This window comes from Acipenser ruthenus, chromosome 2 (genome assembly GCF_902713425.1).
Source record: "Acipenser ruthenus chromosome 2, fAciRut3.2 maternal haplotype, whole genome shotgun sequence".
In the NCBI taxonomy this organism is placed as follows: Eukaryota; Metazoa; Chordata; class Actinopteri; order Acipenseriformes; family Acipenseridae; genus Acipenser; species Acipenser ruthenus.
The window spans coordinates 8,583,479-8,800,645 of NC_081190.1; the positions used below are offsets into that span (position 1 = coordinate 8,583,479).

Genomic DNA, 217,167 nt, shown 5'->3' on the forward strand with positions numbered 1-217,167 from the left:
TTAAAGGGTAACGTAGATATTGATTAGGTTTTAGGAACGCTTTTAAAATAGCTATTGACAGGTAAGGAATCTTTGACAGTTTCACTAAAATGCATTGCTATTTGGAGACGATTTAAGGAGTTTTGATTTTAAAAGTCGTCCCAGAGAAAGGCTGTTGAGAGATGCATTACTTAATACTTACGTAATTGTCTTAACTATTTTAGAGTATATTCCTAAAAGTTCCTAGTAAAAGATAGTGAGGTATATTCTAATGATCTAAACAGTGATGGATCTAAATACTGCCACTATTAAACTATATCAGTCCAGTTGGTGTTTTCCCCACATTTCTAGACCCATTTATTATGATGTAGCCAATGCTGCCCTACAGCCGTCTAGAATAGCAGTGACTCTTTCAGATCTGTGTCTGCTGCCAAGAAGGGGTGTTCCATGAATAGTAAGCAGACAATGTGCACCATGAGGCCAATCTGTAAAACACAATCTCATGTTGTTCCAATATCAGCTCCATCTGCAGCCTGCAACCGGATATCACACAAAGTTCAAAGATCAGCTGTGTGCCTTGTGTTTTTTTTGTTTAACCCTATTTTTTTCTCCAGTTGAAGCTTCTCTCCCATCAATGCAAAGTGAAGAGAGCTGTTCTGCCAGCCTACAGTTTGGACTGGGGCTGGCAGAGTCCTATTTGAAAGTGGTTTTATCTTGGTCTGCTGCTGATGAAAACGAACGGGACTCTGTCCCAGTGGCACACTAACGCTGTTCATTTATCTGTTAACAGGCTGGAGTTTCAGCATGGGCTCAGCCTACCAGTTTCACAGCTGGCGAGTGTTTGTGGTTGTATGTGCCTTTCCCTGCGTCTGCTCTGTCGTGTCTCTCACCTTCATGCCAGAAAGCCCACGATACTTTTTGGAGGTAAGGACAAAGCTTTAATGGTATTTACTCTGTACCACAAGGTATTTTAAAGACTGTGTTAATACTCACAAAACTCTTCTAAACTGTTGTGTTCCTTAACTACAGCCTACACACCTGAATGCATTTCAAAATGTATGTATTTATTTATAAAACACCTCAGTCCATATCTGAGCTTCAAATAGAGAAATGATAGCATACTTCTATGTGTAAGACAGCCATATTGATAGCCATGTTAGCTAGCATATACTCTGATTTGAAATAAATTGAAAGATATGGCTAAAGATATTAGCCTCCTTTGATTAATACCTGAGGACTACAACATCTTCAACCTACACCTTCCCATTTCTGACCTCCTACCACTACAACAGAGCTCAGTTCATTCCAGACATGTGGTTGGTCAGCACAAGCTCCTCCCTACAGGCAGGGTTAAGGAACTTGGTGTTCTGCTCCCTCTAGTGGGCGATGAGAGTGACTGCAGAGAATACTCGCTCTCAAGAGCTTTAGCTAGCTCGCCTATGGAGCTCTGCCCGCTCAAGTCTTGAGGGTAGAGGGCTTGCTTGCAAAGCTGCTAAGCTGGCAGTTCGAGTTTCAGTCTGTTCAGTTTAATAACTATATGTAAAAATATAAGAAACGGTATACTGTGCTTGGAGTGGGGCGTTTAACAAGAACATTGCTTTACTAATGATATACACCATATACAGTGCCTTGCGAAAGTATTCGGCCCCCTTGAACTTTGCGACCTTTTGCCACATTTCAGGCTTCAAACATAAAGATATGAAACTGTAATTTTTTGTGAAGAATCAACAACAAGTGGGACACAATCATGAAGTGGAACGAAATTTATTGGATATTTCAAACTTTTTTAACAAATAAAAAACTGAAAAATTGGGCGTGCAAAATTATTCAGCCCCCTTAAGTTAATACTTTGTAGCGCCACCTTTTGCTGCGATTACAGCTGTAAGTCGCTTGGGGTATGTCTCTATCAGTTTTGCACATCGAGAGACTGAAATTTTTGCCCATTCCTCCTTGCAAAACAGCTCGAGCTCAGTGAGGTTGGATGGAGAGCATTTGTGAACAGCAGTTTTCAGTTCTTTCCACAGATTCTCGATTGGATTCAGGTCTGGACTTTGACTTGGCCATTCTAACACCTGGATATGTTTATTTGTGAACCATTCCATTGTAGATTTTGCTTTATGTTTTGGATCATTGTCTTGTTGGAAGACAAATCTCCGTCCCAGTCTCAGGTCTTTTGCAGACTCCATCAGGTTTTCTTCCAGAATGGTTCTGTATTTGGCTCCATCCATCTTCCCATCAATTTTAACCATCTTCCCTGTCCCTGCTGAAGAAAAGCAGGCCCAAACCATGATGCTGCCACCACCATGTTTGACAGTGGGGATGGTGTGTTCAGGGTGATGAGCTGTGTTGCTTTTACGCCAAACATAACGTTTTGCATTGTTGCCAAAAAGTTCGATTTTGGTTTCATCTGACCAGAGCACCTTCTTCCACATGTTTGGTGTGTCTCCCAGGTGGCTTGTGGCAAACTGTAAACGACACTTTTTATGGATATCTTTAAGAAATGGCTTTCTTCTTGCCACTCTTCCATAAAGGCCAGATTTGTGCAGTATACGACTGATTGTTGTCCTATGGACAGAGTCTCCCACCTCAGCTGTAGATCTCTGCAGTTCATCCAGAGTGATCATGGGCCTCTTGGCTGCATCTCTGATCAGTCTTCTCCTTGTATGAGCTGAAAGTTTAGAGGGACGGCCAGGTCTTGGTAGATTTGCAGTGGTCTGATACTCCTTCCATTTCAATATTATCGCTTGCACAGTGCTCCTTGGGATGTTTAAAGCTTGGGAAATCTTTTTGTATCCAAATCCGGCTTTAAACTTCTCCACAACAGTATCTCGGACCTGCCTGGTGTGTTCCTTGTTCTTCATGATGCTCTCTGCGCTTTAAACGGACCTCTGAGACTATCACAGTGCAGGTGCATTTATACGGAGACTTGATTACACACAGGTGGATTCTATTTATCATCATTAGTCATTTAGGTCAACATTGGATCATTCAGAGATCCTCACTGAACTTCTGGAGAGAGTTTGCTGCACTGAAAGTAAAGGGGCTGAATAATTTTGCACGCCCAATTTTTCAGTTTTTTATTTGTTAAAAAAGTTTGAAATATCCAATAAATTTCGTTCCACTTCATGATTGTGTCCCACTTGTTGTTGATTCTTCACAAAAAATTACAGTTTCATATCTTTATGTTTGAAGCCTGAAATGTGGCAAAAGGTCGCAAAGTTCAAGGGGGCCGAATACTTTCGCAAGGCACTGTACCATGCTAAAGTCTTGCAGGTCTAAATTTCCCACATACAGTATTTGGCTGTGTGAACTCAGCAGAGTAGGTGTATGGGCTTGGGAGACACAAATCCCTCTTCAAGAGCAGACCCTTAAGCCTCCTTTGACCTTATTCTGCTGATTGCTTCTTTCTTTAAACAGGTTGGAAAGCATGATGAAGCCTGGATGATTCTTAAACAGATCCACGATACCAACATGAGAGCTCGTGGGCAGCCGGAGAAGGTCTTTACTGTGAGTACCGATCAGAGAGGAGCTTGGGGGGGCAGACATTAAGAAGCTTGTTCTGTTATCCATTCTAATCCTCCTTGAAATGCACAGAGATCATAGTTTACTGTGCAGTAGATGTGACACATTGCACAGGGATTGCAAAGGATTTTAGTTAAATATGAATACTGACTAATAGAAAAATATGCTCAGATTTTTTTTTTTAAATAAACACTTGCAGGGGAAAAGGGTATAGTGGAGATTCACTAAGGATTCTAGTTTTACAAGAATTGTTATATATACAGCTATGGCCAAATGTTTTGCTACACTTAGAATTTTAGGATTGATATATAGTTATAGGGCCAGAGCTGTATGTAAAAGCAGGCAGAGTATTTGCATTGCTCTGCGAGCAGCTTCCAAGCCCTCTGCTCTGGTTCATTTTTCCAGGTTAACAGAATCAAGACTCCAAAGCAGATTAATGAGCTGATTGAAATGCAGACTGAGACTGGAAACTGGTTTTCAAGGGGCTTTGTACAAATCCGCTCAGAGCTCTATGGGGTGAGTGCATCCAGGTTCTGCTTTCACAATCTCTTTCCCCGATGTAATGTAAAGTCAGTGGGAGTAAGAACACACAGCCCTGCACACCGTGCACTAACTCTGCAGACCATCTCAAGACACCGTGAGTAACCAGGCACACCAGCGACCCTGCACACTGTAAGATAGTCTTAACAGCATGAAAAGAGCCAGGCTCGCCTGCACTCCCATCTCAGAGACACGGGACAGAATCGCTAACGGCAGGGTATCACACAGCCCTGCCTGTTACACTTGCAATTGCCCGTGCTGACTTTGCTCTGTGGTATACCAATCCAGAACCTTCATATTCTTAATAATACACACTGTACATGCATACATAGCATTGCAAAATAAGAATGTGAATCTTAGCGGAAGGATAGAAAGCACAGTGAGTTTAGTTTAGTTTAGTTTCTTCACTTTGTGCCTGCAGGGCCAGCACAGGTACATCTCAATAGTTTAGCACTAATACAAAGAGAGTCCACAGAGACAAATATGATTTAATCACTGAGATGATATTACAAACAAGGGAAAGCTAGTTAAACTGTAAAATGACTGAACAGCTTTACCAGGGAGAACTCTTAGAATGGAAAGAACAGAGACATTTAATGGAAGCCTATTTTACACAAGGGTAATCGACACGCCCCTTCAATGCAAAAATAAATCAGTGAACCTTGTTTAAACACAGAGACATTCTCTTCATTGCTGTAACACAGAGACATTCTCTTCAAAATGTCTCTTTCCAAGCAAATTATATATTTTCTTCAAACCTGTACTGGACGTCTCTTGGCCTCATGGAACATGGCATTGTTTTAATGGAAGAACCTTCCTTTCTGCGCAGATTTGGTTGACGTTTATGAGATGCTTCCACTACCCTGTGAAAGATAATACCATTAAGCTTGCGATCGTCTGGTTTACACTGTCTTTTGGGTAAGTGTTATTATGTGGTCGATTTGTTTTGGAAAAAGTACCAGTCAATAAGTTACAAAAATTAAAAAAACAAGCATGGTTTCTGTCATGGTGTTTGCCCTCAGTGTGAGTGGTTCTGTGTTCTGTTGCCCTCATATATACTTGGTGCCTGACTGGCTGAGTCGATTCGTGGGGCTTATAATGTACAGTATTGAAATCTTCTGCTGTGATAGGATTCCCATTGTCTGGGGGTTTGATACTAGCCATGCGTGACCCTGCAGACACACGAATGGCAGGAACAAAACCCATTTAAAGTTTGTTTTCTTGTCAGTTCTCTCTCTGATTTTTTTTGGTGTGTTTTTGGCAGCTTAATTTCGTAATATTTATAGTAATCACTTTGAGTGGTTCTGGGTTCTGTTGCTCCCATAATAAGTTGTTATGTTTTTCTCTTAATCTGCTTTTTCTTGGCTTTGAGATTGCTTTGAGCTGGTCTGGAGTAACCTAAATGCATGGACAGAACTGCCATCCTCATTCTATTCAAATCACGTAACACTGTGCTTTTTCAACTGCGCTCACCCCACCCACTCCACATAGATATAGACTGAGAGCAGCGGGGCTGACAAAGTTGAAAGGTCACATTGTCACATGATGATTTCCATTACACGAGAATAGATGTTAAAACTTCATGCTGATTTGAACTCAGCTCTCGCCAAGATAAGCACCAACTAAGACGTAAATGGAGTGAGGAAGACTGTCAGTCCCTGTACAGGGAACATAGGCACCTTCTGCCTGAACACTTACTATCAGCTTCAGCCATTCTGTCTGTCCAGACAGGACACAGGAAGAAATCTTAAGTACGAGACTTTCTAGGTAAACCCTCGAACGGCACTGTAACTTTCCACTGATACCCAAACTTTAGGGAAAGTTGGTTACCTTAATAATCAATAATTAACATTGATTAAAGAAGCATGTTTAGAAGGTGCCCCTATGCAAAATGTACGTGGTTTACTATTATCAAAGCACAACAAGCGTAATAAAAAGGAAAGCTTAGTAGAGCCAGTGAGGTATATAGCATTGTAAAAAAAAAAACATGGTTTATCATCTATTTTTTTTAAATAAATTTAGTTGTTGCCAATTATTTTCTCCCCAATTTGGAAATGGACAATTATTTTCAGGCTCAGCTCACCACTACCACCCCTGACTTGGAGTGATTCTGTATTGGTGCTAAGCAATATTAGTTTTCTTTGGGCTGAGATATGTTGGTATTAAAATCCTCTCAGTCCCCTGAAGATTGTGTTTGGTGGACAGTGCTGGTTATTGAATGTCTGTGTTGAAAATCCCATAGTCTTGCATGAGGTCCCAGTATAGGTGTTAACCTAGGGCAGAAAAGAAAGCGCAGAAAGTATAATGGGAGGAGAACCTTTTCAAAGCTTGTTTTCTTCTCTGATTCATTCCGTTTCATTCCTGTTCATCTGCTGATCCATTCCAGACACATCCTCTGTGAATGAGACAGAGAAATTAAACAACAAAACACAGGACTTCTCTTGCAATTCTAAAGGTTGGGTTTTGAGAATCAGACAGAGTTTAACAAAATAAAGCACCTCTGAAATTCAGAGCTAATCTTTATATAAGATTATTAGATATACTGCTGAATACTTCATTAAAACGTTAAATTAGCAAATACTGTATTATTTAAAGGCAGTGTCATGCAAGTTTTCAACTGTAGTAGCAACTTTTGACCAAGTTTACAGTGGGATTGGATCTGTAATGTATTACATCACACATTTCATAACCCCCATTACCAACATACTATGCTCTATTTATTGATGGATTCAGGTCCATAGCGATAGATGGATAGCAGTCTATAATGAGTGTTTCAGTGGAAGAAGCAGCAAGGATTGCTTTCATTCAAACATGTTGTTGTACAATAACATTTTTTAGGAATGTTTGGTCCAACACAAAAAAATCTTGCCTTGCTGTGGTGTGATTTATGATGCTGGCAACAAAGGTACCCTTTCCAGTCCAGCAATACCCATCATGCAGCAGCACATTGAGCTCTGCTGTCAGGGCAGGGCTCCCCTGTGACAATGTGAACAGAACAGGGTTGTTGTTTTTGAAGCAACCGGGTCCTATTAAGATAAGGAAACATGCGATGGGTTATTGTCATGATGCACTCAAAACAATTCCCAGCAGCACCACACTTACCTAAGAAGCATATTTGTGTGCACTGGGCATTTAGACCTGTTTTGAGGTATTATTGTGTAAGGATGTTTTGCTTAAATAAATAAAAATTGAAATATTAGCTTATTGTTCTTCTAATATACAGCACTGTCAAAAATACAGTAAAGGCACTAATTACTGTATAGACATGCATTTATATTAACTACAGTAATTAACCAGACTTCCAGTCTAGTTTAAAAATGCACGCTTGGAGCTAATAATATGATGTCTGTTATGAGTGGCAGTGTAACCCTTCATTTGTGTTGTTGGTAACAGTTACTATGGCCTGTCCGTCTGGTTTCCTGATGTCATCAATCACCTGCAGTCTGATGAGTACGCATCAAGGGTCAAAACCTTCAGCAAGGAGAGACTCGCCAATTTCACTTTCAACTTTACTTTGGAGAACCAGATCCACAGTGACGGAGAATACATCAACAACAGGTTAGACATCAGACTGCAGTGCCAGGATTTATTTATTTGTTTTGTCTTTGCTTGCTTTCTCATTGAGGAGGCTGTGTGGTCCAGTGGTTAAAGAAAAGGACTTGTAACCAGGAGATCCCCGGTTCAAATCCCACCTCAGCCACTGACTCATTGTGTGATCCTGAGCAAGTCACTTAACCGTCTTGTGCTCCATCTTTCGGGTGAGACGTAATTGTAAGTGACTCTGCAGCTGATGCATAGTTCACACACCCGAGTCTCTGTAAGTCGTCTTGGATAAAGGCGTCTGCTAAATAAACAAATAATAATAATTGTGTAGCTCCCAGCCTTGTATGGCTTTTCCTTGGGGTTTAGTAATGTATTGTAGCTTGAGTTCACTGCCCTGTACTGTCTGCGTGTTAAGTGGTATGGAAACTTCCATGGTAAACGTTTTCAGGCAAATAATTGTCAAATTAAAGGTAAAACATAATAAAGAATATAAAGCAATACCCGTTGTTGGTAAAACACTCCATTAATGAACCCAGACAAATTAAACAAAGCATTTTTAATGAATAGAATACAAAGTGTTACAGAACAACATGCAGTGTTTCCAAGAAACAAATGCTTGCTGTGTCCTGTGTTGTCTGCATTGCAGTGATGTAACTTTAGACATAATCCTGTTTATTTTAATGTTTCCATTATACACACTTCTACACTATAGAACAGATTCTCAACGTTACTCCAAATCATCATTAACACACATTGGGCTAGATTCTCAAAGCTAATTACTGCAAATCGTCATTAGCATTAGTTTTGTCCGATGGCGGTAAAAACACCATTGCAATTCTAAACCATTGTTTATTTCCGGTTTGTTAACTTTATTCGGTGTGTTATTTCTGTATGAAAATATCATGCTGATGACGTTTTGAGGTAAATAGCTTTGAGAATCTAGCCCTTTGTGCTTTTGGACCCTGGGGAAATGTATTTCCCAGATCACTGATGACCCATAATGTGTGAATAAAATATCCAAACCATTGGCATTAAAATTAAAGATATTGCTGCAATACAGGTAACATGGGGGGGGGGGGGGGGGGCAGCACAGGTACAGTAATGCATTTCTCAGTAACACCAGGGTGTTCTCTAACACTTTGTAAAAAGTTGGCAGCTTAACTCAATATAAATCTTTCTAGTCAAGGTCCTGAATTCAAATAGTTTGGCACACGCTAATTGTTTTGTGGATTGATTTACCTGCTTTCATCTCCATCTGTGAGAGCATATCCACCCTAACACTCCTTTTGTGATAACCATCCTCCTTTCTTTTTAACAGGTTCATCGGCATGAAATTCAAATCAGTAACCTATATAGACTTCACCTTCAAGAACTGTTACTTTGACGATGTTACTTCACTGGGCACGTACTTCAGGAACTGTACCTTTTTAGAAGCCACCTTCTATAACACAGGTGAGATTTGTGAAGCTGTTTTACTGCAGCAAAGAAGCTTTAGTGAAGCACTGGCCCCCTGTGCTAACTGAGCTGTGGAACAGGGACATAATGTGGGCCATAAAGAGGCAATGTCCTGTAGTTGACAACGAAGGTGTGTTGAAACGATTGGATTCACGAGAGCCTTTCAATCGAAGCTGGTTTTGTATGGAAAGTGGCCTCTACCGTATATGAACACATTGTCAAAGTCCATGAACAATGTGATTGAAGACATTGAGACTTAGGAAGTCTAAACATTGGTCATTGAATTTATTGAGTTTCTTGTAGTATTTCTAAATGATGTACTATTGAGTGTAAAATAGCTATGGATGACCCAATAACGGTACTGAATGAGAAGAAAACAACTATGTTATTCAGGAGCTTGGGGGTGGATTATTTTTCATTTTAGAATTCTATAGACGATTTGAAGTAAACAGCTTTGAGAATCTAGCCCATTGTTCTGAAATAGCAATCCCTGTTTTCAAACGGCTTAGAGAACCAACCCATTCCCAAGCAGACTTGTAAGCATCTGGGAGATACCAACCGCAGGATCCATCTGCCCACCAGTTTATAATGCACTGCAGAGGTTAAAAAGCAACCTGAAGTAAGAGCCGTGACACGAGTGCTGACCGTACTGAAATGAAAGGTACAGCAGTAGGTCTAAAAGCAAAGTCCTCTGAGAGAGAGAGAGCTCAATTAAAGTGCATGGAGTATTTCCGTTGACTCAGAGGTCCTAGCTCTAAAGCACATTGCTAAGATTCAACACACCAGTCGTAACCTGCAGAAACAACGAGGAACAACGAAGACCTTTCACCCTTTATTACAATAAGCTTTTCTGCATGGAATGGAAATTCACTCTTGAAAAACAGACTTTCAATAACATAACCCATTCATTTCAGTAGACATCTGGTCTATCTGATTCTAAGCGAACTGCTTCACATAGAAAGAACATAACAGAGGGAGAGAGATTCCATAGGAGTAGTTTAAACTGCTTAAACATAATCACAATATCAAAATAGTACAATGCAGTTTGTGCATTATTATATGGATCTTTCCGTACTCTTAGTGGTATCATATTCTAGCACCTGAAAAGATATCTACCATGCTTCCAAGATTTAAATTAGTAACTGTATATACACTAGGTTTTTTAAAACTCTATAGCTATACTTAGTACTTCAGGCTTTGACTCTAAAGTTTCCAAGGCAACCATATCTGGACAGTTTTTATTGCGCCTCTTTTGGTCATTTTGAATGCCACAGATGAGTCAGTAAAACTCGTTCTAATAAATTGTCTTCCAGACATTAAAGGGACAGTAAATGGAGCAATTAAGAACACTTCACACAAAAGGATTCGCCAAACTGTCTCCAAACACAATTTGCAATGTGAGGTGTCAGGAAAGTTATAATAGCTTGGAGGGGGGGGGGGGGGACGGGGGTCACACCACTGGGATTTATCTTTCAGCAACAAATGTGCAGAAATCTGACTCCGAAAAAATACAGAGTTTGAGTTATGGAATGTCATTAATCCATTTACAGTGGTAAGGAGCAATGAAGTCAATCTATGAGCGTTGTTTCTTTACATACTGTACCGTTTCCCTTCCACTAGATATCGATGACTCCAAGTTCATCAACACAGAGGTGATAAACAGCACGTTTCATCACAACAAGACCGGCTGTCAGATGACCTTTGACGATGACTATAGTGCCTACTGGGTCTACTTTGTCAACTTCCTGGGCACGCTAGCAGTGCTGCCTGGCAACATTGTGTCAGCGCTTCTCATGGACAAGATTGGACGCTTGACAATGTTAGGTATGGTGCCCCCCTGACGCAGTGCACTGCTGAGCACTTCCAGCAACACAAATGAACGGTAGATGTTCACTAGCTGCTGCTGCTGCCTCTTTCTGCTATAAAGACACTTCTGTAACCAGTGTAACACACATGTCTATGATTGGCGTCAGTGCATCTCCTGTTTGGATTGTGAATCAGCATCAGAGACACCCGTCTGTTCATAACTCACGATAACAGCCCACCTTCCTGAGACTGCAGTGAAGGCTCCTGTTATAGTAGGATGAATGCTAATGTTGTGTTACAGGAGTAAGGCTCTCCCTAGCCAGCATTCAGTAGTCGGTTCTAACTGCAGTCTAACTACACTGGAAACCAGCTCGCCCCATTTCAAAGCACTGCAGCACTGTGGGCATCTGATATCCCATAACAAGAAGCACTCAAATAGAGTTTAAGATACATGACGACAATATCCATGTGTGTAAAAAAACAGGTGAACAGCAGAAACGTACATACAGTGTAGACTATGAATAAATACTGAATATTCAATAAATAACCCTATGCTGTATAGTTGATACTGTATTAAAAATGTAGTATTTCACACAGCACGTATCAACACTGTTAACATTGAGACGTTCAGGCTCAATTCTTTGTGATAACGTTTCTGCTGGCTTGCTGTTTGTAGGTGGCTCTATGGTCCTTTCTGGAATCAGCTGCTTCTTTCTGTGGTTTGGAACCAGTGAGTCAATGATGATAGGAATGCTGTGCCTTTACAATGGCCTTACTATATCAGCCTGGAACTCCCTGGATGTGATCACTGTGGAACTCTATCCAACAGACAGGAGGTAAGAGTGACAGCAGAGCACAGCATTGAACAAGGCAGCACTGCACTTTGCTCAGGCTCTCATTGCAGATTTAAAGAGGAGTGGGATCTGGTTCCAATGAGTAAAATCAAAGATCAATATTTATTATAAGTAGAGATTAACCTTTAGCTGTACAATGTTGCTACCACAGATGTATAATCATCTTTATATCGGGTATAAGGATTTAATGTCTTGGGTCAATGGGAATCTTTTGCGAAGTGGTGAACTTTATATTATGACTTGCGTGGAGAAACATGGCACTTCCTTTAAAAGTGAATAACGCAGTAACAATTTGTATCCACCAGGTGGAACCAGGTCCTCAGCAAAATCCCTTTACAATGAAAGTCACACTAAAACCTGGTTAGGTGGTGATGGAGGCTAATTCCTTAGCTTCTTGGCCTGCTGGTGTCACTTGAATTGAGTCTGGTGTTATCAACCAAAATCGTCACACAGTTCAGCGTACTTCTTTGCTTGAGGGAGGCCCAGAATTGGGTTTCAGGTCGGGTTTGAGTTTAGCTTTTGTAACACTAAACTACTGTAGACAGTCTTGCCATGAGGATTCCCCACCAGATATGAGACCATTGTGTTGTCCTTCAATGCAGTAGAAGTCTTGGCAGTCACCATGGCAGAAAACAATTTCCGGGTAGGAACTGAACATCAAATGTCCTTCCAGTCACTCTCTGTTGGTCTGTTAGGGATACCCCAAGATATGTAGTAAGCACGATGGGGAGTAAACACAATGCAGCAAACTTGGGTTATATGTTATGGAAGGACAGTGTGGCTTTCTCCCACAGACACAGAAACACAGTGCTGTACATTGAAAACAGGCTGCTATTTCTTTTTAGAGTGGAGCTCATGTTTTATCTATGGTTGTAGTGTGCTGTATGTGTGCACAGAGGAGGGTAGGAGTATCTAACTGCATGCTCAATGTCACGCTAACTTACTGGAATTGAAGAACTTTCGCTTGGTCCTGATTGTGAACACTTGGATTTACAAACAAAATCTATTCACATTTACGTAAAGTCTGTACTGCTATTAATGTTCTGGTTTACTTAATTAAGACACATTAAGTATATTACCACAAAACTATACAGTACATTCATCGTTCATTCAGAATGTATCCTGGAGAGGATCCGGAATGTTGTTCCGAGGCACTGTTATTGTGCTTTATGAATGTGTGTGTGCGTGCGTGCGTGCGTGCGTGTGTGCGTGCATGTTTGTAATCACCTTCATGTTCTAAGGTTTTTGTGTTCTTCTGTTCCAGGGCGACTGGGTTTGGATTCTGCAATGCACTCTGTAAATTGGCAGCAGTGCTTGGAAACCTGATATTCGGCTCGCTGGTTGGCATCACCAAGGCCATCCCCATTCTACTAGCATCCACTGTCCTGGTCTTGGGCGGCCTTGTGGGACTCCGGCTTCCGGACACGAGAGCCAACGTGCTCATGTAACCAGCCGAACTCTGAGGACCTGCTTCCAGCTGTCTTGCTCGCGGGCTGTAGAGGTTCAAAAGGGTTAGATACTCAGCAGCTAAAAGAAACTACTCACATCTCTTAATGTTTTAAATACCGTCCCAGCATATCCGCTTTGGGATTGAAGATAACAAGAATTAAACAGTCACTAATATTACCCATTCTTAGTCAGCCTATTCTCCATGTATACTTTGATGCCACTACATGTATGTGGTTTATTTACATTCATTAAGTGAGACACTGTATTGTGTTAAGAAAGCACCCACAGCGACCCTCAAGCTTCTCAACCCACTCCTATCACTGTATTCTTATTGTGTCTTGTGATGTTTAAAAGTGGGTTAAATACATCACACAGGCTGGGGGAAAAACACCAGCAGGATTAGTCAAGAGTTAAAAGGCAGCTGTATTCAAATCTGTAGCAGGTTACAGCAGAAACATAGGACCCTGTGCAGAGTTTAGACTTTATTACAGTACATAGCATTGCTTTCTCCTATGCGGCACATATCCCTGCAAAGTGTTTTTCAACATATTCATCACATATCCACATGTTCTGCATTATAAACCAACCTTAAACACTCAATAATACACTCTTAGATACAACGAGTTCAAGTTAAAACAGTAAGACATGTATCAAGTATGCAAACATCTTGGCTCATGTCTCAGTGTGTCATGCTCTGACAATGACCAAGACATTAGCCAAAACTTTTGTCCAAACATGCAGGTCACCTGTGTATCCACGTGTGTGGGGCACTTCTGTTCCACTGAGCGTGCTCATTCTATACCAACATGCATATGTTAGCAGGCTCTCTGCAGCATTTCAAAGGGGAACTTTGAACAAATAACAAAATGAATTACATTGTTTTATTGATTTTTTTAAAAAATATATAATTTATTCTATCAACATATACAATCTATATTTTCCACATTTATCCCTGATTATTACTTTTGCACAGAGAGTTACCAAGCCATGTTGTTGCTGTTGAGTCATTGGGAGCCTTTAAGTTTAGGGACCAATCAGTTACTAGGCACTGGTAGGAACGAGCTGGGAGCGAGTAGTAAAATAAAGGATACATGTGTATACCACCTGTTGTGTATTAAACACATTACAGCTCACTTGTGAAATGCAGTCTGATGCAAATCTAGTAGAGGTGGATGGTACAGTATATAGACATATAGCAATGTATCTAGGAATAGGATACCAGATTACATGCCACAATCTGAATACAGATACACCCCCGGCTTTTTCAAAACCTTAAGTCTTATATTTTTGAGAATCAAGCTGCGGATATCTGAACCTTTTGCACCAGATTACATTTTAAGATGGAAAAGGCCATAGTAAATACAAATACAAATGCAGTTCCATATCGATATCTAAACTGTGTGCCATTTTAAACATATGATTGTGTTTCTGCTTTTTTTGTTGGTATAATGAAGTAACAATAATTCTAAACACCAATGCATTGGAGGGAACACACATTAGACTTGTCTTCTGACACTTTCATTGTTTCCCAGTTAAGCAAGCTTGTTAAGAGCTTCCTCTGTCAATGAATTCATCTTTATCTGGCATTACTGTGTGTGCATATTCTGTACTGAATGCCTCTAAAGTGGCAGTACCTGTTGTGTAAGCCTGATCTTCAAATCCTTTAAAACACTAAATGGCCTTTTTAATGCTGTGCCTGTTTCATTTAGAATCCTTTAATATCAAGGAATAGCGTCCTTGTTTTTTTTTAGATCTCTTATGATGATTTTTGTTTTCATGCAGTGCCAAATCCAAGTTTATTAACAATTCACTTTCTACATATTTTCATGTTTTAAAAATGTATGAATTCCTCATCAATATGAATTATCAATTACCGGTCTGCGCTCTCGCGACTGTGATTCTCCTGTAGTACCCGTCACTTCTCTGTAACATATTAACCTCTCTGTACTATACACCCATTTTGTCTCCTCTGTGTCTGCCTGTTGTTTCTGTATTTGTACTGTACCCGTACCGCAACTGTAACAATTATCTTTCTGATGTGTCAACTCTGGTTTGCTTGCATTGCCAGGACTTTTTGGGGAAAAAAAAATAGCATACCTGTTTTACAGAAACCTTTGAATGATGTCTGAATTAAATACTATTATATAGACATAGCAGCTCTGTAGTGCTACAATGGCTATAGCGGCGCTGTCATTTTGAATTCATTTGATTACATTAGCAACTCCTTTCTGTTGCTTCCTCTTGTGACCGACATTCAATTGGAAATGTGTTTACGCTTTGATGACCTTGGTCATTACTATACTGAAGTCATTTCACAACCTCCAAAGAACGTCTTCATTCGGAACACTGAAAGTTGTTGCTTCCGTCGAAATAAAAGTCTCTCAGAACCACTGCTGTTGTTGAAACAGAAAAACAGCAACACACACACCCACACGCACGCACGCACACGCGCACACACACACACACACACACACACAGAGATATAGACACGCACACGCGCACACACACACACACACACACACACACACAGAGATATAGACACGCGCGAGCGTGCACGTTTTCTGTTGTGAAATTACTTCAAGCTGATTAAAGCTGACGTGGATAAAAAAACAATCACAGTGGTGTTGAAATTGACTTTTATAATGATATGTGTTACGTATGCAGGAGGAGGCAACTGTTAGTAGTGAGGGTACTGAAAAAGTCCAGGGGTGTTCACTTACACCTAGGCCTGTGATTCACATTGTCTTGTAAGAATGTTTCATTTTCTTATTTTTTGTAAACATTGTATATATCGGTAGGCGTTGTCGTGAGGATTAATTTATTCGCAGCTTTTATTTATTTACATTTTTTTTGGTGACTTCCACAACTCTCTTGACCAGATTTTGGCAATGGTCCTTCTATTCTCGACCAGCTCTGTGATTGACAGTACAAACAAAGTCTGTCATCTTTGTCCTGTGTGTGTGTGTGTGTTTGTCGATTCATTACATTTTTAGGTTCTCTGGATCACCTGAAAAAAGGATAATTTAATAATTTATTTTAAAAAAAACAATGTGAATGTACCGTGTCATTCTGGTAAAGCTATTCAGTGTCTGGTTTCCAGGTTGTATGTTTTTTATATTATTTATTTATTTATTGTTAAATGTGTTTGTTTTTGAAAATTTTAAAAGTGTGTACATTCATTGAATCTCTGAAAAGTCGTGTCTATAGTTGTGAAAGGGCATGCCATGTGTGGGATGACTGTCTGTACAGTATAGATATATAAAATATGTGAAAGTGTGTATAAAAATATTTGCCAAAATTATAATTAATGTAATGAGGAAAAAAAAGAAAAAAAAGGTGTAATGTAAATCCTATAGAGGTGGTTGCATTTTGTTGCTCCACGGGTATTAAAATAAAGAGTTATGTTCTCTATAATAATTCTTATGTGCTTGCAGTTTATTCCCTACCTTGGTATACAGTACCATAAAGAAGAGCAATGAGCTGTGCATTTAGTGCTCATGCTGCTGATCATGCAAACTCATCTTTATAATTGCTTTATGGACAATTTACCCAAGTTCTCATTAGGTTAATCATACCTGTTGGGAAAATAAATGTCTCCTTGGTTACAGCAACAGTGCACCGTAATGTTATGCACAATCTGTTGCAAGACAAATCTAGGGAGAAAGTTTTGTGTTTTTATTACCCCTGCATAGCATGAAGAAAACCAGTGACTCAGTTAGCAGCTTCAGATTCCTGCGCTTAGGAGAGAGGAATCCCCTCAGTGTTGTTTTTATTGCTTTATTACTGAACATTTTAAAACATATACAAAATTCAAAAACATGATATCGGATGTTAATCTAGTGATACAAAAAGAGATTGAAGAAGGCTCAGCCCATAACAAAGCAATAATAATAATATCTTTATATAGAGCCTTTCATAGTGGACCACCATCACAAAGCGCTCTACAGAGGTAGGCTGTGAACTGCGCATTATATGCAGAGTCACTTACAATAGGACATTGATTTAACATCTCATCTGCAGGACGGAGCACAAGGAGGTTAAGTGACTTGCTTAGGGTCGCATAGTGAGTCAAGTCAGTGACAGAAATGGGATTTGAACCAGTGACCTACTGGTTACAAGCCCCTGGACTTTAACCACTGAACCACACTGCCTCCTGTGAAGTAAGGGTTTACAAGAATCAAACAAGGCTAAATCAAAATAAATAATTTTGGTACGTGTGATATTTTTCTACAGTAGAAGATCCTGGGGCCTAGTTACAATTAAACCTGACATACTGCACAGACTATACTGAATAATTCAGAACCGCTCAGCAGTGAGTGCATCTCGGTTTTAACAAAGAAGGTGATTTCCCTTTGTTCTACATTAGAAGTCAGAGGCCAGGACTGTACCATGGGATAGTCTCCCTCTGATTCCAGACAGAGATGTCTAGTTGTGTCCAGTCTGAGCAGCAGCAGTGTAAACCAGCCCCCCCGGTAGGACCAGGAGGAACCATTGTTCTGTGTTTACTATGGGAACCTGGAACACAGCCAGTGCCTCCCAATGTCAATGTTCACCTGGTACAACTTTATACATCAATATCTTTCCAGAGAGGAAAAGCAAATACTTGAGTGAAAGTACAGCTGCAGGCATTCTCCTCGCTAGTATAAACCGATGTGTAGTTACAGTGTTTTATTTAAAGTGTCTTGGTATTTGCTTTTCTTGTGTACAGTAAATGGGTTCGGAAGGGAAGGTTTTGTTGAAATACTGTTTCTTTAAGCCAACAGCAGTCTAGAACTTGATGCCATGTACTTACTGCAGGTCACATGGTCTGAATGCTCCTGGTCCATTGTTTGTTTGCGTTTGAACACGTGACGGTTTAAAAGTTACATGAACAGGTCACAGATATGCCTGGGGAAAATGTGCTATTGATGGTAGCAACAGAAGCCTATTAAAAGAAGGATGCATGGCTGGCATCTTGTATCTGTTATGGCTTGTTTATAATCTGGTCAGTTCAGTTAGCCTTTGGACAGTACAGTATAGTGTATATCCAAGCCCGTAAGTGTCTTGTCACGAGCACATCGAATTCCAATGAGCCACGCAGGAAGAATATATTGGGCTTGTGCCTGGATCCAGCCTGCACTAGCTTGTCCACAATAACAACTGTGTTAGACAATATTCTACCCTCTGACAAGCATCGGGAAGCACGGTGAGGGGGTTTGTTCAAGTGATAAACGCAAAGGATAACAACAGACCGGGAGGGTTGCATTCACCCAATGCCCACTTGGAGGTTTGCTGCTATGGTGAACAAAATGACAACAGTACGTAGAACCAGGGGACTTTATTAGGGTTTCAAGAGTGTACCTTGTTCTGCCTGTCAGGGCAGTTTTACATTGCTCTAATCCAAACCTCAAGCACACAGTAAGCCCCCAGCCCCCCTTTTTTCTGAACCTTAGTTAAGGCTTTTGAACAGTGAATTAACCAAAATAGTGAATTATCGAAGCGAGCGTGATATATATATATATATATATATATATATATATATATATATACTTACACTTACTCTCCTGAGCTTTTCAGAAGTCAAAGTACAATTGCGTTGCACTGATGAGCTCCAAACAGGGTGAAACATGTCTGCAGATACTGTGCTTTGACTTTTAAAACACTGTGAATGTAGAAGCCTTTCACACAATTTAATTGGCTCTTGTAATGCTTACATTTGCATTACAATTTCCCGATTAGCCATTGTTATATATATATATATATATATATATATATATATATATATATATATATATATATATATATATAATACTGTCCTGTATATACACACCATGTCTGCACAATGTATTTACGTCATCATTTCTATTTTAAAGTTTAGGCAAGGCTGCATATATACAGAGCTAACGTTATTTACTAAAAATACCGTGGTATAAATACTGAACCGAGCACATTTTAGTGAACAATATGAAACCCTGCAACTACCTCACTCTATTCCAAGAATATGAATATTGACAGCTTAAGAAACAAGCTATGCTACATACCTGTATTATTGCAATTCTGTGACACATCAATACAACAAGTCTGAGGTCACCTTTATTCAGAACACTAGATGATGTTCTGAAAGCAGGACCAAGGGGTTAGGACCTTTTTTATTCTTGTAATCCTGTAATCCTGCAAACAGCCTCAACCTTCTTTCTAAAAGCCCCTAGTTGCACGCTCAAATGAAACATTTAAACAAAAACCTCAATTCTACTTCTAGTTTGTTAGAGCAAAAAGTCCTTGGTATAGAGTATAGCATTATTTTTTTTTGTTTTTTTTTAATGCTGCTCAAGTTTGCTTTTGGTATTTGCATTAGATATTTCTATTTTTATTTGCAAGTCAAATAGTAATAACAGTAGTGGTAATCAGTATACAAAAGCATGCACATGAGTAGTAATCAGAAGGTGGGCTTGTGTAGGTGTCCTTCCAAAGGAGAAAATGACTTACAGGGAAACCTTTATAGAACACTGGCAGACCACCTTAAAAAGACAAGCATCTCACAAATGATGATATAAATAAAAGAAGACGGCGCTGATGAACAAAGATGGGACGATATTGTGCTTTTCTTCTGTTCGTTATGTTTGAATAAGTGGACCTGCACGAATGAATATGTAGATTTACTGAGGAGCCGTCCATTAAAAGAGGTTTTCATCTGGTCGTTCTGCAGAATCAAAACAGCTTTCAGGCAACTAAGCCTGGAACTTTCTGGAAACACATTGCACGTGACATTTTAAAGCAGGTCTTTTTGAAGTAGCTCAAATAAAAAAAACAGCAGCACACAGACCCACCTTTGAGCTAACAGCTTGAAACGTTGTGGGAGAGAAATGCCTGAAAATCTGTCTTGAAAGATTGATTTCTGGGCTTATTAGTCAGCAGTGCTGCTTGTTTGTTTGAACACTACATGGCAGACGACAATGCAGATGCACCTGACCTGACCATATGGAAACACTGGAGTGATGACTCACAGAGACAGTGTGCTACTTGCGTGCATATCTGTGACTGCACTGGTACTCAGCACAGCTGGTGGTGCCGGTTACTGACCTGTTACTGCCGGTTACTGACCTGTTGTAAACCCCATTAATGACATCTACTTCCTGCTGCCATATGCCGCTGTATTCAGTAACTTGCTGCTGTCTTAACTTGGATCTCCATTAAATTGAGGCTCAGACTCAATAACAATACAGCAAACAGATCAGACTATGCATGTGATTTTTGTTTGAAAACACACTAGAGTGGTGACTAGTTTTGTAATACTGGGTGATGGCAGAGTGGCGTTGCATGACACATTGCATGACTTCCACTGCTGCTTTGCTTGGGAAAGGACTTTCACATAAGAAATAAACAAATCACTTTAAAAATGCAGAATGCAAAGTAAAAGATCAGCAAGCCTGATTATTGTCATGTACCTGTTAAAAGGTAATGATACCATTTTATATGAACCATTACATTAAACAGTGTCATGAACTAGACTAGACTAGACGTGTTTGTACCTTAATATGTCCTGCATGCACGGCATCCGTAAAATGATCTCAAACTTCGCACGACAAAAACCGCATGATGTGAGATTGCTCTAACCACATCTTGTCACACGGGGAGCCTTATTTTTTTCCCGCCTTTGGGCGCTAGCGTAAGAAAAAAAAAAAAAAAAGAGTTATTACAATGTGCCACCAGGGGCCGCTAGAAGGCATTTCCATTGAGACGGGCAACTCCACTGCAAAGCATGTGTAAGTAACGGCGTTGGGGGAGAGGAAATTGGCTGAGTGTGCAGAGCGGAGAAGCAGCACAGCAAAGGTGCATGCAAAGAGACTGCAGGCAGCAGGGGAGCGAGCGACGGGGAAAGGTTTAGAGAGAGAGAGAGAAGCACACAAACTAGAAACTATAGCTGTAACTACCTGGAGAAGCGCTTCTGGTCTAGGAGGAAACCACGACACAACTGACAAAGTGAAGCAGTAAAAGCAGCAGGGGAAGGAAAAGTTTGTTTGGTAGAAATTCAGACTGGGCTACAAAACTGGAGGTGGTTAAACAGGATGTACTATGAGGAAAACACGAGCAAGCTCAGACCGCGCTATGGATGTAAGTCGAGATTATTTATTGTTTGCCAAGTTTAGGCCGATTTTTTTTAATTGATTTATTTAAAGTGTGTTTGGTATTCACACAACAAAATAACACATATAAGGAAACGAAAATGCATGCATAGTGTGTAGGTCAGGTGACAGGTAGACCAGTCTTCAACGGTAACTTTGTGAGAACGGAGTGCAGGTGTAGTGTTGAGTTGTGTTCATTTACATACACTTTAATTTGCATATACTTTTTTGCTCTACAGTAGCACAGCAGAACTTGTGATTTTTGTAAACGGTGCGCTTGGGTGACACAGATAGCTGTCTAATAATATAATAAAACGCGCTCGACATATGCAATGCTAAACCGCAGAAGAGATCTCTCAATGCTGGCCTTCTCGACGCAGTCTCTACGCTCCTGTCCTGGTAGCACACAGCAGGTGCCCGGAGGACATACACAGACCATACCCGTATTTAATAATGTAGTGTACTACAAAGCCAAGGGGTACACCGTTTTAAATGTGTTTTAACTGGAGTTACAGAAAATGCAGTTTTGTGTACAGCATGTAAGATTATCACATAATATGGGTAGCCAACTTTCAAGATTAGGCCAAATAAATGGTCACCTTCTTAAATACCTTTCTGTTTTTATTGTCCACGTCTTAACTTTATAAAGTGGGCCATGGGTTTTGGCTGTGCTTGTGCACTGTGCTATAGGCTAGCAGATTTTAAGTAGAATTTTTGAAATGACGACTCATCCTCCATTCCTAGGGTAGAATTATATACAGCAAGTTTAAAAACCTTTCAATATAACTATATGTTAAATCTGTAGAGTAGAGCGCCTTATGTGGTGTTTTACAACACACTGTGCATTTAAGTTTATAATACGGATTATGGGTATTTTTAAAACGTTTTATCATTGTCAGTCCTACATACTATTTTTTTTTTTTTTTTTGGTAATTAGTAATTGCCTGTTTATGATCAATTCTTATTTATGCTGTTATCAGGAGTGGGCTTTCTGTGGGCAGTGTCAGTATAGGGGTGGTCTGGGAGTTCTATCTGCAGATGTTAATTAATAACTTGTCAAATTCACTTCATTGCACACAATGTACTGTAGATCACTGCTGATACTGCTATAGCAAGATCCTTGTGGAGACAACCTTATTTGCAAGTACTGCAATGTGCACCTTTTTGTGGATCTTTTATGTAGTAATACAGAATATTCACAGCTCATTCATTGACAGTACAGAACGCTGTGTGCCCCCTGGCCCTGTTAATCCTTGCACACACCCAACTGAGTAACTCTTATTCAGTCATCTGCTGTCACCCACGCCTTTTGCAGGGCAAAGTACAATAGTAGATAATGATGTGCTCCTGCTAACCATTACAAATGTTTTACAGTCCTGTAATAAATACAGAAGTTGGGGCAACCGTAGTATTTTTATTTTAATATGGCATTTGCTCATTTCTGGTGAGACTAGTTAAATAAATAAATAAATGCAATACAGTAGGACCCTTCCCTTCCTGGCTTTTGCATGTATGTACAGACAGAAATACACTACATACTGGACTTGCATACACACGATTTTCAAAGAGGCCTGGCTTAGTTGACATGGGCAATATCTAGATAAATAGCCCCCGCTGATCTTTTTGTTTGTGTTTTCCAGTTTATTAAGAAATATAATACTGACGTTTGGAGAGCAGTGGTAACTGGGCTAGGCCAGTGTTTTACTGTGTTCAGTCGTTTAACTGGGCTAGGCCAGTGTTTTACTGTGTTCAGTCATTTAACTGGGCTAGGCCAGTGTTTTACTGTGTTCAGTCGTTTAACTGGGCTAGGCCAGTGTTTTACTGTGTTCAATTGTTTAACTGGGCTAGGCCACTGTTTTAAGGTGTTCAATTGTTTATCTGGGCTAGGCCACTGTTTTAAGGTGTTCAATCATTTATCTTGGCCTTGGTGTGCTGCTAATAGGGGCTCCCAACAGGCTTGTACAAGACTGAACAGCTGCTGGTTTGTGTCTGGCTTATTTCATTTCTATCTGTTGTCGTAGACAACAAAGTGACCTATCTGTTCTGTTTGAAAACAGGTGAACAGATGTGACCAAACAAATCTATAGGATTAAATAGGACATAACACTGGAATTTACTGCATCTTTTACAACCAAAAATAACTTAAACTCTTGTGTTGTCTGTTGAATATACAGGCAAAATGTAACTTCTTTATACTGAGATTTTAGGAATGAGTGTTTAAAGTTGTAGATGAATTCCTTATTGTTTATATACAGTTTACAACACCACCAACAACACATCTTGATCTAAAGCCTCGCAATCTGTAGAGAGAATCATTTCAAAAGGAGTTCAGTATGCCATCCCATGAATATTTTACTCTGTAGTCTCCAGCACTAAGATTGTGTGACACAAAGAATACACTGAAACACTGAATCCTCTTCCAAAGTGTACTCTCTGTCTCCTGTGTTTGCCAGCAGGGCTAGACTTCAGATTAACCCAGAGGATAACATTTGAATATGGACCTCTGTCCTTCACAGCAGCTTTTAAAAAGTATCAAGTCAAAGAACAAACATGAACCATGCAAGCAGTAATGCACGCTGTCATAATGGATAGTTCTGATGGGGTGTCGGCAGTAATGCACACAGTCATCGCAGTTCTGATGGGGTGTCGGCAGTAATGCACGCAGTCATCACAGTTCTGATGGGGTGTCGGCAGTAATGCACACAGTCATCACAGTTCTGATGGGGTGTCGGCAGTAATGCACGCAGTCATCACAGTTCTGGTGGGGTGTTGGCAGTAATGCACGCAGTCATCACAGTTCTGGTGGGGTGTCGGCAGTAATGCACGCAGTCATCACAGTTCTGATGGGGTGTCGGCAGTAATGCACGCAGTCATCACAGTTCTGATGGGGTGTCGGCAGTAATGCACGCAGTCATCACAGTTCTGATGGGGTGTCGGCAGTAATGCACGCAGTCATCACAGTTCTGGTGGGGTGTCGGCAGTAATGCACGCAGTCATCACAGTTCTGGTGGGGTGTCGGCAGTAATGCACGCAGTCATCACAGTTCTGGTGGGGTGTCGGCAGTAATGCACGCAGTCATCACAGTTCTGGTGGGGTGTCGGCAGTAATGCACGCAGTCATCACAGTTCTGGTGGGGTGTCGGCAGTAATGCACGCAGTCATCACAGTTCTGGTGGGGTGTCGGCAGTAATGCACGCAGTCACCACAGTTCTGGTGGGGTGTCGGCAGTAATGCACGCAGTCACCACAGTTCTGGTGGGGTGTCGGCAGTAATGCACGCAGTCACCACAGTTCTGGTGGGGTGTCGGCAGTAATGCACGCAGTCACCACAGTTCTGGTGGGGTGTCGGCAGTAATGCACGCAGTCACCACAGTTCTGATGGGGTGTCGGCAGTAATGCACGCAGTCACCACAGTTCTGATGGGGTGTCGGCAGTAATGCACGCAGTCATCACAGTTCTGATGGGGTGTCGGCAGTAATGCACGCAGTCATCACAGTTCTGATGGGGTGTCGGCAGTAATGCACGCAGTCATCACAGTTCTGATGGGGTGTCGGCAGTAATGTTGCTGACGCTATTAAGATTGCGGTTCCATCATTGAAATGTAATCTCAGTATATCTCATTAATAACGTCGTTGTAGCCTGGAACAGTGTTTATGTAAGCGCCCCCTACTTCCAATCCAATAAGAAAACAGGTGGCTTTCCTTTAATTAAATCTCTTCCTGGAACTGGGGATCTGTGTTGTGTCTTGAGGGTCATTGTCAAACTCTGTTTTCCTTGTTGTCTTTTTTAATGCAGTTTCAAACTGGAGGGTTTATGGTTAGTGTTGTGTACTTTAAATGTGCTGGTAGTAAGGGGAGAGTGATAAAATGCAAGGTCTCTTAAATACTCAGACAGTTTGTTTGTGTTTTTTTTTATTATTATTATTTTTTAACATTTACATTGAAATTGTCTCCTTTTTCAAAAATTAAAGGCTGGACGCAGTATAAATTGTATTGATTATAAATAGGGGTCATTCCATGCCAACTCAACCAGTGCTGTTGCGCGTCTGGCTCCCCTTAGCTGGCTGTCATTTCTGAACTTGGTGTGTCTGCAAACCCCCAGGTGAACTTTTCTATGAAAATCTGAGCCGGACGGGCAGCGAAATGTCCCTTTTCTGGTTGAGATGGCGTGGAATGACCCATAGAGCTTCTGATTTTAGGGTTTAACCGCTAAAAAACGATAAAACACAGCTCATAAAAAAAAAAAAAAGTTAATGAAATCGGTGTATATCCATAAACACTGGAATTCCCAGTGCAGTTGGGCAATGTCCCTCCTTCCTGACTTGTATCTGTCATGGATTCGTTCTGAGTACTTTAAACCCACTCCAACTACTGAGTGGCAGCAAATTCCTACATTTCTATTGGATTAATGTACATGCTTGTAAGATTTAAAGAGATTACAATTTAAGACAGAGCATTGTTCTTGCTCGCGAGATTTAAAGCTGTATTACAGTTTGATAGGGTTGATTTACACACTCAAGGGATTTAAAACAGAATTGCAAATTGTGGCGAAATGTAAAAAAAATGCCTAAGCACATAAAAAACCCAGAAAAATATGCCTGTGACCATAAGGATTTCGTTGTGGAAGACAGCAAAGGAAAGAAGGGTACAAGTATGCAAGTACTATCAAGTTACTATACGGGCTGTGACAGAAAAAAAACAGCCAAGAATTTTGGAAAGTAACTGAAAACAATAATTTCACACAAAGTGAAAGCCCCCCCCCCCCCCCCCCCCCCCCTAAAAAAAAAAAGATATTTACATAACTCAAATAGCTAAAAATAAGCACGGAAAAATGAAATTTTAAAAAAAGAAAACAGTAGCCCCAGTTATGAGTTTTTTTTTTTTTTTTTCTAATCAACATCATGTGACTTACACCCATCACTGTTCCTAGTGGAGCACGCCCTGAACTACAGAAGACTGCTCAATACCAGTGAGTTTAGTGTCGGGATGAGAACATGTCTTCAATATCTTTAAGCAACATGGTGAACAGGAGTACGGGTATGCCAATTAGCCTTGTACTATACAATTGCAGAACAGGACAAGGAGTCACCACAGTGCATGCAGAGCCGTCGATGCCTGTGGTATCAATGTATTAGAGGAAAGAGATGGCACAGGGACACGCACGCACGCACGCGCACGCACACGCACACACACACACAGCATTGCTTGAAAAACTGACGTATACAAATGCAGGAAAGCTTAATATGGATTCCACAGGAAATACGATTGTGGTCAAGTGTGATTATTTTGTAACACTGGTGTTTACAATATGCTCCTGGTTTTGCAGTGTCTCTGGCTGTCAAAAGCCCTTGAAAAAGGAGGCATGCTGCATTTTTCAAGGACTCTGTACCATTTTTTAGTGTTTATAAAAATAGAACTCTCTATTGTACACTGTTCCAGGGTTTTCTCTTGGGACTTTCTGTACGGAAAAAACAAGTAGAACTCAGGTCGGTGTGTTTATAAAAAAAATAAAAAACCCAAAATAAATACAATAAAGCACATGGCCAGAGCAGTGGATTCATTTGCAAGGCCCGGACTGTTAAGTAATGTTCTGGTTCACTAGATGTTCATTAGATGTTGGACTCATTTTAAAAGATGCAGTTGCATGGTGCTTGTCTCGGACAAGAATCCAGTTAGAAATCCTGTAACTTCTCGTAATAATGAGTACAAACTGACCTCCACTGTCTCTGTGTCAGTCCACACTCTGTATTGGCTTATGGATGGCTCTGTTTGTGTAAATCAGGTGTGCCTGTTGCAACTGCGTGTTTTATCGGTGGCTCAGGCACATCATGTTTAACATAACAAACAGCGCGCCGTAGGCGAAACAGTACTGTGTTTTGCATATTAAATCTTGGTAGAGGGAAAACTGAATTATAAATGTCGGCACAAACGAAACTTAAAGTATAGTTGTGGGTTTATCTCCTGGACATGAGAGAAAGCCTTTATTAAGTGGTTCAGATCTGACTGGACACACTTTGTTTCTCGGTGACCCTTGCTTTACAGCACACTGTAAAAAAAAGTTACTGTGTTTTTATGGTAAATTTACCTTAATGTTGACATGTATTTTTTTTTTTTTTTTCAGTTTTTTGAAATTAGAGTAAAAGTTGTTCAATATTTTGATAGGATATCGTTTGATATTGATAATCATTTCCATATCGCGATATCATGGGATTTAAAAGAGAATTCTCATACGGAAAGCGTGCTAAAATACAAACGCAGTATGATCAAGTTTATTTTATATTCATACAATACACTCTATACATACCAATCATTGTCAATCTCGTAGGCAAAGAAAACCTACACACTATAGTATTATTAAACCATTTTATTCCATTGATTAGCATTAAGGTACCAAACACTGTTTGTGTGCTGCATTAAGTTTGGGACAATTGACCCTCCGTAAAGTGTTGACGGGATCGTGCCAAATTTTGCACCCTGCCTTATTTTGAAATCTGCACATGTGTCAGCGTTTCCTTAAATTCTGTCCATGTGTTTACTTGCACAATTATTCATTTATCAATCGTCGTGAACTTTTGGTATTATAAGCGAGATGTACATTTTAGACATAAAAACACATCTCAAAGTAATGCCGAATTCGTCATGACACCATACTAATACTTGTAGAGGTGTCGTGAGTCAGAATTCACACGCAGAGCAGCTTGAACGTTTGTGATTACCATCTTGTTGTGCTGTCAGTGATTTAGGAACCTGGGTACAGTACCTGTGTAGTATATGTTTTGTATCTGGGCATGGTGTGATATTTAATAGGTAGCTACCTTTAAACAGGTAAAGGGATGACTCACTTTTTTTTTCTCGTGCCTGCTTACTATGTACAAACTTGTGTCCCCTGCTGCTAGTGAATTTAAGTGTTTTTTTTATTTTTTTTCAGACAAGAAACGGTATAGTAGCTTAGCAACAAGATTTGTAACCTGTGACCCAGCCATTTTTGGCTGAATGTATACAGTTCCAGAAATGGCTTGCTTTCTTGCTTCAGTGGACCGTGCAGGATCAGATGACTGAGCTTTGGGATATTATCTACTGTTGTACTAGCGCTCAAGAAATGCTACTGAATGATGGAATAGATTGTTCTGGCAGTAGATACAAATGAAGACGTTCAAAAAGGAGCTTTCAGCGTTGTCAAGGTTGAAAGCTTTTGAGCAGGCCAGTCATCTTCTACTGTAGCAGGATAATGAGTGTTGAGTTGTTCAGCCTAAAGTATATAGTTTTTTTTATGTTCTAAATTCATGTGCATGCATTTGAGTAGGCTGTGACACATCATGCAGATATGAAGTTGAAAGATATGGTCTGATCTAAATCTGCTACTCTTATTTTAAGTTATATACAGACTTCAATACATGTGCAGTACTGTATGTACTGTAGTCACTAGAGCACATGACACTAGTGTTGAGTTATTCAAACTTGGCCCTGTGCTTTTGGTAATGTCACTATACAGTATGATTACATGGGCGCCTAACTGGAAAAGTATGTGGGAGGGGGAAACTGAAGGGTTAACTTTTTTTTTTTTATTACAGTTAAGAAGCTCTTAACAACCTTGCTGTTGTGAAGTTATGGTTTTAGTAATTGTAAACATTGGACAGGTGTTTTCAGCATAAAATGTTCAATATGTAGGCCTTCTTGCTGAGTAACGCAAGCAGCAAGTACCAGACTAGTAGAGGTTGCAAAAGGGTATGTTTTACACATTTATTTATAAGAAGAGGTGGCTAATAACAAACAAATATTTCTATTCTTTTTCTGAAGGCAAGTGGTACAGGAGGGTTCTGAATTGAGTTTTGTTTCCAGACTCTACCAGACGAGTTTCTGTTCTGCAGTAAAGCGGTGGCAGCAGACAGCCAGTAATAAAGGCTTTGTTCTGTACGGCTCTCGTTAAACACACTTTGTGGAGGGAGGGGGGGGGCGCTGCACCCGTTCAACTACACACAATTACTGACTTCTGTAGCTTATTGTGTCTGAAAAGAAGGCTATACTGTAAAGCCAGAACATTGCCCGATACACTTTTTTTTTTTTCTCCAAAAAATGTCAGCTGTACTGTTTGGGTTGTGGGTGTACAGTAAAAATACCAAGTATCAAAAAAAACCGCTACCATGGTTGGCACTTTACGATTAAAACTACATTGCTTCTCCAGTACAATGGCAGATACGTCTTTGTCTGTCTGTCTGGCCAGTGATCCTAGACTAGCAGAAATAACCGTTCCTTTAGACTAATGTACCTGGCAATATCTGGCAGGTATTCTAGTAAACAACAGAAAACATAAGTATTGCAGGTTTGATTTGTACTAAGGTGCTCTTCTCTCTCTCTCTCTCTCTCTCTCTCCTCTCTCTCTCTCCTCTCTCTCTCTCTCTCTCTCTCTCTCTCTCTCTCTCTCTCTCTCTCTCTCTCTCTCTCTCTCCTCTCTCTCTCTCTCTCTCTCTCTCTCTCTCTCTCTCCTCTCTCTCTCTCTCTCTCTCTCCTTCCTTTGATTTTACAGCTATTGTGGATGATGAGAGGCTCTCTGCAGAGGAGATGGATGAGAGGAGACGGCAGAACATTGCATATGAGTATTTGTGTCACCTAGAGGAGGCCAAACAGTAAGTTCAAGAGAAACTTTACAAAGTGGCACAGTTTTTGGGTGAGTTTGCAGTGATGGCATCCGATAGTTTGTGCATCTCGGGTTGCCTGGTAACTGGCTGAGCACATCCTCCATCACTGAAGGAAGAGGGGGGGTTGTGGTTTGTAACGGTTTTCATGTTTCCTTTTATTAAATGAATAGAAATGGCAAATGAAACTCAGAATGGGGAAGATGATACTTTTAATAAAAAAGACGTTTAAAAAAAGTGTTACTGCTATCTGTATAGAGTAGGAAATGGGAGGATGCTGCACAAGTTGAGTCATTTCTGTCTATTTAAAGACTTACCAACACTGCTGCACAAACCACAGTTTGTGTTGGTGTGTCAGCAGCAGAAAACCATGTGCTTTGTGAGCTGCTACTGTAACCGAAGAGGGTCTGTTTACTGTAGCGGCTGTACCAGTAGGTCTGCTCAGGGCTCTGTGCACAATGCCTTTCCGTACTGGGTACGATGGCGTTGTGTTGCTGATAGCTGTAGTGTTGTTATTGTTTGATATAAACTCAGGGCTCTGTGCACAATGCCTTTCCGTACTGGGTACGATGGCGTTGTGTTGCTGATAGCTGTAGTGTTGTTATTGTTTGATATAAACTCAGGGCTCTGTGCACAATGCCTTTCCGTACTGGGTATGATGGTGTTGTGTTGCTGATAGCTGTAGTGTTGTTATTGTTTGATATAAACTCAGGGCTCTGTGCACAATGCCTTTCCGTACTGGGTATGATGGTGTTGTGTTGCTGGGAGCTGTAGTGTTGTTATTGTTTGATATAAACTCAGGGCTCTGTGCACAATGCCTTTCCGTACTGGGTACGATGGCGTTGTGTTGCTGATAGCTGTAGTGTTGTTATTGTTTGATATAAACTCAGGGCTCTGTGCACAATGCCTTTCTGGGTACAGTGGCATTGTGTTGCATAATATCCCAAGTAGAAAAACGACTTTTTAAACAAGGCTGTGTGTTTTGGGACTGCATCCATAAGAAAGAAAAAGCAAAACAATGTTAACAGAGCAATTGTTATCTTGGTGAAAAGAAAACTGTGTTTCACGGTTGTAACGCTATGATGAAAATGTTTTTAACAGCCCTGGACATACATACAGTATGTTACATGCATAAATTAAACAATAAATGGGGACCATGAATAAGCTACTTGTTGCTTATTGTATGGTGCGCACAACGATATGAAGAATAGGCTACTATCTGGTTTGACAGCATCTTGAAATGAAAAGGCAACTTTTCTGTTGAATCCCAATTAAGCCTCACAGGCTTTTTGAAATATTTGTTCAGCAGAGCTGTTAGAAAATAAATGCCTGCTAATACTGGAGGCCGTAGCAAAACAAATGGGACAAAAAAAAAAAAAAAAAAAAAATATATATATATATATATATATATATATATATATATATATTAATATCTCACATCACACGGATCTCTCTTTCATTTGCCGTTTTTGAAACTGTCAGATTAGTGGTCGGGAGTGTACTGTAACTGGGTCGTGTGGGGAGGCTTTAAAGAGAGTAGTATTTTTGGAATTGCTCGAATGCTGTAATGAATATCTGTTTTTCTTAAGATAGATATTTTTTTCTTACGTAAGATTTTTTCATAAGTTCTATTCATGAAGGATGATATTGAATTCTTAGCTACGAAATTCTTAAGCCGTTACCAGGGAATTTCATAACCCGTTTCCAAGGAAGCTAAACTAGCTAACAAAACTTGATATATTTTTTAAATAGCCCACTGTACTATAAGGCTGGAATACGCGTCCTCCGAAACGTGCTCCTGCCAAGCCGTCATTTTTCGCACTGCAGATCCACAGCAATGCCACCAGACCTATAGTGCCGGAGGACAACACAGATCTGGTGGCTCCACTGCAGAGCCACAGGCGCCCTATCGGGCGCAGGGGTCGCTGATGCGCTGTGAGCCGTGGATTCCCCTGCCGACCTAAGCCCTCCCTACCCCGGCAGCGCTCAGCTAATTGTGCGCCGCCCCCTAGGAACTCCCGGTCACGGTCTGCTGTGACATAGCCTGGATTCGAACCTGCAGTCTCCAGGCTATAGGGCACATCCTGCACTCCGCGCGGAGCGCCTTTACTGGATGCGCCACTCGGGAGCCCCCAAAACTTATGTTCTTAAACTTAAAACATGGCTCTCAAATACACACAAAAACGGAGTGCAATGAGTATCTGATGCATTGGGGAGAGTGCATTTGACCTATTTGTAGGATGAGCACGGTCATTGTAAAGTAGTCTAAATAAATAAATGAAGCCTTCCCGAGTAAAACGATACCTTTGGTGTAATTCGTGACTTGGGAGATATTCTAGGGGATTCTCTCGAGCTATTAAACGCCTTTCAGTCCTTAAATTTTCATTTATTATGTCTTGAACCACAAACACAGCCATGATATGCAGCTACTAATGATAGAACGAGCTACGAATTTTCTTAAGTCACCTCAAGAGTTCTTGTAAGTTTTTTTTCTTATATTTAAGAAAATATTTTGTCTAAGAATCATCGTGAATTGCACTTAAGAAAAATTATGAACTTACAAAATTCTTAAGAAGTTTCCATGGTAACTAAGATAAGAATTTTCTTAAGTTGCTTTGTGGATTCCAGCCCACGGGTTTGTGGTAAGTGTGACGGTGCACCTGCGGCAGAGCTCTGGGCTGGAGGAAGTGACATCTTCAGGGCCTTTGCAATGCAGGGCCCCTGCCTCCTAAATCAGTTTTATCTCTTCCTCTCCTGCTACTGGGTCGCTTCTGAAACCTAAGAACACAATCTCCAAACAGATGTGTATGCTTTCTGAGATTCTTCCTTGCAGTATGTGAACCAAAGAGACATACTTTAACCAGTCTCCTTGAAAGAGATTAGGAGATCTTGGCCGTGGTTGCAATGCAGCCTGTAAATGCCTGGAAGGATTTATTTTCGATTTTACGTTGATTACAGTTCACATGCCGTAGAAGAACAGCTACAGTGAGCTTCTCTAGTATCAAATCAACTGAACATTCTCAAAAATGAAAAGCGAAGTGTGAATGAACTTGTTTGCTTTCTGCACCCTCCTTGTACTGTGGTGTTTCAGTCAATATACTAAGAGTCATGTGCTTGTGCTTTTTAGATTACAAACTCTTGAATGGGAACAACACAACTGGACATAATGCCCGCTATTCCCGGGAACCACCTTAAAAGTGAATGTCTTTTTAAAGTGCTAATCTGCTTTGACAAATCTGGATAGGAAATGGACTTTGAAATCTATAGTCAATTATCTGCACCCCACATGTTATGTTATGCTACAGTTTGCAGAGTGAGAAGTAACTTCTGAATGGTCTTCCCGGTAGTTTTTGTGTGTGTGTGTGTGTCTATATAAAATATGGATGAAGGCTATATTTGCATCCTGAGCCATTTTGAAGAAAAAAAAAAAAAGCATAATACCAGATAATTCCTCTAGAGGAAAATATACTTGAACTTTGACCCATTCGACTCCTCGAGACCATCACTTTCAACAAAAAAAGAACCTGTACTGCTGAACCTTGTCGTCTTTTAATATTAGCATCCATGTATTATAAAAAATAGATGGGCCTCTTCAGTGAGAAAACAATTCCATCTCGGGTTTCTTTGACAGTTTATAAACTCAACCTTCGGTTTCGTAATTTGTGACGTCACAGAAACCCTAGATGGAATTATTTTCCTGTAACTCACTGAAGCCCATATAAATATTTTATGTCCAAAAGCAAAGCATTTGAATTAATCTCACAAACCTTGACTAATGTAACTATCGTACTAAATTCAGCTTCTTTTTCTATAATATTGCCATATAATCCAAACACAACATGCTTTCAAACAAAAGGTAGATTTAATAGATTAAAAATAAAACAAAAAAAAGTGTTGTCTTAATTTTTAAATTAAAAAAACATGAGTACTTGGCCTACTTCTGATTTGTCTTATCCAACGCGTAATGTAGGCTTGAAGTGTGTATCCTAGCAACGCGCTAATCTACCGTACTAGCACTAGAAGCAGCGCACTCACACTCAAGGTTAATGCAAAACGGCAACAGGAGACTTAAAACTGGGTACTAATTCGATACATCGATTCACCAAAATATAATCGAAGCTCGGTAAAATTTAAGGACAGATCAGCAATCGATGCATCGATTTCATTGTTGCGTCACGTTCCTTCTAGTGTGCACTTGCTTGTGAAAGGTGCAGCTTTCCGGAGGTCAAACCCAGGGAGAAAAGAGAGATGTACTGCAGGGACTCCTCCTCCAGTGACTAACACTGTAATGGTGTGTTCACTGTTTCTGACTAGGCTCTTATTAAAATAACATCTACTGCTGCTTGTGCCAGTGAGCCAATTGTGCTGTGCCTTTTGAGCCACACAATTGCTTGTGAGTCTTGCTGTTGTGTGGATCAGAGTGCCTGCAGTAGCCCCTCATCCCCATCCTATACTGTAGTGACCTATTCTTTAATCTAACTTCACTACCAATCAGTATCTCCGGATGACTGTTCGTGGGAAGCTAGCTGAAGCGTCGCACACCTCCAGCCTGGTTGGGATTCCATTGGTGATCATGGACAGTAAAGTACTGAAAGTGCATCTTGATGACGGTAATCATTTTCAATTCTAAGGGGCATTAACAGTGAGCTGCCAGAGTCGAGCACTTTTTAGAGTAGTAAGGTAGCCACACCCTTACTACTTTGAACCAGCGGTGAAAAGCAAACATTGATAAGTGCAAATGTTGTTTTTAGTTATTGCACAATACCTTAGAAAAGACTTCTAGCATTGCAAGGACAACATGCCACGTGATTTACTAAAAGTAGATATAATTATTGATTGGCTAAAGGGCAAAAATAAAAATAAACACAGGAGTATTTTACCTTGTAGAGGACACACCGTTAACCTTCTAGTTGATTGTACTGTATACGCAGAAGGAGCCCTTAATGACTGAGCTGAATTTAATCCTGTTCACAAGATAAAACGACAGCATTATTATCACGTTGCTACCAATTCTGAGAAATTTTTGACCAAAAATTCCTGAAATGTAGTGAGACAGCGCTAGGTCCTTTTTTCAAAAAATGCATTGATACCTAAACCTGTCACCAGGTTTTATCTGTATGTATAACCTGATATCTAAATAAATGTACAGTGTGTACTTGTCACAAAGACGGCCGGAGTGGGTGGCGTCAGACCAGATGCAGGAAATAAACAGACAGAGATTTGGGGTTTGGTGAAGCTGAGCGAATGCTTTCGCTCAGCATTTAATAACAGAACAGAAAATAAAAGGTTTTAAACACAACACAAAACAGGACACGGCACTTGTAGCCAAAATAAACAGATGAACAAAACGGACTAGACAGTGCACACACAGACGAACAAACACGGTGAGTGAAAACACTTCTAATTTACGTTCTTACTTTGTTTTATTTTCTCCTTCTCTCTCTCCCGTTCTCCACTCACCGAACACCCAACCCCAACTGAATGAAAATGTGCATCTATATATACTGTTGTGCTGGGATTCAATTACTAATTAATTATTCACTTGAATCCCAGCACGTGAATTAATTCTGTGCAACCCCGTGCTCACATATTACATTTAACCAGCACGTGAAGTGATTTGTGCTCTCCTCGTGCCTAAATACAAATCTACACTTTTTAAATACACGTGAAACACAGACCCGTTTATATCCCGTGTACCAATCTCTATACACCAACATTTACACACAACACGTAACATACAACACATAATAAGCACACAGGGGCGGGGCACATTGCCACAGTCCTGCATTACAGAAGTTGATTTTTCTCAGGAGACAAACCCAACCCTGCACCCTCCAAGTTAATGCCTTACTATACATATATTTGAAATTCTTCATACATGGAAAATCCTGCTTACTGCTCCGTATATTTTTTTAATTTTTATTTTCCGAACTTGTTTTTAACATTTCAAAGTACTTTATAATTACCTGTAAATTATCCTTTTTTTTTTTTTTTTAAATCGAACAAAAAAAATCTGCTACAATTCTCAGTGTGTATCTGATAGCAAGAGAAAGATACAATATAATATGGTAGGTATGCTGGCTTCTTGTAACCAGAGCTAATTCCTGTTAATTATTAGTAGACTGAAGGAGACAGGAATTAATCATTCAATTCAAATCACAGGAATGTTCAGAGGCTTGTTTTTTGGTGTCGATGTATGAATAGGTAGATAACAAACTGCTTGAAGTATTGCAATTGGGTGTTTCTTATGTTGAATCGTTTACTTAACGAGCAGTAGGTAATGTACTTTCACTGTACTATTTGTTTCTTGCTATTAAAGGGAATGTATTTCAGATTAATGATAAAAATGGTTTCATGTTTAAAAATGTGTTTTAGACAAAAAATCCATGTCCACATGGGACAGCTGCCCTGTGTTGCAATGGGTCCACTGTCCTAGCCAGTAAATATATTTTTGCCTGCTATTTATTTACATGGAAGGTCAATTGGATTAGTTTATGTTGGTATTATTTATTTGTCCTACATCAAAGTATTAATACTTAACCTGAATAACCTAACAAGTCCAAAAGCCACGTTTCACATCGCTATGCTATTTTTCTTTTCTTTTAATTTTTAGACGATTGCGTCTGATATTTGACTTTTCTTGGATTGTGTTGGTATCTACAAGACTAAAGCCCTCCTGACACCTCAGGCATGGCGAGGTTCTGTTTGTATCAATGGGAACAGTTATATCAATTGGATTGGAAATTATTTGGTGGTACCTTTGTTTTACCACTCGTCCCAGTCCCTTTGAAACTGACCAGTAAGGAACCAGGAGTGTGGAAACTGCACTGGACCAGAATTCTCTGCTGTGACTCCTCCTATATGGTGACTATATATAGTGCCTATAGAAAGTCAACCCCTTTAAAAACATTCACCTTTTGTTGCCTTATAGCCTGGAATTAAAATAGTTTTTTTTTTTTCATGTATCTACACATCCTACCCCACAACTTCCAAGTGAAAAAGATATTCTAGAAATTAATTAAAAATAAAAACTGAAATAGCTTGGTTGGATAAGTGTTCACCCCCTTTGTAATAGCAATCCTAAATTAGCTCAGGTGTAACCAGTCGTCTTCAAAATCACACACCAAGTTAAGTGGCATCCACCTGTGTTAAATTGTAGTGATTCACATGATTTCAGGATAAATTCAGCTGTTCCTGTTGGTTCGCTCTGCTGGGTAGTGCATTTCAAAGCAGACTCAACCATGAGCACCAAGGAGCTTTCAAAAGAACTCTGGGACAAAGTTGTTGAAAGGCACAGATCTAACAAGTATTAACTCAGGGGGGTGGAGACTTATCCAATTATGATCTTTCAGTTTTGTATTTTTAATATATATATTTTTTTCTCAATAAAAACTTTTTTCCCCCTTAACAGTGTGAAGTATGGTGTGTAGATAAGTGAAAAAATAATCCTCATTTAAATGCATGAAACTCTGAAGCACTAACACAACAAAATGTGAAAAAAGTTCAAGGGGGTGTAGACTTTCTATAGGCACTGTGTGTATGTGTGTGTATATATATATGTGTATGTGTGTGTATATATATATATATATGTGTGTGTATATATATATATATATATATATGTGTGTGTATATATATATATATATATATGTGTGTGTATATATATATATATATATATATATATATATATATATATATATATATATATATATATATATATATATATATATATATATATACAGAGATTCAGGGCAGCTGGCTCTTTGAGCTAAAATTATATATATATATATATATATATATATATATATATATATATATATATATATATATATATATAATATATATACACAGTGCCGTGAAAAAGTATTTGCCCCCCCTAGTTAACTCAACCCAATTAAAGGGATAATTAGGGTCAGCTGTTTGAGTATTTTGGTTAACAACAAGGCCTGATTTGGGCCAGCCCTGCCCAGTATAAATCTGACTAACTTTGGCCCTTACCATCAGAGTGAAGTTGTCAGCACACAGGTTCTAGAGGCACATCATGCCATGAACAAAAGAAATTCCTGAAGACCTCTGGAAAAAAGTTGTTGATGCCTATCTGTCTGGAAAGGGTTACAAAGCCATTTCTAAGGCTCTGGGTCTCCACCGAACCACAGTCAGAGCCATATTGTCCAAATGGAGAAAGTTTGGGACAATAGTGAGTCTTCCCAGGAGTGGCCGTCCTGCCAAAATCACTCCCAAGAGCAAGGCGTAAAATTGTCCACGAAGTCACAAAGAACCCTAGAACAACTTCCAGGAATCTGCAGGCCTCTCTCGCCATGACTCCACCATCAGAAAGACACTGGGCAAAAATGGGATTCATGGCAGAGTAGTAAGGCAGAAACCATTGCTCACTAAGAACATGAATGCTCATCTCAAGTTTGCCAAAAAGCACCTGGATGATCCTCAAGAGTTCTGGAACAATGATTTATGGACAGATGAGTCAAAAGTGGAAATTTTTGGCCGACATGGGCCCCGTTATGTCTGGTGAAAACCAAACGTTGCATTCCACAGTAAGAACCTCATACCAGCGGTCAAGCATGGTGGTGGTAGTGTCATGGTTTGGGGATGCTTTGCTGCATCTGGACCTGGACGCCTTGCCATCATTGAAGGAACCATGAATTCTGCTCTGTATCAGAGAATTGTACAGGAGAATGTCAGGCCATCCGTCCGTGAGCTGAAGCTGAAGCGCAGCTGGGTCATGCAGCAAGACAATGACCTGATACACACAAGCAAGTCTACTTGTAGTTCTATTTCAGAAAGCTAGCTTAAATATATTGGTCATTTGCTGTATACACCTTTATTATTGAATCTGTGAACAGCACACTAACTGTCACGATGAGTGCATTTAGAGAAGTGATGTAAAGAATTCTCTGCTCTGTAACCAGTTGTTGCAGAAGCAAAAGTACCACCTATGGGGTGGTTCTGGGAAGCTTCTTTATAGTAACAAAACCCTAAAGCACCTTCTGCCAGCAAGGTGAGGGAGGCAGCAGTGTGAAGCGAGATCCTGAAGCCCTCCTATTGTCTCAGTCCATTGGGGCTTGTCTGCACAGTTGCTGCAGTCTCGATTGATCTTGTCACAACAGTAAGGGCATCTAAAATGAAGATTTGAAAACTGTGTGAGATGAGAAGATATTTTTGTACCTCCTTGTTTAATGGTGCATGTCATTTTCTTTTTCTTTTTTTTTATAATGTTTATCACAGCAATCAAGTTATCTAATTTGTGCAAAGTTACATTTTTTTGGCATTTTGTGGATATGTGTTGAATTGAAATGGAGTGGGGATAGTGCTGCCATCTTCAAGTCCTGGTCTTGTCCTTGGTTGATTAATTGTTCCCCACTGGGTATATGGAGGCTATCTGGCTTTCTGATCCTCTTGTCTGTGTATGCCTCTAATTTATTTATGTATTCATTTATTTATTTTATACCTAGAAAACACATTGATCATTGATAATGACACTTCCTAAGGACTTCCTAAGGACTTTCTTTAGCACAAGTTACTTATTGTAGGATAACCGTCCTGTCGTTCTGCATGTCATGTGTCTTGTACAGTATGGCAATGATGGGGTATATGGAGGCATATGCATGCATGTCTGTCTATCCGTCTGTCTCTGGCAGCCTCACAGTACATGTTTGCAAATGCATAGTGGGTTTTGGACACTGGTCTCCTTTTTCAAAGTCCTGATCTAAGTCTCTAATTGTCAGCTGTACATTTGATGACTGTATTACGGCCTCATTTGATATATTATTTTACACTAGACGTTAGCTGATTTAGTATTCTAATGGTACTAAAGCTATAGCTTATTTCACTTCAGAAGAAGGGCTTAGTTTGCTTTCTAAGACTCTGTGTTTTTTTTGTGTTTAACAATTGCAGGAAGTGCTCTAAATCTAAAATTAGAGCCGTCAGTAATGTGAAAAGGTTGTTCACCATGGCCTGGATTCACAAACCTGGTGTGACAAACAGAGAACTCCATACTAGTATGGGGTCTCCATACAGTACATCCCCTGAGGATCATAAAGAATGTCCTTAGCAAATTGCATCACGCCAAGCAAGTTCTATATACTGTATGTAAAACTGCAAAATTACGTAAAGGACAACCAGACAGACAAACAGCCTCCACATACTTGCTGTTAGATTTGATGCATTAAACTTGTGCTACAGCACTTGAAAGAAAGTCCTAAGAAAGTTTTGTAACAATTGCATAATAGGTTATTTTGATACCTGTATATGTATATGTACAAATCTAAAGTGTGGCTCACAGATTGGATCCACATGCCTCCAACTAACAAGGTGATAATGTCACGGGTACAGCAGAGAAAACAACTTGCAGTGATGACTTTTGCTGTAGTGCAAGGAGGAAAAAAAAAAACTTCAGTGGTGCATTGTTGGGTTTTTTTTTTTATCTGGACAGCAGGGAATCTTCAGGCAGTTTGCTTTAGCCGGGCTGTTCTTGAGGTGAACCAGCCTCAAGTGAGCGTGCGTTCATGCAGTGAAGATCAGATCAGAAACTTGTTGTTCTCTGTACAGGGTTTAGTCCCCTGCCAGGACATGAACTTGCAGAGCCCCCTTACTGATGATGATGTATTAAAAATACATACATATACTCTGCAAGTCCTATGTCAACTGGTTACGAGCCATACATTTGCTTTCAGTTATTGTATATTCAGTCTTGCAATACAAAGCTTCATTAATTCAGTCTTATAATGTCTCCATGCATGGCCTCTTTAAAGATTAAAGACATCTGGAATGGCTTTGCAATATGGAATCATATATGCTGCACATTTTAGATAAACAAAACAAAAAAAAACAATTGTTAAACCTGCAAGAAGCATCTTTCAGGTTAAAGTCGTAATGGCTTTCCTTAATGGCTCTCGAGGCATTTGCTGTGATACCACCACCCTTTAAGATAATTTAGATAGTTATGAAAAACTTCCATGTTTATCAGTCTTAAGTGTATCGATGTCTTAAGTGTGTGTGTGTGTGTGTGTATATATATATATATATATATATATATATATATATATATATATATATATATATATATATATATATACACATATACATTTCTAGAAATTTCTCAAACAAAGAATTTTAGGAAAAAATCTTTTTTGGTTTTGTGGATGAGGAAATAGAGGTATACAATTATTTATTTCATCATTTGTTTTTGCAAAACTCCAAAAAATGCTAATTCAAAAGCATTCATACCCTTTGATGCTATGACAGTATTGTCTACAAGGTGCTACACATTTAAATTTGATAATGCATAACCTAATTCTAGAAAAGTCTAGAAAAAAGTCTGGATTGTAGGTGAACATTCGTAGAGAGTATAAAAGGGTTAGGCATAGGATGATTGCTGTCATTACCAAGAAGTCAATATGGGAAAAAGTAAAGAGCTGTCTGAAGACCTTAGGCAGAAAATTATTTATTGTCATAATGTTGAAGGAGGATACAAGAACATTTCCAAGCATTTGAGCATCCCAATTTTAACTATTGTTTCTATTATCAAGACGATTGTGAGGAAGGTTAATAACAGTCCGAGACTGACTGCTAAAGATATTCAGAGTGAATTGGCTGCAAGTGGGACTGGGGTTTCCATTTCAACCATAGGTCGAGTATTGCATGGTGAATGTCTCAATGTCGCAGGCCAAGCAAAAAGCCATTCTTAGGAAAATGTGCGTCATACACATGGGAGAAGTCGTACGCAAAAAACACTCATTATCATATAATAGACGTATCGCCCCCCCCAACTCGACACGACCATCATGACAGTAAAAATAGTCAGCATTCTTACCTTTGTATAAGTTAGTGATCAGCAGATGTGTCAGACGCACAAAGAGCACAGCGTGTGGTTTTCACTAACTACTGTGCAGAATAATTTTTTTTTTTTTTTATGGTAAATATCGGAACTTTTTTCCTATGCATCGGGACGCTTGACATTTGCTAGGAAATCGGGACTGTCCCGACCATATAGGGACTGTTGGCATGTATGCAGTATTTGTAATTCTAGCACACGCTCTTAACTCCTGCAGAGATCCAATCCCATCAGTAAACACTCACAGGGGGAGACGGTGAGCCCAATCGCATGCAGATTCAGTGAGTCAGACCTGAGGGAATCGGAGAAGCTCTGCTCTTAATGCAAAAAATAATGGCCAATTCCAAATTTAATAAAAAATAAAAGCTTTTCTTTGCTTAAACCCTTTACACAAAAACGATGCACTGGCTTGACTATCGATAGTTGTCAAACGCTACGATGCATCGATAAATCAATGCATCGCCTCAGCCTTAGTCATGTTCAATAAATATACCACTCCACAGGCAAGTGAAGTCAAGAACTACATACTTGAGGACAGTTAGTTTCGGCATCGGAGAACCAAATTTGCGAAATCAATAGAAGAGCAAAAATGGGCTTGAGTACCTTTGGAAGATTAAGCATGATTCTGATATTTGGGTCCAACCGCCGAGTATTTCTAAGACGCAGGGAGGGTGAGCGCATGAGTTCTGCATGTGTGGTTCCCACTGTCAAGCATGGAGGAGGCAGTGTCGTGGTCTGGGGTTGCTTTGCTGGTGACAGAGTTGGTGATCTTTACCAAGTCCATGGCAAGCTCAGCCAGCATGGCTATCATAGCATACTTCAGAGGCATGCCATTCCATCAGGATTACGGCTAGTTGGGGAGTCCTTCATTCTTCAGCAAGATAATGACCCGAAACACACCTCAAAGTTGTGCAAGAACTATTTGGCTAAGAAGGAAAGTGAAGGACAACTCAATCTAATGACCTGGCCTGCAGTCTCCAGACCTCAATCCCATAGAACTTGTATGGGACGAACTGGACAGAAGAGTCAAAGCAAAGCTACCCACAATTGCCCTACATCTCTGGGAATTGCTGCAGAAGAGCTGGGAAGACATGTTGGGTGATTTCCTGCTGAAACTTGTTAACCGAATGCCTCGTGTTTGTGAGGCTGTTATTAAGGCAAAGGGTGGCTATTTTGAGGAATCCAAGATTTAGAGACAATTTTCTTGAACATTGCTTTGATACTCCTTATGTTTTGTATATTGTAACATGTGTTTCCTTTTTCAAGTATTTACAGAAACGTATAAGACGTAAAACATTGTCAATTATGAAAAAAACCTAGTTTCCAGCAAGTGTACTCAAACTTTTGACTGGTACTGTATATATAATGTACACCTGAGGTATTGCAGTCGGATGCATTTGAAAAGAGCCTCTGGTCTGTTTATACTCTGCTGAATTGCTTTTGCTTGTAGAACAGTCCTGCTCACATATTTACTTGCTGTGGTGACTGAACAGAGTTGTGTGCAGGCACAGTTTCACTGTTTTTAGTGGTTCTTTTTCCAAACCAGAAATGTGGATATGAAATTAAAGATAATCCAGTTCCTTTAAACGTATTCAATGGATTTCAGTATGCAGTAGTTCAAAGTGAAACTGAGGGTTCAGTTATCTGGCTTGTAGCTTTAGAGCCATGCATGCTTTGATATCTACAGTAACAACGTAATCAAACTGATAGTTTAACACAAACAAAGCAACTTGAATTTGTTTATGATTTTGCACAAGCAGCTTCAGGAAAGGTCTGTTCTGCTTTCTTGTGCTGCGCCCAGGCTGTGCTTTGCTCATGGTAATGCAACTTGTTGAGTGTTGAATTACTCCTTGTCTTTGTTGAAGTCTCACATCACTGCACAGTGCAACATTAAATAGTTGCTATGGTAACGATGCAATTAGAAAGCTCAAAGGTGACTGAAAACTAAGCTGTCCAGCACAGTGGTGGAGAGTTAGTTCAGTACAACGGTGGTTCGTTTTCTTCTGAAAAATGTCTTTGAAATGTTGAGTGCACTCCGGGGGGATGAAAAAGTTAAACATAAAAAAAACACCTTTTTAAACAAAAAAGAAGTGGAGAAAAAGCAATGTTCTATACTGTGTGTGCAGCTCTGAACTTTTTTAGACTTTTCTTTTCAAAGTCATTAAGAAGCAGTTTTCTTTTGGCACTGCTCTGTGTGTAAATATGCGCACAGGGTTATATAGTTATTATGCACTTTTGCCGTTGATTTATAATCGATTTCCAACGGATCCATAAACTGAAGTGTTCCTTTTATTTGTGGTGACCACTCAAGACACAAACACATACAGAAGATGGATGGTTTTTCTTCATATCTGCAGTATTCAGTATAGTACACCAGATGTACTTTAGAATCTGCAGATATCCCCAATTTCCTATAGAATAGCTATAGCCCGATAGGTCCAAGGTAAAGTGCGCTTCTATCCCTTATGAGAACACATTTGAAGTAAAGCACAATTAATATTTTTTTCATTGAGACCATCAGTTTGTTTCTCACCTTGCAATGCTAAATACAAAGCTAAAGGTCAGGCCTGGAGCCAAGACCTATTGGGTTAATCCCTGTTAATTCTAACGTGTAATGTGGAGTTCTCACTGAACACCCAGTGAAGAACTGCTTTAGGGTTAGGTCCTGTCCACACTGCATAACCGATCTCGAGAACCGTACTGAAACGTTTTGATTAATCCAGCTCAGTGTCCACACTGAAGTACCGTTTCATGTTTAGTAGGGCTTAATGCGTACAAACACTATTAAAATAATTTGGTTACAGTTCCTAGCAGCGTAGTGGACTGTGGGACTTAATATGACATTATCCCACCATGCACTGCATTTTATGTTTACAACCTGGCAAATATGGAGCCTGTGCCCACAGAAGACATAGAGCTTCTTAGCATGGACGTTATAGCCTTGTTTCTTAAACACAAGGTACATTTGATCATAATGTGTGCTTTTTGTTTTGAACTCTGAAGTTCTCCTTGACTGATTTCATCGCTCCAGATATCAATGTGCCTTGATTTCAGCAACGTTGCTTCATGATGCACTATTTGCCTCAGAAATTGCATACGGCACAGCAGATAGTTGTTCTCAACTCCTTCAGGCGCCTGTTCCGAGTACTGTATTTATAACGCCAATACATATCAGAAAGCATTTTTTTTTTTTTTTTTTTTTTTTTTTAATTTAGTCGTTGCCAATTAGTTTGTATTATTTTCTCCCCAATTTGAAACGCCCAATTATTTTTAGGCTCAGCCCACCGCTACCACCCCTGCACTGACTCGGGAGGGGCGAAGATGAACACACGCTGTCCTCCGAAACGTGTGCCGTCAGCCGCCCGCTTTTTTACACTCTGCAGACTCACCGTGCAGCCGCCTCAGAGCTACAGCGTTGGAGGACAACGCAGCTCTGGGCAGCTTACAGACAAGCCCGCAGGTGCCCGACCAGACTACAGGTGTCGCTGGTGCACGGTGAGCCAAGGAAACCCTGTCCGACCTAACCCTCCCACCCCCCGGATGACGCTCGGCCAATTGAGCGCCGCCCCCTGGGAGCTCCCGTCCACGGTCGGCTGTGGAATAGCCTGGACTCGAACCGGCGACGTCCAGGCTATAGAGCGCATCCTGCACTCTAGCGAGTGCTTTTACTGGATGCGCCACTCGGGAGCCCTATCAGAAAGCATTTTGAGGTATTAGAGGATACTCAAAAAATATAGTTCGGTATTACAGCATCCACACTTCTGACAAATCGCACTACCTGTACTGGACACGGGACTACCCCCTGATGTGGTCTCGAGTACAGTATTAAACACTGCGTAGTGCAGACGCAAACTGTATTCAGCACTTTTAAGCCAGTTTAAGGCATAATGTGGACAGGGCCTTCGACTGGCTCGCTGGGTTTGCAGTTCACTTCATAGCAGGCTCCAGCAGCCTCTTCTTTCCTGAAGTTCTTGTGTCATGCTTTTGTACAATTCCTTTTTTTAAGGCGATACATGTTGTACAGTACATATAGTTCATTATACACTTAATGGCATAAAGATAAAGGGCTGTTTTTAAAGCTACTGTAAATGCTTTTTAATTTCAGTTTACTGATGGCAAACATAATTGACTGAACCTGCACACTCTAACAACCAAGCAGTATATTTTTTAATAAAGTTGCAGAACCAAATCCATCTGATTTCTGCTGCTGGTGACTCACGTCTGAAAGTCTTGTCTCAGAAAGTGAGAAGGCAATACTGTTTCTCACAGGAGTACTGCATTCCAGACCTGCTGTGCGTTTCTCATGAGACGCGCTGTTTAAGAACTCGAACAATAACACGTTCACACCTTGGCATGGGTTCTGCAGTAAATGTGCTTCCAGAAACCCTGATTTCATTGTTTTCTAAGAAACTTGAGACTCTCTGTGTGTCCTCCCAACTGAGCCAGTGATAAACCGGTGGCAGTGGTTTCGGTGGCGTGTAGGCGCTCCAGGTGTCAGAAGTAGAAATGCAGGCTGTGTACTTCCTTGATTTGTGAACTCTACAGTTTAATTGGTATATTTTAATAAATTGAAGGTACAGTGCTGTAGCAAAACCGTTGCTTGACTGGGCGGAATCAAATTTCAAATCCAAGTTGGCAGACACTGCTGTTTACCAATTTAATTAAAGGAAGCCACTGACAAACTGACACTGTACGTGTGCATTGTAGAGGAAAAAACGAAAGGAGGTATGACTTCATGTCTTCAATTAAACACATACAAAGATAAGAAAATGTATGAACGAGAGGAGGTCATTCAGCCCATCAATGCTTGTGTCGTTCCTGGTAGCTTATTGATCTCAAAACATTACTAGGTTGTTGTATTTTTAGCTACTCTACCTCCTGATTGGTCTGAAAATACAGTACTGTGTTCTATCGGTCACTGATCAGCCCTGCATCTCCAGTAACACGAGCGGGAATGAAATCTTGTTTGACACCGCAATATGAATTTTATAAGAGGCACCGCACCCGTTGAAACTGATTTATGAGGAACATAATCATCATGTACAGTATTTGAAATGAACTTGTGGCGCATTTAAACTTAAATCTAGTAGAACTGATGAACACGTTTACATCAGGCAGGCAAACAAAATGAATAGGTTACTGCCCATGATCTGAATGCTGGGTTGCAAATTCAATTTGATTTCAGTGTGTGTGTGTGAATTGATTCATATACTGTAGATGTGAATGATACAACTGATTGTGTTTTAAAAATAAAGAAAGAAATGAATACTTTACCTTGTGTTTCAGACCTGTGGTCCTTTTAGATTCACAGTTGAGAAGCTTGAACGGTCTCAGATTCATAAGTGGTGCAGCACACTGTACAGCGGGCGGGGGGCTGGGGGGGGAGTGAAGTGAGTGTTGGTGCTGTGATTTGTTGTATTGGTTTTCAACTTGATAGTGAAGACTAATGCCCAGCCTACAAGTATGTTGTTCTTTTGTTTTAAATCTTTTATTTTGACCCTCGTGTTTTGTATGTTACTGTGTTTTGTGTTTTAATACACGTGGGCAACTGCAGCTTTCTGTCTCTGAGTCTAATTCCTGCCAGTAGCCAGCCTGGGCCGTGACACTACCCTGTCGCACCATCAAACTGATAATTAAACTGTACTGTGTCCCTCCTGTTCTAAAAGGTATACAGGGAAACAATAGCATGGAATCTTTAATTGTGTTCCTTCCCTCCATCCCTCTCTGCAGTCCACACCGTTCAGTTCCATGTTCCAAAACACTCTCCTGTCTGCTCATCTTGACCAGCTCTTTCTCTTGCACCTTCTCACTATGGTTAAATCTTCTCTTCCTATGTCAGTTGCCCCTTTTTCAGTTGTGGCCCAGCTCTGCTGCTTTATCTGCTGTGTCTTTTACTCTGTTATGCCATCTGTCTTGTTTAATGTGTTCCACTTGAGGGATAGGTGTATCCGGTCCTTTATTTGTTTATTCATATGATCTTCTAGTGCAATAAAGATGCTGGGGTATGAGGGTGGTTTTTGTTGGAATGTCGTTTCCAAACATTAACGACTGACTCCTGTTGAGAATGCTGACTCTCTCTTGATTCAAGTGGGAGCAATAGTGTTCCTTTCAAGTGTTTGTTTGCTTTGTAAACACAATGGTCATGCATGCATTTTTAATGGCAGTGTTGGGACACAGGAAGAGGTGAGTGGTGTTGTGTTTTTTTTTTTTTTTCTTGGAATGGGATGTACAATATTTTTTTTTTGTTAAATGCATTGTGAGATGGAATTGTTTTGCTATTGTTTTGAATTTTCATCTTTCCAAAAATAGGAGTTAAAGACTTACTGCTTTGAAAATGTGACCTTGTAAGTTGTTGGTTAAGTTGAAACTAAATTTGTATGGGGAATTAATGAGTTTACAATAGTCTTGTTTAGGTATTTTCATATTCATCAAATATGGGTGACACATGGTGTTTAACTACAAAGTAGTGTCATTTTAAAGTTGGATTCTTCTGTATGTACTTGATTTTAATAGCATCTGTTCTACAGTAACGTGGTGTTTTAAAATGGGCTGGTTTTGATGGACCAAACTGCCTGCATTCCCTTTTCTGTTAAGTAAGGGAGCAGATTGTTTTGTTTTTCCACACTCTTGAGAGTCCTGAGCATTCCCAGTCAGTGATGCAGACAGTAGTACAGCACAGCATGTCTGAAGCCACGTGGGTGACCTGATCAGTTAGGGTAAGCTTGTGAATGTACATGGATGTCTGTCTGGATCATACAAAATATTAACCATTTCCACACAGTCTACTTGCTACCAGTGCCACCCTGATACAGAAAATGCCACTGCTAATTAAACTTTAATTTAGGTTCCTGTTTTTACTTTTTTTCTATTAAAAAGCACACCATCCTATTGTACCCAGAGTGGCACAGTGTAGCTGCACAAGAATGACTCTAAACAAACACACAGTTTCAGGAGCACAGTGGTGCAATAAACCATTCAATTCAATTATTGAATACTGTATTGTACCAGGCTGAGAAACAATGTATTGTCAGGATATAGAAACATTACCTGTAACAAAAAAAAGACATGTATTTATCCAGACAAACTAATTAAAGGTTTCTGATTTTGTATTTTTTTTTTTTTTAGTTTTGCACTTTAAAGGTTGTATTTAATTATACAGTAGTTCCAGGTTTTAATAAAACTGAAAGCACTTCTTAATCTATCACTGCAGCTATTGGAAAAAAAAACAGCAAAAAATGTTGTATATCATCACTGGGCTGAAGTCCCGTGCTTGCACTCTATGAGAGTGAGTAATGAAAAAACAAAGGCATGACATCTGCAAATAAGTCACAGTTTAAACTGTTACAGTAGATGAGAAATCGTTCATCAAAGTTTCCACCCTCTTTCAGTGTCTCCGTGATTTCTGTGCCAGCTCTATTCAGTAACTGTCTCCCTTTCTTCCCTTTACAAAGGATCCCTTGAGAAGTTTGGTATTTTATATACAAAGATAAATGTATTTTGTAACTGCGTTCTCGCTGCTATCCATGGTCAAAAAGACTCTGTCGTGCTTGACCCCTTAGTTACACTAATGTGTTTTTTTTTGGTGTTTACACTTGTGATTAGGTAATGGGGGATGGTCATGCAGCAGTTCCACTGGCAGAAGCTTCATGGAGTGAAACCAACAGTATATGTAGCATTTTAGCTTAAAGTTGCCTTTCCTTACTAGCCAACTTGCTCAGTGTTGTACTGGAACTTCTTCTTTAGGTAATTTTAAGTAAGAAAGGCTCTGCCTGCAATAGCCTAATCTTCAGCCAGGCCTTGGGAGAGGTTACAGCACACAGATCAGCGGTTGGATCATTGGGTTTGCAAAGATAAGAAATGAACCTTTCACCTCCAGGGCACTCATTGGAAGTTCAGGACGGAGGGTTGTTGTTAAAGGTCAAGACTGTTTCTGGGGTGCTGGATAAGGGCTTGAAGTCCAGTCTGGGGCATCGCAGTTCCTAGTGTTCCTCGTGTCCAAAAATAATAAAAAGATCAAACTTAACGTTGTACAGTGGCCACACGTCCCAGCACGCTGAATGGCAAGACAAGCCAAAGATGTAGAAGAGCAAGGCTGAACCTGCCTGCTGGTTTTTAATTGTGTTGTCTGTAGTTGCTACCGTCATTCCCAGATAGTGCAGCACCGATTTCTGAGCGTGTTTTAATAAAACGCATACTGTACACCAGGTGTTTGTACACAGCTTTGTTTTATGGAGACATGTGCAGTACTTGTAATGACAGACGTGTGGATGGAATGCTGGGATGACCTGCAGTATGTTTCTTGCTCTTAGTTGTTTTTTCTTGTAGCCCAGTCTTTTAATATACAGGCAGTCGGTTTCCCATTGGCTGGGATAAGAGAACGCTGTAAGAGCTCAATGGTGGGAGATTCTCCTAATGTCTCGTTCAGGCTGTGCCGTGCTGAAAGGAAGACTGTATCCGTTTGAATGTGTTAAATATTTATTTTGGCAGGGTTTTTGTGTAGTACTGGCATTTGTAAGTGATCCTTATTAAAACTGTCTTTCTGACTCTTTCTGTGACCTGTTCAATAAATGGCGCCGTGATCAGATCAGCCATGCATTCTTGAGAGCACCATGTGTTCTGGAACAACATGGAGAGGATGCATTCAGATGATGGCTTTACTGTTCTGATGCAAGTTTTCTGTGCGGAGAAGCAGTGCAGCCAAGTGGTAAGAGCCTGTGGAAGAATGGTAAGCCAGGATTTCCAAGTGCTCGGTCAAACCCTGGGAAAAAAAATACCTTATTACTGTATGCTGCAGCTTCTCCTGCTGCTTGTGTAGTACATGGTACTGTATTATTTACTGCATTTATAATTCGAGGTGTTCCTCCAAACGTCTGTGCTAAACTTCATATTTTATTAATGCTGTAAGCTTTACAAGCCCAGTACAACAGCTGCAGCAACAGTAGGACGCTCTGTTCGATAGCTGCTGGTAAACCGAAATGTCTCTCAGATTCAGTGTTTCATGCAATTTGGATGACTGCTGCTAAAAATAGAAACACGGTAAGTATACACAAATAGACACCTCATCTCTTGTTTGTTAGATGATCAAAAGGATTTTTTTTCTAATAGGCTCTGGATTAAAAACAACATAATTAAAAAGAAACATGTGGAATGACTTGGGGCTATTCTACAGAACTGTCCCTATAAAGTATTTCTTTCCTTCATTTTTGTAGAATGTCAGGTGCCCCTGTGACAGATGCACAATTCAATCAATCAATCTTTATTTTATACAGCACTTTTCATAGTGGACCACCATCACAAAGCACTTTACAAGTTGCAGTAACAACAAGAAAATCCATAATACTTTAAATACAGAGAAATGCATAATACATGCTATACAGTAAAGAACAATGCATAATACATTAAATACAGTGGAAAGTGCATAATACACGATAGTAGCATAATACATGAAATAGCAGCTAATAGCAGATATCAGGCTTAAAGAACATGGAAAGCAGGAGAGAACAGGTGGGTCTTGAGAGTTGATTTAAAGCAAGCGACGGTGGGAGCATCACGCGCCAAAGCTGGGAGAGAGTTCCAAAGAGTCGGAGCCGTGAAGCTAAACGAGCGTTCTCCAAGTGTGATGCACTTTTGCTTGGGGATAACAAGCAGGCCAGAGTCGGAGGACCTCAGCTTGCGGGCAGGGACACAGCGGGTCAATGACTGACTGTGTAGTAGTGTTTTTAAATGAGAGTTGATGTACAGTAGGTCCTTACACATTTGATTAATCTCCAGAGTCTCCCTGTTGACTGTGTGCAACATACAGTAGGTAACACTAGCTGTTTTTGTAGAGCAGGCCTATTGAGTGGGAGGGGTTGCAGTATGGTAGACTGCCTGATTTGGATCTGTCTTTAATCAACCACACCAGTGCACACTGTCAATTATTTTCCTGATAATTGGTACCCAGCCTCAGGGTCATTTACTGCATTAGTGTGCTGGCAGGAAATATGCCTTCCATGATACTGAGTTAGTGGTTATACATCTTTGAGGAAATTGCAGCACAACTCCAGCATGAAAGTGTGTTTGAGTGTGCATGCTGTTGATTTGACATCCGGTTTGCTGCTGTGTTTTGTACTCTTTGAAGTGATGTGCTGTGGCTTGCTTTCTGTGAGGAATGCATGTATCCTTTCTTTCCACTTTTCTCAATTTTGCAAACACCCTTAGCTCTGTTCTGTACTTGTGAGAACACAGAGAATGTTTTTTTCGGTTCGTCGTTCCTGGCAATGGGTGGCTCAGTAAATAAAGGCAGGCGGTAGTCCAGCCAGAGTGGCAAGCCCCTACACAGGCATGTGAAGAACTGCACTGTAGGTGTATTTACAATGCTGCATTGTTTTAGAAAATGAATGGGCACAAATTGGCTCCCAAATTTCATTAGTGTTTTTCCAAAAACCATAGAGGGTTTTAATACTCTGGAAATGAATTCGCTCCTATCAGTGTCTTGTAATTGAAAAACCTTCAGGGGTTGTCTGTCAGCGGATGGCATATTGGAAAAACTGTTTCCGAGGCTGTACAACATGCTGTACGTTTTGATAGTGCTCACTTATGGCTGCATTGTACCATAACAATACATTTTGTATTCTGTATGGGTTCCGTGACATTTTGAATGTTGCCATATCTCAATTGTGCCTATTTAGAGATGGCAGCTGGCAGCAAAATCATGTGAAAAAGTTTGAAAGGACTCAGCTGTCTCTTTAGAATGTTTGACTTCAGGACTGGTTTATTTATTTATTTATTCATTTTTTTCATTTTGTTTATTTTTCCTGACCCCTTGCTGTATGCTGTTTGCAGTCATTGTGAGCTATTGCATTTACTCGACTATTGTTTGATTGATATGTTTTGAGAAGTCTGTGTTAACATGCTTAGACTGGTGATGTGTTTTGAAGTCTGTATTAACATGCTTAGACTGGTGATGTGTTTTGAGAAGTCTGTGTTAACATGCTTAGACTGGTGATGTGTTTTGAGAAGTCTGTGTTAACATGCTTAGACTGGTGATGTGTTTTGAGAAGTCTGTGTTAACATGCTTAGACTTGTGATATGTTTTGAGAAGTCTGTGTTAACATGCTTAGACTGGTGATGTGTTTTGAGAAGTCTGTGTTAACATGCTTAGACTGGTGATGTGTTTTGAGAAGTCTGTGTTAACATGCTTAGACTGGTGATGTGTTTTGAGAAGTCTGTGTTAACATGCTTAGACTGGTGATATGTTTTGAGAAGTCTGTGTTAACATGCTTAGACTTGTGATGTGTTTTGAAGTCTGTGTTAACATGCTTAGACTGGTGATGTGTTTTGAAGTCTGTGTTAACATGCTCAGACTGGGTTGAGGAGCTGCTCTTCAGTTCTACAGCAGTTGCCTGTCAGAAAGATGGTTCAAATCATTTAAAGGTACAGGACGATCATTTAAAAAGCCAAGTCTTTCTCATGTTAACACCATGCATGGTAGTACATTTTAACTTCAGTCTTCCTTCCTGCGGATGATTTTCAATTGACTGCTGTGATAATTCCCGGAGCTTTGTCTCCTGGGGTTCCTCTGGACCCTTCTCAGACACCACGCAGTCTGTCTTGTGTGTCTGATCACTCCCACACACCAATAAGCTTTACTGGATAATGTGCTTTCAACATTTCCGCATTTCTGGATTATATATTTTTTTCCCAGTTTCTCCAATTTATTTCACTGTGGATTTGACCTGGATGACCTCATCTGTATCAAGATGTTTCCAATGTGGGGGGAGGGGAAGTTCAGTATTGCACAACTTTGACAAAGAATGCCCTTACAATATACTATAATATCGCCTCTATCTTGCTGTTTAAATATCTACCAGAAATTCTTATCTGGAGGCGTTCTGTACTAGTTGGTTATAACCTTATTGTTTTTAGTTGATGTGTGTTCTCCACAGTGGAGACTTCAGCGACTTATTATATGATATGCCATCAAATGTTTTATTCTCATTTAATGAAATAAGCTGTTGCCATGGGGTCTCCACCACAGGAAAGCACGTTCGGTTCATACACGTCGTGCTCTGCATAATATTGCACTCCAAAGACCAGACTTCATCTTCTCACACACAAACACACACGTTTGTTTCTGAGGTCTTCCATTGACTCCCAAACACTGTATATTTCTTATCTAAGTCTAGAGGTGCTGGAAAAGGGAGGGATCAACACAATAATTAAAGTCCCGTCTAAAGGAAATACTGCTGCGTTTGTTTAGGGCTGCAACGAAGGATCAATTTTGACCTTCGACGGTTCGGAACACATTACCGAAGGAAGGTTTGAACATTCAATGGTACTCATTTGCATAATTGATTGGTGACGTCACCATAACTACTTGTTTATATTTAATTGAAAATCCTATTTTACAGGTAATCCATATAAATGGAATAAAACATTCACATGTAGTTTACAAATACGTTCTGTAGAACAGTAATCATGTTTTTATAATTTAAATTAAAAATACACGTTGTTTATTTCCATGTAATTGAGCCTGCTTGCGATCTATACAGTAAGTTTGCATTTCACCAACTGCAGCGGACAAAGCTTTATTTAACAGTCACCGTTCCAAGCAGGTTATCAGTCACATTTTACTACTACTAAAAATATTAATACTACTATTAATATGAACTTACGCTTGTCAAGTGACCCCAGAGATTGGTTATGACTCCATGATACAAGTCGCTTGCACAGTTTGCGTTCAACTGTTTATTTTTTTTAACAAAAAAATCCCAAACAGTAGAGGGGTTTCGAGACATTTCTTTCAATACAGCTTATGGTATACAACTGTCAAGATGGCGAATGAAGAAATTAAAGGTTTGCCTCTGGATAACACGAGCTGGAGTGAGAAGGGGCGGACGATGCTCAGTTTTTGAAATTAAAATTATTAGTGTTAGCGTATATTTTGTATGTTTCAAACATATTCTGCCATAGCGCTTCTCTTACAACGTCTTGTACACTAGGTATTCAGTACATATTTTAGTACAGCCAGTAGAGGTACGAGCCCACTGCTTTGGATACAATACACTGCTCCAGTTGTACGTAATATATAACGACTTGGTAGCGGATTTTATTATCAACTTTTGCTTACCTAATATGCATTATATAAATCAAAAGATCGAATTTTGCACGTGAGTGACATTTAATGTGTAATTTATAGTATTCACACATTGTCAAACAGTTTCTGTTAATAGGAAGAAAAAAAAATAGTGAGTGAACCCATCTGACGAACCTTCAAATCTTTGAGTCGCTGGCTAGCGAAAGAACCTTAGGACACAGCCCTATTTATGTTATAAATATCTGTTTTAAACACTACAGGGACTTGTTCTGTGTCCCCTCATAAGGTAGGTTTTATCAGACTTTCCTTTCTTGTGGTGACTTATATATAGACACACACACATTTGGGTATTTTATAAAGTTCACACTGCAGTGTCTCATACTGTTTTAAATATATATTTTGTCCCCGAGTGGCTCATCCAGTTAAAGCTCTGCCGCGGGGAGCGCAGGGTGAGTCACACAGCTTGAACGGCGGCGGTTCACGTCCAGGCTGTGCAAAGAGGCCGAGCTTTGCTGTGGACTCCGAAGGGGGCGTCACATTGGCTCTCACGCTCCCAGGGGTGGGGGGGTGGGAAACCAGCAGGGACTTCTCATTGCACAACAGCTAACCCTACTGGCCAGACACCAAGCATATTCAGAGTGGATAAGAAGCAAGTAAAAGCGATTGTGGCTTTAGGCTTGTGAGATCAGAGGACGCTCACACACCCTCAGAACGTCTGTGCTGTGTGGGGACTTGCTAAATAAAAATTATAATTGGTCACTCAGAATTTTATATATATATATATATATATATATATATATATATATATATATATATATATTCTTTCTTTATTTGTGTTTCCTGCAAAAGTGTATGTGGGGTGGGGGGCTTTTGTTTATTTCATTGAGTGAAAACTTCAAGGCAGCAGGAAGTCTACTGCACTGTGTGTGCGTCTCCAGTTAAAGTGACCTTCAGGTAATGTACAGTAAACCAGCTGGTTATCTGACAAGTGTGGTTCCTGATGAAGCAGAAGAAGGTTACACTATGTAGGAATGTACTGGACTAATCAATCCTATGTGGAAATGAACATAGTTAATTGAACAGCATATGCGCTGATACATGCATAAATGAGACGCATCCCAATGTCCATTCATTTACAATAGTCCAGTGCCGTAGCATTTTCATTACCGACTCCAGTATGGCATCGCAAGTTTAACAGTGTCAGTGGCTTTTAATCCAGTGTGAGATTTTCCAAATCACTGCCTTAAACCTATTTGGTTTCCTAATCTGTTTCGGTAACATCACACTTTGGGTGTTTGCGTACTTTGCATATATGTTTTGTTTGTTTGCAAACCAATCCAGTTACATGCATGTTGCTAGATTTACTAAATGTTGGTCAATGTGAACCCACCTGGTTTACTGTAACTGTGCAGCGCATTTGACTGTCTGAGTTGATCGATATGTTTCCTAGTGGAGCATGTTTCAATGTGCGTCCTGTAATCAGCATTGTCTCCAGCTGCATTAAGTCCGTTTAGCCATGTGTGATTCAGGGCAAGAGTGTGGAGTAGTGGTTAGGGCTCTGGACTCCTGACCGGAGGGTCGTGGGTTCAATCCCAGGTGGGGGACACTACTGCTGTGTCTTTGAGCAAGGTACTTTGCCTAGATTGCTCCAGTAAAAACCCAACAGTATAAATGGGTAATTGTATGTAAAAATAATGTAATTGTATGTAAAAATTATGTGATATCTTGTAATAATTGTAAGTCGCCCTGGATAATGGTGTCTGCTAAGAAATAAATAATAATAATAAATTATAATAATACTGTACCTAGTAAAATGAGTAGCACCATGAGTGATACCATGATACCATGACTTCCGATCTGGGTGGGCTGCAGCCAGAACCACATCTGTTAAGCACTTCAATGATGTTTAGATCTACTGTGAACAGAAGGAAGACAATTGTTTACCAGTTCCTTGTGAGCATTACTGTATGTGCAATATGCTTTCGGTGCAGGCTGCCTCATGCTTCCTTGTAAACTGGAGTGATGGTTGAGGGAAATCTGCAAGAAAGTAATATCAGTTGAGAACACTCTCTCGTGTGTGTGTGTGTGTGTGTGTGTGTGTGTGTGTGATCTGTCTTTTATTATTTTGAGAGCTTTATCAAGAAAGATTGAAAGATTGGCTCAACATAAGACGCCAAGCTTTACAAAAACTAATCCCCCCCCCCCCCCCCTCCCCCCCGTGACTTTGTGTGGATGGCAGAAGGTTTACTGTCCTGGCTTGCAGTACAATGTACAATGCAAAATGCTCTCCAGAACAGTGTTTGCATTGTTTCACATTATGAAATTCTAACAGCTAATTAGAGATGCTGTATGTTTGTAGTAATTAAACTGCTGATTTAAATAAAAGAAAATTTAAGAAAACATATACGCACGGATGTACAGTTTTGTACAGTTTTTCAAGAATCTTTGCTTAAAAGACACGGCGATGCTGTTATTGGAATGCAGAAAAATATTAAAACACACGTAGATGAAGGCAACAAACAGTGCTTAGAATCCCATCTCGCCATGAGAACGGTCTACTGTTAGTATATATAACAAAGACAAAAGTGTGTCTGTGTTTATATGTATAGCTATACACAGACAGATATTTAATTAACGAGTTTAAACGTTCATAAAAATGTACCAAAATACACATCCCTGGAGTTTCTTAGCCTTTGTGTTAAAATGGATGGGACCCAAAATTTTGAACATGTGAGTTTCAGGAAAACATGAACAGAAAAGCTACGTGACCTCTGGTACATGCTTTTAATTGCATAGCATTGAGAGAGCCGTACCCATTGTGAGGTTACAAAAAAAAAAAAAAAAAACTGAAAACACTAAGGTGGAGGTACAAGTGACACTTTGGAGTCCAAAGCTTTGTTAATTTCACCCTCTGTGTTTGCTGCTGGCATTGGTCTTGGCAAAACCATTTGAATTGAAAGGTTCAGTCTGCTCAATTGCATGTGAGACGCTTTTCTTTTTGTAACCCGGGCGGCATGTTTCTCTGCAGGTGGATGGAAGCCTGTTTGTCAGAGGAGCTCCCCCCGACCACTGAACTGGAACAGGGCTTGCGAAATGGAGTCTTCCTCGCCAAGCTCGCCAAGTTCTTTGCTCCAGAAATGGTGTCGGAAAAGAAGATATACGACCGGGATCAGTCACGATATATGGTATCATTTTTTTTAATAATTCTCGTATATTTTAAAATGAACCAAATTATTATACACCCAGGGTATTAAATATATGGAACATGCTACTCAGGAAGTTTGAGTTACATACCTGCAGTTTGGATATCCTTGGTTAAAAAGCCATCTTGTGCACTGATTAATTGCACTGTATACAGTATGTGCACATGGCCATGACCTTGGTTGTTTTTTTGCATCATCAATGCTGATGCCCATGTATAAATTCTGGTAAAGTACAAAAGACTCCTTAATTTTCTCTGTTGGTTTGCCACTTAACATAGATTTGGAGATTGAATTAGTAAATACCAAGCAGTCATATATAAATACTGCCAGCTGAAACCTGAGTTTGACCTCGGTAGAATGTCAGCTCTGGTTACGACGCTGTATGTCCACTGTTGAATAATTGTGCATTACTGTAATAATAATAATAGGGCTTGTCTTCAGTTGGAACACAGAAAATGTTTTCTAAAAGATCAGCAAAAAAAAGTATGCTGATCCAGAGGAATGCAGTCTGCGTTTACACTTTTGCACTGTTTCTTGTTACAGCCAGAACTGAAAATATACATTTTGAGGACTTTTAGATTCTAATTTATTTATTTATGTTTTTAAATTAGCGAACAGGACTTCATTTTCGACATACAGACAACACTGTGCAGTGGCTAAGGGCTATGGAGTCAAAAGGCTTCCCTAAGGTATGTTTTACTATCTTCCATTTACCTCCAGTTACTGTAGTTTTACATCTCCTTTTTGTCATTTTCGACACGCCAATGGAAGTTCATCTCCCATGTTGGTTTCTTCTCTGCTGTGTGGTTTTGTTTTCCCTTCAGGTGGTGTCAGCTGTTTCAGAGTTTGCATAGAATTCAATAAAGGGTTTAGACATTTTTACAATAGCCCCTGGTTTCCCTACCTGAAGGCTTTTGGTTACACTTCACAATCATGTTGGGCAAGATTAGCCCAGAGTAACAACCCTGTAGGCAGAGGAAGGTGAACTGGCACATTGTATAGTCTCTCTGCCCAGCTGTTTTAAGAGGTGGGCCAAACTTCTACTGATATTGATTTGCCGTGTTTTTGATAGGATTACTGTATGTGAATTTACAGCACCCACTCTCTTGCGTGCTGATAGAAATATTTGAATGTATTGTAAAGTTTGTATGGTTGACAGTGGTTACCCTTGAGAAGTACTGCACTGTAGATCCCTAATCTTAATGCGTTTATAATAGGGTAAAAACGACAGTTTCATTATACTGCATCTGCAAGACCATTTGATGTCAAATTTTATCTGTCTTCATTTTAACGGTTTTTTAAAGAAATGCATTTCAGAATTACTAATGTTCTCTAGTTATTTAATATGTAGTTACCTACATTCTTCCAGTCTCATGATGAAAAGTCAGCTAATCCAAGGGCTCAAATGCATAGTCTTTATAATCCAAGAATATCAAAACTGGGCAAGTAGCAACATGTGTCCTGTACAGTGCTTACTGTAGCCTGGGGGTTACTTAAAGTAAGTGATGATGGAAATGTTGGACAGAATGTGATTGCAATTCTAATACTTTAAAGCCATAAATATCTGCAACCTAAATATTTGCTCTGGAAATGTTGTCGACCTGTTGCAATATATGTATTGTTAGTGGAATTTGACATTTGTGCCAATAATGTTTTTTTTTTTTTTTTCATACGCATAATAAAAGGCTTGCAAATATGTATGGCTTTACAGTATCTTACTGGTGTTATGCTTTATTATCTCCTAATGAGGGCATCATGGAGTCTGTCCGTGTGTTTGTACAGTACGGACATTAAATCACACTTTAGGGTCTTACTTATCAAGTACTGCTAGTTGCCACTTTAAATCCTTTCTGATTATTCAGTGTACCAAACCTCATCATTAGGGTAGCCTGTGTTTTTAAAATATTAGAAATACATTATTTTTTTTTTTTTTAACTACCAGTGTAATTTGAGCTCGATCTCAGCTCAGAACTGCTGGACTATCTGTTTTAAACTTTCCGCTTAAGCTTTATGATGCTTCACAAATAGATATTTATTTGTAAGGTTTACAGTAGAATCTCGCTAGCAGTACACAATCTACAATATTATCATATAATCTCTGCAATAGATGTACGGTTATGCTGTGTACAGAATTTGAATTGCTGAAAACAATTACTGTACAATTGCACTTTATTGAATTAATTCAAAAGGTAATGTTTCATATGAACAACATTTAAGTGGTCTTGCGGTTCATTTGTTTATTATTATTATTATTATTATTATTATTCAGAGAGAAGGCAACAAGGTAAGGAAAAAGTGACCTCCAGGGCAAAGATTACAGCAGGGTTTGCATCCTGGAATTGATCGCTCTCTGTGGTTTCCAACACATTATAGATAACATGCGCTTCTTTAATGGAGGGGTGTGCTGGAAAAACTTGGCAACTCACATTTTTGCATTTTCTTTAGATAACCGATACTTTTTTATTTATTTTTTTAATTGAAATGTTTGTGGGTTATCAAGTTTATCCACCACCTTTTTGTTTTTTAATTTTCTAAAATACAAAATACAATGATGGGAAGCAGAACTAGTTGAATCTGAAATTGAAGGGTATCAGGTTTGTCCACGACACCCCTCAATTTGTTTTATTTATTTAAATGCTTTACCAGGATACCCTGTACCCTTGAAATGATAGTCTTTCATGATTCCTGGGTTAACAGAATGGGGTTTAGAACAGCCACTTAAACATCTGGAAACCCTTTGTTTTGCAATGTACTCTTTGTTTCTCAAGCACAATTCTCTTACTTAACAAACCTATCCTGCACTTGCAATACATATATATGGGTAATTTTGAAAGGAGGTATAATGCAGTCTACAAAAATGAAAAGGTTGTTTTAGGTTGTACACAAGGGTTAAATGATTTAAAAAAAAAAAAAAAAAAAAAAAAAAAAAAAAATCCAGAAGGGCTTTGTCCGAAACGTCCTGAAAAATGAGCCTCTTTGTTACAGTACATGTAATAAAGTTGCCGACCCCACCGAGCCAAAGCCTCTCGTTGTCATTTCTGTAAGGAACCAATTTGAGATTAAAGTACAGCAGCTGTGTCAGAGAAGATGATCGCAGTCCTTTCAGAGCTGATAATGACAGCCGAACACCACACACACACACACACACACACACACACACACACACACACACACACACACACACACACATGAATGGCTTATTATATTAAGAGCACAGCCGCTCGTAATTTGAAGGTGTAGGAGGGTGGAATGAACCCTGAATAACAGTGAAGATTAAATAACCCTTTCCTTTATTTCAGATCTTTTATCCAGAGACAACAGATGTTTACGATCGGAAAAATATGCCTCGCGTGGTATACTGCATACATGCACTAAGGTATGAGGGATATGAAACTAGCTTTTATTTTACATATGATATTTTAATGTAATGATATTTGTTATTGATCTTGAATTGGCTGTCTTGACTGAAACGTTTAAGTTGTCAATGGAAATCGTTCACATTTCATTTTCTGCTGGTTGTTACAGTAAAGGTACTCTACCACATGTGTGGCTTTGCCTGACCCTACCGATAGCCACTTCCTGCCTGTGCCGAGTCATTTCCTGTCCCCAGATACTGCACCTTTTTCCTTCTCCTTTATCACTTCAGGCTAGACCTGGAACATGTTAAAGTCTGCTGTCCATGTTTTATGATAAGGATTGTCACCAGTCTAGAAAGGGATCCATGACCAGAGAGACTGAGGCAGTCTGGAAGAAACAAACAAACAAATGGTTAAACAAACATAAGAACATAAGAAAGTTTACAAACAAGAGGAGACCATTCGGCCCATCTTGCTCGTTTGGTTGTTGGTAGCTTATTGGTCTCAGAATCTCATCAAGCAGCTTCTTGAAGGATCCCAGGGTGTCAGCTTCAACAACATTACTGGGGAGTGGGTTCCAGATTCCCACGATTCTCTGTAAAGAATGCCTCTATTTTCTGTTCTGAATGCCCCTTTATCTAATCTCCACTTGTGACCCCTGGTCCTTGTTTCTTTTTTCAGGTCGAAAAAGTCCCTAGGGTCGACATTGTCAATACCTTTTAGAATTTTGAATGCTTGGATCAGATCGCCTTGTAGTCTTCTTTGTTGAATGTTTAACGGTGGGCAATGATAACAACATGTTTTTGTGTGTTAAGAAATGATTGTGTTTTTAGTTAACGTTTGACAGGATTGCTGAAGCTTCTTGAAATGTATGTCACTGTTTAGAACCAGTTTCAAGATTCAAGCATCCTGTTTGTTTTAGAGGGTAGCTACCTGCAGGATAGTGACCTCTATGCTCAACCTGATTGGCTGAGATCATTTGGGAGGTTAATAATTCCTATAACACGAGGAGTGGCTGCCTTTCTTTTTCAACTGGATTCCAAATCCTGTTATCTTGCCATAACACAGTGCAGTTTGAATAAACAAATGCCACAATGGGTCCATAACAATAGCTGACTGTAGCCAGGCCAAATGACTGATTAGGTTGAAGCACATGACATGAATTTGACCTTACAGAAGGAAAGACCAAAATAATTGCCGGTGTCCTCTAGCCTTGTATTCATCAATTAATTGTAATTTTATTTTATTTTAGTTATTTGTATTTTGTTAATATACATTTTCAGTGAAGTTTTTAATTCAAAGGTTAAGAGTAATACAGCAATACGCAATAATACTCTACTGCTACAGCACAGCTCTGAATCTTCAAGGTGTTGCATCTAAAACATGAGTAGGACCTTCAGTAATAGAATGGAGACCAGCCTCCTTTTCCTGCTTGCTTGCTTAGTCTTCACTGAGACATGAATGAACCCAATTCCAGAAGGAAAGGGAAGACTGTTGCTGAAACCACACGCATATCAAGAATGATTTCCGGAACACCATGGGAGCACTGTGGCTGCACTGTGATTTCACATGCTGACTCATTATTCACAGTGATGTACACAGCGACTCAACAAGAGGGTCCTGTTGATCGAATTCTCCTCTATGCCATATCTCCATAGCAAAGGGGAACAAAAGTAAAGCATGCAGTAGTACTCTTAGTTACAATAGTACTGCATATGTACAAAAGATATGCTACTGTATGAAGCTACAGGGCTTTATAGAACACCTATAAAGCACTATAGTTCAAGGAGCAACATTGACGTTAACTTGCCAGCAGTTTCAGAGCCTCTAATAATACAGAACAGACAATAAGCAGAAGCATGAATCTTTTAATAAATCCTGAAACAATAGAATCTTCAAATTTTGAGTTCTTAGAGGCCAATAGTACTGTAACTCTTTGGAAACGTGTATTAAACATGCGATTGACAATATGCTTTCCGTTATGTGTTTAGGTAATAAACGAATCTGGAAAAGCATGTACTTGACAGATTGATGAGCTCATTTCCTTTGAGTGCTTGCCTAGACTGGCTTGGTGCTTCTGTAGCAGGCAGCATGAGTTTGTAGCTCTGTAAGCAGCAAGCATACCTTAGAGTAAGTAGCGGGATTCAGAACAATATAGCATTATAGTCCCCACGTGTTGCTACAACCGTTTAAATAATGTACCTTTTAATTTATTTTCATTAACATCCTGACAATATTTTACACTTACAACTTTAAATGCTGTTTCAAAGCTCTTTTCAAAATGGCCTCTCTAGTGCACTGGAGTTGATCTGTCCACTAAATCACTGCAGGAATCATAGCCATAGACTGCATATTTAACTGGTGGCCTGCATAAAATTGCTTTCTACAGTGCAGACACCAGTGCTTTATATTTTACCGTATAAAGCACTGGTGTCTGCACTGCCTTCAATTGTAACCATCTTTAGGGCTACTCATTTTTCCATTCTTGGGAATACCAATTTTTTTTTTTTTAATGGCCAATTCCATTTTTTCCCACATTTTCCCACTTGTTATCAATGTATTAATAATTAAATATGGCATTTGAACATAAATATAATGTTGCTAGTTTAAAGTAAGTAAAATAATAAATTACTACTCTTTTTTTAATTTTTTTTTTTTTTACTCTTGTTGCTGTAATAGTAAGTAAAGCACCTGAAGACACTTCAAACCTGTCAATGTTTATAGACGGCACTTGGTTCATTGCTGGCATTAAGATAAGCAGGAAAACCTAAGAATTATATTTAGGGCTTCTGTTTTTCGGGTTTTATTAATTGTATTTTTCGGTGCTTATTTTTAGCTATTTTCGAGTTTTATGTAAATCTGTTATTTCGTTTTTGATAATCTCGCAAGCAGAGTCTCCAATAGAAATGTATGAATGTGCTGTCACTCAGTAGTTGGGGCGGGTTTAAAGTATTCAGAACGAATCAATGATAGATGGAAGTCAGGAAGGCGGGACATTGCCCAGCAGCACTGGGAAACGTATTTATTATTATTTTTGTAGTAGGTTTTATTTTTTTAATGGGAAAAGGGTAAAGTAAACGTGAATCGATTAACCATTTCTACAGTTTTTCCAGTGTTTATAGCTATCCACCGATTTCATTTTTTTTTTTTTATATCAGGGGGGTTTTATCGGTTAAAACCGAAAATCAGACGCCCTAATTATATTACAAGAAGAAAACAAATGTCCAGCACAGTTGTGAGAATCATATTTACAGTCGTCCACTAACACTGCAGTTTAGTCGTCCAAAAAAAGGTTTTTTGAAAAGACCTGTTTCAGCTTATTGCTAGCATTACAATACAATAAAAATATGAAACAGTTTAGTAACAGTCCAGCAATGTCACGTGAGTAATCCTACGTACAGTACTCCACAAATTAAGTTTTTTGCCTTTTTACTGGCATTACAATAACCAGGATAAAATAAGAAACCCTGATAAAGGCGTGTTGACTGACTCGTTGCTCTAAACAGGGTCACTGCTGTGTATTACCCGATTGTAATTTTAAATGGCACCCCTTTTAATGAAAATGTATAATTAATCCTCTCAATTGTTTCTTTGCTAATTCTGCCTTGTTTGCAAGATTTAACAAGAGGTGTGTCTGCAGACGCAATGTCTTTATGAAACAAACAGTGTGTGGTGTAGTGACTACATCACTTACACAGTAAAGCAATCAATTTCCTTAAGCAATGTCTAGCTAGAAAAATATAATTCAATTAAGAAATTGCCATGGTTTAACATTGCTAATTATAGCTTTATTAAAGGCAGGTAGCGTGTAAAGAAATAAACTAAACAATAATGAAATACGCAATTCATTTAGTTTACTTACGTTTACATTTTCAGCAGTTTCAAAACGCTTGATGATATTTCTGAAATGGTCGTTTTTTAAAAAAAAAAAAAAAATTATACTACGAGTTCAAAACTGCAAGCACTCTAGAGCTGAGGCAGAGTCGCCAGACGCCTGCTTCACCCGCCCTGTACAAGATGCACTGTCACCCGAGTGAGCTCTGCATGTGTTTCCTCATAACGTGCAGTTATGGACCTGCGTGTGCTCGGTTTGCACACTTTCCCCCATAACATGCAGTTAAGCACTGGCGCGCGTGTCCCTTAATGTTTGAGTCCAGCTGCAGTAGTACAATTAGTGGAAAAAACGTATGATGCTTTTTTTATGCTAAGTTGAAAACTGTTAACATACTAAAGGGAAAGCACTTGTGAAGCTGAATCAAGAATTTCAATGCCGAGTTCCTGAAATGCAGTGTGATTTATTTGCACACCACACTGAGCCTATTAACGCTCGGGAATCGGACAGTAGAATGTCTTTCCCAGAACTCATGAAGGTCTGATAAAGAACACGACCTGGGACTTCTGTGTCCTGATGTATTCCACCTATTGTATTATTGGACACACTACCTGTTACAGTTGCAACTGCAGAAAGATGTGTCCGTGTTAAAAAGCTCCACAGCGTATGGACTGTCATTGAAATGGCGAATGAGTGTAATGCTATTTATTTGTATAACCATATCAAACCACGCACACACACTATCTCTCTATCTATCTATCTCTCTATCTCTCTCTATCTATCTCGTCTTCCTGATGGTGTAAGCTTTCAGTTGCTGTTTGATTTCCTTGCTCTCACCGTAGCACATGGTTTTATTTTACTGGAGTTAAGTAACACAAGCAGTAGAAAGAAACCAGCTGAAGACAAAGTAGACAAAATAAGAAAAGCATCAGCTGTTTCCATTGAAAATCCATTAACACTCAACCATGCCTCAAGAAAGGTGTTTGTTAAAGAGTTTGCAAAGCGTTCCCATTCAAACAGATTCAGCCGTGCGCAGAGTACACTGTACGCTATTCCAGTCTGTTTTCAATAAAATATCTGCATCATGTAAATAGAAGCGTTGTCTTGCCATGCTGTAGTAACCTTGCTACAGTACCTCGTGGTGTTGCAGAAGTTTCAGCACAATGGAATATGCTGCAAAGGCTCATTCAGTTATTCTTTCCTCCCCCACAAAAGCAAAACAAAATCTGAATGTTTGAATAGAAATGAAGATGACCCATTGCTCCACAGCTTTCTTTTCAGAGTTACTTTAATGAGTCTTGTGTGGGAGTTTTGTCTTTGGACCCCTTCAGATAATGGCATGAAGTAAATGAAAACATTTTGCGACTCTTGGGATTCGCTGAGTGTCGCTGTGTTCTGTGATTTTAAGGTTAAGCAATTAACCCTTTGTCCCCTGCAGCAGCCAGAGCACATTAGTCTCTTACGCAGTGCTGCCAGCAGAGGTGAAGGGTCACGCCGCAGACGATAGCTGCCGCTTCATTGAACGAGCCGCGCTGATAAACTGCACAATTTATCATTTATATCCGTGAACAAAAGAGAACCTGCACATCAAATATTAATGCAGTTTCCAGTTACTGTTTCCAAAACAGCATTGTGTGTGTGTAAAAATAGTGTCCATACTTTTGATACTGGTATAGTAGTTGGTTCAAACAAGCTTGATAGTGCACTGAAGTGGGTGAACATTGCCCTCTTCTGGCAGCTAATCCCCTCTGCTTTTCCTGACCTCTCATAGACTTTATAATACTGTACTCGGCTTGTTTTCAAGTTAGCTTCACTAGTTTGACGTCACCCAGGTTATTTATTTTACTAATGTGTGGCCACTGAGTGGTTGTTTTGAATGTGTCTTGAAGTAGCAAACGTTTGACCTCTTCTTTTATTTTAATAGCCCGGGCTCTCTGTTGGTGTTGGTTTTCGGTCAGGGAAAAAGCCTTTAAAGGCAGTCCATCCTACAGTAGGACATGCAGTACAGTGTAATGCATTGAATTGGACAGTGTTTTTTCAGTACATGCTTAATTAATTCCATGGTACAATGTCTGCATTGATGGAGAATTGTGCTAGAAGTATTGTACACAACTGCCTGAAATTAAAATATGGTAATACTGCAGTGGACAGTATTGAAAGGTCCTATTTACTAGTTATACTTGATCAATCCAATCCTATTGATGTACACTGTATATTCAACATAACTGTTCAGAAATGAGCACAACATTAACCACTATTGTTAGGATTATTTTAAAGTACTGTAGCGTTGCTATTAATGTGAATCAGAAGGATTCTTGGCTATTGTTACATTAGGTGCAGGAATGTGTTTCTAACAGGTATTAACACCCTGGTACACTGAAGCATGTCCTGTAGAACAGAAAGCATGCGCTCTCTCTTGCCTGTCTAGACCAGGCTCTCACCTGTGGCTCATTCATTCTATTCCGATTCCAGGACCTTTTCCCACCCACCTCCTTAACTACTCCATTGAACAGCTACAGTACAGACAGGTTCAGTTTTTCCCTAGTCATACTAAATAGTACTTGTTTGAACTAGGCTCTGGAATGCACAGTTCAGTGTAAGAAATGGTTGGAACAGGCTCCTGGAGTGGATGAAAGGGCCCACAGGGGAGTCCCACTAGTGTACTGTACTGCAGACAATGTTGGAATAAACAAATGCTTCACTTCAGTACAGATATTCTTTTTGAAGATAACATCTGCTAACCTGTATAGACCAAAGCTGTTTGTGTTATTAATGTTATATCTTCTGTTTGTCATCACATCCTTGAGACTTTTTAAAACTCTTTATCTAAATGTACCCGTTACAGCAGCGAGTCACACTTCACCTGCCTCCCTGCCACACTCTGCCCCCAGTGAATATAAGAAATGGCATGTTTATCCTACCGTATGTGGTTTTTCTTCCTGATCTATTTCGGACCCCTGCCCAGTTGCTCTGTTAAATGTTTATTGTCAGGTTCAAGGCCTTCAAGGATGTGATGTGTTGTATGAACATTCCGGAATCCCATTGGAATGTGTAACGCATGTCTCAATGGATTGTGTTCTTGGGTAATCATTTATTTTAATGAAGTTATGTGGAGGTGATGTCTTGTGGCTCTGTGTACTGAGTCATCCTCCTCATAGTTCGCTGCTCGTTTGCCAGAAGAGGAAACTGCAGTGATGCATTATCTATATTTGGTGCTTTGTTTGTCTCACAGATAAGTGGAGGCATTACAGTTGTAATACCATGTGAGCTGGGATTATGTGAGTAAATTAGCCTCTTGTTTTATTGCAGTTTATACCTTTACAAACTGGGAATAGCACCACAGATCCAGGATTTGCTGGGAAAAGTGGATTTTACAGGTAAAGTATCGGAAATTCATACACTACTGTAGCTTTGTATAAATACATTTTAATGTTCTGTACAAAAAATCTTTATACAGTATTTTGTCAATTTGAATACATAAAGTAGAAGCCAGTAACATGTAAATGACTGAATCATCAGTTTTTGCTAATGGATTTACATACATACAGAAGTGATGGGTACTGTAAGTAATTAGGAATTTGATTGAGAATGACCTGCCTTATGTTATCTCAGCTCCGTGTGAATTTGCTTAAACGTTTATATGAACAATAAACAAGAAGTGCTTCATTTATGTATTTAAATGGGGTTGTTGATTTGTAGTGTTTCTTTTCAGAGGAGGAGATCAGTAACATGCGGAAAGAGTTGGAAAAGTATGGAATACAGATGCCTGCATTCAGCAAGATCGGTGGAATTCTGGCCAATGAGTTATCAGTGGATGAAGCTGCATGTAAATGTCATTTTATACATGGGGGGGGGGGGGGGGGGTCACATGTACTAAGCTGATTTTATTGAATTGTATTGCCAGATTTTATATTAAAAGGTCATTCATTGCTGTGAATTGTAAATTTTGAAATAGTAATCTGACATTCAAATGTCAAAGTGTCTGTGGCACATAATTGAACCTCTCTTTACATCACTCACACTTTATAAAGATGCCATGGTAGATACTCTCCTAGGCAAAAAACAAACAAACACATTCCCATTATTGACATATATGTAAAAAGATTATTTAAGAATTCAACATTGAGTGTAGCGAGGATACTTTAGACCCAGCATGGATCTGGAGTGCTACAAAAGACAACACTCTGTGGCTCGGATAGGTAAAAATAGAGGCACTTAAGTAAGATTAGTCTTCTAATCTTCATCCTGTAGTGTGCAAGAAATGGGCACCGCACCTTGTGTCACATGATTACAATAGAGACAAGGGAACATTTGAGACAGAATGCCCCTAGGTTTAGCAGTCAGGTGACTGGTTGTACTGTATAAATATCCAGTTAGGATTTATTAACGTATTGCAATGTCTTTGTTTCAAGTGCATGCTGCCGTTATTGCAATCAATGAAGCGATAGATAAAGGAGTAGCAGATCAGACTATGACTGCCCTGGCCAACCCCAATGCAATGCTGAGGGACACACAGGAGACCCTCGCTGAGGAATACCAGGGCCAGCTCAGCCGAGCCAAGAAAGCCAAGGAAGACGGTGTAACAGATAAGGTGTTTTGGGGAGAATATGAGTTTATTTTTGTTGTTTTACTGTTTTGCACAGAAGCATGTCCAGTAATACAGCCAATGAAATAGTGATGCTATATGTAGAGGAGCATATTTCATGCATTCATTTGATCGTTTTCTTTGTAACCTACTTTTACTTTTCCTCTTGACATTAGTGAAAATGACACTATTGCCTGTTATCCTAGTTCTTTAGTATTTTGGCAGTATTCGGACCACAACCCTACTGTAGGTGACAGAGTCCTGCAGTATGTCTTTCAAGTAATCTGCTTCTCAACCACCTACATTTGCTACAATGCATGTCCTACACATAATGCGCTTTTGACATTGAGTAATCGGCCTGGAATTACAGTTCCTGCTCTCTCTGCGAAAGCCAGGAAAGGAGGCTTCTGACTGTGCAATAGTGATCCACTCCCATAAGCAGCTGGTATTTGGGAGGGAATCCTTATTTGTTGTTGCCAGTTTCTGAGGGGGAGCGGGTTAAGAACATGTAAGGAATCGGCAGAAATCTTGCTGTGCGTCTGTGGTTGTGTAACTGGAGTTCAGGCACTTTTGTAACTCACTAAAAGTAAGTGAGTCAAATACCATTCCAAGCCAGGATTTACGGAGTTAATGAGTCAGTCTTCTATACAGTATGTGTTGTAAAATGGATATTGTTAGTCCTTTTCAAAAATTTGAAAGGTAACATTGTTTTTTCATGGTTGTATATTTTAGTATTGGAAACTAGAAGTAAACAGCCAAGAAACTTGTTTATTAAAGTAGAATATAAGTACTTCTAAAACCATCCACTAAATGTATTTGATTGTGTAAATACAACACAAATGTTAATGGGTTAAGTGTCTCATGTGTCCCTCTCTAGCGCTCCTCTGTTTCATCAGAAGAAAGGGATGTATATGAAGAGCTACTGACACAGTCTGAGATCCAAAATAATATTAACTCTGTGAACAGTAAGTGTGTCGTCTTATATTGTTTAATGCTGTATAAAACCACAGCATTTGAAACATGAAACACGTCGCTGTCCAGTTTTAAATATGAAAAGGCTCTCTTATACACCTCCTGCGTATTTTGGAATTAAAATAGCTGCAGAATGTAAATGCTGCAGGTAGAATGCCATGCAAAGACTTTCTTTAAGAATGTAGCATTTGCTATCATACTATTCCTATTATGTAATAAGTGTTGCTGAAGGGCTGGGTTGTGGGTTTAGATTTATACATGCATGAATGTTGGTTAGATATTGGAGAATATGTCTGTATTATAAGACTCTATGTGTGTTTAAAAAAATATTGCCTTTAGGCTAAAGACTTGAAGCTGAATAATATAAGACATGCAGTGTTTGCCCAATGAAACCTAAGCCTGCATCAGTCATGAATTCTGTAACATTTAGTATGTGACATTCTCCAGATGTTTAGTGTAAAGGGTCCTCTTATACCTTGCTGGGGTAAACCACCCCTGGATTTATACAAGAGGGTTTTACAGCACTGGGGAACACCTGGATTTCATCCACCACCTGCTGTATCTGTAGGGTTAATCCAGGGATGAACAGATTATTCCATTCTTCTCAATCCACAGCAAGCAGCCGATGACACCTAGGTGAGGGGCACGGTGTTGATTTGGCTATTTTCCATTCCAATTGAAGAAACATCTGTTGATGTGTGCTGATTGCTCTTCACAAAGCTGCTGGCTGTTTTCAGCTTTTGTGCAAAGCAGCAATCAGCACAACTAATTCAAACAGATGTTGTTTTTTTTGTTTTTTTTCCCCCCAATTGTTTCAAGTGGAATGGCATATTTGCCCAATCAGGATCCTAGTTGGGTGCCAGCCTCTGCATCAATACAAATAATCTGTTTTTGCAGCTCTATCTTGGATAACCACAGGAGATTCCCCAGTACTGTAAAATGCTCTACTAAAAATCATGTTGACAGCTCACTAGTGAATGATGGTAAAGCAGAGCACTGAAAATCCCTTTTTTATTTCTCATTATTTCAGCCCACGTAGCGCTGGCTCAGGTGAATGATGCTATTAACAGGCAAGATGAAGCTGCCCTGCTTGGCAGCCTGAGGGTGCCTGCGCTGGGGCTTGTGAGAGTGATGGAGGGCAACTCGTCCTGGTACCTGGAACACTTCTCATTGTATAAAGAGCAGAAGACCGAGGTAACCAGGCTCCTGCTTGCGTCATGGGGGTGGGAGGGAGGTTGTTACATATTGTACCATGAACTTTTGCCCGCTTGCCAATCAGTGTGCAGTGTATTCTTTTTCATTCTCCCCTACCCCCTGATGGCACAATCCCTTCCCCCTCCTCCATAGCTAGACTGCTGCTCCGTGTGATGAGATGAGTACGGTCTGGCTGCAGGAGTGCAACACACAGTAAGTGTGGAGAGCTTGTTATAACTCCATGTAATGCGATCTCTCTGTCCTGGATTACAGCAAGCTGGTGCTCCAGTTCAGCTGGACAGAGCGGACATCCAGCAGGTTGTCAGCACTTGCAATGATTTTGCAGAAGCTCACAAGCGAAGTAAGTAGGGTTGCACATTTATTTTCTGCCTCCATCTGAGATCAGTAGCAGTAGTGTATCAGTAGCAGTATTTACAATTTTAACAGCGCTTCCATTGTATATTAATAAAGCAAACCCTCAGTTGTCCAAACCAGAAGCACACGTTCGTTTCAAGATCCAGGCTCCATTGAAGATGCATGATATTCATTTGGATAATCAAGTGTTCGCTATATAGGAATAGGTATACCCCTCTCCTATTCCTCTACTGTGTAGTATGGTTCTTATTGCAGGGTCCAGATCCTTTGATCTGGTAGTGAAATGCACTATACACATGTTTATATAGTAAGCCTCATTTCCTTTTTGCTCTCTGATTTATAGTCCTGTAATGTGCCTGTGCCCCCTTGTCCTGCTTTGCACTGTTCTAGAACTGGAAGCCGTGGCAGCAGTAAACGCAGCAATACGCCAAGGAGACTCTGCTCAGACAGTGGCTGAGCTGATGAACCCAGAGGCCCAGTTGCCAGTTGTTTATGAATCTGCTGCTGACTTGTACCAAACAGAACTGTTCAACCTGCAGAATCAGAACCCTGCGGTAAGGTCCTCACACTGATCCTGTAGCGCAAGGTTGATTTCACTCGAGGCGTCACAACAGCCTTGATTCATGTTGGGTTACTAAAGAGGTGTAGTAGCATTACATTCACTCAGGGACCCTTTACACTTGCACGTATATCTACAGAACCAATTCATTTTAGTTTTTAGTTTAGTTTATTCTCTTCGCACCCGCAAGTTGTAATGCAATTTGTTAGGAGGTTTGTAAAGTCAAGGTACTGAAGTATCCGAGTATGTAACCTGGTGATTTGACGATATCTGCAAGGTTCAGTGCTATGAATGAAACTGACTCTTACAGCTGGACAGACAGAAGACCATGTCTGATTGTATTATCCTTTGAATAGAAGGCTTTTTACGTATGTATTTTATTTAGCAAATAACTGTTGGTGATAATTGCAGCTTAACATGCTTGTGTCTGTTGTGGTTCAGAGCTGTCTGAATCAGTTGTTTTTTTCTTCCCTATGTTTCCTGCAGCAGCAGCTGGCTCATGAGGAGCTCATCGTGGCAGTGGAGATGCTGTCAGCAGTTGCTGTTCTGAATGAAGTTTTAGACTCCAGAGATCCGCAGGGGGTGATCGAGCAGCTGAGTGATTTACCCATGGGGTTCAGCAACCTGGATGAGGGGAACTTCCAGCGGTGCGTCAGGCTTTCACGTACATGGGGCTTACTGGTGTTCAGAAACGATTGCTTTAACTCCTGTTTAATTGTAATAATAAATATGTAATAAGATTCGCACATCCCTTTATATTGGAAGTGTGATTTCAATAGAGACGTTTAAACAGAAACCATCTCTATTTACTGCTAGGCAGGGTGCTTCTTAACCCTAAACCCCCTTTTCTGCTTAACAAAACGTTTTGTTTTTTTTATAGTATCAAGAAGATAATGATTTTGGCTTCCTGTATCTTGTCCAAGTTTTGAAAGCTGTACTGGGAAAATCTATACTATGTTACTTTGATTATTTATTATATATATATATATATATATATATATATATATATATATATATATATATATATATATATATATATGCATACACACACACATGGTGTAAAGGTACAAATCAATTATTGACCTGTGCCATTAGATGACACTCTTGTTCACTGCATTCTAGAGAGAGCTGTACCTATAAATTATTAATAATAGAACTAAGTGATTGATTTAATCAACCTGTACCCTGACACGGCTGGATTTTATTATTTTCTTAAGCATTTTACATTCCCAGGAAATCCACCTGGAGTACACGAACCACTTATTTGTGGTGGTAATCCCAGGATAATCCCAGGATCACCAAGGGCAGGTTGCTTCCCCCAGGGCTGGAAAGTGCTCTAAAAACAGTCTGGCTCCTGTTGACTGTGATCAAATCAACCTCGATTGTTTTGCTGGAAGTAATGAAAATGAGACACATACATCCTAAGAACATAAAGAAATGCCTCTACATAGGCTGTATAAACAGGCCTGCCTTCTCTGCATTTCATGTAAATAGTTATTCAGGTTTATCAAAAACAAATACATGTTGAACTAAAAGTTTATGATGAAGGAGGCTGTGTGGTCCAGTGGTTAAAGAAAAGGGCTTGTAACCAGGAGGTCCCCGGTTCAGATCCCACCTCAGTCACTGACTCATTGTGTGACCCTGAGCAAGTCACTTAACATCCTTATGCTCCGTCTTTCGGGTGAGACGTAGGTGTAAGTGACTCTGCAGCTGATGCATAGTTCACACACCCTAGTCTCTGTAAGTCGCCTTGGATAAAGGCGTCTGCTAAATAAAACAAATAATAATAATAATGCATAAACTTCATTATTATGTAATAGGATTTCTCTTTCTGTTAGTGAGTGCAGAAAACCTGTTCCTTCATCGTATTGTTTTCCTCTCCTTGTCCAGCTATGCTGATCTGCTGTTGTCTGTCAAGGCTGATGCATCTGCCAAGGGCCAGGAGTATCTGACGTGGAATGACATCCAGAGGTGTATTGATGAAGTCAATATCCAGGTTCATGAAGAGCATGAAAGTAGGTTTGCTCAGGAATATTAGAACAAAGTGGACTTTTCTGGTGACACAGTTGCTTTTATGGCTGGTTTCAAGGCCCTGATTTTAGTGCTAATACTAATGTTATCTCAGGTAAGATAGTCCAAGATTAGGGGCTGTGAAACCAGCCATTTAAAGCAACTGTGCCACCAGAAAAGTGTAACGGAAATCAGCAGTTTGCATTCATCAGTTGCACAGTACTTGAAATGCTAAACACAATCACCATTTTTATTATACTTTTTCCAGAAATGTTCACATTGGCATTGTTTTCTTCATGGCAGACATGAGTAGTAGTAGTAAAAGAAAAAGATTGTGCTGAATTACTTATGAATTGAGTGAATGAAATTTCAACTGAAAACATCAGCTAGCTGAGGATGTGTTGAGCACTTTGTAAGTGCTGGTTTCCATATTCTGATTTAACGCTAGTTACACTATTTTTACACTTTTAATTTGCTGGGCAGCGTATAATTTGCTGGGAAAAAATAAAATGCTGGCGTAGTTTTGCTAGTCCATAACGTAACCGCTCTGTTTGCTAGATGTTTAGTAGTACTATATGCAGAAAGCTGGTGATCGATGCCATCGCTGTTTATCAGCTTGTGACGGGGCTGGCCGATGTGGTGACGGCAGGCCAGAATACAGGAAGGAAACAAAGGCAAAATACTGCCGTGCAAAAAGACGCTGCGGCGCCATTTTATTTTTAAATACAAAAATAAAACACACTGCTCACAAATCTCGAACAAAACACCAAACACACAGATCAGGCTGGGCAGATCGCTTTCACTGATCTTATGTTGATTTTTTTTTTTTTCTTTTCCTTTTTCTCCTCGCTCTCTCTCTCGTCCACTCTTCCGAACACCCACCCCGAGTGCAGAAAGCTGCAGGCTTTTATTTACTGTGGCCGAGGGGTTAACTATCAATTATCTCATTACCCCTCGGCCACAATCTGCACAAGTTTTTTTTTAATACTACTGGCAGAGGACGAGCTGCCAACCTCGTCTCTGCCAGAACACATTTAAATAAAAATAACACAAACTTTGTCGTTATATTTATTAATAATAATAATAATAATAATAATAATAATAATAATAATAATAATAATAATACAACAAAACAAATACAAAATAATAAATTGCACAGGGGCGGAGGGGTACCCCGTTACAAAATAAACAAATACATTTGTTTTTAATAACTAAACTAAACTAAACAAATCCATTTATGGCAGGGCTTTGCCCCGCCCCCTTTTCATGTGCAGGGCTCCTCACCCTGTCACAGAGCTAGACACGCTTTTGAACACATTGCAGACAGCTGATCGGACTGATTTGTCAGCTGTGATTTAATAACATTGTATTTATACCAAAACACTTAAGACTCCATCCACACTGACCAGTGGTGCCCAGTCACCAGGTGACGCTTTTCTTCCAAAGGAAGCTGTGTGGTCCAGTGGTTAAAGAAACAGGCTTGTAACCAGGAGGTCCCTGGTTCAAATCCCACCTCAGCCACCGACTCATTGTGTGACCCTGAGCAAGTCAATTAACCTCCTTGTGCTCCGTCTTTCGGGTGAGACGTAATTGTAAGTGACTCTGCAGCGGATGTATAGTTCACACACCCTAGTCTCTTTAAGTCGCCTTGGATAAAGGCGTTGCCTAATAAACAAAATAATAATAATAATAAAAAAGTCAATACTGTGTGAGGGAATAGTTTTAAAACTGCCTGAATGAGGAAGGGATTTTCATAATTAAACCATGAAATAAATAGCATACACTCTGAATAGATAGGAAATTTGGACCTTATAAATATCAACATTTCAGAAAAAAATCATGCATCTTGTGAGCTTAAAAACCAGCAAATCGATTTGGAGTAAAGCAAACCCATTCACTGAACAATAACAACCAGAGGTAAATACCATGGCACAGACTAGCTGGAGTCATAAGCTGAAGCAAAGGATTGTTGGTAAATTGCAGTGGACAGAAGCACAGACTGCATGTCAATGTTGTTCTCTTTTAAGGAATCATCGCCATCAGCTATATTAATGATGCTCTTAATGACGGGGACCCTGAGAAGACTTTAGAAGCATTGCTGTTGCCTACAGCCAAGCTGCAAGCTGTGAAGCCACCAACAGCCAGACACTACCAAGATGTGCTTCAGCATGCTAGAACACACAAGTGCCAGGTAAGAGCTTCCCCATGCCTAAAAGAACAAGTTCTCCATTCATTTAGTGGTGTGTGACGTGATATTTTCTTCACTAAATGTTATAAATTTCAGTCCATTGCAGCTGCACTCAATTGAGAATGTATTTTTATTTCTGGACTGCATTTATGCTGGACAGGATGGCAGGATTGAGCTATGTAGTGGAGCTTGCAGGTGGTGTTTGTCTGTAGCAAGTGCCATTATAATTTTCCTTTAAATGGCACTAAATAGTAAGTCAAAGCAAGTTGGTGGTAACTTGAAAAGAGAAGTTTGACATAGATAGACAGACAGATGTCTCCCCTGTGCCAAAGAATGCCCCCTTTCAGGTTACATTATAATTGGATAAGCGGTACTACCTGCACAAAGAATGAATGAGTGAAAAACAGGAAAGTGACAGATAGACAAACAGCCTCCATGGACCCCCAGACCGCCCTGGATAAGGGCGTCTGCTAAGAAATAAATAAATAATAATTTTGATACACTTGTGCTAAAGGACAATTGGAGAAGCTGTCACAACCAGCCTTTTAAGACACAAGCCAAAACTAACCGATTTGAAAAACAGATGAAGTCTGATTTACAGCAAATAATGGGACCAAAACTTATCATATCAATGTAAAGGAAGCAGTTGTATCTCTTAAGGATTATTACCCTATACGAAACTGTAGCTCAAGGCAATGCATATAGTGTATACATTAATATGTGTATTTTGGAACTGAATTATTATTTATTTATTTATTTATTTATTTATTTATTTATTTCTTAGCAGACACCCTTATCCAGGGCGACTTACAATTGTTACAAGATATCACATTATTTTTTACATACAATTACATCATTTTTTACACTTTTTTTTTTTTTTTACATACAATTACCCATTTATACAGTTGGGTTTTTACTGGCGCAATCTAGTTGAAGTACCTTGCTCAAGGGTACAGCAGCAGTGTCCCCCTCCTGGGAACCCACGACCCTCCGGTCAAGAGTCCAGAGCCCTAACCACTACTCCACACTGAATGAAACAGATATCACGGCAAAGATATAACAACACCTAAAATAACCTCATTAACACTGGAGACTGCTAGTAACATATTGCACACAAAAGTACAATTCAAAGCAAAAACAAGAGTATTGATATAAAGGAAACCAGTCCATGTAAATTAATGCAGCTATAAAGTTCCTTATTGCAAAAGAAAAAAAACAGAAACAGTCAATTATTTTTCTCCAAAAACAAACTTGCAAAAAATGTTTTTCAAGAAAAAATAAAGTATCAAAACAAACGCTCATAGTACTATGAAAAAAAAACAATTGTAATCCAGCAATGTTCGGCGTAAAAGAAAAGATTTAAGAGTCTCTCCACTCCTCCCGTGTGTCTGATGATCAGCTGCACGTTGTTCCTTTGGTTGTGAATCGATCTCCGTTTCCCCAGTTTCTCGCCTGAAACCAAATGACTTCAATGAAGACAAGGCCTAAAAATAATCATCCTAATACAATGAACCCTGAGAAATGCCCCCTCAAGCCTGGACAACTAAACTAAACGAGAGATAAAAATTATAAATAGGGCACAAACAAACAATTTATTTTAACCTGGCCAGGTTTAATCCATCCTAATTAAAGAACAGAAAATGATATATTTAACACCATTTATGTGGCATTTGCCACATAGTGGTTCTCTAGATTAAAGTTCAAATGTAGTGCACGCCACAATGTAATACACTCAATAACTTGTGTAAAAGAAGGTTGTAAATAGGGTTCAATATTGCAAAATGTTTTGGCCAAAGATCTAAAACCTCAGTTCAGATACAACCCTTCTGACTGTGCTGTCAGTCATTATACAGGAGTTTAATTAAATTGATAAACAGAATGTGCGTGTGGCAGGAATGGCTGAGGGTGACGTCAGACCAGAAGAAGGCACAACAAAACAAAAGGTATGGTGCAGTGGCGCGGGCGCCGTTTTATTTAAAGCAATCCAAAAATAAATAAAATATTTAAACAGAAAACACTCGCTCACAGAGCAAAATAAAAGGGTAAACAAAAACAAATCACGAACACAAAATAACTGCAACACAGGTCAGGCTGGGCAGATTGCCTTCACTGTTCCTATGTTTACTTTCTTTCTCTCGTTTCTCCGTCACTCCTCTCGCACACTCTCTCCTTCTGACACCCCCCCTGATCTAGAGAGCTGCAGGCTTTTTATAACAGGTGACCATCTCCCGATTAGCAACAAATTAAATCACCTAATTAATTCGGGAGATGGCCACCTTCTGCACGAGTTTTAATTATTACTCCTGGCAGAGGACGAGCACCGATCTCGCCTCTGCCAGGACACGTTTTAACAATAAACAAAACAATAACACGGTGGTACGCCGTCATAAATATAATACAATAAAAATAAATAAACAATACAAAACAATCTGCACAGGGGCGGAGGGGGAGACCCCGATCTAAAAATAAACAAAACAATGTACAGGGCTGCTCGCCCTGTTACAGTGCTCCTCATTTAACAAGGTACTTTATGTTCCCTTTTTGAGGCCAGAGCTCTGTCTACTTTGACCCATGCTCCATATTTTCAAAAATGTTTCCACAGATAATTTAAAGATCAGAAAACAATTTCAGTAGAACTCAGGTTACCATCACTTGATAATGTACACCTCACATTATCTGATGCAGATGAACACATTATGGTAAATTTGTATTTGTTTAAGCACAAAACGTTCAGAATCTTAGGCTTGTGTTCCCAGCACCATTCACTGGCTTTCCTGTAAGTGACATGTTTTCAGTGCACAGCTATTGCCAAAAGTTTTACGTCACCTTATAGAATGATCTAATTTTGCTTCATAAAATCGAATGAAACCTACTGAATAATGTTACTTTAACATATGGTTTTCCATATACTTCACAAAAAACTGACATTTAAATGTGGTATTTTGTATCTAACCTGAAATACTGTTGTGGCAGGATGGATTGCAGTGGTGAGGTGTGGTGACGTCACGGACCAGGAAGTAACAGAAACAAAACAGTGGATGGGCGGGTGAAGCTGAACACAACGGCGCCCAGCTGATTTTATTAAATAAATAAACAAAAATATTTAAACAAACAAAACACAACAAAACAAAAGGGCACATTGGCCAAACCAATAGAAATAAACAAATAAGCAGATACTTAGCAGCTGTTTCTCTTATTCGCCTCGCTCTCTCCGCTCCCTGTACTCTCATTTTTTTATATATATATATATATAAAAATATTTTGCAGAAAAGTAGTATAACAAGTCCCCTCAAATTTGCCACCACTGGAAAAGGTGTGAGAACCGCTTTTTTTTTCCTGGTACTTTATATACAAAAAAAGCATAACAAGTTAAATAAAATGCATATAGATTACTATTCCAAATATCAACATTTTCAGAATATATTCAGTTTCTTTAAATGTACAGTATCTACATGATGTATACAGGGCCTCTTGCTCTACAGCATGTGACTCAGTTTGTTTTTTATGGCATTTGATTTTGTTCCGTGCAAAGTGGCTGTTGTCTCATATATCCAGGTAACTTCTGCACAGATTGCTGTGTTACTAAGACGTGCTGAGGATTTTCCTATTGGATGATGCATGAAAATGTAAACCTGAGGATTTTGTTCTTAAGAAGAAGAGGAATGGATCGAGACTGCTGTGTAGGCTGTTGAAACACATGGCTATGTTATAATAAATGTAAAAGTTGTCTTTACCAATACTGTACAATCTGATATAGTGAACAACATTGATGATATTACTTGGGGTGAAGCAAATGATAAAAATGAGGAAGAACAACCCAGTCATTTTCATATACCAATACCAGATCTGTTCAGACTTGTCCAGATTCCTGAGAATTGAAATGTAGCAGAACGAAGCGACTATGAGGGGTATAAAAAATCCCCACACTGGTAAGAGCACAGAGTAGAATTTGAGCAAGAACCTTTTCTCAGAATGTGGGAGTACATCGTGACAGGTTGAGAAAGAATTCCCAATCTGCGGTATAGTGTAGCTCTGTGTGATGAAGAAAACGGGCGCCATGGCAGCAAAGAAGCATGCCCACACCAGAATGCAGCTCCCTATAGCACACTTTCTTTTCGGAAGGCTTCTGTAAGTGAAGGGATGAACAATGGCCAGGTAGCGGTTTATGCTAAGGCACATGTGGTTGAGAATAGTACAGTACATATTCCCGTAGAAGCTGGCTGTCACCACTTGACACATGGTCTCTCCTAATGTCCAGTTGTTGCCATTGAGATGGTAATGGATTTTAAAAGTTAGCGTGACCAAAAACAGCAGATCAGAAAGGGCCAGGCTAAAGTATAATACTGCAGTGGAGAAAGTCTTGGTTTTGGAGAGAAGCATCCACAAAACGACAGCGTTGGCTGGAAGCCCTGTTATTACAACCAGGATATATACAGCTGGAATAACCAGAGTGCTGATATCACCAGATAGGTACTCAATGGTTGAGGGGTTGTCAATGTAAAGCCACGGCTCTTCTCCAACTGGTGATGCATTGAAGGTTTTAAGTACATTAGTAATATCTGACATATGTGAATTTGAACCTGTAACAAAGAAAAAAGCATAATTAACTTTTGTACCTAAACGCTTCATTTTATTAAAATATATCTGTTTTCATTGTAAATCTACCCAAAATACATCGCATCGTTTAACCACATGTTTAACCACTTGCTGTAAACTACAGTGTTTCTGTTTTTTTGTTTTTTTATAAATATTAAAAAAAAAATAATACTGTAGTCTTGTATAAACTTGTATGCATTTTACCCTCCCCTTTGACTTAATTTAGGGAACTGTATAAGCGTTTTTTTTGTTTTTTTCAGTTTGTTCTTTGGTCAAAATCACTCATACAGGAATATGATTATAGTCCTCAAATAGCAGCCAAGTTAAGAGCGTCGCACAAATTAAATTCAATAAAAAAAACATTTTACTTGCTGAAGTCCATTGTTTTGAAAAGTAGTTTTTAACACTTACCGTTCTCGCATAGAACAGGATCCAGGTACAGAAAAACAGCCGCTGATAACAGCAGTAATCTCTTCATTGTGTTGATTGGATTGTACAGTACACTTCTCAATCTGGTTTTCAAAAGGCAGGTTTTGTTATACAAAGATATATTCCCAGTTCTTGTTGAGAGAGAGAGATATTTGTGGTGTTTCTTCTCCCACTAAGTAATGTATTGACAAGGTTGAGTCTCGCTTGTGCTGCTTGAACTGTATCATATTTCCAGTGGTTTTGCATCTTGAACAAGCAGGTTCAGTTGTGTGGGCGGGCGAGTCCATGGGTGGGGCTGGACTCTTCAGTGCTTTAGTTAGTGCTTTGTGAACTGCAGTAGGAACTTGAGAGGAACTGGCTGTGTAAGCAGATTTACTAACATGCTGTATGCATATCTCTTAAACATAACCGCCCCTCCTGCCTGCAATACAAACCAACTGAAATGCCAACGTCATATTTTTAATGTTATGCTAAAGACTTAAATCCTTTTGATTTTAAAGACAGCCTTAATAAACAGAAAGTCTGCTTTGGTTCCGAGTGAACCCCATACAGTATGTGCCTGAAAAAAAAAATAATGTGATCTCCTGCTTTCCCCATATGAATTCTACATGGCTCTTTTTATAGTTATTGTCTTTACCTGCGTTTGCATCCACGTTAGAGGTTGTTTTTACAATGATTTTTGTAAGATAAACTGGTTAAGCTGACAACTGAGAACTGTAAATGAGCCTGCAGGTATCTGTAGCATTGCCTAAGAGAATATAGTAGATTTTATAAGGTTTTTCAACACCCTATAATGTGGTTATAAAGCCCCTAGTGACTGCACAGCAATAGTGCAGATATTGGGGGGGGGGGGGGGGGTGTACTGGGTACTAGTCCAGAGCACAGTGCACTAACATAAACGTTGTGAAAAGTGTTTTAGCCGCTGCTGCTTTTGAATTAAAAGCGAATAGCTAGGGATCGAGCTGCTCGATTTGTGCAAAAGGAAACCTCATTGAACCACACCTTGTCACAGTAACACTTGGGACATAGCTTTTCTCCTCCATGTGCTGTTTAGCAAGGTTTAGCAATCTTTGTTATGTTACAGCCTTGTGGTATTTTCAAAGGAATAATTGTCTACATGTCTTGGATGTAGTGGAGTTGTGCTTGTGTAGCAAATACTGATATAGTGCCCAAGTACGGTATGTTCAACCGGTATTTCAAAATAATAATATTAAAGACTAGTGAACAATAAGTGGCACTCTGAGTCTATATAAATGTAGCAGCTGGGAAGTTCAAAGGGCACACAGAACAGATGAGGCATGGAACCGCTGTTTTTAAGAACAAAGCACTTTTTACATCATAGCTACGACTAGAGGACACATGGCCTGTTCTTGGTCTTGGATCTGATTGTACCCACTCCTTTACTGCTCCGTGCTCCCTGGAGTGAGCTACTGCTTGAATATTGCAGGGAGGGATAATCAACTAGAGGATGTTTTCAAGCTGCGGTTAATGCATGATGCCTTTGTGCACTAAATCTATTGCTGCATTTCTTTCTTTCCTCTTGTAGGAGTCTGGGGATGATTCAGCAGTGCTGTGGCTTGACGAGATACAGGGTGGGATTCATGGCGCCAATAGGAATGAGGAAGAAGCCTTGAAATGTAAGGAGGGAACACTTCCCGTGTGTGTATCTGCAAAAAACATACATGAAATGATGCATGCATTCGTTTTTTTGTTTTTATATTGAGACCGCTGTTATGAAGCTGTAAAACCTTTTAGATGGATGAAGCTTGTTATTTCCACATGTTATAACTGCAAAAAACACTTTACAGTACTGTACAGTATGTGTGTGAGTTTGTGTGTGTGTATAAATTAATAACTAAATCTATGATTTAGCCCTGGTAACATGCCGTAGGTGAATGTATTTTGTTGCATCTGTCAATGAGTTTGATTGTGTTGTGTTTTTGTTTTGTTTTTTTACTCCTTCTTTATTGTGTTTTGTGTGTGCTGTGGTGGTGTGAGCCTCTTGCCAGGTCGTCATTGTAAATGAGAATTGGTTCTCCGTTGACTCGTGTGGATAATAAAGGTTTTGATTTGAGTCGAGTTATTGTTTGGTTTGTTGAATGAAGCTGTGATTCTCTGCTGCTTGGTTTCTAGTGGCGGTTGCCATCGCGGAAGTGAACAGATGTGTTGAAGGTGGAGATGCCCAGCAGATGCTCACTGCACTGCAGTGCCCTGATGTAGGACTGAGGGCTGTGCTGGCAGAGTGCTCAGACGCATACTGGAAAATCCTGTGTGAAAAAAAGCATGACAAAACTGGAGAAGGTACAACTTTACTCAAGTCTGCAGAGCCTTGTGCAATTGCACACATCACCACCTACTGTAGCCCCTGGCAGATTGTAATTGCAGCAAGACCTGTTGTTCATGTGAACTCTGTTCAAATGTGTTATCCCTAATTTCTAGCATTATGATTGCATTTAATTTCTTTAATTTCTTGTTTATCTTTGTTGCGCCTCACACAGGCTCCAACGGCAGCGCATGGGTGAAGCACAGAGTTAAGGACAAGTACGATTATTACTACAGTTTGCAAAGCTCCGAGGGAACTTGGGATGAACCCAAAGGATTTATACAAAATAACACTCAGCTAACAAAGGAAGAAATACAGGTGTGGGAAATCTTGAAGTGGATCCAGTTGATTTTAGTGTGCCGTTGTATACATAGATTCTGTTGGGCGTTCAAGAAATATAACATTAATCTGAGTATATGTGATGTTAGTTATATACACATAAAAGTAAAATGACTGCTGTGTGGATTGTGGGCTTTTTCTATGATAAAATGAAGATTCACCGCACAAAACCGTCATAAAGACACCTTCCACACATATTGATGTATTTAATATCCTGTTGTGTGTCCAATGCTGCATAAGCCAATTAGTGCATACCTTCAGTTCCCATTGTGTTGTTAATATGTGTGTTCTTGAACCTGCATTACCATGTCATAGCAAAGCATAACAATTGTACATTGTGTTAATCATTTCCTCTGTGCTAGAGTATTGTTGGAGGAATTACTGCAGAATACAACCGGGAGCAGCTGTGGCTGGAACACGAGGGCCTGGTCGTTCAGCTGCAGGCCTGGACCAGAGGGTATCTGGTGAGGAAGAGGCACAGGGAGAGACTGGAGTACCTCCACAAACAGGAGCCCACTGTTGTCAAACTGCAGGTACAGTCATACTGTCCATATGTCATTCCTGTATCCATTGCAAATCATTTATCCCCAGTGGGATTACCAGGGAAATTAATCTGATAAGGATTGCATTTTCAGTCGCTGTGATGTAATATATATTAAATATATATATATATATCTTTCCAGGCTTCCTGGAAAGGATATAAACAAAGGAAGACCTACACAAACAGAATAAAAGTACTCCAAGATAACGAACCAACCATTGTCAAGGTAACCAAGTTGAAGGAAACTAAACGTATAGTAAAAATATTGTCAAACCACGGTAAAGCATGAGTAAGAATGATAAGTGCATGATACAGACAGAGGACAACGCTGTACAATGTCTTAATCGTATGGAAGCCTACCTGTTCTTGTGTCTAAAACCTTGAATATCCCAATGTCCCTAAATGCGTTGCTAATGGTAATTATGACACTCGGTCAGTTTAGACTTCTCTGTAAAGCAGCTCATCCAGGTAGCTTCTGAAAAGCACCTTTTTTTTTGCCTTTTTATTATTTTGCTCAAGTAAAACTTTTACAATCTTTTAATTGTAGTGTTAATGTTTGTTTCAGATTCAGGCATTGGTGAAAATGTGGATTGCAAGAACAAGATATTCTAAAAGGAAGCAGTATTTTAAAGAGCATGTAAGTCAGCACAGCTTTCCACTTCACAACTACTTCATAGTGATTGTATTTGTATTTTACCATCATGCTTTCTGGAATATGTACACATTTAGGGCCCTATTCTGTAATCTCTCAATGACTTTAATGATGCTTCTTCAAAGTCTATTCTACTTTTGGAGGGACGACCAGATAGTTTTGAGGTGGGTGGGAGTGGGGTAAATGCAGTTGAGTGGTAATATTTAATATACCCATGCCATAATCTTAACAATCTCCTGCAGAAGTTTCATATTTTAATAAAGGCCAATAGACCTTTTGAAGGATAGTCTATTTTGTATGTTTCATATATTTATTTTTACTCCCAATTCAGTGATTCACAATCTAGATTATGGCTATATAAGGCTATGAAATGAATTGTGGTTTTTGCTCCTCACAGGTAAATGAAATTGTTAAAATCCAGTCCTTCCTGAGAGCAAATAAAGCAAGAGACGACTACAGAACGCTGAGTGAGTGCTGGCTGAGTTGTTGCTGTTCCTGATGGGGATGCTTACAGTGTGTGTGCATGCGTGAGCGTGCGTGAGTGAGTGCTGGCTGAGTTCTTACTGTTCCTAATGGGGATGCTTACAGTGTGTGTGTGTGCGTGAGTGAGTGCTGGCTGAGTTCTTACTGTTCCTGATGGGGATTCTTGCAGTGTGTGTGTGTGTGTGCTTGAGTGAGTGCTGGCTGAGTTCTTACTGTTCCTGATGGGGATGCTTGCAGTGTGTGTGTGTGTGCGTGAGTGAGTGCTGGCTGAGTTCTTACTGTTCCTAATGGGGATGCTTACAGTGTGCGTGCCTGAGTGCTGGCTGAGTTCTTACTGTTCCTGATGGGGATGCTTACAGTGTGTGAGTGCTTGTATAACTGACTGCTTGTATGGTCAAGAGACTTGGGTTTCTCTGTAATAATAGTAATTGACTGAAATACTGTGTATTCATGCAAGCATATATGTAATGTCAATTATTAAAATGCTAGAGAATATATAGGAAGTAAAATGAGAAAATACACTAGTGTGGAATTCATCAAGTGTCATGAGATCCACTAAACTCATCAAGTGTCATGAGATCCACTAAACCTATACTGTACAGGCTTAGAAACACAGGGGGACTAGTCCTAAGGACTAGTACCTTATGTAAACTTGCTAGTCCTTATGTAAACTTGCTAGTCCTTATGTAAACTTGCTAGTCCTTAAGTAAACTTGCTAGTCCTTAAGTAAACTTGCTAGTCCTTAAGTAAACTTGCTAGTCCTTAAGTAAACTTGCTAGTCCTTAAGTAAACTTGCTAGTCCTTAAGTAAACTTGCTAGTCCTTATGTAAACTTACTAGTTCTTATGTGAAGTTCATGAGTTGGAATCAACAGCTGTTGGGGTCCCTAAATATTAGGCTTAACAAAACAAAAACAGATGCAATGAACATTATTGCTCATTCCCAAATACATTGATAGTGGCTGCATTGTCCTGTGTGTTCATCCAGAATTTTTGAATGGCTACATTTTATGAAAACCAGAAAGCACTGCTCTTCTCGCAAGCGGGTGATAACAGATCGAGCCTGCGGATATTTCCAGCATATTGTGACAAGCAACGTGCTGCAGTGGGCTATGAAGACAGTAATGTAATTAATTTGGCGAGTGCGTGTAGGGTAATCGATGGCAATGTGTTCTTCATCACATTATAGCTGGTGCTGAGAGCCCACCCCTGAATGTTGTGCGCAAGTTTGTGCACCTGCTGGACCAGAGCAACCTGGACTTCCAGGAGGAGCTGGAGGTGACGAGGCTGAGGGAGGAGGTGGTGACCAAGATCCGGTCCAGTCAGCAGCTGGAGAAGGACCTCAACCTGATGGACATTAAGATCGGACTGCTGGTGAAGAACAGGATCACTCTGCAGGTCAGCCACAGCGCCGCCACATTTAACTAACCTGCCTATTTTGAGGCTAATGTGTTCCACACTTTTCAGTAAAGTACTGTACTTTTGTTACTCTCAGAAGCAAGTCTAACGACCATGCTTCAGAAGTGTTTTTAAACAGTTTGTGTTTGGTAGGTTTTGTGTATAATAAATGAAAGCCTGTGTTTGTTTGTTTTTTTTTACACTGTAGTGCTTTGCACTCAGTTTGCATGTAAGAATGCAGGATGTGTCCCCACCAGGGGATTACACTATCACACTGAAGCTGCCTTCCTTTTCAGTGGTGATGCATAGTTTTGTATAGTAACCAGTTTAAACATGTACAGTTTTTCTTTTTTTCTTTAAATGCAACGCTACAAAGTTAAAAAGCCATGCCTTGTTAAACTGCTCCATAGAAGTCTCTACTTTGCATATAGCAGAAATCTCTCTTTTCCTACTTCAATAGGATGTAGTGTCGCACAGCAAGAAGCTGAACAAAAAGAGCAAAGGCCAGGTGGAGGAGATGGTTATGGGCGACAAGCAGGGGATAAAGGGACTAAGCCTGGAGAAAAGAAAGAAGCTGGAGGCCTATCAGCATTTCTTCTACCTGCTACAGGTACTGGATAATCACAGAAGCACACATAGGCAACATCAAACGTCTCTGATTGCTGTATAACATGGCCCTATGCAGCAATTTCAGGTTTGCCAGCATTGAGATCAAACTGTGACTCATATCCTCTGTGTGGTTAAATATGCGCACTGACTGCAGGTGAATGTGTTTAATCATGAATACAATACGTCTAAAACCTGCCTGCACCTGAGCATGAACCATGGGTCCTGACTTCCCCTGTTTTAAGGTATTAGTGCTTTACATTAGACTCTCGCTAATCCACCCCCAGCAGTGGGAATTGACCTGCAGTCTGAACCACGCTTAAAGTAGCTGTAGAAACTCAACAGCACTATTGTAATACTGTGATGAAATGTTTAGAACATTTACGGCGCTCTCTGTCATTTTTATCCCCCCAAAGGTAAACTGTTTTTGATTAAATATACAGCAGTATGATCTGTACACCTGAACAAATCACTAATCTGAGCAGCAGGGTGTAGTCCCAACAGGTTTAGATTAGCAACAGTATTTTTAGTCACATGTTGTGCAGATTCCTCTCAGTGTGATGTGAACATTTGTTCTGTTTTTGAAAACACTTTATTGCAGGTAGTAACCAGTGCATGAGTAGAAAAGAAACCTGCTCACTGGTTGGTATCAGGTTAGCTGTCTGTCCCTGTTCTAAATTAGTGATGGCATTGCAGTTTATTATTAATCCAGTGTGGCATCCCCTGTCAGAAATACATGTACAGAATGTGAAACAAGCTTCCATTTAGAGAGTTAAACGACTGTGAGCTCGTTTATGTAATAGAATTGATCTACTGTACAACAGATGCTTTAGGGTGTCCATACTTTTTGGCACACTGTGTGCTGTGTATACTGTACCTGTGTTGATTGGTTAATCTCACTTGTTTGTTTTGTAGACGAACCCTACGTACTTGGCCAAACTGATTTTTCAGATGCCCCAGAACAAGTCCACTAAGTTCATGGACACGGTCATTTTTACGCTCTACAATTACGCCTCAAACCAAAGAGAGGAATACCTGCTGCTGAAACTCTTCAAAACATCCCTGGAAGAGGAAATCAAGTAAGTGACTGAACTGCCTGGCTGGAACTGTGTGGCCAAAAAGAAAAAAGACTTCAGTTGCATTGTTGCATGAAATATTTCAGTGCATTGGAGGGATTCATGATTTGTGTTAATAGAACAGCACCATCGTCCCTCCTGTAAAACGTTTCAACAGAGCAAAAATGATCTTGCTTAACTTTTGCAATGTGTGTTTTATCTGCTAGTGTGGTTGACAACCTTGTCTTTTAAGTTCGTTGGATGTTTTTTGCTCCACCGTTCTAAAGCTGTATCACAGCCAGTCTGGTTTACTTGTACTGGAGGTGACTAAGTGTTCCAGTCCCACGTTTACTAGAGACACCCCTGTATTGGCACTGCTCCTGCATTCATTGAAACCAGCAGGTACACGTGATGTTAATACCTTATACGGAACAGGAAAACACACACGCATCATTGATGGTTAGATTTGCATTGGATTACGTGCCTAGAAGCTTTGTTTCATCAGTATGTGTAATATGATTGAGTATCGCCTTAAGTGGGAATAGTCACCGGAAAAAAAAAAAAAATCCCCACTCTAGACCTGTGATGCATGTAAATTAAAAAGCAGTAGCATAGTAAGTTTGTAGCTCGAAAAATATTTTTATTACAGACTGGGGAGGGAAAGGCTATAATAAAAATATTTTTCGAGCTACAAACTAACTATGCTACTGCTTTTTTTATTGTTGTTTGATGTGTTCTGTTTTCCACACTGCAGGTCCAAAGTGGATCAGATCCAGGATATTGTCACTGGAAACCCGACTGTCATTAAGATGGTGGTCAGCTTTAACCGTGGCGCTCGGGGACAGAACGCTCTGAGGCAGCTGCTGGCCCCCGTGGTAAAGGAAATCATTGAAGATAAAACCCTGGGCATCAACACAAACCCTGTGGAAGTTTACAAAGCGTGGGTGAATCAACTAGAAATGTCAACTGGAGAGGCAAGGTCAGGACCTGGGTGACCAGGAGTTGTATATCTTTTAGAAGTCAGTGTTCAGTTCCATGGCAATTACAGGGTTTTTATTTGGTGGTGGTTTTTATTTATTGATTTATTTTTCTTTTTTCAGTAAACTGCCGTATGATGTGACGACAGAGCAGGCCTTGACTCACGAGGAGGTACGAACGAGACTGGAGACTTCGACTCGAAGCCTGAGAGCAGCCACTGATAAAGTGCTGAACTCCATCATCTCCTCCCTGGATCACTTTCCGTAAGTCTGTCTGGGAGCTCTGTCATCTCCTCCCTGGACAGTGTTCTGTATGTCTGTCTGGGGGCTATGCCCTGTCCTCCCTGGATCACTTTCCGTAAGTCTGTCTGGGAGCTCTGTCATCTCCTCCCTGGATAGTGTTCTGTAAGTCTGTTTGTGACGACGCATGTCTTGTGAAATGCACAAATAAAGTATGTGGGGGACGGGGTGGGGTGGGGGGGACTCAAAAAGCCAGCGTCATTTAAAATCACTTCCCAATTCAATTAACTTTTAATCTGTTCCAACACATTGATTCAAATTGCAATTGGAAGTATTCTGTTAAAATTAGCTTTTCACAGCGGCAATAAATTACTTCCGTTGAATTTACTGTTAGTTAATTAAATTGGCTTCAAATGAAAGCAGTTGAACGATCACAACAATGATGTCTCTAAAGAATTGGAATTGGGAATTTTATTTTTAAAAGGAGTCGGAATTTAAAACAGGAACTGACCCCAGCCCTGCTTGTAACTGAAAAAGTAGGGCTGTTAAATGTACGCATTTTTTATTTAATGTTTTTTTTTGCTAATGTTGTATCACACAATTCCTACAGCTCAGAAAACCACCTGCAGTATTTTCATGTCCCAGCAGAGGGCACCATTACATAAGCTTTGCTGATGACGCACACCTCTTGCATTGTGTTATATTGGAGCAGTGCTGGTTTCATTAATGCCGCATTCACGTACCACTGTTAGATTGTTCAGTTGTTTTCCATTCCTGTTTCACTTTGAAAAGCCACCTCTTGTTTCACACATGTTTTAAGCATCCTTGTGTTTTATTTGATCATGTTTTTTGCATGCAGTTATGGTATGAGGTACATTGCCAAAGTCCTGAAGAACTCCTTGCATGAAAAATTCCCCGATGCTACAGAAGAGGAGCTTTTAAAGGTAGTTGTGGCTTCTTGTTTTTTATTTGTCATCTATTCACCGGACGATGTGGTTCCAGAAATCTAGCAAGACGACATGGTTAACACCAGGAACTGCCTATTGGGTTTGTTTCAGCTTACTGATATTTACTGCTTTGTAGTCGTGGCTCGTCTACATTTCTTGGCGACTGCATTGTAAAAAAGCAAGACAAAGAACACAACTTGGGTACGGTGCATATTAAAGGGTTGGTATCTAGGGCTCTAAAATCCATGTTTCAAAACTTTTCATTTGCTTTAGAAAGTTTTTTTACTGCCCAACTAATTTCTTTTTTTATTTAGATTTTGTTACAAAAAAAAAAAGTCAGTTTTGTCACATGCTAATTCCTCCGTTGTGCTCTGTGTGTGTTCGCTGTGGCGTTCACCGGTCTCACATTTCCAATAAATCCAGATGTCACAACCGTTTAAGTGGAGTTACCTGTATACCCTAAAGGAAAGAAAGCATTAGTGGACTTTAATAGGGTTGCTCTATAGTGAATTTAAAGATGAGTTTTAATATTAAACTCCAGCATGGCCTGTCTGTCTAAAGCACAGAATTAAGCTCAAAACCCAATTTTTTTAACAAAAAAATGGGTATCTGACCAGAAACGTTCAGTTCTCTAGTAGGCGATGCCTGTTTCGTTAGGTGAGATTGCTTAAATAAATGTGTTTGCTTTCACTCAGCATTAAATTGTCTTGCTTTATTAAGATTAGTTTCTTCTATGGGAAATTCCATCTACGTTTAGGAGCGGATAAGAATTTCAAAAACATGTCTGCAGGATATGCAGCACCTCCTCGCAATTTTCTAGTCTAGTAGAAGCTTCCTGGTCAACAAAAGTTTCCATAATTATGTGCTGCAGAGACCGTTTCTGCAACATTAGAGGACACCTAATAAGGCAGTAGTCTGGTATTGTGAAACACCCTCTGAAAATAGAAAAAAAAAAAAGAGGAAAGGATAGTCCTGTGCAGGAAATAAGATGGAGCACTGGCATGCTGTAGGGGGTGGGGTTCCTTAACTCGCCTTCCTATTCATAGAATACATGTTTAAGACAGCCTGAACAATCATTATTAATAACCTTTAGAAATACTGCCTCTGACGAAAGAGAAAAAAATAAATGGTTCCGTACTGGCATGTGGTGGCTAATCATGGTTCTCATTTCATCACCATGTAAATGTACAGTACAGTTCAGTACAGTTCATGCCACGGCATCTCCAAGCAATTCACAAACAAACAAAAAAAAGATTAAAATAAAAACCTACAGATCAGGAAACGCCTCAAGAAACAAATGAGGTGCTTCCTGAACAGCAGCAGTGCCCTTGGAAGTACATTCCGCAGCTTTGGTGCATGACGAATACATGTCTGGTCACCCCAAGTATACCAGTGTATCATTTACATGTATGCAGTTCATGTGTGCAGAAGTGCAGTTTAATGGTTTTGTTTTGAGCTGGTTCCATTTATGCAGATCTGATCAAGGCATACAGTAAGAGAACATGCCTGAATTCATTGGAAATAAATAATGCTTTTCCACACTCTTCTTTTCTTCTAAAATCCCTGTACTAATCCGGTGCATGTTTGGCGTACTAAATTGATTTGTGTCTTCACAGATTGTGGGTAACCTGCTGTATTACCGATACATGAACCCAGCCATCGTTGCTCCCGATGGATTTGACATTATTGACATGACCGCCGGCGGGCAGCTGCATTCGGAGCAGCGGAGGAACCTGGGCTCCGTGGCGAAGGTCCTGCAGCACGCTGCCTCTAACAAGCTGTTTGAAGGAGAGAACGCACACATGACCTCCATGAACAGCTACATCTCTCAGACCCATCACAAATTCAGGTAGGACACGTGGTTACATTTCAAAGAGTTCGGAATGTGCATATTAGCAGTCCAATAAACCTGTATCACACACTTGCTGTTCAGATCAAAGGTATATCCAGTAGATGTTTAATTATGTCTCAAAGCTATGATAGATAGCATATTTTTCTTTTTATTTAACTTTTAAACAACTCAAAATAAGATTTACATAATTGGCAACATAGAGCATAAACCATGAAGACCAGTCCAACTTAACCACCTTCCAAGTATTTACTAGGATATTTTTTTTACTACATTTTAAGAAATTCAAAAGCATATTTTTTTACCATGTGTGCCCAGTTTCTCTGACTCTTGACCTCATTGCTAAATGTTTTTCCAAGAAGGTAGTGGTTCATCTCTAGCCATCATAAATGTAACATTTACATTTAATCTCTTCGGCAGTCTTTCCTCACCATATATAATCTACCATTTGTAATCGGTGTGGGAAGTCAGGAGGGGCGTAAAGTTTTCTTTCAGGAATACATTTGCAGAATGATGTAAGGAGCATTTAAGTTCCGCACAGGAAGGATGTGTAGAATCTCTGAACACTTTCACACTGGAACCAGGTCAGAGAGGGGCTCCAGAGCCCCAGTGTCTGTTCTGTATCACATTGAGACACTCAGCTCCAACACAGTCCTCTGATACTCCTGGCTGTTCTACTCTTAGCTGACACAGTTGTAAAGGGAGTAGGGTTTATTATAGCACTGCAGACGGTATCACTAGTTAGGAAACAGTGCTATAATAACGAGAATGTAAAAGCTAGTGGAATGGCATTATGGAGCGAGTCATGTCCTGCATGTTAGTCTAGGGTACTGTTATTCTATAAAATAATTCTTCTCTCTTTCTGGGGAAATTGACTTAAAAAAACTAACTACAAAGTAATGATGTTTAAGTTTGAATGCTTGGAAACCCCACATACCAGTAAAAGGAAAGTACGGTACGATCAGATTTCACAGAAATAAAGTTTTGACCCAAGTTTTGTTTTGTTTATTTTTTTGTTTAGGAATTTTTTCCAGGCCGCATGTGACGTGCCCGAACCAGAGGAGAAGTTCAACATTGATGAATACTCTGATATGGTGACACTAAGCAAACCTGTCATTTACATCTCGATCGAGGAGATCATCAACACCCATTCTGTAAGAATGTGTTAACTTTGAGCTTCTTCTAGACAGAAATTCGAATTAACTGAAGGCAGGTTAAAGAACCGAGCGGCAGTTAGGTACTGTATGAACTGAGCAGCAGTTGGGTACTGTATGAACTGAGCAGCAGTTGGGTACTGTATGAACTGAGCAGCAGTTGGGTACTGTATGAACTGAGCAGCAGTTGGGTACTGTATGAACTGAGCAGCAGTTGGGTACTGTATGAAATGAGCAGCAGTTGGGTACTGTATGAACTGAGCAGCAGTTGGGTACTGTATGAAAGCTTATGTGTTCTTGTCATGATCGCTACTTGAAGTGTAAATATCTCATGAACCATTTAGGATGGCAACTTTATATTGTCAGTGTTGTGGACTGTCCTCAGGGAAAATCTCACGATGTCCCCCATCTGTTCCCTAAGGTGGCTGACAGAGCTGGTTTATGGGTGATAAAGAAACCCTTTGAGATACTGGCTTCGTACTCGGTACACAACTTTCCAGACGATGAAGCCCCTGCACACTTGCTCCATCTTTCTAGACGATGAAGCCCTTTCACACTCGCTCTGTCTTTCTAGACGATGAAGCCCTGCACATTCGCTCTCTTTCTAGACGATGAAGCCCCTGTACAATTGCTCTGTCTTTCTAGACGCTTTCTTCATCTCAAACCGATTAATTATGTACTGAACAAAAGTGCAATGCAGCTGGAACAGAACTGTCACTGCTTCTTGAATACAATCACCTGTCATTGCGTCTATGATTTATTAAGATCCGTTTACAGACTATCATAGGTAAACTACAAATAATAAATACAATTTAAAAAAACACATTGGAAGTTTGTAATATTCGCATTTAGACTTATCTATAAAATGTTATTTTTAATTGGTTTTATTATTGCTATAATTGCTGTATTGTTAGAATACTCACTGCACCCCCCCCCCCCTTCCTTGAGAACCACTGGTCTAGGTCAGGGTCCGTCATGGGGATCATGGAAGGAAATGTTACCCTTTTATGACAGTGTTTTATTCAGAGATCATTTGAGGTAGATATTGTGGGTTATTTATAAAACATTACATTGAAGGGACATGCTCCTAGATGACATCGCAGTGAACAGCCTGGCGTCTCATTGTGTTGAGGAGAAACTGAAGTCGGTTCTGCTGTGTTTTCCAGCTGGTTCTGGAGCACCAAGATGCTCTCTCTCCTGATCACAATGACATCCTGCATGAACTACTGGAAGGACTAGGAGGCGTTCCTGCTGTTGAAGCTCTGCTGGGTACGTTGTATTCTGCTGGGAGTCCATACATATACACAAAGCTTTAAACCAGCAATGTTTTTCAAGGTCTGAATAGAAGGCAGTTGTGTACTCTTAGATGCATTAGCAGTCTGTATAGACATGAAAGTTATACTTGATGGGCATTGAACTTTCCACAGTGAAAGCATTACTAATTTAGATTATCAGTTAGAGAACTTTGGGAACGTTGTAATGTTCTATTATGAAACGCCTGTGAACTGTATATACCTGTCAGCAAAGACTTCACAATGTTGAGCATGTTTGTGTTTTCTTTCTAACTATTGCCACTTCGTTTTATATTAGCATTGTGGAGCTGAAGTCATTTGTTTAGGTCTACTAAAGCATGCAAGCCTCTTGCTGGTCTTATTTACAAAGAGACTTGTCCTGTTGGCAGTCATATATGGTGCAGTTTTGTCTAGACGTGTTTTCCCCAGTTTGCGCTTCCTGGCTCTGTCTCTGTGCCGTCCTTCTCAAGCTAGGAAACCAGAACAATCACTTTACTGTGTTTTGACAGGGGAAGGCGCTGTGGACCCCAACGACCCCAACAAAGAGAATACACTAAGTCAGCTCGCCAAAACGGAAATCTCTCTCACCCTCACCAGCAAGTTCGAGTTACAGGAAGGCGATGACAAAGACATGAAAAGCCTAATGATAAAGTAAGTTACAGTTCACTGCATCAATTTTCGCCAGTCCCCAAAAACAATCGAGTGTGTTTATTTTAACTTTTCTCCAAGGCACAACCATCTAAAGGAATGCCAGCAATGTTTTTGGCCATGTTTGCCAGCTACTGGCAAGTGTTCATTTTCCACAGCATTGAATAAATGTGACTGCGGCGACCATCGTTTATGACTCCACAATGAATGCAGAGCCAAGAGCATAATACTGAGTAGATGTGTCAATGTCTAAATGGCTAAACAAACTAGATAACTAGCATTGGTAGCCATGATAACCTGGTTAAAAAAAGATCTGGGAAAGTAGACATCCCTGCGTGACACCAAACCAGACATCATGCAGACTAAATACACATAATAAGAACGAAATGGTCATGCAGTAGTTATCGCCATGTAAACATCCGCTCCATACACACCCAAAAGAAGCTGCTTGATGAGATTCTGGGATCATTAAGTTACTAACAACCAAACGAGCCGAATGGTCTCCTCCTCGTTTTGTAACCTTTCTTATGTTCTTACGTAAAAAGTGTGGTCAATAGTTCTGTTGCTTCAACATTTTCTCTATACATTTTTTTTTTTTTTTTTCTTGAGTTCCTTCCAAAAACCTCATGCAGGACTTCACCCTTTTCAACTCTCTTTGCTCCACTTGAGTGCTGAGATAGATAGATACTTTTTGAAAAAACTTTTATTTAACAATTAAATAAAATACACAAAATCAATATTTATAAAACAGATATTATCACGAAATCAATTCAGATCCACCCAAGGTGAACAAAACAATACATAAAATATTATGGACACATAAAAATTCACATCACAGATACTCCTCCAGATCACCATCGTTAACAGCACACAACACACTGTCTACACACCAGACTTCCTCAAACATTGCTATATTATGCATTGCTTTTTAAAATTCAAATCCAGTCTAACCCATGTTAATACAAGCATTCTAAAAATGACAAAAGGATCAGTATTTGAAACATCATTCATTTTGTTTTTTCTGCTCTTTAAAATTGCTAATTTGTCGATAGATAGATAGATGTGGTGTGTGTGTGTGTGTGTGTGTGTACAGACGTGCTCAAATTTGTTGGTACCAATCCACAAAAAACAAAGAATGCACAATTTTCTCTGAAATAACTTGAAACTGACAAAAGTAATTGGCATCCACCATTGTTTATTCCATATTTAATAGAAATCAGACTTTGCTTTTGATTTTTTATTCAACATAATATTGTAAATAAGAAAACAAATGAAAATGGCATGGACAAAAATGATGGGACCGCTAACCTAATATTTTGTTGCACAACCTTTAGAGGCAATCACTGCAATCAAATGTTTTCTGTAGCTCTCAATGAGACTTCTGCACCTGTTAACAGGTAGTTTAGCCCACTCTTCCTGAGCAAACTGCTTCAGCTGTCTCAGGTTTGATGGGTGCCTTCTCCAGACTGCAAGTTTCAGCTCTTTCCATAGATGTTCGATAGGATTCAGATCAGGACTCATAGAAGGCCACTTCAGAATAGTCCAATGTTTTGTTCTTATCCATTCTTGGGTGATTTTAGCTGTGTGTTTTGGGTCATTATCCTGTTGGAGGACCCATGACCTGCGACTGAGACAGAGCTTTCTGACACTGGGCAGTACATTTTGCTCCAGAATGCCTTGATAGTCTTGAGATTTCATTGTGCCCTGCACAGATTCAAGGCACCCTGTGCCAGGCGCAGCAAAGCAGCCCCAAAACATAACCGAGCCTCCTCCATGTTTCACTGTAGGTATGGTGTTCTTTTCTTTGAAAGCTTCATTTTTTCGTCTGTGAACATAGAGCTGATGTGACTTGCCAAAAAGCTCCAGTTTTGACTTATCTGTCCAAAGGACATTCTCCCAGAAGGATTGTGGCTTGGAGTTCAGCTTGTATCTCTTTGGCAGTTATCCTTGGTTCTATTTCTACCATTCGCACTATCCTTCTGTTCACTCTGGGGTCGATTTTCCTCTTGCGGCCGCACCCAGGGAGGTTGGCTACAGTTCCATGGACCTTAAACTTCTTAATAATATTTGCAACTGTTGTCACAGGAACATCAAGCTGCTTGGAGATGGTCTTGTAGCCTTTACCTTTACCATGCTTGTCTATTATTTTCTTTCTGATCTCCTCAGACAACTCTCTCCTTTGCTTTTTCTGGTCCATGTTCAGTGTGGTGCACACAATGATACCAAACAGCACAGTGACTACTTTTCTCCATTTAAATAGGCTGAATGACTGATTACAAGATTGGAGACATGTGTGATACTAATTAAAGAAACTAATTAGTTTGAAATATCACTATAATCCAATTATTTATTATCTTTTCTAAGGGGTACCAACAAATGTGTCCAGGCCATTTTAGAATATCTTTGTAGAATAAGCAATAATTCATCTCTTTTCACAGCTTCTTTGCTTTATTCTATGACATACCAAAGGCATGCAGGTATACATGATAAAATAGCTTTTAATTTCATCACTTTTCAGGAGGAATGAAGCATTATTTCAATGAGCTGTAAGGGTACCAACAAATTTGAGCACGTCTGTATGTGTGTATATATGTATATATGTGTGTTCCATAGTAACCATGACCCTAGCTGCACTGTCTCAGAAGTTATAAGCCAGTTTTGTATGTTGATGATGTCATCCAACGTGGCCGCCATGTTTTTTTATTGTAGCAACTTCCCTTGAACAACCTTTAAAGACATCCACACTAGGATCGAATTTCATCAGTTTTCAAGCAACTTATGGCGAGAAGAAGAATCATCATCTCAGCGCTAACAATAGGCTTCCCAGCCCTATGCCCTGGAAGCTTAATTACTGGTCACCATCTTCTGGTATTAATCCACCTTCTAGTGGCTCCACAGCCGTTTGCAGTTAGTTTGTGTCTCTTAAGTATGGTGCTTGGAAAAAACACCATTTTATGGATCTACTTTTCACAGCTTAAACAGAATGCTTCACTTTATGCTTTAGTAAATAAAAACATTCAGAGCTCTAATCTGGTTTAAGATACAACCAGACCCTGTCAGTCCAGGTCAGTAAAAACAGAAGAATTTGGACCGGGTGCATTTTACATAATTGCATTATACAAAGTCATCATGTTTTGTAATTTACGTGTTCCGCAGTATTTCATAGAATATATGCTGAAGATGGCTTTATTTGTAGTTCTGCTTAGGACAAAATGTGTAAAATAAATCTACTATCTGTAAGCCACCAGCATTTGCGGCTACCCCAGCAAGGAAATGTAATTTATTTTTTAAACTAAACAGGAAATAACAGCACTCTGCGTCATATCTCGTCCACATCTGCAAAACGTGTGTTCATTATGACTGATGTGTCTTAGGGAAGGAAATACTTAGAAATACTTTCCTCTGAAAGCACTTACATTATATTCATGAGTAGATTTTAATACCTATTTGAAAAGTATACAGTCCTTTGTACTGGATTTTATGTGTATAAATCATACAGCCAGTACAGAACCTCTGGCAACATTAATGACAGTCACTTTAATTCATGTTTGCAAACCTGATATGATAGTCGCCTTTGTTTCTGGTCACAAACATCCTTTTCGTGTTTTAGTCAAGGTTAAGTTTTGTAACACCCTTAAATATGAGAAGAAAAATATTTTGGCAGTCTGGTTTAGACTGTGTAGTAATATTTAAGGACTTTTAAACAGCGAGCATGGTCGACAATAGAACAACGCAGAGGCAATACATTAGCTGGTGGTGGGTGAAATGGTCAGGAAGTTTCAGAATGGCCGGAGAGAGGGAGCAGTTGGGTAATTGGTGAGAAGGAAGCCCTGGAATAGGCATCCCCACAGCTCAGAACAGCTGCTATTTCTTACAAAGGTGCTTTTGTAGCAACAGCAGAGACAACAGTTTCCAGGCGTGTCGAGGGGCCTTTAAGGAAGGAGGCAATGGCTCTTATCACAGAGGAATGTAATTGTATGGAATTGCCTGTCATTAATCAGTGCTCTCAGTCTTGTAAGTGCACACAGGCCACAAATCCTACACAAAGCAGCGTGTTTTTCTTTTTTAACTTGGGATAGGGGCCATTGTTTCTGAAGACCAAATACACATGTTCTAGATCTATAGTGGGGCAGCTTTTATAAGCTTTTGCACAAGTGCAATTTTGGTAATTTTAGGGGGGAACATTAACAGCATTAAAGGATTTTTTTTTAAATAAGTGTATAACAAATAAAATGCCTGGAGACCGTGCTGACCTGTAATTGTTCTGACTGCTGTATTGCAGCTATCGGGCTTCCTGTGCCATAGAGCTTTCATGATGGTAGATTCTATTCTCAAATGTATAGAACTGTTTTTGCTTTGACTCTGTGCTAATGTGGAGTTCCAAATGTACTCATTTTAATCTAGTTTTGCTGCCCTCTCTCAAACTCGGCCCGTGTTTGCTCTCGGTTTGGGGTGCTTAACGCAGGTCAGCTCTAGACTGATGCCTGTGAGTTAGTATGAGCAGCAACTTATTGAAATCAAAGTTGATGTTCATGAAACTGTTCTAGCCTATATGAAGTTTATATAGGCTGTTTTAAACTTTATTCCTTTGTATCCTTTGTTACCTTCCATTCTCTATTGCTCCTAAATGCTGTATTCTAAACTATAGATAATAGAATTTGAAGTATAAAACGGATGCACTGCATGTATTGTTGATAGCCTGCTTTAAACCTTTCCGGTACAGACAACTGCAAAAGCAAATGCACACTATTGTCATGCGTTTTCAGACAACTAAATGTCATTTGGCCGTGTGTGTGTGTGGGATCCCCTGCTACAGATTGATTCCAATAGCTTAGTTTATCAAGGGGCTCACACATGGTAAAGTAAAGATGGATAACAATTTAATTGTCTGCAGGGAAAGTACTGGGAATTTGAATACAAACATTATTGTACAAAATACTGCAAACCTGGTATTTCCTGCAATGTACACATAAGCTGCAGACCTACGGCTACAAGAGTTACAGTAAGGTTGCTGATTTAATTTATACAACCTTCAGAAAAGAGCTATATATTCCAAAGCTGTTCTCCATCTACACCACTAGACTAGCAAGTTGCAAAATGTATGTATCCACTTGTGTTTTAAGTCAGTTGCTTGCTTTCTTTTTCTTTATTTGGGATCCGCGCGCACTCAGGCTTTGTTGTGATGTGAAATTGATATGCGAGTCTCAATGATCGAGTTCTGTACTGATACCAGGTGACATCTCCTTGCACAATAATGGGCAGTTATATTTATATAACTGTGAGATGTTTCCTTGAAATAATCTATTGAAAATTGTGTTGTATTTTAATACTACATGATAAAATACCCATATACAGATATCCTAAAAGCTGATTTAAAGGCTTTATCAAAAAAGTTTTGTTTACTTCACAAATATCCAAAAGCTGCAGTGTTGAATGGTTAAAAATGGGCTAGCATCATAATGTAAACCTGGAGAAACAAATGCCTGTATGTCACAATGATTGGTATCTAAAAGAACACAGAACCATCGCAGGGATTGCTTTACTGCCAAGAACCGGCCTCCTGAAACCTGTAATCGTGCTAAATAGTACGTTGAGGTTACTGATTGTCAAAGTTCATAAGCGGCTGTAAAGATTTGCCAGCAACAGCAAAACAGAAGATTAACTGACAAGCGCTGTTTAGTTAATCGCCTCTTTTCTGGACAAAATAACATTCTTTCTTTTCGTAATCTTTTAGAATTCTCACCATTCCACAGAGTTCTAGTTCTAAATGTGTTGTAAGAAAAAAGAATGATGTGGTGGATCACCCTGTTCAGTTCGAAAGGACAATGACAAATCCATGCCCCGCAGTAAACCAATCTGTGATAGTCAGGGAAGGGTTTTCAGCAGACAGCCAGTCTGTGTTAAAACCAGCCTGAGCCAAAACCCTGTCTGCTATGAAACTGAAGAGTGAGACGTGGAGGGCTTGTGATAGAGAGCGAATATCTGTAATGTGAAGGGTACGTATCAGATTAAATGGAATACTGCACGACTCATTTGAAATCCAGTTATTTTACCCTGTTTGTGTTTGCATCAATATTGCTTCCCCCCTCCCCTCCTTTAGTTTCCCTCACCACACACAATTGACCCCTGGCATTCCGTATGAGCACTTGGCTCCTGGTGGGTTTGAAAGTAAGCCTGTCATGTGCTGCATGTTTCATTGTTGGTCCAGTTTTGAAGTCGGCTGAGTGGAGTGGGTTAGTCACACAGTTAGTGAAAGGTTGAAGTGGGTTCAGCACGATCTCTCGTCTGTACTGTGTTCTACACTTCACTGTAGTGACTCATTAACAGAGTATGTACTGTGTTCTACACTTCACTGTAGTGACTCATTAACAGAGTAATAATAAACCACATTGAAGAGCATTGCTCTGGTGTGGGAACATGGTATGCTCTACTACTATTTGATGGTGTGTGTTGATGGTACAAATGAAACAAAAAGCACTGTAAACCTGTTTGGAGGTCACGGGTCTGTACACGTGTGTGTGTGTGAGTTTCTTCAGAATTAGTCATTTCTTCCTGGTTTTATTTTGAAATGCCATGAAAAGGACTGCAAACGTTTTAATAAAATAAGAGCCTGTACCTAATTAAAGAGAACTAGCTCTGTACAGGGTGTGCTCCCAGCACAAAGTTAGCCAGCTGTTCACGTAAATATATTGGATTCCTTTGGACTGCCGCACAGACTCACTTTTCGTTCCACAGTAAATGGTACTTTTGACATTATTTCAGTTAAAAACATTTTCAAAGCGCCTAACAAACACACAATCAATTTATTAATCTAACCTAAAAAAAAAAAAAAACTGGTTCAGTAAACCTGTGACATTAAATAATGAATAAATAAATAAATGTATATACACCAGGAAAACCCCATTAAAGTGGCACAGCCAGATTACGGGTAAACTGTATGAAATAGGTAGGGGGAGGCGGGTATGCTGTATGAAATGTGAATAGGTAGGAGGAGACGGGTATGCTGTATGAAATGTGAATAGGTAGGGGGAGGCGGGTATGCTGTATGAAATGTGAATAGGTAGGGGAGGCGGGTATGCTGTATGAAATGTGAATAGGTAGGGGGAGGCGGGTATGCTGTATGAAATGTGAATAGGTAGAGGGAGGCGGGTATGCTGTATGAAATGTGAATAGGTAGGGGGAGGCGGGTATGCTGTATGAAATGTGAATAGGTAGGGGGAGGCGGGTATGCTGCATGAAATGTGAATAGGTAGGGGGAGGCGGGTATGCTGTATGAAATGTGAATAGGTAGGGGGAGGCGGGTATGCTGTATGAAATGTGAATAGGTAGGGGGAGGCAGGTATGCTGTATGAAATGTGAATAGGTAGGGGGAGGCGGGTATGCTGTATGAAATGGGAATAGGTAGGAGGAGGCGGGTATACTGTATGAAATGTGAATAGGTAGGGGGAGGGGTATGCTGTATGAAATGTGAATAGGTAGGGGGAGGCGGGTATGCTGTATGAAATGTGAATAGGTAGGGGGAGGCGGGTATGCTGTATGAAATGTGAATAGGTAGGGGGAGGCGGGTATGCTGTATGAAATGGGAATAGGTAGGGGGAGGCGGGTATGCTGTATGAAATGTGAATAGGTAGGGGGAGACGGGTATGCTGTATGAAATGTGAATAGGTAGGGGGAGACGGGTATGCTGTATGAAATGTGAATAGGTAGGGGGAGACGGGTATGCTGTATGAAATGTGAATAGGTAGGGGGAGACGGGTATGCTGTATGAAATGTGAATAGGTAGGGGGAGACGGGTATGCTGTATGAAATGTGAATAGGTAGGGGGAGGCGGGTATGCTGTATGAAATGTGAATAGGTAGGGGGAGACGGGTATGCTGTATGAAATGTGAATAGGTAGGGGGAGGCGGGTATGCTGTATGAAATGTGAATAGGTAGGGGGAGGGGTATGCTGTATGAAATGGGAATAGGTAGGGGGAGGCGGGTATGCTGTATGAAATGGGAATAGGTAGGGGGAGGGGTATGCTGTATGAAATGTGAATAGGTAGGGGGAGGCGGGTATGCTGTATGAAATGTGAATAGGTAGGGGGAGGCGGGTATGCTGTATGAAATGTGAATAGGTAGGGGGAGGCGGGTATGCTGTATGAAATGTGAATAGGTAGGGGGAGGCGGGTATGCTGTATGAAATGTGAATAGGTAGGGGGAGGCGGGTATGCTGTATGAAATGGGAATAGGTAGGGGGAGGCGGGTATGCTGTATGAAATGGGAATAGGTAGGGGGAGGCGGGTATGCTGTATGAAATGTGAATAGGTAGGGGGAGGCGGGTATGCTGTATGAAATGTGAATAGGTAGGAGGAGACGGGTATGCTGTATGAAATGTGAATAGGTAGGGGGAGGCGGGTATGCTGTATGAAATGTGAATAGGTAGGGGGAGGGGTATGCTGTATGAAATGTGAATAGGTAGAGGGAGACGGGTATGCTGTATGAAATGTGAATAGGTAGGGGGAGGCAGGTATGCTGTATGAAATGTGAATAGGTAGGGGGAGGCGGGTATGCTGTATGAAATGTGAATAGGTAGGGGGAGGCGGGTATGCTGTATGAAATGTGAATAGGTAGGAGGAGGCGGGTATGCTGTATGAAATGGGAATAGGTAGGGGGAGGCGGGTATGCTGTATGAAATGTGAATAGGTAGGGGGAGGCGGGTATACTGTATGAAATGAGAATAGGTAGGAGGAGGCGGGTATGCTGTATGAAATGTGAATAGGTAGGGGGAGGCGGGTATGCTGTATGAAATGGGAATAGGTAGGGGGAGGCGGGTATGCTGTATGAAATGTGAATAGGTAGGGGGAGGGGGGTATGCTGTATGAAATGTGAATAGGTAGGAGGAGGCGGGTATGCTGTATGAAATGTGAATAGGTAGGGGGAGGGGTATGCTGTATGAAATGTGAATAGGTAGGGGGAGGCGGGTATGCTGTATGAAATGGGAATAGGTATGTTGGAAAACATGGAACAAGTATTGAATAGCAGTTTGCTACGCATGAGGAATGACGGATGTATTCATGTTATTTTTCTGAAAAGTGATTTAACATTGGATAGAAAAAACTGTTAGTTCCAAAAATGCAAGCACTGCTGTGATAGATGAAAGCTGCAATATGGTAGAGAAGTTAAGATTATTTTGTGTCAAAGCAAATGGCTGGCCAGCAGCACACGGCTGTACAAACAAGTCCTTTGATCTCCAGCCCTGACATGAAAGAAGCTTGCCCTTCGGGGAGTCCACTGGGGTATAAAACTAGTTAAACAGGTTTTTGCTTAGAAAATACAGCTGGTTTATGAGGGGGTCATAAAGCTAGTTTTCAAGGGGACCAAAAGAAGAGACCAGGCTCTAAGACTTCAGAGAGATCCAAAGAGATAGTGCCACTGGGATCAAAGGGTCTTAGGCAAATCGGAGAGATAGGAACAAGGAAGATGACAAAAAACCAGATGTATGGGCCTTTGTGGCACCAGGGTCTGAAGAATGCACTGAGTTCAGAGATCTTCACACTAGATCACACACACACACACACACACATACACACACTCACACAAAATGGAATATATGGTAACAGGATAATGAGTTGTACCTTTTCTATTGGTTAAGTGTCAGAGAAAGAGGAGGAGAGAGACACCTATGCAGAAGGGTATTTAATGTCATGCAACGATTGTAAGAACGAGTATTCTGTTTGTCCTGTACCTGGGACCAGACTCCCTGCATATTTCAATAAACCTAACAACTGACTGAAGAAAAGGACTCTGTGCAGTTTCTTGAATCTACTTACTCACCATCCTCTTTTTTTAAGTTACATCAAGGTAGGAGGAGGCGGGTATGCTGTATAAAATGGGAATAGGTAGGAGGAGATGGGTATGCTGTATGAAATGTGAATAGGTAGGGGGAGGCGGGTATGCTGTATGAAATGGGAATAGGTAGGGGGAGGCGGGTATGCTGTATGAAATGGGAATAGGTAGGAGGAGATGGGTGTGCTGTATGAAATGTGAATAGGTAGGGGGAGGCGGGTATGCTGTATGAAATGGGAATAGGTAGGGGGAGGCGGGTATGCTGTATGAAATGGGAATAGGTAGGGGGAGGCGGGTATGCTGTATGAAATGTGAATAGGTAGGAGGAGGCGGGTATGCTGTATGAAATGGGAATAGGTAGGGGGAGGCGGGTATGCTGTATGAAATGTGAATAGGTAGGGGGAGGCGGGTATGCTGTATGAAATGGGAATAGGTAGGGGGAGGCGGGTATGCTGTATGAAATGTGAATAGGTAGGAGGAGGTGGGTATGCTGTATGAAATGGGAATAGGTAGGGGGAGGGGTATGCTGTATGAAATGGGAATAGGTAGGGGGAGGCGGGTATGCTGTATGAAATGGGAATAGGTAGGGGGAGGCGGGTATGCTGTATGAAATGGGAATAGGTAGGGGGAGGCGGGTATGCTGTATGAAATGGGAATAGGTAGGGGGAGGCGGGTATGCTGTATGAAATGGGAAGAGGTAGGGGGAAGCGGGTGTGCTTTATGAAATGGGAATAGGTAGGGGGAGGCGGGTATGCTGTATGAAATGGGAATAGGTAGGGGGAGGCGGGTATGCTGTATGAAATGGGAATAGGTAGGGGGAGGCGGGTATGCTGTATGAAATGGGAAGAGGTAGGGGGAGGCGGGTATGCTGTATGAAATGGGAAGAGGTAGGGGGAAGCGGGTGTGCTGTATGAAATGGGAATAGGTAGGGGGAGGCGGGTATGCTGTATGAAATGGGAATAGGTAGGGGGAGACGGGTATGCTGTATGAAATGGGAATAGGTAGGGGGAGGCGGGTATGCTGTATGAAATGGGAATAGGTAGGGGGAGGCGGGTATGCTGTATGAAATGGGAATAGGTAGGGGGAGGCGGGTGTGCTGTATGAAATGGGAATAGGTAGGGGGAGGCGGGTATGCTGTATGAAATGGGAATAGGTAGGGGAGACGGGTATGCTGTATGAAATGTGAATAGGTAGGGGGAGGCGGGTATGCTGTATGAAATGTGAATAGGTAGGGGGAGGATTGTATGCTGTATGAAATGTGAATAGGTAGGAGGAGGCGGGTATGCTGTATGAAATGGGAATAGGTAGGGGGAGGCGGGTATGCTGTATGAAATGGGAATAGGTAGGAGGAGACGAGTATGCTGTTTGAAATGTGAATAGGTAGGAGGAGGGGTATGCTGTATGAAATGGGAATAGGTAGGGGGAGGCGGGTATGCTGTATGAAATGGGAATAGGTAGGGGGAGGCGGGTATGCTGTATGAAATGGGAATAGGTAGGGGGAGACGGGTATGCTGTATGAAATGGGAATAGGTAGGAGGAGGCGGGTATACTGTATGAAATGTGAATAGGTAGGGGGAGGCGGGTATGCTGTATGAAATGTGAATAGGTAGGGGGAGGCGGGTATGCTGTATGAAATGGGAATAGGTAGGGGGAGACGAGTATGCTGTATGAAATGGGAATAGGTAGGAGGAGGCGGGTATACTGTATGAAATGTGAATAGGTAGGGGGAGGCGGGTATGCTGTATGAAATGTGAATAGGTAGGGGGAGGCGGGTATGCTGTATGAAATGTGAATAGGTAGGGGGAGGCGGGTATGCTGTATGAAATGTGAATAGGTAGGGGGAGGCGGGTATGCTGTATGAAATGTGAATAGGTAGGGGGAGGCGGGTATGCTGTATGAAATGGGAATAGGTAGGGGGAGGCGGGTATGCCGTATGAAATGTGAATAGGTAGGAGGAGGGGTATGCTGTATGAAATGTGAATAGGTAGGGGGAGGCGGGTATGCTGTATGAAATGGGAATAGGTAGGAGGAGGCGGGTGTGCTGTATGAAATGGGAATAGGTTTTGTTTCAATTGAATGTCCTATCATAGTTTTCAGGCCCTTCATCATAATGATCTTCTACAAGTTTACTTTTTCATCCGTAAAATCATTACTACCAGTTAGGTCAATCTGTACAGTTGCACTGAGTGGGAGGACTTACTGCCACATAAAAATGATTAACTGTGTGAATTGAAGCTACAGGACGCAGATGAAAATGACTAACTGGGTGAATTGAAGCTACAGCACACAGATGAAAATGATTCTAACTGGGTGAATTGAAGCTACAGCATGCAGATGAAAATGATTCTAACTGGGTGAATTGAAGCTACAGCACGCAGATGAAAATGATTCTAACTGGGTGAATTGAAGCTACAGTATGCAGATGAAAATGATTCTAACTGGGTGAATTGAAGCTACAGCACGCAGATGAAAATGATTCTAACTGGGTGAATTGAAGCTACAGGACGCAGATGAAAATGCTTCTAACTGGGTGAATTGAAGCTACAGCACGCAGATGAAAATGATTCTAACTGGGTGAATTGAAGCTACAGGACGCAGATGAAAATGCTTCTAACTGGGTGAATTGAAGCTACAGCACGCAGATGTTTTTGAAAGCCCCCGTGGAGAAAAGCAAATCCACAGCAGCAGTGATACATCAGCGCACGTGTTCATCAAACTGGTGGAATGTGGTACTTTGTCTTGAGGTTATCTGAATATGACATCCTACTTAGAACACTCATTAATCGAGCCAATCATAACTCGAGCGTCTTCAGAACTGGTTTGTGTTACACACCTACATATGTAAGGTTCCTGGGAACCTTCGGTAAACCTGAGAGTGGGCATGTGTGAAGAGTTTCTGTTCTTTCTGGTGCTGCTGGTCATAGACCATTGACCAGCTTGCTTGCTGGGACTGCTAGAACACAGACTGTGGACTGTGAACGTAGCCTCTCTTGACTACAGCTTCCCGTTCACAGCGCTGTAACGGGACAGACGCGTTTCTGGGGAGGAGCTCCTTATTAGCAGCTGCTGTCAGACAGGATATCGATACAAGTCTGATACCTCCTACAGTGACAAGAGTACAAGAATGGGAAGTATATGTCCCTTCCTCTGTGTGTGTCATTCAGTAATTCAGCTGTGCCCTGCGGGGATTACGTGGACTTTCAACTGGAAACTTGACCACCTGAATTTGACTCCAGATGTTTTTTGTCTACCTGTGATGGAATAGTTTTTAGTGCATGCTGTGCATTAGGAGTCCAGGGAGTGTGCAAAGTCTCCTTTAGCTGCGGATGTTGAGGAGTGTGCAAAGTCTCCTTTAGCTGCGGATGTTGGAGTGTGCAAAGTCTCCTTTAGCTGCGGATGTTGGAGTGTGCAAAGTCTCCTTTGGCTGCAGATGTTCTTTCTTAAAGCACCATCTGGTCAAGAAGGCCTGTCTAGACTTTCTGGCGGAATCTGCACCGTATTAACATTCTGAGCATCTGATTCCTGTAAACCAATTTGTGATGCGTCTGCGATGTTATCATTAGTCTCAACCCCCACCCCCATCCACACATCTCTTGAGGACTTTCTATTCTTCACTTTGCGTGTGTGTGTGTTTGTTTTTTGCTTTTATCTTTTTTTATTATTTTTATTTTGCAATGCATGTTGATAGTCGGACAATACTGATTCAAAGCAGGGATTAAAGTGTTACAGACACACACTGCAGAGCTGGCAATAAAGGCATTGCCATACCTGGGCTGTGTCCTGTGTTGTCAGAATCGCACCGTTATATTTTTCACCGTCCAAATCAAATCACGCTACCCCTGCAACAATGCTGTTACTCTGTTCCCACAATACGGCACTCATTTCAGACAGAGCACAGTGTGATTTTTTTTTTTGTTTGTTTGTTTTTTATATATCTACCTATGATGTGTGAATTAAAAATGAATTAACAATTGGAAATAAGTTGAAAAGATTGCTGCGGTATGGACAACACATGATACAGTAATGTAAAGTAATATGTTTCTTGTAATATGTTTCTTGCAGAGGATCGGTAACACTAAGTTGGTTGAGAGTTGTCTGTCTAAAAGATGCTTTATTATTCACAAAGACATAATCGCTGTATTCCTAAAGGTTATTTTCAGTGATCCTGTCGATCGTATGATATTTACGATCGATATTTTATAAGACAGGACTTCGTTTCCGTACTCGTAAAATGTTTTCAAAGACTGCTTGTACTTAGTCACTTAGTTCTCACAAAATGTAAGTTCTGGATCTGTTTAGTTGCATTGAAGAGTCAGTGGCTTTTCTCAGTGTTTTCAGGGGGGGAAGGGTAATCTAATAAAACATACAAAACAGCTCTGGGCTCTGTTTCTGAATCTGCCAGAATTCCAGTACGTCTCATCCTTTTCGCACAGTTTCACTTCAGCCACAATGCACGAGATGACATTTCTTACACAGTAAGAGACACCCTTCTCCCACGCAACTCCACTACTCCACTCACTCCACTGGCTCCCGATCACAGCTCGCATCCAGTTCAAGACTCTTGTACTAGCCTACAGATGCCTTGACCAGACTGCACCCAGCTACCTCCAGACCCTCATCTCTCCCTACACCCCCACTAAACCTCTCCGCTCCGCCTGCACTAGAAGACTGGCTCTACCTCCCCTACGCTCCCCTGCCTCCAGAGCCCGCTCCTTCTCCACCCTCGCTCTGCAATGGTGGAATGACCTTCTACAGATGTCAGGACTGCCCAGTCCCTGACCACATTCCGGCGCCTTCTTAAGACTCGCCTCTTCAGTCAGCACCTGTAGAACTCCTCTGTTTTTCCCCTGGGACACTTATCACTCTTCCTTAAATGCGCTTTACATGCTCTTATCTGCCCCCTATTTTACTGCATTTAATCCTGTACTTCAGAGTACTGTAATCTGCCAAGTGTTTAATCTGTAGTATTTTGTATTTAATCATATCCTGATGTAACTATCACTGACACTGTTATCTGCTGTATTATTGAATTGTATTTTGTCACACTTGTACTTGCTTGAACCAAAGTCATTGCATTTATCTTGCTCTTAATTGTATTATTACTTGTACTGTGATATTTGAAATGTATTTGCTTACGATTGTAAGTCGCCCTGGATAATGGCGTCTGCTAAGAAATAAATAATATTAATAATACACACAACACATCACAGTATCTGCTTAATATTTAGCCATGTCGCATGTTTGTGCCATGAGGATCTAGAATACCTCACCACACCCCAGTGATCTCGAGTAAATGCCTCACAGATCGGTTAATATCACCACAGTGAGGCTTGGTTGTCAACGTGTTTGTATTCACAGAACTCAAAAGTGTAAATCCACGTTGATGAACTGAAAGATAGTGACACTGACAGCAGGAGCCTTCTAAAACACATCCAAATGTATATGTTTGATGCGATGCGTATTCAGAACTGAAGTCCAGCTATTGAACAGTTGTGTACAGTAGCACTCAGTTTCTATTAATGGAAAATAGAACAGAAACGTTTATTGAAGGGACTTGGCAGAAAATGGTTGACTACCTCCTCTTCAGTGGTCGTACAGCAAGACGATTTCATCATTTGTAAGTTCACTTTTAATAATACTCTTTAATAAGTAGTGTGACATTTCTACACTGGCCTTTATCTGCTCAGATACTGGGATATATCTGATTTGATAATTATATAAATGGAAAGGCAGTTTTTATATTATACTGTTTTTCCAGCTTGGGTCTTTTGAATGACCCATATTTCCATGACCTGTTCTCCAATTTAGTCACAGCTTGAGGTCCTGAAAGGGTCTGTTTTTTCTTTTTTTTTTTGCACACTCTGTCAGTTAATTTTTAGCGCAATTGAGTTTCCAAGCTGTGTAAGCTAAAGAAACAGGAAAAGTATGGGCCGTGGGTGATTAAGCCGTAGCTGCAGCGTCTGATAACAGCTCTAGCCTCTGTTGCTGCAGCATGTTTTGATTAGAGAGCCTGGGAGGAAAGTGAGCTCATGTGCTTATGTGGTGGAACGCTATGTGTCATACTGTATCTCTGGGGCCCCTGCAGGATCACAACCACATACTTCAAACCATTGATGGCTATTCCTAGATGTGTGTTTTATTTAGGTACATCTCAGTAGTGCAGCACTAATACAAAGAGAGACCCGAGTAAACCATACAATTATTATGTATTCAAGCAATATCAATAAAAACATGCATATACATACAATGCACAAATATATTAAAAATGACAGATATTTATATTTAAATTACACTACAACTAAAACAAGTTGACCTTAAACGCATATTACACTGCACAGCAGTTTTAACCCTTTGCGGTCCATTTATTAAATGCGCGTCAAGCACGCCAGGTCTAATTTATTTTCACACGCGCAGTTAATTTTAGACACGCTGCTTAAATGGCCCTGCATATCAACAAAGCACTCACTAGGCATTTCCAGCCCCGCCCCACCCTTTTGTTCGCTATAGCTTTCACCTATGTAAGAAATAAATAATAATAATAATAATAATAATAATAATAATAGTCCATACCGATCAATCATCTCCTGATCACTCGTTTTATCACCAAACTCCTCAATAATGCGATCCAAGTCATTATTTTATTACTATAACATCTCAAAAAAGCTCTGCAAATGTCCGTGTTCTCTGTGCGGGGACTCGCTATCAGGCAGCTTAATTACTTATCACCGCCCCGTTATCTGATATCAGGGCCATGTATGACTATTCATGAGATACGCCTTTTTTTTCCGACTTGTCTCGGCTCCTGTCATTCCCATTCGGCCAGTGAATGGTTTTCTCGACTTTTTCCAGAGAAAAAACGACTAAAACCCGTTTTTTGCGTTTCTATAATGATGTCGGACAGGGTCCGACAATGGACCTGATAGGAATAATTGCAATGTCGGACCAGGTCCGACAATGGACCGCAAAGGGTTAAACCTGGAGAGGCTTGATAATGATACAATGGAACCTGGAAGGGCATTCCAGAACCCCAAGGCTGTGCCAAAGAAAGAATAAGGACACAACTGAAGAGATAAGACTGATGATCGGAGCAGCTCTGTGGAGACTCTTAGCCCAGGTCTTTTACAAGCATAGACTGACACAGAGGTAGAGCACAGTGAATGTAGAACCTTATAGAAATGAGCAAGAATAAAATCGGACCTTCTGCTACTTAATGGTTTGAGAGAAGAGCGACTAAGAAGGTTATATTAAGATCCATTTTCTTAACTCTTATTTGAACCACTGTAACAACTTTACTGATCCCCTGTTTTCCGCTGCATTACAGCTATGGCCAAAAGTTTTGCATCACCCTATAGAGTTATATCATCATATTACACATCACTCAGGGGGCGGGGGGGGGGGGGGGGTAATATGCAAATATACAACATTGCAGTCCAAGAAGGGAAAGAGAGCCCTAACTGTCCATACCTGCCCTATTGTCCACCCTTAGCACCTCAGTGTGGTGTCTTAAGACCATGTATAGACGTATTTAATCTACACATCCCTGAATGTGCCTTCGTTGTTTGGAGCAGTAGCTTGAGAGGAAAGCAGTAACATATTTGATGACCCCCCCCCCCCCCCCCCCCCCCCCCCAAAAAAAAAAAGCTGAAAAGAAGGTTTTTATTTTAAAAACAAAATTTAAGAATGCCATTACTTGTGGTATTGGCTGACCGCAGAGCAAAAAAAAGGAAATGCCAACAAGGAGGACAGGAAAGTGAAAAACACCACAGAATGTATTGGACTGTATTGGAGTGTGTTGTAATCTTCACTGCTATGTGGGTTGGCATTTGCACAGTGGGCTGCAGTGATCTCATTATCCTGGATTGTTCTCTAAATACAGATTCTCAGACGTGTTTTTATCAAAGGTATATCTCGACATTAACTAAAGCCAGAATGTTAGTGAAATGTTATTAACACCATTAAAACTGATTATTTTTTTTATTTTTTTATTTTTTTTTTTTTTCTTTAAAAGGACCAAGAAGCTGATTGTGGATGTGATTCGAACCCAGGCAGGAGAAAACCTGATAGAGATCCTGGAGACTCCAGCCTCTTCACAGCAGGTAACTTCCAGTACAGTTTAGAGAGCTACACAGAAATACAGTGCCCAAAAACACCCTCTATCCATGGCTTAAATGGAAAACGGGGGGGGGGGGGGGGGGGGGGGGGGGCTGTTTTGTTTGTTGTCTTTTTCTGGCAAATAAATCCTTCGGTTGCAATTAATGCTTGTGGCATGTGTGATCCAACCAAGATATAAAGACCCAATTACAGTCCTTGGTAGATTTGGACCTTTTCAACACGACCAGGAACGCCTTGTTGATGTTGTACTGCTCAGTTCTGTAGGTTGTTTTTAAATTAGCAACTTTTATGATAATACATAAATCTAACAACTAGGCATAACGGGATATGGCCACTACGACTGTTATTGTACATATTTTAGATGTCATAGTAATGGTTAAGTTCTAACAATCCTCTTTCTCTCTCTCAAGGAGTCTGAACACTTGAAGCTAGCTGAGAAGCTTGCTGTGCAGAATGCTAAAACCCCTGATAAAATGAAGCACAGTCAGGCCCTCCTTGATGACGGGCAGCTCCCATTAGAGCAGAAAAAGAGGAAAATCCTGAGAAACCTCCGGACCCTGGAGCAGGCTGGCCTGGTCTCTGCAGAGGACAAGTATCAAGTCATCATCAATGACATTTCAAAGGTACCTCTTCAGTGTGGCTGTATATATAGGCATTTTATGTAGAAGGGTTTACCGCTATGGCCATATAGTCCAATGAAGCCTGCTCAATAATGTTATGTTAACATATTGAATTACATACCACTTTGTAACATGAAATACTGTACTACTATTATGGCTTCTGGTTTTTTTTTTTTTTATTATAGATCATCTCAATCCTAAAGTTCTAGCTGATGCAAAACTTGGCAGTAGCTGTATATAATATTTTCTTTATCATGAATGCTGTTGTTTCTCTTTGCTAAAGTTTTATTTAATTTTTTTTACATGTATTATTTGATTTTGACTTGCAGGACATTCGAAACCAGAGAAGGTATCGTCAACGTAGAAAGGCAGAACTAGTGAAGCTTCAACAGACCCTGAATGCACTGAACTCAAAGACGGCTTTCTACGAAGACCAGGTTAATTATTACGACACATACATCAAAACCTGCCTGGACAACCTTAATAGAAAGTAAGACAGTGTTGTATTCCATTTTTCTCATGCATTGCCTCTTCTGCGTTACTGTTTTGAAGCTCATCTTTGAAAGCAGTCAGTGGGGTGTTTAATGTGCACAGTCGATGAGACCTGGGTTTAAAACGTCATCAGTGCAGCAGGACCTTCTGCACCGTCTCGGGGCAAAGGTGGAGATCTGGCTTGGATGGGACAGTGCAACCTACTGAGCCTCCAACACACCTTTACCAGGCTCATCCTTGCTTAGCTTCTGAGATCTGACAAGATCAGACACCAAGGGGTGATCTCCAATGAACACCGGGCACTATAGAAAGAGTCTGGAGTCCATACTGTGTGTTTCCAGAACAGTGTCGGTGGAAAAGATATTCTGTTGTGGGTTCTCTTTTCTGAGATGTTAAACCAAGGTGATTTCTACTTCGTGGACAGTCCCTGGATACTCTTCTCCTGTTGCATGCATTACTTGACCATGCACAGATTAGTGTATGGTACTGGTTGTAGACTGTTGAACAGAAGTCGACCCATTGGAGGAAAGAGGGTGAGGTTCTGTCCTTCCAGCTAAAACCAACTCTGGAATTTTAAAGACAAGCAACATGGTCTACTTTTTAATCAAGTAGAGTTGCACTTGATCAAAGGCAAGACTATGACAATGTAGTAAGAAACCAAATAATGATATCTTGATGTAAAACAAAAGGTCTTAAATTGAATGTAAACATTTTATGACTAGATGTTAAACTGGTCATTTTTCTTTTTTCGCAGGAATGCCAGGAGGTCAATAAAGGTTGGTAAGAAAGGAGATGAGAAAGGCAACAGGAAATCATTCAAGCATTCATCCTTAAGGTACACTGCCGCCAGGCTGTACGAGAAAGGGGTCATTCTGGAGATTGAGGGTCTGCAGACCAGCCAGTGAGTATGGAGGAAAGCCGTGGCTTATACAAGCGTTGAGTTCTTGAAAGCTGTTGCACTCAAACATTCACGCATGCTATTGGATTCAGGGTTTTAATATATAGAAAAAGTGGTAGCTTCTGTACAGGACGGGTTGTTTGTGTTTTACATTTTCAGACTTACGGGTATCAGGATGTACGGTAGTCAAGAATATATATATATATATATATATATATATATATATATATATATATATATATATATATATATATATATATATATATATATATATATATAGTGAAAATAACAAGAGTGTTTGTTATTACAGTAAGCTGAAATGAAAATAGTCATGGCTCCTATTTCCATTCCTGGTGCATGGTTATACACACGTAGTATAATATGGGCTTGATTAAACAGCCCTGCAGGAGCGAGTGCAGCACTTTAAACACACATCTTCTCATCCCTGGCTGAGGGCTCGATCATTAGCCCAGATCACAGGAGCAATTTCCTGTTTTGTTCCTTCTTCCTTCAGTGGGGATGGGAGCCAGAAACCCTTCTGACCTTTTTATTCTAGCGTATATTTCGGCAAATTAAGTAGATCGTAACCCATATTATTCAGTAGATAACATAAACAGGAAAAAAGGACAGATGCAGAGAGCTCTTTATACACAGCCAGTGGTATTTGTTGAAAATAAATTTGGCTGTGCAAAGCTAATGAGATTGTCCTATTGGGAGAACAATGAATGCATAGTTTCCTGCTCTTGGAGGCTTGCCCAGTTTAATCAAGTGTTCATTAAACAATGACACATGCAACATGCACATAACCAAACCTGCAAGGCTGCCGCATGGATGTGCAATAAGCTGCATTTATATTCACATCAAAACCGGCTTTCTAGAATGGGAATGATCCAATTGAGCGTGACATAATGACATGCACTCTGCAATATGTTGCTTTTTAATTTCAGATAAATTCAGTGCGAATTCCTATTATTCAATAAATGTATATACATAAAATAAGAGGTTTCTCTTCCCTACTCTAGTGCAACTAAAAGAGCAACATACAGTACCAAGTATTAAGTGCATAGTTTGCAATAAAGAGAACCCCAGATGTTGTTATTTCACTTATTCTGCTCTGGAAAATACATTCACAGAGAAATGATTGCATCATCTGGAATTTGTCTTTTTGAAGTCTGATAAAAGTAGACTTGCCGTGTTTAACCAACTAGTTGAGACCATTGTGTGAACCCACAGTGTTATTGAGGCTAATCGTGTAGGAAATACGTGTGACTACAAATCTCTGGGAAGCTATAGCACACTTTTTTTTCAGGTTTAATGTACAAACAAAGAAATGCACAAAATGTGTTTCAAAGCTGGAAATTGGTTTAATGTGTAAGGTCCTGTAAGTTTGAATTGAAACATGTGGTGGTGTGTTTTTTTTTCACCCTTGTCTGGTAGGTTTAAGAATGTTATGTTTGACATTTCACCCAGTGAGGAAGTCGGTGACTTTGAAGTCAAAGCCAAGTTTATGGGGGTGGAAATGGAAAAAGTCCAGCTTCATTTTCAGGTACAGTATATCAGGAGGTACACGCTTCCTCAGTAACACGTGTACAGGAGGGGGATGGTTTTGTTTTATTAACTTCCAGGATATTGGATTAGCACAGCTTGGTTAAGTAATATTAAGAATACCACTAGTACTACTACTACTGCTAATAGCAACAGTAATAATAAAAAACATAACAGGTCATTTGGTTTAAAATGATTACATTAGAAGGTTAATTGTGTGAAAGAGTCCTGTGAAAAATTGCATTTTTCAGATGCATTTGTTAAGTGTACCATTCACCTTAATCTCCCTCTAACCTTGTCATACATTTATCATACAATGTGGAAGCCTCTTGTCATACATTTATCATACAATGTGGAAGCCTCTTGTCATACATTTAGTATACAATGTGGAAGCCTCTTGTCATACATTTAGTATACAATGCATACACCTAAAAGAATATTACGTGCCAAGGCAATAGAGACACCCAGAAGTGGCTGGAAGTCAGTATTATTTCTTCACAGATTTTGCTCTGTAAAATACATTTGCACTTACAGGAAAATTGTATTGCACCATGATTACCTCAAACTAACTGTATTCCCAACAGAGAACGTAGAACTCATTAAAACAAAACTTTGAGAAATGTCAGCGGGAATACAAAAGTACAAGAAGAGAGCAAAAACAAAATGAAACAAAAAAAAAAACAACATTTTACACAGAATTCTTCAGTTAGCTGATGTTTGAGCAAGTCGAGGTTCTGTGGCAGGTGTACTGTATGTACTGGCTCTATAAAGAACTGAAATGGAGCCCTCCGTCTGACGGGTTCAAGAAATACCGAATACAAATCGGTATACCTTTTATCACTGATCCACTTAAATTAATCAGTAGTAATGTACTGTAAAAACAGATTGTTGGAGCCCATTTATGTAGTTTTAGATCAGTCATCTCTTGTTAACTGGTTTCAAGTGGCAACTTAAGATGCGCTCATGTTTCAGAATGATAACGTTCATCATTCAGCTTTGACACATATTCAATAGAGCACGCCCAGAACGTCCTGGTGTGGTATTCACTTTGACAAGCATGGCACCACGTTATTTACAGTTTTACCAGAACATAACCTTATTAAAGCCACTGCTATATGCTATATTAAATAAGTATATATATTGAATACCTTCCTGTTTGTGTTCACCTATGAAAATCGATAAATATGAGTCCCGGTTGGAGCAAAAAGCTTGCCTTCTCCCTGCAAAGTTATAAATGTATGTCACTTTAGTTTGTCTCTTTACTGGTGAAGTCTTATTCCCTTGGCAACGAATGTTGTTTGGGATAACAGTATCCATGAAAACAGAGCAGAGGAAATCATTAGCAAGGTTCTTGCATGGATTGGGTTCTTCCTGCCAATAACTTTTTACTTCTTGTTTTTAATGAAAGGGTTTTTTTTCTTGCAAACTTTCTAATACCCTGCACCCATTTTCGATGACCTGTGCCTGTAAAAACAAACTGTTCAAATGATTGCTGTCATCCCAAGGTTTGCATATACTGCAGCAGTAGGCTAGTCCATTGAGGGGAATTTTCTTTATTATTATTAGTTTATTTAGCAGATGCCTTTATCCAAGGCGACTTATAGAGACTAGGGTGAATAGGTAAGGTTATTACAGATGGGCAAAACGCAGACACATTTAACGGCCATATAATAGCTGTAGTTCTAGACTTTTAAAATTATTCATTCTTCTTACTATTTTACGGTCTAGAAATGTTCCCTTCAACTTTATTGTAAACCACCCAAATAATATTGGAGTGTCGCAACGAGTCGGTGCATAGGGACATGTAAAGAGGAATTGTTTTTTAGGTGAGGTCTTTGATGCTTTTGTTTTTGTAGGATCTGCTTCAGCTGCAGTATGAGGGCGTAGCTGTGATGAAGATATTTGACAAAGCTAAAGTGAACGTCAATCTGCTGATATTCCTGCTCAACAAGAAGTTCTATGGCAAATGAGGCACTCTGCAAACATCAGCCAATATGGGACTGCCTGCAGTTCATTTGCCAGTTATAATTATTAAATATTTTATTGTAACATGTCATTTTGTATTGTAAAGAACTGGAACTCAAAAGAAAACAAGATTCATTCACGTGCCTTATAATAAAAAAAAAAAATTAAAGTGTAGAAAAAACATTTAGCAAAATAACTAATTCGATGTCTGTGGGTTTTATGGGTACATATTCATTCTCAATGTGTGTTTAATCAATCCACAGTATGGGTTTAGTAGATCATCTGTCTAGAGAGGAAAAGAAAAAGAATTGTAAAAGTTGAGGAAATGTTCCACATTAATCTATTAAGTAATTTTTAAGAATATTAAATATATTTTGATTTTTCTCTCACAAATAGTACATTTTGTTTATTCCTTGACACCGACTGATTGTATATGAAATATATTTACAAATGTATAATTAAAAGAAATAGAGAGAGTTATATGAGCTAAGACATTCCTTTCAATTTCAATGTAAAATGAATTCCAATGAATTGATTTATTTTTAAAATGCACTACTGCCTCATGGTCAAATATAGGACAGTGAATTTGTAGCCATTGAGTATTAAACCAGAACACGTTTTAGCTACACTGTCTGTTACCTGCTTTATTGAATGAGTTTCTCTGTGCCTTTTTAAATGTCTTACTTCTGGAAACTGTTCTGCTTATTTTGAATACTATAACTTTTCACTGTCTCTTACTGCTTCAATATGAATGTTTGTTTGCATTTCCACACATTGTTTTGTGTAAGCAAAAATAAATCTAAGAAACACCATAGTGCTTCAGTGTGTTTTTGATTGATATTAAAAATGTAGCATGGCTTAACTCTGTAAATTACAAGGGACGTATGTGTCCCACAAATAGAAATGATGCTAAATGTCTTATTTTTGCAATGAGGTGCAGGAAACGGAGTTTAAAATGTACTGACAGGTTGGATCTGGTCATCCAAATCGTCAATTTCTCTCAAACGCGTTTGAACAATCGCTCAATTCCTTGTGTACCATAAGGGGTTAATGCACTCCCTCTTTGATAGTGTTAGGGCACTGTGGTGCCATTGTTTACTATGGAGGGTTTCTGTTATTACTCAGTGATGGAACAGCTGAGAAGATGACCCCTGTTCCCAGGACACTGCTTGCTGATTAAACGTTTCACATGGATGCTTCAGCCCTGCTCTCAATGAAAAGTACAATTTGAATGGACTACAATGTTTATAAGAGACACAGGAAGTAAAATTAACTGTGTAGTTGTAAAAATCTGTAGTACAACAGTAATAATGGCATTGCTGTGGTGTGTTGAGCAGTATGGATGGAGCTCCCTCGTTTAAATAAATGACGAGTTCAATTATTACCTTCTAACACTCCACAGCAAAGCCATTAACCCTTGAATAAAACTGAACTGTTAACTTTCCATTTTAAAATGAAACTGACACATAAATATCCATATACAATGTTAATTGTTGGAAAGGAAGAGGTTCTAGGTTGACAGTTCAGTTTTACAAAGCCAAGACCTTGCCTTTGGATTGATCATGTTCAAGTACCTCAGTCATATATCCAAAAACGAGGGGGAGTATGTCGACTCTTAACCAATTCCACATGCCACTCAAGCTGTGTAACAGGGATGCCATATGGAAACAACTATGGAAACGTTCCTATAGATATATATAATGTCGACCGCGTCCAGTACATCCCCTTGCATCTGAAGAACCGCTTATCCAATTGTCATGAAAACCGGAATCGCGGCTTGCATGATGAGACATTTTATAGATAAATCGTATTTTGTACATACTGTTGAAATACGTCATGGTCATCGACGTCATGATTCTGAGCTCTAATTCTGAGTGACAGCTGTGCCAGCGGTGCGTGCTACAGACATCCTCTACTGCCAGCAGTTTAACATCAGGGACAAAGACAGAAAAATGTGTCCTTCGCATTTAGTTTAGAGAAAGCAAACGGGGTACGTAATATTAATCATGGGTTTTGTGCAGCTACTGGTAGCAGAGAAACCCGCCGCCTTTGAGCCAGTAAAAATCCTACTTGGACATCTGTCTAGAAAACCCTAGCAGACCGTGCCCATGACATTATTTCTATAATGTACACCTAGCTGTGCCCTCAGCTCTTTAGTTGCTAAAGCTAATCTCTTTTTATGTCTCACTGTGGTATTCTATTTTCGACGAATAAAGTTGGTCAGCCATAAAAGTAGGCTACTCCACTTAGCAAAGGAAAGTTATATAGGGTGCACCATAACAATAGGAGATAATTTATCAGATTTCTCGTGCATTTGGTAGAAATACAAATTACGTAATCCCTTGGCAAGCATGGCATGTTGTTTCGTCACAGCAATGAATAGGAGGAGACAACAAAGGGGGTTGCTAGACAGTTCGTCCAGTGTTGTGGATCTTTGGAGTTACAGCACTGTGGTCGCCGCAGCAACTTTTTAACACATTTTGGATAAGGGTTTTTTGTTTTTGTTTCGCCCTACACACCACCGTTCTGAACTTCGTGTTACAGACTAACCCAAAACACCCTTGTTGAACAAAGCAGTACTCTTTTTTTTTTTTTTTTCCTTTTTTTTTTTTTTACGAACTTCAGAAAGGAATTGCGCGGCGCCTCCGCTGAGTGCCCAGCCATGGGTTTGAAAGCTATAATCTGTATTGCTCTTACTCTCTCCGCTGTAACAGCTATGCAGAGGAACGGTGAGTGGATACTCCTTTTGTTACTTTTTAAGAGAATATTGTTTTTTTGCCAATAGCCGCTCAGAATTGTACTTATAACATAAACCAAAAATGCTTTGGTTATTTTAGCCAAATTCAATGAATATATATTTGTAAATATGGAACTGTATAGTTTTGTTGTTTGTTATTTTTTTCTGAAGATGTGTTTTTTTATGCTTCACTAAATGCAGTATTTTTATTATGGGATCATAAGCATATCCATGTTACGGACGAGTAGGGGAGACCGGGGCTGGTTGTCACACTTTTTACTCTTTATTATTTTCCTCAATCTGGTGACATTCTGCGAGGTCCTGTTCCTCGTTATATTGAAGAATAACTCTTCACGTACAAATTGATGTTTTTTATTTCAGCGTAACTTTATTTCAAATATTATATTTAGACTGTTGAAAATGCGCCGGCCACCTGCCCCGTACTGGGGTTGGTTGTCACAAAGTATTTTCTCGGTTTTACAGTTGACAATAAGGCAACATTTTTTTGGTTTTTTTTAAATAACATAAAGTTTCTACTGTGTACAATGACAGAAACAGTTGTATTTGAACATAAAAAAATATAGACCTAATATATATTTGAAATGTTGACCCACGCTACAAAATAATACCACAGCCTCCACAGAACCGGAGAACAAACAGTAAATAACTTAAATAAACATTATATGGTGACATATCACACATGTTGGTGTAAAAAAAGTAAAAAGAAAAAAATATAAGACTTCTTCCTATAGGATTTACATGTGACAACCAACCCCCAAAACTATGTGACAACCTGCTCCAACCCGACTTTACATGACAATTTAATTCTCTCAGTACCTACTGGTTTTGTTTTTACACCAAAAGATAGCCAGTATCTGGTTCTATTAACATGGCCATCAGTTCAAGCAAACTCCAATACTACCAAGAGTTATAACATAAATAACAAGATATACATTTTTTACTTTGGGTATGAAAAAAAAAATGAAATATGTGCTGACCTTTATGTTAGATGGAATAGACCTCAAATTACAAGATGGTTGAGTTCCAGACAGTAGAACACACGTTTCAGTGTTAGTATCACCTGCCTACACCATCTAGTGTCATAGTTATGAGCACTGTGACAACCAACCCCGGGCTCCCCTATCTTGAACATGGTCTTGTATTGGGAACAGTATGCAGTGTAGTCTAACGTGTGGTGCAGTGCAGTGTTTGCATCAACGAAACGCACATTTTGTTAGATTAAATCACGAAATAGCCAGAATGCTTATGTGCGCCAAGTTCGTTCTTTCTTACTACCAGTCTGAGAAGCCGATCTGATTGAGATCAGACGATTCAATGGGACGTTATCAAGCAAAAATTATCCCACAGGAATGGGCCAGTAGGTACCTATTAGCCTACTAATCCCTAAATCTACCCTCTACCCATAAACCTAATGTCTACCCCTAACGTAATCTCTATCCTTAAACCTAATCTCACCCCCGAAACCTACTCTGTTACTAACATCGTTTTTAGCGCCCTCTAGTGGCTCCTATGTCCGACATCCATTAAAGCGCTTGATCCGGACATTGCTGCCGTAAATGTTTATTATTTCACATTGCATCAACTTCTGCTTAACGCAAAACCTCATCATAAAATAACAATAAAAATGAACAATAAACAGCAAATTGCACGCATTATGAATGCAGCAGGGGCAGCAGTGTGGAGTAGTGGTTAGGGCTCTGGACTCTTGACCGGAGGGTTGTGGGTTCAATTCCAGGTGGGGGACAGTGCTGCTGTACCCTTGAGCAAGGTACTTTACCTAGCTTGCTCCAGTAAAAACCCAACTGTATAAATGGGTAAGTGTGTGTAAAAATAATGTAATTGTATTTTATATCTTGTAAGTCGCCCTGGATAAGGATGTCTGCTAAGAAATAAATAATAATGAGTTGTATATTTGGATTAATCAAAATATTACTAGTTTATAATAATCCTCTATTATTATGCTATTTCTTACATATTGTCTTCATAGTAACTTGTTACTTCTTATCTCATATCGTATTCTAGTAATATTTGTACTTGTAAACTATACTGTATTTAAATAGTGTTTTTGCACTATAACACCTGAAAGTCGCCTTGGATAAAGGCGCCTGCCAATAATTGTATTTAAGGAAGTTAGGCATTCACTGTTACTTAAGTGAATCTCTTTCTTAAGACAGAAAGCTATTGAATTTGTTAGCACATTACTGCAAATGAACTTGAATCAATTTTTCAATTTTCTAACAGAGCAGCTATGCTGATGTAAACTTGTAAATCTTGTGCCTTGTGATATAATTAGATTTTGTGTTTATTTCCATATCATGTTATAAACTCAGGTAGGGATCTTCGGTTTGAGATTGAATCATTTGAATTTCTGTTTATTCTTTTCAGAGAGCATTATAAGAGGTTTTCCCATATTCACCATGACAGCAACAGATGAACCCATCGAGTACTTTGATGTGGAGTCTCGAAGTGATTCTGAGGGAAGCGGCTCTGGGGATGAACCTGTGCATGACCCCATTCAAAGAACACGAGTTCACCGGAATCGCACGATAACCTTCATCTCCGATCGGACCAAGCAGTTCCTCACCGGCTCTTGGATGACTGTTTTTATTCCATCAGTTTATACCATGGTGTTCACTTCCAGCCTGCTTCTGAATGGCCTTGCTATCCTTATGTTCATCTGCAAAATGAAACTGAGAAAGCCAGCAGTGATTTACATGTTAAACCTGGCCATCGCCGACTTGCTGTTTGTGCTCCTCCTCCCGTTTAAGATCTCCTACCACTTCTGCGGCAACAACTGGGGATTCGGACCAGTCATGTGCAGAATCGTCACCGCCGCATTCTACTGCAACATGTACTGCTCAGTTCTGCTTATGATGTGCATAAGCATTGACCGGTTCTTGGCTGTGGTTTACCCCATGCAATCTCTGACATGGCGCAGCCGGGAAAACGCAGCTGTAGTGTGCTTATTCATGTGGTGTCTCGCCATCGGCGGGGTCATTCCTATTGTTCTGTCGGAGCAGACGGCAAAGATACCGGAGCTAGGCATCACCACCTGCCATGACGTCTTGGATATCTCTGAGTTTAAAGGCTACTATCTTTACTTCTTTCCCATTTTCTGCTTCATTTTCTTTTTCATTCCCATTATAATTACAACCGTGTGCTACATCCGCATCATCCAATGCCTCAACTCGGCCAACGTGGCCAACAAGTGCAAGAAGACCCGTGCGATCTTCATGACAGTCACCGTCTTAACCGTCTTCATTGTTTGCTTTGTGCCAACCAACATCATTTTGCTCACTCACTACCTGCAGTTTGCTCATGGGTACAATGAGACATCTTATTTTGCCTATCTCCTCTCCATGTGTCTCGGCAGCTTGAGCTGCAGTTTGGACCCCCTGATTTACTACTTTGGTTCCTCGCAGTGCCAGAGGCAGCTTCACAACCTTCTCTGCTGTAAAAATGAGACCGACACGGCTAGCGGCACGAAGTATGAAAGCAGCAGCAAAATGGAAACCTTCTCGAGCAACCTTAGCAGCCAGTATAAAAAGCTGATGGCTTGAAATATGATGTTTCAGTGTTACTGCCCCACGGATGTGTTACCAGAATTACAGTACATTTGTTTGGAATATAATGTTGTAAAGAAAGACTTCACCCCCTGTAAAATACTTTGAAAGGTGAATATTAATATGAATACGAATGCAATGCCATTTAGGGAAGTGTGAAAATATTGAAGACCGGGGGTTTTCACTGTGAGGAGAAGTATATTACTAGTGAGGCACACTCTGCCTGTTCCGCTGTATTAATATACAGTTTTAACAGTCGGCTAGTTAGATCAGGTAAACATATTTCCCATTACAAAATCTGAATAATAAAAATGATATCCTCAATTGAGAGATACTGTATTCTCTGCAAAAAGTCTGAAGGTGTTTTTTGTGTGTGTGTTAGGGGGGGGGGGGGTTAGGGGGGGGTTAAAGCACGAATGAAAAAACTTTCCCTGCTTTCCATATTTACTGTCCTTTCCTAATGAACTGTTTTGTGGACCCGTGTTTGAGGTGTATTATAAGCTTGTCTCTGAGCTTGTCAATCACCTTTCTGAAAATAAGGGAGGCAGTGAAGCAAGTATAAGGCCTCTTTGTGCTCCGTCACACTGAGATCAGGCCTCTTTGTGCTCCGTCACACTGAGATCAGGCCTCTTTGTGCTCCTTCACACTGAGATCAGGCCTCTTTGTGCTCCGTCAAACTGAGATCAGGCCTCTTTGTGCTCCGTCACACTGAGATCAGGCCTCTTTGTGCTCCGTCACACTGAGATCAGGCCTCTTTGTGCTCCGTCACACTGAGATCAGGCCTCTTTGTGCTCCGTCACACTGAGATCAGGCCTCTTTGTGCTCCGTCACACTGAGATCAGGCCTCTTTGTGCTCCGTCACACTGAGATCAGGCCTCTTTGTGCTCCTTCACACTGAGATCAGGCCTCTTTGTGCTCCGTCAAACTGAGATCAGGCCTCTTTGTGCTCCGTCACACTGAGATCAGGCCTCTTTGTGCTCCGTCACACTGAGATCAGGCCTCTTTGTGCTCCGTCACACTGAGATCAGGCCTCTTTGTGCTCCGTCACACTGAGATCAGGCCTCTTTGTGCTCCGTCACACTGAGTCAGGGACAAAAAAGGCAAGATCAGAATCAGATGATTCCACAAGCTTAAAAACAATTACAATTTCAATGACAAAGTTAATGCCACAGGGAAAAAAATAGTTTCCAAGCTATTAAAAGTTAGGTAATTAGTTTCTTAAAAGGTAGTTCATACACACCTAAAAAAACAAAAATATTTTCTGCATATTAAGCTTTTTGTATATGTAATGCAGTTAACCTGCTTTATGGGTCTGGCAACTCTTTTATGTATTGTTTGGAGCCCCTTTCACACTGGCACTCCTTCCTGGGTCCTGACCCATGTTCTGGCTACCCGGGTCACAATTCCGTGTAGTGTGAAACCACGTACCTGTGAACGTTGCTGCTTCCGAGGCATCGCGTACACACATTGTGTACTTGCTTCTGTCACCCAGGTCGACCCAGCTTCTTCAAAAAGCAGTGTGAAATCACGTAGCTGACCCGCATGACACCAGGTCCGACCCAGATAGATAGAGCATGCCAGTGTGAAAGGAGTTTAGGCATGGCATTTCAGTTTCCATGGACTTCTGTCACCACTCTGTACCATACATATCAGTTGGTCTGATGTTTGCATTATTGTTACTAGCATGATAAACTGTTTTAGTAGTCTGTAAACATAAATCATTCCCTTCCTAGAGATATTCACCTCATAGTTCTATGTATTAATGCATGAGTGGGGTAATCAGTGCATGTAGGAGATCCACTATAGAGATCATATTTCATTACTCTGTTATTGTTACAACTTGGCATATTTTAGTGGCATTCTTCAAACCTGTAATCAAGTAATATGGAAGTAGTTTGTATTCTGTGGTGATAGTGTGAATTTGTAGGTTTTTCTCTCAAGGAAATGTAGGCAGTTCTCCAAGGTTTTTTTGCAAATGTTTAGCAACAAACGAGTGAGACTTTTTTTTTTATTTATAAATTTAGTCGTTGCCAATTATTTTTATGATTTTCTCCCAATTTGGAATCACCAATTATTTTATTATGCTCAGCTCACTGCTACCACCCCTGCGCTGACTCGGGAGGGTGAAGACGAACCCACACTGTCCTCCGAAGCGTGTGCCGTCAGCCGACCGCTTTTTTTCACACTGCGGACTCGCCATGCAGCGACCCAAGAGCTACAGCGTCGGAGGACAACGCAGCTCTCGGGCAGCTTACAGGCAAGCCCGCAGGTGCCCGACCAGACTACAGGGGTCGCCAAGCCGAGGACACCCTGGCTGACCTAACCCTCCCTCCCCCCGGGCGACGCTCGGCCAATTGAGCGCCGCCCCCTGGGAGCTCCTGTCCACGGTCAGCTGTGGAATAGCCTGGACTCGCGACGTCCAGACCATAGAGCGCATCCTGCACTCCACGTGGAGCACCTTTATTGGATGCGCCACTCGGGAGCCCTAGACTTTTTATTTTAATGTTTTTATTCTTTGAAGTAAAAAAAAAAAATTAAACAGCGAAAATATACGAGCTAGGTCCTTCATGTCAACAAAAAACAAATGTGTGTTTCATATTTGTTTGTCTACTACTCTCCAGATTAGTATTGAGGAGTTGTAATATTTTATTGATTAGTTGTACAGTTTGTTTTTCATGTGTTGTATTTTTTATGTTTTTTTATTGTAAACTCCAGTATGTATAAAACCACTTTGTATGTTAAGTAAATTGTATTACATTATCGTCAGTATATATGTATATAATTAAAGTGCATATTATTGAAAAATTACAGTGTTTTTCATTTATCATTATTTAAACCTCTGTAGTGTTTCACATTGGTTTAAAACCAGTCCTTCATCCATTGTCCATGGTGCGAGACTTCAAACTTTTCTGTAGTAATGGCAGCACAGATCAGAAGTCATGAGACATATGTTTGGAAATGGTATCCTTGTGGAGGTAAGAATGTGACTTTAGTGAAACTGTTCTAGAATGTTGTTAGGTTCTCAAACTGCAGTCTAGAATCCCCAGTTTGTTTAATTTATGGACATCTTTCTGTATCTTTCTATTTTTGTAAAATTGTTTTTTAAAAAAAAGTGAATTTAAACAGGAACATGTAAGTAAAAATGTAACTATTAGAAGCCTGGAGTAACACACAGTAAAGAGCGCAAGTCCAAGGGGAATCATGTCTTGTTAAACTCATACCCAGAACAACGAGGCTGCTTCCTATCTTTGTTCGCTCTTTGTTTCTGCTGCTCAAGGACATGTGGAGTAGATCTGTTCTGACCTTCGACTTCCTGCTCGTCTTTATTTTCCAGGTCGAGGATGCTGAACGATTAACCCTATACATCTCCACTGCAGATCAGCAAACGAAAAAGAAAAAAAGCAAACGTTTTTTCAAACTCTAAAATATAGTCTGATATTGCTGAAACTGTTCTTGAATGATGTGGACTTCTTTAACAAAACAGTTTCATGAATAGCAAACAATGTATTCATTAAAGCAGATTTATAAAATGGATCAGGAGTTGATTCTTCATTAATAGGGGTCCTGATAGACAAGTAGTGCCTGGAAACTATTACTCGTGTTGAGGAGCTTGTGCTATGGTGATGGGAAGAGTGTATAGTTATTGCAAAATTAAGGGAACTTAAGCCAGTAAACTCTGCTCGTAACTACCACTCAAAGCACCATCTAAAAGGGAGAATGTACACTACTTTCCATCAAGTGCCCCAGTGTGTGTTAAAAGGTATAGACTGGGAATGATCACAAGACAGATGGTCTGCATGGATATTTGATGCACATGTATGTAGGTTTGCTGCTGTTTAGATGATTGGAATAGAAGTCTTGCATGACAGAATTCTGTTCCATCATAGCTTAATGCAATGATGCATATTCAAAACTGCAAGCTGTAGTGTAAACATAGAAATCCTTCACATTCTCAAATGTGAATTATCATCTTCTCAGTGCATTGTAGCTAAATAAAACACAAAACTGCAGGCTACATTTGAAGAAACGAGTAAGAAAATCGAAGGGTGTTTGATAACAGGGTGTAAAGCAGTGTTTGGTGCACCCTGCACATTCTGTGGTTTTGAAATGAATAAGAGAAAATTGAAGGGTGTTTGATAACAGGGTGTAAAGCAGTGTTTGGTGCACCCTGCACATTCTGTGGTTTTGAAATGAATAAGAGAAAATCGAAGGGTGTTTGATAACAGGGTGTAAAGCAGTGTTTGGTGCACCCTGCACATTCTGTGGTTTTGAAATGAATAAGAGAAAATCGAAGGGTGTTTGATAACAGGGTGTAAAGCAGTGTTTGGTGCACCCTGCACATTCTGTGGTTTTGATCATAGCCTTTCAAGTCAGCTCAATAGACCAGGTTTTGGGACAAGACCAAGACTGCTTTTAATTTTGATTAAAAAAGATCTACTGTAATGTTCCTGTAAGGACAAGTCAGAGGCCATATTCAAAGTATCTTTTCAGAAAGCGCTGGAAACATGCCCTGTACTTTCATTATAGATGAAGGTTCCTTTTCAACAGAAATGCATGCAGGAGAATATATGACTTTGATGTCTACCCAGGGTGCAGAAATACAGTTTACCACAGTAGAAATTGGACAGATAAAAATTGACAAAAAAAGGACTAATATAAATGACAAATACAACTAATACTTAATCAGAACTTCAAACCCCCTCTTAACCTGACATTTCTTATAACAAATAAGGACTTTGATCTGCTCCTAATCTGAGATTTACAATTCATTAGTCATAGTAAGTGTTGTTCACAAAGCAATGCTGGCACAAGAGGTTTTGTAAGAAAACTAAAGCAATCTGATATGACCTCACCTGTGCAGCGTAGCAGTGCACTTACCTGGGCAGGGGTGGCTTTTTCCACTGGCTGCTACTCTTGTCTTCTTCTTGTTCTGGGAGAACACAAACAGACGGTTCTCTCAATTGAGGTTCCCGACTACAGTGTTATAAAGGGGGGACACTAGATTTGAAAACTGCTAGACTCTTCTTTTGTGTTTAATACAAAGTATAGGTCAACACAACACAACACAATACCCCTTGTTCTTGGGAATATCTTACTTTACTAAACTGGACACACAACATTTACACTTTGTTGCTTACTGTAACCATTATATAATACTCAAACTAAAGAGTACAAGACTGTGATCCTGGCTCTTCTGCACATTCTGTTCTACTCTCTTTAAAGCTGGCTGCCAGTCAGCCACTTGCTTAATCTCAGGAAACCTCAGGGGAGTCTTACTACCTTCTATATAATGTTACACTTCTGTGAAAGAGCTGACAGTAGCATTCCTGTGAATATTTACCTTGTAATGAACAGCTCCCTGGTGGTATTCCTAAACGTGATTTTTCCAGTAACAATGTGGAATGTCTGGTACGTCATCTGCCAACTGCACTGGGGTCTTTGGTCCATGAAGTGCGCAATCTCCTAAACCGAGGAGGCTAATCTACTGAACAACAAGATAGGGTTTCCACATGTCTCAACAGTGTGAGGATGACGATACATTCCAATTGAAGCAAAATAAATAAGAAGCAGCCAAAAAAATGGCAAGAAACTGAGTCTGAGTAAAGGGAGGGGCGGTGGAACTGTTCCAGTGAGCCTGGTTCATGTCAATGCGTGGGTTGCTGAGTTTTCAATGGGTTTTTAATGTAACCTTGGAATGATTGTGCTGGGAGGCCCAGTGGACAGGGAGGGAGCTGCAGTCATCTACTCAGGAAGACACACCACCAGGGGGAAACCAGGTCAAAAGTGCTGCAGCTCTTCTTACTGTAGAGTAGAACAGGTCTGTCTGTCATCAGCACTGTCTATAGCTGCTGACTTCTCGGGGTAGGCTGCAGGAAGGAACCTCACTATATTCTGCCAGTCTAGCTGTTAATCTGCTGTCACACTTTTATAAGGAAAATCTCAAGAGCCACTCGATTACAATGAGTTTTTCTCTTTGGCAGGGTTGGGTATGTTTTACAGCAATCAGCAGGGGAAACTGCTAACGCTGCAAGTGTTACTCACTGCTTTAATCACTGCCAACAAAAAGAAGGGGCTTCCATCAGAGGCTTGTGACTGATGAAATGGAGGAGCCAGTGGCAAAGTGAACGGTACAGAATATACACTGCAAAGACAACGTTAGCAAAACAGGAAGGCTCCCACTCGTGGCTCGGCATAGAAGCTGAAACCCAAATGAATTCCATTTAAAATCCCAAACTGCTCCAAATCAAACAGTCTCCACCCAGTCATAAGTCAATACAGATCCCATAGTCAGTAAAGTTAACCCATTACTGCAGGACTTTTTTCGTAAAATTTTGTTTGCAAGTTTCATTTGGCAGGTTAGGAGTAGCTATATAGCGGGCAGCAGTGTGGAGTAGTGGTTAGGGCTCTGGACCCTTGACCGGAGGGTTGTGGGTTCAATCCCGGGTGGGGGACACTGCTGCTGTACTTTTGAGCAAGGTACTAGATTGCTCCAGTAAAAACCCAACTGTATAAATGAGTAATTGTATGTAAAAAATAATGTGATATCTGTATAATGTGATATCGTGTAACAATTGTAAGTCACCCTGGATAAGGGTGTCTGCTAAGAAATAAATAATAATATTCATATTTTTTTAATTATCTTTTGGTTGCCGAGTTATTAGAACCTTGTGTTCTAATTTTGAAACGCTATGCACCACACGGTAAGGGTTTTTTTTTCTTGGTATCTAGTGATGAATATTCTCACATAGTTTATATTTTCAGGTATTACTTATCCTTAAATTTACCATTTGTCAATAAAAAATGATTTAAAGTAATACGTGGCTGATTGAGGTCAAAGATCAAAATGCTAAGATTCCTGTAGATTGTAGTAAATATGCATTCATATTCTTATCACTTATAGATTTAATTTACAACAGCAAAAATACATTAGCTTAAATATAGAAATGTACAAACCTGTTTTAATTGTTGCTTTTATGATACAAAATAGCAGAAACTTTCTAAAACTGCAAAAGTACAAACAGAAACTAAATTGTACATTTCTCCTCAATTAAAACTAAATGAGACATACATTAATAAAAAATAAACACACAAATAGGTAAAAACAATACATTACAAAAAAATCTAAATTTAGTGCAGCTTATTAAAAAATAAATCTCAGAACATCTAAATATTCAATACATAACATTTCATTTAGTTCAAGGTTAAAACAGAACTGTAATTATGGCTTTATATATTTAATCAATAAACAAACATAAATATTATATCTTATGTCATAAATGCAGCATAGGGTTACATTTGAACTTTAAACTTATTTTCCCATTGACATCTTTGACATTCTCCAGCCAGTTCAAAGGTGAAATAATTTGAAGCAGAATCATGGGTGAAGCCCAACTTGGCATTTGATGCATATAAACACTGTGTTTTTGTTGCAAGCAACACATCTTCTTGTCTTCTCGAAAACCCAGAAGTGACAGTGTTTAAGTCTTGTGAGCAGCTGTATGGCAATAAAGCAGCTTAAGCATTCTGCATGGCAACATCAGGTAAAAATTTTAAAAACGTCCACCACCACTTTGTACTTCTGGTGCTAATTCGATAGCTGACAATGTTGTGATCCATGTGATCAGTTCCTCCCATGTATGTGTTGTAGTAAGACAACAACTGTGGCTGAACAATTTCAGTGTGTTGTTTTTATGTGCGACCATCTTCTGGCTGTCTGTAGTGTTCATTCCAAGGGCTGTACTGGCAATTGTTACAACACTGTGGTCACTCCATCTACACAGAAGATCAGAATCAGACTTTTCTCTCCTGAAGTAAAAGCTTCCTCGTTCTTCTTTTTTCATAGCATCAGCCACCTTCAGGAAACTGTTTAATCCTGTTGGCTCTGATAGTACCTGTGGCAGGAATCTGTTGACTGTGTAGCACAGCAAAAAGATAGAGAGAAAAAAAGGTGTTGAAATATAACCAATAGTTGAGGTCCTTTAACATAAGCCCCTTTCACACTGGCATGCTCTACCCAGGTCAGGACCTGGTGTCATGCAGGTTGGCTATGCGATTTCACATTGCTTTTGATAAAGCAGGGTTGACCTGGGTGACAGACACAAGTAAACAATACGTGTATCAATGCCCTGGAAGCAGCTTGTTACAGACGCTTCCATCCAAGCTTTTCTGGATTGAACCGTCGGCTCAAATGTTGAATAGAGCAAATGTTTCTTCATCCCTGCTGCAATCTGGCTCATGGTGTGTCTCAAGCAACAACAATATGGCTAAACAGAATAAACAAAAATGTTCCTTGTGGAAGTGAAACCTTCACACAGGCGTGGCTGTTTGTTATTTCATCGGCTTAAGAACGGCCGTCATGCATTTTGTCTCGCTCAACCCGGGTCAAAGCATGTCAACCTACATCCTGAAGTGGGTCGCTGGGACCCAGGTAAACCCGGGTATGACCCAGGTATGTGGTTTCACACTATGTGGGATTGTAGCCAGAACCAGGGTCCAGATCCGGGTAGGAATCCTTGAGGAAGCTTGGTGTTGTCAGCACAGTGAATCGATTAATGGACATCCCTTTGGGAACAGCTTTATAAAATCATTTTCATTTCCCAGAACACCCTTCGCCTTGGCAGTGGGACATAACCAGAAATGAACAAGAAAAACCTGCATCTCTGCTTTTGTGACACTGAAGTTGGCTCTTCGTTTTTGCCATGCATAAAGGTTTGACACCTCCACAATCGTCTCAATGACTTCAACTTAAGTTATTAATGGAGCCACCACCATCCTCCTCACCACTGCTAAATAATAAAAATGTTTCAGGAAGTAATTAAATTGTTTTACTTGGTATGGTATGTGCAGTGTGAAGGATCTCATGTTTCTAATTTTAGAGCATACTGTAAAGAATTTTATACTGATATGAAACTCCTGGCTTATCAGATCTTGGCATGGAACTGGAGTTTGCAATTGGGTGTTAACCCTGTAATGTCCACGTTTTTATACATGGACAGAAGCTACATTATATTATATTATATTATATTTTATATGCATTGCATATAAAAAGGTTGTTTTTTGAGGCTGGATTTAAAACACAATATGCTACAGTGGACGACAGTATTGGGCATTACAAGGTTAGCTTGAAATCTCAGTTCGGGGGAGACCAGTAAGTAACAGCATGTCTTTTCTCATGTTTATTTGCTTACATTCCTGTTCAGTTTCCTTCCTCTTTCCTAAAGATATGAGCTAAGAGATCTAGAGCAAAGTGCTGTGTGCAAGTCTTTGTTCTCTTTCCTAGAGGCACTCACTCAAGAGGGAAACAGTCAATCAGTGCAGTTGATAATTGCAAGCTGGCAGATTGGGGGGGGGGGTATTTGAAATAAACAAGTCAGAACATCAAACTGGATCCTGACTGTATGGAGAGTGATCCATTAAAATAAGCAAGCAGCAGGTACAGTGTGGAGCAGGGTGGGCAGCGTTGAGGGCATTAAGACAGTCTCACGCTGACCCCTGGTGGAGCATAAAAAAAAATCTGTAACAAGAAAATGAACGTTTGGTGCCTTGACCATGAAACTTCATATTGCTGCTCTGTCACGTTTAGACACTTCAGTTTCTCTTACTAAATGTTTTATCATCCATTCACTAATACCAACAATATATTATTCCTCTGCAGCTAATCCTTATTTAACCTTGAATTTATCATTTGAGTTTAGAAAAGAATTAACTTAAAACAGTCAGCAATACTTAGCAGTACTGCTGCCAAATGACAACCCTAAAACGTATTTAAAGCCTTACGCTTACACTAATCCTTACGCTATACTGAATAACAGTAGGAGATTCTATTAACCTTGGGAAGTGCTGCTGCCTTTCCTCCAATTGCTTCTGTACAGATTGGCTTTGCGAGAATAAGGGCAGTGCCCACAATGATTTACCTGCAAAGATTTTCTGTTGCTTTGTACAGTAATTCTAATTCCACACACATCTGTAGCAAGAGAGCGTTTCAACCCTGGAAAGCAGAAGATTCTGTTTGTACCCATTGCAGTCAATTACACTGGAACCAAAGCATCTTACACATTTTACCAGAGCAAAGCAGAAAGAAAACCCCTTGTCAACCTCTGCCAAGAGGACACGACCTGCAGGCAACCCTGATCCTTCAGCTCCATCTGCTGTTAAGCAACATGTACTTCAATCTGTTGTGCTCGTATTGAACTCCTGCATGCACTACCCATGTCAAATAACAATGCATCCAGATCCAGATCCCCTGAAGCACAGTTTCAAAATTTAAATAAAAAGCATAAAAATAAATCCTTATAAAAAAATAATAAAAAGCAGTAAACATTTTCAAATACATGCATTAAAGTGCATGCGAGGCCACAACAAAGTCAGAGAAAAGCCAGTAGGTCACATGCTTCTAGTGTTGTAGCTTTTTGTGTCAGCAGGTGGTGCTGGTGTAAACTAAATGAATGCAAAAAGTTCCTAGAAATCTCAACGTTACTTATTGTGCTAGTGCCACATAAAATCGCCTTTTTATTATAATTGTAATTTTATAACTGCTTCTAAAAAAAAAAACGGCTTTGTCAGAACAGGATTAAACCTTTTTAAAGATTCAAAGTGGAGCCATCTGGACATGTTCTACACAGGTATGTTAATTAGGACATTTATGTGCAAAGCAAAACCCGAGGAACTATGGAAGCTCCGCATTTTCAGGTATAACAGGCAAGTGTCTTGTCTTTGAATACTCAGATATATGTTCAAGCTCCATTTAGAACTGGCTGCAGAATTTACAAACTATATACATGTAGGTGTTTGAGAAGAACTGAAATCTCTGATGAATGAAACAGAAATTATGAGTCAAAATCAACAGCAGTGAATAAAACCATTCGGCCGTAACAACTTTGAAACTGAGCAGCAAGTGTCAACTTCCTGTTCTGCAGTAAAAAGTTAAGCTTTAACTTTTACCTTGAGCACAAATATAAAGAGATGTGCATTTTTAAAATGTAGTTAAGTCCTGCACTACAGTAAAATAAGTATGAATCAATTTTAGTTTTATAAAATATATTATCTTGTGATCGTTAGGATTAGATGCCTGTTTACCTGAATTCTTGTTGACAATTTTTGTTTCTTTACATCCTCCTGAAGACTCACTTGCTTCAGTCAAAATAACATTTTCAAAAGAGTTAACTAAAAGAATTTGTATGCAACTTCACCAGTGACCAAAAGGAAAATCTGCTGGCTGGCTTGCTGTGCTTGGGTGTGGGATTTGTTGCCCATTTTAACCTCATTTTAAAAAAACAAAAACATGTAGAATCTCACTTATACTCCAGTGTGCTCCTATCTACACTTAAGAGTCACTAAAAAGAAACATGTCAACATTTTAACTTGGGAATGTTAAGATTCAGGGTTTATCTCATAGTTATTATTAGATTATTTAATATAAGATGAAAACTAGAAATGGGAGTTTTTGTGAACAACAACAAAGCATCCCCGGTAGCACAATCTTAGAGGGGGGAGTTAAACCAGATAGAATGGATTGTAAACAGAAATACAGGAGTCAGAAATGTGGCAGTGAAAAGAAATGAATACAGCTGCATACCAAACATTAAGACCAGAACTCAAAGTGTACTGTCTCTGTGCTGCTGTAACTACACAAGTCACATGACTTCAATATGGCAGCCACATTCGGTCAGCAGTCAATGTCACAGCAACACATTAAGCACATGAAGTCACTATCTCAAATGGCTTGTAAGATATAAGACTTTCACACTGGCAGGGGCCACTTCACCAGCAAACAGTCACATAAGGGTTCGTTTTAACTCAAACTAGACCTAGGGAATCACAAAATACAGCGGTGTACCGAGTATGAAGCCAGTACCTGAAAGGGTTAGATCTTTATCATTTGGAAACCAAAAAGTCACATTATTATTATTATTGAGCAGACGCCTTTATCCAAGGCGACTTACAGAGACTAGGGTGTGTGAACTATGCATCAGCTACAGAGACACTTACAACTAGAGAGACACTTACAACTACGTCCTACCCGAAAGACAGAGCACAAGGAGATTAAGTGACTTACTCAGGGTGACACAATGAGTCGGTGAGTGAGCCAGGATTTGAACCGGGGACCTCCTGGTTACAAGCCACCACTGGACCACACTGCCTCCCATATATGCTGGCCATCCTAGGTCACAGGTCAGAGTGAAGGGTGTGTTGGGTTTTTGTGACAGATATTGTATCCTTTTTTTTTTTTTTTTAAATGACGCAATAGTAAACCCTATACTATCTTACATGTATAGTAAATTTATAGACAAACCCTTTAAAGTTTGTTGTGTACAATCCTATAATTAATGTGTAAGATTTCGTTTCTCATTATTTATACATTTATTCATGCAACCCTTACAGAAATGCCTAGTATTTTGGACACAGCAAGGCAGAATACACCTAATCTTATGCAGGAGTTGCCTAATGCATTCAAATTGTACTGAGTCCAAGATACAGCATTCATTTTAGTAAACAAGACATCCAAAAGAGAACCTTTAATGACTGACTGGGTTGATACGTGTTATCTGTTTTACAACAAGAAAATGAAATGGTTTATGCAACAGTGACTGCCAAACTAGTACAACATACAACAGTCACCATTGCAGAAACCTTTATATTGGGTCATTTGCGTTAATCATTACAATCATTTGCATATATGTGATGAATGATTATCTAGCAACACATTGTGTAAAGAAGTGGTCCCAAGCAGCACAAACCAGCAGGGTTAAATACTTTCTTTTCTGATTCACTGTAAATCCACAAGATCTCTAGCATTCAGCCTTTCTTAGCATGTTTTTACAAGAGAGAGAGAGAGATATCTACATGCACAGTTTGTGTGTGGATGTTGATGAGTATTTTGGATTATTTGTTTACTTTTGTTTTTTCCAAGTTAGTCTACTTAGGGACATGACTTGACAGATTCTGAAAAATGTAAACATGGGAAATGAGAATTTTTGGTTATTCTGAGCATTCCTGAATTTAGGGAGGATATAATCAAATTCTCATGATTTAGTGTTTAGAAACAAAATTAACAACTAGAACTGCACAGGATCATTATTACGGAGGCCTCCCTTTGTTAAAACAGTAAGCAAGTGACTCATTCCCAGATCTAAGTGTCAACTAATTCCAAAGTGCATCAAGATGGACTTTTTTTTTAAACTGACTGTGTACCTATCCAAAAGGAGGCAGACATAATTATTTTACTAACTTAAATTACTTGCGAGGGGAGGAGTGGAGCTGCCAGGAGGGAATGAACCGAGATCCCTAGCAACACTGTCACAAGCCCTGTTTACACTCACCTTTATGCAGCATTGTTAGTGCTGCGCAACACTTACCACTGTGTAAAAAGATGTGTATAGATGTGCATAGATGTGTATAGACACAGTGGGCTACCTATCGTAGCGGTGCAAGGGCTGAACTCAAAAGAAAAGGGATCAGCTGTGGAAGCAGGTGATTGTAGACGCTCTGCGTAAGGAAGCTGGTGCCACTCCCACTCTCACACTGTGCCATCGAGTGACATCATCTGACTGATCTGACAGTTCTAAATGCAATGACTTAAAGGTACAAAAACATTATAGTTAATAGATACTAGACACTAAACAAAGGCTAGAATCATGAAGTCCTACAAGCTCTCAATATCGGCTACTGCTGGGGATCACCTATAATATGCATGAAAATGAATCCCACTACTCGCCAGCCTGCACCTGATTACACAGAAGAACAAGGACTGAAGTCCAGCCCAGTACCGAACCCAGAGAGCAGGGTTTTAAAGCATGGGACTGATGCACCGATGAACTACTGCAAGACGACAGCTAGCAGGGGACAGAGGGCTTTGAACAGGAAAAGATGACAGTGGTGTATTAAGAGCCAGGGTGAGCTACCTCTCTCATGTCAGATCTCTATGATAATCAGAGCTCAAGAGCTGAGGTTTGCTCTCACTCTGGATTCAGACACTTAAGAGACATGGTTTCGTATAGTTTATTGCAACCAGCTCTGTGTATTCTTTACCAAAGAGTTACCGTTGTCTAAAATCCATATGCATTGGGGTAAGGTGCTCAAGCATAATAATATAATATTTCATTTTAATACAGCAGTTGCAAACCACCATGTCCCCAGTTCAGCACTATCGGCATGCTTCATGAATGGTGAGTCACACATCAGAATTATATACAGATTTACCCGTTATTCTGACCTCCTTATACTATATGTTAATAAGTTACAAAACAGGTTGAAGTAAGCCAGAGAACCCTAGCAACATGTACTTTTACTGTTGCTTCACTTTCTATTAGGTCACTGCACAATGCTTTTCTCTCTCTTGAGAATAGGGCTCAATGTTGAAATGTAAGTAATCAAACTCTACAGCAAATGGCTTGTGATGATTACGAAAGTAACCTTTGGGCTATGTATGAACGGCTTGATATGCCTATTTTGAAAACAAACAGAGCAGCCCTTCCTTGTGACGCTTCCACTGGTTTCTGCCTGCCATGGGGATCAGGTGTCAACAAAGCGATGACAAAGCTGACAAACCACTTCTACAGCTGTGCTGCAGACAGGCAATTCAGGGTTACAATACATATATACACAGGAGGCACACATAACAACATTTCTGTCCTGAGTGGGGTGCAGAATTTCCAATGGTATTTTAACAAAAGGTTAAACTGTTAGTCCTAAAAAAACACGAGTTGCTTTTCACTTTGCTAGGGTCATATTTCACCTTATATGACCCTAGCACTGAATTGACTATAGTATTAAACAGAAGGGAGTCTTAGCTGACATGTATCCTGTGTTATATAATAATAAAAATAGGAAGCTCCCCTTATTAAAGTTTGCCATAACAGCATGGTATAAGTATAAGGCACAGTGGAAGCATGGTAAACCACATGTAAGCAATGTAAACCCAGAGAGGTTTGGTAAATCATATTAAAAATCTATGGTAAACACATAGTATAACCACAGGAAAAGCTAAGAACCTTGGAGTCACCCTGGACCCCTGCCTCTCTTATTCCCAGCACATCTCCACTCTGGCACGCACTTGCCGATTCTTCCTGAGCAACATCCGAAGAATCCGACCCTTCCTCACCAACTATGCTACCCAGCTCCTGGTCCAGGCCCTGGTACTCTCCCGCCTAGACTACTGCAACTCCCTCCTGGCTGGCCTCCCTGCGTCCGCCACCCGTCCGCTCCAGCTCATCCAGAACTCTGCTGCCCGCCTAGTGTTCTCTCTGCCTCGCTTCGCCCACGCTACTCCACTACTCCGCTCGCTCCACTGGCTCCCGATCACCGCTCGCATCCAGTTCAAGACTCTTGTACTAGCCTACAGATGCCTTGACAAGTCTGCACCCAGCTACCTCCAGACCCTCATCTCTCCCTACACCCCCACTCGACCTCTCCGCTCCGCCTGCACTAGAAGACTAGCTCTACCACCGCTACGCTCCCCTGCCTCCAAAGCCCGCTCCTTCTCCACCCTTGCTCCGCAGTGGTGGAATGACCTTCCTACAGATGTCAGGACTGCCCAGTCCCTGACCACATTCCGGCGCCTCCTTAAGACTCACCTCTTCAAAGAGCACCTGTAGAACTCCTCTGTTTGTATCCTGGGACACTATCACCCTTCATGTAAATGTGCTTTATTTTGCTCTTATCAGCCCCTATTTTACTGCATTTAATCCTGTACTTCAGAATACTGTAATCTGCCAAGTTTTTAACCTGTAGTACTTTGTATTTAATCACATCCTGATGTAACTATCACTATTTAATCATATCCTGATGTAACTATCACTATTACCTGCTGTATTATTGAATTGTGGTTTGTCAAACTTGTACTTTACTTGAACAAAAGTTATTGTATTTCTTGCTCTTATTGTATTACTTGTATTGTAACGCTTGAAATGTTTTTGCTTACGATTGTAAGTCGCCCTGGATAAGGGTGTCTGCTAAGAAATAAATAATAACAGGAAAAGCATGGGAAAACTGCTACATTACTGTGTATACTTACTACTTAAACTTGTACCAGGGTCCTATCTTGTTACTACACCTCTGTCTTAATGTATTGCCTTGTGCACCACAGATACCTAGCAAACAAGTCCAGGGCTGTATTGTGGTTATCAAGCCACACATTAGTAGGAGGAGGTTGTGAGTTCAGTCTAGCCTAGTCCAGTTGACTCCAGACAACAGTCTATGGGGGAGGGAGCCTGTCTTGCTGTTGCTCTGAATGTAATGGGTGCAGCCATTGATTTACATCCATACAGTTTCATCATGACGTTACTGCAGAGCTCCAGAAATAGGGCTGAATGTGAAGAGGCAGCCACCACCCAGGCCGGCATCTACCGGGTTAAAGAGAATCGTGTGATGTTGTCTAACACAGAATGTTCTAGTACGAGACGACTGTTTGGGTTTTGATGTGGTTGTGGTTGCCAAGATTAACAGCGATGGGGTTAAGATTGTGGAACTGTCTTATTAAGTCTTGAGGAAACAACCCCTTATAAGGAAATCTTCATCTTCAAGAAAGTTCTATAACCATGCTGACCTGTTAATCTGCCTATTGTTGCTACGCTAGTAGTGTATAAATATTGTACTGCTATGTCAATAACCAAGAGAGAGTGAGTTGTCACTGCTGCTCTTCCCTTGCGTGCATTGTAATAAAGCTTTTTAAACTGCGGCCGAGTGGAGTCATCAGTCATTTCACACTGAGTTCAGGATTTTCCCTACAAAATAAAGGGAGGATCGAGAGATAATAAAAAAGATATTTCCAAACTAGCACATGACTATGTTTTAGTTACATTACACTTCATCTTAACTGACGTCCAGTCTCTTGTTTGTAGGCTGTAAGTATACAAATACTCAATCCACTAGACTATGGCCTTTGCCCTTTTGCAGTTTTTCTGTTGGTTCTTCTTAGAAATCCTCATTGAAATGAGTTTCTAACCGACAGAAAACGCTGCTCTGCTGCTCTCTAGCACCTCCCCTCTATCGACTCCTCCCAACTCTCAGTTGACTCGGCTATCTCCACCCTTTTGTTGTCCCTCACCCCCACCTCGACTCCCTTTGCCCTCTCACCCCTATACTTGCCCACCGCTCCCAGCCCCAGCCCTGGCTCTCCTCCGTGCTCCGCTCGGCTCGTACCGAACTGCACACTGCTGCCTTGGATCTCTATCGCTCGCTCCTCGCTTCCTTCTCTTCTGCATTCACCTCTGCTAAACACTCCAACTTCCCCTCTATCATTCAGTCTTCCACTAACAATCCACTTACATCTAACTGTTTACTGTAATCTCTGTTTTTTTTAACTTAATTTTGATCTTTTGCTACTGATTTTATTGTACTTTACAACTGCTCTTATCTGTAATGTGATATTCTGAAATGTGATATTTTGTAATGTGATATTTTGTAACAATTGTAAGTCGCCCTGGATAAGGGTGTCTGCTAAGAAATAAAGAAATAAATAAATAAATAAATAAATAAATAATAATAATAATAATAATAATAATAATAATAATAATAATAATAATAATAATAATAATATGCTAGGTTTGTCTGGCGTCACATGCAGCAGTGTCAGCTGGGATGAATGAACACAATGGCCTATTGGTTTTAGACATGTTTTAAAACGTCATTTTTTTAATTTCGCTATTGTATGTCATAAATGAAATACCAAGACCGTTCTGGCTGTGAGGTAAGGTCAGAACCTGTGTTACAGTAGGGTGCCGCCTCACACCCTGTTCCTACCCAGAACCAAATCATTCTGAGCTGTCACTGCAGAATAGTTTCATTAGTGTAAGTGTAGACTACACAGTATCTTTCAGATTTTATATTCATATTTATCCTATTTTTCTCGACTGTGGACAGGACCACAGGTCTTGAAAACAAAAAAAAATGCACAAAGTATTGGTTCAAGTAACCTAAAACTGAGGCGTGTTTCTCTGAAATGGGAATAGCAGAGAACGGGAAAACACAGCACAAAACAGTGGCAGGTAAAGTCATACGTACCTCGTAATACACAAATGTACTGGAACAATAAAACAAGTAAAAACACATATTAAACCTCCTAAAACAATGCATGTGTAAACTGGATAGATAAATAATGTGAACAAAGAATGCAAAAATGCTTACAAATCGTTCTAACCCTACCACCTATCTAGCACCCAATGAAAACGCGTCCTCAGCTTTTAGGTTCTTCTCTCAGGGCCGGGAGGAGATGTTTCACAGATTAAACCAACCAGGAGGACAGGCGGTCGTGGTCACGTGCGGGTGACGTATTTCAGGTGGCTGACTGAAGGAAGGTCTTCTGCTTTATGTTGTGGGTGCGGCTGCGCTTTACACACTTTGAAACGGACTCTGAGTAAGTTGGGATAAGAAGAAGGGGACACACCATTTCATTGAAACCAGGGTTACAGCTGTTTTATAGAAACGTCAAGACAAACATCGACAATGAGAGCTTTTGCTGAATTTGTATGCCTGGTGGCGTGCATATTTGCTGTGCCTGCGATGGCATCTGAAAAAGGTAAGAATAATTCAAACATGACCTGACGAATAGGTGCGCAGGCGTTCATGTTGGGTGATCTTCGGTTTCTTCTTTAAAAAAAAAAAAAAATTAAAAAATCCATACAGAAAGTTGTCATTAATGAGCTAACAAGTTTTTTCTGTGGGATAAATACATATGGAATCGAATATTGGGCATGATGTACGTCTGTGATTCAAATACACGGTTATGTTTTTTTTTTTTTTTTTTTTTTTTTTTTAAATACTCTTCGATGCACACTTAAACCGTTTTAGAAAAAAAAAAAAATACTCAGTATTTTACCACATTAAGTTCCTCGTATTTGAGTGGCTTTGTTTTTTAACTAAAATACATGCTTACACAGTTTGTGTGTTTTAAATATTAATGTTGTGTGTGCTGATGCGCCAGGGAGGCAAAATAAGATGATCCCTGGAGCCAGCATTACACTTCAGCCGTTAACACCAGAGAAGGATATCTACATCATCATATGGAAGGAAACGTAAATGGATGGAGACACATATGGATCACATTAGTTTACTGTAAAGCTACGTCTTAGTTGGTGCTTATCTTGACGAGAGCCGAGTTCAAATCAGCATGAAGTTTTAACATCTACTCTCGTGTAATGGAAATCAAATAGCGACACAACTTCAAGTTAACATTTGGAGCCACATTGTACTTAAGAAAGCATATTGCTGTCAGTTTATTGGAATATTTATATTTTATTGAGACATTCCTCATCGTTAGGAATACAAGTTCTTTCGTTTTTTATAGAATGATATTCAATGCGACACAAGATGTCGTCATTGGAGTTTCGATTACGCAATCCCCGAAGCATGGGTCAGATTGCAGTACAGGTATTTTGGGGAATGCACTGAACCCAAATGAAGGTACAAGTGACTCATGGCTGCTTTGAGTTTCAAGTGTGCTACGCAGGTTTTGCTTACTTTTCGTACAAGAGGACATTTTCCGGTGCACCGTTAACAAAAGCAATTTCATAGGATCCTAGCCCTTAACTACTGCAAAGGTTCCGTGTTTGTTCTTTAACCGGTTGCGTCTTCAGTTAAAAGTTTAAAACTGTCTTAATGTCAAATGGCGCAATGACTGGAACATTTTAGGGTTTTGTCGCGTAATTGTATTTGTTTCACACGTGAGGGACGGTGTGAAACTTACTGTCCTTTTGGTGTTAGATTTATTTGGTAATTCTATTTTATTCTCTTATTGCTGTTCAACATACTTTGTTTTTTGTCTCTAATTGATATGTAACAAGAACAGTACAATTAGAAGTATTACAGTATTTTATATTGATCACACTCTACCTAAACTGTAACCCTTCTCGATCTAGTCCAGAACGGTAGATTGACCGAGTCCTGGGGCAGGTTGCATAAACATAGAAAAACGCTTATTCACTGCCAAACATACTTTAGATGTATAATGACTGCAGTATAGGTTAGTGACCTTAAGGTTAGGGTTTCGGTGTAGGGAGAGGATTATTAATTGTTTTATTAACAATAGTGTGGCGTGCACGGAAAGATAGCATACGCTCCTTGCAAAAGGAGCCGGCTCTTTTGTACCGCGGAATCGGCGATATGCTTAGTTCGATTGAGTGGAGTCTGTCTGAGCCAGCAGGAGACTCAAACTGACAGTGACAGTGTCGCAGTATCACCTGTGCCTGAGGCAAGCTGTGGTGATACTGAAACTTTCAGTGAAAGATAAACTCTGTAAATAGCGACGGTATGTTGACACGGTAACAACAAAAATGTTACATTACATCAAGCGATTTAATTAGTCATACTAATTTTACGGTGTACACTAAACTGTACACTTTTATTATGTTTTGCGAGTTTTAAGTATATAGGCCAAGCTGTATGCTAATTGAATACAGACAATGTAAATAAAGGACGGTAGGTATTATTATTATTAGATAAATATCGATAATACGTTAAAACATTCATTAATATTGTTAAATACATGATTGGGTGGCTATTTCGTTTAAATGTGTTATTGAGCTTTTTTAAAATTTAAAAGAAATTATATTAACACAACTATAACTAGCAAGGAAAAACGGAAACACTTATTGAAATAGCGCTTTAGTAAAGTAAGCTATTTTTTTTCACTCCACATATCTCAGTAGACTTAGAGCAAGAAAGCGAGGTCCCAATCTATCGAGCTGTACAGGAGCAACCTGAGTAGCACTGGGAGAGAGACGAGAAACATCACCATGGCTATGATAATGGAGAAACAATACCGCAATACCGATGGGCCGAATGGCCTCCTCTCCTTTGTAAACTTTTTTAGGTTCTTCTGTACTTTTGTTGGGAGCTAGGTTTTAAAACTAAAAACAAAGATCAGTATTTGCATAGAAAGTAACCCATCTGTTTCTGTGTTGCAGGGAGCAATAAAAGTGGCAGAGGATTCATTGGCAGACCAGCCAAAGAAAACATAGGAAGCTATGAGGTGGATGACTTTGCCCAGTATACTCTTACCAGCAAGTTGACCACAGTCTTCTTCCCAATAGTCTACATTATCGTGTTTGTTATCAGCTTGCCCGCCAATGGGATGGCTCTTTGGGTCTTCCTCTTCAGGACCAAAAAGAGACACCCGGCTTCTATTTACATGGCAAACCTGGCCCTGGCAGATCTCTTGTTTGTCATTTGGATCCCTTTGAAGATCGCCTACCACATCAATGGGAACAACTGGATTTATGGAGAAGGTCTCTGCAAAGTGATGTTGGGCTTCTTCTATGGAAACATGTACTGTTCCATTCTGTTCATGACGTGCATCAGTGTCCAGAGGTACTGGGTCATTGTCAACCCAATGTCCCACCACAGAAAGAACACGCAGATTGCAGTGGGCGTCTGCATTGCCATCTGGATTCTCATTGCACTGAGCACCATTCCTCTGTACGTTTCAAACCAAACTCTCAATATTACATCCCTCAAAATAACCACCTGCCACGATGTCCTGCCCGAAGAGGACTTGGCGTACAACATGTTTGGTTATTTTGTTTCCATGGCTATTGGTGCTTTTCTCTTCCCAGCTGTGCTGACTGTAACGGCTTACGTTTTAATGATCAAGACCCTGACGGCATCAATAACTGACGAGAACATTGGCAAGAAGCGCAGGAAGGCGATCATGCTGATCATCACAGTTCTGGTCATGTATTTGGTGTGTTTCACCCCCAGCAACATCATGCTGGTTGTGCACTACTCTGTTCTCCGAGGGAGTGGTATCGATAAGGCCTATGCATTCTACGTCACTGCACTCTGTCTTGCTAGCTTGAACAGCTGCATTGACCCGTTTATCTATTACTTTGTTTCACAAGATTTCAGAGACCATGTGAAAAATACCTGTCTCTGCAGGAGCAACCGGACCGTGGAAAGGCTGCGAGTGTCCTTCAGCTCAATGAAATATTCCAAGAGGACCAATACTTACAATTCAAGTTCAAATGCAACTGGGACTTCTAACTGTTGAGAAGACAGATTTCTACTTGGGATTGTATGTGGGATTGTACATCATTTTAGAAAGAGCCAGATTCCTCACAGGATAACAGGATTATGAAACTGACTTTTGTTTAATAATGCTGTTTTATCTAGGTTAAAGTGCGATTATGCAATATTACAGTAAATGTGACCTTCTTAAACTGTGAATTGTTAATATGTTGACTTGTATATTAAGAGGTTATTAAACCTTTCATGCATGAAATCTTGAAATAGCGAGAAATGTAGTTTTGTTTGTTTTATGTGTGATGGGGGGGGGGGGGGGGGGGATCATTATGTGAGGTTGTCATGCATGTGTCTCCCTTATGTGCCCATATTAATTGTTTTTATTTATTTTAAATCCGTCCCCATTTTGAGGTTGCCAAATATGAAAGGGTTAAAGCATAAACCAAACTCAAATGTCCTGATATGCACTGGCCATGACCATTTCTATGCTTTTACCTTCTCTCATTTTTGTTATATTAGTAATTTTTAAAAATGTTTGTTTCATTAAGCATTTTGTGTACTTACTTTTTTTTTTTAGGCAGTGATACTGAGTTGTTTTTTTTTAACTTTTTTTATATATATTAAACAGATTATACAACCTTTCATATATGCTTCTTTACTTTAAGAACTGGTTTGTTTATTTTTCAAACATGCTGAAACAAAAGCTAGGTATACACGCAAGCCTGGGGCTTTTGACAAAAGAAACGTGCACAGCGGGGAAAATGAAGGTGCTTTGTATAGCACACAATGTTTAGTTGCGGTTGTACTCTGCGTATACTTAAATAAAGTGCTACACCCACACCCTACCCCCCGTACACTTTTAGAAAGGCTCCGGCTCTGTTGATGTAAGCAGCTAGACCAAGGAAACGCGTTTTTCTGAAAGATTGCAGGCTCTCAAATTGCCCGTCATGAAAGCTCTGCAACCTGTATTTTGAAACAGGAGAGAAAGAGGGGATATCTGTAGATTTCAATGTATGATAACACTGAAACTTTTTACAGCAAGCAATTCTAAAGGTAAAAGGAATACTTTTAAAATATTTTCTAAAACTGAAAGGAAACCAGTGAAGTGTACATGAACGAGAAATGTTAAAACAAAGCATTTTTATTTAGTATTGTTACAGCAGCAGTGTTAACAAGATGGGACTTTACTGATGGGGTCAGTTCCTCATAGTTCTTTATATTTATAATGAGGTCATTATTTTAAATTCATTAAATTGATGTTGGGTACATCATTTACTGAGTATAGCCCAATGATTGGGTTTGCAACAACAGTGAACCTATCAAGCATTTATTCATTTCTAATTAGTGCTTTAATTTAAAATGTTTTAACAATTACAACATTCAAGTACAATATTAGTACGGAAACACAAACATTTGGGGATTTACAATTGTTTTTTTACAGTAACGGATTTGCTCTGGTGTGTAAATGATTTTGGTTAAAACTCTGTAATGGCTGTAATACTAATACTTCTATTTGAAGTTACGTTGAGTTAAGCTTGTGGTGAGTCACCTGATTAGACCAATCCCTAAGGCTAGCATTCAACAAATTCCCACTGTGCTTGCCTATTCTTGCAGAAAACAGCACACCATGGGACACGCTGCGCAGTCCTTTGAGCAACAAACCGCTTTAACTTGAGCTGTCGTCATGTTTTTGGGGGCAGCGTATTATTCCACACTTTGAACAATGCATATTCAGTTTCATCACCATTACTGAACTACCTGTTACATGGCTGGGATATCCCAGTTATCTCAGTGAATGTATTCTTTGTGTTCTTTAGAATACCTTTGTAGATCATTTTCTTTAAGTAACCCTGTGGCTGATGTAGAGCTCTCATACAGTACAGTGTGTACACCAGAGTGTAACCATTAACCTGTCCCCCCGCAACACTCTGCCTCCAGTGAATGGTGGAACTACTAAATCTGTTAATAAATGAAAACTTAGGTAAGCTGTGATGGGTGGAGAAAAACTGTTGCAATCAATATCTCCCGAACCCGTTTATAGTTCCGAGGGGGGGTGGGGTGGGGGGGCAGTGTTTACTCTGACAATTTTATGATTCCTTGTCAGCTGTGACATGCAGGGCACAATATACATGTTTGCAAAAGAGGTTCTTTGTATATGTGCAGAATGAAGACAGACTTTGTCAGGCAACCTGCAAGAACAATCATACAGCAGGGTTCCTTTTTTAATCACACGCCTCAGACAGAAGGCTCAGATTACAAAGGTGCACATGTACACTGTAGCACTGTGCCAATCTGGGTTACTTTCAGATAAGAAGAAGGGATTGGCTGCTTGTAATAGATTCACAGAGACGTTACCTTTACTGCTACGTAACCACAGCGTGGAAAGAATAGCTTCGAGTGGTAAAGGAACTTAATAGACCCAGTTTGACCCGTACACATTGTAAATGGCTATTTTAAGTTTGAAATACTGGTTGTTGTAATACAAAGCCCTATCTTAGAAAACACGATAGTATATTTTTGGTCACATAATGGCGAGTAAACAGAATCAAATCAATTTACAAAACGCTGGTGAAACATACAGTTCTGGAGTCATGTTTTATGATTGTACACGACCGCATAATGAATGATTGCTCAATTACCGTGTGTTGAAATGCACTTTAATACGTCACATTATACCAAGTGACATTATTGCAGTCAATCGGGATACATACATAGATAAGCTTTTATTACCCAATAAAAACAACGGCACGCCAAGCTAACGAATCACAGAGCAGCTTGTTGGTAAAAGTAAATAAAGATTTGATGAAAGTAAAAACTGCTGGTTACCTAGCAACGAGCTGCCACCAGCACTAATCCTGTGACACATTTTGCACAAGCAATTTCGTGTAAAATGGCAATCGCTCATGAATTGAAGGATTGATTTCATCACCTCTTCTCTGGCTCACAGAGTGATGTAGGGATGTAGCAAATAGCGGGGAGCGGCTACCTGGCTAACTATTAAAAGAATGAAATGTAAAACTCAACAGGATCGTGGGTCACTGCAGCTTCAAGGACATTGTTATGTTTCATTTGAAATATGCATTTCGTTTTCCTTAAGATGAGTTCCTTCATAAACAGCCTTCGTAACAAATAGTATGAAAATCTGAAACAACTACTGGAGCACAGCGATACAGAACGGTGGTGGCATTCACAGTATTCTCTGTTATCAGGGAACATCGGACTACCTGCCCTAAGGGAACACTAAGCAGTCCAAGACTAGTGCTAATCAGGGCTGGTGAAAACAGTCACATAAATTATATAATCGGGTTAATAGCAAGAAAGGTTCCTACAGATAATGTACAGACCAATTCAGCCAATCAGAGTGCAGGATTTCTGAATTCCATGTTAAGTACTAGGGTGCATCTACTTGTCATATTTTACAGAGGAGTTTATAGCGGAAATGCAACCCTTTTATCCTAATGCGATTGAGCCTATGCCATATAAATTGAGACGGTGTGTAACACCCATTAAAACCATAGGGGGGATCCAGGATTCAATGCAGGATTGTTTTATGTGCCCCGTTTTATCATTTCTAATTTTGTATTTTGACACTGTATTAGGCAATGCAAGGTTGCTTAGTGTTTCTTTTTTCTGACAGTGGAATATAGATAAAAGAGACGCATCAAAATGTTGTTGGTTACCCTTTTTTGACCCATTTTATAGTAACCAGCATCCGTTTTTAAAAGCTGTTAAAAGATGTTTTTATTTTTGCCCCATTCGGAAATAATGCTATGTGTTGTTTTTTTCTATAACTTTCTGGGCTGATATCCCAGGCTTAGGTATCAATGAGTAATCCATTGGTTTCATCTTGTGAAATAGCCAAGAGACTAAAAAAAAAAGAGAAATCACGTTCTCTTGATTTCTGTAGTTGCTCTTTACTTTAAGAACTGGTTTGTTTCTTTTTTCAAAAGATGTATATACACGCAAGCCTGGGGCTTTTGAGAAAAGAAACATGTGCACAGCGGGAAAATAAAGGTGCTTTGTATAGCACACAATGTTTAGTTGCGGTTGTACTCTGCGTATACTTTGCCTTTTGAGGTGTTTGTTCCAAATAAAGGGCTACACCCTCATCCTACCCCCCCTACACTTTTCGAAAGGCTCCGGCTCTGTTGATGTAAGCAGATAGACCAAGGAAACGCATTTTTCTGAAAGATTGCAGACTTTCAGATTGCCTGTCATGAAAGCTTTGCAACCTGTATTTTGAAACCTGAGACAAAGAGGGGATATCTGTAGATTTCAATGCATGATACCAACACTGAAACTTGATACAGCAAGCAATTCTAAAGGTAAAAGGAATACTTCTAAAATATTTTCTAAAACTGAAAGGAAACCAGTGAAGTGTACATGAACGAGAAATGTTAAAACACAGCATCATGACTTTCGCTTCTGCCACATAGGTCTTTTTTAAGTGGTTCTCCGTTACCCTGCATTGACCAATTAGGGCATGCAGGGTCTTTAGGTAAACCCCCTACTGGAGGGACTCGCACCAAGGCCGCAATGATCGAGTCCCACTGGTGGAAATCCTGCCAAGCCAGCGCCCCTGCGCCTTCTAAGGACGCCAGTGGGGTTCCCCGTTTCAGTACACTCTGCGCCGAGGCCGGGTAGTTCCAAGTGGACCGTACTTTTTCCAAGAAGTCAGGGAACACTGTGAAGGGCTGGGGGCGGGGTATATGAGCCTGTATATCAGCGGTGACCAATACGTGGATCGCAAAAGATTTTCGGTGGATCTCGGGACAAATAAGAACAAGCACTAGCATAGAAGCATGCAACAGTTTTTGTTTCGGCCCATGGACAGAGCCTTCTGTGTCGTCCAGTAGCACAGATGAAAATATCTCAACAGTTTCTGCATATGAGACTAACAAAATGCTTGTGCGAACGTACATTTTAATTTAGGCGCACATATGCGACTAGACATTCGTAAAGGTTGACTATAAACAATAAACGTGATTTATTTTTTCAGCTGAAATGTATAAAACAAAAGAAAAAAAAACTTCACAGTCGGATCTAAACTCATAGCTCAATCGTAATGTACTCTGGGAATGTAGTTTATTGGTGTCCACTGTCACTGTTAGTCACACATTAAAAACTACAAATCCCATACCCCGCCTATTTCACTGATTTATCAGTGCGCATGGCTACGTTTCCAGACAGTTTGTCAAACCAAGATGAGGAAAATAACAAATTTATATATCTCGGCGTCTTTACAAGAAATGAGCGATGCAGGTGTGTCAGAAGATGAAAGCGAACAGCGAACAAACTTTGAGTTAGTTACAGCGTGTTCAGATTTGTAAAATACACGTTCAGCCAACAGTGATTAAAATATTTCCCCTGGCTAAGCCTTAAGTTTGACAATTTTAACGACAATCCGTGTTTTGCACGTTTTATCAGGATGCAGGGGAACTGATGGCAGGCAAGACTGCATTTTTAACAGGGATCCAGAAGTTAAAACATGAAAATATAATAAACACAGTGCTTCAACACGGCACGCAATGTACAGAGAGGCAGAACATCCCGCTACCATACACAGGCAAGCAGCACATTCTGAGGAACATGCAACAGGCAAGTGTTATGTAAGAAAGGAAGGAAAAAGAGATCTGTAGATATTCAACAATACGTTTGAGCAAAAATGGTATTATTATTATTATACAGTGCTTAAAAACGGCACGCAATGTACAGAGAGGCAAACCATAGGACCGCTCCATAAGGGATCCAGCTTGGATAAGGGGAAAGCTCAACTTCTGAGGTTGTCTTGGACCTGAGACCCGTCCCAAAGGTCAGCTGCTGCTGCTCGCTCACAATTTTTTTTTTTTTTTAACATTTTAGCTGTCACCGATTTACATGCTTGCTTCTGTCTCATTCGCTGACCTACATAGCTACACATAAGTGCGTGCATCCACAACCAGACAATGTACAGATACTCCCAGATTTGTATTTTCAGTGCATGGCATACTGCATTTTTTAAAGGAAACAAAGAAAGTGCCTAATCAAAATAGTTTTTACATCCATTTCTAAGATTTCACTGACTTTTTTTCAAGTTCACATTTTTCACGATTTCCGTGACCTCCGTGACAAAATCGTAGCCGTAGGATCAATAACTCTGCCATCCACTTATGTCTTTTGTTATTTGGCTGGCGATATTAAATAAATAAATAAAAATGTTTAGAGATTAATGATTAATTAACTTTGGCACCAAGTTATTTTGTACTTGGAAATATTTCAACCGCCACAGTGTTTCAGAATTAATAACAATCCATGTGATTATGAAAAAAAAAAAATTAAAAATTGGACAGCCATCAAAAACTGTACAGCGATTGAAATCGGGCTGACAAAAGCTTCCTGCGTTTTTTGGAACACGATGTGCATCATTTTGGTTGCTATTGATTACTGTGTAACGCCTATTTAAAATGCCTCTACAGTATTAGTGCCGATTCCTTAATGAACCATACAGTGTACTAGAAGACTGATGTTATGAAACATGTTAGATTACTAAAGAAGATCTGTTTGCCTTATTAAGTTATTGCTTTTGATTCTTTATTTGCAGCATGTTTTCTGAACAAAAATGCTGATCCTCCCAAATATCACCATTCCTGTGTATATCGCATATTCCAGCCTCCGGACCAAATTGCATGAAATTATAGCCTGGAATGTAGTAGACAAAGACCATTGCCCTGCTCTGTAAAGAAAGTGTTTTATTACAATAAAAAAAAAAAAAAAATTAGAAAATGCAAGACAGCTTTTAATTTTTTTTTAGATAGAAAAACAAAATAACATATCTCATATAAGATGTTTTGAATAAATGTATGTAAATCTAGTCTAGAAATACCTTGTAAAACTAAATTATTTAGTTTATATAAAATGACTGCATTAGTAAGTTGAGCAGCAAACATAAGCTCAATCAACTAATACTAAAACAGTAGTTAATGGCAAATTTTAAACACGTCAATTTAAATGCCCACTGCAAGCATGGTAGTACGGAGAAGTAATGTAAAGTAAAGCATGTTAAATACAACACCGTGTTAAATACAAAACCATGTTTAAAAATTACATAATCATTAGCAAATTTAAAATCTAAAGGGCGAATGGGATTCATTCTCACTTTTTTGATTTAGCAGTAAAAGCATCTGAACTGGTCCCACCAAGCCAGTCCCAGTGTGAAAAGAAAGGTGCAAAGTTAGTGGTGGGCTTCTGATGGTGCAAATCGTGTTTGAGAGCGCCTCCCCACAGGCCGAATGGGACGAGGTTATGCAGGGACCAAGGGAAGTCATAGCCACAGTGATCTTCCGTGGAGATCCAGATACTTAACATCATAAACACCCATGCAGTCAGGCAATGACAGTGAAGGAGGATCGGATTGGCCGTGACCCAGAAGCCCACGGAGATCAGCTCCCAGGCAGATTGGTACTGCGTGGTAAGGCTAAAGGGCTCACTGAACTCATGGTGGATGGCATGGAAGTTGCTGTAGAGCCACTTTATTTTGTGGTGCAGAATATGCCACAGGTAGTACTGGAAATCAAACAAGATGGTGCACGCCAGGATGCCAAACATAAATTGGGACAGGCTCGGTGCTTCTTTAGGCAGAGGTGTTGGTGGCCTCCAGTACCACTGACACACTGAGGCAGGGAAGATGAAGACCAGGTGGTTGTAGGTGGTGAGGCCCAGGGTTCTCCAGATCTTCTTCCAGGTTACTGGCTTCTCTGGGTGGATCCTGTACTTGTTAATGCAATGCCACTTCTGAGCCAAGAAATCCAGAACTGTATAGAGAGCCACCAGGATGAAGTAGGTGGACACAGAGATGATGACAGGGAAGAGAGGAGATCTCAAGGTGTCCTGGTAATTGGTGTGCAGGTAGTCCCAAAACGGCTGCAGTAAAGGCTCTTCCAGAGTGCAGAGAGTGATGTTGGCCATCTGAATGAGCTGATGGTAACATGCCAAAGCTCTGCTTGATGCCATCCTTTGTAGAGTGTTTGTTTCAAACACTGCTTAATTAATTTATATCCCAGACAAGTTGCAAGTAGTCTAACTGGCAAACTGAAGCTGGTTAAACAGTGTGATTTTTAAAGACCCATTTAGGCACCACCTCCTCTATGTCAGAATGACTGCCTAGTTTGATTTATTGTTTTCTTTTCTGGAACAAAACCATTTGCACTGTCACTGATTCTTCATAACAGGGTTTGTACTCTTCCCAGAGAGAACCTCCGTATATTTGAATTTGGGTACTTCATTCCAAACTTACATACCTAAGAAAATAGTAAGCAGAGTCTGAATGATGCTTAAAAACTCCAGTTTCTGTGAAGGACACAAGTTATGGGATTAAGTACCAAATAACATTTTCTTTGAAAAGTATGTAATTTGATACATTGCATTTAGACTTTTGAGGTTAACAACATTAAAGTTATCATAGCAATATAGTTAAATAAAAATTAAAATGACAGGTAGATGCCAGTTGAAAATGCTCCAAAAAACGTAGCCTGTTCTCAAACGAGGACAATGGCACTTGTTGGGTTTATTGGCTAAAGATACTATTTGAGTGCATTTTATGATATAAATATTAGAGCTGAGCATTTTGCTAAAAGTCTTTCGAGCTGGCATTGCAAACTCAATCACAACTCATCAATAAAAAGTAGATTATCTACATAAAAGCCATGAAATACAATCACAACCAGAAAATCAAACAGAAACTAACATGCCATTACTGGATTCATCAGAAACTAACATGCCATTACTGGATTCATCAGAAACTAACATGCCATTACTGGATTCATCAGAAACTAACATGCCATTACTGGATTCTTTGGTACGATGCTTTCCTTTTTTCAGAGAGATAGAAATCTGCAGTTTCTCCCCACACAAGCCTGAAGTAGATTGGAAGAATGACCTGTACCAATAACAGTGGATTTGCAGCTGCCCCTGTTCTCATTGATTCACAGTAGTAATAGACTATTCTTCTCATACTGCTGCTGTACTCATCTCCCTCCTGCTTCAATCTCATTGTGGGCTTTTTGTTTGGGAAGGCGACACATTTTGTTGTCCATTGTTTAAATGTTCTATTTTTTTGTTTTCACTGATTCTGCATATTTTTGTATGCATTTGGTGTGGTGGTTAAGAGCGTACTCCTCCTACCAAATTAAACAACCTGTGTGATGAGGAACGTCTTCTGTGTAACAATTCACTGTTTTATACGAGGGTGGCGTATGCCGACTATACCCGCTAACCTAGTGGTGGTCTTTTTATACTACCTGGCTAAGGAGGTGGTAACACATAATCCTGAATCCAGTAGCATGCTATTCATGCAGTAAGGGCTGCTACACAGCTTTTTGTAAAGCTGATTCCTGTTCTTTTCTTCCAGTCCAAATAGGTGCTACTTTTAACATGGGTAGACAAAATAGCAATCATTTCATTAGACCAATTATTATTTCTGTATCAGAGAGACTAATGCATGCCTTTGTTTCATCTAGAATTGATTATTGTAATGCACTTTTTTCTGGTGTCCCAAAACGTGTGCAGCTTGTTCAGAATACCACCGCTAGAATTGTCTGAGGTTGTTTTTTTTCAATAGTTACTTTGCAATATAGGTAGTGTCAAGAATTATCGCAACATACTCTTTTTATTTACAAATATGGTTATCATATATTTAGGCTATAAAATGTAAAAAGCCGAAAACGCCCACCGCTAAATTCTAGAACATTCAATGTGTATCACTTCTCTTAAGACTAAAACATAATTTCTATACCTTATAGCAATGCATCAATATAAAAGAGATATTAAATTCAAATATATGCTTACCCTCCAGTATATGGAAGTGTAGTGTAGGATATATTGAAAAATAAGAACTGTCTTCAAAAGGCAGAGACTTGTGAATACCACCAAACAGCAATCAGAGCATGGATCACATCAGCTTGTGGTTAGGAAATTGAGTGATACTTGACTGGGGTTTTACCTTGGTTTTTATAGGATTTTCCCTCCATTGAATACATCAGGTCCCAAGTAAATCTAATCATCACTCGGCCTTGACATTTCTTATATTTAAGTTAATGATACATTCTAGAAGGATCTGTTCAACTTCTTTTTCAAAACTGATTGGATATAACTTCTTGCCAAAAAACATTGAAACATGATTTCATCGCTCTCTTTTTCCAACTCCTCCTTTATCTGAAAAGTCAGGTGGACCAAAGTTCACAGAATCCTTGCTATAATATAATACAAGTATATGTGTATATATGAGAGATGTTTTTAATATGTAAAACCAGCTCTATTTGATTATATTTAGCTAAAATTATATTATTATTTAGTCAAAAATTATATGTCCCTTTTAGCCGCATATTACATTACCTTTTCAGTGTGTTGTCAATGGGTCAGTTTAACTTCATATACAAATGTGTGTTAACAAAGTATTTGACAAAGACTGCCTCTGAATAAGCATACCGTGGTCAGTTCAATTAGTTTCATTTAAAGGCCTTCCATGCAAAAGGATCTAAAGACTTTTCGCACATAATGTGCTTGAACCGTCTGTGACAGTATACACAGTGTTTGTTTTATTTCTGCACTGATGAATCACTTCACTATCAGGTGAACTGTTACAGATGTATCACAGACTTGCTTTGCTTGTAGTCCATTGAAGGGTTTAATGATACGTTCTAGAAATGAAGAGCTCCCTGACGTCCTCAGTAAAAATCAAATGGATACAAATCAGTGAGTACTGTGAACCCCCATACATGCACTTAAAAGCAATTCATCTACAGTAACACAGTGAGCCTGGTTTAAATTGATATGCGTAGTGTCACCTTGTGGAAATGAGGGCACTATGCAGCTAGTGTCTTCCATTACCACAAGGGGGCACTAGAACATTTGAAATCAGTAGTTTTGAAAGATATGTGCTGGAGCTGGTTAAGCGGCTCAAGATAGTTCTATTTTATGTGTATCTTATGTATACATTACATCAGTAAGTGTTGTAGAGAAACTATTGCGAAATTCAGTTGCTAACCACTATCAACTTAACACTATAAGTCTTTTACCACAAGCCAACTACAGACATAGACTGTAACCTGTGGGTCTCATAAGCAGCCAGTGGTGTCCTGTGGTGAACAGGTAACCAAGACCCGGAGCACAGTAATGGACACTGAGGCTGCGTGTGAGCATTTAATCTGTTATGTGAGGTGAACAGCTTTGTCTCTGAAGGTGTGGCTCCAGCTGCTCAAGTGCCAATACTAGCTGGATCTCCGCTGTCAGAACAGTTTGCACCCAGGTGCTGCGCTTTACAACAACCCAATCATTTTAAGTGATTTAACAGACAACCCTGCATGCGCTGACTCAAATGAAATGAGGCCAATCGATCCATCGATGCTCCTCCGGTTCCTAGATTTCTGATTGATCTCAAAACTCATGATTGATCTCAACCATCCCAGTAATTTAGCATCGTAGGAGATGACATTCTGCATAAAGTATTAATTATGTACTTGATTCTAAGTTTTTTTACTTCTATGTTAAAGTTTTATTTTCATATTTTGATACAGCTTAAAGCACGTGTAACTAGCTAAGCAAGACATTTGCAGTCTCTCGTATCTTGGCATCTGGCCAAAGTTAGCAGGTGTCTAATCAAGATGTGTGAAGGAAACAAAACACCTCAAACAAATGACTAGTTTAAAACAGTTTCTAACAGCTTAGGTTAAAATAGTCTGTAAAATGCTTAAATGTGATGCACTATAGAATGTGATAGATTTGGGCGAGTTTCCCCCCTTACCTGGAGGTGTGTGATAGCAGGGTGGATCCATACTGATTGGAAGAGAGTATAAGAAATGGGTGGAAATGTTAATATATTCATAGTATTTAATGTAATGTTTTTGTTTGAATCGTCAGTCAATTCTTTGATTTGACTCCACGGACGTCTGTGTTATGATACAACCGTATAGATTAGGGTGTGCTGTGACCCGCGCGTCTTTGCTTGCTTGTCATCGAATGTTTATGCGATTGTATTAACATTATTTTCTTTTATACGTATAAAGTATTTTTGATAAACAAATCATTTGTCAAATTTATTTCCCTGCAGCATCAACACTGATAGGTAACTCGTTCTATCCCCTCACTACACTCTGTGTAAAGAAGTGTCTCCTACCCTCTGTCCTAGTTCTGTCTCCACTCAGTTTCCACCAGTGTCTAGTGTAACAGGCAGAGTTGTGTGCTTTTTGCATAGTGGTTAAGATGCTCACTTGCAGTGTGCAGGGTAACTGACTTGTACCCAGCCTTCACCTTGTTATACTCGTCTACTATAAAATATGGGAACTCCATTATATACTAAACTACTATTTCATAAAATTCATTTAAAAAAAAAAAAAACTAGAACAAAACAATGTGGTGAATGGGACCCATTAATGTAGAAAGTCCTCTGTATAGAAATAGGAGCTACAGTCATTAAAGACTTGAAATAAGCCCAATTCATCTTATTCATGCAGTTTGAGGATCTTGTTGTTGTGTCTGTAGCGGTTGTCTGTACCAATAGCTGGTTTTGAAACAAAGTAAAAAGAAATATCACAGTTGGGAGTTGGGACTTTTAAGTTATTTTGCAATAACTAGCAAACCGTCAGGGTTGTACAATAGACATTTTTAACACAGGTAATACTGAATGAAAATGAAAAACAAGTATGCCAGTAAATGGAACTATTCTCTCAGTATGATGGGAAAGTTGATATGGATAAATGCAGCCACAAAGGAATATAAGTAATCAACCGTTTAGTATACCCAGTTATTTTACACCGATTTATCTCCTCAGTATTCCCTCATCAACACACATGCCTGATGGCCTCTTTACACCTCGGAGCTCGACAGTAGATGTCAATGAGGAATATAACATTAAACATGATGAGAGAGTACGACCTGCAGACACAGTGATCCTCAAAAGACAACATGGAGCGACAGTGGAACCCCTGTGTGGGTTAATCATGGACATGAAGCAGGAGAATACAATAAAAGACATCAGTACAGAATCACACGAAACACGTTCTGATAACAGATTTACTTAACCACAAGAGAACAAACATGAAAGATGGATCATTTACAGGGAACCATACAGTAACAACATCATACATGCAGTGCCAAAGTAATATTGAATAAACACTATCAAACACCCCATGAAACAGCACAGCGACTTACAATTGTTACAAAATATCACAATACAAAATATCACATTGTTAATGATCACATTACAGAATATCAGAGTATAATAATACAGATAAGAGCCATTATAAAGTACAATATCAGAGTATAATATTACAGATAAGAGCCGTTATAAAGTACAATAAAATCAGTAGCATAAAATATCAAATTCAAATAAGAGCAAGTTTGTCTAAGAGCAGTTAACGTATAGTAAAAATATTTGCTTATACAAGTGAAGTTCAGTAAGAGCACATAGTAAGTACGATAAATGGATGTGAATGATTTCAAATAAGAGCAATTACAAAACAACGTCACTACGGATACCTACAAGAGTAAAATGAAATACAAGATACAGGTAGTAGCTATAATTAAGAGCAGTAGCAGTGGTAGAGATGACAAGTAGAACGCTCCAGTTACATCTGATGTAAACCCGGGTGGCCATGATTAGGTAAGTCAAATTGGAATGTTTCTGTAATATCATTTTAAACACCCTTTTTAATGCAATCTGCATTTCATTAATGATACAGTTATAATAAAATATTAGCATAGCCCCTCCTCAATTACTATAGAATGGTTTGTTGTAAATCCTTGGCATAATTAAAAAAAGAACAGGGTCCAGTGGATTTTTTTTTTTCAGGAATAGTAGCGCTAAATTTAATTTTAAATGACATACTAAAAATATTATGACACATAACAGCACTGATATATAGTTGCCTATAACTAATAATTACTTTTAGAAACTTGACTTAATATTTGTAAAGTGCCCTCTTCTGTACAGTCATAGCTGATGAGTGATTGTGGTCAGAGCTGGTGCCACACAGCCAGTCCCAATGCGAGAAGAAAGGTTCAAAGTTGGTGGTGGGTCTCTGATGATGAGTGTCGTGCTTGACAGAGCCTCCCCAGAGTCCAAAGGGAATGAGGTTGTGCAGAGACCAGGGGAAGTCATAACCACTGTGATCATCCACCGAGATCCAGATATTAAACACCATGAATGCGTAGCCAGTGAGGGCATGGCATTGGAGAATGATGGGGTCTAGAGTGGTCCACAAGCCAACGCTCAGCAGCTCCCAGACGGACATATATTGAGTGACCCAGCAAAACGGTTCATAGTACTCATGGTGGATGGCATGGAAAGTGACGTAGAGCCATCGGAATTTGTGGTGCACCATGTGCCAAAAGTAGTACTGGAAATCAAACAGGATGGTGCAACCCAGGACTCCCATTGTGAACTCCAGGATAGTTGGGGCTGCTGCTTCCAAAGGGAGCAGTGGCCTCCAGAACCACTGGGCAATCGCTGCTGGAAAGACAAAGACTACATGGTTGAAAAGAGTGAGCTGAACGGCCTTCAGGATGCTTTGCAGCTTCACAGGGTGTTCAGAGTGTATCCTGAACCTGTTAAGGGCTGGTGACACTGTTGAGAGAAAGTCCAGAGTCATGTAGAACAGGCAAAGAATAAAGTATGTAGAAACTGATATAATCACAGGAAACAGTGGAGATCTCAGCGCATCCTGATGGTTCTTTCGGAGGTAGTCCCAAACAGGCTGAAGTACAGGTGCTTCTGGGATGAAATCTGATATGTTGGTTTTAGAAATATACTTGATGCATTGGCAAAATAGCTCTATTGTATTTAGTGATTCCATTTGATTAAAGCACAGCAGATCTAGTCACTATGTTATTGCAGTGTGTATTCAACAAACTGGCATATTAGCATACATTATTCTCATTAAATAGGAGTTCAGTTGCAACTTCCTCCACCCTTTTGAAATTCTTTCCAGGTATTTCCACATATCACCAACAGTTCTTTATGATCCCCTTTTGGAACATCACGTGTCTCACAAGTTATGCTTAAATAGTAATGCAGTTTATAGATATTCAATACAGATAATTAGTTCATTAAAAAAAATTAATTGGAGGCTGATATGGCTTTATAAAGGAGTAGCAGTAAAACAAAAAAAACAGTAAAACAGTGAGGCAGGGGAGTCAAACTCCAGCCCTCGAGGACCGCAGGGTCTTCTGGTTTTCATTCCACCTTAAGCTCTCAATTAACATAATTGATCTAATTTTTTGTTGAGTTTGACATATTTCATAGTTTTCAAGGTTTTTTTCCAGTAGATGGTTTTAAAAATGCACTTGATTCAAGGTACACTACATATGAAAGAGAAGTGTTAAATGTGTCCAGTTAATCAAATAATTAGACCAATTAAGTAATTGAGAGCTTGGGTGGAGTTAATAGCATTAGTACTTTAATACATTTATGGTTATAACATGTTTTTAGCTCTTAGGCTATAAAATGCAAAAAGTTAAAGGACCCACCGCTACGTTCTAGAACATTCAATATGTCACTCTCTACAGCCAAAATATAAATCCTATACCTTATGCAACGGTGGCCAATACGTGGATCGCGATCCACGGGTGGATCCAAAAGATCGGTGGATCTCGGGACAAATAAGAACAAGCACTAGCATATAAGCATGCAACAGTTTTTGTTTCGGCTCATGGGCAGAGCCTTCTGTGTCATCCAGTAGCACAGATGAAAATATCTCAACAGTTTCTGCATATGAGACTAACAAAATGCTTGTGCGAACATACATTTTAATTTAGGTGCACGTATGCGACTAGACATTCCTAAAGGTTGACTATAAACCAATAAACGTGATTTATTTTTTCAGCTGAAAAGTATAAAACAAAAGAAAAAAAACTCACCGTCGGATCTAAACTCATAGCTCAATCGTAATGTACTCTGGGAATGTAATTTATTTTATTGTCCACTGCCCACTGCTAATCACACATTAAAAACTACAAATCCCATACCCTGCCAATTTCACTGATTTATCAGTGCGATGGCTACTAGTTTCCAGACAGTTTGTCAAACCAAGATAAGGAAAATAACAAATTCATATATGTCAGCATCTTTATAAGAAATGAGCAATGCAGGTATGTCAGAAGATGAAACATGTGTTGGCTTTTGAATCAAAAGCCCCAGTTAATCTTGGCCAAAGTGAGCAGAACATGATGTTTCTCTGATAGGGGCACTGGCTGAAATGTTTGTATGTGAAGCCAAACTACTTCATGTATTATTATTAATTTCTTAGCAGATGCCCAGAGCGACTTACAATTGTTACAAGATATCACCTTATTTTTTACATACAATTACCCATTTATACAGTTGGGTTTTTTACTGGAGCAATCTAGGTAAAGTACCTTGCTCAAGGGTACAGCAGCAGTGTCCCCCCACCTGGGATTGAACCCACAACCCTCTGGTCAAGAGTCCAGAGCCCTAACCACTACTCCACACTGCTGCCCATTTCATTTCTCATGAAGGGACCTCTGTGGCCTTGGAAACATTCTTCATGGGAATTGTAAAGGCGCATTTTCTAGTGTAATTGTTTTGGAGAATATCAGTTGAAGAATATTATTTTCCTCAACAGTTTTAGATAACAAGTGATGTCTTTCCTGCCCAGAGAGCGAGTGATCCAGTTTGGGGAGGGAGACATGCTAGCTGAAGCAGCTGTGACAGAGAGATCCAGTTTGGAGAGGGATGCATGCTAGCTGAAGCAGCTGTGACAGAGAGATCCAGTTTGGGGAGGGAGGCATGCTAGCTGAAGCAGCTGTGACAGAGAGATCCAGTTTGGGGAGGGAGGTGTGCTAGCTGAAGCAGCTGTGACAGAGAGATCCAGTTTGGGGAGGGAGGCGTGCTAGCTGAAGCAGCTGTGATAGAGAGATCCAGTTTGGGGAGGGAGGCGTGCTAGCTGAAGCAGCTGTGACAGAGAGATCCAGTTTGGGGAGAGAGGCGTGCTAGCTGAAGCAGCTGTGATAGAGAGATCAAGTTTGGGGAGGGAGGCGTGCTAGCTGAAGCAGCTGTGATAGAGAGATCCAGTTTGGGGAGGGAGGCGTGCTAGCTGAAGCAGCTGTGACAGAGACTTCCATGAAGATATTACCTGTTGGACAAACCCCCTGGGAGGACACACTGTGGCTGATGGTGAAGACACATTGTGTTAGCTGCTGGTTACAGGAAGAAGACAAGCTTGCAGAGGACCTGCAGAAGGTAAAGACATCCCTTGCAGGTAAATGCAATACTGCAGTTTCTGGGTCGGGGTGTTAATAAGAAAGCAATCATTGGGAATTGCTGGTCAAGTGAATCAGGCAGAGTGGTTCTGTGCTGTGCTGGTACAGTGACATAGATCTAGAGGTTGGAAAGCTTGTTAGCCAATGAGATTGATCCCTCTATTCTTGCCATTTTTTGATAAACCCTTTTACCACATTTTCAGTTTGCCATAATTATACTAGCGTTTACCACACTTTACCACGGTTATCTGTGTTGTTTTTACTTTGCTTTACCATGTGATGTAATTATCTACTTTTACTTTTCTTGAATTCACTTTTGTTATGCTTTTATTATGGTATAGTGCAGTAAACTTAAAAAGGTCCCTCTAAATACAGGACCTGCTACTCTTTTTATATGTTGATAACAGATTAGTTATCAACATATAACATATATTATAGTTACACATATTTGCACCTATTGTGTTTATACCTTTACCTCGTGCAGTACCACATAATACCACCAGGTGGCAGACAAGTATCTTGTGTGAAATAAAGAGAAAAATAAAACACAGACAGCTGTGATTCACAACCAACATCAGTCTAAAGGTAACTGTCATTTGACCTCTGTCCTTGTACTTCAAGCAAGGTCATGTAAAGAGCAAAAGGGGAGAAATACACAATAATAACTGTGTTAGCTCTCAAGTGATCTGTAGCTCTGTATCCTTCTACTGTAATATAAATCGAATAATATATGGATCAGAATATATTAGCACACAATAATATGTCTTGAGCTGGTTTTGTCTTAATCCAAGGCAATTTACATAGATTATGCATCAGCTGCAAAGTCACTTACAACAACATCTCACCCAAAAGACAGAGCACAGGGAGGTTAAGTGACTTGCTCAAGGTCACACAGTGAGTAAGCTGGGATTTAAACCGGGGACCTCCTGATTACAAGCCCTTTTTTTTAACCACTGGACCACACAGCCTCCATTCCAGACTAGGGCTGCACTGTATGATTAACATTGAGGTGTTTGTGTACCAGGGCTATGAAATCAAACATATAACCGTGCATGTGAGTCTCAAGGATTCATTAATGCAATAACATTTTACCCCCAAAGATTACATGCAAACAGTGCTTTCTCCAATCCAAATAAAACATCCTTGTGACTTTACCTTAAAAGCTGTGCAGTCTACTGTATGAGCAGCCAGTGAATGCTGGAGACCTCTTTCTTTCACATGAGGACTTTAGCCTATTGCTCTGGTGAAACTGCCACTGTTTTTATTAATGAATGCTTTTAAGTTGTAACTGTAGCGGGTAGCAAAAGCAATAAACACAAACTCACAAAGTGAATCCAGGACTTCCTGAACCAAAATCGCTTCTTATAAGATCTTTAACAGTTACCTTGTTTTTCCATTCAGGAAAAAGCGTGGCGGGGTGGGTTGCTATGGAGAAAACAAAAGCTAATTAGGTCTTGTGCTAGCACAATGAGGATGTGTGGGTAGTCCGATATTATTACATCTAATTATATTCAGACACTGTACATGAAGTAATTTAATTGCCTATCAGATATTCTAGCAATTATAAATCTGAGTATCCTGTATGCTTCTGGACAGGATAGACACACTATAACTCTAGCTTGACAGTTGTTTACACCTGGATGACAAACAGGAGGCAAAGAGTCAAGGGACAGCATTTAGAGCACCTTGTTTACCTGGAACAGAGCAGTATTCATTCGACTGCATGGTTGCTATTGGTGAGTCACCTGTGGAATTAATTAAAATATCTAAGACTGGGTGGGACTTTTACAACAGAAGCCCCTTTATAAACAGGTAGTGTCGTAGCTGTTCCCAAATCTGCTGCTCTTTCCTGAACTCTAGCCTTGGTAAGTCTATCACGTTCATTTTCTCCAGCACTGTTTATTCAGATATTTTGGCTCTTTGTTTTTGCAGTGTCACTACCTTCTTCAGCCTTGTACAGTATTAGCAATGTTGTTTCTCCTGTTACTTGGTGTTTATGATTATTCTGTTGCAAATTATTTTATCCCATGTGCTCCATGATCATATATGGGCAGATATTTAATACTGAAGTTTATTTCAAGAGGGCTACCAGAAAACAGTAAAGTAAACTCTATATTAATCTCCTGTACTAAGAAACTCTCAGCTTCTGAAGGTATATTTCAATACAGCCCTTTGAAAAGTTAACACGGTAGTTTTTGCACTGTGTGTCTGCAGTTTTTCCCCATGCTTTTCCCATATTAATACTCTGCATTTATCATAGTTTATCCCAGACCTCTCTGTGCTTTACAATGCTTCCCTATGCTTTCCCATACCTCTCCGTGCTTTACAATGCTTCCCTATGCTTTACCATCCCTCTCTGTGCTTTACAATGCTTCCCTATGCTTTCCCATACCTCTCTGGGCTTTACAATGCTTCCCTATGCTTTACCATCCCTCTCTGTGCTTTACAATGCTTCCCTATGCTTTCCCATACCTCTCTGGGCTTTACAATGCTTCCCTATGCTTTACCATACCTCTTTGTGCTTCACAATGCTTCCCTATGCTTTACCATACCTCTTTGTGCTTTACAATGCTTCCCTATGCTTTGCCAGACTTCTTTGTGCTTTACAATGCTTCCCTATGCTTTGCCAGAACTCTTTGTGCTTTACAATGTTTCCCTAAGCTTTGCCAGACCTCTATGTGCTCTACAATGCTTCCCTATCCTTTGCCAGACCTCTATGTGCTTTACAATGTTTCCCTAAGCTTTGCCAGACCTCTATGTGCTTTATTACACTTTGCTATGCTTCTATAAGGGAAGTGAATGACAGCAGACATCTATCTGAAACAGACACATAGGTTACGTTGATTCAGGTTTCACTGTTAAACTCTGTGTTGTATATTGAAGAAGGCTTGTGTATTCATATAGTATTTGTGGTGCTTCCTCAGCTCGCTTCAGATCTCACTCTTCACTATGCCTACCCAGCTTGAGAGTGCCATGGACACCCTGATCACGGTCTTCCACAACTACTCCGGCAAAGAGGGCGACCAGTTCAAGCTCAACAAGGGGGAGCTCAAGCAGCTCCTCAGCAGCGAGCTCAGTGACTTTCTGTCGGTAAGCCATTGTGACTGGCCGTGAATGCCCTGCTAATGCTGCTGTGTTGCAGGATATAGCTAGACACAGTGTAGTCATTGGAAAGCGGAAGCCAAGCTCTATGCATTTCAGCCACAGGATTTACATTTTGCAAAAACGCCTAATTAAGTCCTGTGAATGGGGTTTGAGTGTTTTTTTATTTTTATTTTATTATTGAAACAATTTAGTGAGTGTCTAATGGACCTGTTATTTTAAAGGAATATCTGGAACGTTTTAGTTCCTGAAATAAAATTTGAAAAAAAATCCACATTTGTCATTAGATGATCTACTGAATGCAAAATCTTACAAATAGCTTGCTTAGATTTGATTCATTATATTTTCAATGGACATTTATTTCAAGAAATTATTCTTCGTTATCATTAAAAAAAAAAAAAAGAACGGTAACAAGGAATATATTTTCAGTTATATATATATATATAACTGAAGAAGGGCGTTTGTCCAAAACATCCTAAAATAAATATTTTTTTATCATTTAAACCTTTTTTTAAACCTTACATGTACCTCCTTTCAAATAATATATATATTATTTGAAAGGATATATATATACAGTACCATTGTGCTGTCAATGCTTGGCATCGATTATCTTTTGGTGTTCCAGTCTAAACATGCTTTTTCTATAAAATCCCCATGCATAGATATTACAGCGATAGCAACTCTGGGGTTTACTATAGGAGGTGATCACACTGTTGCGTTCTGTTTATCCAAGGAGCTGAACTGATAATAGCTTCCTATTGCGACTGCTGATGCATCTCCAGAGGCTCAGCTTTGCCTCCCGAGGATACAATACCCTTACCTACAGTGTCTGCAAGACAAGCCAGTCTTTATTGTACTCCAGAGACTCAGGATACAGTACCCTTACCTGCAGTGTTTGCAAGACGAGTCAGTCTTTATTGTACTCCAGAGTCTCAGGATACAATACCCTTACCTGCAGTGTTTGCAAGACGAGTCAGTCTTTATTGTACTCCAGAGTCTCAGGATACAGTACCCTTACCTGCAGTGTCTGCAAGACAAGCCAGTCTTTATTGTACTCCAGAGACTCAGGATACAGTACCCTTACCTGCAGTGTTTGCAAGACGAGTCAGTCTTTATTGTACTCCAGAGTCTCAGGATACAATACCCTTACCTGCAGTGTAGCTTCTTGCTAGATTACCATTAAAAGTATTTTGTTCAATATTTGATTTAATTGTAAAAAAGAAATAAATCACCTGCTTCAAAATAGGAACTAATATGCCATGCCACACACAAATGCATGTGCGTACGAGGGCCTGTGTGCTGTACAGTGCTTGATTCAAATGCATGTGCGTACGAGGGCCCGTGTGCTGTACAGTGCTTGATTCAAATGCATGTGCATACGAGGGCCCGTGTGCTGTACAGTGCTTGATTCAAATGCATGTGCATACGAGGGCCCGTGTGCTGTACAGTGCTTGATTCAAATGCATGTGCGTACGAGGGCCCGTGTGCTGTACAGTGCTTGATTCAAATGCATGTGCGTACGAGGGCCTGTGTGCTGTACAGTGCTTGATTCAAATGCATGTGCGTACGAGGGCCCGTGTGCTGTACAGTGCTTGATTCAAATGCATGTGCGTACGAGGGCCTGTGTGCTGTACAGTGCTTGATTCCATTTTCCTCTCTCTTTTGTTTCAGTCCCAAAAGGATCCGAAGCTGGTGGATAAGATCATGAAGGACCTGGACTCCAACCAAGACAACGAGGTGGATTTCAACGAGTATGTGGTGCTGGTGGCGGCTCTGACTGTCGCCTGCAACGACTTCTTCGAGCAGAGAAAAAAGGGAAAATAACACGCCAGCATCGGAATGAGAAGGCTGTATGGAAAGGCTTTTAGCTATCTGTAAACCTATAGATATATATTAAATATGAATTAATAAAGCTAATAAGGAATTTGTTCTTCACGGTTTCCAGTTATTCATTTGTATTTTATTACTGCACCGTCTTCAGCTTTTAGGGAATGTTTTTATACCATCTGCACCTTCAGAAGATTTCATTACCTGTTTAATTTTCATGTGATGCATGTCTTGCATACTTCTCTACTGCTGGTTCTGCTCAGATAATGATTTCCCTAACTTACTAACTGCTGTCCTGTATCAGCCACAGAGCAGCTTCTCAAAAGACTCCTAAAGCTGAATCTCTGTACTTACATTTCCAGTTACTATGGTAGTAAACAGAAAATCCCTATACACATTCATAGATACAGAGGACAGAAATTATAGCTGCACTCCCCCCCAAGTGGAAATGTCTCAAACCAGCTTTGATTGTTACAATTGTTATGGACAGATATAGGGCCCTATCTCAATAAATTCTGCCTTTAATTCCTTCAGAGGACTTGGCGGTGTAAACCTGTAGCAAAGTCCTGAAATATTGGTAACGTCTGCAGTGTTGGATGTAGAAGCACAGAGATGTCATCACTAGCATTTCATGAAAGCTATAGAATATGTCTGGTTCAACCCGAGAGGATTGTGTACGATGCCATGCTGTGGCTTCATTCACAAGCCTTTCACCTTGGGAGTCCTGGATTTCAGTCCAGCCCAGTTCATTATTAAACAAAACAATTTGTTGGAATCTCAAACCTGCTTATTAGGCCAGAGCAGAGGTGTTTGAGTCAGGATAAAAGTGCCTAAAAAAAAAAAAAAGAAGTCTTATTTTCTCAAAATAACATCTATCTACGCTCAGCCCTAAAATGTTGATAAACTAACTATTAAGCAAAGATTTTGGTTTCAAAATGTGACACGGGAGAAAAAAAAAACAATGAGACAAACAAAAGTTGTGGGCTGGAGTGGGGTAAAAACACAAAACAAGGCCTGGTGTCATGACACAAGTACAAGCAGAACCACAGCATTGGAGGGGTTTGAATGTGTCCAGGTAGCTATTGCATCAATACAAACCTGTGTTTGAGTGTGTGTGTGTGCGTGCGTGCGTGCGTGCGAGTGTGTGTGTGCGCGTGTGCGTGTGCGCGTGTGTGTGTGTGTGTGTGTGTGTACTTTTAGTTATATGTTTCAATGCATTTTCTAATATTTACATACTGTGCATGAATAATGTTTGTATTTTATATTAGGTCAAATACAACCCCAAGTGTTAATGCCAAATGCCTCTCAGGCATGGAAATGAATCAAGATGTAATTTTAAATTAAGATCTGTTGCTTGAAAAATTTGACATTTCCCTCAGCATGTTCCCTCACTCTGTCTCTGCTGAAGTGCGACTTCATTATTTCTAAGTGGGAGAAGCGAAAAGGTTAAAAGTATTATTAATCATGTCCCCTGCTTCCTGGAAAGGCAAGATGATCCGATTTGAAATAAAAAAAACAGCCTCCGTGTAAATCGTGTGGGACTGTGGCAATACCACAGGGGCTCTATAGACTGCAACGTGTCCATAACAACATGCTGAAGAAATTCAAATAACCTGCACAGCGGGTGGATCATTATCCAGACTGAACAATCATGTGATAGTGAAATAGTTTCAAAGGATGCCCACCAATAAGGGCTGGTCTGGAGCTTCAAAACAATATCCCAGCTCTGAGAAACCACATGGTTCAGGGACCAATAGAAACATCATGTCTCATAATCCATGGAACATGGAGTCTTCACTGATCAGCCTGCTGTACAGTAGTGTGCAAATGTATTAGAGCATCTCACGATTTGTCATTTATAACCTTGGAAACTTCTGGGTGTGGAAATTTCAATTTTGGGTCCACTTTGTGCTTTAATTAGGCATCTTAATGTGTTTTACCATTTGTGGCTATGTGTTCCTTTTCTCTTACTATGTTAAATGAATTGCATGTGTGGCCTATTAAAGTAATTGATTAAATGAGACAATCACTAACATGCCTATTTTTACAATTTTCCCAGATTTTCAGTTCCAGTGGTTGGATTTCATGTGCACAACAAATCCAAATAACAGAAGCAATGGGGTGTTTAATAAATTTGCACACTACTGTATATGAGGCTTAAAATGAATAACTATTAACCGTATAAAATGGGCTGATGGTGCTGTGAAGATCATATCCATCTTGTGCAGCATATCTCTAAATGGTGTCACTTTAATAACACATCGAGGGTGTTCAGTAACTATGGTTCCCTTACTAGGCTGCGTTACTTTAAAACGCTTCATGGTTAAGGTTAAATAACGGAGTTTAAGGGGCAAATAATACAAAGTTTTACTCATTCAAGAGTAAAACCAAAAATAGGAAAACAGCATCATTACAGAAAGTTCCATTATTACTTTATTTTGGAGCTTAGTAGATTGAATAAGTCTTGCCTTATCATTACAGTCTCATGAAAAACAGGGCCCGATATGACGTATGAATTGTAAACATTAGACATTAAACAGGAATAACCAAAAGCAGTGGTTCATTTAATAAAGAATATGAAACTGATCCTCGGTTTATGTCAGACCTCATAAATCACAAACAGGATATCGTGAGCCTGAGGTAACAGAAAAAATATATCTCACCGGCCTGATATAATGAAAAGGCTGCTGAGTGTTCTACAGAGCTGCTATTCATAAACTATATATATATATATATATATATATATATATATATATATATATACCTCCCTTAAAAAACACCTCCTGTTATTGTAGTTTTCTATATCTTTGCAAAGCTGATGCATGAAGAAGCAGTTCATAATTGTTCTATGTAATTTCTCGGTACTTCTACACCTTAAAAAAATTGTCCTCCGCCTTCACACTTCAATGGGCCAGTGTCTTCCAGCACTACCACACCAACTCCATTAATCTTTGAAATGTGGCTAGGGCATTACAGGGCTCAAAGTGCATTGCTTTATATTATAGCAGCCTACATGAGTGACACATGTGTATCCCCAGGTAAACCTCCAGCTCTCAACACCCACTTGTGAGGTGAAGAGTGTAAGGAAACCTGCCCACATGAATGGCATTCAAACATCTCATTGATCAATGGCATTAGGATCCCCCACTGTAATCAGGGTTCTCATCCAGTAATCAACACAAGTGAGCCCCTTAGCTTCTTGGCATTTCTTAAGACAGTATAGTGCAGGCGTGTGGGTGTGCGCAATATATGAATGTATGAATATATGAATGCCCATGCAAATATGGACAAAGGCTATTTCATAGATCAGCAAAAACACCTTCCTGATTGGTGCCTGATTAAGAGTTAAGCCCTCATATGCAAGGACTTTATCCTGTCCCTTTAATATTGAGTATATTTTAGCACAAGTCGCTGGTTTCTGTGTCCGGCGAGGAAGGGGGGCGTCAGCATGTGGGTATGTGTGAATGCATGCTGTTCAGAAGCAACCTCAGGTTGTGTTGGCACCTTTAAGAATATATTAACATTTCTGTCAATCAACTTTGAATATAGATACAGAAATCCAGACTGTATTAGTTAAGTGGCTGGTAGTATTTCAGGAGGTCATACCCTTATGAATTAAAAGTGTGTCTAACTAAATGGATAGGATGAAATAACGATGCTTAGTAACCCACTTTATTAGTTGTTATTACAGTATCATCTGGTTTCAAGCATCCTTGTAATAAAACATGCTCACTTTGTTTGTATGGCATGGTCATCTCTCTAATATGATCCACTTGGGAGATGTAATGAATAATTGAGTGTTTATGGAGGTCGTAGCCTCAGAAGTTACGATTCAGTAACATCAGGTGGACATCATTGTTATAGCTTTAAAAACACCTTTTTATCACTTGCACCCTTAAAAGCTGTAACTCAAAATGCCAACTGAAATCTGCCAAAAACAGACCAAAAATAAACCAAACCATTTTTTTTGTGGTACATTTTTAATGCAACTGTTGTGAATTACAGTAGGTATTATTTCTATATTAAAACATTCTGGATTTAGAATGCATTGTATTTCTATTCAGTATTAGAAAGTTCCACTATGTATGTATTATATCTATGTAATAAGCCTGGTGCTTTGATTTATATGTAATGGAAAGCACCAGAAACTGGTAGAACTGTGGAAGTTATTACCTCATTGGTCACATTTTGATGATAGTCTTCACGAAGTTCCAGAGCAGGAATAAAGGGGAACAGCCAGCTGTGTTCAGTAGTCTATAGCCAGCCAGGACTAATGAGAGAAAGATGCAGTTTAGTTAATATAACCCAGGGCAAGCATACACCAGTATAAAACAGCAGGACCCAGGGCAAGCATACATCAGTATAAAACAGCAGGACCCAGGGAAGAGAACCAGCCTAAAACAGCAGGACCCAGGGAAGAGAACCAGCCTAAAACATCCTAAACCGATGTCAAAGTACCACTGCGGCTCTCAGGCAGTCTCAATGAGATGTTAATCACACATGTGTTCATTGTGGGCTGCAGTGGGCAGCAGTGTGGAGTAGTGGTTAGGGCTCTGGACCGGAGGGTTGTGGGTTCGAGCCCAGGTGGGGGACACTCTTGCTGTACCCTTGAGCAAAGGTACTTTACCTAGATTGCTCCAGTTAAAACCCAACAGTATAAATGGGTAATTGTGTGTATAAAATAATATAATTGTATGTAAAAATTATGTGATATCTTGTAACAATTGTAAGTTGCCCTGGATAAGGGCATCTGCTAATAAATAAATATATAATAATAATAAATAATTATAAGTCCAGAATAAATAAACAGATTGACTTATTGATCTGAGCTGCTTAAAAAGCTCTGTTGTATTCCCACTTAACCTGATAGCATCAATGAGGGGAATCAAGAGCTGTCCCTCGGGTGTCTTTGCAATACCATCTCCATTAACCTTTCGAAATGCACCTGGGTCATTATTTACAGAGACCAAATGACATTACGTTATATTGAAACACAACATAGCACATCACAAATGCCCTGTAGGTGCAACTATTTTTTTGTCAATACCCATGAGTGCGACCAAATGTGGAAAAGGTTTCCTTAAAAAATACCATCCAGGATTGATCTTGGACATAGATAGGTATCTGTAATAAAGTGAATTCAGTTCCCATCCATCAACATTACCCATTAGAGCAGCGGCATTTCTGTTGTGTGGCAGTGCTTGAATCCTCAGGCCAGTTCAAAGCTCTATCACATCTGATGTCAAGCTATCAGCATTCAGTCTCTCAATCACTTTTACCTCTGAATGACCATCCCATCCAGAACAGTATTTTCTGAAGGAGATTTGTTCATTCAGAAGCCAAGCACACCCAGAACACTTCAGCAAGGTTAGACAGCAATGTGTTCTCTATGTATCTCAGCACCACGGACAGCAACGTGTTCTCTATGTATCTCAGCACCATGGACAGCAATGTGTTCTCTATGTATCTCAGCACCACAGACAGCAACATGTTTTCTATGTATCTCAACACCACAGACAGCAACGTGTTCTCTATGTATCTCAACCCCACAGACAGCAATGTGTTCTCTATGTATCTCAACACCACAGACAGCAATGTGTTCTCTATGTATCTCAGCACCACAGACAGCAATGTGTTCTCTATGTATCTCAGCACCACAGACAGCAATGTGTTCTCTATGTATCTCAGCACCACGGACAGCAATGTGTTCTCTATGTATCTCAGCACCACGGACAGCAATGTGTTCTCTATGTATCTCAACAGCAGCACTCTGTATCTTTTTTCTAGACCTTGGATCACTTTTTCTCAGTGAATGGCACCACAAGCACTTGGAATGAGAGCTTTGCTTGGAATAGTGGCTTGACAAGCACAGAACAGGACTCTTGGGCTTTGCTGGTCCCTATCAAATGTGGATGCCTGACTAGTCTTCTGCATTTTTATTGAATGTACCCAATATACTTCTATATAATTCTGCCAGATGTCTCTCTGTAATTTGCCCTTTCTCAGAACCACTACAGATGTCAGTATCTCCCTGTATTCTTATGTCATTCCTGTAAATAGTTTTAAAGGAAGCTTGTGCAGCTGCTTTCTGAGTTACTGCTCCAAGACCAAAGCAGATAACCTGATGTTCAGACAGGCCTCATTTGGTGCTGCATAACCAAGCTTCATTCTTAATTATACTATACCACAAGACACCCAAAACCCTCCTGTGAAACCCACCGTCTCTACAAGGAACCAGAGTATTCCAGTTCATATTATTATTATTATTATTATTATTATTATTATTATTATTATTATTATTATTATTATTATTATTATTATTATTATTATTATGTGAAAAAAGGAGAATAAGGGAAAACAAACCTAAGGGTTTTACATGTACACACAAATGCATGAATATATGTGTATACATATACATATAAATATACATATTCATATACACACGCACACACATCTAAAAAGTAGTTTTGTTCTAGTGTTGTTTATCAAAGTACAAGTCCATCTGGTTGCATTAGAACTTTTACCAGGGAGTTGTATACATGTACTGTATAAAATGGTACTTTGCCTTTAGCAAAGATACTTGGATGGGTGTCTTGTCTAATTATGTTAATAGATGTGAACAACAGAAGTGGCCATGTAGAGCTATCGAGTGTGTGCTGATGATGCATATTTACACAATGTTGAGTAGCCTGAGGACCTGCTTGGTATTTCTTGGTGACACACATTTCTGTAAAATATTTACACAAGACTTAGACGATCAAGGGTCTGTAAAAAAGAATCGCTTGCTTCCTTTTACTAAGTCATAACGGTATTTGCATTTCAAATATCCTCCACAGCTTGTGCAGTCATTGGAATATAATGAACCCTTTTTTAAACTGAATAAAGAAAATCCCATTCATTGCAGTGCTAATAACAAAGATACAGTGAAAGGTAGAAATAGGAGCACTCCTAGGGACAGAATGCAAGAGGAATGCATTTCTGATTGAATGGGGTGTAAACAGATCTCCTGATGTGTAAAAGAGCTGTACCATTGACCAAAGGTTAAAACAATGGAGCAGTGAAATGGTTGCTTTTTACTGGACAAATATGCCTGCTGTGCAACTTTATTGAGAGAATCATAAAACACAGCTGTAATCACACAATTTCAGAGTGCAGTCTGCATTACTGATATGGTCAGATATGACCCAAGTGTATAGAATAAAAACATGCATAGTTCAAACTGAAATTTTATAACAGCAACAACAAAACAAGAAAACAAAACAAGTGCCTTTTCTTTTATCCCTTTCAGTTAATTTAAGTAATTTAAAAATATATATTTTTAAATGTTTAAATAAGATTTACTGTCATACCCCCTTGTGTGCAATGTATGAACATGTATGTGATCATGTGACTGTGATCCATCACACTGCATGAATGTTGTATGCAACAATTCAGCAACAATCATTGGAAAACAGGTGGGTGCCCATGCAGGTGGGTGCCCATGCAGCTGGGTGCCCTTGCAGGTGGGTGCCCTTGCAGGTGGGTGCCCTTGCAGGTGGCTGCCCATGCAGGTGGGTGTCCATGCAGCTGGGTGCCCTTGCAGGTGGGTGCCCTTGCAGGTGGGTGCCCTTGCAGGTGGCTGCCCATGCAGGTGGGTGTCCATGCAGGTGGCTGCCCATGCAGGTGGCTGCCCATGCAGGTGGCTGCCCATGCATCAGACTTGCAATGACCAGAAATAGACGTGCTACTGTGGCCCAATTAAAAGAAACCCTCTCATCTTTTTACACTGGAACAATGCACCAATGAGCTATTTTTTTGGCACATTTGATCACGTGCAGTTCTGCTCATCAAGTGTCTGTTTTGTTCTCTATGTCCTACATGTCTGACAGCATCATGTATCAGTGAACATTTAAAATGTGATTTAACAATCCAGGACACTAGTGCCCCGGGGAGCGCACCTGGATTGTTTGTTGGATTTTTATTTTGTTAAATGCTGTCAATAAAAACAATGCCTCACGTGTCTTATGTGTGGGATTACGTTTATAGCATTTGCATTTTATTAGCATGGCCCCACAGAGGGTTACTGTTTAACACAGCTATCCTACCATCAGGTATTAAGTGACAAGGAAATAAATAAGGTACAGTAGGGTATGTTGTTCAACGTATTATTAAAATTATATGTATGTTTTTATATTTTTGTTGTAATACTACTACTCCTACTCCTACTCCTTCTCCTCCTCCTCCTCCTCCTCCTCCTCCTCCTCCTCCTCCTCCTCCTACTACTACTACTACTACTACTACTACTACTACTACTACTACTAATAATAATAATAATAATAATAATAATAATAATAATAATAATAATAAACGTGGAACAGTTTTTTTTTAAAACAAGGTGTTGAAATAAAAAATCACATTATATATTATTAGCTTTCTATTAGGAGAGAAGGGAAAACAATTATTTATGACAGCTTGTGTGTAGTTACTGTAAAATAGTGTCGACGTTTTCAAATTTTCCTAAACTTATTTTATAGCCGATTTTGTTTGCTAAGTAGATTTGCAAAATAAAAACCGAAAGGTTCAAGCCCTAGTCTGAAGGTATGGTACGGTACTGATTTCCAGCCACCTTGCCTTGTTGAAAATTGGCTCGTACTACCCGTTACTGTGATAAGACGTACTGGAATGTAATTCATTTTGAAGCAGTTTGTTTAAAACGCGTACTGTATTGTGCTGTATAGTATTGTGGCTTCTTGTATTTCATCTATTTACCGACTCTGTTTTTGCTGTCCACGAGGTGTGGTGCTGAAAATGGCTTCTCTACAAAGTGTCTTGTGTGTAACTGTACAGTACGTGTTGATAGTCTTGCCCTATAGACAGTAAAATCCAATGTCATTTCTATTGTTATTTCCTGTTTTTATCTATACCATTTACATATACTGTCTTTGGCCATTTGCTGGCCAATAGTAAAATATAAATTAATTATTGAATGAATGAGTGTGAAATAAATAAATAAATAAATAAATAAATAAATAAATAAATAAATAAATAAATCACAAACACACGTCATTATTTTAATTTATTAGTGTCAGGAAAGAACCAGTATATATATATATATATATATATATATATATATATATATATATATATATATATATATATATATATATATTGTTTGTATATGACCAGGTTGATTAAAATTACATCATTATTATAAAACTGAAGTAGTCGCTTAACATCTGTATATTAATGCAATGCTTAACTGAATGCAATACATTCGGAAGAACTTTATTTTGTGTAAAAACTTATATAGTTTTTAAAAAACTGCATGCTCAAGAGGGTTGAATTTTCACAGCTTCGGAAAAATGTTTAGGAGTCAAATAACACTGAGGCATTAGGGACGAACACGTCTCTATATGATCATTAGGATTGGGTGTCCTACCCTCGTCATAACCACGTACCTTTGGCAGCACGAGGGAGTAGCCTATGGTAACGTGATTCGAGTTTTACCAACTGCGTTACTTTAGAGGTAGCATCAAATTCTATAAAAGGGGCGCGCTGATTGAAACCCCCTAGTCTCGTCTCTCTGTCGCGAGCAGTAGAGGTTGCAATGTCTGTGGCGTTTAGAGTACAGATTTACTTCTTCCTGATCTGCCTGTCGGCTCTCAAGGGACAAAGCAGGTACCTCGAGGTGAGAAAGTGCATTGTGATACTAGTGCTGAACATGCATCCATCCATTCATGTATTCATTCCCCATACCCTCCCATTCATCGAGTCAATCATCATAGATCAACCACAAAACAAAGCATGTTGGCTTGGTATATATCTCTATCCATCACGTGTGCATACCCAAGCCATCTCTCACATTTCAACAGTGTTGTGTCTCTTAAAAAGGGTTATTTTATATTTGATCTTTAACCAAGAGATCCCATAGAGAAAAAAAGTGTAATGAAGGAATACCTGACAATGCCTTTCTTGTAATGTATTACACGACGAATTGGCTGATTTTCAAGTGTGTTCTAATGGGTTTTCTTTTCTTATTTTGAAATTAAATTATTTGCCTCTTTTTAAACGTGTAACGTTAAAAGTATTGTTAATTTTAATTAGAACGCAGCTTACTGTATTTAGGGTATTTAATGGATATTATCTGGATTCTTACAAAGAAGAAAAGTTTAAATTAAATGTTGTTTTTCGTATGTGGTATGCAATGCTGAAACATGTTTGACTATTGCTGTACATCCATTGAGATGGTGCAATTCCGCAAAACTTTTCTTTAAACGTTATTATTTTAGGACAATGATATTACACAAGACGGGGTGTTTTCAATTCTTAATTCGGAAATTAAGAGAGGATTATCCGAAGGACTTCTTTACCGTCGGCCACTCAGTAAGTAATTTATATATATATATCTATATATCTATCTATCTATCTATCTATCTATCTATCTATCTATCTATCTATGAACTGAATATATATATATATATATATATATATATATATATATATATATATATATATATATATATATATATATATTCAGACTTGCAAATGTTGCTATTAATAGGAATTCCTATTAGTGTATTGTTGTTTTGTCTTACTGTACGTGAAAAGAAAGTATTGCTGTGTAAGGAATGAATAGAAATTATTACTATTATTATTATTATTATTATTATTATTATTATTATTATTATTATTATTATTTATACTATCATATAGTCATAAGACATTTTCAAAAGCACCTGTAGCATACAGTATTCTATATATCGGAATAACGTCAATATCACACTTTTGAAATTTGAACGCAAATAAAGTTGTATATGCTCGCACTATGAAGAACAATACATACCTGCATATGTTAACAACAGTTAACAACATCGGAATCTGATTATATATATATATATATATATATATATATATATATATATATATATATATATATATATATATATATATATATATACAGTATGGATCAAATGAATAAGCTCCATCACAGATTTGCATGAAGTGAAACGTAATAAACGCAATGCTTTAGAGTAAGGCGGTAATGTTTAAGTTTACTCTTCGGAGGAACAATGTCCAAGACGAGATTTCTTCGTTCTTTATTTCCTTCGGCACAGGTTTGTTCCTTTTGGTTACAGGATTAGAATAGAGAGCTCAATGAAACGTGTTCCAGTACCCCGTGGCAACGCTCTCTCCCCCTGGTACAAAGACACAACCTAACGGTAACGCTAGCAGTAGTGTAGCAGCGTCATAAGCTACCGTAGCATTGGCTGCGCAATACAAAAGGGAATTCTGTGTTTGTGCTGTATTCCGAATAAAAAAAAACACTTATCAAATAGCAACTTAAATATTATATCTCTGTTTAATTCTAACAACTAATAACATTAATAAAATAATCTGAATAGTGCAAATATTGTAACCTGGCCAAAACATTAGAACATGCCTTCCAATATTGCACTAGTTCAGTGAGAGCTAACTGGTTCTCTTCAAGAGAATTTGCTTTCAAGACTGGGTCGCTTCACATAAACTGCTGGTTTCATAGACCTGGTTATTACCAGTCCTGAAGCACTTTACCTACATTAACATGATTCAAAGTGTTAACACATGGAAAATGAGGCACTTTGAACTTAGCCTAGAATGGTACAATGTCAGGAGAAAGTGCCCAATGAATGAATGCATTTAAATGACATTTTCATACAAGGGATTTCAGCCCTAGCTCTTCCATTGTTTCTAACATTGCTTCACTCACTAAGGGCCTATTTTAATACTGCCGCTCTTTAACGCTGTATTAATCCTGCTTATGTTTTCTGCCAGAGCTGAACGTTGTATGCACTTAATAGCATATAACAAACAATAACAAATACAATGAAATAAACTCAGAAAAAAATACAGTGAAATAAACTCAAGAATAAAAAAACAGATGCAGAGATTTGTAGATGTAGAGATTTGTAGAGATGTAGAGTGTTTTTTTTTTTTTAGATCTGACACTGTTTAGTTTATTAAAATAGACCTTACTGTCTTACCAGTGTATAAAACTAGACCATTTTCTCAAACTTACGTTGAGACCCTTTACTGTGGAGTACAGTACACTGTATTGTGAAATATATAATACCGGTCACCTAGCTGCTTCAGCAGATGCCAGGATAAAGAAGTTCTGGTAACTTGCCTTGTGCCGTACACCTTTTACAATGGAGACATATTCAATTTATTTTCTTAAAGATGCTGCATGTTTCCTAAGCATCTAGTTTCTCTTCTAAATATTGGTAAGAGTCTTGAGACTGATGTGTAATCCTCACTGGAAAGAACAATGCGTCTGATTCCTCTATTCTAGTGAAAAGTTTATGCTTGCTTTTTGTAAAGATGAAAAAAACCTTGAAGCAATTAAAAGAGGCAGTTGTGTTGAAGTTACCATCTGGAATGTTAGATCAGGGCACCCATCATGTCCCTTACAACTCTAATAAGCCTTTGAACTCAGAATGCAAATCAATAAGCAGCGTGGTCAATACTACCCAGAACACAATTTTACATTAAGAGAAATGTTGACATTTTCTTCACCAATGCAGTATTAATAATTTGCCACCAGGTGGCACTGTGTCCTATATGGAAATTTCACTGGGAGTGGTTTTGCACATCCCCAGTAGTTATTTCTGTATGTACCTCCTAAACATTTGCTGTTTTTCTTCCAGGATGTATAGACATGTTGACCATGGAAGGACAGTTTACATTCACTGCAGATCACCCACAGCTTCACTGTGCAGTGTTTTTCATCGGTGAACCGCAAGAGATCATTAGCATTGAATACAGTTCTGTGAATATAGACTGTAATGGAGGTGACTTTATAAAGGTAAGTGATCACCCCCCTGCCGTACATCAGCACTGAGCCCCTGAGCAACACATGGAGGAAATGAAAAAGGATGTTAACAGAACTCTACACACGTCGAGATTAATGGTTAAGCAGCAACTGAACTCAAATACAATTGGGACCAACTCGGCTCCCATTTAAGACGGTGCAGGTTTGATGCAGTTAGGTCTCGTCATTGTAACTTAGCTCTTTTGTACAAGTGGGATGTTTTTTTTTTTTGTTTTTTTTTTAAGCCTGAAATAATAATTTGCACTACCAATAATAAAGTACAGTATTAATGAACATTCATAAAAGTATGCATTTTCAATAATTGTTGGACTTGTTATTGGCAAAGAGAATACTAATAAGCTCCAGTAATAAACGTTGTCATGGCAAACATTCTCTAATGTGCAATACAATACTTTCCTATAAAAGCAGTCCAGTATATCATTTCAAAGGCGGAGTTCCTTCTAAATAGAAGCCATTTCACTGCAGCCCAACCCTGTTTGTTTGGTTAACTTGGTGTTAAATTGTACTTCCTGTTTGTAGGCATTTGATGGCTGGATAATGAAAGGGGAAACATTCCCCAGTTCCTTGGACCACCCACTACCTATCTATGATCGATACATAGACTACTGTGAAACAGGCCGCCTCAGACAGGCAGTGAGGTCCTCTCAGAATGTGGCGATGCTCTTCTTCAGGATTCACACACCAGGAAGTGGATTCACCGTCACAATTAAGAAAATCAGCAACCCCTTCCGTAAGTGCAGCAGAACAGAATCAATCATTTAGGAAATGCATTCATGCATTTAGCTGCATTGCATTTTAAAGTCACAGCTCCCTGCATCACCCCATTCATTGTATTGAAGTACAGATATTCTATGCCTGATGTTGCATGCATGGTGTCTAAAAGAACAGTGCTTTGTGTCTATCCTGTTCAGAATACCTTACAACAGGAATTATTAACAAAATTAAAATCAGATACAGTGCTATATGATGGTAAAATGAACATACATGTAAAAACAGTTAGGCTATATGGATCACCTACAAAATGGTAACATTTTGCCTGAGGTTAAATTGATTTAAAACCCCAATTCAGCCTGGATCAAATCCTATGTATTTGATTTAGTCTTCATTTAAAAGCGTCAGTTTAGCACAAATCCCAGTTGATATGATCCATTTAAAGACATTTTAATATGGTCAGATAATTGTGATTTACTCAAGATTTTTGTGTTTTTGTTTTTTCATTACCTTTGCAATATTTTAACAGTAGCAAGACTATTGTAGCAATGCAAAACATGCCCGAGGTACAGGTATATAAAAGAGGGTTAATTAATTGGTGATTAGAATAGTTTACACTGGAGTGTGCATATTTACCTGATGATGAGACTGATCACAGCTATATCACAACATTTACAACAATAACCACAAAGTACTAAAATGGGCTTTTACAAGTAATTACGCTACGTAGTAAGTTTGTAATATCCTGCTGTTGGAGAACATGGAAAATAAAGAATTAACGATATATAAGATGCAAGCATTTACAGTTTTGTACACTCTGTAGTTTTGCAGAAAAAGTGGCAGAGAAGATATAAGAAACTGATAAGTGCAAGATTGCATGAAATAAGTGCTGAGGGCAGAAATCAGCCGAACCCACAAGCCTGTGCATAAAACAACAGGGGCAGTTTAGCAGCTGAAGAAACTAAATCACCCAGTGCTGGAGGGACCGATACACCCAAACAGCATAGCTTAACCCTAACCCTAAACACAATCACCCAGTGCTGGAGGGACTGATACACTCAAGCAACATAGCTTAACCCTAACCCTAACCCTAACCACAATCGCCCAGTGCTGGAGGGACCGATACACACAGACAGCATAGTTTAGGTGCAGTGTGAGAACACAAAAGAACAAAAGAACAAGTACAAAACATAAACACAATCAAGCCAGAACCAGTTTACTTTCTGCAATAGTAACCTTTAGATCACTTTAGCACACGACACGTCACCTCCGCAGGTGTACCCACAGGGTGTCCCGTGGTGATTGGACCTACAAAGGAACGGGGGAGGAAAGACCCCGGGTGCACATGGGTATTAGAGCTTGTTTCTCTATGCGGTTTTGAATCTGCTTGCTCTGTACTGGGAAAACGATTCCCTGCTTGAATAAACCAAACTAATAGCTGAAGAAAGGGACTCTGTGCATTTCAAACTAATAGCTGAAGAAAGGGACTCTGTGCATTTCAAACTAATAGCTGAAGAAAGGGACTCTGTGCATTTCAAACTAATAGCTGAAGAAAGGGACTCTGTGCATTTCAAACTAATAGCTGAAGAAAGGGACTCTGTGCATTTCAAACTAATAGCTGAAGAAAGGGACTCTGCATTTCAAACTAATAGCTGAAGAAAGGGGCTCTCTGCATTTCAAACTAATAGCTGAAGAAAGGGACTCTGTGCATTTCAAACTAATATCTGAAGAAAGGGACTCTGTGCATTTCTTTGCATCTAGGTCACATCAAGAAACAACTACTCACTACTTTGTGATCATCTTCACCTGCTGTGATGTGTGACTCAACTTGTTTGCCTCTCCACACTCTTGTCTTCCAATAGCATGCAATGTCATCTCCCAGACCCCAGAGGGAAGCTTCACTATGATCATCCCTCATCAGCACAGAAACTGCAGCTTTTCCATCATTTACCCAGTGGAGATCAAAATATCGGAACTGACTCTGGGGCATTTCAACGACCTGCAAGTAAAGGTGAGAATCCACCACTGTGATGGGCAGACCAAGCAACACATACTTCAGAGTGGGTTTGGCCCAGGCCACTTTTAATGTGATCACATTCACATCAATTCCAAATAAACCTGCAAGCCATCAATTGCATTTCCTTAAAAAAAAGTGTCCCAATACTTTCCCTATGCTTGTCGCAGGGTAATTTAGCATAAAATGTCTCAAAAAAAGGGAATGTCACAAATGACCAATCAGAGCTGAGTTGTTTGGCTTTTAAAAGCCAGTATCTTATTGACGGTATTCTCTTTGGGCTTGTTTTAGAAACCCGTCACAGGCTGTGGGAGAGCAGGGGATTTTGTGGAGCTGTTGGGAGGCAGTGGTGTCGACCCCTCCAAGATGTTTCCTGTGGCCGACCTCTGCTATTCATTTAATGGACTAGGTGAGTTCTCTGTTCTGATCTCTGCTATTCATTTAATGGACTAGGTGAGTTCTCTGTTCTGATCTCTGCTATTCATTTAATGGACCAGGTGAGTTCTCTGTTCTGATCTCTGCTATTTATTTAATGGACCAGGTGAGAGTTCTGTTCCTCTCATTTCACAGAATAATGTAACTCACATTGAAGGAGATTAAACATTTATCCTGAGCATCATTTATATCCTATCCAAAATCATGGATGATCAACATGTGTTTAAAGCATGTGATTGGCATTCACTTTCAGTAACGTTTTCATAATGTGAAGTTTGTGCATTGTTTAGGTAGTGTGAATCACTTTTTTCTAGGAAATGATAAAACTAATCAAATGTGGAATATTATGTATTTGAACTGAATTAACACATCATGATTAATATTACTCCACATTTACTATGTTTACCACACCAACTAGATAACATATTAATGATGTTAATACCTATGAATGACTATGTATAATCTACAAGTTAGACTTCAATATCTGATAAACAGCTTGGGTTTATTAGTTCTTTGTTAAGGATTAATTGTCTGTACCTTTATAAAAGTTCACCACAAGCACAGGAAGGTGTAATAAAGCAAAGTAAAGCATAGGTAAGCATTGTAAAGCCTATAGAGGTAGGGTCAAGCATATTAAAAAAACACTGCAGCCCTGGTAAACTATTGTAAATGCATAGCTTAACCATGGAGAAAACATGCAATACCATGGTACACTTTTATAAGGGTAATTATTTGTTTAAAATAACATTTTTAATAAATGCCATTACATCTTTTTTCATTTGTGAGCTCTTCAACTGAAATGAGTTAGTAATTCCCTCTTAATATAAGCCTAGTATTGGAATAAAGTCTGTATATTGTGTCTTTAGCTGAAATGAAGATTGGGTGTGACAACACTGTTGTGAGGATGGTGTCCAGTGGCAGATTTGTGAACCGTGTTGTGTTTGAATACCGGCTGCTTGAACGTCCCGAGCTAGAAAAACAGAAAGGGAACAGTGTTGAAGACTTCTGTTATACCACTGACTGAGACACGGGCCCTGCCCAGCTGCAGTGATGGACACAAATCCCCCACTTACCTTTCAATGACTGATGAGACCCCATTAACATCGCTCTTGATTACGCAAGACCACTGAAAAGACGCTTCAAGAAAAACTGTTTTTGTTTTTGCTTTTTCATATTTTGGATCTCATGTCTATTACTGTATACAGGAGGATGAATAATGTTTTTTATTTGTTCATTGTTTTGTCTTTTATTGATCTCTGTGTATATCATATCATTGACAGTTAAAGCTCAATAAAATCAAACATGCTTGTGTTTGTGTGCACTATTATACAATATTATCCTTTCTTATTTCCATGCTACATAAAACACCAAATAAATACTTTCCATTTGACTACCAAAAACACACAATAAGATGACTAGTATGAAAGGATATTCAGCATATCTTAACAGAAACACTTTAAAAACTTGTTCTGAAATCAAACTGTAGAAAAACACTCCATGGCCTGGATAACTTCACTGACTGTCCAGTATACTGGACGCAGTGCTACAAAGGGTTAAAGCTGTACAAATGTACTTCAGCTAATCATAGTAAATTTTACTGGTGTGATTTAGTTTTTAGTGATTATAAAATTCTGGTATTTTGATAGTATGATATCTGACATCCCAAAAATGCCATTAAATGTACAGTAACGCAATCAACAGTATTTTTTTGTTTTTTGTTTGTTTACCTCGGAATATTTATTTGTATCAAACTTGTTTTTAATAAAACTGAATTGCATGGCAAACATGTTTTGAAGTTCATCTGTGCAATGTGTGTCCTTCAGTTAAGAAAAAACTAGGCCCTTCTATACATGAAGAAGACCTCTCCTGATGTACATTGCAAAATCTAGGCACCTACATTAAAAATGTGAGGGTGAAATGATTCAGAACCAATTCATCAATCTAATAAACCCAGATGTTGTACAAGCCTCTCCTGGCATCTGGATCCTGTTAAAGGTGTTATAAAGGCAAGAAGCATGACAGATACTGTGGTTAGCATCTGTTGCATTATACTGTCCATGCCTGGTGTACTATAGCACTACAATGTCCCTTTCGTACCCTTGATCAAAAGAGATTGCAATAGCATGCAGTAAAGCTTTCAATCTGCTGCTTTACTAAAAGCATTCAAAAATACTTTGAACAAAACCCAGGCGTCAGAGCCACATGGAAATGCAGCAGTAAATAACTGTATTGGAAAGCAATGCTTTAAAGTAACCTGCAGCCAGGAGCCCCTTCAGTGTGGAGAGGATCAGTAAGAACGACAGCTCAAGGCAGTCCTGCACCTGTTCCATCAGATCTCTGAAGTGTGCCTTGGTATTGCAGAGCTCAAACCTTGTTTGTCAAGGCTTGCATTTGTACTTTTTCATCTGATAAATGAGAAATGGAATTTCTTTTATAAAGCGGTGGTTCATTAAATTCAGCTCACCACTTATTTTCTACTTGGACGAAATTCAAATGAGAAGGACTTTCATGTGGTTGCAATATAGCGGAGCCCCATTTAAAGTGTGAGGTCCCTTCTTTACAGGGAAAAGCATTGCCCCTGCCATAAACAGCAAGGAGAACATATTTATTACAGAATGGCTGTTCACGGTACACCAGTTGCAAGTTGAACAAACAATGAATGGTAATCTTTGTTGGGGTAATTAGAGTGGCTCTATACATACAAAAAACAGCATAGTAACACTGGGATCCTCGTAATGCTGAATTCTACAACAGTTCTGCGTTTCAAGCATCTGCAATGCTGAGTGAACACGAAGCCACTTTTTCAGGAACAGTGGTTTGAAACCTGGTTCGAGGAGACCGGGACACCTAATTTGAGGTGACTTTGCTGTTTCAAACCCCAAAACCTGCGGCCGCTGTCAAATTTGTTACTCAAGCTATTGTGCATTCAACAGACTGCACCAGCACATGTTGGGGTACATGCATGTGAAGTGGCTGGTTTGTATAAGCACAGCCCTGTGAGCTACTGTAGATTCTGAGAAATCTGTTGTAAACAATACAGCTCTGGCCAAAAGGTTTGCATAACACTATAGAATTAACTAATGTTGCTTCATAAAGTCGCATGAAACCTGCTGAATAATATTACAAGAACATATTGAATTACATATTGCTTTACAGGTTTCCATATACTTTGTAGTTTATTTGATTACATGATGTTAAATAAAATGTCAAAATTATGTTTATGTAGTTTTTTTTTTTTTTTTTTTTTAATTATGTCTCAATTCTATGATGCAAAACCTTTGGCCATAGCTGTATCTATATTATGATACTCTAAATAAATATGCAAATAAATGTTCATAACCACCCTAATTGGATGACTGGCTCAGATATTTATAAACATTAAGCACATGGCAACGTCAGCACTACATTTCCACCACACTCTACACACTCTGTGGAGGATAATCAAAGCCTCTCTTGATATGAAGTGTAGTTCATCATGGAGAGCGGATTGTCATGCCCTTCGCGTCCCGCTCTGCAAACATCCTCACCCTCACTCTCTAATTGCATAGCCTCTACATAGTAACAAAGACTGCTGAAGTCAAATTCAATCCACTGTCTAATGTGTGTTTACTTCGATTCCGTGGATTTCCATGGGTTCACACAAATCAAAGTGGTTAACTTAACTAAATGGATGCAGGGACTGTTTCTTCTCTTCAGGTGCCCAGTGAGCTCAGAGCAGACATCTCCAGAGTCTGGTAGCTTACTGACATCTGCTCTTGAGTTCCTGGCTCTAAAAGAAGGAGCTGGCTTGGTCGTGAGATTGGAGGACTCCCACTGAACTTTCGGATCTCCTGAGCTGTGTGGGGAATTGCTGTGGTGAAGAGAAAAAATACCTGGACATTCCAAATCGGGGGAGAAAATCGGGGGTCAAATAATTGGGCACGCTAAATCAACAAAAAAAGCTACAGGTTTTACCATTGTCATCACTTTAAGAACCCATTGTAAACAAATTTCACTCCTGCAATTATTCCAACCTAAAGTGAAAGGTCTATTACTGTTTACGACTGCTATCTAACCAGTTTTATGTAATGTGGCAGATGAGCACACAGCATGAATAGACATGACCCCAGAGAGGATGAAATACAGCACTGACATTTTTAAGGACATTGCATTGATGTTTTAATCATGGGTAAATATCCAGAAAAGATTGCTAATTACCATTAATTATTTAACAAATATATATATATATATCATAAGTTCAGTGTAAAATCAAATTCAGGTCCTAAATAACACACTTTTTGGTTCTGCTTCTGATAAGAATGAATTACCCGCTTAAAGTTATTATATGCATTGACAGGAGTCCTTTGAAGTTCACGTCACACAGCTCTTTGCATAAATTTAAAAAGATAAAACTCCTTATGATTTACAGCTTGTCATTAAATATCTCAAGTTGTCCTATTCAAAAAATGTAAAAAAATTACAGCTTTCACAAGCATGAGTAATGCAGTAATTTCTCGAGAAGAGTGATGATATAATGTCGTTCAGATGTCGCGTACCTTATATTTTACACAGTATTAATTGAAATGAACCAAAATAGTCGCTGAAATTGTTTATTTTAATTTTCTAGCACATTTATCCACCAAACAATACCTCATCTTTAAAATATTATTTCACAGCTGTCATGGTACAGTACCTCTTCAGAAAGGCCTATTAAAAGTGTTTCCATGAGTCACCCAATCACCTCACCTGTGTCGTCTATCTCTCCTAACAGAGGTTTTAATGTGTGAAGAGGAACAGCAGTGCTGTAATTAGGGACATACTCTCTGCCAGTGCCACTAACAATCAACATTTGCAAAAGCCATGTTTCTCTGTGCCACACAGCATTTGCAAAGTCCCCTGGGCTCGCTGTGCACCTGAATACCCATCATCACCATGGCGACGCCACTGCCACACAGTCATCAAGGTGCCTTCAAGGTTTCAAGGTGTGTGCACAAGAGCAAAAGTAACAACTCCACATAAATCAGGTTCTGTCTGTAATATTTTATAGAGCAAACGCTGATGAAGTCACTTGCAGCAGACCCTTCACTCCCGAAAGAAAGCATATCAGGGATATGGATGCACCAGTCCCTCTGTATATATATATATATATATATGTATGTCTCACTTACTATACATGTGAAGAACAATTCACCCACATGTGATAAAACCTACTATGGGCATTCCTTGAAGGAATCTAAATCTAGGTCATAATGGCGTGGTTTTATATAAATTCTTGGACCCATTGTTTACGTCTGCATTACCCATTACAGATGTAAAAAATAGTATACAGGCACCTTGTGGAATCTATGTCTCGTTGAGCATCAGCTATGATCCTGTTGAAATGGCACTACCCACAGTAAACACTTTTACACTTAGAACTTTTAACTGTTTCAAAGCTTTTTTTCAAAATGGCCGTGCTGGTGCACTGGGGTTTGAGATCTGTCCTCTAAATCAGCAGGAAGAGACTTTAAAGTTGTCAGGATGTTAACAACGAAAAGAAAAATGACAGGTAAGTTATTTAACAGTTGTAGCAACACATGGGGATGTATAACGCTATATTTTTAGTAACCCAGCTACTTACTCTTTAACTAAAGTTAATGTAAGGCAGTAAGATTTCTACTCATTGTGTGCCTGTCCTCTTTCGAAACCCCAAGATTCTATTCATAAAAATAAATAAGTGAAGATATCATGTGATTACATATTTATGATTTAGCTTCCGTTTTCTAATGTCAATGATACATATACATCATCATTACACCTACATGGGTACTGTCATAACACTTCAATAGAGTCATTGGAGAGGGCTGTAATGTATTATTGCTGTGCATCTAGTTTATATTACAGGTATGGTAATTATAGCCATTTTGCATTTACCAACATGTGTCACAATGGCAAAATGAATATACTGTACAGATAAAAAATCTGCATGACTTCTATCTTGCACATCCACATAATATTCAAATACAATTCATAAGGAAATTCAAATACCTGTTTTCCTATCAGTGGGTGGTATCTAATCTGTTCAGCTCCACCGTTCAGAACTGGTAAATGATGGGGTTTAATTTGATTAAAGATATAAAATACCATCCAAATCATGTTATACATCAATTCAACAATCGTCAAACAGCAATGCAGTAGTTAATAAAGGAGATGGATGCTGAGGCTGGCTCCTGTCCTTCCTCCTGTGAGTTTCCTTGCTGTCCGAGTCCAAGGGTTTTCTCTGTGACCACCTTCTCAGATGTAGCCACTGGTAACTTAGATGGCTGTTTGCAGCTTCTGCATAAAAACAGCAGTCCTGTATCCAGAAACCAAAACAATACAAAATGAAGCAGGAATGGAAGTTTATGTACATAAGAACAAAGGGAATGGCAGATATGAATGAAGGGTTAATAGAACACTGCAAATATGAAGTCACAACCTCAGAGATAGGTGGGGTTGACACTATGGCAGTGAGACCCACAATCAAACGTGACCTGGAGAATCACATGTGTGTACCAAGCATGGCAGATTTATCACATGTGTGTACCAAGCATGAAAGATTTATCACATGTGTGTGCCAAGCATGACAGATTTATCACTGGAGAACCACATGTGTGTACCAAGCATGACAGATTTATCACATGTGTGTACCAAGCATGACAGATTTATCACTGGAGAACCACATGTGTGTACCAAGCATGACAGATTTATCACTCTGAAATCTACAAGTCACAGTATGGTAGCCATTAGGCCACAGGTCAAAAAGAAGTGTACCATTAGATTTTGACTGAGAAGTTTCCAGAAGTATGAAAATCTGAATTCAGCATCTGAAACGCTTGAGGATATTTTAGCAGAGGTAGTGGTTGGTTTACAAAACAGAGCAGCAGAATTAGATTCATGCTGTATAAAGCATACTTCAAATATCTTAAGAAGAAACATGTGCATTATATGACACAGCACCATTTACAGTTGAAAAGAGAGGATGGTTATATTGTAGATTTTAATAGTGGTACCAGTAATATTTTATCATTGCTTTCAACAAAAAATACACTCATGTTTTTCAATATAAATTCAAGTATCTGTAGTATTTTACAAATAGCCAGTAGACTCTTATATTTTTAACAGTTCCATGTTTGAAGTTGTTCCTTTCTGTAACTCGGCATTTTTATTTGGTTTCTTTGTACTTTGTTGCCCCCCCCCCAATTATATTTCTATATATCTCAAGCAATCAGCCATAGCTATGAACTGCTCCATTGAACGTCAGACTGCAGATGTCCTTGCTGTCTACAGTTTATATTCATCTCCTTGTGTGCTCTTATCTTCCATCTCTGACGAAATCCTAAAGGTCTGAGCAAGCCATGAGAATAAAGAGACGCCTTGTTTAAATTCAACATCTTATCGCTGGTAATATATGTTCACGTTTACCCAAAGTAAATACAGAACAGCACGAAATGAGCACTTTAAATAATATACTCGATCAATGTCACATGAACATGTTTCTGCCTGTGTGTACTGCTGATATGAACAATGGCTGTGTGAAAGGGGAGCTGTGGGTGTCCACTGACAGAATGGGAGAGACACAGGATCTAATGTTACAACGCTGCAGAGGTGCCTATGATGGTGTTGAAACCACCACTAGGGTACAACCAATGACACTGCCTAGGGCAGCACTAATCAGGACAAACCACATTACTGTACCAACAACAGTACACTTCATGGGAGGAAATACACAAATTACAAAATAAAACAATGTGGGAAAAGAGGTAAAAACAAAAGTTGGCAAAAAAGCTGCCAAGCACTGCTCTTACTAGAATGGAGGTCCCGCTGCTGGAATCTAAGCAGCCACACCCTAACATGTGCAGGATATTAACACAGCCTAACTAAATACTGCAGCGTAATAACTAAAACCACGGCCCCGGCTCCATGCACTTTCTGGCTCATCAGCTTGCAGGTGTGTCAGCGGATCCCTTTTGTAGCAAGACGCTCGGCCGGGACACTGCCACCTGCTGGTCAGGGATCCGCACCCCAGCTGCCGTGCCCTATAAAACAAAACACAACTGGTTGTTTTTAAAAATGTGCAGTGTGATCTACAGTGTCCACAATCACATTTTCCTAAGGTAGTTTAAGTTGGAAGGGGATTTGGTGAAGTGCTTGTGCTATCAACGAGTCAGGCAGACATCCAACCTTGGACTATCCATCGTGTTTTTTAACAGGGCACAGTGTAAGTTAGCGTTAACTAGCAAGTATTGGGACACCATCATCAAACAGGTGGACCCACTAAATAGTAAGGTATGCTCTTTGTTGAAAGGGGGCCGTTTCAACTGCCTTCACATGAGGTTGCGTTCATTATATGCATTTACATACTGTACGTGCAACATACATGTATACTTTTTGGGGATACGTTTGATCAACACATTGAGAGCTTGCAATATCAAACAAATATGCAGAAGAGGAGCACTGCTCCGGGGAGCGCAAGGTGAGTCACACAGCTTGGACGGCGCCGGTTCACGTTCAGGCTGTGCAAAGAAGCCGAACTTTGCTGTGGACTCGAAGGAGGCGTCACATTGGCTCTGATGCTCCCAGGGGTGGAGATGGGAAACCGGCAGGGATTTTTTCTCCTCATCATGCAACAGCGAACCCTACTGGCCAGACATCAAGCACATTCAGAGTGGATGAAAAAGCAGGACTGATCTCTGTTCTCCAGGATCGATAGCTCTGGATTGCTCAGCATAAAAGCGATTCTGGCTTTAGGCTTGTGAGATTGGAGGACGCTCACACACCCTCAGAATGTCTGTGCTGTGTGGGAACTCGCTGTGGTGACATAATTGGACATTTCAAATTGGGGGAAATAATAATAATAATAATAATTGGTCACTCTAAATTTTTTAAAATGTAAAAATATGCTGTATACATCCTTAATGTGCAGGTGTGTGCTGTTGATTGCTTATTCTGCCACTGCAGACAGATGGTCTCCAAGGTTAACAACAATAATGAAACCTTTCGTTTAAATCCATAGTTGGTATCTGTTTAAAATGCATTGATGATGAAATATTTTGATATGCATCAACACCTTAGACAAGCCCATGTGTGACTAAAAAGCAGAAACTAATCCTTAACAACAGGCTATATTATAAGGAGGTCATTAAATGCAATCTTGCCCTGTTCTTACAGTTTAGCTATAGTTAACAACTGTTAAGTGTAAGCACAGCACAGGGATGCTTCTCAATGAATCCAGATAACAGCAATGGTTTCTTTTTCAATGACTTGTTTTTTCATTCAGAAGACAACAGCCTGCTTGACTGCATCTAGAAGCCAATGGAAACCAAAGTGAACCCCTTTAAGGACCTCCCTGGAATCAGCCCACTGTGTTTAACACAGCATCACTAATCTATTAGACAATGGTGCTTAGTTACGATATAGACACTTTACAGTTAACAAAGCCAGGATCAAGCAGACACATGTGTCTGGCAGTACATTAATGAAAGAGTTTTCAGGAGGGAGATGTTGCGTATGATGCTCTATGATGCCACAGCTTGCTAATGGCACTGTATATATCAGAACGATTTCCCCCGAGAAGTGTCAAAGGCAAAAAGGAAATGGCATGCTAATTTAATAGCTGCATCTTGAGATACGGTTATTGAACCAATGCCATCAAGGTATTGTCCTCAATTCCTCTCTCAAGCATGTCCCTCTCCACCCAGAAGGAGACATGGTGGCACAGGGGTCATATAAGGTTTATTTTGTATTGTTTTTATTGAAGGAACATTTTGCAACATCTTACTATTTCAATTGCTGTTAATAACAGCAGTGGCTATTGTTGACCAAAAGCATATTACATTAAGTACTAAACCCATAATTAGTCCACACTGGGAGTTGGAGCCAGTATTCAGTGCAACAAATATACTGCTGTATAAAAGTATTAATTAGCAGTGGGTCGTCCAAAATCTGAGTGATTCAGTCACACTCAGAACACAAGAGGCACTTACAGGTAACTGACGTTTTTAAAATAAAAATAAATAAATAAAAAAAACCTGTATTTTAAAACAGTGAGAGACCAATGCATTTGGTATAACAATGTTACAACGAGTGTCTTTAAAACTTCACACAGTTAAATACAGTTTCCACTCCTGTGTTGCTGAGGCTCCCTGACTAGTCCGTAAGATCTTTCTTAAACACCCGGGGCATTTAAATTATTTAATATGAACCTTAATATACCAAGGTCACAATAAAATACATTTTGATATTTTTGAAACTGTTAAACACAAAATGTGTCATCCTTTTTTATACTACTTATTTTTGTCACTGCTTTTTAAAGAATGCATTTTTATTGTTTGAATGCACGAAATATAAAGGGGTGTTTTTATCATCTTATCTTTTACTATTTCTCGAAATTGTTTTGTATGTTATTTTTTTCTGTAAAGCGCTTTGAGGCGATTTATCACAAAAGGCGCTTGTGACCCGGCTGGCTGGTAGTGATGTCAGACCAGGAAGAGACACACACGGTACTGGGGTTGAAAGCACTGCTGCATGTTTAAATAATAAATAAAAAGTTTGAACAAAAACAAAACACTTTTATAAAACAAAGCGGCACGTTGGCCACAACAGACAGAACATAAACACGTACTGTGACTAAACAAGTATCGTGCTGGTTTTAAAGCCAGCATGAGTAGCAATTGCTATGGTATTTCTCTAGTTCTCTTTACCTTACGTTCTGCCTCTGAACAACCCAACCTCGTTCAGCTAAAGCTCTGGGTTTTTATACATGTGAATGTCTCCAGATTATTCAGTCTGGAGACAGTCACCTTCTGCAAGAGTTTACAGGACACAGGACTCTAATCCCAGCCATCAAATCTGCAACCCAAACCTTAAACTGAACTCAAAGTTTAAATGTACTATCAGATTGCAATAGTACATTCATTCCTCCTGGGGGAACAATGGATATTACTGGAGCACTTGGCACCTGTAGTGCTGGCTTCAGATACAACAGTAAGAGTAATAAAAGAAGACACAAGCTCCATAAATGTAGCCGCCTTATGAGTCTAATGGGGTTTACAATAACTGTTTCTTCCTGTAAAAGAGACAGCTATGGCCAAAAGTTTAGCATCGCCTAGAATTTTAGGATTGAGACTTAATTAAAAACTATGTGAACATAATTGTGATCTTTTATTTAACGTCATGTAATCAAAGACATTACAAAATGATATCGCAAAAGTCTACCAGAAGCCATACTAGCAGCACAGTATTACAGTATTAGATTTTGAAATGTCACATTTTTCAATTTTTGTCAGTTTTTTGTTGAGCACCGGTATATGGAAAACATTATTCAGAAAGGTTTCATTCGACTTTATGAAGCAGAATTAGTTAACTTAGGGTGATGCAAAACTTTAGGCCATAGCTGTAGCTGTCTCCATACAATGCAATTTTGCTGCACTTGGTATTTGAAACAGCTTTTATATTATTATGTTTTGTTTCCTATATACAGTATATCTATTTAGAGGAAAAGAGAACACTATCACTTTAATAGTGATGTTAGTAGAGCCTGTCCTAATTTCTGATGCGCAATTGCTTGGGGAGTTTCAGAAGCTAAGCATTGTTACTTTCACACCTGATCCTGTTTTTATTTCTAAGAATAACACTTTCCATGGCAAACAAAATCAAGTTCTTCTGGGAATTGCCAACGGTCATAATGCACACAGCACTGTCATGCCTATAGGCATTGCTTTATTTGGGCATGAGAACATAGGAAAAGTTGCTGATTGATAAAAAAAACAAAAAAAACAATGAAACCAAAGGGTAGAATAAGATTCACAAGTTATTTAGACAAATAAATGAATGTTGTACTAATTCTTTATACATACCTTTAGTAAAATGACCTAAAAACTGTTGTAACTCTTGTTTATATAAGCACACATTTTATATTATGTTACTCACAGAGAACATTCCTCTTTTACTGGCCTCTTGCATTTGTATGATGTTTGCAGTTATTCTTAACAGTTCCTGTTACGTAATACAGGCTAGATCAGCAAAGATCTGTATAGTGTTAGAGTCAGCCCAATCTAGAACAGCAAAGATCTGTATAGTGTTAGAGTCAGCCCAATCTAGAACAGCAAAGATCTGTATAGTGTTAGAGTCAGCCCAATCTAGAACAGCAAAGATCTGTATAGTGTTAGTCAGCCCAATCTAGAACAGCAAAGATCTGTATAGTGTTAGAGTCAGCCCAATCTAGAACAGCAAAGATCTGTATAGTGTTAGAGTCAGCCCAATCTAGAACAGCAAATACCTGTATAGTGTTAGAGAATGCCCAATCTAGAACAGCAAAGATCTGTATAGTGTTAGAGTCAGCCCAATCTAGAACAGCAAATACCTGTATAGTGTTAGAGAATGCCCAATCTAGAACAGAAAATATCTGTATAGTGTTAGAGCCAGGACAATCTAGAACAGCAGCAGTCACTGCATACTACTAAAGAGTTGCTCAGTTTAAAAACAATATGAAGCTACTTACTCTTTAAAAAGTATTATCTGTTAAAATGCTAGAAGAATAAAACAATGGATGCATTTTAATGACACTGTCTTTGTGCGTTTTGTTCCATCCTTGTAATCACTAGCATTTTTCATGAGCAAAACATTGTGTTTACAGTGTGCTGTTGTTCAGGGAATATGTTTTTAGATTGTCTTTGATGAGATTAATCAATGCCCAGCATTTATCCGGGTTGGACATGGTGCAAGCTACAAATATAATACATATTGGGCAGCAGTGTGGAGTAGTGGTTAGGACTCTGGCCTCTTGACTGGAGGATTGTGGGTTCAATCCCTGGTGGGGGACACTGCTGCTGTACCCTTGAGCAAGGTACTTTACCTAGATTGCTCCAGTAAAAACCCAACTGTATACATGGGTAATTGTATGTAAAAAAATAATGTGATATTTGTATAATGTGATATCTTGTAACAATTGTAAGTCGCCCTGGATAAGGGCATCTGCTAAGAAATAAATAGTAATGAATTATAGCTTATTTATTTGAGTAAAGTGAAATCCTAAACTGCGCATGAAAAATCGCCTCAACATTAAAAGCAACACAAAATGCTTTAGCGTTCTTAACAATGAGAACATTAGAATACATTGAAATAGTGTCTTTTTTATTCTTGGATTAAGCAAATCCTGTGATAGATGGTGATCTCTTTCTTAAATACAAGTAACCAGTTATTGTGAATGCACTGGGGTGGACACAAACAGCAAATACAATATGCACTAGCAACACATACAGTAAATTCAGTTCTAAAAGCTTTGGAGGAAATTAAATTAATGAGAACTCTTTCATAAACAATTAGGAACATAACACTATTACTGCCATGCTACGTGTAGCAAGAGAACAGCCAACATTTCAATTTCCACTTGAGAGAGAGTGAGCAAGGAAAGAGGGTAAAACAAATTGATGAAGCAGCTACCAACCTACAAGCTCAACCCCCTTTTCATCTATGGATAATTGCTTCGATAAGTGTAGACGATAAGACTGGAAATGTGATTGTAAATCTGCTGTCCTTATTGTTGACCATTACATCATGTCATGAAGGTGTGAATGAAACCACAACCTTCTGAGTGCATCGCTCTTATAAAGTAGCTTCAATTCTTCTGATAATATCTTTCTACTCCTTTCAATTTCCTTCAACAAAGAGGCTGAAAAATGCACAATGAATGATGTAGCTGCCGTCCTAATGGGGCTCTCTGTGTTGTGTACAGTACGGAGAAAAGCAAAGATAGGGTTATCTCTCACAAACCTCACTTGTTCAATAAGTTTGTGGCCAACTGTACTAGAGCAATAATAATTCTTAATAACTGTGTGATGTTGTGACAGGGTGACCAATGGTCTGACGTCAGGCAGAAGCAGGAACAAAACTGACACCAGGGACGTACTGCAGGTAAAGGTGCTCGCGCCGTTTTTATTAACAAAAATAAATAAAACGTTCAAACAAAAAACACTTGCTCACAGAGCGAAAAATAAAAGGTTTGAACAAAACAAGATCACGAACACAAAAATACATAAACAAAGGTCAGGCTGGGCAGATTGCCTTCACTGTTCCTGTGTTTCTTTGATTAAGTTTCATTTTCGTTTTTACTCGCCGTCTCTCTGCTCTCTCGTTCCTCCTCTGAACTCCCACCCGGAACATGGAGAGCTACAGGCTTTTTATACCGTGGCCGAGGGGTTTAATTAATTAATTAACCTATTACCCCTCGGCCACAATCTGCACGAGTTTATTAATTAAAAGTGCAAAACAAACAAATCGGCTACGCCGTCCTAAATACAAACAATAACAAAAACAATAACATACGGTGCTTCACCGACATAAAAATAAACAAACCAATAACAAATACAAAAACACACTGCACAGGGGCGGAGGGGGAGACCCCGATCCAAAAACAAACAAACAAAACAATGCACAGGGCACCTCGCCCTGCTACAGATGTCTATAAAGACAAGAATGGAAATTTCCAACAAGCTGTAATCTAACTTTCCAAAGGCAATATGAGCTTGACCTTATTTTCTAGCAGGGCATCGCTGGTGTTGATGTATGTACGCACCACACTGCACATTCCTCTTACAGACCATAGTACACATTTGTGATATGTGGACGTGCCTATGCCTGGAAGACAAAAGATCAAGGAGGTTAAAACATTTATATGCAAATATCTAGCGCGGCGGGCATGCTTTCCAAATGATGGAAATGGTTTAAGAATGTTAACAGACTCCATTTTGCTAAATCCATGACCCCAGGGAGAGACACCAAGGATTGTTTTCAGTTCATTTTTATGCCTGTATAAAGCAGGTATAACTGTGGTACTAAGCTATCCACATGTGCAAGAAGCTTACATCAAGCTGCAAACGATAAGGACTGGGCTGAATCACAAGGGCACTTATTGTATGGATGCTGTTAGCTTTTTGATAATCAGCCAACATGCCACAAAATTACACAATGACCTATATAAGAGGGAAGGAGAATGTTGCTCCCGCTGCATTGCTCCAGAGAAAAGTGTCTTTTCCAGTGTTGGAGGTCCTCTGTACATACTTGTCCAAACACTTTGCACAGGGTTAGTGCCATCATGATCTGCTGGCGGGTGGAGCTGTGCATTCTGCTGATGCTTTTCAATGATCAATCGGAGGTTGTTCAATGCAGACAGTTTCATTGGCACACACAATCCTTCTGCTTTCCCATTATCGTTGCTGAATATAGCTGCGGCCAAACGTTTTGCATGACCCTATAGAATTAACAAATGTTTCTTCATAAAGAATGAAACCTGCTGAATATTGCTACATTAATATATCGTAAAAGTTTTGGCCATAGCTGTACACTTGAATAGATTGCATTCTCTCTTTTTTTAGACCAGTGAGTGTAGAACACAAAACGGCATCCCTAAATGCAGTGATATCCCAAACCTGCTGGGAAAGTCGAATGACTCGGAGTTGGACATTATCCATTTAATCCAAATCAAACTCCTTGTCAACTAAATATATTTGGCTACAGTGCTTAAAATATATTTTATAAGCAGCTGTATCCCAAATGCTGTCCATTCACTACCAATGCAGAACAGCAGCAGCTAGGGTGATGCAAGGCTCATTCTCCTTGCCTTCACTTTAATATCACTTTACATGAGTCTTCAGCATGTGGTGAAAGGCATGCAGTATCACTACAAGGCTATCAGTGCTTTACCATGCTTTTTACAGCACTGTAATATGTATTACCTGAAAGTCCTCCGGCAGCAAATGTTAAAGACAATGCCTGCAGAAATAATCATGCTGCTTCATTGTTCCATCCTCCCACACACTCTAAGAATAGCAACAGCACAATTACAGCAGCACAATACGACCATCTGAACTCAAACAGTATACTTTTATTACAAGTAAATCTACAAAGGTACATGACAAAAGAAACACTAAGAAAAGAAGAGGGCTTTTTTAAATGACAAATCAATGAGGAGATATTTTTTTTAGCAACATAGCCTTTGATAAACCAATATTTGAAGGTTACCGGGTACTGTATTTACATTATTTTACTTTTGACAACATGTACAACACCTCTAATGAAGATGAACAGAAATAAGACAACTTGACTTCTGTTATGTAAGACAAAGAAAAATTCCCTCCAGTCCCCATTACTGTCAATCATTTATTCATAACGATACCAAGCAATTAGACACTGCAGCCTGCTTGTCATTTTCAATGTTAGAAAAATGATTGCAGTACAGGGGTTCTGATTTTCTGTTGACATGTTTTACTGTTTGGAATTTTACTGTTCAGAATTTGTATCCACCAGGGGGGAATCTCTGAAGGGGGAAATGTGTGAAATTGGGTTCATTTTTTCGTGGTGGTTCAGGCAGGGAACTCACATTAACCTTATATATCAAATCACGTAAACATCAAGCCTACTTGTCAGTCGAATAGCTAGCTTCTTATTTGTCCCTCGATAAACAATACATCCAATGGCAAGGAAAGTATTTCTATATTATCTCAATTCATTACGTCCCCACTGTGCACCAGAGTTCGCCTCCTCCTGCTTTTTTTGGCTTTGTCTAATGGGGGAGGGCAGCTATCCTGCTCCCCTGCCCTCCATTTATCTGCCAGCTAATTTATGGGCAGAGGTACCTCAAAAGGTGGGGACAAAGGTCCAAGAATGTAGTGTAAAATATATATAATGCAGTAGTGTTGTCCAGTCTGTTTTAATAAATAATCTATCGTATGAGTTTTCTGACTGAACATAAGAAAAGTTACAAGCAAGAAAAGTAAAGCCTGTACTTACTGGTCTAGTTCTGAGTGACCAATGGATCCCAGAACACTAGCAGTTTGCTGAAACGGTTCTTTAGTTTAAGCAATAAGAAAATAAGAAATTCAAGAACGAGAAAAGGCCATTCAGCCCACCTAAGCTCGCTCGCTTCGGTGCCAGCGTGGTCCGCTAGAAGAGGTAAAACAAAAAACCCTAACCAGGTTAGTAGAGGAAGTGAAACCTCTGGGAATCCCTGGCTAGAAGGGCTGCCCTTCCTCCAGGCAGCTAGCTAAAAGTCTTATTGAGGTCACAGAGAGGGTTATATAATATTGTTCATGACAGCATCCAGTCTTTTCTTGAAGGATCCGATAGTCTCTGCTTCAACAACTCTATCCAGCAGCCTGTCCCAATTGTTCACCACCACTTCTGTGAGAAAGCTCTTTCTCCCCTCGGTTCTGAATATGCCCCTCTTCAACTTGCCACCCATGACCCCTGATTCTACTCTCTGTGACCTGTGAAAAATAATTCTCAGCAGTTACTTTGTTAACACCCTTGACAATTTTAAATGCCTCTTTCTAGGCTATATAGATTCAGCTCTTTCAGTCTATCTTCATATGCTTTTTAATCCTGGAATTAATCGTGTTGCTCTCCTCTGTACTCTTCCCAATGCCTCTATGTCTTTCTTATGATATGGGGACCAGAACTGTACACAATATTCTAGGTGTGCTCATCCCAGTACATTATCTGATTTAAATATAACTTCTCTAGATTTGAATTCAGCTGTCTTGGCTATATAAAATAACATATTTGCCTTGTTTTAATAGCTTTTTTGCACTGTCTAGTTAGTGTAAGAGTTTCATCCACTATTATCCCCAAGTCATTTTTGTACATAGCTTCCTCTATTTCATTACTATTCCTGTTATATTTGCCTCTAATGTTTTTGCACCCTATGTGAAAGACTTGGCATTTATTCACATGTGTCAGCCCAAGCTTGAATGATTCCCATGTATGGTTCCCATGTAGTGCCAATGCTGCAGGGTTAGAGCATTTGAACTGGGACCCAGGACTCAACAAGCACTGTTTAGAGAAGAAATCAATGGAGGGGGATCTAGCACCGACCACCCACTGTACTGACTCTTCTTGAGTAAATAAAAAGATTACACACCATCACACTGAAGTGGTAATCGTCAAACATGAACCCAGGAAATACCAAGCAAAAGTACTGTAAACAAGGCATTTTCCATATAGGACAGATTACTACCAGGACTCTGGACTAATCACTAGTTTGTGGACAGGGTCTGGTCTCAACTGGTTTGGATTATTGACCTTACTGTAAAGTATGTAGTTAAATGAGTACAGTGTCACGCACTCTAAGGAGTCCACTCCATCCTTGCTTCAGAGTTGTAATGTTGTTTATGGACTCATACTTCCTGCTGTTTTACCCCTTTCTCTTTCACAATCCAATGCAGATGACCATGCATTGATGTGTGCTTCTAATTTATTGTGCTTGGCCTGTGGAGCACTTTAGTTTGATTAGTAAGATTTGATTAGTATATTGATTAATCTACATGCTATTTAATACATAAACCAAGCAGGCTGAGTCAGAGCCCTTCTTCTAATTATTCCAACCTTGTGCCTGCAGTTTTGTAAATGTCATCTGAACAGAAAAACAACCAAAGATGTGATAATTGGTAGAAATTGAAATTATTAACAATTATCGTAAGTGGATAGAACTTAGTTGGTTTAAAATGACTGATTTTTTTTCTTTTAATTATCACTTCCATGCTGTTATTGTGGAAGTAATCAGAAACATGCAATGCAGATGATCATGTTATCACGTCAGCAGATGTTATTTTATGTGGAAAACACAAATGTTTACTTAGCTTAAAGGACATAGGCCATCTTTCAATGTACTGTTAAATGTGTAATTTGCAAGTGTGTAGAAACTGCTGACTAAAAAGTATGTGTATTTTTCAATGTGGATTACAGTTCATGAACTCCTCATCGTAATTACACCATAGGGTCAAATTGCGTAGACTGCATAAAAAAGCAATCAGAGACAATCACAAGCTGTGATTTTGTACAATTCTTTTGGCATCCTCTTAGAAGTGACTGAGACGTCATTGCTGTACACAGCTGCAATCGTTTTCGTCCCTGCAGCTCATTTTAATGCTCTCCTCTTCAGCGATTTGAACAAAGACGGTGGATTGGGTACAAGCAAGAACATCACATGACCTCAGGAAGGTCAGAGGTCAATTTCATGGTCAGCCACACATTTAGCATGCAGTTTATACAGTAGTGTGTACATTTATTAGACCATCCCATTGCTTCTGTAGTTTTGATTTGATGACTTTAATAGGCCACACATGCAATTAATTTGAAATAGTAAGAGAGAAGGAACACATAGCCACAAATGGTCAAATGCATGGAACCTTTTAGAATCTGTTTAAGATGACTAATTAAAGCACAAAGTGGTCTAACATGTTCACACGAGTGCCTATTATTTCTAAATGACTGATTATTGTTCGAGAATTGAAATTCTCACACCCAGATGTTTTCATGTAGAGAGTAGTGGTGCATCGATTATTGATCATCTGTCCTTAAATTTACCGAGCTTCGATTACACATTGGTGAATCGATGCATCAAATTAGAACCCAGTTTGAAGTCTCCTGTTGCCGGTTTGCATTAAAAACCTTGAGTGCGCTTCTTTTAGTGCTATTACGGTTGATAAACAACATCAGTACGTTGCTAGGATACGCACTGTAGGCCTCTACATTCGTGCTGGATATACCCCAAGCATACTCATATTCTTCCCACTTTTTTGCTCTTCATTCTTTCCTGTCATATTTTTATTTACACTTATTTTTTCTAAGTTTATTTTTTATAGATGTTTACCCATCTTGCTGAATGCTTGTTAAAGCTGCTCTTTTTCATTTTAGGTATATTCTTGTTCTGCATGTCTTGCATTATATTTGTCATATCCTCCAATTTCCCTGCCCAGCCGATTTCTCTGAGTTCCTGTCTCATCCCTTCAAAGTTAACTTTTGTTAACAAAGTTTATACCCCTGTATGTGCAGCCCTTTTCCACCTTCAGGACTAAGCCAAGTCTGTAATTCCAACAACATTATACTTTTTAGTTGCCATGTGTGCTTCTAGTTCTACTCATTTATTTCTGGTACTTCTGGCATTTATACACAGGCATTTCATGTTTGATTCTAAGTGACTTACACCTTTAGCTCTAAGTAGAACTTGATTTTGGTACACCTACCCTCTGCCTAGTTTAAGTCTCCTTTCTCTGCTCAGTGTCAGCACATTTGCTAATCTCATATGTTCACGTGTGTTTTGTAGTTTTCCCCAAAAAGAGAAAACACACCTACAAATGTTGAGAAAACACAGATTTACTGTGTTTACAACCATCAAGAAAAAATGTGAGGGATCAACAAATGTATCCCTTTACTGTAAAAATGTCCATAAATTCAACAGTAATAATATGGTAAATAGTGAAGGTAAAATGCCTTCTCTTATAAAATGACAATTTACCTTAAGTTTAATAGCATATTACCATCATACTAAAAACAAGAAAATAGGTTTATTTTTACAGAACGTTTCCTTAAAAAAAAGGTTTTTACATTAAAAAACTAAAAAAGGATATTTTCTGTTGTTTTAATGGACCAAATTTATTTAAAAAAAATCATGTGTAGTTTATGATTAAATACCGCAGATATTACATCTAATTACGTTGAAACTGGAATCCCAGAATCCATTGTGGGCAGATGGCAAATCGTAGTGTTTTAACAGTGTTATTTGTGTTATTATGTGTTAGTGCTGTGCGGTTGCACAATGATATCTGAATTGGCATGTCCTTTGTGTTCCTTCTTCACCATTTATGTGTTGTCTTCATGTTTTGTGTGCTCACCACTCCTTTGGTAGGTCAGGTCTTGCAGTGGGCTACCCCTCTTGTTTTTTTGTTTTTTCTTTTCTCCCCCGTTTGTGCCTCCATTCTTTGCAAAGTTCAGTGCTAGTAGTGCTTCTGTAAGAGCATGAATCGAAATTGCTGTAGCAGCTGATTAAAGTGCATTTAAACTTATTATTAAGAGTTAATTTGCTAAACTTTCCAAATCTTATTTTTATTGTATTCTACTGTAAAATGTATGTTTTTTTATTTAAACTGTTATTTATACAGCAATTAACCAGCAACAGATTACATTTTTGTACCGTAGCTTTTACGGTTTTCCAGGAAGGATTATGGTAATATGAAGTATTATGATACCTTTTTTTTACGGTACATTACTGGCAACACAGCTGCCAGTTTTTTTTTTTTACTGTAAAAACAGATTTTTTTTACATGTAGGGAGGGTTTAATGGGGGTGAGTGACTTGTAGAAACTTCAAGCTTGATAATTAAAAAACAATTTTTATTGGTTGATTTTATAACATTTATTTGAAGCGCAAGGCTTTTTCACATATTTGTGAAATAAAAGGTATCTTGAATGAAACAAAACCAGATGCTCAAAGAGTAGAAACTTTTTAATTAATTATATTCACACTGCAAATTAAAGATAACCTTGTTCTGTGTAAAAAAAAAAATGCCATCACACTTGAAAGTGACATTTAGCATTAAAATGAATTGCATATTCATTAAAGGAAACTATTTCTATGAAGGCAATTTGATTGTCACATATAGATAATTCATTGTTCAGAGGACAACTGGAACTCAAGCAGTAACACTGAAGGTTTTGCTGCATGGCCATTCCTAAGTAAGCAAATATGTATTGTTTCTCAGTTGACTAACGTAGCAATCATCTGCTGAAACAACTAGACTGCAAACTGACTTATACCGTACTGAACCTCATAGAGCTATGAAATGTGCTGTATAATTTTCAGCTTTTAATATGCACTGGCTGTGCACAGCCTCTAGTTATGCCTTTCGATGCCATTTCCAAGCTTCAGTGTGCCACATAATTATACAGTCATACGATTGCTTCATTCCTTCATGATGTTTTATTCTGTGCTCCTCTCTATCAGAAACCAGACATAGTGACAGTATTTTTTTTTTTCTTACATGATCTAAAGGTAGTTTTAACTCCTTGTAGCCTTTCTCTGAGGACTAAGCAGACACACTGCATGCTCCTGGTACTGAAAGCAGCAGCAACAGCATCAGAAAATTATTCATGTAATCTGCAAGCGCCGCTGTACGTAGCTCAGGGAAGCAAAAAACAAATGTAAGCAAAGAGAAAAAGAGGCATATGCAATCCAAAGTCAGTACTGGAAGAGAAACCAAATGTGATGGTGACTTGCTGGAGTGAGTTTAAACTAGAATGTGAAGTGGTGACTTGCTGGAGTGAGTTTAAACTAGAATGTGAAGTGGTGACTTGCTGGAGTGAGTTTCAACTAGAATGTGAAGTGGTGACTTGCTGGAGTGAGTTTAAACTAGAATGTGAAGTGGTGACTTGCTGGAGTGAGTTTCAACTAGAATGTGAAGTGGTGACTTGCTGGAGTGAGTTTAAACTAGAATGTGAAGTGGTGACTTGCTGGAGTGAGTTTAAACTAGAATGAGAAGTGGTGACTTGCTGGAATCAGTTGTGTTTTACTGTATATTCAAATATTTGCATGTCCCCAAATAAAGTATAAGCTACAGTCAGCTGACACAAACAGAATGTGATACATTTTATTTGCAAGTTGTTTTTTTTAATGGTAAATGACCCAGCTAGGATAAAACGCAGCTGGATTAAAAGCATTTATGAAAGTGTTTTTGATCCATCTGTAATTCACCAACTGCAAAGGGATATCATTCAAGGTATCTTAAAGAGACATGTGAAATAGCAGAGTTATCCTAACTAATGTACTATTTCCAACTCATGTGTTATTTCTATGCTATTTGTATCCTTTACTGTTTCAGTCATCAGATTATATTACCTCAGGAGCACCCATGCAGCCCCAGCAGAGCTCTAAGAATCCTGACTCGCCTCCAAGTACCTGTGGTGCACCAGCACTAGACTTTGAGAATAGGGTCCACTAGTATTCTATTTGCCTTTCATGTATTCAACATGGTTGAGTGCCTGTATTTATTTACAGTGTCTGTACTGGTGATATAATATACAAAGATGTGTATTAAGGGGGTGATGGAGTATGATCTTGTCAGCTCTATTTAATTAATATACTTTAATGTCAGATTATGTGGCATTAGCTTACCCAAGGCTATTCTCAGCAAGCACATTTTGTCATCAGAAAGATAATGCCTACACCATTTCATCACATTGCCACTTACAATGATCAATCTTGATATTCTTACTGGCTTGCAAACAATCTCCTGACTCCTGCACTCACACAAGGGCACATCCTTCAAGATCATCTATGAATGTGTATGCTTTCTGCATACAGTGACTAATATATGAAATATCATCTCTGAATGCACAGGACAAACGTTGATTAATATATGGAATCTAATGTCATATCCTAAAAGAACATATTGCTACAATATCATAGTACAATCTATGTCAGTGAAACAGAACCCCACCACAGTTGGAAAACACAAAACAGAGCTTTCATTATTGTGAAAAACGTAACTTATCATGACCTCCATCCACCATGTGCACATGTGACAATGTAGGTGTGACAATGTATACACCCCAAGATTCGGATTGTCTCAATATCTTACCCTCAAGAGTGTCCTTGGCAAGTTTAATCACTACTGGAGAAGCAGTTCTCTAGATATATGTAAAAGTGTCCTGTGGCAGTGATGGCTGCAGGGGTGACATCAAACCAGGGAAGCAGTACAAAATCAAATGGAGGTACGGGGCTGAAACTGCGTGGTTGAGCAGTACATTTATTAATAAAGGAAAAGAACACAAACAAAAGACTTTCAAACACAGAAAATAAACCGGCACGCGGGCCAAAGTAAAACACAACACAAAACACTAATACGTTTCAAAACCGAACGAGTACCGACAGTGTCTCACATTTGGTAGCAATCGTTTTTCTTTCTCCCTTACTCACAGTATCTTTCCACTATCCTTCTCTTAGCTCTCTTTTTAATGTACCCAGAGTGGGTCCTTTTATATTCTGTGGCTGGAGCCTTAATTACCCATTAATCAAATAATTATTAAGGCTCCAGCCACATTCCCACAAGGTTTATAGGGCTGGGGATTGAACCCCATCCACGCCGACTACACTTTATAAGACAGGCTTTTTGCCGTTCTCAAATAATAAATAATAATTTTGGACGGCTTTCGTCCACCCGCTCACAAACACAATATAACAATAATAATAATAATGATAATACAATGAAAATAATATTATATATACATATAAATATACACAAGGGGTGGGCACCCCGTCACAGTCCTGTGCATACAGGTGATACAAACAGTGGCAGATGGAAACACCACCACCCTAAAGATTGTAGAACAGTTTTTCAGACTTCATTTCAATGTATTTTTAATAAGGGAGTCAACAAACCCCACTGGAGGTAAACGCCAGCAGGATTAATGTAGAGTTAAATATCTGTCACTGTGTTCTTATAAGAAAAGAAAAGCACTGCAAGCCCCTACAGTCACATGAGCTATTAGTACATGCATGACTGGTACTTAAAATGTGTTTGAGGCCAACTGTTTCCAAGTCTTGTATACACAGCAAAAGAGCCTCTTGCCTTTAATCAAAGGGCAACTCAATGAATGCTGGGTCATGCTACCCTTTGCATCCTGGGATTGCATTGGGAGCAGTATAAGCGAGACGTGCTTTTATCTGAAATGTTAATCACCTTCCATAATATGTAAAGCAGATGATTAATTTAAAAGTCAATTTAAAAAGGTTGGCTTTCAAAATGACAGCCTGATTTTGTAAAACCTGTTAATGGATGTTATTAACATTACTTATTGAAACTGTTTAATTTCCTAAAGCTTTTAATTATTAGCTCACTCGAGAGCGCCCAACCAGTCTTAGCAGTTGCTTCTGATTGCTGGGTTTTAATGTGAATTAGGTGGGAGAGTTATCAGCAATTTCCACCTTCTATTTTTTCATAAATCATATAATTAATGAGCTTGAGTTTCACTGTGCTGTGACTCAGTCCTCCCCAAATCTAACCACGTTTTTTCTCATCAGTGGACAGCAGCGAGGCAGGACTTCATTATCACTCCATGCATATGCCTTCAATATGCAGCACGGGAGACATCAGAGCTAATTTCAAATTGTTTCCAAATGAATGAAGTGAAGCACACTTCTGATCTTCTTAAAGGGCGTTCAAACCGGACGCGGTGCGGCACTGCTGCGTGGTAAAAGCAATGGTTTTCAATGAAGGCGGTTACGAGCAGCGCGACGCGCCAGAGATAAAATATTTTCAACTTTTGCCGCGCCGCGTCGTGACGTAACCTACCAACAGCCAATCAGGGAAAAGTAGGAGTTACTTTGCGAAGAAGAAATAAAAAAATAAAATGGAGGAAAAGCTGCTCGCTTTAATTTCAGATTTCCCGGCGTTGTATATTAATAAAAAAAGATGTAGAATGGTGGTCTGTGGGTGTACAAATGGGATATATATAAAATTAAAAGCAACCTGGGGGGGGGGGGGGGGTGCTACATAAGGTAAGCATTTTTATTTTGCATAAATTAACTGCAGACAGACTTTTAAAAGATTAAGCAAAACGTTTTATTTAGTGTACAGATATTATATATTTAACAATTTTTAACACAATTAATACAAAAGGGGGGGGGGGGAGGGTTACAATTAAGTTTTATAAAAATATATTTATAATGTTTCTCTCCTCAGTTTTGTCTTTTGTCAGTGTCTTCAGTTCTGTCAAAAGAGTTTTATTTTCCCGCTTGCATTTACTGTTTGTTGCTTGGTGACCAAAAGCCACTGTACCTGCAGCCGTGACGTAACAACGGACCAGCCTCTGACTGTGCTGTATACACTTACATTAGTGTCGGGTAATTTTATACAGCAGCAAATACATAGGTTTAGGATAAAAAAAACAAAAGTTTAATTGTAAGCACAACTCGCTTTTGCTTTCCTGTAGCCATTTTGCAGCCGCGTTTGGTGTGAACAGTACTGCAGCTCGGCGCGCAAGCAGGCGGCATGTGTGCCGTGTCCGGTGTGAACGCCCCTTTAGTCTGATAATATTATGAAGCTTGCAAGGTTTTCAGGCAGGAAATCTATTGTACAAGTGCTTGGTACATTCATTAGTTAATCAACAAGCCTGTTCTCGGCAAGTTCCCATAAACCTATGGTAAACAAACCTACTTTTCAAACTCAGCCTTGCTGTGCTTTCTAATTACCACGTCCCCAACCACCACCACCTCACTCCCAGCCTCGTCCGGAGTGGGCGAGTATACGATGCTCTTCTGCCTAATATTTTTTTGTTCACCGGGATGAACACAGCGCATAGATTTATTTTTATTATTTTTTTTTTAGCAGGCGTCACTGGGATGCTCCGAAGGATGATGCTGTGCTCCAACTATTTTTACTGTACTTATTTTTCGTCATTGGGTTGAATATTTTTGGAAATCTATAATATTTTGTATTATAATAAAGGTGGTTATTTAACACAAGAATGTCCTGACTGAAATAATATACTTATGAATAATTCTAAAACGGATTTTTTTAAACAACTTAACAACTAACAACTATTAAATTAGGTCGGATATCCATAAAAACAACAGTTCTTAACTAATAATAAAAAAAAAAGTTAAATGAATGTACATCTTTATTCAAACCATCAATATAGATATCACAAAATGTTGCATATTTGTGAAAAGGCCCTTAAACCATTAAAACAATAGCCATTATTCTAGGCACTGTTCAGGACCCCCTTTCAATGGTGCAATAGAAAACAGGTCCCAATTTAATGACTATCCAGGGTGGTTGTTATTTTTCTGATTTTCTTGATTTCTGAGCACAGTTAATCACTCTTTCAGGTTAGACCTTGTGTAACTCTTACAGTATGTCCCTCAGTTTATGTCTCATAGTAGTACTTGATATTTTAGTCTGATGGAGTGGAACATTAACCTGACTTAAAATGTTCCACTGGTTGTTCTCAAAGCCCCTCTCAGAAGTCAGGGTGGTCCTTAAAAAACGACCCTGAAGCAGGTTTTCCACTGTGACAGAGCGCGAATGAATCCTAGTCAACAATCTCCCTCCCGACCTGTGAGAGCACGGTATGACAGAAACAGTGTGCCCCGGACTGGATGGTTTGGCAGTTCATTCCAGGGTCAGTTGGAAGTCGGCCATCCAGAAAGGGGGCGGAGTCATAATACCAGAAGTATGTACCTTAATGCGATAGGCCATGTGTCAGTCATAGATTGGATGACACGTGATTGCACCCGGTAGCCAAGGGGCTGTGACTGAGGGTATATCAGGGGATGTGGCGAAACAATCCTTTGTTATGGTTGTGAAAAGACCTGTAAAGGACGGTACCTGAAAAAAGTAACCGTGAGTGTATCTGTCTGTCTATTAATTGTCACCTTTGTAATTCATAGAAGACTAAATCTGGGAGCTGTCGCTAATCAGCCAGCATCAAACCTGGACTGCACTGCACTACTGTTTCACTGTTGCTGTATAATTCATCACTTGCATTAGGAGCACTCACTGTTGGGATTCGTGACCGTGTCCAATACAGTACATTGATTAATGCCTCAATTGCATGCACCCTTATTTGTTGTGAGTCAGTGCTGCAGTCTACTTCAACTCATGATGCACAATTAAAAGATAATTGTTTAATTGATTCTCAACAGATGCTTGTTTTTATTACAATCTACATTGTAGGCTGTCTTTGACTGTCAATACATTCTCCCTAGCTCTTGCTCACTAAAAAAGGGAATTAAAAAGGTTGCAAGATGGCACTAAGCTGCTGATGCTCCAGATAAAAAGCACCTCCAGTACCAGATGATGTGACACATTGTCTCACACTTACTCAGCTTGACATTACTGAAGCCTGAATAGCACAGTACAACTAGGATTGTAATGTCCTATAACAAATATGCATGGCCCCAATTAGTTTTGATTTACCTTTGATAGATCTTTCTTTCTTTAAGTCGCTTCATCAAGTAGGGCTTAACCTGAGGCAGACCAGCCTCCTCCAAAATCAATACTGCAGCTTTGGAGTTGTTTGCATCAGCCTTGGGTTGACGTGATGGACAAGCCTTCCTCTCTTTGCTGTCAAGTAGACTTCCGAGAAGCTCTCTGACAGCCTTTAATGAGACGTCATATAGTAGTGTGCAAGGTTATTAGAGCACCTCAAGATTCATCATGCATATCCTTTATGTACCAACCTGCATGAAAACCTCTGGCTGTGAGAATTTTAATTACCGGTCAGTAATCAGCGATATAGAAACACTAGGTACTCATGTGTGAAAATGTTAGACCACTTTGTGCTTTAATTAGGCATCTTAAAAAACTTCTAAAAATGTTTAATGATTTTCAGTTCCAGTGGTTTGATTTCATATGCACAACAAATGTAAACTCCAGAAGCAATGGGGTGTTGTAATAAATGTGCACACTGCTGTATAACACATCTGATCAATATGAGGTACTCAAGGCTACACACTTCATACTGAAAATGTATTTCAACATTCCGCATACTGAATAGATTTTGTAATTGATTTACAGAATTTGGGTCCATAATTCTTAGGTTTTGCTGAGTAAGTCGTTCCAGAGGTACACTGTTTACTAAACTGAATTTGTGTCACAATAATTTCAATCAGTCAGAATCCAGTATTTTCTCATGTTGGGTTGAATCATGCATTATTTGTTCATGCAATTATTACAAATTAAAACACCAACACTATTCTAAACAAATAGAAAATAAAGAAATAAAAAAACAACAGTGGAAATGAAATTGTCTATCTATCAACAAAGCAATACGTTCATCTTACAAAAAAGAACAATTGGCTTTCTTAAAACTGCATTCTGATCATTTGTGCTGAGAAACAGCCATTACTGTACATGCTCCATCACAATTGGATGAGCAGTTCTCAAGATTCAGTCATACATTTAAGAGGAAATGTTCTTCCATTGCTCAGGATGTTCATGCCACACAAGGGGTAAGAAGGGAATTAGAGGATAAGACCCTGTTGTTCTTGTAATGAGACTGGTTTTCTGTTCATACTTGGATACACTCACTTGCTCCCCTATCACAGGGGGTGCGTGTATGTTGAGCCCCATGCTGACTTGTTCCAAGTAACCCAAGCCTGTGCTTTACTACTCATTTTCACATTCTTAATCACATCATCCAGACTTTTCCTTCTTCGAAGCGAGTCATCAAATTGCAGATATATGAAGTTAAACTTCAAAATACATCTCGTTCTTTCTCTCAACGCACTATCAAGAAGCCTGATGAATACAGAACTGAGTAGCAATTATGTGTATTTTAAAAGAAGAGTACACAAGGCTAAGCCCCAAAGATACCCCACCACTTGCAAAAGCAATGCAACTGTAATTAAAGTCTTTCATCGAAAGTGCTCAAATTACCCAGCAGTTAATTGAGCACTGCACTTAACAAAAGACACCAAAATGCTCACTCTTTCGTTCTTCATATTATTTTGTCAATGTCCCCTATAGAAGACACTGCGAATGCAATTAGCAGTTTTAAAGCAATACAATACCTTGAATGGGGCTTTAAAACACGTCACTGTGCAACTGAGACTGCAGCCTTGAAATGACCAAGGCTTTACATTGTCCAGCCTCCCTTCAGCACAGGCTACCTCATCACAGGAAAGGACACTTGTCCAAGTGCAGTGTCCTACACAAAGGGCCCAATTCAATTAACCTTTAGCTTGAAAAGGGTGTTTAGAAAATACAAACTCATGATGTAAATAGAGTTCTTTTTATTTTCCTAAAATGCTAAGTGGGCTCCAATACATTTCTATAGTTTTACCCAGCTTTTATGTTTAAGTTGAATGAATGAATGAATGACATATTAAATGTTGAAGGTTTTAAAATTACCGAACGCACTTATGTCACCACCCCTGGTCCAGTAAGAAAAGAAAGGCAAACGAAGAATCTCTAAAATGTACACAAATGGTCTTTATTGTTTAAAATGTAAGTCAAAGCGTTCATTGGTCCCTTCTCTAATTTTGACCAATATCCTATTGATGACCCTGTAGGCGTTTATAGAGGCGAACCCCACACACCGTTCTACTGATGAACTGAAAGTACAGAGCTATTTCAGATATTCATTTTTCAAAACCTGTTAACACATAACAGCCCCCACTAAGAAGTGTATGGTTAGCAGAGCTGGGGGCTGTACTCTTCAAGGAGGGTTTTCATGCTCCACGCGTTTCTGCATCTTTTCTGGAGATGTGATGGACAGCCAGCAACACATAAAAGGTCTTCAGGTTGTTACAAGACAGATGAACAAGAGCAACTGAGTATCTTACCAATATTCATATAAAAACAGTTGCAGCGTTAGTCATGCCTTTTCCCCTCAGACATTTGGATGGTAACTACAATGTGTTTTTGTTAGGATTTGAAATTGTTGATTGCTGTTTGCTAGAGGTGACTAGCAAGCCTTGCATGCCATCTGCTGGTGACTGATCACGTTCTTTCTTTCTTTCTTTCTTTCTTTCTTTCTTTCTTTCTTAGCAAGACATTCAGGGGAAATGTTTGATAATTGCTTTCATTTATCTTCTTTGTCATGTTTACAGTGCACGTGTATTCCTTGCAAACGCACATTACACAGCGGAAGATTCTGACGCTATCATTATTATTTTTGTTACTGTGCTTGTGGTACATTGGTGCTCTCTAGTGGTGAAAAGTATTTATTATCCATAGTCAAACTTCAACCAAAATGTTACTTTTTTAATGCACGTCAATGCACTCTGATAATGATATACAAGAACACATGACAAACCTTTCTGTTTCAGATGGACATCCGATGTCAATCATCCATATTTCAACTA

At 39.5% G+C, this 217,167-nt stretch overlaps 9 protein-coding genes across 13 annotated transcripts in view; 6 read left to right on the plus strand and 3 right to left on the minus strand.

Moving 5' to 3' along the window:
* The window catches only part of LOC117403799 (synaptic vesicle glycoprotein 2C-like), a 61,420-nt gene extending 44,855 nt beyond the window's left edge, over window positions 1–16,565 (plus strand). Inside the window, exons 1-10 of one of the 2 annotated variants that reach the window (XM_058988341.1) lie at window positions 1–61; window positions 770–903; window positions 3,397–3,486; window positions 3,907–4,017; window positions 4,871–4,959; window positions 7,435–7,599; window positions 8,903–9,036; window positions 10,660–10,863; window positions 11,522–11,681; window positions 12,964–16,565. The exon at window positions 1–61 is cut by the window's left edge and continues 269 nt beyond it. In XM_058988341.1, coding sequence (XP_058844324.1) covers window positions 784–903; window positions 3,397–3,486; window positions 3,907–4,017; window positions 4,871–4,959; window positions 7,435–7,599; window positions 8,903–9,036; window positions 10,660–10,863; window positions 11,522–11,681; window positions 12,964–13,147 — 1,257 coding nt within the window. In that variant the 5' untranslated portion in view covers window positions 1–61; window positions 770–783 and the 3' untranslated portion in view covers window positions 13,148–16,565. The remainder of the gene's footprint in view (window positions 62–769; window positions 904–3,396; window positions 3,487–3,906; window positions 4,018–4,870; window positions 4,960–7,434; window positions 7,600–8,902; window positions 9,037–10,659; window positions 10,864–11,521; window positions 11,682–12,963) is intronic. The other variant, XM_058988332.1, reaches the window with a different exon arrangement.
* Window positions 16,566–20,807: 4,242 nt separating this feature from the next.
* On the plus strand, window positions 20,808–120,879 carry LOC117403549 (ras GTPase-activating-like protein IQGAP1). 4 transcript variants are annotated; one of them, XM_058988370.1, is made up of 38 exons: window positions 20,808–20,890; window positions 29,772–29,871; window positions 57,835–57,991; window positions 58,621–58,698; window positions 61,309–61,385; window positions 68,507–68,574; window positions 68,910–69,023; window positions 69,610–69,788; window positions 70,660–70,747; window positions 71,785–71,948; window positions 72,222–72,309; window positions 72,714–72,877; window positions 73,369–73,529; window positions 74,773–74,897; window positions 76,920–77,083; window positions 83,652–83,742; window positions 84,239–84,406; window positions 84,604–84,746; window positions 85,130–85,300; window positions 85,451–85,534; window positions 85,874–85,945; window positions 86,358–86,427; window positions 87,631–87,839; window positions 88,300–88,449; window positions 89,361–89,524; window positions 90,255–90,479; window positions 90,601–90,741; window positions 91,577–91,661; window positions 93,281–93,513; window positions 94,535–94,667; window positions 95,834–95,936; window positions 96,469–96,610; window positions 114,444–114,531; window positions 114,958–115,170; window positions 115,497–115,657; window positions 116,414–116,560; window positions 117,995–118,103; window positions 119,959–120,879. In XM_058988370.1, the coding sequence occupies exons 1-38, from the start codon at window positions 20,887–20,889 to the stop codon at window positions 120,070–120,072; spliced, it is 4,947 nt and encodes a 1,648-aa protein (XP_058844353.1). In that variant the 5' UTR covers window positions 20,808–20,886; the 3' UTR covers window positions 120,073–120,879. The 4 variants fall into 4 exon arrangements, with proteins under 4 accessions (XP_058844353.1, XP_034784483.2, XP_058844358.1 ...); XM_034928592.2 differs by lacking the exon at window positions 20,808–20,890 and adding an exon at window positions 20,897–21,239; XM_058988375.1 differs by lacking the exons at window positions 20,808–20,890; window positions 114,444–114,531; window positions 114,958–115,170; ... (2 more) ...; window positions 117,995–118,103; window positions 119,959–120,879 and adding exons at window positions 20,897–21,239; window positions 102,342–102,537.
* LOC117403551 (proteinase-activated receptor 3) lies at window positions 79,025–82,346 on the minus strand. Its single transcript, XM_034005733.3, has 2 exons — window positions 82,088–82,346; window positions 79,025–81,660 (listed from the first exon to the last, which is right to left on the minus strand). The coding sequence occupies exons 1-2, from the start codon at window positions 82,152–82,154 to the stop codon at window positions 80,663–80,665; spliced, it is 1,065 nt and encodes a 354-aa protein (XP_033861624.3). The 5' UTR covers window positions 82,155–82,346; the 3' UTR covers window positions 79,025–80,662.
* Window positions 120,880–122,448: 1,569 nt separating the features above from the next.
* Window positions 122,449–129,196, plus strand: LOC117403592 (proteinase-activated receptor 1). The gene is made up of 2 exons (XM_034005804.3): window positions 122,449–122,796; window positions 125,211–129,196. Exons 1-2 carry the CDS (start codon window positions 122,730–122,732, stop codon window positions 126,383–126,385), a joined length of 1,242 nt encoding a protein of 413 aa, XP_033861695.3. The 5' UTR covers window positions 122,449–122,729; the 3' UTR covers window positions 126,386–129,196.
* A 15,395-nt stretch (window positions 129,197–144,591) lies between these two features.
* On the plus strand, window positions 144,592–148,986 carry LOC117403827 (proteinase-activated receptor 2-like). The gene is made up of 2 exons (XM_058988417.1): window positions 144,592–144,902; window positions 147,289–148,986. Exons 1-2 carry the CDS (start codon window positions 144,830–144,832, stop codon window positions 148,368–148,370), a joined length of 1,155 nt encoding a protein of 384 aa, XP_058844400.1. The 5' UTR covers window positions 144,592–144,829; the 3' UTR covers window positions 148,371–148,986.
* Window positions 148,987–155,115: 6,129 nt separating this feature from the next.
* LOC117403828 (cholesterol 25-hydroxylase-like protein 2) lies at window positions 155,116–156,387 on the minus strand. Its single transcript, XM_034006269.3, has one exon. The coding sequence runs from the start codon at window positions 156,329–156,331 to the stop codon at window positions 155,474–155,476; it is 858 nt and encodes a 285-aa protein (XP_033862160.3). The 5' UTR covers window positions 156,332–156,387; the 3' UTR covers window positions 155,116–155,473.
* Window positions 156,388–161,411: 5,024 nt separating this feature from the next.
* On the minus strand, window positions 161,412–163,176 carry LOC117403758 (cholesterol 25-hydroxylase-like protein 2). The gene has a single exon (XM_034006148.3). It carries the CDS (start codon window positions 163,165–163,167, stop codon window positions 162,274–162,276), a length of 894 nt encoding a protein of 297 aa, XP_033862039.3. The 5' UTR covers window positions 163,168–163,176; the 3' UTR covers window positions 161,412–162,273.
* A 4,152-nt stretch (window positions 163,177–167,328) lies between these two features.
* On the plus strand, window positions 167,329–170,627 carry LOC117962953 (protein S100-Z-like). Its single transcript, XM_058988438.1, has 3 exons — window positions 167,329–167,457; window positions 168,517–168,682; window positions 170,366–170,627. Exons 2-3 carry the CDS (start codon window positions 168,542–168,544, stop codon window positions 170,516–170,518), a joined length of 294 nt encoding a protein of 97 aa, XP_058844421.1. The 5' UTR covers window positions 167,329–167,457; window positions 168,517–168,541; the 3' UTR covers window positions 170,519–170,627.
* Window positions 170,628–180,061: 9,434 nt separating this feature from the next.
* Window positions 180,062–188,301, plus strand: LOC117403772 (corticotropin-releasing factor-binding protein-like). The gene is made up of 7 exons (XM_058988445.1): window positions 180,062–180,188; window positions 180,790–180,883; window positions 183,184–183,341; window positions 183,888–184,098; window positions 185,942–186,090; window positions 186,385–186,502; window positions 187,395–188,301. The coding sequence occupies exons 1-7, from the start codon at window positions 180,108–180,110 to the stop codon at window positions 187,550–187,552; spliced, it is 969 nt and encodes a 322-aa protein (XP_058844428.1). The 5' UTR covers window positions 180,062–180,107; the 3' UTR covers window positions 187,553–188,301.
* The last annotated feature ends 28,866 nt before the right edge of the window (window positions 188,302–217,167 follow it).

What these genes read in the sequence shown, in the direction of transcription:
- LOC117403549 (XM_034928592.2), top strand. Translation starts at nt 21,194, where the DNA reads ATGTACTATGAGGAAAACACGAGCAAGCTCAGACCGCGCTATGGAT. An exon ending in TACTGCATACATGCACTAAG is followed by an intron (nt 61,386 to 68,506) that starts GTATGAGGGATA and finishes GTTTTATTGCAG; the next exon opens with TTTATACCTTTACAAACTGG. An exon ending in AGACGACTACAGAACGCTGA is followed by an intron (nt 86,428 to 87,630) that starts GTGAGTGCTGGC and finishes ATCACATTATAG; the next exon opens with CTGGTGCTGAGAGCCCACCC.
- LOC117403551 (XM_034005733.3), bottom strand. Translation starts at nt 82,154, where the DNA reads ATGAAGAGATTACTGCTGTTATCAGCGGCTGTTTTTCTGTACCTGGAT. An exon ending in TCCTGTTCTATGCGAGAACG is followed by an intron (nt 81,661 to 82,087) that starts GTAAGTGTTAAA and finishes TCTTTGTTACAG; the next exon opens with GTTCAAATTCACATATGTCA.
- LOC117403592 (XM_034005804.3), top strand. Translation starts at nt 122,730, where the DNA reads ATGGGTTTGAAAGCTATAATCTGTATTGCTCTTACTCTCTCCGCTGTA. An exon ending in AACAGCTATGCAGAGGAACG is followed by an intron (nt 122,797 to 125,210) that starts GTGAGTGGATAC and finishes TATTCTTTTCAG; the next exon opens with AGAGCATTATAAGAGGTTTT.
- LOC117403827 (XM_058988417.1), top strand. Translation starts at nt 144,830, where the DNA reads ATGAGAGCTTTTGCTGAATTTGTATGCCTGGTGGCGTGCATATTTGCT. An exon ending in TGCGATGGCATCTGAAAAAG is followed by an intron (nt 144,903 to 147,288) that starts GTAAGAATAATT and finishes TCTGTGTTGCAG; the next exon opens with GGAGCAATAAAAGTGGCAGA.
- LOC117403828 (XM_034006269.3), bottom strand. Translation starts at nt 156,331, where the DNA reads ATGGCATCAAGCAGAGCTTTGGCATGTTACCATCAGCTCATTCAGATG.
- LOC117403758 (XM_034006148.3), bottom strand. Translation starts at nt 163,167, where the DNA reads ATGGAATCACTAAATACAATAGAGCTATTTTGCCAATGCATCAAGTAT.
- LOC117962953 (XM_058988438.1), top strand. Translation starts at nt 168,542, where the DNA reads ATGCCTACCCAGCTTGAGAGTGCCATGGACACCCTGATCACGGTCTTC. An exon ending in AGCTCAGTGACTTTCTGTCG is followed by an intron (nt 168,683 to 170,365) that starts GTAAGCCATTGT and finishes CTTTTGTTTCAG; the next exon opens with TCCCAAAAGGATCCGAAGCT.
- LOC117403772 (XM_058988445.1), top strand. Translation starts at nt 180,108, where the DNA reads ATGTCTGTGGCGTTTAGAGTACAGATTTACTTCTTCCTGATCTGCCTG. An exon ending in GAAAATCAGCAACCCCTTCC is followed by an intron (nt 184,099 to 185,941) that starts GTAAGTGCAGCA and finishes GTCTTCCAATAG; the next exon opens with CATGCAATGTCATCTCCCAG. An exon ending in CTATTCATTTAATGGACTAG is followed by an intron (nt 186,503 to 187,394) that starts GTGAGTTCTCTG and finishes TTGTGTCTTTAG; the next exon opens with CTGAAATGAAGATTGGGTGT.